General features: G+C 43.5%; 1 protein-coding gene across 1 annotated transcript; it reads right to left on the bottom strand.

Moving 5' to 3' along the window:
- Nucleotides 1-55,777: 55,777 nt before the first annotated feature.
- Nucleotides 55,778-247,829, bottom strand: GPR50 (G protein-coupled receptor 50). Its single transcript, XM_044268506.1, has 2 exons — nt 247,329-247,829; nt 55,778-56,643 (listed from the first exon to the last, which is right to left on the bottom strand). Exons 1-2 carry the CDS (start codon nt 247,519-247,521, stop codon nt 55,778-55,780), a joined length of 1,059 nt encoding a protein of 352 aa, XP_044124441.1. The 5' UTR covers nt 247,522-247,829.
- Nucleotides 247,830-288,358: the final 40,529 nt, after the last annotated feature.

Raw genomic sequence — 288,358 nt, 5'->3', positions numbered from 1 at the left:
GACGATAGGCAGTGGCCAACTGACTACATAGGATGTCTCTAATGTCTCTATAGTAGTTCACTTTGTCCTCCCTCTCAGCGGGTGTAAAATAGGCCCCCATTTTGGACCGGTAGCCAGGGTTAACAAGGTGGAGAGCCAGAAGCCATCCCAATGGTGAAAATTCGGCTGTCACTAAGCAAGCAACTGAGCATGCGTCGGGACATTTGTGCTAATGATTCCGAGGGACTCCCTGCCTCCATTTCCACTGCATACTGCCACAGTGTGTCTGGGTCCTCTGCCTCCTCTTCCTCATCACCCTGTAGCTCCTCTGGCTGCTCCTATCACCTGTGTAGAAAAACCACCCATTTCGCTACACATTGCTTGTGCTCCAATGTCCTCCTCCTCCTCCAATTCAGCCCCCCACAGGGCTCCTGTGGCCGTGGGATCTAGGCGCCAGGTCTCCAGTCCCCTGACCAGCCATATTTACCAGCATCTGTTCCAGGAAATGAAGCAGTGGAATGACGTTTGTTCATCCAGTAGTCCTGGCGACTGACAAATAACGTGGCGTCCTCAAAGGGCCTGAGCAAACGGCAGGTGTCATGCATGAGCTGCCACTGGCTGACATTGAAGTTACACAGGAGAGTACTCCTTTCCGCTTGGATCATCAAGAAATCGTTTATGGCCTTTCTCTGTATAATCGGTCCAACATATGGAGGGTGGAATTCCAACGGGTGGAAATGTCGCATATCAGCCTATGTTTGGGGATGCTGTTCTGCTGCTGCAGCTCAAGGGGGGGTGCTTTGCGGTGTACGAGTGGCTGAAGTGCATTCAAAAGTTTCCTGGCCATTTTTAGGATGTTTTTCAGATGGGTGGAAGACTTCAGGAACCGCTTGACAACCAGATTGAACATGTGTGCCATGTTCAGCCCTCCTTGACGCAGCGCCGACACCATGTTCTTCCCGTTGTCAGTCACCATGTTTTCGATTTGGAGTTGTTGCAGAGAAAGACAGGATTTGATTTCTTGATGAAGGACACAGAGCAGTTATTCCCCTGTGTGACTCCGTTCACCCTGGAAAATGAGGTGCAGAACAGCGTGACACCACCGTGCCCTGCACATGTGGTATGCTGGAAATGTCCCTGCAGTGGAGGCTGAGGACATGGAAGAGGATGAGGGGGCAGAGGCGGAAATTGTCGCAGGACCAACGGCGTCACAACATGGAGGCGGAAGCGGCATCACCTGGCCAAGTTGCTGATGTAGATGTGCAAGAACCACATTCACCCAGTGGGCCGTAAAGGACATGTATTGTCCCTGGCCGTAGTTACAGCTCCACACGTTGGCGCTTCCCTGCACTTTGACAGACACCGACAGGCTCAAGGACTGGCCCACCTTCTGTTCTACATGTGTGTGCAGGACTGCTACTGCTTTTTTGGCAAAGAAATGACGGCTTGGGACTCTCCACCTCAGCACAAGCCATCAGTTAGGGTCCATTCACACGTCCGTTGTTTGTTTCCTGATCTGTTCCGTTTTTTGCTGAACAGATCTGGACCAGATCTGGACCCATTCATTTTTAATGGGTCCTGAAAAAAAACGGACAGCACAATGTCAGATTTTTTTTCAGGACCCATTGAAAATGAATGGGTCCAGATCTGGTCCAGATCTGTTCAGCAAAAAACGAAACAGATCAGGAAAGAAACAACGAATGTGTGAATGGACCCTTATCTGAAAGGTACAGAGTCCACCACTTGGAAAGGGAGGGACTTCAGCACCAGCAACTTGGACAGGAGCACGTTCAGCTTCTGCGCCGTTGGGTGAGTGCAGGCATAATGTTGTCTCTTGGCAATCGCTTCGGTGAATGATTGCTGACGGAATGACTGACGAGGAGAAGGTGGGCGAGGAGCAGGAGCATCAGGACCAGCAGATGATGGGAAGGACAGACAGCTCCCTTCAGCTGAGATGGTGGAGCCTTGACTGCTTGAAATCGGCTGTGTGCCACTGGGTGATGCAGCGGTAGGCTAGACCACCACATCGGAGCCACGGTTCTCCCAGGCCACTTTATGGTGATGCTGCATATGTTGATACAGGGCCGTGGTGCCAACATTGACACCCTGGCCCCGCTTCACCTTCTGCCCACATATGGCCATGTTCACCTCCTCCGGCGGCTTAACAAAAAACCGACACACTGCCGGGTAGGTGATTTTACCCCTAACACTACGCACTGACTGAATGCTACCGCCGCTGCCTTTGTGAACCCGTGCACCACTACTTCCCAGGCAGGTAGGCTCCTGCGTAGTGGGTGGTCTACTCCGGGCACGTTTGGCTCCTGACCTCCCACTTCTGCCACCCTGCTGACCCCCAGCTACGCTAGCTACTTGCTGGCTTCACTGCTGCCCTCTTCTCCCGATGATGATGAAGCCCCTTCCTCACCCAGATCCCAAGTGCGATCAGCTACATCGTCATCATCGAATACTGTCTGCACATCACTGATGTCCTACTCAACCAGTCTCTGGGTCAAGAGCCTGACCTCTCGCAACATCAGCTCCCATGCCACTCTCCTTATCTCTACTTGCCCGCCTAGTGGAGGAAGTGGCAGATGTCTCCTCTACATCTTGGCTTGCCAGTAGCTGCTGACTGTCTTCTAGTAGCTCTTCCTCACTGTATAGTGGAGCTGAGCCTACAGCATACAATCTTCTCTGTCTGAGGGAACAGAAAAGAACAGAGGCAGGTTGAGGACAGGTGAGGGCACAGGGCCTGCTCCCAGGTCATGCCAACTAACGGTTGTGTCACTTGCGACGAAGTCGAAGATCAAGTCAACCATTCAAGAACCGCTGGGTTGCTGGTCAAGACACAACTGCTAGCTGACACTGGGAGCTCAGGCCTCTCGCAGTGACCCCTGCTGCAACGGCCCCTTACTCTGCTGCGACTTGTGCCTGCGCCAGAAACATTTAGGCCTCTGTCACTCCCCTGTGCAGGGCCTGGCACTTCTCTGTCTGAAATACTTTTAGATTAAAAATAAAAAGCAAGATAATAGAAGAAAAGCGGCACTCACCAATTCCTATACCAATAGTAGCTTTATTACTGGTAAAAACATAATAGATGCGGGTCACTGCACAGCAGTATAAGGCAACAGCCTTTTCGCACTAAACAGTGCTCAAGCCTCCCATGACGTGGTTGAGGGGCGTAGTAAATATCTCACTCACTCCCCCACGTGACCACCAAACAGGTGAGACAATTACATCTCCGTGTATCCAATCTAAGTAAATACAATGTTAAAAACAACATAGTTATATAAATACAGCCAGGTAATTTTTGTCATACAGACCCAGTGGTCCCATGGCATTAGTTTTGATGATCCACTCAGCTTCTTTTTGTAATAATTTGCACTTTCTATCTCCTCCTCTCATTGGCAATTTAACTACTTCTATGCCTGCACATCTGAGAACCTTCCGATCTCCCTGATGCATAGTTTGTATGTGTTCAATGAGGCGAGTCGCTCCAATACCAGTTTCAATTGATTTCCTATGTTCCCTAAAACGTACATATAGGGATCTATAGGTCTTGCCAATATAAAATCAGTGGCATGGGCAGAAGACAACACATGTGGTTTCACAATTAATACATTGTCTTACTGTATGTTCTATGCCGCCCACACAAATTAATGTACCCCTATGCACAAAGTCACACATAGAGCAGTGTCCACATCTGAAATTTCCCCTTGGTCCCAATCTCTCCAACCAATTTGTGTGAGAGCTCACAAAATTGCTACTGGTGATTGCATCTCCTATGGTTTGACTACGTCTAAAACTGACAATTGGCATATGAGACGTTTTATCTCTCAAGAGAACATCTCTTTGTAACATATGCCAATTGTTCAAAATAGCTTTTTTGATTATTTGGGCCATAGGGGAATACTCAAATGTGAACACGGCTCTAGCGTCTTTTGGGAACTGTCCTCTAATTGCCTTTTTCTTCTGTGATGTCAGACCATTTTTTCTTTGTATATATGCTTTTTTATGGAGTAGAGTTAACACTCCTGTTTTCTGAGATTTCTGAGTTGTGTTATCTAATCTAAGCAAACACCTTCAATTGCTTTTCAATGGCTTTTGTCTCAAGATAACGCAATGAGTTAAGAAATTTGAGTTAAGAGCTGGAGTGCTAACCCTGCTACATCTGTACTCCTTCACCATCTTCCAAAACTTTTCTCTCCTTGTGACACTACGCCACGTGTCAGGGTGAGGGTGCTGGCGGGGTGTCAAGACAATGTCCCAGGCCTTGGAGAGTGTTGCCTTGCCTCTGTTGGAACTGCTGTGTGTCCCCCTCGTCTCCCCTCCTCGGTTGCCCAAGAAACTACGTACTGGAAATTTTTTGGGCAATTTTTCCACAAGGACCTTCTGGTATTGCATCATTTTGCTTGTCCTCTCCACCACAGGAATGAGAGATGAGAAGTTATATTTGTAGCAGGGGTCGATAAGGGTGAACAGCCAGCAATCGGTGTTGGCCAAAATGCGTAAAACGCGTGGGTCACGGGATAGTCAGCCATGTGTGCCAGAGACCCAAAAGGCAATACTTTGCTGTCATCATCAGGAGGATGACTCAATCTCCTCATCCTCTTCCTCCACTTCTGCCCATCCACGCTGAACAGATGGAATTAAACTTCCATGGGTACTACCCTCTGTAGCGTAGGCAACAGTCTCCTGCTCCTCCTCATCATCCAATTTGAGCTGAGAAAACGAACTGAGAATGGTCTGGCTATCACCCTGTGTAATGTCTTCCCCCATTTCCACCTCTTCCACATGCAAAGCGCTGGCCTTAATTGTGAGCAGCGAGCGTTTGAGTAGACACACAAGTGGGATGGTGACACTGATAATAGCGTTATCGCCGCTCACCATCTGTGTTGATGCCTCAAAGTTTCTTAAAACCTCACAGAGGTCAGACATCCATGCCCACTCCTTGCTTGTGAACAGTGGAAATTGACTGGAAAGGCGATGACCATGTTGCAGCTGGTATTCCACTACTGCCCCCTGCTGCTCACATAGCCTGGCCAACATGTGGAACGTCGAGTTCCTGCGCATGCTCACATCACACAACAGTCGGTGAGCTGGCAATTATAAGTGCTTCTGCAGCGTTGACAGACTGGCGGAAGCTGTTGTTGACTTGTGGAAATAGACACACACTCAATGCACCTTCACCAGTAGCTCAGGAAAATTGGGGTATGCTTTGAGAAATCGCTGAACCACTAAGTTTAAGATGTGGGATAGGCATAGGATGTGTGACCTTCCTGAGCTCCAAAGCCGCCACCAAGTTACTGGCCATTATCAGACACAACCATGCCTGCTTCTAGTTTGAGTGGCGAGAGCCACAGCTCAGTCTGGTCCCTTATCGACTACCACAGGTCTGCGGTGGTGTGCTGTTTGTCACTAAGGCCTCATGCACACGACCGTATTTTGTTTCCGTGTCCATCCCGTTTTTTGGGCGGATAGGATGCGGACCCATTCATTTCAATGGGTCCGCAAAAAACACGGACAGCCCACCGTGGGCTGTCCGCATCAGTATGTCCGTTCTGTTGCTCTGCAAAAAAAATTGTGCATGTCCTATTTTTTTCTAGTTTGCAGACAAGGATAGGTATTATTACAATGGATCCACAAAAAAAAAATGGAACCGCAAAACACATACGGTCGTGTGCATGAGGCCTAAGCATAACAGCTTAAGCACAGCCTGTTGACGCTTCCCCACTGCAGTGCTACACTGCTTCCAGCTACCGACTGATGACTGACTGGTACTGCAAGAGGATAATTCTGAAGTGTAAGTGGAGGAGGAGGTGGAGGAGGAGAAGTGGGGGTTGGAGCCACTAACATAGGTGGTGGCGGAAACCCTGATGGATTTAGGGCCGGCAATCCTTTGCGTGGGTAGCACCTATGCAGGCCCAGGGTACGACTCACTCCCAGCCTCCACAAAGTTCACCCAGTGTGCCGTCAGGTAAATGTAGTGTCTGTGGTCACAAACACTTGCCCATGTGTCAGTGGTTAAGTGGACCTTCCCAGTAACTGCGTTGGTCAGGGCACAGTTGATGTTACGGGACACATGCTGGTGTAAGGCGGGCACGGCACACCGTGGAAAATAGTGGGGGCTGAGGACTGCATAACGAGGGATGGCCGCCGACATCAGGCTGTGGTAGGCCTCAGTATCCACAAGCATAAATTGCAACATTTCCAGGGCCAGTAATTTGGAAAGTTGCGCATTTAGTGCTATAGCCTGTGGGTGGGTGGCTGGGAATTTGCACTTGCATTCAAATGCCTGGGGTAAGGACATTTGTACGCTGCGATAGGACACAGAAGTGGATGTGGTCACTGATGTTGCTTGCGAAGGTCCAGGGGCAGGGCAGCCAGCACCTTCGACAGGGGATTGGCCAGCACATAACACAGAGGAAGAGGAGGCAGTGGTGTGACCCGCAGAAACTGATTGTGGACCCACCCTATTACTGTGCTTTGATGCATGTGGCGGATCATGCTCATGGTGGTGAGGTTGCTATTGTTCATGCCCCTGCTCATTTTTGTATGGCACAGATTGCAAATTACAATTCTTTAGTCGTCCGTACTTTCCTCAAAAAAGCGCCAGACTGCGGAGTACCTACCCCTTGACAAGGGAGATTTCCACAAGGGTGTGCTCCAGGGAACAGTTGCGGGCCTGTTTGGTGTGCCCGCCTTCTCCCTTTTGTCACCCCACTGTCTCTTCCAGCCTGTTGCGGTGCTGCGAATCCCGCCCCCTCTGTACTGGCTTGACTTGCCACCTTCCCAGGTTGGGTCAGTGACCTCATCATTCACCACCTCCTCTTCCACTTCCTCACCCTGCTAATCCTTCTGACTTGTTGACCTAACAAGAACCTCAGTTATTGACAACTGTGTCTCATCTTCATCATCAACCCCTTGAGACACTAATTGCCGTAGACTGGCAACTGTGTCTCATCATCATCATCCACCTTGTGAAACACTAATTGCCTTTCCCTACCATCATCTTCTTGTGACTGTGAATGCTCAAGAGTTTGGGAATCAGGGCACAGGATCTCATGTCCCTCTTCAAGAGGCCCAAATGAAGTAATGGCGCTGAAAAGAATTCCTTGGAATATCCAAATGTGGGATCACTTGTTTGCCAAGACTCTCCATGGTGGGAGGAAAGAGGATCAGGGTGAGGATTATGTTGACCAGACTCTTGGCTACTGAGACTGGATTTGGTGGAAGACTGGGTGGTGCTTAACCGACTGGAAGCATTATCTGCTGCAATCCAACTGACCACCTGGTTGCACTGGTCTGACTTTGAGAGCATTGTCCTGCGCCGCCCTGCAAACTCGGACATGAAGCTAGGTATCGTGGATGATTGTTTTTCTTGTGCCCTGGCAGCAGGCACAGTTTCAACGCGCCCAGGGCCACGGCCTCTGCGTGCACCATCAGCATCACAGCTACTTCCCTGTCCCTTACTGCTCACCTTCTTCATATTAAATGTTATATATGCTTGAAAGTATGTCACACGTACAGTAGTGTAGGATTTGTAAGTGTATGCGCAAAAAAATAAAAAAAGGTATTTGGGATGCGCACACGTTACACAGGAGAAATACCGCAGATAATGTCGCTGATGTCACCAGCGGCTAATATAAAATAACAGGGAATGTCACAGGTATTTGGGATGTGGAAACATTACACAGGAGTTGTATTCCAGGTAATGTCACTGTCCGCAGCGGACACCATCTATGAAAAAATGAAAACTGGATGTCACTGATATTTTTGGGCGTGCGCACACGTTACACAGGAGAAATACCGCAGATAATGTCGCTGATGTCAGCAGCGGCTAATATAAAATTACTGGGATTGTCACAAGTAATCGGGTTGTGGAAATGTTACACAGTAGATTTACTCCAGGTAATGTTACTGTCCGCAGCGGACACCATCTATGGAAAAAGTACACTGGATGTCACTGATATTTTTGGGATGCGCACGCATTACACAGGAGAAATACTGCAGATAATGTCGCTGATGTCAGCAGTGGCTAATATAAAATTACAGGGAATGCCACAGGTATTTTGTATGTGGAAATGTTACACAGGAGAAATACCACAGATAATGTTGCTGATGTCACCAGTGGCTAACGGAAAAAGTACACTGGATGTCACTTATATTTTTGGGATGCGCACGCTTTACACAGGAGAAATACCGCAGATAATGTCGCTGATGTCAGCAGTGGCTAATATAAAATTACAGGGAATGCCACAGGTATTTTGTATGTGGAAATGTTACACAGGAGAAATACCACAGATAATGTCGCTGATGTCACCAGTGGCTAACGGAAAAAGTACACTGGATGTCACTGATATTTTTGGGATGTGCACATGTTACACAGGAGATGTAGCGCAGATAATGTCGCTGTCTGCAGCGGCCTAACTATTGCACGCTATTTAGCGCAGGATGCGCTAAAAATAGATATTGCTGCCACACACAATAGTCCTTAAAAGGACTTTTGGGTCTGTACAGTTTTAGTAATTTAGCACAGGTTGGGCTAAAAATATGCATTGCTGCTGCCACACACAACAATAGTCCTTAAAAGGACTTTTGGGTCTCTGACAAGTTTTTCAAATAAAAAAAAAATATATATATTCACTCCCTACACTATCCTTCCCTTCTTCAGCACAGTGCTACCTGACTAACACTGAGCCGAACACGTGTCATCGGGTGCTATATGACCCGTTCCGGCCAGCCAATCACTGTAATGCCAGTAACCAACATGGCTACGGCATTACAGTGAAGGGCAGTACTTACCTGCAGGTTTATTGGCTGCGTAGCAGCCAACACACGTGCGGGCAGGAGACTCGAGCATTGCACTCGAGTACATGTGGTATTCAACCAAATACGGCCACATGCCGAGCATTGAGATGCTGGAGCCGAACTGGTGTTTGGCCGAGCATGCTAGTTTAACACTATTCCTGATACTTAGTTTATAATGTCTGGACCCATGAAAGGTCCTATTTAATATATCGCTGTCAGTACAAGCTTTTATGGTCAGTCACATAGGCGAATGCAGCAGAACTATGGCATGCTGTAATTTCTGTCCTGCAAAAAGCCTGAAGCCTAGCAAACAGATACAAAGGGGATACAAACCCTTCAGATCAGTGTGGCAAAAGGAAAAATGGGGTGTCTACACGAGCAACACAAGGGCAGATAAAGATAAAAAAACAGCTACAGTATATCTATGTTTTTAAAGTCCATTGTAATAGAGGCAAATATGTATATCCCTATCGATTCCAGACCTTTTACCCACAACAAGTGAGTTGTAAGTCAGTAGGTTATGACCTCCCAGAAAAGGGTGTCAAGACAGCATTGTATGTGGCAGACAATAGATGTCTAACCCCCCCACATACAATGCTGCCACATACAATGCTGTCTTGACAACATGCTGGGTATAATGACCCCTGACCCCATGCTGGGTATAATTACCAGATGTTGATTCAGTTATATATTTATTCCCAGAGAATTCTTGTTCAGTCACTCAGAATTGAGAAAGCTCGTTGGAAGAACGAGTGAAACGTTTTCAAGAAATCTACAGTAAGTCCAGTTGCCTTGATTTATTCTTTACAGATATACCATGACCTGGATAAATGAGAACCTTAACAGACACTTCACAGCATCTGAACAAGCTGGGTGTCAATCTCTACAGTCTTAAAGATACAGAACATTCACATACAGCGCCTGCAATAAAATGTATATTAGGCTGTGCATACAACCCCATGTCCAACATAATTTGTTTCAGTGAAGAGCGCAGTTGATTGGTTGCTGACTGTTGCTGGGGGAGATTTCCAGCCCTCTGATTTGTTGTTTTTTTAGTGGCGGGAATCTGTTCCCCTTTATATTTACAGGTTAGGCGGAGCTGGCTCAGATGTGCCTGAAGAACTGACCAGCGTGGGACATGGAAGAACTCATGCAGCAGCTGATGAAGAGAGCGGGGTCCGCCGGCGGAGAAGAGTGGCTGCGGAGATATTTGAAGATGCCGGCGCCGCTCCTATCAAGCCCACCTGAAGTGCTGACATCGCCGCCGAGCTCATCTGTACCGCCGCTGGGGTCCCCGATGTTACCGCCGCCTCCGTCTCTGGAGCCGCCGCCGCCAGCTGTGAAAGAAAGACCGGTGCCAGCATGGGGAAGCTGGAAGGATCCAGCGGACGTTTCCGGGAGGAGGAGGCTGCAGCGCTACCCAGCAAAAGAGCTAGGAGTGCAGGGAGCGCTTGTACTCCTTCCCCTGGGGGCGGGGCATCGGAGCAGCACCAATCGGCGAAGAGCGGCTTCACAGAGTGGCCGGCAGTCCTCCAGGATCAGAGAGTCTGGAGGGCTGAGCGGCGGTTCAGCCTATACAGAAGGTGTTCTCACTGGTGGGGAGCGTCATCAGGATGCTGCCAGTGAGGAGCTGCAGCAGGAAGTGGAGCAGCAGATCTTGCAGGATGATTTACAGGGGCTGCCTGTTGAGAGGCTCCCACCTCTGCTGGTTGAGCCATCTCCGGGCCCCCTGGGAAGATTACCACACCTATCGTCTGCTGCCTATGGTCCACGCCAGGAAGGACAGCCAGTGGGTGAGAACATCAATGTTGTTCCTTTGTCTGAGTCGTCTGTGTTAAATAGTCTGGTTAAGCTGCTAGCTGAGTTTTCTAGCAGGCATATGGTTCATGCTGCTTCAGATGTCTGGAGCAGTGGTCAAATTACGGCGGTTATTCCGTCTGGTGTTAGTAATGCTGGTAGTGTGGTGCCTGTGATGGAGAGAGGTGCAGGGGTTAAGGAGACTTGTTTAAAGGAGGCGCTAGCTTGTGAAGTATCTCTTTTAGGTTATCATCTTAGTGCGACTATGAAAGAGCGTATTTGGCGGATGGAATACGTGGAGTTAATGGCGTTATTACCGTCCGCCAAAGATAGTGCGTTTAAGAAGGATGAGAAAATGGAAGATGATAAGAAACGCTTTCCTCCTAGATCATTTAATAATTGGCTCCAGGCCTTTTGTGTTTATGCTGCGGTTTTGGGGGAGAAGCACTCTGAGCTATGTTCAGGACTTTTCCAACATTTGGATATTGTTACTGAAGCCTACAGGAATTTTGGCGGGATGGCTTGGTTTCAATACGATGAGACATTCCGCCAAAAGTTATCTGTCCATCCATCCCTTAAATGGGGTGTGAAAGACATTGGGCTATGTGTAAATTTAATGTTGCCGCAGAAAACTATACCGGCAAAGCCGCCGGCGTCGGCTCAGACTGTTATGAGGAAAGGCGTTTGCTTTGCTTATAACGAGGCTACCTGTAAATGGTTAAATAATTGCTATTTTAAACATGAATGTTCCTTTTGTGGGGGGTTCCATCCTATGTCCTGTTGCTTTAAAAGGAACTCCCAGTCAGGCCAGCAGCAGCCAAGCATCAGGGAACAGGTGGCGAAAAGCGTTGAGTCCAATGAAGTTAGCAGAAATGCAACCATGGCTCGCTCTTTATCCAGACCGTCAGAAAGCTGATTTACTTTTCTATGGTTTTCTATATGGTTTTGAAGTTCCACTTTTTTCTGGTGTTGGCTGCTGTTGGGTTGAGAACTTAAAATCTGTGAGCTTACATAAAGAGGTAGTTCGTAGTAAGATTCAGAAGGAGCTTGATTTGGGGAGGATTGAGGGCCCCTTTTTAGAGCCGCCGTTTGCTAATTTTAGGCTTTCTCCTTTGGGCGTTGTGCCAAAGAAGGAGCCAGGAGATTTCAGGTTCATTCATCACCTGTCGTTCCCAGAAAAAAGCTTTTTGAACGATATGGTGGATAAATCTAAGGCCTCTGTTTCATACGCCTCTTTTCATAATGCACTAGCTTTAGTCAGGACTTTCGGTAAGGATGCCCTGTTAGCTAAGGCTGATATTAAGTCTACATTTTGTTTATTGCTTGTTTGTCCAGATGGCTTCAACTCATTAGGTTTTCATTTTGACAGTTATTTTTTTTTTTTGATAAATGCCTGCCAATGGGTTTTTCGTTGTCCTGTTATTACTTTGAAGCATTTTCTTCTTTTATTCAGTGGGTTGTTGAGTGGGATTTAAGTTTTAATGGTGTTCTTCATTATTTAGATGATTTTTTATTTGTCGGTTCTTCTAATTCTAGTGCTTGTTCAGATCTGTTAGCTAGGTTGTTCGATATTTGTTCTTGTTTTGGGATTCCAGTAGCGGAAGAGAAGACGGTTGGTCCGTGTTGTTGTTTAGAGTTTCTTGGGATAGTTATCGACTCTAGTCGCATGGAATTTCGACTGTCAGAGGCGAAATTGGAAAAAAATTGGATGTTACTTTTGCTTTTGTTAAGTAAAAAAAAATGTACTCTTAGAGATATGCAATCTCTTCTGGGGTCTCTTAATTTTGCTTGTAGGCTTATCCCCATAGGTAGAGTTTTTTCTAGTAGATTATATTTTTCAACTAGGGGTCTTAAGTCTCCTAATTCCCATATTCGGTTGACTAAATGTTTGAAGGAGGATATGAGTGGTCAGAATTCCTCTAGGAATTTAATGGTTCTAGTTGTTGGCAAGAGGAATGTTTGAGTTCTGACGCTTTGGGTTTATTTACGGATGCGGCCGGTAGCTGTGGATATGAGGCTTTCTGGAACGGTAAATGGTCGGCTGAGAGGTGGCCTGCTTCTTGGGTTGATAATGGACTCACAAGGAATATTGTTCTATTAGAGATTTTTCCCGTAATTGTTGCTGTTGTTCTCTGGGGCTATGATTTTAAGGATAAGAGGATCTTATTACACACGGATAACAAAGGGGTTTTTTTGCCGTCAATACTCTTTCGTCCAAATGTGATGTAGTTGTAAATTTATTAAGGCATTTAGTTCTGTTTTGTATGAAGTTTAATATATGCATCAAAGCGAAATATATTGTAGGGCCATCTAATGTGTTGGCTGATTCTTTGTCTCGTTCACAGTTCCTGAGATTCCGGGAATTAGCTCCGGAGGCGGATCTGGATGGGAGCCCATGTCCTCAACATCTGTGGGGTTTGATTTGGAACTGATGTCTGAAGCTATTGAGAGGTCCTTAGCCCCGAGAACATGGGCAGCTTACTCTGCCGCATGGCGGGATTGGTGGTATTTTTTAAATGCTTGCTCAATGGATATTAAAGGGGATGTTTTAAGTTGCAGTGTATTGTTTGTTACTAGCTTATTTAATAGAAAATTGGCGGCTTCATTTGTGGCGAAAGTAGTGGCTGGTGTTTCATTTTTTCAGAAACTGCGGGGTGAGAGGCCGTTATCGTCCTTTTTTCAGATTAAGCAGGCACTGAAGGGTTACAAGAAAGGTGTTGGTAAGTTGGATGCTAGGAGGCCAATTTCTATCTCTTTACTGTGGGATCTTTGTAAAGTTTTGTGTGATGTGTGTAAGGACCAGGGTGAAATATTGCTTTTTCGTACAGCTTTTGTGTTAGCCTTTTTCGGGGCATTTAGGGTTAGTGAGTTGGTTGCGGCAAGCCGTGTCAGGTTTGTATTTTTCTGATGCTGTGGTGAGTAATGATAAAGTTGAGATTTTTCTTAGGAGGTCAAAAACTGATCAGTATGGAAGGGGTCAGGTAGTTAGATTACATTCTTGGGTGGGTTCTGAATTTTGTCCGGTTAAATTAGTAAGGTGTTTGTATGAGATGCATCCCGCTAAGTGTGGTTCCTTTTTAATGCACCAGGATTCCTCCCCTCTCACTAAATTTCAGTTTAGCGCAATTTTGAAAAAATGTTTGGGGAAGTTGGGGCTTAGTTCTGCAAAATTCTCGTCACATTCATTTAGGATAGGTGCTGCGACGGAGGCTGCCAGGTTTAGGCTAGATGATTCAGTAGTTAAAATAATTGGGAGATGGGAATCTAAGTCTGAATGCTTTTCTATTTTTGCAGGGAGTCAGTTTGTGATTTGGATTGTGGGACATTCATTTGTGTTTTGGGCTCAGAAGCGAGCTGAAAAAAGAATATACTCAGAGAATTTGTCTTTTAATACATCTGAAGTTCTTATTCTTTGGCAGGGTGTTAGAGGGATGTGTTGGAAAGGGTTAATGGATGAAATTAATAAGCTTATTAAAAAATGGCCTGTTCCTCATCTGATTATCATTCATCTTGGGGGGAATGATTTAGGTAGGATAAGGACCTGTGAGTTATTGTGGGTCATGAAGAGGGACCTGGCCTTATTACGTCATAGTCTTCCTAGTAGAGTTGAGCGAACACCTGGATGTTCGGGTTCGAGAAGTTCGGCCGAACATCCCGGAAATGTTCGGGTTCGGGATCCGAACCCGATCCGAACTTCGTCCCGAACCCGAACCCCATTGAAGTCAATGGGGACCCGAACTTTTCGGCACTAAAAAGGCTGTAAAACAGCCCAGGAAAGAGCTAGAGGGCTGCAAAAGGCAGCAACATGTAGGTAAATCCCCTGCAAACAAATGTGGATAGGGAAATGAATAAAAATAAAAATTAAATAAATAAAAATTAACCAAAATCAATTGGAGAGAGGTTCCATAGCAGAGAATCTGGCTTCCCGTCACCCACCACTGGAACAGTCCATTCTCAGATATTTAGGCCCCGGCACCCAGGCAGAGGAGAGAGGTCCCGTAACAGAGAATCTGTCTTCATGTCAGCAGAGAATTAGTCTGCATGTCATAGCAGAGAATGAGGCTTCACGTCAGCCACCACTGCAACAGTCCATTGGCATATATTTAGGCCCAGCACCCAGGCAGAGGAGGGAGGTCCCGTAACAGAGAATCTGTCTTCATGTCAGCAGAGAATTAGTCTGCATGTCATAGCAGAGAATGAGGCTTCACGTCAGCCACCACTGCAACAGTCCATTGGCATATATTTAGGCCCAGCACACACACAGGCAGAGGAGAGAGGTCCCGTAACAGAGAATCTGGCTTCATGTCAGCAGAGAATCAGTCTGCATGTCATAGCAGAGAATGAGGCTTCACGTCAGCCACCACTGCAACAGTCCATTGGCATATATTTAGGCCCAGCACACACACAGGCAGAGGAGAGAGGTCCCGTAACAGAGGATCTGGCTTCATGTCAGCAGAGAATCAGTCTGCATGTCATAGCAGAGAATCAGGCTTCACGTCAGCCACCACTGCAACAGTCCATTGTCATAAATTTAGGCCCAGCACCCAGGCAGAGGAGAGAGGTCCCGTAACAGACAATCTGGCTTCATGTCAGCAGAGAATTAGTCTGCATGTCATAGCAGAGAATGAGGCTTCACGTCAGCCACCACTGCAACAGTCCATTGGCATATATTTAGGCCTAGCACACAGGCAGAGGAGAGAGGTCCCGTAACAGACAATCTGGCTTCATGTCAGCAGAGAATCAGTCTGCATGTCATAGCAGAGAATGAGGCTTCACGTCACCCACCACTGCAACAGTCCATTGGCATATATTTAGGCCTAGCACACAGGCAGAGCAGAGAGGTCCCGTAACAGACAATCTGGCTTCATGACAGCAGAGAATCAGTCTGCATGTCATAGCAGAGAATGAGGCTTCACGTCACCCACCACTGCAACAGTCCATTGGCATATATTTAGGCCTAGCACACAGGCAGAGCAGAGAGGTCCCGTAACAGACGATCTGGCTTCATGTCAGCAGAGAATCAGTCTGCATGTCATAGCAGAGAATGAGGCTTCACGTCAGCCACCACTGCAACAGTCCATTGGCATATATTTAGGCCTAGCACACAGGCAGAGGAGAGAGGTCCCGTAACAGACAATCTGGCTTCATGTCAGCAGAGAATCAGTCTGCATGTCATAGCAGAGAATGAGGCTTCACGTCACCCACCACTGCAACAGTCCATTGGCATATATTTAGGCCCAGCACCCAGGCAGAGGAGGGAGGTCCCGTAACAGAGAATCTGTCTTCATGTCAGCAGAGAATTAGTCTGCATGTCATAGCAGAGAATGAGGCTTCACGTCAGCCACCACTGCAACAGTCCATTGGCATATATTTAGGCCTAGCACACAGGCAGAGGAGAGAGGTCCCGTAACAGAGAATCTGGCTTCATGTCAGCAGAGAATCAGTCTGCATGTCATAGCAGAGAATGAGGCTTCACGTCACCCACCACTGCAACAGTCCATTGGCATATATTTAGGCCTAGCACACAGGCAGAGGAGAGGTTCATTCAACTTTGGGTAGCCTCGCAATATAATGGTAAAATGAAAATAAAAATAGGATTGAATGAGGAAGTGCCCTGGAGTCCAATAATATATGGTTATGGGGAGGTAGTTAATGTCTAATCTGGACAAGGGACGGACAGGTCCTGTGGGATCCATGCCTGGTTCATTTTTATGAACGTCAGCTTGTCCACATTGGCTGTAGACAGGCGGCTGCGTTTGTCTGTAATGACGCCCCCTGCCGTGCTGAATACACGTTCAGACAAAACGCTGGCTGCCGGGCAGGCCAGCACCTCCAAGGCATAAAAGGCTAGCTCTGGCCACGTGGACAATTTAGAGACCCAGAAGTTGAATGGGGCCGAACCATCAGTCAGTACGTGGAGGGGTGTGCACACGTACTGTTCCACCATGTTAGTGAAATGTTGCCTCCTGCTAACACGTTGCGTATCAGGTGGTGGTGCAGTTAGCTGTGGCGTGTTGACAAAAGTTTTCCACATCTCTGCCATGCTAACCCTGCCCTCAGAGGAGCTGGCCGTGACACAGCTGCCTTGGCGACCTCTTGCTCCTCCTCTGCCTTGGCCTTGGGCTTCCACTTGTTCCCCTGTGACATTTGGGAATGCTCTCAGTAGCGCGTCTACCAACGTGCGCTTGTACTCGCGCATCTTCCTATCACGCTCCAGTGCAGGAAGTAAGGTGGGCACATTGTCTTTGTAGCGTGGATCCAGCAGGGTGGCAACCCAGTAGTCCGCACAGGTTAAAATGTGGGCAACTCTGCTGTCGTTGCGCAGGCACTGCAGCATGTAGTCGCTCATGTGTGCCAGGCTGCCCAGGGGTAAGGACAAGCTGTCCTCTGTGGGAGGCGTATCGTCATCGTCCTGCCTTTCCCCCCAGCCACGCACCAGTGATGGACCCGAGCTGCGTTGGGTGCCACCCCGCTGTGACCATGCTTCATCCTCATCCTCCTCCACCTCCTCCTCATCCTCGTCCTCCTCGTCCTCCAGTAGTGGGCCCTGGCTGGCCACATTTGTACCTGGCCTCTGCTGTTGCCAAAAACCTCCCTCTGAGTCACTTCGAAGAGACTGGCCTGAAAGTGCTAAAAATGACCCCTCTTCCTCCTCCTCCTCCTCCTCCTGGGCCACCTCCTCTTCCATCATCGCCCTAAGTGTTTTCTCAAGGAGACATAGAAGTGGTATTGTAACGCTGATAACGGTGTCATCGCCACTGGCCATGTTGGTGGAGTACTCGAAACAGCGCAACAGGGCACACAGGTCTCGCATGGAGGCCCAGTCATTGGTGGTGAAGTGGTGCTGTTCTGTAGTGCGACTGACCCGTGCGTGCTGCAGCTGAAACTCCACTATGGCCTGCTGCTGCTCGCACAGTCTGTCCAGCATGTGCAAGGTGGAGTTCCACCTGGTGGGCACGTCGCATATGAGGCGGTGAGCGGGAAGGCCGAAGTTACGCAGGCGAGCAGCAGCAGGATGTGAACGCCGGAAGCGCGAACAGACGGCCCGCACTTTATGCAGCAGCTCTGACATGTCGGGGTAGTTGTGAATGAACTTCTGCACCACCAAATTCAGCACATGCGCCAAGCAAGGGATGTGCGTCAAATTGGCTAGTCCCAGAGCTGCAACGAGATTTCGCCCATTATCACACACCACCAGGCCGGGCTTGAGGCTCACCGGCAGCAACCACTCGTCGGTCTGTTGTTCAATACCCCGCCACAACTCCTGTGCGGTGTGGGGCCTGTCCCCCAAACATATGAGTTTCAGAATGGCCTGCTGACGTTTACCCCGGGCTGTGCTGAAGTTGGTGGTGAAGGTGTGTGGCTGACTGGATGAGCAGGTGGAAGAAGAGGAGGAGGAAGCCGAGAAGGAGGAGGTGGCAACAGGAGGCAAAGAATGTTGCCCTGCGATCCTTGGCGGCGGAAGGACGTGCGCCAAACAGCTCTCCGCCTGGGGCCCAGCTGCCACTACATTTACCCAGTGTGCAGTTAGGGAGATATAGCGTCCCTGGCCGTGCTTACTGGTCCACGTATCTGTGGTTAGGTGGACCTTGCTACAGATGGCGTTGCGCAGTGCACACTTGATTTTATCGGATACTTGGTTGTGCAGGGAAGGCACGGCTCTCTTGGAGAAGTAGTGCCGGCTGGGAACAACATACTGTGGGACAGCAAGCGACATGAGCTGTTTGAAGCTGTCTGTGTCCACCAGCCTAAATGACAGCATTTCATAGGCCAGTAGTTTAGAAATGCTGGCATTCAGGGCCAGGGATCGAGGGTGGCTAGGTGGGAATTTACGCTTTCTATCAAATGTTTGTGAGATGGAGAGCTGAACGCTGGCGTGTGACATGGTTGAGACGCTTGGTGACGGAGGTGGTGGTGGTGGTGTTGGTGGTACATCCCCTGTTTGCTGGGCGGCAGGTGCCAACGTTCCTCCAGAGGCGGAGGAAGAGGCCGAGGCGGCAGCAGCAGAATAGGCCGAGGCGGCAGCAGCAGAAGAGGTAGCAGGGGGAGCCTGAGTGACTTCCTTGGTTTTAAGGTGTTTACTCCACTGCAGTTCATGCTTTGCATGCAGGTGCCTGGTCATGCAGGTTGTGCTCAGGTTCAGAACGTTAATGCCTCGCTTCAGGCTCTGATGGCACAGCGTGCAAACCACTCGGGTCTTGTCGTCAGCACATTGTTTGAAGAAGTGCCATGCCAGGGAACTCCTTGAAGCTGCCTTTGGGGTGCTCGGTCCCAGATGGCTGCGGTCAGTAGCAGGCGGAGTCTCTTGGCGGCGGGTGTTCTGCTTTTGCCCACTGCTCCCTCTTTTGCTACGCTGTTGGCTCGGTCTCACCACTGCCTCTTCCTCCGAACTGTGAAAGTCAGTGGCACGACCTTCATTCCATGTGGGGTCTAGGACCTCATCGTCCCCTGCATCGTCTTCCACCCAGTCTTGATCCCTGACCTCCTGTTCAGTCTGCACACTGCAGAAAGACGCAGCAGTTGGCACCTGTGTTTCGTCATCATCAGAGACATGCTGAGGTGGTATTCCCATGTCCTCATCATCAGGAAACATAAGTGGTTGTGCGTCAGTGCATTCTATGTCTTTCACCGCTGGGGAAGGGCTAGGTGGATGCCCTTGGGAAACCCTGCCAGCGGAGTCTTCAAACAGCATAAGAGACTGCTGCATAACTTGAGGCTGAGACAGTTTCCCTGGTATGCATGGGGGTGATGTGACAGACTGATGGGGTTGGTTTTCAGACGCCATCTGTGCGCTTTCTGCAGAAGACTGGGTGGGAGATAATGTGAACGTGCTGGATCCACTGTCGGCCACCCAATTGACTAATGCCTGTACCTGCTCAGGCCTTACCATCCTTAGAACGGCATTGGGCCCCACCATATATCGCTGTAAATTCTGGCGGCTACTGGGACCTGAGGTAGTTGGTACACTAGGACGTGTGGATGTGGCAGAACGGCCACGTCCTCTCCCAGCACCAGAGGGTCCACTAACACCACCACGACCATGTCCACGTCCGCGTCCCTTACTAGATGTTTTTCTCATTGTTATGGTTCACCACAACAACAAATATATTATTTGGCCCAATGTATTGTATTCAAATTCAGCGGGATATAAATTTGAGGCCTAGTATTTAGGCGCTGGGTGACCGGTATGGATTTAGTGACAGAATTAGACTTGGAAATGCACAGAAGCGTGTGTGTGTGAAGTTATTCTGAATGACCCAATGTGCACCTTGAATATTATATACCCTTTTAGGGATAGATTTCAAATAGCTCTGATATAGCAGAAACCACTAAATTATGAAATTGCTAAATTGGGAATTGTATTTCAACCCAGAACAAGAAATGTGCTTGAACGGACACTAAATAACTCGCCCAGCTACAGCACTAACGAGAGATTTAGCAGGATATAAATTTGAGGCCTAGTATTTAGGCGCTGGGTGACAGGTATGGGTTTAGTGACAGAATTAGACTTGGAAATACACAGTAGCGGGTGTGTGTGAAGTTATTCTGAATGACCCAATGTGCACCTTGAATATTATATACCCTTTTAGGGATAGATTTCAAATAGCTCTGATATAGCAGAAACCACTAAATTATGAAATTGCTAAATTGGGAATTGTATTTCAACCCAGAACAAGAAATGTGCTTGAACGGACACTAAATAACTCGCCCAGCTACAGCACTAACGAGAGATTTAGCAGGATATAAATTTGAGGCCTAGTATTTAGGCGCTGGGTGACAGGTATGGGTTTAGTGACAGAATTAGACTTGGAAATACACAGTAGCGGGTGTGTGTGAAGTTATTCTGAATGACCCAATGTGCACCTTGAATATTATATACCCTTTTAGGGATAGATTTCAAATAGCTCTGATATAGCAGAAACCACTAAATTATGAAATTGCTAAATTGGGAATTGTATTTCAACCCAGAACAAGAAATGTGCTTGAACGGACACTAAATAACTCGCCCAGCTACAGCACTAAGGACAGATTTAGCTGGATATAAATTTGAGGCCTAGTATTTAGGCGCTGGGTGACAGGTATGGGTTTAGTGACAGAATTAGACTTGGAAATACACAGTAGCGGGTGTGTGTGAAGTTATTCTGAATGACCCAATGTGCACCTTGAATATTATATACCCTTTTAGGGATAGATTTCAAATAGCTCTGATATAGCAGAAACCACTAAATTATGAAATTGCTAAATTGGGAATTGTATTTCAACCCAGAACAAGAAATGTGCTTGAACGGACACTAAATAACTCGCCCAGCTACAGCACTAACGAGAGATTTAGCAGGATATAAATTTGAGGCCTAGTATTTAGGCGCTGGGTGACAGGTATGGGTTTAGTGACAGAATTAGACTTGGAAATACACAGTAGCGGGTGTGTGTGAAGTTATTCTGAATGACCCAATGTGCACCTTGAATATTATATACCCTTTTAGGGATAGATTTCAAATAGCTCTGATATAGCAGAAACCACTAAATTATGAAATTGCTAAATTGGGAATTGTATTTCAACCCAGAACAAGAAATGTGCTTGAACGGACACTAAATAACTCGCCCAGCTACAGCACTAACGAGAGATTTAGCAGGATATAAATTTGAGGCCTAGTATTTAGGCGCTGGGTGACAGGTATGGGTTTAGTGACAGAATTAGACTTGGAAATACACAGTAGCGGGTGTGTGTGAAGTTATTCTGAATGACCCAATGTGCACCTTGAATATTATATACCCTTTTAGGGATAGATTTCAAATAGCTCTGATATAGCAGAAACCACTAAATTATGAAATTGCTAAATTGGGAATTGTATTTCAACCCAGAACAAGAAATGTGCTTGAACGGACACTAAATAACTCGCCCAGCTACAGCACTAAGGACAGATTTAGCTGGATATAAATTTGAGGCCTAGTATTTAGGCGCTGGGTGACAGGTATGGGTTTAGTGACAGAATTAGACTTGGAAATGCACAGTAGCGGGTGTGTGAAGTTATTCTGAATGACCCTATGTGCACCTTGAATATTATATACCCTTTTAGGGATAGATTTCAAATAGCTCTGATACAGCAGAAACCACTAAATTTTTAAATTGCTAAATTGGGAATTGTATTTCAACCCAGAACAAAAAATGTGCTTTGACGGACACTAAATAACTTTCCCAGCCACAACAGGACAGCGGTAACGAGAGATTTAGCGGGATATAAATTTGAGGCCTAGTATTTAGGCGCTGGGTGACCGGTATGGATTTAGTGACAGAATTAGACTGGGATATGGCCAAAAAATAACCACACTATTGCTGGTTAAATGCACTTGGTGATGGGCGCAGCTTGCCCCTGATGTAGTATATGGCCAAAAAATGAACAGACTATTGCTGGTTAAATGCACTTGGTGTCACAGCTTGACCAACCACACTACTGAGGGTTAAATGCACTTGGTGACGGGCGCAGCTTGCCCCTGATTTAGTATATGGCCAAAAAATGAACAGACTATTGCTGGTTAAATGCACTTGGTGTGATAGCTTGACCAACCACACTACTGAGGGTTAAATGCACTTGGTGTGACAGCTTCACCCTGATGTAGGCTTTAGCCAAAAAACAACCACACCATTGAGGGTTAAATGCACTTGGTCGCAGCTTGTGCTGGCGCACCACAAGACACAAAATGGCCGCCGATCACCCCAGAAAAATGTGACTGACAAACGGTCTGGGCAGCCTAAAAACAGTGAGCAATTGAGAATCAGCAGCTCAATGATCCACAGCTGCAGATCGATCAGTTAATCAAGTCCTTTGGAGGAGTTAATCTGCCTAATCTCGCCCTACTGTCGCAGCCGCAACCTCTCCCTACGCTAATCAGAGCAGAGTGACGGGCGGCGCTATGTGACTCCAGCTTAAATAGAGGCTGGGTCACATGGTGCTCTGGCCAATCACAGCCATGCCAATAGTAGGCATGGCTGTGATGGCCTCTTGGGGCAAGTAGTATGACGCTTGTTGATTGGCTGCTTTGCAGCCTTTCAAAAAGCGCCAAGAAAGCGTCACAAAAGCGCGAAGAAAGCGACGAACACCGAACCCGAACCCGGACTTTTACGAAAATGTCCGGGTTCGGGTCCGTGTCACGGACACCCCAAAATTCGGTACGAACCCGAACTATACAGTTCGAGTTCGCTCATCCCTACTTCCTAGTACTAATTTAGTTTTTTCAGAAATTGTCCCTCGCTTAGTTTGGTCCAGGAGGGATGGTAAATTTATGGAGAAAATCCGGAAAAGAGTGAACAGGGCCCTTGAAAAATTTCTCCCTTTAGTGGGTGGGTTTAGTTATAGGCATTCAGACTTGGAGGGTTTTTTGCCTGGCCTTTTTAGGTCTGATAACGTTAATCTTTCTGAGGTAGGGATTGATATTTTTAACTTGGGCTTTCAGAATATAGTGGAGAAATGGCTGCTGTGTGGTGCGGGGCCTCGCCTATGTTAGGCGTGGCTTGTGGGGTAGTGTCGCTCAGCTCATGCTGAGTGGATCTTGGTCTTTATATGGTTAATTTATCATTGGTCTTTTGGTATCGGTTATGATGGTATTTTAAAATTTATTTATTTATTTAATTTATGGTTGTTAAATATTTTAAGTGACCCTTAATAAAGCTCAGCGGCCATTTCCTCCACTATGTTGTTGGTGTCAATCATTTATTAGCGATAAGTTAGTATTAGAGTGTGTCATTTGCCCCCATGAATTAACCCCACCAGAGCGTTTAGCTTGGGGGGAAGCATGGGGGTAATGACACCATAGGTATTATATAATTAGGGTTTATGTAGGATCCATGTTTCTTTCCCCTGTTTGTCTTTTCCCACCCTTTTTTCTATTACAGGTAAATTTACCTCAGAAAGTGTGTTACCTGCAGTCTAGAAAATTCCAGCTGTACAAGTGAAGAGCGCACCTGATTGGTTGCTGACTGTTGCTGGGGGAGATTTCCAGCCCTCTGATTTGTTGTTTGTTTAGTGGCGGGAATCTGTTCCCCTTTATATTTACAGGTTCGGCGGAGCTGGCTCAGAAGTGCCTGAAGAACTGACCAGCGTCCCACCCACCCTCCCCTTATTTTCGCACTGTGTCACCTGTCGCTGGGCTTTATTAGAGGGGTAGTGTCGCTCAGCTCATGCTGAATGGATCTTGGTCTTTATATGGTTAATTTATTATTGGTCTTTTGGTATCGGTTATGATGGTATTTTAAAATAAATTTATTTATTTAATTTATGGTTGTTAAATATTTTAAGTGACCCTTAATAAAGCTCAGCGGCCATTTCCTCCACTATGTTGTTGGTGTCAATCATTTATTAGCTATAAGTTAGTATTAGAGTGTGTCATTTGCCCCCATGCCATGCAGCAAGCCAATCAGCAGATAACCTGCCCCTGTTATGTCACAGCTTGGTCTCCGCCATTCTCGAGTGAACTGAGTGCAGGGAGAGACGTTACAGGTGCTAGGGACAGTGATTAGGAAATACTTTCTATACAATATTTACTTTTGAACAGTTCAAGGACAGCACAGAGATAGTGTAGGTATATGGCTAATAGAGAAACCATTCTATTGCACCTTGCTGCACTAATTGGAGTTCTAATACTGCTGATTTTAGGTTGTTCACGTTTTATACATAAGTAATTCTGTTAATCCTTGATTCTGTAATTGGGATGAAATAGTGGTCTGATACTACTGATTTTAGGGGATTCACATTATATTATACATAAGTAAATCTGTTAATCAGGTGATTTTCCTATTTCATGACGTAAAGTCATGATTTTATTAAAGACACGGAGGCGAGTATTGCTATTCTCCTTCTTTACTCTGACCAATAGCAGCAAAGAACAAATAAAAATATTGAAACATGTCATCAGCCCCTCCCCATAGTCTCTCTATAACGGGCCACACCGCCTGCAAATCCTCCTCTTTCTTTGTAAATCCGAACCGAACAGTCCAACCGAACCGCCAACCAGGAACCGGAACAGCCTGGGAACAAAAGCGCCATCCATCCGGAAGCGAACAGGAACACCAGGAACGACCTTGAAGAAACCTCTGAAGCTGTCCACGTCACATGACCGGCTGGAACCGAACTGCCGACCCTCCGAACCAGGACGTAGAACAAAGGACACCACGGAACTGACCGATCTCAACCTGAAAAGAGGCGAAAACAGAACCATGATAGAAGCAAATTGGTGCATGGTATGCACAAACAAATGGTTGCGACAAACCTACTCAGGAAAAAACTCATAGAGTTAAATCAATATGCAAATGACACACAATCAAAATCATTCCAACTTCAAAACTCACATAGGGAGGGAAAACGTAGGGTGGGCAATACTCGCCTCCGTGTCTTTAATAAAATCATGACTTTACGTCATGAAATAGGAAAATCACCTGATTTTATTACAAGACCCGGAGGCTCATATTGCAAGTTCAAAGTTAAGACAAATTCTCAATAATTGATGAAAAAACGTGAGGACCTAGACGGAAGTAAAATTCCCTGAACGTGGACACGCTGGACCAGTCCGCCAGTTTCAAAATGTCCTCCAGTCTGGCGCCAGAAACCGCCAAAGAGGTAGCAGACGCCCCCCTAGCAGAATGCACCGAAAAAACTGAAGTATCCACGCCCGCAAGCTCCATGATCCACTTCATCCACCTAGCCAGCGTGGGAGTGGTCACTGGGGCAAAAGGACGAATGGTCGAAAGGAAAAGATGCGGGAACTCACGTGACCGATGCGGAGAAGTGCAAGCCTCATACTCCCTGAGGCAGGCCACTGGGCAAAGTGAAGGTGAAGCCGGGAAAGCAGGATAAGTCACCGAACGGATGTGGGTCTTAGTCCTCCTAGAGATGTCAAAAGAGACCCCCTCCGGGGTGTACGAGCGTGCATCAAAGTCCAAAGCCCGGACGTCTGAAACCCGCTTGCAGGAGATCAGGCAAAAGAGAGTGACGAGCTTCGCCGACAGCTGCCGAAGGGAAAGGTCCGTATTCTGAGGCCAAGAAGACAAAAAAGAAAGGACACAAGACACATCCCACGTGGCAGAAAATCTAGGTCTAGGAGGACGAGACATCCGAGAACCGCGCAGGAGGCGACACACTAAAGGATGTTGTCCCGCAGGGGTACCATCAAAACCTTGGTGAGAGGCAGAAATAGCCGATCTGAACAGGCTGATTGTGCGGTAAGCCTTGCCCTGGTCAAATAAAGAAGAAAGGAAATGCAAGATCTCCGTCACAGGTGCCGATACGGGATCCAAGTCCCTAGCCACGCACCAGCGAGCCCAAGATCCCCAGGCCGATCTGTAAGATCTTCTGGTGCCAGGGGCCCACGCATTTTCCAAGAGGACTCTAGCTGTTCCCGAAACTCCTGAGACCTCCCAGGGTCCCCTGAAATCCGACACGCCAGCAGGCGCAGGGATCCGTCTAGGAGAAGAGGATGTGGTTGGTGATTCGGACCTCGGAGGAGAGTCTGAGACTTCGGGAGCAGGTACGGGATCTCTATCATCATCTCCAGAAGGTGCGGAAACCACGACTGGGAGTTCCAAAAAGGGACCAGCAGCACCAGATCTGCCGAATAACGTCGCACCTGAATCAGGGTCCTCGGGATCAGCTGAAATGGAGGAAACGCGTAAAGCAGATCTCTGGACCAATCCTGCAGAAATGCGTCCACCGCTTCGGCTTCCGGGTCCGGGCGCCAACTGTAAAAACGTCGTAGTTGCGAGTTGAGACGGGAAGCAAACAGGTCGATGCAGCAAGGACCCCAAATTGACATTAAGGAACGGAACACCGCGGGATCCAACTGCCAGTCGCTGGAATCGGAAAGATACCGAGAGCTCCAATCCGCATGAATGTTCTGGACGCCAGGGAGATATTCCGCCAAAACGACCAACTCCTTGTCTAGACAGTAGTCCCAGAAATCCTTCGCCAGACGAGACAAGATGGTGGAGCGGGTTCCGCCCATGCCATTGATGTACCGCACCGCTGACACGTTGTCCATGCGAAGTTGGATGCAGGATCTGGCCGTGCCTTTCGTGAAACTCTTGATTGCAAATGATCCAGCCAACAGTTCCAGCGCATTGATGTGGAATCCCGCCTCGGCCTCTGACCAACCGCCTCCGGTCGTGATCCCCTCGCAGTGAGCTCCCCAGCCCGACAGGCTGGCATCCGAATCTACCACGAAATCCGGACGATGGCCGAAGATCGCCTTGCCGTTCCACGCACGCAGATTGTGAATCCACCAGGATAGTTCCTCCTTGGTCTCCTCGTCCAGCGAGATCCAATCCGCATAGGAAGCCCCCGCCCGAAGGTGGGAGATCTTCAGGCGCTGTAGAGCCCGGTAGTGAAGCGGGGCTGGGAAAACCGCCTGGATAGACGAGGCCAGCAGCCCTATGATCCTGGCTAGATGGCGTAGAGGGATCCGGGAAGACGACCGAGCTTTGCACAACTCCTTCCGTATGGACCGAACCTTGGCCGGAGGTAGGCTGAGCGTCCCTGCCGTGGCATCCACCAGAAACCCCAAGAACTCCATCACGTGAGACGGGGTGAGGCAAGACTTCTCCTGATTGAGGAGGAAACCCAGATCTGACAGAAGATCCATGGTCCAGCGAAGATGATCCAGTAATACTGACCGATTCTGGGCCATGATCAGAATGTCGTCCAGATATACGATGAGACGAACTCCACGACTGCGCAGCCACGCCATAGCCGGACGCATCAGTTTGGTGAAACACCAGGGAGCTGAAGAGAGGCCGAACGGGAGGCACGTGAATCGCCAAATCCTGTCCTGCCAAGAGAAACAGAGAAGGTTCCTGGACGCATCCTCTACTGGGACAGTAAGATAAGCGTCCTTCAAGTCCAGCTTGACCATCCAATCGCCCATCTGAAGGAGGTCCCGAAGGAGATGGATGCCCTCCATTTTGAAATGGCGGTATCTGACGAACGCGTTGAGGGCGCGTAAATTGATAACAGGCCGAAGTTGGCCCCCCTTTTTTGCCACTAGAAAAATATTGCTGATTATCAGGCCAGGGGACATCGGAGCCGGTTCTATGGCTCCTTTGCGGACCTGGTCCGACAGTTCTGAGTCGACCAGCACGCGGTTCTCCGCTGAGAGTAACGCCGGGTGCGGGGGTGGGAGGGATAGTGGAGAGGACGTCAGCTCGATATGGAAACCCCTGACCGTGGACAGGACCCAACGGTCCGAGGTGATGTGGGACCAAGCTGGGGAAAAAAGACGTAGTCTGCCCCCTACACAAGCCTCTAAAGAATTTAAATGAGTTGGTAGACTCACCGTAGGGACGTCTAGAAGACGAATTTCCTCGATATCCTCTTGGACGCCAGGAGCTTCCTCGTGAAGGGAAGAACGAAGACTGTTCTCGTCTGTGCTCCTGGAATGAAGACCTCTGGGAGTAGGAGCCTCGGCCCGAACCACGGGACTGAAATTGGGCACGGCCGGACAGGCGGCCCCTGAAGCTGCCGGCCCTGGTAGAGACCCTACCGTGAAAAACTCGCTTCATGGAGGACTGGGCCTTGTCTAAGGCCGTGAAAGCCCCCACAAACCTCCCTAGGTCCTTAATGAACGGTTCTCCAAATAAAAGGCCCTGGGCCTCCTTTCCAGCCTCCGTCAGAGCTAGGTTTGACAGCTTTGGCTCAATTTTGAAGAGGATGGCCTTTCGCCTCTCTATAGCCAAGGATGTATTCACGTTCCCTGCTATGCAAATGGCCCTCTGTACCCATTCGCGCAATTCCAGCGGGTCAACTTGCTTGTCCTCAGCTTTAGCTGTCTCTGCCAGGTCGAAAAGCTTAGCTAGCGGGCCAAATATGTCCAGGAGTTTATCCTGGCAGGATCGTAGCGCCGACTCCAGACCCCTACGCGGGTTCCAACCAGATTTGGCGAGGAACTGCGTCATTTTGGGGTCGACCGCTGGAGTCTCGCACACCCTGTTAGGGATGACGGGTCTGGGGCACTCCGCCCTAAGCTTATTGCGAGCCTCTTTGGAAAGAGGACATCGCACTCTAGCCTCCAAATATTTGGAGACGTGCTCCAGTGGTAACCACTCAGCCGAGCGGGGGTGGTGGAGCGAATCTGGGTCGAACAATGGATCCCCAAAGGGGTCCGTCAAAGATGCAGGCATACCTTCTGCCGCAGATCTAAGGGAGCTACACCCGGGTAGGGGGTTATCATCCATGACCCCCGATGGGTCCTCCTCTGCCTCCTCAAAGGCGTCATCAATAGCCTCCTCCTCAGATCCGATTTCAGAGTCGGAATCCCTTTCCTGCAGTGCTCTAGCACTTTTCCAGTTGCGCGTGTGTTCTGCCCGACGCGTACAGGCTCTCTTGCGCGGACCAGGCGCGCCAACATTGGTGGAAACATCATCACCTTTATTTCTCTTTCTGGAGGCAGATGGCCCTGGCCCGGTGGGTGAGGACACCATGACGGGCTGCGGGGTTTGGGAGGTAGCGGGATGGGCAGCAAGGGCCTGGGCAATCGATTGGGAAAAGACCGAAGTCATAGATCCCATGGTGGCAGCAATGGCGCTAGACAGTGACGCCTGAAAATCAATGGATTGCTCACAAGGGACCAGAGCATGACCATCCTCCCCCGAAGGGGTTAATTCAACTAGAGGAACAGCCTCCTCTGCAGGACCCTGGCCACTATGTGTAGGGTTAGGCATTTTTAATCCGATTATATATAATCCTATAACTGGGACTTATATAATAATAACTCCTGGGTGCACAACTATGCTGGGGCTACTGTACTGGTGATGGGGATTTGCCCCAGGCCAGTAGGAAGAAAAACGCTGAAGAAACCTGTAGGAAGAAAAAGCCCCAGACGGACCGAGGCTGCCGGAGCTCCGATCTGCACAGGTCCCACTGCGGAAGCCGGAAGCGCCCGAGATCTCGCGAGATCTCGAGCGCTCCTGCAAGAATGAGCGGAAAGCAGAAGCAAGCCGCTCTGAGGTGAGTAGCGCGGGAAACGAGGCGCCGAAAAAGGAGGGGGAGGGAAGAGAACCCCACAGATGAACAGGCGCAGCAGGGGACAGAAACGTCCCACAGGCAAAAGAGGGGAAGCGCCGAATTAACCCCCCAATGACCCCCACAGACAAGGGGGAGAAAAAACCTCCCTAAAAAACGGGGTGGCACAAAAATATGTACATATATAAACCAAAGAGCCCCCCAAGGAGGGGGGGGGGGGAATACAGATAAAACTAAAACGAACAAATAAGATAATATATAGATATATATACACAAATATATCCAATATGTGCAAAAAAGACAGAGCAATAAATTTGAATACTTATCTCTGCGGTCAGCAGCAAAGAAAGAGGAGGATTTGCAGGCGGTGTGGCCTGTTATAGAGAGACTATGGGGAGGGGCTGATGACATGTTTCAATATTTTTATTTGTTCTTTGCTGCTATTGGTCAGAGTAAAGAAGGAGAATAGCAATATGAGCCTCCGGGTCTTGTAATAAAATCCTTGATTCTGTAATTGGGGTGAAATAGTGGCCTGATACTACTGATTTTCAGGGCTTCACTTTTGTTAGACATAAGTAAATCTGTTAATCCAGTGTAATGATGGTGGTGTATTAATACAGTAAACAATAGCACAGCGCCATGATATTTCGCACACACAGACACAGCCATCTAAATTCAGCTGCATTTCAGGAACAGGGATGTACACTTGCCCCTTGGGAGTTTTAATCTGTTTCTAATCTGATAATTTTCTGTTAGAAATACCTGAGATGGCACCAGACTGGCAGCCATTTCAGTAAGAGTTTGGTTACCTAGGCAACCTGTCAGAGTCTGTGTGAGCTGGATGCAGGAAGCCATTTTGGTGTTCAGTTGAGAGAGCAGCAGCAGGGAGAGAGCTGTGTGGTAACAGCTCTGACAGGATACCAAATGTGTGCAGGACTCTAGACATAACCTAAGAGCCTAGGTAATACTCATTTATGAAAGGTATTTTTTCAATGTTAAACCCCTTTTGTTTACATTTCATGCCCTATGTCTTGTCTACCATTTTTTTCTGTAAATCTTTGAAAACGCATCTTGTTGTGACTTTGTTCCATTAAAAAGAACCATTTCTTTTTAATTGTCTTCCTTTTGCTCTGAAATATTAACAGCTTGAGAATCCAACTTCCTTCAGGAGAGAATTGGTATATTCCAGTGTTATGGTTAAGATTTAATTGTATGACGATTGTATATGTATGGGGACTGTCCAATCAGATGTGGGTCACTTGATAGAAGATTATTGTGTCCAGAAAAGTGACAAATAGGTTTGGTATAGCACCCAAGTGTTACCGTGCAATAGGTCATAGGCGATCGATAAGTTGATGCTTAATTGACGGTAGATTGGCAATTACAGTATCAAAATCCCTGATCCTCAGGTTTAGTGTGGTTCTCTTTACGAACCTGGTGGTAGCAAATATAGGGTGTGGGGAGTTAATGCTTTGATTTATTCTCTAGAAAGAAGACTAGAAAAATGTTGCCTGGTCTGATGAGTCTCGATTTCTGTTGAGACATTCAAATGGTAGGGTCCGAATTTAGTGTAAAGAGAATGAGAACATGTATCCATCATGCCTTGTTACCACTGTGCAGGCTGGTGGTGGTGGTGGTGTAATGGTGTGGGGATGTTTTCTGGGCACACTTTAAGCCCCTTAGTGCCAATTGGTCATTGTTTAAATGCCACAGGCTACCTGAACAGTTCTGAAGGCAAAAGGGGTCCAACACCGTATTAGTATGGTGTTCCTAATAATTCTTTAGGTGAGTGTATGTAGTAACAGTTGCCTAGTAGTTAGATTTTTATTAGATTTTATTATCACATGGGGTTTATATAGTTTTACTTTTTAGAATTAGTGACTTTTAAAAATACCTTTATTAGTGATTATGTGGGTATAGGTATGTATATACCGACAGAGTGTGCTACAATTTCACAAGAATTTATATATAAATATTTCTTATGACTGGGGAGTAGTAACCCCTACACAAAACATCTAGTGATACGATACATCAGTAGGTCTAGGAAGTTCGAGGATCTAGTCAACAAAATCAAAATAATAAATAATAATGAGACAGGGTCTGAGGAAAAGGGCAGGGCAGACACAATGCTTACCCTACAGAGCCCTCAAAAACTGCTCAGCCCAGGGTAACCCCCTGATGGTGGGGGTTCCCTGTCCCCGAACCTAAGACTAAACAAATCCCTAGGTTGACCCTAGCCAGGGAAAGATATAAAATAAACGATAGCTATAATCACGATAAATCGTGAATGGAGGGTGGTTTAGTATAAATAGGGTCGCCACCTGCCCCTTCCGAGAGATTAGAGATAAGGATGAAATTCACAGTTAGGTTAACAGAGTGAGAAAAGTTTTCCTGATAATACGGAGATCATCATTCCACTCGTTAGTACAATACGCACGTTTTTTTTTTTCATAAAAATATACACATCTTAATACATATACCACGACGCGTTTCGCCTGTATACAATCAGGCTCATCAGGAGGTAGGTAGAAAAACGGACAGAGTCCAATTAAGATGTAGATGTGATTAGTGATAAATGGATGGTAAAATGAAACGATACTTAGCTACCGATGTTCAATAGGGAGGGCGTAGATAAGACATTACCAGAGGGCATGATAGTTACAGCCATAAGGGATATACATGGTAATGGTGCTTGGCAAAGTCTCCCCCAGTAGCCTAATTTGGGCCCAGGTATGTAGTAATGCACAACCTACAGATGTCATATGTCAGAATGTACCTGTCATGACTGTCACCCACAGTGTGACAAGGGCGGCAGCGGCAGACTCACTTGAGTTCCAGCAGTCTGGGGCCCAGTCTCTGGCCTGCTCCAGCCCAAGGGACTCGACATCCACTGAGCTCACACCACTGACTCTCTTCTCAACGGGGCAGTTGTCTGACTCTGGTGTGGCTGCTTTTGAGCAAGCACTGAGGTGTGACCTCCATCTACAAACACTGAGAATGGTAGTGGAGAATGCCCCTGCAGAGGGAGCTACCCATAGAGTGTTTTGGGAAGGTGGTAAATTGTACCAGAAGCTAATTGTGCCCAGTTTGTATCGGGGCCAGTTGCTGCATGTGGCGCATGAGATTGCCTTGGCTGGTCACCTGGGTAGCAAGAAGACGAGATGTCGATAGCTATTGTCGGTCTTGCGTGACCTGCGCGCGTGTCGGAAAAAACTGAGATGTGGCCCACGGCCAATTAAATCCTTTGCCAATCATTGAGAAACCATTTCATCAGGTAGGAGTTTACATCATTGGTCCCCTTAAATTAGCTAGCTCTTCAGGCAAACAATTCATTCTTACTGTCGTCGACTATGCAACACTGTACCCCGAGGCTGTCGCAATGTCCTCGGAGGGTCAGATAAAGGGTGTTCGGCTCGAGCATCGCTATGCTCAGCAGATTCGGGTGCTCGAATACAATTTAATACAATGGAAACCAATGGGAGACAACCATGAACCCCCTGCTTGGAAGAGAAGAGGGTGTCTGGTTCATAAAAAAAAAGGTTAGAAATTGATTCCATTGAGTTATGATTATTCATAATCATAACTTAATAGCGCCCTCTATTGGTTTCATAGTCTTCTGACAAGAATATTTGTCTGTTCATAAGACTGTAAAACCAATAGAGGGCGCTTTTCATATTTCAATAGTGCCATTTATTGGTTTTCATAGTCTTATGACAGCTTAAAAACAAGGCAATTCTGCTCATTTGCATGTCTTTCCTATATGTCCATGTTTATGCAAATGAGTTTTTACATAACAAAATTGTATAGAAAGGTTATTGAATATTATGTTTAGACAATCAGAAAACTTTTTGTCGCCCTAATGATATTGATCTAGATGTGCAGTTCCACCCAAGCCATCCAACAGATGCAAAATAACTGATGTTTACTGGTTCTCAGTCAGATGAGAGCTGGTTTGGAATATCTCATAGTGTATAAGGCTGCCATTGTAAGGTATGCTGGCTGTTATCTGACTCATGGATAGATTGATGGCTTTCACATACCTGGCTTTTGGCATACAGCCTTTGTGTGGTTGTCTATTGTATGTTGTACATAATAGGAGTCGAAGATGCATCCAGCTATCCTCCTAATACTATTTCCAAACCATTTTGATATGATTTCCATCAATTTCTAACTTTTTTTTTATGAACCAGAATATAGCAATGTGTTCGGGCCGAAAACTTTGGTGCTCGCTCATCACTACCTTCTAATCATCTTCTCAAGAGTCGGTTTTCCAGCAGAGATGGTGACAGATCACAGCACTCAATTTATGTCAGACCTGATGCAAGCCCTGTGTAGGAAAATACAAGTGAGCCACATTGTTGCTACTCCCTACCATCCACAAAATAATGGTTTGTGTGAACGGTTTAATTGTACACTAAAACAAATGCTGAGAACCTTTGTTGAAGATCAAGGCAAGGAATGGGAGCGATACCTGCCGCACTTGTTGTTTGCCTACAGAGAGGTGCCCCAAGAGTCCACTGGTTAATCACCTTTCGAACGCTTGTACGGTAGGAAAGTAAGAGGCCCATTGGAACTCATTAGAGAGTACTGGGAAGGCCCAAAATAGGTAAATTAAGTGTCTGTTGTTGATTATGCCCTGAAGTTCAGGGACAAAATAGAAACCCTTGTGGGTAAAATGAAAGTGAACATGGCGGAAGCACAGCGTACCCAAAAGCAGTGGTACGACCGACATGCTAGGGAACGCTCTTACAAAGTGGGACAAAAAGTGTACATCTTACTGCCTATCAGACAACATAAGAAGCATGGGTGGGACCCTATTCCATCGTGGCGAAAAAGACAAGGTACATTATGTAATAAACTTGGGTGGGAGGAGGCACAAAACTTTCCATGTAAATATGTTAAAGGAGCACATTGGGATACCAGCTCATATTATGGCAGTATGCAGTGTGCCCGACATTGAGGAAGGGGGTTACCTGTGAGAATTGTTGGATGATACAAAGAAAGAAGGGGCAGAATGGAATATCAACCCTGAGCTGTCACTCATAGTGCCTGGGCTTCACCAGTGGTACTAGTCCCAAAAAAGGACAAAACAGTTAGATTATGTGTGGAGTACAGAAAGCTCAATGCTATTACTACCTCTGATGCGTACCCTATGCCCAGAATTTATGTATTATTGGATGATCTGGCTAAAGCCCACTATATGACGATCATGGACCTGACCAGAGGGTACTGGCAGGTTCCCCTAACAGAAGAGGCTCAAAGGTCAGCCTTTGCCATCCCAACGGGTTTGTATGATTTTACTGTAATGCCTTTTGGGATGAAGAATGCACCTGCCACCTTCCAGAGGTTGATGAAAAAGTTGTTGGAAGGACAGTAACAATTTGCTATAGCCTACCTAGATGATATAGTGATATTCAGCAACACCTGGGCGGAGCACCTAGTGCACCTGTCACAGGTACTGGATCGTTTGAAAGGTGCTGGATTAACAGTCAAACCAAGCAAGTATCAGCTAGGTATGACTGAAGTACACTACCTGGAACATAGAGTGGGAGGTGGAAAGCTAAAGCCAGACACGGGTAAGATAGACTCAATCACCAGTTGGCACATCCCACGCACCAGAAAAGTACAAGCTTTCTTGGGGACAGCAGGGTACTATTGGAAGTTTGTTAAAGACTATAGTGTTCTAACTAAGCCCCTGACAGACTTGACCAAGAAGGCTGGAGGAAAGATTGTGACATGGACAGCGGAGTGCGTCCAGGCCTTCCAAGCCCTAAAACACGCCCTAGGTAGTGCCCCTGTACTACAGGCCCCTGACTTTGGGGGTAAGTTTGTAGTTCAGACAGACGCCTCGGACTTCGACCTAGGCGCTGTCCTAAGCCAGGTAAATCAGGCTGGGGAGGAGCATCCTGTCCTATATTTGAGCAGAAAGCTACTGTCCGCCGAGGTGGGCTACCCCACCATAGAGAAAGAATATCTCGCCATTGTTTGGGCAGTGGAGAAATTGTAGCCATACCTCTATGGCTCAAATTTCACAGTGATCACCGACCACAACCCCTTAAGTTGGCTGAATCAGGTATCTGGGAACAATAAGAAACTCCTCCCTTGGAGCCTCTGTCTCCAGAGTTATTATTTCAGTGTTCAACACAGAAGTGGCAAGACCCATCAGAATGCAGATAGACTATCCAGGCAGGGGAATAAATTTGCTGCGGAGTGGGGTCTTGAAGACCGTACCCCTAGCTTCCATTTATGTGGGAGCTGTGATGATGGTGGTGTATTTATATAGTAAACAATAGCACAGCGCCATGATGTTTCGCACACACACACACACACACACACACAGCCATCTAAATTCAGCTGGATTTCAGGAACCAGGATGTACACTTGCCCCTTGGGAGTTTTAATCTGTTTCTAATCTGATAATTTTCTGCTAGAAATACCTGAGATGGCACCAGACTGGCAGTCATTTCAGTAAGCAACCTGTCAGAGTCTGTGTGAGCTGGATGCAGGAAGCCATTTTGGTGTTCAGTTGAGAGAGCAGCAGCAGAGGAGAGAGCTGTGTGGTAACAGCTCTGACAGGATACCAAATGTGTGCAGGACTCTAGACATAACCTAAGAGCCTAGGTAATACTCATTTATGAAAGGTATTTTTTCAATGTTAAACCTCTTTTGTTTACATTTCATACCCTATGTCTTGTCTACCATTTTTTTTGTAACTCTTTAAAGACGCATCTTGTTGTGACTTTGTTCCATTAAAATTAACTATTTCCTGTTTCCTTTCGCTCTGAAATATTAACAGCTTGAGAATCCAACTTCCTTCAGAAGAGAATTAGTATATTCCAGTGTTATGGTTAAGATTCAATTGTATGATGATTGTATATGTATGGGGACTGTCCAATCAGATGTGGGTCATTTGAGAGAAGATTATTGTGTCCAGGAAAGTGACAAATAGGTCTTTTGGTATGGCACCCATGTGTTACAGTGCAATAGGTCATAGGCGATCGATAAGATATCAATCGGCAGGGAGAAAATTGATGCTTAAATGACGGTAGATTGTCAATTACAGTATCAAAATCCCTGATCCTCAGGTTTAGGGTCAATTCACACGTCCGCAATTCTTTCTGCATTTTGCGGAACGGAATTGCGGACCCATTAATTTCTATGGGGCCGCACGATGTGCGGCCCGGATCCGGAAATGCGGACACGCACTTACGGGTCCGCATTTCCGTTCCCGAAAAAATAGAATATGTCCTATTCTTGTACACAGTTGCGGACAAGATTAGGCATATTCTATTATAGTGCCAGCGATGTGCGGTCCCAAAAATTTGGAATGCACATTGCCGGTGTCCGTGTTTTGTGGATCCGCAAAATACATACAGATGTGTGAATGGACCCTTAGTGTGGTTCTCTTTACGAACCTGGTGGCAGCAAATATAGGGTGTGGGGAGTTAATGTTTAGATTTATTCTCGGCATATATTGTCACGGCCTTGTTGCGCAGTAAGACTCTTTACGGCAGGCACCTGTGTTACCAGTAGCAACTGGAGGTGGTTGCGCAAGACTTAGCTTGGCTGTTGGCGCAGTTTGTGACATCCATCATTCTGTTATTGGGGGTAAACTGCTATTTTACACTTACAGTTACTGTTACAGTATTATATTTCCAACAGACAGGTGCCAGGGCCTTCGCAGGAACGGGCAGTGGCAAAAATGTTTTTGGAGCTGGCAGAAGTACCAGCAGAAGAAAGGGGCAAGGTAGCAGCAGCCGTAGCAACAGGCCTGAGCTGCCAGTATCATCCAAGTGCTCATGCACATTAACTTTTTTTTTTCCGTGCCCGTTCAGTTTTTTTTGCGGCCCTTATGTGGAACCATTCACTTCAAAGGGTCTGAAAAAACAGAAATGACTCTGTGTTCATTCTGTTTCTGTATGTCGACATGGCCGCCACAAAAAGCATAGAACATGTCCTATTCTTGTCCATTGTTACAATGGATCCACAAATAAAAACAGATGCAATACGGATGTCACATGGACATCATCCGTATTTTTTGTGGATCTGTGTTTTGAGGAGTGCAAAATACATACAGTGGTGTGCATGAGCCCTAAGAGTGATGCCTATCACCTGCCTGTTATACTGACGCACAGTAACTGTTTTACTACCAGAAAGGACTAGCTATGCATGTTGCCGCAATGCATGGTGATGTACGCCAAGATACACGCAGCCAGAAAATAGCAAATTTTTAACACACTTTTTGACGAATTTATTCGGATTTAATAAAAAAAAAAAAAAAAATTGATGAAATGTTCAAATCAACTTTTTAAAAACTTAAAGCTCATCTTTATTGTACATGCCGATTAAAATTACTATTTTCCTTTGTCTCTACCTTGTTCCACTGCAGAGAGGGGTGCACCACCAATTGATGAGGCGATTGCCCTAGACGGCACGACCCAGAGTCAAGTGAGGGCAGTGGCATGGCTCTGAAAGTGCTCATCTCTCAGGGTGGTGAAACAGTTGAATGCTGTGGCGGAGCCCAGGAGCAATGTCTCCCTGACCGTAATTCCCTGCAATAGGCTTCAGGCCTAGTGCATGTAGTGCATCAGAGGCTGGTGCAGGCAGCTTGATGACATCATCATGCCCCTTAAGCCGGGCAGTGTACAACTGGGGACACAGGCCGGAAGAGGCCCACACTTCATCGCTGACAGTCGCATAGAGGTAAGTATTTGAGTTTATTATTTATTTGGCACCATGCTGTTGGGCTACTATGGGTGAGTTGAGCGGCGCACTATGGGGCATTGTTTCTACTAGTTGCACTTTGTACTGGCACACAGAAGCGGAGATTTTGTGCACTGGCACACACTATAAAAGCTTTTTTCACAGGCATGCATAATTAGGGGGCATTTTTTTACACTGGTACACATTATAAAGGGGCATTTCTTGCACTGGCATACATGATAAGGGCCATTTTTTGTACTGACATACATTATAAGGGAACATTTTTGGCACTGATGCATATTTTAAGGGGGTATTTTTTTGCACTGGACTACATTATAAGGGTGTATTTTTTACACTGGCACACATTGTAAGGAGAAATTTTTTGTATTGGCGCACATTATAAGAGGGCATTTTTGTACTGCTGTACATTGGGGCATTTTTATACTGGCACACATTATAAGGAGTGATATTGCTACTGGGGGACATTATGGTGAGATTTATTACTACTGAGGGACTATGGGGAACATAATTACTAGTATGGGCACAATGGTCGTGGACATTACTATTGGGGGCACTGTTAACACTAAGGGCACTCTGGTAGAGAATTATTACTATTGGTGGGACTTTTGGGCACACTCATTAAATATTTCTTATGACTGGGGAGTAGTAACCCCTACACAAAACATCTAGTGATACGATACATCAGTAGGTCTAGGAAGTTCGAGGATCTAGTCAACAAAATCAAAATAATAAATAATAATGAGACAGGGTCTGAGGAAAAGGGCAGGGCAGACACAATGCTTACCCTACAGAGCCCTCAAAAACTGCTCAGCTCAGGGTAACCCCCTGATGGTGGGGGTTCCCTGTCCCCGAACCTAAGACTAAACAAATCCCTAGGTTGACCCTAGCCAGGGAAAGATATAAAATAAACGATAGCTATAATCACGATAAATCGTGAATGGAGGGTGGTTTAGTATAAATAGGGTCGCCACCTGCCCCTTCCGAGAGATTAGAGATAAGGATGAAATTCACAGTTAGGTTAACAGAGTGAGAAAAGTTTTCCTGATAATACGGAGATCATCATTCCACTCGTTAGTACAATACGCACGTTTTTTTTTTTCATAAAAATATACACATCTTAATACATATACCACGACGCGTTTCGCCTGTATACAATCAGGCTCATCAGGAGGTAGGTAGAAAAACGGACAGAGTCCAATTAAGATGTAGATGTGATTAGTGATAAATGGATGGTAAAATGAAACGATACTTAGCTACCGATGTTCAATAGGGAGGGCGTAGATAAGACATTACCAGAGGGCATGATAGTTACAGCCATAAGGGATATACATGGTAATGGTGCTTGGCAAAGTCTCCCCCAGTAGCCTAATTTGGGCCCAGGTATGTAGTAATGCACAACCTACAGATGTCATATGTCAGAATGTACCTGTCATGACTGTCACCCACAGTGTGACAAGGGCGGCAGCGGCAGACTCACTTGAGTTCCAGCAGTCTGGGGCCCAGTCTCTGGCCTGCTCCAGCCCAAGGGACTCGACATCCACTGAGCTCACACCACTGACTCTCTTCTCAACGGGGCAGTTGTCTGACTCTGGTGTGGCTGCTTTTGAGCAAGCACTGAGGTGTGACCTCCATCTACAAACACTGAGAATGGTAGTGGAGAATGCCCCTGCAGAGGGAGCTACCCATAGAGTGTTTTGGGAAGGTGGTAAATTGTACCAGAAGCTAATTGTGCCCAGTTTGTATCGGGGCCAGTTGCTGCATGTGGCGCATGAGATTGCCTTGGCTGGTCACCTGGGTAGCAAGAAGACGAGATGTCGATAGCTATTGTCGGTCTTGCGTGACCTGCGCGCGTGTCGGAAAAAACTGAGATGTGGCCCACGGCCAATTAAATCCTTTGCCAATCATTGAGAAACCATTTCATCAGGTAGGAGTTTACATCATTGGTCCCCTTAAATTAGCTAGCTCTTCAGGCAAACAATTCATTCTTACTGTCGTCGACTATGCAACACTGTACCCCGAGGCTGTCGCAATGTCCTCGGAGGGTCAGATAAAGGGTGTTCGGCTCGAGCATCGCTATGCTCAGCAGATTCGGGTGCTCGAATACAATTTAATACAATGGAAACCAATGGGAGACAACCATGAACCCCCTGCTTGGAAGAGAAGAGGGTGTCTGGTTCATAAAAAAAAAGGTTAGAAATTGATTCCATTGAGTTATGATTATTCATAATCATAACTTAATAGCGCCCTCTATTGGTTTCATAGTCTTCTGACAAGAATATTTGTCTGTTCATAAGACTGTAAAACCAATAGAGGGCGCTTTTCATATTTCAATAGTGCCATTTATTGGTTTTCATAGTCTTATGACAGCTTAAAAACAAGGCAATTCTGCTCATTTGCATGTCTTTCCTATATGTCCATGTTTATGCAAATGAGTTTTTACATAACAAAATTGTATAGAAAGGTTATTGAATATTATGTTTAGACAATCAGAAAACTTTTTGTCGCCCTAATGATATTGATCTAGATGTGCAGTTCCACCCAAGCCATCCAACAGATGCAAAATAACTGATGTTTACTGGTTCTCAGTCAGATGAGAGCTGGTTTGGAATATCTCATAGTGTATAAGGCTGCCATTGTAAGGTATGCTGGCTGTTATCTGACTCATGGATAGATTGATGGCTTTCACATACCTGGCTTTTGGCATACAGCCTTTGTGTGGTTGTCTATTGTATGTTGTACATAATAGGAGTCGAAGATGCATCCAGCTATCCTCCTAATACTATTTCCAAACCATTTTGATATGATTTCCATCAATTTCTAACTTTTTTTTTATGAACCAGAATATAGCAATGTGTTCGGGCCGAAAACTTTGGTGCTCGCTCATCACTACCTTCTAATCATCTTCTCAAGAGTCGGTTTTCCAGCAGAGATGGTGACAGATCACAGCACTCAATTTATGTCAGACCTGATGCAAGCCCTGTGTAGGAAAATACAAGTGAGCCACATTGTTGCTACTCCCTACCATCCACAAAATAATGGTTTGTGTGAACGGTTTAATTGTACACTAAAACAAATGCTGAGAACCTTTGTTGAAGATCAAGGCAAGGAATGGGAGCGATACCTGCCGCACTTGTTGTTTGCCTACAGAGAGGTGCCCCAAGAGTCCACTGGTTAATCACCTTTCGAACGCTTGTACGGTAGGAAAGTAAGAGGCCCATTGGAACTCATTAGAGAGTACTGGGAAGGCCCAAAATAGGTAAATTAAGTGTCTGTTGTTGATTATGCCCTGAAGTTCAGGGACAAAATAGAAACCCTTGTGGGTAAAATGAAAGTGAACATGGCGGAAGCACAGCGTACCCAAAAGCAGTGGTACGACCGACATGCTAGGGAACGCTCTTACAAAGTGGGACAAAAAGTGTACATCTTACTGCCTATCAGACAACATAAGAAGCATGGGTGGGACCCTATTCCATCGTGGCGAAAAAGACAAGGTACATTATGTAATAAACTTGGGTGGGAGGAGGCACAAAACTTTCCATGTAAATATGTTAAAGGAGCACATTGGGATACCAGCTCATATTATGGCAGTATGCAGTGTGCCCGACATTGAGGAAGGGGGTTACCTGCGAGAATTGTTGGATGATACAAAGAAAGAAGGGGCAGAATGGAATATCAACCCTGAGCTGTCACTCATAGTGCCTGGGCTTCACCAGTGGTACTAGTCCCAAAAAAGGACAAAACAGTTAGATTATGTGTGGAGTACAGAAAGCTCAATGCTATTACTACCTCTGATGCGTACCCTATGCCCAGAATTTATGTATTATTGGATGATCTGGCTAAAGCCCACTATATGACGATCATGGACCTGACCAGAGGGTACTGGCAGGTTCCCCTAACAGAAGAGGCTCAAAGGTCAGCCTTTGCCATCCCAACGGGTTTGTATGATTTTACTGTAATGCCTTTTGGGATGAAGAATGCACCTGCCACCTTCCAGAGGTTGATGAAAAAGTTGTTGGAAGGACAGTAACAATTTGCTATAGCCTACCTAGATGATATAGTGATATTCAGCAACACCTGGGCGGAGCACCTAGTGCACCTGTCACAGGTACTGGATCGTTTGAAAGGTGCTGGATTAACAGTCAAACCAAGCAAGTATCAGCTAGGTATGACTGAAGTACACTACCTGGAACATAGAGTGGGAGGTGGAAAGCTAAAGCCAGACACGGGTAAGATAGACTCAATCACCAGTTGGCACATCCCACGCACCAGAAAAGTACAAGCTTTCTTGGGGACAGCAGGGTACTATTGGAAGTTTGTTAAAGACTATAGTGTTCTAACTAAGCCCCTGACAGACTTGACCAAGAAGGCTGGAGGAAAGATTGTGACATGGACAGCGGAGTGCGTCCAGGCCTTCCAAGCCCTAAAACACGCCCTAGGTAGTGCCCCTGTACTACAGGCCCCTACTTTGGGGGTAAGTTTGTAGTTCAGACAGACGCCTCGGACTTCGACCTAGGCGCTGTCCTAAGCCAGGTAAATCAGGCTGGGGAGGAGCATCCTGTCCTATATTTGAGCAGAAAGCTACTGTCCGCCGAGGTGGGCTACCCCACCATAGAGAAAGAATATCTCGCCATTGTTTGGGCAGTGGAGAAATTGTAGCCATACCTCTATGGCTCAAATTTCACAGTGATCACCGACCACAACCCCTTAAGTTGGCTGAATCAGGTATCTGGGAACAATAAGAAACTCCTCCCTTGGAGCCTCTGTCTCCAGAGTTATTATTTCAGTGTTCAACACAGAAGTGGCAAGACCCATCAGAATGCAGATAGACTATCCAGGCAGGGGAATAAATTTGCTGCGGAGTGGGGTCTTGAAGACCGTACCCCTAGCTTCCATTTATGTGGGAGCTGTGATGATGGTGGTGTATTTATATAGTAAACAATAGCACAGCGCCATGATGTTTCGCACACACACACACACACACAGCCATCTAAATTCAGCTGGATTTCAGGAACCAGGATGTACACTTGCCCCTTGGGAGTTTTAATCTGTTTCTAATCTGATAATTTTCTGCTAGAAATACCTGAGATGGCACCAGACTGGCAGTCATTTCAGTAAGCAACCTGTCAGAGTCTGTGTGAGCTGGATGCAGGAAGCCATTTTGGTGTTCAGTTGAGAGAGCAGCAGCAGAGGAGAGAGCTGTGTGGTAACAGCTCTGACAGGATACCAAATGTGTGCAGGACTCTAGACATAACCTAAGAGCCTAGGTAATACTCATTTATGAAAGGTATTTTTTCAATGTTAAACCTCTTTTGTTTACATTTCATACCCTATGTCTTGTCTACCATTTTTTTTGTAACTCTTTAAAGACGCATCTTGTTGTGACTTTGTTCCATTAAAATTAACTATTTCCTGTTTCCTTTCGCTCTGAAATATTAACAGCTTGAGAATCCAACTTCCTTCAGAAGAGAATTAGTATATTCCAGTGTTATGGTTAAGATTCAATTGTATGATGATTGTATATGTATGGGGACTGTCCAATCAGATGTGGGTCATTTGAGAGAAGATTATTGTGTCCAGGAAAGTGACAAATAGGTCTTTTGGTATGGCACCCATGTGTTACAGTGCAATAGGTCATAGGCGATCGATAAGATATCAATCGGCAGGGAGAAAATTGATGCTTAAATGACGGTAGATTGTCAATTACAGTATCAAAATCCCTGATCCTCAGGTTTAGGGTCAATTCACACGTCCGCAATTCTTTCTGCATTTTGCGGAACGGAATTGCGGACCCATTAATTTCTATGGGGCCGCACGATGTGCGGCCCGGATCCGGAAATGCGGACACGCACTTACGGGTCCGCATTTCCGTTCCCGAAAAAATAGAATATGTCCTATTCTTGTACACAGTTGCGGACAAGATTAGGCATATTCTATTATAGTGCCAGCGATGTGCGGTCCCAAAAATTTGGAATGCACATTGCCGGTGTCCGTGTTTTGTGGATCCGCAAAATACATACAGATGTGTGAATGGACCCTTAGTGTGGTTCTCTTTACGAACCTGGTGGCAGCAAATATAGGGTGTGGGGAGTTAATGTTTAGATTTATTCTCGGCATATATTGTCACGGCCTTGTTGCGCAGTAAGACTCTTTACGGCAGGCACCTGTGTTACCAGTAGCAACTGGAGGTGGTTGCGCAAGACTTAGCTTGGCTGTTGGCGCAGTTTGTGACATCCATCATTCTGTTATTGGGGGTAAACTGCTATTTTACACTTACAGTTACTGTTACAGTATTATATTTCCAACAGACAGGTGCCAGGGCCTTCGCAGGAACGGGCAGTGGCAAAAATGTTTTTGGAGCTGGCAGAAGTACCAGCAGAAGAAAGGGGCAAGGTAGCAGCAGCCGTAGCAACAGGCCTGAGCTGCCAGTATCATCCAAGTGCTCATGCACATTAACTTTTTTTTTTCCGTGCCCGTTCAGTTTTTTTTGCGGCCCTTATGTGGAACCATTCACTTCAAAGGGTCTGAAAAAACAGAAATGACTCTGTGTTCATTCTGTTTCTGTATGTCGACATGGCCGCCACAAAAAGCATAGAACATGTCCTATTTTTGTCCATTGTTACAATGGATCCACAAATAAAAACAGATGCAATACGGATGTCACATGGACATCATCCGTATTTTTTGTGGATCTGTGTTTTGAGGAGTGCAAAATACATACAGTGGTGTGCATGAGCCCTAAGAGTGATGCCTATCACCTGCCTGTTATACTGACGCACAGTAACTGTTTTACTACCAGAAAGGACTAGCTATGCATGTTGCCGCAATGCATGGTGATGTACGCCAAGATACACGCAGCCAGAAAATAGCAAATTTTTAACACACTTTTTGACGAATTTATTCGGATTTAATCAAAAAAAAAAAAAAAAATTGATGAAATGTTCAAATCAACTTTTTAAAAACTTAAAGCTCATCTTTATTCTACATGCCGATTAAAATTACTATTTTCCTTTGTCTCTACCTTGTTCCACTGCAGAGAGGGGTGCACCACCAATTGATGAGGCGATTGCCCTAGACGGCACGACCCAGAGTCAAGTGAGGGCAGTGGCATGGCTCTGAAAGTGCTCATCTCTCAGGGTGGTGAAACAGTTGAATGCTGTGGCGGAGCCCAGGAGCAATGTCTCCCTGACCGTAATTCCCTGCAATAGGCTTCAGGCCTAGTGCATGTAGTGCATCAGAGGCTGGTGCAGGCAGCTTGATGACATCATCATGCCCCTTAAGCCGGGCAGTGTACAACTGGGGACACAGGCCGGAAGAGGCCCACACTTCATCGCTGACAGTCGCATAGAGGTAAGTATTTGAGTTTATTATTTATTTGGCACCATGCTGTTGGGCTACTATGGGTGAGTTGAGCGGCGCACTATGGGGCATTGTTTCTACTAGTTGCACTTTGTACTGGCACACAGAAGCGGAGATTTTGTGCACTGGCACACACTATAAAAGCTTTTTTCACAGGCATGCATAATTAGGGGGCATTTTTTTACACTGGTACACATTATAAAGGGGCATTTCTTGCACTGGCATACATGATAAGGGCCATTTTTTGTACTGACATACATTATAAGGGAACATTTTTGGCACTAATGCATATTTTAAGGGGGTATTTTTTTGCACTGGACTACATTATAAGGGTGTATTTTTTACACTGGCACACATTGTAAGGAGAAATTTTTTGTATTGGCGCACATTATAAGAGGGCATTTTTGTACTGCTGTACATTGGGGCATTTTTATACTGGCACACATTATAAGGAGTGATATTGCTACTGGGGGACATTATGGTGAGATTTATTACTACTGAGGGACTATGGGGAACATAATTACTAGTATGGGCACAATGGTCGTGGACATTACTATTGGGGGCACTGTTAACACTAAGGGCACTCTGGTAGAGAATTATTACTATTGGTGGGACTTTTGGGCACACTCATTAAATGTGTGGGGCACCCTGGCATAGTATCAGCTTAGCAGAATTATTTTTGTGGGACATTATGTTTACAATTACTATTAGTGTCAGGGACACAATTTGCTGGGCACAGTTATTTTTCGAGTGCTGTGTGCCAATAATTGTTAAAGGGAGCACTATCTGTGGGGTACTAGTATTTTCTGGGGGACTGTGCAGAAAGGTATTGGGAAGCACAGCGGGCACAGTATGTCAGGATAAGGTGTTCAGAAGATAGGAGGATGATGGAAAAGTGGTAAACTAAGATGTCTGTTTGTCAAGCTCTGCAGAGAAAAGAAATGGATGAAAGTAATCATCATGGTGGTCTGGTCTGAATGGAGAAGATGAGGAAAAAGAACATTTACATCAGAGTATACATCACTAAATGTAATAGGTATGTGGTGCTGTATTACCCTGAATGTTTTGTACCGCTGTATCAATTTTTTTTTCCAAGTGTAGGCTGGAGAGCAGGGGTTACGTTGGGTATTTGACATGGGGGGAAACGCTGTTTCAATTTTCCCCTCAGGCAGCAGAAACGCTAGGTGCACCCCTGACTGCAGAGATATTGCTACACATTTGGACAAAATTGTTGGCACCATGGCTTTCGTTAAAAAATGAAAAACCCACAATGGTCACTGAACTAACCTGAAACTGACAAAAAGTAATAATGAATACAAATTTACTGAACATTAACTAATGCAAATCAGACATTGCTTTTTAATTCTGGTTCAAAAGAATAATTTGAAAGAACAAAATAATGAAACTGGCTTGGACATAAATGATGGTACCCCTAAAAAAACTTGAAAATAATTTAACCATAGGGACACGTTAAACTAAGGCATGTCCTGTAATTAGCATTACAGGTGCCTTCAAACTTCAGTTGAGTCAGTCTTCCTAGTTAAAGGGTTAAAAGTAGTTACTGTGCTGTTTGATATTATGGTGTGTACCACATTGACATGGACCAAAGAAAGCTAAGGAGAGAGTCGTCTCAGGAGATTAGAAAATTGTAGACAAAAATGTTAAAGGTAAAAATTATAAGACCATCTCCAAACAGCTTGATGCTCCTGTTACTATAGTTTAAGGTCTAAGGGACTGTAGCCTACCTCCCTGGAGGTGGCCGCAAGGGTAAAATTTATAAAAAACTGAAGGGATTGACTAATACAAATGGTAACCAAAAAGCCCAGAACAACTTTTAATTTAGAGGTGAACTCCAAGGTCAAGGTACATCAGTGACAGATCATACCATCCATCGCTGTCGTAGCCGAAATGGACTTAATGGTCGACGAGTAAGCCACTGTTGAAAGCAAATCATAAATAAACAAGATTGGAATCTTCCAAAATACATAATGACAAGCCACAAATCTTCTGAGACAAAACTGGAGGTTTTCAGCAAGTCAAAGGCTTTATACAAAGAAAAAGACATTGTACCTATTATGATACAGGGGGGAGGCTCGATTATGTTTTGGGGCTGCTTTGCTGCCTCTGGCACAGGGTGTCTTGAATCTATGCAGGGTACAATGAAATCACAATACTATCAAGGCATTCTGGAGCAAAACGCGCTGCACATTGTCAGACAGCTTAGTATCACCAAAAACTGCTTTTAATGTTTTGCAAATAAAGGACTGAAAGTGCAAGCACTTCATAAAAAGTGAGTATACATGTAAGCTAAGAGCTATATACAACAGAATCGTATTGAGTTTTTTCTTCACACCAGTTTCGCTTAATATCCTCTATAGTGTTTTAACTACTGTACACATTGTTAGACATTATTGGTATCAGTGGGTTTTAGTAAAATCATGGATTCCACCAGGAATGCACAATTTTACTACTGTGCTTCCGCTTCTACACTTACGTACTTGGTAGCTGCCCGTCATTGGTGGCAGTGGAGACTCTTAGCAATGGACAGTGGGCTGTACAGGGAGGAGAGAATACTTGCTTTTCAATCCTTCCTGCAACTGCCGAAGGCACGTCGAAACGCGCGTTGGGGTAGCGCCATCCTGGTTGGTCCCCTCCTGGTCTGATCCTTGGTGAGTCTTCATTGCTCTCTTACACCCCGGCTTTCCTCCATCAGGATTGTTACTTTTTTTGCTAGGCTTTTGCCTGTTGGCTGGGTGTCTGCAGGTCCATGCTTGTGTGGGCTTGGAATTTTTTACTTTCAGACTCACCATTTTCATCTACAATCATTCTATATCTGCGGTTTATTCTTTTCATTATATATTGCACCCGCTGATTATATACTATCATCCATGACCCAGGGTGGCGCTGTTTTCTCCTCTCCCTGCTCCTTTTTGTTCCCTGTCCTCCTGCATTTTGTGTATGCAATTTTGATGTCTTTTTATGTCCTAATAAAACATTTATAATAATTACTACCTGGCTTTTTGAGCTCCATTCTTCTTCTTTTTTTCTGATACAGTCCGAATCTGCACTGACGGGCAAACAGCAGCAGATTATATGCACAGAGTCAGATGAGATGTCTGGCCTTCTAAATCAAAGCACTAGGCCCGTATCTGTAGTGGTGCTCAAAGCTCTATAGCCCATTCTTTAGTGCTCCAACTGTCTAATTAGCATAAAAATATCTCAACAGTGAAACAAGGTAGAAACAAAAGAAAATGTAATTTTAATCAATGTAATCAACTCTACAAAGCAGTATGTCTGGTTTAATGGGGTTGTTCATGTTGACAGAGGCTCTTTATCCTTTCAAGATTCTCATTCTATATTGCTTTCTGAGTACAGGAAAACATTTGTCTTGCTTTTGTTAGTAGAAAAAGTAAAAATGCAACTAAAGTGTATGGTTGAATTGAACGCCTGGCTGATTGCCCAGGAGAATGACAAAGGCTACCATAACAACTAGTGTAGAGATGGCCTACAATTTAAAAGTAGAACAGTACAAGGATAACACATTTTTTGCTGCTATTTGTTAGACAGCATGCCAGGCATTGGCTTCAACTGGTGTTGGAGCAACTTAAAGGGAACCTGTCACCGGGATTTTGTGTATAGAGCTGAGGACATGGGTTGCTAGATGGCCGCTAGCACATCTGCAATACCCAGTCCCCATAGCTCTGTGTGCTGAAAATTCCACTATGCCTAGCTCTCCAAGGTGGTGGTTTATTGGGAAAGGGGAAAGGCATAAGATGCAACTAAAGATGAGCAAATTTCTCAAAGTTCATTTCGGGACTGATTCTAATGAGTGCTCGAGAGTGCTCAGATTGCTTTAAAAAGTGACACTCTTTAATTTCAAGAAAGCAGAAGTAATGTCAAAGTGACAGTGACATATATGGCTATAGATAAACACATGGTAGATGGTGATATCAAACAGACTGTTTAATAACACCCACCGTCCACAAAATATCCTCTTTTGGTAGCAGATGCCTTCTTCTCTGTCTTCTGACATGTTGAACGGTGTCTGTCATTTTAAGAGATTCATCCTAATTGAATTTCAAAAGGTTTGGATTTGGCTGGAATCTAACTTTTTGGAAAATTTAAGATGAATTTGAATAGTTGAGAATTGATTCACTCATCTCTAGATGCACCATTTTGGGACACATTCTCTTGCAAAGTAAAGCCAACCAACAGGTGGTAAAAAATTAGACAAAAGTGTATAGCCATGCACGAAATTTATCATGTGCCATGAGCCACTATGATGAATTTGAAGCATCTTTAGACTGCGTTAGGCTGTCTATATGTAAATCTGCCTAGTGTGTACAATTTTTACAGTATATAAATGCAGAACACTTTATATATGCTCATGAATGTGCAGGAAATGCAAGAAAATGTCCATCTACATCAGTGACCTTCTACTATGAGAAGCAGGTTAAAGACAAATGATGACTTCATGTAAGAAGCTTGGTCATTATTCCAAGAATGTGAACTAATAAATATATGCAGTGATCTCTGTGGGCATTTTGCTTATTAATCATAGCTCCAGAAGTACAGAAGCCAAAGATATGTCCGTACCAAAGAACACAGCTTACCTCAAGTGGAAAAGGAGAAGTCGACCTTCTGCCTCGTAATCGGAGCTGTCATAAATGTACTAAGGGCACATTTACATGAAGCAATATAAACTTATCCAGGTACTGGATCATCACTTTTCAGGAGACATCTAGCTAAAAAAAACTTCAAGGAGAATGTCACACAGTCAAAAAGACTCTACAATATGGTTATCATAAATTGTACTATGGAAAATGGCAACAAATGATGGTCTAAAATGTATTCACTATATTTTCTCACATTAGACATGTTGATCACAATAACACCAACATTACAAGTAACTATTTTTAGTAATAAAAAGTCTGGCAGTAACATCAAGGACATGTGGGAACCTTGAGAAGAGGTGTAGCTAGAGGAGGACTGGGGAGGCATGTGCCGAGGAAAGAAAGGGGGTTTTGGCACTGGCACTGGCAAAAAAAGGTTACGAGTAGAGATGTAATAAAAATGAGCATACATACATTTTGGAAGCAAACCAACTCTGTGTATTGTAATAGAGTGGTTGTGCAACAGAGCAGCAGTGCCAGAATAAGGTAGGATGATGATTAGGCCCCTCAACTACAAATTAATTAAGACCAAGTTGAACTGGGAGTCCTTCTTATCTCCCTTTCAGAACAACAAAAGAAACCTGTACAATGCCCCTGCAAGTGTGCAACATTAGATAAGGAGAGGAGGAATAAAGGAGCATTTACACACTCCAAGGAGAAGCCGATTGTCAAAAAGGAAGCATTCCTTCCCAACATTCAGCTGCTCATCAAGTGGAGGTGAAGTGCAGCATTCATATGCACCGATCATCTCCACACTATGAGTAAGAGCAATCACTATTGCTATTGCTCATCCCGATACAAAGTCATTGCTCCTAGGCAGTAGAGTGTTGTTTAGACAGCACACTCTGCTACCTGGGAACGATAATTTAGGTCTCCGCACCTCTGAGCATTTAGATTGTTGCTCTTTCATCAGGTGATCTGTAGGACCTTTAGACGAGCAGATCTTCAGGAATGAGCGTTCCTAGGAACGTTCATTCCCGATAATTGGCCCGATATTTGGGCGGTGTAAATCCACTTTTAGTCTAGAAAGGACTATTTCATCAAGGATAAGTTGGACAACCTATAAGTAAATGTTCAATGTAAATTTTCCTTATAAAACATTGGATGAATGGTATTCTTGTGTTATCGTTTAAGCTTTTCATGTATACTAGTTCTTGTGTGAAGTCCTTAACTTCCTCTCTATCTGGACTTAGAGTACACTGTAGAGAGGCTCTTTGTCAGACTGTTGGTCAGAATAGGGAAGAGTGAGGGATAGTGACTAGAGATCAGAACATTTTTAGAATTTTTTTTTTCGGTTTCGATTTGGGTACAAATGAAATATGCTTCAATTACCCTAATAGTTGGCATATAACTTTCTCTGGTCTCCTAGGATTTTTTTCTAGAAAAACTCTGAGGGAGGCTAGTAACACTCCTAAGCAGTTCCTACTGCAGTGCCGACTCCTATGAGGAGTCTTCTTGTGATGTCTTCAGGCTGCTGTGTGCAGGACCGCAAATCCGCATGGCTGGCAGCAGTATTAGATGTGACAACCAGCACTGCTGCTCATTGGCTACCTGTGCCAATGATGTTTAATGCTGCTGTGTAGTGCTTCAGAAGTCAGGAGCTAAAGGACTCTCCATAGCCATGGATGGAGAGGAGGATGCAGTTCAAGGGGCGATTTCACAGCAGGGGTTTTTACATTCAAGAGCACCAGGCAGTAGTACATTTTGCCCTTATTATAATCTGCTCCTGGCTGTCACTGTGTAAAAGTAATTCTCCAACTTGTCACCACCCCTGCCTGCCACAAGATGGGGCCTCCTGAAGCCACCGCTTCACATCACCTCATTAATGGTGCGTCCCTGAATGCACCCTTAGATTGTGTTTGTCTATGATTGTGACTTAGATAATCGGACCAAATTTTATTAGTCATACATGCAGAAATCAAAGTAATTCCAAATGGTTCACTTACCTTTTCTTAGAACTGTAGATAGAAAGATTTAAGTAACACTATGGGCCACATTTATTAAGACCGGCTTCAGCAACTTAGATATGGGTATCGGTCTTTGCATTGCCTGGAAAGCTGATGGTCACCAGTTGGTATAAGTGACAAGTAGATTCTTTGATCATTAGTAAACATTTATGTTTGACCACCACATCTAAAATGTGAACAGCCCAACCTGGATCCTTTCAATTGATTTATTGTGGTTAATTGCAGTCACATATGAATTGTGTCATTTACTTGCCCATAAAGCATTACTTAACATGTATTTATTAGAACCAGTGATTGATTGGGGTGCCTTAGGCCTACCAATCAAATTCATTCAAGAGGCCCAATGTACAGCTGCATACAGATATTACCTGTCCACATAGCGACAGGCAGCAGCAAGACGCTCAAGTCAAGATGATTGATTATGAGGTTCTTGCAATGATATAAGGAGTATACTGTCCAGTGTGCCTCTGTGCCTAGAAGTCTTCTGCAACACCCAGTGGAGCTAAAATAATATACTGGGAATTCTCTTAAATAATCTACCCACTTTTTTATATTGAGGCATAGGCAAGTTGAGATTCTGTAAGCTGCCTATTCATAGATAGCGCAGTCAGTCTACTGTGCCATGTGCCACTTATGCAAGGGGTGGAGGACTGAGGCCAAACCTTACTTAAGAGCCCACCATTGGATTTACCTGTTCCCTGGTGGGCCAGTCCGAGCCTGACTGGAACCAAGTCCTAATCACATTAACTGAAGTTATGATTTTAATTAAATAAAGACATTTGTTTTATGCTGCTATGGTCTATTTTGGTACTAACTACTGACACAGCAAAACCTAAGAAACTACATGTACATGCAATTTCTTACAATGTGCCTAAAAGCAAAACAGAAAAAGTGTTTAAGAATATAAATTGTGCTGTATCTGTAATTTTTGGCTATGGGCTGAGGAAGGAATTAGTCTGTATATGAACTGTATATGCTTTGGAATAGAGTTAAAGGGAATGTCCATGTTTAATTTTTGCAATACATCTAAAATGAATTCAATTGGCAAATGTTTATTACAACTTTCCTGTCATTCTGCGTCTAAACCTTCTATGGCTAACTATGTTTCTAGAGATGTGTTTTCATGGTAACATGCTGCAAAAAAAACCTCAATGCATCTGTTCCTCTTCCCTTGTTAATCTACCAAATATATGTAAGACCCAGGGGCAAATAGAAGAGAGTGTGTTTGCAGGAACAGACTACACAGGGTCTGTAGTCTGTAACCACGGAGACACATTGGTCTGTATGTGAGTTGTAGACACAAAGCAAATGTTTAATTATACTTTTTGAAGGCACAAAAGCATAAAGATTTAGCTTTTTTTTAAGTTCTCAATAATGCATTGAACATTTTCTTGTAGTGGTTAATTATGTAATCTGTGCCATAGTTGAAAATACGCCCATTGCATGCATCAAAGAAGGTTGTACATCCCTGAGTTACAGGAGTCAACACAAACTACCCACAAGAGCATTCTGTTTCCAAGAGACAAACTAACACAATGTATGTACAGGGCTCTCTATGGTATCAGATATCCCATCCTTCTTCATTCTTATTATAATAAATGTTAACATGGTCAAAGTTTAAAAATATTGCAAAAATGTCAGCCATTACAAGTCCTATGGAGGTTGTCGTTACATCTCTATACCAGAGAAGTAGACTCTCTTACAATCAATTTGACCTGGGGTGTCAATTTTAAGGAATTTCCCTACTCTTCACTATTAGCCCCTGCAAGGGCATGCAGTATGGACTTTTCTGGTTTTATTACCAGGTCCTGCTCCCCAGAAAAAAAAAACAGGATCCTGTAAAGTTGGCATCCGTTTGAGTCATTTCCATCTGAGATCCCTTTTTTTTAGACAAAAACATGCATGCAGGACTTTTTTTTCCCGTCTAAAAAAAAGGATCTCAGATGGAAACAGCTCAAACGGATGACATCTAATGCAACAGGATATTTTTTTTTTTTTTACAGGATCCAGTTTTTTTTTTTTTTTCCCTTTTGCTCTCGCTTCTTCTGAACGGAAAGCTAAATGGTGATGTGAACACAGCCTTACTCCAGTTTTAAAAAGTAAGTGGGAAAGCGGGCATTGTTACCTTTTTAGCAAGTCACAAAAAATTCCAAAAGCCACACTAATAAGGAAGGAGGGGTGGTGGAAAACTGGAGTAGCATTTTTAGACAAATGTGTTGTGTTTAAACACATGTCAAATGTGACAAACAATGTGTGCCATTTGATAAATTTGGCACCAGGTACTTCAGTGCAGACTCCCAAAAAACTGACTTCAAATATTGATAAATTGATACATGATAAATTCCTCCCACAGTCTCCAGCACTAGCCTTAATATTCTTTGGTGCATTGCTTTCCCTTTTAGCACTAGTTTTATAGCTAGATTTGAAATTTAGTGGTCTAGGATCCACCCTAGGAGCTGTAATGGCTGTTATTTCCTGTCGTGACATTTGTAAATCACAAAAAATGACATTTCTTAGCAATAACCAAAACATTTCTGGATAACATTTAAAAAATTTGGGAGAGAGTAACTCAAGTTTTTTTTTTGGGGGGGTAAATACTTAAAGGGTTTGGCCACTTTCTGGTTATTGTTGACTAATGTGTGCGTGAGATAATTATGGTACTTACTAATATAGTTTTTGTTGACATTCTGCACCATTTTCAATATTTCATAAGTTATGCCCCTTGTTTACAAATTCTTTTAAGCTATCCACACAGAGATCCTGTTCATAAAATGGTTGTTAATGGAGGGTCAAATCACCTCCATACGATGTGCATCGTATTTGTGCAGGCGCATTGTGTGAATGGAGGATGCAATTTGGCTGGTCATATGACCCTCCATCAGCAGCCATTTTATGGACAGGACCTCTATGGACAGGACATCACAAAAGGTTTTGTAAACAAGGGGCATACCTTATGAAATATAGAATATGGCGCAAAATGTCATCAAAGACTATATTAGTAAGTGCTATATAATCATCTCACAAACATATTGATCAGTGATAACCAGAAATTGGCCAATTCCTTTAAATGTACAGTAAGTAAATTATTGTAGATGTGTATTGTTGTGCTCTCTGACTTCAGCAGTGTGAGCTTGTTGCCCCTAGGTGAAATTCTCATAGAATATTTCATTATACTATTATTAGCCTATTAAACATGTGTGTTTTTGTTTCAAAAGGCTTACACCTTATAAGTCACGGATTTCGTCGCATAGCAGTTTAAAATCTTGCAGTGCAAATGTATAAAAGTAATGTTCTTGTTCAAATAAGACCATAGATTCATATATATATATATATATATATATATATAATATATTGTGTATTTTGATCATTTAAAATAAGGACAAAGTGCATGATAACAGGCACATGGTGAAAAATTTTAAAAATAATTTTGATTGAATGAAAATGCATATAAAATGGCTGTCCAATGTCTTTAAACATACACATCAACCTGATTGTTATTTGTAACCACTGGAGATGGCTTGCTTTTAACTCCATCCGTCCCACCTTTTGATGTGTCAACAAACAGAAGTCTTGGAGTCCACAAGGCCAGTAGTATTCTTTTGTACTCTTTGCGAAAATTTTGATTAAGAAGACCATAGATGGCTGCATTGAGGCAACTGTTAAAGTAAGCCATAAAGTAACTCAACACAAATAGCCATTTCGGGATCTTCGGTGCCACCTGAAAAGGATTAATGGCTACAGCAAGGCCAATGAAGTTTAGAGGTCCCCAGCAAACAGCAAAAAGCACGAACACAACAAACATAGTCAAAAAGTTCCGGAAATCTGCCGATGTCAGCTTCTGCTTGGAGTCTTGTCTTACTCTGTGCTTCACTTGAATAACCAAGACCCATATCCTGAAGTAGCAGTATGTTACTACAGCCAACGGGACAATAAAATGCACCACAACTACTGTAATTGTGTACGAAGAGCTGACAGTCTGGGCAAAAGTGCACGAGAAAATCCGTGGGTCATATTGGAGAGATCCAACAAAAAAGTTTGGCACAATTGCGATAACAGTCAATACCCAAGTTAGACACAGATAACAAAATGTGCTTTTCTGGTTGTAAACCTTGTCATACCGCAGGCTATGGCAGATGTAGCAATACCTGTTAATGGCTATGGCTGTAATATTGAAAACAGAACCTATGACACTCAGTCCCATCAGAAAGCCACTGATTTGGCAATGGATATTTCCCAGCGTCCATCCATTATGGAAAATAGCTATGAGAATAACTGGATATGGGTATACTGCTACCACCAGATCTGCAACAGATAGACTGACGACAAACATGTTGCCTGGAAAAAAAAACATAATAATATTAATAATAAAATATAACATAATTGTAGGTGGATGCATAGAAAATTTGACAAAAATGACACTATTATAACATAAAACAGACTAAACTAAAGGATAGAACAAACAAATTCAATTAAACTAGTTTGACATTAGCACTACAATAGCTGGATATTACCTTTCCCCGCTAGAGCCCATTGACTATAGTGGGATATGGCGTGGATCCTGGTGTTTCCAGCTTTAGTGCCAAGATTCTGTATTTGTCCAGCCGAATCTCTGCACTAATACCTAAAACAGGCGTTCCTATTATAGTCAATTTCCGGCTATGCAGGTTAAGATGGACTCAGGCATGATGGAGCTGTGCTTCAGGAATGGGGATGTCCAGAGCAGGTGTTTCTTTTTTCATTCACCATATCTGATCACCCCCCATTTTTTGAGGGTCTTAAACAACCCCTTTAATTTATGTAGTAGTAATTCAACTGAAACGAATCAATATAGTGAACAATAGATTGATTTACAGCAGGCACCCTTTAAAGGGAACCTGTCACCGGGATTTTGGATATAGAGCTGAGGACATGGGTTGCTAGATGGCCGCTAGCACATCCGCAATACCCAGTCTGTGTTCTTTTTTTGTGTATAAAAAACGATTTGATACACATGCAAATCAACCTGAGATGAGTCAGAGCTTGAAAATATGACTCTTCTCTGGTCACACGAGTAAGATATGACTCTTATGTTAATTTGCATATGTATCAAATCGGTTTTATACACAATAAAAGCACACAGAGCTATGGGGACTGGGTATTGTGGATGTGCTAGCGGCCATCTAGCAACCCATGTCCTCAGCTCTATACACAAAATCCCTGTGACAGGTTCCCTTTAAATTTGTTATGTTGGGCACAACTTTCCTCGCAAAATATCCCCATTTATAATTATCCAAGTACAACCAATACATTGGTGATTAATTATTTTAACTTCATTATTGTCAAAAATAACAAAAATTTTCTCTATGCGATGACAAGACCTAAACTACAGTATCACGAATTCTAGATCTGCCAGCTTACTAGAGATGAACTGGATCTAGCATTCAGATTTGCATATAATTAAATAACTGTATAAGCCTGATCTTGGATACAGACCAATGTAATGCATCCAAAATCACAGATATCAAATTATAACTAAATTCACTCATTTTTTAAATTAGAATTCAGGATTGACACTAGAATCCAAACCAACAGTAAATTAGCCAGAATATAGTAGAAAGCTGAGTTTATTATGGATACCTTAAAAAAAATATGAACTTTGCAGTCTGCCCAGATGTGTGAGAACCTGGATTTACAGTAAATAAGAAACTGCTTAAAGGGGTATTCTCATCTCGCTTATTCATCCTTACCTGCAGTCACTCTGTTGTTCACTTCCTGGTCTTCTGCAGCTAAGGCTGGGCGGGCTTAGGCTGTTTGAGTGAAGGCCGGCCACACCTCCTTATGACATCACTACTGCTAATGTCAAGAAGCGCAAAGCAAGGGGCACCTTATCAGAGAAGACGTGGGACCAGCTGTTATGTGACCTTTAGGTTCAAGGTGCCAGTGACAAGGGGACAGAGCACAATAGCGAGGTCTGCTCAGTGAGAGCTGGAGGACGCTGAGCACATTCTTTCACTACACGGCAGAGTGTAATCGGACACCACTCCAGCACCGCCTCCCTCTCTCCTAAGTCTGCACTGCAAACAGAGCATGCGCGGCTCTGTTTCAGAAGAAGCAGCACAAGGCAATAAAGAACAGCCGGCCATGCGCATTCATGAAAGAAAGGAGAGGCCAGCCACTGGATCGATGTGATTAATCTGCACATGCGCGGCCCCTGCATTCGGCAGGCGAGAGGTGGCCGTAACTAGGGGAGACACAATGACAACACAGAGGTAGGAGGGGAAGGATTTTATCAAAAAGGGAGGAAATTGGCTAATACATTATATTTACAAAAATGATTATGGTTATATCATTAGCAGATTAAATAGTGATCATTTTAAAATCCCAAAAAGCAACATCTTAAAAAAAAAAGAAAAATAAATCTGTTGTCTGAAAATTGTTAAAGGAGTAGTCCAGGAGTTGGATATGGATGGCCAGGCCATCCACATCAGATTTCTGGGGATCTTATACCCCGCACCACTGCCAATCGGCTGTTTAATGTTAATGGGAGCAATGCTGCAGTAACCAGCTCCATCCACTAAACACTGGAGCTCTGATGCCGGAGAAACAGCTGATTGGTGGGATGTGGGGTGTCGGGCCCCTGCCCATCAGATGTTTGATTGCCAGCTCATTTTGATATAAAATAGCAACGTTTCAGCAGCAAAGCCTTTTTCAAGCTATATAAACTTTGCTGTCGAAACCTTGCTATTTTTTTCTGTGTTAATAAACACAAAATTGGATTCAAGACTGGGAGTACTGCGGTTTTTCATCGATTTTTTGGGCTACCAAGGGGGCCCTCAGGTCGGGGCCTGGCACTGCGAGCACCGCCGCCATTTTACACAGAAATCGACTAACAAATGGTGCTGTCCTGTTTTCACTTTGACGAGCTCCATAAAATAACTTATTTAACCTAATTTAACATGTGCTTTTTAAGTGTAATGAAGCTCAGGAGTATGGAATTCAGCTTCGGGAAACAATTACAGTAAAAAGATCATAGACTTAGAGGTTTAAAAACATGCCAAGAGAGGTGTTGTTTTAAGTACAAAGGACTGCAAAACGAAATGTTATTTTTCATTGGGTCGTTAGTTCTGATAAGCTTTCATGTAAATCATTAACAGTAAAGAGAATATTTCAGGCATCTCAGCCCAGAGAACTTCCATAAAATATTATTTTAAATATCAAATTCATCTGGAGTTAGTTATATACATGTAGATCTTTTTTTTACAAATTCATACCAGAATGCAATATTCACTGCTAAATATAACATTGAGAATGAATTTAATATTGGTATTATAGGATATAATAGAGACAGTATGGGGGGGTCACAATATATCTTTTGTTTGCTCTTTCAAAAAAGACTTACTTTAAAAAGATGACACTAAGTTCTCATGCTCTGAGTATGGAACCACAGGTGTCCCATGTGCCTCCGCACTGCCTCAGTAAGCATGGCCCTGTGACCTACATTTAAAGCACAAACATTAAATTTTTGATAATATTGTTTTCATATTTAATGTCAATAGCCTTATTTTAAAATACCTAGAAATATGTTGTTTTCACACTGATCACTATGACTAGAACACCTCTTTAACAGGAAGGCAACTGTGAATTTGAAGGATCAATGAACACATAACACTGTGAAATGTGCAGTGGAGGAACTAAAAGGACCAAACCAGTTTCGAAGCCTGTCATCTAAAAACAGGAACCAGAAAGAACTAGACAGCTGAGGCTTGGGAAAACATGTCTTCTGCTCTGACATGCCTGTTTTTGGTGCACTGTACATATGGTAGGGCAAAATGTTGGCATAAAACACATTAATCCACAGATAAATTCCTTTAATGCCAACTCACAATTATTTAGATGGTACCCCTATAAGTTTTGTTACTGACCTGCATACGTATCCTCTTATGGCCACAGTCTACTTACAACAAGAAGAACTCCAACAATGTGGTTGCAGAATTGTTGAGTGTTATTAAGGAATGCTGATGTACAGATACCTTACTGTGCGGATGCACACCTTCCACAGCGCACGTCCTTCTACTTCTACCTCTCCTTCTCCAGTGGTTTGAAAAATGCTGTATGTGGCCGAAACGTCACATTTGATCTGTACAGCCGCATTCCTTAATAAAACTCACCAATTCTGTAACCACATTGCCGGAGTTCTTTGATTTCACTGCGAACGGGGTGGGAACCCGACTCCTAGCATTAACCATAGCAGAGTACCACAAAGTTTTGCTTTAATATTCATTTAATATTTATTTTAGAAGGAAAACATAATCTGGAGTGGGTTTTACATATATGACACTGAGCTCAGGGTAACCTAGTGGCCTACACAGTCTCTGGATCTCCATCTTCTAGAGTACTTTATGGATACTCATTACTCAATGATATAATCTGTCTGAAATGTTTAACGCTATCATGTCAACTTATAGCAATCTATGACGTAACTACAGCACCTACTCATAGCGCTACTTGGATTTGCAACACAGGCCTAAATGGGATATTTATTATATCCAAATGCAAAGCATCTATCAAGGCCCCAGCAACCATGTAACATAATATAATGGGCTCTTGTCATGAGGCGGATGGGGCTTTGTGCTTCTTCATATACCAGGCCCCAGGTGAAACTGACACTTCTGCACCCCGTTGTAGCATGGTTTTTCATCACCTACAGCTGTCTCTGATATTGTATGTACAGGCATGACTGATACTTCCCTATGTACTATATTTACTGTATACATGTGTATGATTTAGGCAAATAAAAATTATATAGACTATACATTTGCTTTCAACTACTATACCCTTTTATATGTGTCTTTCATCAAATTCATATTTTAGACAGAGATAATAATACATAGAGCCTAATCTAATTCAAGGTGCTTATGAAGATGGTGGAGGTTCAATATCAGATAGGACTGCACAAGGAGGCACCAGTAATGAAACAACACATATGGTAGTAATTTATTTTTTGTTAATATCAGACCAGCAAAGGTGCTGTCTTAGGGTCCATTCACACGTCCGCAATTTTGTTCCGCATTTTGCGGAACGGAATTGCGGACCCATTCATAAGGAATGGATACGGAATTGAAGACCTGCACTTCCGGGTTCGCAATTCCGTTCCCGAAAAAAAATAGAACATGTACTATTCTTGTCCGCAATTGCTTGTCACCTAACAGAACTATCTTTGCAATCTACAGGCAGTTGTCATTGGTAACAAGACATTCTATACTCCACAGGTGGTTGCCACTTACTAGTCTCTACATTTCCCACACAGGGTATCTGCACTAGGCAGGACAGATTTTTTGCACTCACATTGAACACCTTCCACAGGGCAATCTCTTTACTCAGGCCTTAGCATGTCTCATGGAACACATCAATATGCCCATTACAGCCCATAGTATACACTATGGGTGGTTGCAGGACCTAGTAATCTCTCAGGTCAGAAATGGTTCCAAACCACTTGGTTATCCAGGATAGTCACCTGCGGTGAGCACTCCGTAAAGTGGCCCAGTCATTCAGCAGCAGTCCAGAACAGGTCCACACTGTCTGTAACTATTACATCACATCTCAGGGGCTTGGATTCTCTCAACAGGTCCAACTCCAACCACAGATCGTCCTCACGGCAAACTAAGGGTACTATTACTATTACTAACCCCTTACATGCTCTATATCCTTATATACCAACAATAGCTGGAACCAGCAATTATATACACCGCATGGTAACTGACCATAAACCTTCTACAAAAGCAAAAACAAACCCGCGAATATGACCATGTAAATTGAACAAATATACAAACATACAAAATGAATAAAGCCCAGTAGGGAAATGCAGAGGCGTCTGGATAAAATACCCCCAAGCCAGTACATGTGTCAATGAATACTAATTGCATATAGTTACCGCTGCATATATGATACACCAAGGAATATCCAAAAGGGATGAAACAATCACTGCGCTAGGTGTAAGTCTAATTTATAAATACTTAAATATGCCACAGGCATGTGCAACTTGAACCTGTGCAAAATTAGGAGATCAATTAGCATAAAAAATGTGTGGGGTACCACAGACACCTGGTACTGACACATAAGCAGCGATAACAAGCATGAATAAATAACAGATGACCAACCTGGCTGGAGGGACGGCCCGACGTCCATTTCGCTCACTAGCTTTTTCAAAGGGCGCATTGATTGTTTCATCCCTTTTGGATATTCCTTGGTGTATCATATATGCAGCGGTAACTATATGCAATTATTATTCATTTATTCATGGACACATGTACTGGCTTGGGGGTATTTTATCCACACTCCTCTAAATTTCCCTACTGGGTTTTATTCATTTTGTATGTTTGTATATTTGTTCAATAAATATTTACATGCTCTATATTTTGTTACCATAATGCCCAGCAAAAGTAATACCTGCCACTATTATTTCAGGCACATGTAGATTCACCAAGCCATGTCATGTTTGACTTTCACTATTTTGTCTAAGGCTGTATTGCTGTTTTGCTGCGCCCCATCTGAGTGTCATTGTCTTGTAGAGAAAGTTGGAAGGGAGTCCTTGCAGACATCATCTCCTCTTTCATCCAATGTTTGAACCTTAGCAGAGCTCTTTTTCTCTATTTCTCTATGATCCTATCCCAACCTGAACATATCGTCATTATTATTGGACATTTGCTCTTGCAGCTAAAATGTTATATAATAGACTGTACATTGTAGTCTTATATTGCTGCAATTATATACAAAACATATAAAGTATCATATTTCATCAACCTTTCCTGCCCTCTCTGTATATCTCTCAGATATTCGTTCCAATCTAATCAAGTTAACTATTGCTTGTCGCCACTGTCCCACTGTAGGAGGGTCTTCATTAACCCATTTTCGAAGTATAAGAAGTCTAGCTTAAAATAATACTTTACCCAAAACCACTCTTGTCTCCTTGTTTAGTTTAAGGTGTTCTGTGACCCCTAATATACAATTTCCCTTCAGGGACCCTTTGGACCCGGGATTTTCAAATTATTTATGGTTCAAATAGCCTTGCGGCTAATAGATTCCCGTTTGCGGTCTAATTTAAAATATAACATTTATTATATATTCCTTTAAAAAGATATACGGGAAGACAAAAAAGAAGAAAAGAAATGTGTCTTAAAATTAAAGTGCCCTTGTGCTTGCAGCAATAATTGTTTTCTTTTTCAACGGTTACTGCTTATGTTTGCAGTCTCTAATCATAATGTATCTACCATATGTATCTACCTAATATACAAACTATCTGGTCCTCAGAAACTTGAACACCCAGCAATACCAATACAATCTCTGTAATTTCCTACCAATACCTAAAAAGTTTTGGGCATCTCCAAAAACAGTGTATAAGGTCCGCTTTCTCTCCCCCACATTTTGGGCACTTATCAGAAGTTCTCACCCCCATTCTCTTCAACGCCCAAGCAGATCGATGTAGCCTATGGACTATAAAGAACTGAGAGATCTTATGTGAGGCCCTTTGTGACACCGCAGTGTAACTTCTAAGAGCATCTTTCCACATTTCTTCCGTAAAAAACGGAAGCTCTTTTTCCCATTTTTCTCTGGCAAGTATTGTAATCCGTTTTTTTTTTTTCCTCCATCAAAATCCCATATCTTTTTGCTGTTATTCCTCTTTTATCTCCTCCATTTGTAAATTTATCTGATTGTTCCTTTCTATATTTGTCTAGGTTCACCACTGTCCTCATAGGAATTTTATGAAAATATTTATAAATCTCATTTTGGGGGATTCCAAACTCCCTTACCAAGGTACCCAAATCCTTCAGTTTATCTTCTTCAAATACTTGAGCTAAGTATTTCATCCCCCATTTATCCCAGTCTATATAAGCTCTAATCGTTCGCAATTCCTTTAAATTGGTATTTATTCAGATAGGTGTATACTGCAAATAAACTTTAATCCCTAATATTTTCTTAAATTCCACCCATATATATTCCATTGAATTCAATATTCTATTTTGTGTAGTATTTTTCCCCAGTGTCCCTGACTCCAAAACCTCTAAGTGATTAATTTCCCCTCTCCAAACCATTCTCATTAATTCCTCCCTTGCCACTAAATCCTTTAAACTTCCCTTTATCTAACTATACTGTGTTATTAAATAATAAAAAAAATAAAAACAGTTAGGAACCGCTAATCCACCCTCTCTTACTGGGAGCTGAAGCACTTCTCTTTTTAACCTAGGAATGGCACCTTTCCAAATAAAATCCCCCATTAAACTATCTAATAACCTGAAAAAGGAATTCGTCAACCTCATAGGGGCGTTTTGTAAAACATACAGTATTTTTGTGAGAAAAATAATTTTAATTAAGTACACCCGACCCTGAATTGACAACGGTAGTCTTTTCCAAATGTGAATTTTAGTTCTAAGTTCTTTTATTAAGGGAAGTACATTTAGCTTTTCATATTCTTCTATATTTCTAGAAATGTGTATACCTAAATATTAAAAACTCTTGTGTTTCTCCAGCACATGCACCCTTAAACTATTCTGTGGTTGCCCCTTCCCTAATAACATCATATGGGATTTCCCCCAATTGATATTTAAACCAGAAAAAAAATAAAAAATCTATATGTATTACTCTATTAAACTCATCCCCAGTGTTGTGCATAAATAATAAAATATCATCGGCATACATTGATAATCTTTCATTTCCTTCCCCATATTGAAAACCTTTAAACTCAATATAATTTCTTATTATGCATGCCAAAGGCTCTATTGCAATAGCGAATAGTAATGGGGAGAGAGGGCATCCCTGCCTAGTGCCCCTATAAAGGGCAAAAGGCAGGGACAAGCTCCCATCCACCATCACTCTAGACCTCGGGTTGGAATATATAAGTTGTATCCATCTTATAAATCCCTCCCCTATACCGACCCTTTTCAGAACTGCCCATAAATACTCCCACTCGATACAATCGAATGCCTTTTGGGCATCTAGTGAGAGTATAGCTTCCACACCATTTTCTGTTCTATTGGCTTCCATATTAAGGTACAACCTTCTTATATTTGAATATATTGTTCTTCCGTTATAAAACCTGATCTTCGTGAATTATCCCTTTAACCCCTTCCCGACCTATGACGAGTATACTCATCATGGCATTAAACTGTCACCATGTCTGCAGACATGGTGACAGCGCTGAGTGCCGGCTGTTACACACAGCCAGGCACCCAGGGTCAATGCCGAGGGGGGTCCTGTGACCCCCCCGTATCAGCGATCGCTGCAAACCGCAGGTCAATTCAGACCTGCGGTTCGCATCGCTTTCTGTAGTTTCTGATCCCTGCGGTCCCTGACCGCGGGCATCCGAAACTTTAAAATTACCAAAATAAAGTTTTTTTACCCCCCCCCCTGCACTCCTGAATGATTTCATGGCGGTGGGAGGTGCAGGGGGGGTGTTGCGGGCGGTGCGGGAGGCGGGCGGTGCGGTAGGCGGGATCGCGATCCCCCGCCGGCCTCCCCTTGAATAATCGTTGGCGTCTAGTGGGTATACCAGGGTGCCAGAACATTGCTGACACCCTGGTATAAACGGCTGACATCTGTGCTGTGATGTCAGCCATTTAACCCTTTCCATACCGCGGTCCGTACGGACCGCTGTATGGAAAAGGTTAACAGTCAGGGAGCTCCCTCCCTCTCTCATCGGGGGCTGCTGTGCCTTTGCAGCCCCCCGATGGGAGAGGGAGAGAGCCCCCAGACAGCCCCCTGACACCCCAGTCCTCACCCTTCCCCGTCTGCGCAGTTGTGGCAGACGGGGAAGGTTCCCATGGCAACAGGATGCCTCAGGCATCCTACTGTCCATGGTGCTGAACAGATCTGTGCTGAAGGCATAGATCTGTTCAGACAAAGTGTAAGTAAAATACAGTGCAGTACTGTATAGTATAGTGTACTGTACTGTATTATACAGACATCAGACCCACTGGATCTTCAAGAACCAAGTGGGTCTGGGTCAAAAAAATGTTAAAAAAAAGTGAAAAAAGTAAAGATAAAAAAAAACACATTTATTACTGAATAAAAAATAAAAAATAAATACACTACACATATTAGGTATTGCCGCGTCCGTAACGACCTGATCTATAAAACAATCATGTTACTTTCCCCGCACCGTGAACGCCATAAAAATAAAAAAATAAAAACTATGAGGAAATAGAAATTTTGCCAACCTTACTTCCCAAAAAAGGTAATAAAAGTGATCAAAAAAGTCACATGTACGTCAAAATAGTGCCAATCAAACTGTCACCTCATCCCGCAAAAATTGAGCCCCTACATGAGACAATCGCCTAAAAACTGAAAAAACTATGGCTCTCAGACTATGGAGACACTAAAACATGTTTTTTTTTGTTTCAAAAATGATATTATTGTGTAAAACCTAGATAAATAAAAAAAGGTAGACTTATTAGGTATTGCCAAGTCCATAAAAACCTGCTATATAAAAATACCACATGACCTAACCCCTCAGGTGAACACTGTAAAAAAAATTAAATAAAAACGGTGTCAAAAAAGCAATTTTTTTGTTACCTTACATCACAAAAAGTGTAATAGCAAGCAATCAAAAAGTCATATGCACCCCAAAATAGTACCAATCTAACCGTCATCTCATCCCACAAAAATGATACCCAACCTGAGACAATCGCCTAAAAACTGAAAAAAACTATGGCTCTCAGACTATGGAGACACTAAAACATGTTTTTTTTTTGTTTCAAAAATGATATTATTGTGTAAAACCTAGATAAATTAAAAAAAGGTAGACATATTAGGTATTGCCACGTCCGTAGGAACCTGCTCTATAAAAATAGCACATGATCGTACCTGTCAGATGAACGTTGCAAATAATAAAAAATAAAAACAGTGCCAAAACAGCTATTTTTGGGGAAATTTTCCATTTTAATCCATTTTTTCCCATAACAAAGCAAGGGTTAACAGCCAAATAAAACTCAATATTTATTGGTCTGATTCTGTAGTTTATATAAATGCCCCATATTTGGTCGTAAACTGCTGTATGGCCACACGGCAGGGCGCAGAAGGAAAGGAATGCCATATGGTTTTTGGAAGGCAGTTTTTGCTGGACTGGTATTTTTGACACCATGTCCCATTTGAAGCCCCCCCGATGCACCCCTAGAGTAGAAACTCCACAAAGTGACCCCATTTTGGAAACCACACCCCTCAAGGTATTCAAAACTGATTTTACAAAATGTGTTAACCCTTTAAGTGTTCCACAAGAGTTAGTGGCAAATGGAGATGAAGTTTCAGAATTTCTATTTTTTGTTACTTTGCCTCACAAAAAGTGTAATATAGAGCAACCAAAAATCATATGTACCCTAAAATAGTACCAAAAAAACTGCCACCTTATCCCGTAGTTTCCAAAATGGGGTCACTCTTTTGGAGTTTCTAACCTAGGGGTGCATCAGGGGGGCTTCAAATGGGACATGGTGTCCAAAAAAACTGTCTAGCAAAATCTGCCTTCCAAAATCCATATGGCATTCCTTTCCTTCTGCGCCCTGCCACGTGCCCGAACAGCAGTTTGCGACCACATATGGGGTGCTTCTTTAAACTACAGAATCAGGGCCATAAATAATGAGTTTTGTTTGGCTGTTAACCTTTGGTTTGTAACTGGAAAAAAAAATGTAAAATGGAAAATTTGCCAAAAAATTTAAATTCTGAAATTTAATTTCCATTTGCCAATAACTCTTGTGGAACACCTAAAGGGTTAACAAAGTTTGTAAAATCAGTTTTGAATACCTTGAGGGGTGTAGTTTCTTAGATGGGGTCACTTTTATGGAGTTTCTACTCTAGGGGTGCATCAGGGGGCTTCAAATGGGACATGGTGTCTAAAAACCAGTCCAGCAAAATCTGCCTTCCAGAAACCATATGGCGCACCTTTTCTTTCTGCGCCCTGCCGTGTGCTCGTACAGCAGTTTATGACCACATATGGGGTGTTTCTGTAAACTACAGAATCAGGGCCATAAATAATTAGTTTTGTTTGGCTGTTAACCCTTGCTTTGTTACTGGGAAAATTGATTAAAATTGAAAATTTGGCAAAAAAAATTAATTCTGAAATTTCATCTCCATTTGCCAATAACTCTTGTGGAACACCTAAAGGGTTAACAAAGTTTGTAAAAATCAGTTTTGAATACCTTGAGGGGTGTAGTTTCCAAAATGGGGTCATTTTTGGGTGGTTTCAATTATGTAAGCCTCACAAAGTGACTTCAGACCTGAACTGGTCCTTAAAAAATGGGTTTTGGAATTTTTTTCCGAAAAATGCTTCTAAACTTCTAAGCCTTGTAACGTCCCCAAAAAATAAAATGTAATTCCCAAAATGATCCAAACATGAAGTAGACATATGGGGAATGTAAAGTCATCACAATTTTTGGGGGTATTACTATGTATTACAGGAGTAGAGAAACTGAAACTTTGAAATTTGCTAATTTTTCTAAATTTTGGGTAAATTAGGTATTTTTTTGTGCAAATGAAGTACAATATGGGACGAAAAAACAATCTCAGAACGGCCTGGATAAGTAAACGCGTTTTAAAGTTATTCACACATAAACTGACACTGGTCAGATTTGCAAAAAATAGCCTGGTCCTTAAGGTGAAAAATGGCTTGGTCCTGAAAGGGTTAATCACCTTAGAAAGCCTACCTGCCCAAACTCTTGCCAACATTTTTACGTCCGTATTTAAGAGAGATATTGGTCTAAATGGCAAAGAACAACTAGATGCTCGGGATCTAGTTGTTCTTTGCCATTTTTTGGAATCAATGTAATGATTGCTTCTTTCTTTGAGTCTGGTAAATCGCCTATTTTTTGGGCCTCACACAGTGTTGCTCTTAATTCTGGCATTAACACCTGTGCAAACGTCTTGTATATTTCAAAAGGGAGTCCATCACACCCTGGTGTTTTTAATGGTTTCACAGTCCCCCAAACCTCTTCTATTTCTAGAATAGATATTTATTTTTCAAGGTATACCTTTTGGGGCTTAGATATTTCTCTCAATACAATCTGATCTAAATATTGGTCCAGATGCTCCTCCTCTCTTACCTGCTATATGATAAAGTGCATTAGCGTATTTTAGCCTTTTAAATACTCCTCAGCCTCTATATGATTCGCCAATAATCATTTCAGTGGTGTTCATGAAAGGGCACACATATATAGAGGTCCACATTGCAAGGTGAACTGCATAAAAGAGGGACCACTGGAATGAGGCTAGCAACGAGACATTATATATATAAATAAACCAGCATAGAAAAATAGCATGTCAGTACCTTACTACATTACATATAGTCAAAGTTTGAAATAGCATGTAGGTACCTTAATACATTATATAAAGTCAACCCACGCAATTAAGACAGTAACAGAGGCTTTATACAACTTTATATAATCTTCTTCCTCAGAATTTGTCTATTTTTGTTACAAAGTCATCTTGCTGTACTTGAGAATATAATATCTTTCTTGTGATAATTCCAAACATAAAACTAAATTATTTATACTCAGTTATACTATGGTGGCTCACTTCAGGCAGAGTTCTGGATAAGGTGCTGCTATAGAGGGACACCCACCCTCTTAATGTGAATAATCAAAGTATAATCAAGGTTCGGGTGAGCACACAGCACTTGTACCACAATATTTAATAGTACATAAAATTTAATTAAATCACAATCAATTACGCGTATCCAATATAAAAACCACAATTTGCATGCTTTAAAATACAGATAAAGTATAATAAGATCAATAGTTGAATGTCCACATAGACTGAATTTTTTAATGGGATGAGTCCCTGTATCCACCGCTGCATATACGTGTCTGCACCTTTAAGGATTACTGTGCAGTAGCTTAGCTTCTGTGTCCAGTAATATATATACCATGGAGGTTAATGATCCAATTTTTAGTTTCTGCACAGTATTCGCGTGCACTGTGTTAGCCGCAGATTCCAATCTGTGCAGCGTAGTTTAACCCAGCTACACTCCTGCTCATAAGAAGTTCAGTCCTCAATGGTGTCTAGCAGAGTGTGTGCGGTAGGGTTATTAATGTTTAGTTGTTATCTCCTGCCCCTTACATAAGATTTTGCAAGTAGTTTTGCAAGTGAAGGCTTCTTACCTCCTGTCGGTTAGTGTCCAGTAAGCCTCTATGAGGACGTGCGTGTTGAAGGTGCGTTGATTGGCTGAACATATAGCCAACATAAGAAAGGGGTATGACAAACACTGTCTATCCAAGCACTACAAGGATGTTCACAATAAAGACCCGGCAGGCTTGGTATTTATGGCACTTGAAAAAGAACTTCATCAAACAGATGTCCAGAATAGAATCCAGACACATTTATGAGTTTGGTTCGTTGCTGCCAGTGGGATTAAATGCAGAATTAGAGATCTTCGGGTTCTTATAGACTGGCTGCCCCCGTTCCGACTCTTGCGACTCATTCGGGTCGTTTATCTACACTGAGTCGCAGACTCGGAGGGGGGCCCCCAGTCGTATACATCACAACCAACTCCGATATTATTTGGATGAAGAATCGTACATTTATCGATACACCTGACTGTGCATTTCATATATAGTTCTCTCTCATTTGTTTTAATTTTAATTTGAGCATATTTTACACTTTTATATATTTATGAACTGTATTTATTTTTTAATAAAGTTGAATATATAGAGGTCCAATGACCAAGAGTATTGTTGATTGAATGCATCCGCAGAATAGAATATATGATCCCATATTGGTGCTTTTGTTAACTAGGAATAACTTATATAGGCAATCTGCAATAAGAATTTGGTTCATACAAGATATATAGAATGCATTGAAGAACAAATACTGTGAAAAACGCATGTATACAAAAAAACGCATGAAAAAAATGCATGGGAAAAACGCATGGGAAAAACGCATGCGATTCTTTTTTTGGAAATTAATCCAGTGTTCCAGGATTTGGTGCTTAACAAGGATATAAAAGGTGGAGGCAGACAGGTGATGCTGTACCACTGACGAAGGGAAAGAGAGTTCCCGAAACACGTCTGGGCTGCACACCTGTGAGAGAAGCACCTCCGCACCTTTATGCATGGCCATGCTATCAATATCCAAATAGAGGAATATTTGAACAAACAGGACGCAGAGCAAAGTGTTGCACATTCACGGCTCCTCATTGATTGAATACAGATCACGCTCCAAATCCCGCGAGACTTCGGGGAAGAGGACTATCGGAAGGTAAGAGAGAGACGCCGGCAGTGCCCCGCGCCACTTGCCTTCACCCCACATCGCCTTCAACGCGCACGTCCTCATAGAGGCTTACAGGACACTAACCGACAGGAGGTAAGAAGCCTTCACTTGTAAAACTGCTTGCAAAATCTTATGTAAGGGGCAGGAGATAACAACTAAACATTAATAACCCTACCGCACACACTCTGCTAGACACCATTGAGGACTGAACTTCTTATGAGCAGGAGTGTAGCTGGGTTAAACTACGCTGCACAGATTGGAATCTGCGGCTAACACAGTGCACGCGAATACTGTGCAGAAACTAAAAATTGGAACATTAACCTCCATGGTATATATATTACTGGACACAGAAGCTAAGCTACTGCACAGTAATCCTTAAAGGTGCAGACACGTATATGCAGCGGTGGATACAGGGACTCATCCCATTAAAAAATTCAGTCTATGTGGACATTCAACTATTGATCTTATTATACTTTATCTGTATTTTAAAGCATGCAAATTGTTGTTTTTATATTGGATACGCGTAATTGATTGTGATTTAATTAAATTTTATGTACTATTAAATATTGTGGTACAAGTGCTGTGTGCTCACCCGAACCTTGATTATGCTTTGATAAAACTAAATAAACATAAAAAATGCAATAAAAAAAATAGCCAAGAGCAAAACCACACAAAAATAACAGATTGGCAAAACATAACAGTTGCATTATATACCGTAATAATTGAGTCTTGCTTTACTGCTTAAATCATTATTTATATATACGATATATATACTGCTTAAATCATTATGTATATATACTACATATACTGTATATAGTATATATCACATATGGTATAATAATATCTGCTTTATAGTGTTGATTGAGCACCAAAGTGCTCGGGTGCTAGGGCCGAACACCTTGGGATGCTCGGGTGCTCTACCAAGCACGCGAGCTCAATGGAAGTCAATGGGAGAACCTGAGCATTAAACAAGGCACCCCCTGCTCTGAAGAGGGGAGGGTGTCTGGTTGATAGGAAAGGGTCAGAAATTGATGGACACACCACCGAAATGGTTCAGGAACAGCATGGGGAGGATGTCTGGATGCATCTTGGACTCTCAGGTCGCTGCTGGGAACGATGTTGTCCAGGGGCGTAACTAGAAGTGACTGGGCCCCACAGCAAATATTTGTAAGGGCCCCCCTCAGCGCGCTTCGCACCTCCCTCCTCCTGTGTAAACCCCACTCCTTTGGCACAGTGTAGCGGTATACTGTATATTGTGTGGCACAGTATAGAGGTATACTGTATATTGTGTGGCACAGTGTAGCGGTATACTGTATATTGTGTGGCACAGTGTAGAGGTATACTGTATATTGTGGGGCACAGTGTAGCGGTATACTGTATATTGTGTGGCACGGTATAGAGGTATACTGTATATTGTGTGGCACAGTGTAGCGGTATACTGTATATTGTGTGGCACAGTGTAGAGGTATATTGTGAGGCACAGTGTAGCGGTATACTGTATATTGTGTGGCACAGTGTTGAGGTATATTGTGAGGCACAGTGTAGCGGTATACTGTATATTGTGTGGCACAGTGTAGCGGTATATTGTGAGGCACAGTGTAGAGGTATACTGTATATTGTGTGGCACAGTGTAGCGGTATACTGTATATTGTGTGGCACAGTGTAGAGGTATACTGTATATTGTGTGGCACAGTAGCAGTATACTGTATATTGTGAGGCACAGTGTAGAGGTATACTGTATATTGTGGGGCACAGTGTAGCAGTATACTGTACATTGTGGGGCACAGTATAGAGGTATACTGTACATTGTGGGGCACAGTATAGAGGTATACTGTACATTGTGGGGCACAGTGTAGCGGTATACTGTATATTGTGGGGCACAGTGTAGGCTATATGTGCATAACATAAACATACTCCACATGAACACTTACAGTTACTTGGCTCGGCCCTTGGGGATCTCGGACGCCACTTCCACACTTTGGCCGGGGGCTCGGCGGAGCTGATGTTGTGTTTTATCCTAATGAGAAAGATTTTATAATAAGGATTTGGAGAAGGGGCAGTGGGATAGCAAAGCAGGGAGAGGCCGGTGCTGCTACTAGGGGGTCATACCATGGGGCAGTAAAAAAAACCACCATAATGCCCCCCCAGTAGTAATAATTCTCCTTATAATGTGACAGTGCAAAAAATACACCCTTGTAATGCCCCCAGTTGAGCTAATGTCCCCATAGTGCCCCCATAATGTGCCAGTATAAAATACCCCTATATAGTGCCCCCAGTAAATTCCCCCATAGTGCTCCTCTCCCCCCTTCCTGCTAGTGCCCCCCAAAATGTACCAGTATAAAATGCCCCATATATAGTGCCCCAGTAGATGCCCCTCAGTGTCCGGCCTCTGATAGGCTGCCAGCCTAGTGTCCCCCATAATGCCCCCCAATAATGTGCCAGTATCAAGTGCCTCTCCCCCCCCCCACATGTCCCAGTATCATAGTGCCATCTCCCCCCATGTGCCAGTATCAAGTGCCTCTCTCCTTCCCACCCCCCATGTGCCAGTATCAAGTGCCTCTCTCTTCCCCCCATGTGCCAGTATCATAGTGCCATCTCCCCCGCAAAAAAGTGCCAGTATTAAGTGCCTCTCCCCCCATGTGCCAGTATCATAGTGCCAACCCCCCCCCCCCCACATGCCAGTATCAAGTGCCTCTCTCCTCCCCCCCATGTCCCAGTATCATAGTGCCATCTCCCCCCCCCCCACTAAAAAGTGCCAATATCAAGTGCCTCTCTCCCTCCCCCCTCCCCATGTGCCAGTATCAGGTGCCTCCCCCCCCCCCATGTGCCAGTATCAAGTGCCAACCCCCCCTCTAGGTGCCAGTATCAGGTGCCTCCCCCCCCCCATGTCCCAGTATCATAGTGCCATCTTCCCCCCCACCACCACCACAAAAAAAGTGCCAGTATCAGGTGCATCTCTCCCCCCCCCCATGCCAGTATCAGGTGCCAACCCCACTCCCCCCCATGTGCCAGTATCAGGTACCTTCCGCTCCCCCCATGGCAGTAACAGTCGGGTATTAAAAAAATAATAATAAACACTTCTACTTACCTCCATGTCAGCCTCTTTCCTGTGTCCCGCCTTGTATTGTGTCCCGCCCTGTATGTCCTTATATGGACTCAGTGCTTGTATTTCAGAAAAGAGTCTGCTGGGATTCGAACCCACGACCTTCTGCTTCAGAGGCAGAGCAGCTAACCACTAGACCATAGGAGCTGCCTTGATGCTGACTGAAAAAATATGAGACTTCTACTGTTATAGCTGGCTAAGTGTACATCTATACACATGGCAGCTGCTCATATATAGAGATGTAGCAGAGCTGAATGTGCTGAGACAGCTGTCATATACAGATATAGCAGTATTTCAGATATATCTCTATATGACAGCTGTTCCAGCACACTCAGCTCTGCTATATCTCTATATATGATAGCTGTCATGTGTATAGATGTAGCAGAGCTGGGTGTGTTTAGGCATCTGTCATGTGTATAGATGTAGTAGAGCTGGGTTTGCTGGGCAACTGTCATATATAGAGATATAGCAGAGCTGAGCGTGCTGGGACAGCTGTCATATAGATATATAGCAGTGCTGGTGTGTTGGGGGCAGCTGTCATGTGTATAATTGTAGCAGAGCTGGCTGTGTTTCGGCAGCTGTCATGTGTATAGATGTAGTAGAGCTGGGTGTGTTTGGGCATCTGTCATGTATAGATGTAGTAGAGCTGGGTTTGCTGGGGCAGCTGTCATATATAGAGATATAGCAGGGCTGAGTGTGCTGGTGCAGCTGTCATGTGTATAGATGTAGCAGAGCTGGGTGTGTTTAGGCATCTGTCATGTGTATAGATGTAGTAGAGCTGGGTTTGCTGGGGCAGCTGTCATATATAGAGATATAGCAGAGCTGAGTGTGCTGGGACAGCTGTCATATAGATATATAGCAGTGCTGGTGTGTTGGGGGCAGCTGTCATGTGTATAGATGTAGCAGAGCTGGCTGTGTTTCGGCAGCTGTCATGTGTATAGATGTAGTAGAGCTGGGTTTGCTGGGGCAGCTGTCAGATATAGCAGAGCTGAGTGTGCTGGGACAGCTGTCATATAGAGATATAGCAGTGCCTGGTGTGTTGGGGGCAGCTGTCATGTGTATAGATGTAGCAGAGCTGGCTGTGTTTTGGCAGCTGTCATGTGTATAGATGTAGTAGAGCTGGGTTTGCTGGGGCAGCTGTCATATACAGATATAGCAGTGCTAGGTGTGTTTGGGCAGCTGTCATGTGTATAGATGTATTATTATTTTTTTCCAGTCAGTTGTAATGCAGCCTTTATGGCTGTGAGGGTAAATGCTTTGCCACTGATTCACTAATAGATTGGAGGTTGTGGGTTCGAATCCCAGACCAGGAGACTTTAGCAGACAGTAAAATTAGATCACACTAGCGCAGGGGTAGGCAACCTCCGGCTCTCCAGCTGTTGTGAAACTACAACTCCCAGTATGCATACTTGCTCTGCTCTTCTAAGAACTCTCATAGAAATGAATGGAGCATGCTGGGAATTGTAGTTTCACAACAGCTGGAGAGCCGCAGGTTGCTGATCCCTGCACTAGCGGCTGCTGTGAAGGGGCCCTGAACACGATATTTAACTAACTTGAAAATAAACTGTCACACACGCTGCCGGGGCGCCGGGCCCCGAAGCAGCTGCTTCCCCGGTAGTTACGCCACTGATGTTGTCCGAGTAGTACGCCACTTTTACTGACTGACAATAATACGCCCAAAACCGAAGATAAAATTGATAGGAAACATTCTTTCCTGTATATTTACTTGTATATAAAGTGCAAGTGCTGCCAAAAATTACAAGAAAGAGGCACTGTGATACAACCTATATATCACATAAAGGAGGGCCTCATTCACATTGTGGTACAATTGTTAAGGTAGTGGGACTCCTACACTCATAAAGCCTATGCGCTAAGTGAAAGAGCTTCCAAAAATTACAAGGAACCGGCACTCCAATACACCCTTTGTTACACATAAAGAATGGCATCATATACACCCTTTATAAATTATGATTGATGGCCTGCTGGTGATCCTCAAAAATATTTGGAGCAAGGGACTGCTGATCTGACCATTTAAAATATTAGGGGTGAGGGCCTGCTGCTGAGCTGACCCTCTAAAATATTAGGGGTGAGGGTTGGCTGCTCAGCTGACCATAGAAAAAATTATGGTTTTGAGCTGACCCTCTAAGAGTTTGTAGGTGAGGGCCTGTATGTGAGCTGACCCTGTAAAACATTATATGCGAGGGCCTGCAGGTGAGCTGACCCTGTAAATGATTGTAGGTGATGACCTGCAGGTTAGCTGACCCTGTAAAACATTATATGCGAGGGCCTGTAGGTGAGCTGACCCTGTAAAAGATTGTAGGTGAGAGCCTGCAGATGAGATGACTCTGTAAAACATTATATATGAGGTCCTGAAGGTGAGGTGACCCTATAAAACATTATATGGGAGGGCATGCAGATGAGCTGACCCTGTAAAAGATTGTAGGTGAGGGCCTGCAGGTGAGCTGACCCTATAAAACATTATATGCAAGGGCATTATATGCAACAAATAAGCATGTTGATATGATGGAAGAGGAGGAGGAGGATGAGAAAAGGAAGATTCAACCATATACCCTTTTTTGTGGTGGAAGGGGTGCATCGGAAGTGTATTCAGTACATTATAAACAACACATTTAAAGTGCCTTTATGTTCCTCAGCTTTCCTCTGGTGAAGTCGAGAAGTCAGGGTCAATCCAGGCCTTGTTCATTCTTATAAGAGTCAACCTGTCAGCATTTTCAGTTACGCTTATCTGTTATAATGCCACCAGCAGCACTAAATACCCGCTCAGACAAAACGCTGACGGCAGGGCAGGCCAGCACCTCCAAGGCGTAGAACTCCAGTTCGTGCCACGTGTCCAGCTTGGACACCCAGTAGTTGTAAGGCGCTGAGGGATGATTAAGGATGCTGACACGGTCTGCAATGTACTCCTTCACTATCTTCCAAAATGTTTCCCTCCTTGTGACAGTAGGCCGCGCACCAGGGTGAGGGTGCTGGTGGGGCGTCATGAAACTGTCCCAGGCTTTGGAGAGTGTTTCCCCGCCTCTGTTGGAACTGCTGTGTCTCCCCTCCTCAGTAGCCCAAGGAACTATGGATTTTTTTTAGCTATTTTTCAACAAGGATCTTCTGGTATTGCATTGTTTTGCTTGTCCTCTCCACCAGAGGAATGAGAGATGAGAAGTTCTCTTTGAAGGGTGAACAACCAGTAATCCGTGTTGTCTAAAATGCGTATAACACGCGGGTCTCAGGGAAAGGCAGCCTGACATGAAGTCAGCCATGTGTGCCAGAGTACCAACAGGCAAGACTTCGCTGTCGTCATCAGGAGGATGACTCTTAATCTCCCCATCCTATTCCTCCTCTTTTGCCCACCCACGCAGAATAGATGGAATTAAACTTCCATGGGTACTACCCTCTGTAGCGGAGGCAACAGTCTCCTCCTCCTCCTCATTCTCCAATTCGTGCTGAGAAGACAAACTGAGGGTGGTCTGGCTAATGTCTGCCCCCATTTCCACCTCTTCCACATGCAAAGTGCCATCCTTAATTGTGAGCAGCGAGCCTTTCAATAGACACAGAAGTTGGACAGTTATGCTGATAATAGAGGCATCGCCGCTCACCATCTGTGTTTATTCCTTAAAGTTTCTTAAAACCTCACAGAGGTCAGACATCCATGCCCACTCCTTGCTTGTGAATAGGGGAAGCTGACTGGAAAGGCAATGACCATGTTGCAGCTGGTATTCCACTACTGCCCTCTGCTGCTCACAAAGCCTGGCAAACATGTGGAACGTTGAGTTCCAGCGCGTGCTAACATCGCACAACAGCCAGTGAACTGGCAATTTCAAGCGCTGCTGCAGCGTTGACAGACCGGCTGATACTGTCGATGACTTGCGGAAATGTGCACACACGTGGCGCTCCTTCACCAGTAGCTCAGGCAAATTGGGTTAGGTTTTGAGAAACCGCTAAGGGAGATTTCCGCAAGGTGGTGCTCCGTCAGTGGCGCACCTACAGGGGAGGTCCAGCGGGGCCTGCGGCGGCGGTGGGGGGTGGGGCAGGGGGTCAGTAGATGAGCGCTTCCATTGTGGAAGCGCTCATCTCCATATCTGTGCTGCGGCAGGGGAGGGAGAGGTGTGTTCCTCCCCTGTTCTTCTGATAGGCCGCAGGCACTAATGCCTGCAGCCTATCAGAGGCCGGCTCTGGCGGCGGGATTATGTCATCATCGCGCCGCCTGAGCCGGGCAGCACACAGCAGGGACACGGGCTGGAAGAGGCTGCATCGCATCACTGCTGGTAAGTATAGGTGTATTTTTTATTTTATTTTTATTTTTTTTGAGGGGGAAAGCTGGCACTATGGGGGCACAAAAAAAGGGGAGAACTGCACTATGGGGGCACAAAAAAGGGGAGAACTGCACTATGGGGGCACAAAAAAAGGGGAGAACTGCACTATGGGGGCACAAAAAAAGGGGAGAACTGCACTATGGGGGCACAAAAAAAGGGGAGAACTGCACTATGGGGGCACAAAAAAAGGGGAGAACTGCACTATGGGGGCACAAAAAAAGGGGAGAACTGCACTATGGGGGCACAAAAAAAGGGGAGAACTGCACTATGGGGGCACTAAAGGGGAGAACTGCACTATGGGGGCACTAAAGGGGAGAACTGCACTATGGGGACACTAAAGGGGAGAACTGCACTATGGGGGCACTAAAGGGGAGAACGGCACTATGGGGGGCAGAAAGGGGAGAACGGCACTATGGGGGGCAGTAAAGGGGAGAACGGCACTATGGGGACACTATGGGTGCAGTAAAGGGGAGAACGGCACTATGGGGGGCAGTAAAGGGGAGAACGGCACTATGGGGGGCAGTAAAGGGGAGAACGGCACTATGGGGGCACTAAAGGGGATAACGGCACTATGGGGGCAGTAAAGGGGAGAACGGCACTATGGGGAGCAGTAAAGGGGAGAACGGCACTATGGGGGGCAGTAAAGGGGAGAACGGCACTATGGGGGGGAGAACGGCACTATGAAAGATAAATGAGGATCATCTGAGCATGGACAGTGCTCTGGTCCATGGGCTTACCCATAAGGGAAGGGAAAAGTCGCAGATTGTGGCACAATAACTGGCATATATCAGTTAGTAAATGACCCTTCTTATCTTTAAACACAGAATACAGCTAGCCTATTCTTTATTTACTATATTAAAATTTTTATTCAAAGCTGGATAACTGTGGATATCATGTCACATCGTGACACTATTGACTATCATTATAAAAAATGCCACGCTTCATTGTTATGAGTAGTGATGAGCGGGAGGTGCCATATTCGATTTTGCGATATTTCGCGAATATTCGATTGAATATTCGTGTTATATTCGTCGAAATCAAATATTCGTAATTATTCCAATTATCACAATTAATATGCGATTTAATTAATCGCGTATTTAATTAATCGCGTATTGCGATTTTTCTTTTGATAGTGTAAGGCAACGTTCCTATGACTAATTGACTATGGCTAGGCTAATATGTGTATTTTACAAATATTCTTAATATTGCTCTAACTTCGTCTTTTAGAATATTACGAATATTCTGAAAGACGAAGTTAGAGCAACATTACGAATATTCGTAAAATACACATATAGATTGTAATTTAGCTAATATAGTGCTATAATCCTTAGTTTTTTCTCGAATTTTTTCTGCCTCTTCTGAACTTAAGTTTTGTAAAATATGTACACTATTAAAAAAATTACTATAGCAGTATATTAGCTAAATTACAATCTATATGTGTATTTTACGAATATTCTTAATATTGCTCTAACTTCGTCTTTTAGAATATTCGTTATATTGCTCTAACTTCATCTTTTAGAATATTACGAATATTCTAAAAGACGAAGTCAGAGCAATATTAAGAATATACGTACAAAGTTGAAATCGCAATTCGATTATTATAACTTGAATTAATCGAATTGCGATTTCAACGTAATTCTCAAATCCGACAGTACATTCTAGTATATGGAGACGTTCCCATGGTGATGGGGGCGCTCCATGAGCACGGAAGTTGGCAGAAGCGGCAACAGGCACTGACTGGAGCAGCCAGGAAGCCGGGAATCCAAAGGACAGGTAAGAACAACTTTAGGGAAGTGGGAAAGAAAAAAAATATAACAATAAAAAAAATATTCGATTTTGCGAATATATAGAACAATATTCTAAATATTTGCGAAATCTCGAAGTTACGATATTTGAGAAAAAATTCGCAATTCGAATATTCGCACTCAACACTATCGCGTAGTATTTGTACCTTTTTGTTGCATGACTTATTGTCGCATGACACATGTCGCTGTGTAGCCCTAGCCTTAGTGTGAGAGAAGACAATAGCTAGTTAGGCTACTTTCACACCGGCGTTTAGGTGCGGATCCGTCTGGTATCTGCACAGACGGATCCGCACCTATAATGCAAACGCTTGTATCCGTTCAGAACGGATCCATTTGCATTCATGATAATGCAAACAGATCCATTTTGACTTACATTGAAAGTCAATGGGAGGAGGATCCGTTTTCAATTGCACCATATTGTGTCAGTGAAAACGGATCTGTCCCCATTGACTTACATTGTAAGTCAGGACGGATCCGTTTGGCTCAGTTTCGTCAGACAGACATCAAAATGCTGCAAGCAGCGTTTTGGTGTCTGCCTCCAGAGCAGAATGGAGGCTGAACTGAGGCAAACTGATGCATTCTTAGCGGATCCTTATCCATTCAGAATGCATTGGGGCTGAACTGATCAGTTTTGGGCCGCTTTAGAGAGCCTTGAAACGGATCTCACAGGCGGACCCAGAAACGGCAGTGTGAAAGTAGCCTTAGAATTAATTAAGAGAGACAGGTTTTGGTTAGGACAGGATATTGTCAGTATAGTGAGTGTGTCACTGACCTCAGTCAGGCTGAGTGATACACTGCTACAACAATATTTAAAGCTATGGTACTCTATTTTTATTAATATGTATCAGCCCAAACTACATCACATAATTTATAATCACAGAAATAAATCTACTACATTAATCTTGGTGCTGATAATGTAGTACCTGATCTTTGTTTTTGTGTAAATTCCATTATCACAGACTATGGTACCTAACCAGCAAGTCATTGCTTCTTTCGATGCCACTGTCTAGGTATAAACACCAGCAGTCCATCTAATATACAAAAAAAGATGCACCAAAACTGCAACACTTACTTGCGAGTGTTCAATTTACTCTTCATAGAAAACAATGTAATGAAAACTTACATCACATATAAAAGAATAGTCCATAAAGTGCATAAGATCCATAAAAATACTTTTAAAGTCCTAGTTGTCCCATGCTTGAGAAAGGGGGCGGGATCTCCCAAAATGTAGCTTCACCTCCGCATGCTGTATTTCTAAAATCAGTCACCTGGGACTTTAAAAGTACTATTATGGATGTACCTTATGGACTAATCATTGATATGTGATGTACATCTGTAACATCCCAGAGTTATGTTACTACACTCTTTTTCCCCGCTACCACATGTTAAGTGTATTTGTACTGTCATCTTGTGTAATTTAATATCACATCCTCAATAATGTGCATTTTCTAAGCCTGTTACATGTATTTGCTGTAATTTCCATGTACACCAGCAGGTGGCAGCAATGTGTCAGCAGGACCTTAGACAGTTTCATGTTTCTAAACTGGAATAGTTTATTCCAGTTTAGCTCCCCCTCTATGAGCAGAAGTGGGCTGGCCCATGTCCTGTCTCATGGGGAGGAAAGGGTGTTGTAGTTAGTGTGCCAGCTACCCCTGCTTGGGGAAGGCTGTGCTGGTAGGAGCTCCCATTTCTAGGGATCCCAACCCAGGATCGAGTCTCGGCTGAGACCAAAGATCTTCATCCCCAGCCTGATCCTTCAGCCTCAGCTGGTTGACAAGCAAGCAGCCACCTCCAGACCTCCAGGAAGAGCCATTCCCTGTGAGCATAACTGTGAGCAACTATCCAGAGACCAGGAGAAGCCAAATTCCTCCTCAGCTAGTCAGTCCCCAACACAGCAGAAGATAGACAGAGCAGAAGACAGATTCCTCCTGCCATATTCTCCAGGCACATGATAGATGCAGAAGAGATATTGATCCCTGCCATACACTGCCAAATACCTGCTGGGACCTAAGAGACTAATGCTGTATCTCCTATGGATTAATGCTGCCTTCAGTAAAGACAAGTTGAATTATATTTCAAGTCTGGATCTCATTTACTACTACCAAGTTCCTCAATTACTCCTAGTAGCAACACACTCATTTATTGCAAGTGAGCCAGGATCCAGGAGACCAGCCGTACCAAGGTAGGAGACACCGTTGACACTATACCTACTACCACACAGAGACATTACACCACTCTGGCATTCCTCACCTGGTACGTGAGTTGCAACACCTTAAAGGGCCCTGAGACGGTACCCTGCACACGCTGCAATTGGCGTCACAAACAAAAACTCTTAACTATCATTTACACCTGACCCAGTCAGTGCATATTATTGCGCCAGTGTGCATTAGTCCAATCCAGCTTACTGCACATCTTCCTTACGGTGTTTTCAATGAAGATTAACTTGAACACTCGTAAGTAAATGGTTGTTGTTTTGATGCGTCTTTTGTGTATATTAGATGGACTGTCGTCTGTAGGTGTGAGAGGGCCCATACAAGATGCAGAAGGAGTCCCAGTGGTAAAAGTTGTCTGACCACTTTGTATATTTATTGATATAATCACTGGCAGGCATCAGCCCACAAAAATATATATTTTTGTACTTTTTTATTTTTTTAATTAACAAATCTTTGCAGTGTGTTTTTGAGCAGGCTGTTTATTACCACCCGCTACCATCCATTTACCCATAGCCATATACATATATTGTCACTTTGTTATTATTAATGCTGTTTTGGGATTAAAGTACTTGATTTGATTTGGATATAGTTCTAAGAGACTCTAGAATGTTAAAAACCTTTTTTCAGAGCAACTATGGCACTTTTGCTTCAGGTCAAATTTTAACTGATCACTTACTTACATTTTTTTCAATAATCTTTTCCCCAAATCATTCTTTATAGATTTTTTTTTATTATAACAACGGTGCTTAAAAAGCACAAAAAAAGATACAAAAAAACAGTAAGAGTGGGAACTTGGTAAGAAGTATGAAAATTTCACATGGCGGAGAAGTTAATACTTGCCTTCAAACAAAGAATACTGGTTAGATATGTACATTAACGCCTGGTTCACACTTGAGCGTATTTGATACGCGTGTTTTACGTGCGTTTTTGTCGAACGTTTTCACAGCGCGTTTTTGGAAATAGGAAACGCGCATCGTACGCGCGTTCTTACGATTGACCACAGAGGCGTACAATGAAAAACAGAGGTGTTACGCACGACAATACGCCCCAAAAAAGCTCCTGTACTTCTTTGGGCATAGGGCGTTTTACAGCGCGTTCGTACGCGCTGTAAAACGCGCGGGTGAGAACAATGCCCATAGGGAAACATGGGTTTTCGCCTGTTGAGCGTTTTACAGTGCGTAGGAACGCGCTGTAAAACGCTCAGGTGTGAACCTGGCCTAAAGAACATGTGTGCAGATGTGTCAGAGTACCTGCACCCTCCATTTAGTTTCAGGTCAGTTTTGGCCATATATTTTTTTCAAATAAACACATTGAGATAAAAAAGCGTTCACTTGTAGAAATCTCACGTCCATAGCTCATATTAGCCCCATGGGGCTTGGGGCTGATGGCACTGGCTCTGGGGAACTTATTGCAGATGATGGCAAATGCCACATAAGGCTTGGGGCTGATGGCACTGGCTCTTGGGGACATATGGCATTGTAATTAGTATTTTTTGTACACATACAGAAGAAAATAATATATCACAATATATATCGCATATGCTTCAAATTATATCGCAATATAGATTTTAGGCCATATTGCCCACCCCTACTTCAGACCTTCCAGTAGAGTGTCACTCTACTCTGCTGGTAGCTTTAGGCAGGCCAGGTTGCAGCTCCACATTCGGTCCCCTTTCTTGATGTAGTTTGCGCTAAAGTAAGATGCTCCTAATTTATGAAGAGGTGCTGGCCTCTTAATAAACTAGACAAATTTCTGGCTCCCCGTAATCTGTAAATTTGATACGTATATGCCAGCTAGGAGCTGGCGTAATTATAGTAAGTTTGATGCATCTCCTGCCAAGCCCACTTTTCATAAAAATTTGCAGATTTGATGACTCTGAGGGTTGATAAAATCCCATGATTATATTTCAGCTGCTTTTTCTAAACATTCCTACATCTTACATTTCCCTTTGTCTTTGCGTTTGACATTGATATATGAATAACGTTCAGTTTCCTGCTGAGTTTAATTAATCCAGAGCCAATCATTCTTCTGATTAGTTGCTGAGTAGTGTAAGAACATAACAGTGTTTGCTTTCATTTGCCCACTTGGAATCTGAAAGCTGCATGTTACAAGATGTAGAATTAAGAAAGCAAGCCACTTATTTCTACATTTCTAATTATAATCATTTTAGGAGCAGTCACTTTCCTAAATAAATAATTTAAATCTTAAGCCGTGTGTTTGATGATTGCCTCCCGGATGCTGAGAGTGACTGTGTCACTCTGGATTCACTAAGATGTCACTTTTGCCACATGTAACAAGATCTGTCACTGCATCCAGCATCTTTCTTTCAGTATGTGCCCTCTCTTTCCATGCTGTGTGATATTCTTGTTGGTAAACTGTGCTGTGACCAATTGCATCTGGGACTATGATGTCTTTTTAAGAATTTGGCACCTTTTGTGTACTTTTGTAAATCTTATTACCACTATATGTGGCTGCTTCTGTGTAGATGACTGACAACGTTTAAATCATCATGACTGTTTTAACTATTTATGAATAAAGTATTATATTTTCATATATTATTGCTTTATGTGTGTGTGTCAAGGTGTGAGAACATTGGAGAAGATGCAAAATGAAAAAAAAATGGGGGGGGGGGGCGGCATAGAAAAAGTGCTTTTAGTTTTTTTCTTTCTAATCATAATGTATTGACTTTATGAACTTCTGGTAACTTTAGTGATGGATTACTTGTATTACCATATGTACAAGGATTTACACTGACGAGCAAAAGGGTAACAATGTTTTAAACTTTTGACTTTCAGGCTCCATATCTCACCATCCACTAGTACCACTACAGCTTTTAACGTGAGACTACCATCATTTTATAGACAATCATCTTGGCTATCTCATACATAAATTGGACTTGCAACTATTTAGCATATGATTAGCTAGGGTACTTTCACACTAGTGTTAAAGTTTTCCGGTATTGAGTTCCGTCATAGGGGCTCAATACCGGAAAAAAACTCTTCAGTTTTGTCCCCATTCATTGTCAATGGGGACAAAACTGAAGTGAACAGAATGGAATGCTCCAAAATGCATTAAGTTCCGTTTAGTTGCGTTCCCAGACCGGAGAGCATACCGCAACATGTTGTATTTTGCTTTCCATCATGGGAAAAACTGATCCGTCATGACACCCAATGCAAGTCAATGTTTTCTCTGCCACAATCTGCCACACAAAAAAACAGATCCGTCCTCCATTGACTTTCAATGGAGTTAAAAACGGATCAGTTTTGGCTATGTTAAAAAAATGTTAAAGATAATACAATCGGATCCGTTCATAACGGATGCAGATGGTTGTATTATCAGTAAAAGTACTTTCACACTTGCGGCAGAGGATTCCGGCAGGTAGTTCCGTCGGATCCATCAAAATGCATGTAAACTGATGGCATATGTCATACGGATCAGGATCCTGATCCATATGACAAATGCATTGAAATGCGGGATCCGCCTCTCCGGGGTCATCCAGAAAAACGCAATGACCGCAATGCCGGATCCATTTTGCAAGTGTTCCAGAATTTAGGACGGAGATAAAACCGCAGCATGCTACGGTATTATCTTTGTCCTGAAAAGTCAAAAAGACTGAACTGAAGACATCCTGATGCATCCTGAATGGAATGCTCTCCATTCAGAATGCATTAGGATAAAACTGATCAGTTCTTTTCCGGTACTGAGTCCCTAGGAAGGAACTCAATGCCAGAAAAGAATATTGCTAGTGTGAAAGTACCCTTACGGAAGCGTTTTTGCTGAACCCTGCCGGATCCAGCAAAAACGCTAGTGTAAAAGTAGCCTTAGGCAGATTCTTGTCATGTAACTGCATTGTTACTGTTTTGCTCCTTGTGATGAAACAATATTTTTTCTTCTTGTATATTACAAATTACAACCTGTTCTCACCCTAATAGCTCAGTGTGTTATTAGGTTAATTCCCAAGCGAAAGGTCACTTGTACGAATCCAGGAGCAGCCATGAAGATTTCCAAAGGAAAGAGAAACCGCATTATCCAGCTCATCGATAGCTGTATCTCATCCAAGAAAATTGCCAAACTGCATCATGTGAGCGCCATAACTTTTGGAAGAATATGAAATTAAGCCTGTCCATCCAGTCCAAAGCCAAAAGGTGGACGTCTAGGCAAAATATTGGAGTCAACAAGATGGCTCATCACACGGTCTATTAGTTCTGGTGTGACAAACGCGCCAGTGGAGGTGGCTCATATGCTTTGTAATATTGGGATCACAGATGTCCACGTATTACACAATTTTGGAATGGTGGCCCGAAAAAAGGTAAAATAGCCTCAATTTCAATATAATCATAAGAATCGTTGGCTCGAATTTGCAAAAAAGTACAAACAGTGGACAGTAGAAGATTGGAAATGGGTGTTTTGTAGCGATGAGACGAAAGTCAACAAACTGGGTTCTGATGGGTGCAAATGGTTCTGGAAGAAGCTAGGGAAAATGGGGGCTAATGGATTGAGGAATGGAAGGAACTGTCAAGTTCAGTGGACATAGCCTGATAATGCCAAAGGCATTGGATACTCGATTAGGATCGATGATGGTCTCAATTCTGAGCTACAGTATATGTGAGTATCCTACAAGATGAGTTACATTGTACACTCGAGTACTATGGGTATGAAAAGGACGACATAGTGTTCCAGAAGGACAATGACCTGAAGCATATGTCGAAATTGGTGAAGAAATGGTTCAATGACAATGAAGTAGGGGTGTTGGATTGGCCCCAACAATCCCCAGACCTCAACCCAATTGAACATTTGTGGGTAGAGTTGAAGAAAAAGCTGTATTCATACCCAAGTAGGTTGACCAGTATGAACCAACATTGGGAACATGTAGAAGAGACTTGGGAATAGATTTCAGTTGAGACACGCTTGAATCTGATTGAGAGCATGCCCAGAAGGATTCAGGCAGTGTTGAAAGCCAAAGGTGGATTTACAAAATACTAATAAAATAATAAAAATAAAAATTTAGAATTTTAGGAGTAAAACAGTAACAATGCAGTTAGATGACAATAATCTGCATAACTAATCAATAGTAAATAGTTGCAAGACCAATTTATATATAAAATAGTCAAGATGATTGTCTATAAAATGATGGTAGTCTCACATTCAAAGCTGTAGTGGATTGTGAGATATGGAGCCTGAAAGTCAAAAGTTCAAAACATTGTTACCCTTTTGCTCGTCAGTGTAGGTCTGCTCTTGTAAGTACAGGGTGAGTCAAAAATCAGGACACCCTTTTATTTCAGAAACGAAAGCGGAATTTTTAAATATCTGAATATGCCAGCAAGTAATAGGTGAGGGGGCCTATCATTTAGCCTATGTATGGAACATAGCCATCATCTTGAAAGCCGCCATATTGGATCAAGGGCAAATTTTGCAGAAATTGAAATAAAAGGGTGTCCTGAGACTTTTGACTCACCCTGTAGTTTTACTGGGAAGTGCATTTTTCTGAATGGCGATGAACTTGGTTGCCTTATGCATGTTGCATTTCATATAAAAGCGGTTCTACAGGACCACAAAAATTTGGAAGGAAGATCATGATTGTTAAAACGTAAATAAGAGATCTTACACTTACAATCTCCTGTTGTTCAAGCACCACCGCTTTGGTGCGCCAAAGTTCTGTGTTTCCAGCACAGCAGCAGTAACATGCTCGACTGCTCCACATGAACACTGCAGCCAGTCAAGGACCTAAGCGGTCAAATGGGGTAGTCAGGCTTGTTATTGCTGCAGTGCCAGATTCTTTTAAACAATGATGTCCCAAATTATCTTACAAGATTATGGAGTTCAGTGATTGGCTGCAGTGGCTCTGTGGAGTAGTTAGGCAGTTTGCAACACTAGACGAACAAGTCACTAGGAGCACAGATGTAGCACTGGAATAGTGGGTGAGTAGGTGAATATAGTTTATTTTCCTACTATATAACATTCCGAGTTTTCGTCAAAATTTTTGGGGTCCTCAGAATACTGAACACAAAATACAAAGAAATAGACTTTAGTGGGCCATGAATATTGCTAGCAACCACATTTTCTTCTCTCTTTTATATACAGACATTACTGTTTGTGCTGACCAAGAGAAAATGAAGCTGCCATCATGACATCTACTTGGTTCTATTTTTCCTAGCACTAATGTGCATGACCATATTGTCCATATGTGAGCTATCATTATATGTTGTGGACTCATTCATTTCTATGGGTCAACAAAATGGATCTCCATGTGCTGTCTGCATCTGTATGTCCGTTCTGCATGTTATACAATAGGTTCTTTTCTTGTCCAAGTTTTGAACGAGAACAGTAATTTCTAGTGATGAGAGTGTGAAAAATGCAGAGTGCACAATCAAGGTTTCGATATATTTTGTGGATCCATGGTTTGCATATCAAGACATATACATGAGGCCTACTTGTTAACTAAGATCAATGCAAAAAAAATTGGAAATTAGTAGTCAGCTTGTGACTGGCAGTAGAGTTGGAGAAGTTAATAATTAAGACCAAATTCATATTTTTGTTGGGTGTTTCTGTCAGGCAGTTGGTTCTTCAAAGGGTTGGAGGGTGGCACAATAATAAGCATCTGCAGGCAACAATGAATCAAAGTGGAGGTTCCTTGAAAGTATGAGACTAGATTTCAGTAAATGGAATTGGGGATTTGGTCAGGATTATCAGTGTCCTCAATGCTAAGAAATACTTACTTATCCATCATGCAATATCATAAGGGAGGAATCTGATTGGCTCCAGATTTATTCTGCAGCAGGACAACATCCGCAAACATACGGCCAATGTCATTAAGAACTATCTTCATGGTAACCAAGAACAAGGAGTCCTAGAAGTGATGATATAGCAACATAGTTTGTTAGGCTAAAAAAAAAGCCATCCATCCATTCAGTTTAGCCTGTTATTTTACAAGTTGATCCAGGGGAAGACAAAAAATTAATAAAAAACATGTGAGCTAAAAGCCAAGTTTCCTTATTTAAAGGGAGAAAATCCTTCCGGACTCCAATCGCTCAATCAGAATAACTCCCTGGATCAATGACCTCTCCAGAAATCTAACAACTAGATCCTGTAATATTATTACACTTCAGAAATGCATCCAGGCCCCTCTTGAACTCTTTTATTGAATTCACCATCACCACCTCCTCAAGCAGAGAGTTCCATAGTCTCACTGCTCTTACCATAAATAATCCTCTATGTTTGTGTAGAAACCTTCTTTTCCCCTCGTCACAGTCCTGAGTATAAATAGATTATGGGAGAGATTTCTGTACTGACCCCTGATCAGTACATGGCCCTCAAAGAGCCCCGATCTCAACAACATCGAGTTAATCTGGGATCACAAGAAGAGATAGAAGGATTTGAGCAAGTCTACATCAACAGAAGATCTGTGGTCAATTCTCCAAGCTGTTTGTAACAACCTAACTGCCAAGTTCCTTCAAAAACTATGTGCATGTGTACCTAGAAAAATGTACGCGATTTTTAAGGCAAAGAGTGGTCAGGTCACACCAAATATTAGTTTGACTTAGATTTCTCTTTTGTTCATTCACTTTGCATTTTGTTAATTGATAAACATAAACTAATAAAACTTCCATTTTTGAACGCAATCTAATGCTGCAGGAACTTTTGCACAGTACTGTATATACCCCATATAAATCCATGGATACTGCAGACTATAGACCTGGATATTTTTTTCACTGTTAGTTGTGCATTCAAATGTGGTGTGAATCTTGCCTTCCCTACAAACATTGTAGTTGTTATATTCTTGGCATTTAATTCCCACTACGGGAAACCCCCAACCCACCTAGTGCCAACCACTTATGAGCATGACTGACTTAAGCCGGCCGTTGTTTTCTGTTTGGGACAGCCCAAATTTACCAGGACTGACACAGAAAATTAGGGACAGTCTCTGAAAGTTCAGGACTGTTGGCATCTACACCTAACAAAGCTACCTACTTCATTATGTCTTGTGTCAGAAATGATCAAAGGGTTAAAAACTGATGCAATACATGTGCCATAGGTCACTATAATACTGAAAAGCCAAAATTCACAGTTTAGAGTATATTATATTATAGATAATCTGAAAAAAATATCCAACTGTACTAATAATGTTGCCATGGCGACTGGGGTGTGTTATTTAAATGACTACACATAAATTATTATTTATAATTAATAATTGTATTGCATAAATTCAATTACCCATGGTGTTACTGAACAGGTACCTAAGGATAATTCAAAGAATTTTTAACTGGGGCACACTCATCTGCAGAAGCAAGAATGCCATCTCATTACTGCTTGACTAAACAGATGCACACATGTGATTTATTCATCTAGAACATAATGAGTGGGGTAATACAGAGCCAGTATGTGTGAACTCAAGCAAAATGTACATTCATCATATGTGCATGTAAATTGAAAGCGACGCAGCCAGTTTTCCGATGAAGGTTGTGGGATTACCGTGAGGAGCAACATAACCTCATTCCTGATGCTATAGCTAAAAAAAAAAAGCTGAAAATGTTGGTGAGAACAGACAATCCTGTTATGTAACCTATACTCCATAGAGGGACTGCTATCTTGTGTCCTACCATGACGATTAAAGAAAGGTTTTGTTTTTTTCAACATTTCGCTGACATAAGCAAAGCCTACCAAAAAGGTGACATCTTTCTCCTGAAAGGGTTAACATGAGTTACGTAGTCGATAAAGAAAACATGAGAAACCAGAAAGCAGAAGGTAAAATTAGTAAATGAGATGTTGAATACGATAAAGAAGGTTATGATAAAAGCCTTTACATAATGAAGAATGACCTGGATCTTTTAACTTTCCTGTTGAATAGCAATCTATTGTTGGTCTTGAATGAACCATAGAAATGGCATCCAAATAATTTTTCAGAACTTTCAAAGAAACACAGAAATGTTCAATACCGTGAAGGCTGTAAGGTACAATGATGATGTTGATGTCTGTATTATCTATTGTGTAGAAGACACTTACATGTAAGAAAAGGCCTATAATCTAAAAGAAAACGTAAAATGCATGGAATAGCTAGGCGCATGTCATGATTGTGTCAGACGCTAGCATTGTATAGAAATATTTTGAAGAATTTAAATTATGTATAATTTAGATTTCCCTTTGATTTCACTACATGAGTCAACAACGTAAATGTCAATGTTATGTTAGGAAGGCGCTAGGAGCAATTGCAAGCTATGTGTGTTTCATGTAACTCAATTGACCTTCATCTTATCAATAAAAAATAAGTCAAGTATTAATAAGCTAACAAGCGATTGGCCTCCATTCCATCAGTTCGCCAGCTTCTGTAAAAGCTAAAACTGCTTACATCCTTTAAATCCAATTTCTTTTTTTATAAAAAAAAAGTGATTCATTTCCTAAAATTCTGCCTAATTAGATTTTAAATGAATAACATACGTTACAGAACATTTAACATTTAGGTATTTGTACATATTTAATAGCAGTTAGCAACATTTTTTGGGGCCTGGCAGGTGTTAACGCTGTCCCTTTGAAGATATAGGCATGTTTTTATTTTACCTGACATGCAAAATAAAACTTGGTTAACAAAATAGCATTTTTCATTTATAAAATGTAATTCATAGGTAGTTGGTAGTCCGGAAGGTCACAGGAGAACAGTTTGTTTATACATGGAAATCTGTTCTTCTCGGACTGGCTCTGCAGCTGGTACTGCTAATACTGGGTCTGGAGCTGGTACTTCTAATTAGCGATGGATGAACATCTGCCTGGACAGTTCGCGAGACGCAAGTTTGCGGCGGGTCCCAATCATTTTAACCTTCAGCTCATATTTGCAGCCAAGAAATAATAACTAGAAGTGCACAAATAGTCCCACAACATGGACAGTGACATACCAGATGTATTATTTGAATTTGCGATCTCCATTCATTATTTTTTTCAATGCGAAATATCGGCAATATAATTTTCACGTACGTGCATGCGCAAATGCACTATACAGTACCCAAATGCACTATAAAGAAAATATATTGGTATATAACACCCCGCTTCAATCAGTTTTTTTGGGGGGGGACTGGTATATCACACCAGTAGAAATTATTTGTTCCAGTAACGCTTGTCCCTCTATATACCTGCAGTATCGCAGCAGAACCGCACAATACAAATGCACTATAATCTACTTACTAACATAGAAAGTATATTATAACATTGTACAAGGCAGGAATTCCATTAGAATATATATAAAGATAAAACGTAAAACACGGACACCGGCAATGTGCATTTCGCAATTTGTGGACCGCACATCGCCGGCACTATAATAGAAAATGCCTAATCTTGTCTGCAATTGTTGACAAGAATAGGACATGTTCTATTTTTTTGCAGAAAAAGGAAGCAAAGATGCGGAAGTGCGGATCCACAAATGCGGATGCGGACAGCACATTCCAGCCCCATTGAAAATGAATGGGTCTGCACAACTTCCGCAAAATTGCGGAACGGATGCGGACCCATTTTGCGGTCGTGTGAATAGAAAAAATATCCCTCAAAATGAAAAATAAATTAAATTATTAAAGTTAAAGGGGTTCTGCACTTTGTTTTAACTGATGATCTATCCTCTGGATAGATCATCAGCATCTGATTGGCAGGGGTCCGACACCCAGAACCCCCGCCGATCAGCTGTTTGAGAAGGCAGCGGCGCTCCAGTTTACTGCCGGCCCAGGGACATCACAACTTGTATCAACTAGCGTGGGCGGGGCTAAGCTCCATTTAAGTGAACAGAGTTTAGCCCCGCCCACGCTAGTTGATAGTAGTCGTGACATCACTGGGCCAGCGGTAAACAGCGAGAAGGCCGCTGCGCTGTTGGAGCACTGCTGCCTTCTCAAACAGCTGATTGGCAGGGGTCCCGGGTGTCCAGAGGATAGATCATCAGTTAAAACAAAGTAAATCAGGTGCTCGGTGGCACCAAATCAGAAACCATATGTCCTACCACAATCCGGGGGGTTCCAGTGCACATCCATGAATCCCGGAGGGAAAGCAAAAACCATCTATCCCTGGGCTAGATGATGATGTGGTATTGAAGGACAGGGTGGGCAAAGAACTGTCCCTGATATTTCCCTACAGGGGGGTGCTATTCTGGCCCTGATAGCCTAACCACAGATCACCTGCCCTGATAAGAGCGACCTTACCCTATATAAAAATGGCCCTAGTAAGCCCCTAGGCCCCTGACTTCCAGATGATCACTATATAGATCTATGTGTTTTTGACTCATTATAAAAGTATATTATAAGTATATCGCACCCCTCAGTGTATCACACCTATCGATAGCACACCTATAACAGTCCTTTAAAGGACTTTTGTGGCCCTATTAGCTAGAGTTTGGTGTCCCTAACAGCCTGTCGCTGCTCCACACAGCAACCTCTCCCTACACTGGCAAAACACTGAATGTAAAATAGCTGCCAGATCAGGTTTATTTATAAGGTAGGGGGTATGTCCATGTGCGGAAATGTCTCAATTGGCTGTCCTGTACCATCTGATGGATGTGTCATGTTTCAAAGTTCTTCATAATGTAAAAGAATATGGCGGGCGCGAATTTCTCCATATGTTCGCATTATCGGCGAATCGCGAACATGCAAAGTTCGCCACGAAAAGACCGCCAGACAAACCGCAAGGCCATCTCTTCTGCTAATACTGGGTCTCGCAGCTGGGACCACTAGTAATTGGTTTAACAGATGGTACCTCTAGTTAAATTAGCTTTGCACCTCTTTATGGTTGGTGCAATATTATGCTTTGGCTATGGGACACAATGGGACACAATTACTATATGTTGATATTGTATACCATTACACTTCGCAAATAACTGTACACATATTAGCCTGGGAGTTTTAGTTTTCCTTCATTCGTACCTAGTGCTTTTATTGGAGGAGGTTCCTATATAGATTTAAAATACAAAATAGCTGCTGACCATGTTGTTACTATAAGGGATTGAGAGAAAAACTCAAGAGTAAGGGTCATATCATAACTAAGACTAGTTACCCCAAATATCCTAGGAAACCATGTACCTATTGGGTCACTCCATTCTTCCTTTGGTACAACCTTCCACCAAACAGCAGACAAAATCTACCAAAAGTACCATTTCAATAAAAAGTCAATGTTTATTCTTCTTAAAAAATGCAACATTTTCACCACACGGCCTTTTTTCAGCCATAAAAAAGATGAAAAACATATTGCAATTGTCTTGTTTATTGTCCTGAAAAAGGTCCTGTGAGACCAGAACGTTGCATTTGTTAATGAAAATTGGATTCATAAACCTTGACATTGTTATTGAAATTGGATTGTGTTAGGCTAGAACATGTAAAAAATGATACAGGGGAATCAGCAGTGAACACAAGGAGAGTGTTATGCCAGCAAAACATTAACCACTGACTGAAACTTGGCATGTTGAAGCCAGAGGCACAAAGGTAGTCCTAACATTATTTGAATCTTCCCAAAAATTTGGATTCCAGCTGAATCTGAATCTTTTTCAATTCAATTCAAATAAATCTCTCAAAGACAGAGACGATGACATAAGGCACAAAAAAGGAATACTGTGTGGATCATGTTTTAATTTAAAAATAAAGTCTGAAAGGGCAATGTGTTAAACAGGCTGTTACCCATAGTCATACATGTCACTGTCATGTTGATATTACTAAAACGGTCTTGGTGGTACAGCGCTTGAAAGGGGTTGGATACAGTCTTAGGGGATCTTAGAGTGGAATACACATTTTTTCAGAGCACTCTGAGAACTTTTGTATTTGGGTTGAATTTATTTCCACCCAAATCAAATCTGCCGACTAATTTGTTCGAACCTGAAATGAATTTCAAGACTAGGTCATTCATAGTCGACTGAAATGGTAATTGACCAGTTTTATTTTTTTTCCTCAATTAGTCAAATGTAAGGGGCAGTCGAAAAAGGTGATCAAGACAATTATTTGCTCATACATACTATTGGTTTTTATAAGCAATCAGCCTGGTCAAAGTGGCATATTGTTGGTCAGAATCCAACATATAATTGATAAATGTACAAAAGCCATAATTAACTGCTGAATTGGTAAGATATATACACCGTATAAGAATAAAGGCCCTGATTTATGAAGACCATAGGACCTGAATTGCAAGAAGAGGCATGTAATATGTATTAGTAAAGAATTAAAATTTGATGTGATTAATTGAGAGAGATTTTTCCAGGCAATCAGGGCACTTACAATTCTAGTTGAACTTATTTGGACCCGAAATGGTTTGGAGGACCAATTCGTCTGATTCAGACCCAAATCTAATTTTAAGAAATTCATTCATCTCTACCTATTAATCACTGCAAAGAGTGCACCACAATAATATGCTACTGAAAATACTTGCCAAACCCTCATGCTGATGTTAAAAACGGAGACTTTGGCCAATATATTCCAGTCAGGAACATATCGGAGCCCAAGGCAAGGTATCTCAGTGTGGCATAGGTCCTACAGCTAACCTACCTACAGTGTGTGAACACATTCCGATAGGTGCTGAGGTCCGACTCACAGCCAAACTCCCACATACCTACATAGTAAGATTACTAATACAATGGAAGAGTAGCAAGAGGCTTCGAGCCCAACCTATAACATGCCATGTGACACAGGCTACCAGGTGCACGGAATGTTACCAATGATAAACTATGGCACATTCTATAAATATCAAGAAAAAAATCACAGAATGAAGTGGCCTAAATAGGAGGAAGTGCTCAAGATCCCAAACACTGTAGTGTGCTTATACCCAGGGGAGCAATCCCTCCGAATGTGATCTGCTGCTAACGGCAATCCCCAGCAAAAATGCATACAATGGAGGATGTCGGCAGCGAACCACATGCACCACAAAAACATCTTACACAAGATGGAATAATGTGTGGATGAGAATATAAAAATCCCTAAATCACTGCAAAAGGTTCACCACAATAATATGCTACTGACAATACTGGCCAAACCTTCACGCTGATGTTAAAAACTGAAACTTTAGCCAATATATTCCAGTCAGAAACAAATAAGAGCAAAGCCCCCGTAAAGGTATCTCAGTGTGGCATGGGTCCTACCGCTAACCTACCTACAGTGTGTGAACACAGTCTGATAAGTGCTGAGGTCCGACTCACAGCCAAACTCCCACATACCTACATAAGAAGATCATACGATGGGGTAGGAGGCTGCAAGTCCCACCTATAACAGGACACATGACACAGGCTACTAGGTGCACAGAATGTTACCAACAATAAACTATGGCACATTCCATATATATCAAGATAAAAAACACAGAATAAAGTTGACTAAATGGGAGGAAGTGCTCAAGGACCCGTGCCACACTGAGATACCTTGACGGGGTGCCTTGGGCTCCGATATGTTCCTGACAGGAATATATTGTCCAAAGTCTCAGATTTTAACATTAGTGTGAGTTTTTTTTTCTTGATATATATGGAATGTGCCATAGTTTATCGTTGGTAACATTCTGTGCACCTGTTAGCCTGTGTTACATGACCTGTTATAGGTGGGACTTGCAGCCTCCTCCTACCCTCCCATTGTATTAGTCATCTTACTGTGGAGGTATGTGGGAGTTTGGCTGTGAGTCGGACCTCAGCACCTAGCAGACTGTTTTCACACACTGTAGGTAGGTGTCACGGAAGGTGTTCAGGAAACTAGAAGACACAAAATGAATATCCGACTCACTGGATCCAAAACTAAGGAACAAAAGGGAGAGCCCTGCATCAGACCTGGCTCTCTCCCTGACTGCTCAGCCTATACGAAAATCCCAATGGTAGATGATTGCATATCCTCGTACCTCGACTGTATAACACCTGAACACCCTATAATAGTGAGGGGACACGGCCACCGGCTCCCTACACTTGATACGGAGGGAGTCAGGGTCACCTGGGATCCAGCAAACAGAAAAACACAAATGAATGAACAAAACTTATCTGTAGAAGACTCAGAAGTAAGATCAGCAGGCACACACTCCAGGAAGGAATATAAACCACAAAGTGAAGCAGTCTGGGAAGGGATTTAAAGGGATGCAATCAGTGCAACTACATGACAGCTGAGAGAGACTAATGAGATGAGAAAATGAAAGCAAAACAAAAGGAAACTCAAGGAGGAGGTTCTGAAAGGCATCTGTCAGAGCTTCTCAGATGTCTGGTGGTGACAGTACCCCTCCTTCTACGAGTGGACTCCGGACACTCAGAGCCCACCTTCTCAGGATGGGACCTATGGAAAGCCCTGATGAGACGAGTGGCCTTAATGTCCGTCACTGGGACCCACATCCTCTCCTCAGGACCATAACCCTCCCAATGAACGAGGTACTGGAGAGAACCGCGGACAACACAAGAATCCACAATCCTAGAGACCTGAAATTTAAGATTACCATCAACCACAATCGGAGGAGGAGGCAAAGACGAGGGTACAATGGGTTGGACATAAGGTTTTAATAAGGACTTATGAAAAACATTATGGATCTTCCAAGTCTGAGGAAGATCAAGACGTTAGGCAACAGGATTGATGACGGACAAGATTTTGTAAGGCCCAATAAACTTAGGACCCAATTTCCAGGAGGGAACCTTCAATTTGATATTCTTAGTAGACAACCACACCAGATCACCAACATTCAGGTCCGGACCAGGCACACGTCTCTTATCCGCCACACGCTTATATCTCTCACTTATGTTCTTTAGATTATCCTGAATCTTTTGCCAAATAGATGACAACGATGAGGAGAATCTGTCCTCATAAGGTAAACCAGAAGACCCCTCTCCAGAGAATGTCCCAAACTGCGGATGAAACCAATATGCACCAAAAAATGGTGACTTATCAGAGGATTCCTGACGACGGTTATTTAAATCAAACTCAGCAAGGGACAAAAAAGAACACCAATCCTCCTGATTCTCTGCCACAAAACAGCGCAGATATGTCTCCAGATTCTGATTGACGCACTCTGTCTGGCCATTTGACTGCGGGTGGAAAGCAGAAGAGAATGACAACCGAACCCCCAAGCGAGAACAGAAAGCCTTCCAGAATCTGGAAACAAACTGCGTGCCCCTATCAGAGACTATGAAGGAATACCATGCAATTTGACAATGTGATCAATAAATGCCTGCGCCAGCGTCTTAGCATTGGGCAAGCCAGGAAAAGGGATGAAATGCACCATTTTGCTAAAACGGTCCACCACCACCAGAATCACAGTCTTCCCCGAGGAACGAGGCAGGTCCGTAATGAAGTCCATGGACAGATGTGTCCAAGGACGGGAAGGAATGGGTAAGGGAAGAAGAGGACCCGATGGCCGTGAATGAGGGACTTCGGCATGAGCGCAGGTCTCGCAGGCTGCCACAAAACCCTCAACTGACTTACGAAGCGCTGGCCACCAGAATCTCCGAGCTATGAGATCCACTGTGGCTCTTGCCCCCGGGTGCCCAGCAAGGACAGTATCGTGGTGTTCCTTAAAAATCTTGTGTCTTAAAGCGAGAGGCACAAACAACCTCCCAGGAGCCTCTGACTGGGCTACCTGAACCTCTGCCTCCAATTCAGGATAAAGAGCAGAGACAACCACACCTTCAGCCAAAATGGGACCCGGGTCTTCAAAATTCCCACCTCCCGGAAAACAACGTGACAGGGCATCCGCCTTCACATTCTTAACCCCAGGGCGGAACGTGACAACAAAATTAAACCTGGAAAAGAACAAAGACCATCGGGCCTGTCTTGGGTTGAGACGCTTGGCTGACTCCAAGTAGGCCAGATTCTTATGGTCAGTAAACACGGTAATAGGGTGTCTGGCTCCCTCTAGCCAATGGCGCCATTCCTCAAAAACCAACTTGATGGCCAACAACTCCCTATCTCCCACATCGTAATTTCTCTCTGAGGAGGAGAGTTTCTTCGAGAAAAAGGCACACGGTCACCATTTGGCAGGAGAGGGACCCTGAGACAAGACCGCACCCACACCCACCTCAGAAGCATCAACCTCAACTATGAAAGGTAGAGAAATATCAGGTTGTACCAAGATGGGAGCGGAAGCAAAACTCTCCTTGATATTAGAAAAGGCCTTACGCGCCTCTACCGACCAGGAGGAAAAATCTACCCCCTTTCTAGTCATATCAGTGAGTGGTTTAACAACAGAGGAATAATTCAAAATAAACTTCCTGTAATAATTGGCAAAGCCCAAAAAACGCATCAGCGCCTTCTGATTCTCAGGAAGCTCCCACTCAAGCACAGCGCGGACCTTCTCGGGGTCCATGCGAAAACCAGAAGCGGAGAGAAGAAACCCCAGAAATTGAATTTCTGGAACCGCAAACACACATTTTTCCAGTTTAGCGTACAATTTATTCTCCCGCAGGATGAGCAAGACCTGACGTAAGTGTTCCTTATGAGTTTTCAAATCAGGAGAAAAAATCAAAATGTCATCTAGATACACTAGTACAAATTTCCCCATTAAATGATAAAAAATGCTGTTCACAAAATGCTGAAAGACGGCTGGAGCATTCATCAAACCAAAAGGCATAACCAAATTCTCAAAATGGCCCTCAGGGGTATTGAAGGCCGTCTTCCATTCGTCTCCTTCTCTGACCCTGACCAGGTTGTATGCCCCTCTGAGATCCAACTTGGAAAAAAACTTTAGCCCCAACAATCTGGTTAAACAGGTCCGGGATCAGAGGAAGCGGATAAGGGTCACGAATTGTGATACTGTTCAGCTCCCTGAAATCCAGACATGGTCTTAAAGAACCATCTTTTTTCTTAACAAAGAAAAAACCAGCGGCAACAGGTGACTTCGAGGGTCGTATGTGTCCCTTTCTCAGACTCTCAGAGATATAAGCACGCATAGCGACCCTTTCAGGTTGGGAGAGATTGTATAAAAAAGATTTAGGCAGCTTGGCACCTGGGGTGAGATTAATAGGGCAATCGTACTCCCTGTGCGGGGGCAAGTCCTGAACACCACTCTCAGAGAAGACATCCGAAAATTCAGAGAGAAAAGATGGTACAGTCTTAGTAGAAACCTCAGAAACAAATGTCGTGAGGCAATTCTCTCTGCAAAAGTCACTCCAACCATTTATTTGCCTCGCTTGCCAATCAATGGTGGGGTTATGTTTAGTGAGCCAGGGTAGCCCCAACACTAGAGGAGTAGGCAACCCGCTTAGGACGAAACATGACACATCCTCAACATGAGTATCACACACAATCAAACGGACATTGTGAACTATGCCCTTTAACGATTTCTGAGAAAGTGGAACGGAATCAATAGCAAAAACAGGTATATCCTTTTCCAAAGTGCATACCTGGAAACCATGAGTTATAGCAAATTGACTATCAATGAGATTGACAGCTGCTCCACTATCTACAAAAATCTCACAAAAAATGTTCTTGCTCTCTAGCGCCACCCTGGCAGGTAGGACAAAACGGGAACTACAAGCCAACGGAAAACCTTCAATTTCCGCATCAACCTTGCCAATAGTAACAGATGGAACGTTTTTAGAGGATTTTTTTCTTTTTGTTTCTTTATTACTCTCAAAAAACTGCCTGAATCTCCTAGAGGGACAAACATTTGCCAAATGATTTATACCTCCACAACAGAAACAAACCTTCCCATGAGAGCTGAATCCTCTATTGTCAGAGGCAAGCAAACGCAGCTGCATGGGCCCCTGCTCAGAAGGGATTGAGAGCGACTGAGACCCCTGTGCACTGAATGAGACCGCTGCACTGTCCTTGGACTGAGTATGACAGAAAGGAGTGATCTCTCCTCTCTCTCTAAGACGCCTGTCAATACGAACGGCCCGAGACATGGCAGAGTCCAAGGAGGTAGGTCTCTCATGAAAGGCAAATGCATCTTTCAATCCCTCTGAAAGACCATGGCAAAATTGTCTTCGGAGTGCAGCATCATTCCAACCAGTATCAGCTGCCCATCTCCGAAATTCTGAGCAGTATATCTCTGCGGATTGTTTACCCTGGCATAAAAGACGTAGTCTAGACTCAGCCAGAGCAATACGATCCGGATCATCATATATCTGACCCAGGGCTAAAAAGAATTCATCCACTGAACGGAGGGGCCGTGCCCCCCCCCCCCCCCCCCCCGGCAGCGAAAAGGCCCAGGACTGAGCGTTATCCCTGAGCAGCGAGATGATGATCCCTACCCTCCGCTCCTCATCACCAGAGGAATGGGGAAGTAGGCGAAAATGGAGTTTGCAAGCCTCTCTAAAACAAACAAAATTCTCACTACCCCCGGAGAACGTATCCGGGAGCGAGATCTTAGGCTCAGAACAAACTCCATGAACGCAAGCTGAACCGGTCACCTGAAACTGAGAAAGAGTCTTACGGAGATCTGCTACCTCCAATGAAAGACCCTGCATGCGTTCAGTCAAAAGTGAATCCGGATCCATGCTTGAGACGGTTTTGGCGGTTTATAATGTCATGGAAGGTGTACAGGAAACTAGAAGACACAAAATGAATATCCGACTCACTGGATCCAAAACTAAGGAACAAAAGGGAGAGCCCTGCATCAGACCTGGCTCTCTCCCTGACTGCTCAGCCTATGCGAAAATCCCAATGGTAGATGATCGCATATCCTCGTACCTCGACTGTATAACACCTGAACACCCTATAATAGTGAGGGGACACGGCCACCGGCTCCCTACACTTGATACGGAGGGAGTCAGGGTCACCTGGGATCCAGCAAACAGAAAAACACAAATGAATGAACAAAACTTATCTGTAGAAGACTCAGAAGTAGGATCAGCATGCACACACTCCAGGAAGGAATATAAACTGCAAAGTGTAGCAGTCTGGGAAGGGATTTAAAGGGATGCAATCAGTGCAACTATATGACAGCTGAGAGAGACTAACGAGATGAGAAAATGAAAGCAAAACAAAAGAAAGCTCAAGGAGGAGGTTCTGAAAGGCATCTGTCAGAGCTTCTCAGATGTCTAGTGGTGACAGTAGGTTAGCGGTAGGACCCATGCCAGACTGAGATACCTCGGCACCCCGACTTGGGCTCCGATATGTTCCTGACTAGAAAATATTGGCCAAAGTATTAGTTTTTAACATCATGAAGGTTTGGCCAGTATTGTCAGTAGCATATTATTGTGGTGCACCTTTTGCAGTGATTTATGGATTTTTATATTCTCATCCACACATTATTCCGTCTTGTGTAGGATGTTTTTGTGGTGCAAGTGGTCCGCTGTCGACATCCTCCATTGTCTGGATTTTTGCGGGTGATTGCCGTTAGCAGCGGATCACATGTAGAAGGATTGCTCCCCAGGGTATAAACACACTACAGTGTCTTGAGCACTTCCTTTCATTGAGGCCACTTCATTCTGTGATTTTTTTCAACTCCACCTATTACCTAGACCAGTGGTGGCGAACCTATGGCACGGGTGCCAGAGGCTGCACTCGGAGCCCTCTCTGTGGGCACCCACACCCTGGAAAAAGTCTAAGTGTACCAATATGCCTTAGACCTTTCCTGCCATTCATCAGCGCAGGATGCACCATGAACAGCACAGGCAGCGCACTGAATGTAGACAGGCTATTATAGCTAAATTATAAAATACATGGAAGATATACTAAAGTGGACTGTAGGATTCAGGTTAACTTGCCGCATTGGCACTTTGCGATAAATAAGGGGGTTTTGGTGTTGCGGTTTGGGCACCCGGTCTCAGAAAGGTTCGCCATCACTGACCTAGACTGTGGCTTATATATGCGTTAGTTATATTGCCCTTTATGGTCCAAAGTTTCCCAGAATCCTTACTTCAATTAAATGTGTGATCTTAATTAACAGACTCAGCGGTGAAGTAAGTTTAGTTAAAGGTTTGGAAATGTCACTGGTCTAGTAAGAACCTTTGAATCCACAGCTCCATTTATTCTAAATACTTCATTGCTGCTTATTGATAAGCTCTAGCTAATTGTTCAATTGCAATATTTCTATTTAGCACCTGCAAGCTTCACAGTAGCTGGCAGTAATTGGGTTAATTGTGTATTTTTATGGATAGTACATGATGACATTTGTATATCTCATTTAAGGTCATCACCATCTTTATCAGCTATTTCTTAGCAGTTAGAATTAAAGGAATTTCAGGCAACGCTTTGATGACCCACTTTTTTATGCTTAAGGCCATTTCTTAGGAATACACAAAGCACAGCCAGATGGCTCTATTACCAGACATATATTTTCTACTAACATGTACTATTCTCTCGCCGTGACATCTTATATTCAAGCTCCCGTTATTGTTTTTTTAAAATTTACCTCTTCAGTGATATTTTAGAAAGCGGTGTTTCCTGAATGTATAAAAGTTATAAGCAGGCTTTTACTAGTCTTCCTTTAAAAAAACCTCAGTCAACCTCACAGCTGCCTGAAGCTGTAACTTAACAGATCAGGAAAACTGGTGCCATACTAAACTTGTTGAAATAGCCCAGAGGGTCTGTAATACATAGAAGAATTAAATGACTAATTCCTTTTAATTATAAGTGCACTGCTAATTACCGTATGTTTCAGCCACAGCCCTGGCATTGGCAACATCCGTCCAATATAAATTCGTACTAGTTTGGTTTGATAGAACCGTTTATAGTTTTTACCAGTATGAAATTATTTTACCTATGATGTCACGGGTATACTGTAAGATTCTGCAGGTACTACCTACTATTACTTCTCTATAATTCAGTTCTTTAGCTATCTCGCATTAAAGGCCCATCTCACACATTGGTAGCAGATCTCTAGGATATACCACCAATATTACATATGTGTGGGTCCCACCTAGCTCTAAAATGGGGCCCCCAAAGTTAAGTAGAATACACCTCACATGTGCAGTGTCCACTACATTCACTTCTATGGGAGTTCCAAAAAGAGCCAAGTGAGCGCGCTCGGCTATTTCCGAAACTCCCAAAGAAGTGAATGGAGAAAGCACCAGACAAGCACAGCGACCCGCACCTATCTGACACTGGTGTTACCACTTCTGCACCTTGCTACTGTCTTTAATGGGCTAATACAGTGTCATCTTATGCATTCTGTTCCAAGTTCACCTCACTGTGCATTTCTAATGTGTGCAACTGTTCATGTAATGTGGCAGCAAATATGGAAGAGCAACAGATACATAGAATGGAGCTTTCCATTCCATTCTACCCCCCCCCCCCCTGCAGAGGAGTGGGTGAGTCCCACTTCCTGCAGGAAGGGTGTGTCCCAGTTTCTAGTGAGTCTAGCTTACCCCCTGCTAGGGGAAGAAGGCTGTGCTGGGCACATCTCTGTTGGACGTGCCCAGGCCAAGTCAAGCCAGCCAGAGCACCATAAGCTCTGCTGGATGTGGAGGCCACAGCTTAGAGCCTTAGGAGCCAGGAGGAGAGTTCCCTGGCAAACTTAAGAGACAGACTACAAAGAGAGAAGTTGCAGCATAAAGAAGAAGCTAAGTTATACAGAAAGCCTGTCAGCACAGCAGAGCCAGAGAGCAACAGATGTAGCAGAGTTCAGTTTGCCTGCTAGAGTTTTAATGCTAAATCCTGCTGGGAACAAGACAAAGTTGGAAGATTGTATCTGATGATAGTTTATCAAAGTAAAGCTGCTATTCAACTTCATCACAAGGTCTGGACTCAATTATTTCTTCAAATTCCTCAACTTTTCCCCCCATTTTTTTGCTTTGGAGCAAACGCCTGGGGTCCAACGGTATCCAGGTAGGAGGACAGTGACACTCACTTACACTAGAAGTGACATTTTATGCCACCTTATACCACTCGGCCATTCCTATACCTGGGTACCAGCCCTCTAATAGGGCCCCAGGGGGCGGCCCATTGCACATGTCCTAGTGATATGCCAGCAATGGTTGAGATAGGCCAACCCCTTTAAAGCAAAGTTTAGATTTGTGGCCAATTTTTTACTAGCATAGGTCCCTTCACACTTAAAGGCAACCTGACAATAACCCAGCCAGCCTGGAAGGAATTTCCAATTTGCAAGCATTTGATGTGGTCTATATTCAACCAAGCTTTATACTACAGTGGTGCGCTAAAACATACCATTTAGCTGTGGTCAACCGCAGTAAGGTAAGAATCTACAGCAACCCTGTTTAACCCAGAAACTGTATTTGTACAAGGTTTGCATAGTTCTTGATCTTTTTGAGGCATTTGACCCAAAAGTGACAGAACAAGATATATCATGATGACCTTGTAGAGTTAGTCTTCAAATATTTTTACAGAAGATCAGGAACGAAAACTGAGGCCACCGCAAGCACTGCGGTAATAACAATTAATGCTGCATTAGTCTAACACTCGTGTACCTTACAGAATGTTTGCCAATGAATATCTAAAATTGTTGTACCTGTTTATGCGCATCACACCCTGCAAGCCTCCTTAATCATAGTTATGATTAAGAACGCTTGCAGCATCTAAAATGTATAAGTAGGTAGAGTACTTTTAGATATTTATCTGGTTCTGGCTTTTTAACCTTTAGGATCTTTCTGCAAACTTTCTGTAGTTAGATCCATGCATGGACCATATGGCATTTAGGTCTGTAATAATATGCAGCAAATGATGATATATGTGCTGGATCCAATGGCCTTACTGACATGCCACCCCACCACACCCCAATTACTGAAAGTGGCAGGGGCTGTGTAGAAATGCCATTTGTACCTAGATTTAGGAGCAATGGCATTTATAAATTACAAACCCGGGGCTTTACACACAAAAATTTGATGTGGGGGGATGATTAATTCCCCCCAAAGACTTCTTATCTCTACTTAATTATTCCTTATGTCACAGTTAGTGATGAGCAAAGTATTCAAAAATCCGATTTGGCTGCTTTGCTGTCAATACAGCAGAGAGAAAGAGATAAAGCAGAGTTGAGTTTGCCTGCCAGTTCATGCTAAAGCCTGCTGGAACCAAGACAAAGCTTGAAGATTGTTTTGGATGAATGTTTACTCAAGTAAAACTGCTGTTCAACTACATGCAAGGTCTGGACGCAATCTTTCTTTTATCCCTCAATTATTCCCCTTTTTATTGCTTCAGAGCCAAAGACTGGGGTCCAGCAGTATCCAGGTGGAAGCACCTTGACACACATAAAGAGACATTTAGGCCTCACTACACCACTTTTACTACACCCGGGACGTGATATATAATGGTCCTGGGTGGAGGCACACTTTGCAATTTGCGCCCAAAAATACTAAAGTTACAAATCAAAACTGTAAAATGTGACTTTTTTAAAATGTCAACTTGATTATCCACCCATTTCTCTTGATTTGCAACATTTTTACACCAACAGCACTAAAATGCACCTTTTTTTAAAAATGCACCATTTCAGCCACCCCCCTGCCAGACTGCACTTGAGACTTTTGAAACATAATTGCGGCTTTTGTAGCATATTTGTGGCATTTGCACTGGTAAATTGCGACTTTTGTTTCACACTTGGGATGTTTTTGTTATTATTTTGTTTCTGTTGGATGTCAGTTTACTGACAAAACCCTGCTGTTTGGCTCATTTATATTAGAAAAAATAATTGCATCCTGTTTTAGTACTTACCTATGCTTTGTTCCCACCATGAGTTGGTTTCACATTTCATAAATGCGACTTTTTGACAAAAAGTTGCATCTTTATTCCATAAATACGACTTTTTACGCCATTCTTTTTGGTGCATTTTACACCATAATTCTGGTGCAACATGCTTAGTAAATCTCCCCACTTATGTTCAAGCCAATTTAAAGCGGTTGGTCACTTTCTGGCTACTAATTACCAATATATAGGTAAAATGATTGTATAGCACTTACTGAGTCTTGGTTGAAAAACTGTGCCATTTTCTATATTTCTTTGTTTCTTGTTTATTACATCATCTCATCTTCATGTGATGTCTCCTCCATTCAAACAGACTGCACCTGCACCAACTTCATAGCATAGCAGGTGCAGATGGTAGGTGTAGTGTTTCTGAATGGAGGAGATATCACATGGAGGTGATTTGCCTGGTTACATGATCCTCCATCAGCAGCCATTTTACGGACAAGACCTCAGTGTGGACAGCACAAAAGACTTGGCAAACAAGGGGGAAGCCATGATGAAATACAGAAAATGGCACATGATTTCAACAAAGGCTATATTAGTAAGTGCCATATAATCATGTTACAAACACATTGATTAACAGTAACCAGAGAGTGGCTAACCCCTGGGGTTTCTGTCACCTGAAAAATGGGTATTAAACTGGCTGACATTAGCGAAGTGCTAATGTCAGCTGAACATAACTATATTAGTGCCATCTCAGAACAAGACTTAAACCTTGTACCTTAAGAGTACAATTAAACACCTAGAGCGCCATGCTTGGTTTTCAGATGGCAGAGTATTTCCCTAAATTTAGTCCTTAATGGCATTGTGAATATCTAGACAAGTCTATATTAAGCTATTGAAACATTAAGTGTTTCCAGTAACCATATCCTCTGTAAGATATATTCGGGGGCTACAAGATTTTTTTCAGTGAAGGAATCTGTATAGCTGTACAGTCTTTAATTTGAACCCAAATATTCTACCCAAAGTGTTTTCAAATTTTCACAAATCTCTATAATTGTTCTCCCTACATTCTGTCAAAAAGCCAAGAATTAAAAAAGAGATTTGATTTTCATACACTTGATACAAGGCAAACTATGCTCCTGTAAAGCGTCTTAGGACCGGAGAGTGGACAATCATTTAAATCTGCTTATGTTATGAGTGACAAAAGGTTTCCAAACCCACAATAACTAGGTGATTATAAGCTACTATATATATCATCTGTAGGGATATGAAAAAGAAGCCTTTTGAATATTAAGATTCTGCCCTCCCTATCAAACCTTTGCATAGACACCTAGCTCTAGTTTACCTGATCAAAATGCCATATATATGTTGTTGAAATGAGGCTCCATTCCTAAGTTATGATACTTTTGCTTAATATGCAAATGTGAATTTAGTGCAACAAGGGTATCACCATTGCCCTTATTGCACCCAAGCTCCACTCCTTTTTGTGACCAGCCCCTCCATGGCTTCTTTTCCACTGTGTGGCCCTATTAATCAAAGCAGCAAGGGAGGGGCTGGCCACAGAAAAGAGTGGAGCTTGGGTGTAACAAGAGCAATGGTGACCACCTCATGGCACTATATTAAGAAAAATTATTGTCGCTTGAGAACAGTACTTCGAATCAACAAAAGAAAAACATTGTTTTAATCATATAGACCACAGCTATGTGTCTATACTAATAGTTTCAGAGAGAGGTCACTGGTAACAGATTTCCTTTAAAGTACTGTGGTAATGTGTACAGTATAGTGCTAGAAGTCATGTATATCCCACCCAGATACCTCACCTGGGTGAGATAACTGAAATCCAGAAAGCTGCAGTCGTTTCAGCAAAGTGTAGTTTGCTCAGAAAGGTTTGTCTAGATTCGGATCTGGGCTGGATTTTATTTGGACTGGTGGGTAGGTTTGGTAGTGGGATCTGCCAGTCCACACCATTCCAGTACATTAATTGCCTCTAGCTGAGAAGATCACAGGTGTGGTCAGCTGGGCTGTAATCAATGAGGGATAAACCAACCCTTAGTGTATGATGGAGAGAGAGGACTTGGAAATGGAAGCCTGTGAGGCTCTGTGTGGTCTCAGCCAGGAGGGCTGAGGGGCCACAAGGCTGTGTGAAGCAGAATCTCTACCCCGTGTGGGACTTTGTCTGGTGAGCTGACCTGCTGAGTATCTGAACCTGATAACCCGTTTGTGAACTACACTCTATAGGTGAGGTAGAGACAACCTATGTATTAGGTAGTGCCTAGACTGACAGGTGTTTATTTTGCAATGTTTATGTTTGTGCTGGTGTTGAAGTGTTGAAGTGCCAAAATAAAGCACCATTTGGACTTGAATCTGAGGAATCTGTCATTGCCGCCCTGCTTGAGAGAGTGATCCCTTACAGAACATTCAACCTGTGTAGTGTCAGAACTTTTGGGCATAAAAGAGTCCATAGTAAAAGGCATGCACAGATGTATGGACATGAACATTAAGAGAGGCCATCTTGTCTGGTCTTGAAAAGAGCAGGATGAGTTCAAAATCTTTGGATTTCAAATAGCTAACTCCCAGATTAAGGATCTGGGCAAAATGTTTGCATAGTCTGCTCCTGAGTGAAAGTTTAGACAGATACAATAAAATAAATTTACTCAGATAAGACAATGGAGTAGAATGGTGCTGAATTTTAGTTCTCAGTGAATAGAAAGAGGATATCATTTTCTTAGTAATTTTCATATTAATATGTCAGTGTATTTGGGGTTTTATATAATATGTCTGAGAGCTGTGAGTTTCTCTATAACTAAAAGTGTATTGATACTTTATATATAAGGTATATTCATGGGATCTATTATAAGAATTAGGTGAATTTCTTCAAGAGTCTCAATGTGTACGTGAAAAAATTACTTCAGTCTAAGGAAACCTGTTCTTGGGATTGTAGACATAAGTGTTTAAGAACAAACAATGGATCTTCACAGAGACAATAAGGACAAGTGTTATATGACTCTTTTTCTCCATATGAATTAGAAAGGCCTTAGTCATGTCTAGAAGTTCCTATAAATAATTTAGAATAGAGGTATAATCCAGGATGCACATTTATATTTACGTTCTATTGTTGTAGAAGTTCTGTCTAAAATCCCAGTTAAAGATAAATAAAGGAAAAATCGTTGTAATTGCAAAACCTTTTTACATAGATCTCTAGTGCCATCTAGTGGTAGAGTAAATTAAGACCTGAATTGCAAAATCACTGGGTGGAGTGACTGATGATGTCACTAATTATTGATTACCCTGACCAAGCCCCTTCCTAAAAAGATAAAAAGGCAGCATAAGCTGATAGAGGTCATCATCACCTCAGGAGATCATCCCTTGAGCCATTCCATCTATCCCATCTGATCCATCTGATCCACCTACTTGAGGAAGCCATCTGACTAGAAACACAGCTAGTAAAGGCAGCCATCTTGAAAATTCCTTCCAGCCAACTACCAAACCCCGAGAGGAGATAGCACTTCATTGAATTATAGTCCTGAATCTTGAGACTGATTTCTGCTAGCCAATACACTGGTTTAGTATAAACTTCCCTATATTTCATAGGAGAATAAATATATAGTTTTGTGTGTATGTATATATATATATATATATATATATATATATACATATATATATTTCACTGTACTTTGTGAGTAGAATCTGGTTCGGAATAAGTTTTGTTTGTAACTGCAGTATCATTCTAAATTTTTTCGAATCCAGGGAGATTTATTCATACTGTTGAAAATTATTCTTATATCACGGTATCATCTCTAAGGAACTGAGTTCAGTTCTATGCATGTATGGTTGATTATATATATATATATATTGTGGAGATTTGCTCTGGTAGATAGGTTAGCTGACACAGTATAGAGGCAAGGAACCAGGTTGTAAATCAAACTTCAGTGTTTTATTCACACTCAGCGAATCATAACAGTATTGGTGCTTGTTCATACACAGCAAAAACAACACAGTATTCACCTGGAATCCTAGGTGTCAGTTCACACCCTGCAGGATGCTCAGCCACAGAAAAGTTTACTGGCCTCTTCCAGGCAGCCTGCACGCCTGTTTTTAGTCTTCAGTCTTCAGCCTACAGCACAGCTTTACTGACAGATAGAGGTAAAATCCACACCACCTGATACTGCTGACTGCTTTTAAACCTGCCAAGACCCAGCAGCCACCCACCCAGCACTTTGGCTACTTCCAGTAAAAGCTGCCCCGGATCAGCTTTACAGCCATACTAAACAGCTGAAGTGTCAGACTGCAATCTGCAATACTGACACTTAAGAAAAAACGGTTCTTACCTCACAAGACCAGGAACCTCAGTGACACATACTAACCATCAATGATGGCCCCTTGTTCCTTCCTACAATATGTATATACAGTACAGACCAAAAGTTTGGACACACCTTCTCATTCAAAGAGTTTTTTTTATTTTCATGACTATGAAAATTGTAGATTCACACTGAAGGCATCAAAACTATGAATTAACACATGTGGAATTTTATACATAACATGACTGAAAATATGTCATATTCTAGGTTCTTCAAAGCAGCCAGCTTTTGCTTTGATTACTGCTTTGCACACTCTTGGTATTCTCTTGATGAGCTTCAAGAGGTAGTCACCTGAAATGGTCTTCCAACAGTCTTGAAGGAGTTCCCAGAGATGCTTAGCACTTGTTGGCCCTTTTGCCTTCACTCTGCGGTCCAGCTCACCCCAAACCATCTCGATTGGGTTCAGGTCCGGTGACTGTGGAGGCAAGGTCATCTGGCGCAGCACCCTATCACTCTCCTTCATGGTCAAATAGCCCTTACACAGCCTGGAGGTGTGTTTGGGGTCATTGTCCTGTTGAAAAATAAATGATGGTCCAACTAAACGCAAACCGGATGGAATAGCATGCCACTGCAAGATGCTGTGGTAGCCATGCTGGTTCAGTATGCCTTAAATTTTGAATAAATCCCCAACAGTGTCATCAGCAAAGCACCCCCACACCATCACACCTCCTCCTCCATGCTTCACGGTGGGAACCAGACATGTAGAGTCCATCCGTTCACCTTTTCTGCGTCGCACAAAGACACGGTGGTTGGAACCAAAGATCTCAAATTTGGACTCATCAGACCAAAGCACTGATTACCATTGGTCTAATGTTCATTCCTTGTGTTCTTTAGCCCAAACAAGTCTCTTCTGCTTGTTGCCTGTCCTTAGTAGTGGTTTCCTAGCAGATATTCTACCATGAAGGCCTGATTCACACAGTCTCCTCTTAACAGTTGTTCTAGAGATGTGTCTGCTGCTAGAACTCTGTGTGGCATTGACCTGGTCTCTAATCTGAGCTGCTGTTAACCTGCGATTTTTGAGGCTGGTGACTCGAATGAACTTATCCTCCGCAGCAAAGGTGACTCTTGGTCTTCCTTTCCTGGGGCGGTCCGCATGTGAGCCAGTTTCTTTGTAGCGCTTGATGGTTTTTGTGACTGCACTTGGGGACACTTTTAAAGTTTTCCCAATTTTTCGGACTGACTGACCTTCATTTCTTAAAGTAATGATGGCCACTTGTTTTTCTTTACTTAGCTGCTTTTTTCTTGCCATAATACAAATTCTAACAGTCTATTCAGTAGGACTATCAGCTGTGTATCCACCTGACTTCTCCACAACGCAACTGATGGTCTCAACCTCATTTATAAGGCAAGAAATCCCACATATTAAACCTGACAGAGCACACCTGTGAAGTGAAAACCATTTCAGGTGACTACCTCTTGAAGCTCATCAAGAGAATGCCAAGAGTGTACAAAGCAGTAATCAAAGCAAAAGGTGGCTACTTTTAAGAACCTAGAATATGACATATTTTCAGTTGTTTCACACTTTTTGTTATATATATAATTCCACATGTGTTCATTCATAGTTTTGATGCCTTCAGTGTGAATCTACAATTTTTATAGTCATGAAAATAAAGAAAACTCTTTGAATGAGAAGGTGTGTCCAAACTTTTGGTCTGTACTGTATATATATATATATATATATATATATATAATATAAAGCTGAGTGTATGTGTGTGTATGTCCGCTAAAGGAATCAGTACCGTTGCATTTACAATCATGAAATTTGGCACACAGGTACATCAGGTGTCTGGAAAGGTCTTAGACCAGGTCTCAGCTCTCTAGGATGTACCGTTCCTGAGATATTACCAAAAAGTACATTAGCCAATAGAAGCTTGGTCACATGACCCTTATCAGCCAATAGAAGCTCGCAGGTCCTCCAGCCTCCACATACACAGTTTTACTCCAGGTTTCCATACCAACCCTGCCATTTATCTTCACTGCTGTAGAAGAGCTTTAAAGGAAATCTGTCACAAGGATAATTGTTATTGAAGTAAAGCCATGACCTAATACCACTTAGTACCTTATTTCAAGATGTGCATTTGTTCCAGCAATATATGTTTTTATCCTCTGAAAATCCAGTTTATTTGGTATGCAAATGAGCCAGTAAAGGTGCCCAGAGGGGAGTCACTCTTGCAGGAAGGAGTCCTGACAACCCCCCTGCCACAATGTGTCCACCATCAAAAGACTTAAAACCCCGGCCCTAGGCCCTGCTACTCCACACCCTGATATGGTTGGGCCACACCCCTCCCACTCCTGAGCTGACGGGGATTAAAAACATGAAAGTAAAAATCAACTTCTGTCAGCTGCAGGGGTGGGAGGGATGGTGACTTTCTCCCTGCAGCTTACACTCAGACAGCACAGTGCTGCTGTCTTAGGCTCCATTCAGACGTCCATAGTGCCTTGCGGATCTGCAATACACCCGGCCGGCACCCCCATAGAAATGCCTATTCTTGTCCGCAATTGCTCTATTTTTTTTATTCTTGTCCGCATCTCTTCCGGCCCCATAGAGAATGAATGGGTCCGCATAATTGTGGAATGGATGCGGACCCATTCTACGGACGTGTGAGAGTGAGCTGTACACGCCCCTGATCTGACAGGGATTGAAAAAAATGAAGTTAAAAATCAACTTCTGTCAGCCGCAGAGGTGGAAGGGACAGTGACTTTCTCCCTGCAGTTCACGCTCAGACAGCACAGTGCTGCTGTCTGAGAGTGAGCTGTTCAAAAGGACATTCCTGTGTCCGTCCAGGCCCTGTGCCAGACGGAGGACAGGGAGTCTGAAGATGTCACTGTTATAGTGGATAGTGTTGATATCTTTTAACGACACACACAAACATTAAATTAAATTGATTAAATATACCCGAGCGAAGCCGGGTCCTTCAGCTAGTAAATATATACGGTATATATATATATTTAGATAATGATATGAATCTGACTTGAGTTTAATCTGAGACATCTGTTGGCTGAGAGAAATCAGGAATCAAAGTGATTTAGAATAATTTTGGCTTTTGCATATCATTGATTAATTTTCATAATCTTTATCGTCACCGATTTTTATATTTGATTAACTTGTACTGTATTATTATTATTTTGATAAATATATATTTTTATTTACCATTGCCTTTTTTTTGTCGTCAAACTTAGCGCAGATCACGTGTTCCTATTGGTTTGGTATTTATGTTAATAGGTTAGAATCTCCTCCTTTACAGATTCCAATTTATTCACATAAATAATATAGACTGTTAATCAGAGCAGCATAAACATTCTGACAGTAGTAGATGTCTTCTAGGTCAAGAAGGCAAACAAATCACTGGAGAAGACCTGTGCAGCCATTTGGCCATCCTTTGAAACCTTTAACCAAAAGTATAGAATAAATTTCAGTTTTAACTATTGTTCTTTCATAGATCTTATCTACTTGGTAGTTCTAATGAAGTGCACCTCTGATAAATTTCCACTCGTGGCCAATGAGTAATTCCATTAAACATGAACATTTCAGAGTAATGTAAAGTATGGAACCCTGCTGATGTCATTAATCATTTCAAGGCCACCCAATTCAGTGGTGTTTAATATACCCACCACCTCCCGCTTTCTGAGATAATACAGATTTACCAAAACCTGCTGGAACTGAACTATACATACAAAGGCAAGACAGTTAATTAATAAAAACAGATCATTTTGAATAATATACAACAATATAAAAATGAAATCTGTCCATCTTAGAGCTCTTTCACACTTGCGTTCTTTTCTTCCGGCATAGAGTTCCGTCGTCGGGGCTCTATGCCAGAAGAATCCTGATCAGTTTTATCCTAATGCATTCTGAATGGAGAGAAATCCATTCAGGATGCATCAGGATGTCTTCAGTTCCGGAACGGAACGTTTTTTGGCCGGAGAAAATACTGCAGCATGCTGCGCTTTTTGCTCCGGCCAAAAATCCTGAACACTTGCCGAAGGCCGGATCCGGAATGAATGCCCATTGAAAGGCATTGATCCGGATCCGGCCTTAAGCTAAACGTCGTTTCGGCGCATTGCCGGATCCGACGTTTAGCTTTTTCTGAATGGTTACCATGGCTGCCGGGATGCTAAAGTCCTGGCAGCCATGGTAAAGTGTAGTGGGGAGCGGGAGAGCAGCATACTTACCGTCCGTGCGGCTCCCGGGGAGCTCCAGAGTGACGTCAGGGCGCCCCAAGCGCATGGATGACGTGATCGCATGGCACGTCATCCATGCGCATGGGGCGCTCTGACGTCATTCTGGAGCGCCCCGGGAGCCGCACGGACTGTAAGTATACCACTCCCCCGCTCCCCACTACTACTATGGCAACCAGGACTTTAATAGCGTCCTGGCTGCCATAGCAACACTGAACGCATTTTGAAGACGGATCCGTCTTCAAATGCTTTCAGTTCACTTGCGTTTTACCGGATCCGGCGTGTAATTCCGGCAAGTGGAGTACACGCCGGATCCGGACAACGCAAGTGTGAAAGAGGCCTAAGTGCAGAAAATACTGACTGTAGGCTTTGTCAAATATGTTTACCCACATGAATTAGCATAACATCATTACTACAATTTTATTGTATAGAACATATTCACGTTTGTACACCTAAGTATAGGTGACCATGTTCCTCTTTTTACACTTTATTTCTTTCAGTTATTTATCATGAAACTGGTATTTGAGTCAATAATTTTAACAACTTATTTTTTATCACTAAATGCATGACTATGTAAATCTGCTGATGTGAAGGATATGCTGATTGTTTAAATCAAATCAACCAGTGTACCCCTGGTGGAATCCATAGCTTGCAAATTAATTTCAGACACTCGGGCCAGTGTCGTAGGAAGCCAATTAACATTAAGTTGATGGTAAATACTGGCCATACACAAAAGATGCCAGCACCGAATAATTCTACTGTGAATGAGAACTTATTATAGCTTATATTGTAGTTGGTGAATAAGCTACTCAATCACTGAATCATGCCTGATTTGACAGATTGTGGGACAACCCTCAGATCTCAAATTAAGACTTGGTTGCTCATGACTAACTTGATTTAATCCCAAGCCATATCAAAGCTCTGTGCTGAGACATATATTTAAGGCTTTTATACACATTCAATAGCTGCTGGTCAAACAACGTTCAGCTGAACACATCCACATTTGGTTGAACATTTATGTGTATGCAATGGAGAAGGAGAAGCCATTGCCACCACTTGGCAGCAGCTTACCTTCCAGGAGAACAAAAGGATTGCATGAAAAATTTTACTTTGCCCAGATTTTCTCTACCCAGACATCAGGAGAGAGTTGTGGGTTCCCCACACACATTATACTGTTGGCCAAATCTGCCGTTCCTAGCAAGTTCAGCTGACAATACACTAATGTGTATGGAGTCCCTTAGAGCCTAGTGGGGACAAGAACCTAAGAGGCTAGATCATTGAAGCCATTAGAAAAAAAGAAAACTTTCCTGATGTCACAGGTTGAAGTTCTATCCTCTCATTGGCTCTAACTCTCCAATATTTATGTGATAGTACTACTTTGCACAAGCTTTGAGTTGTAAATAGGCACAATATGGCACCAATAGAAGTCTATGCAGCTTCAGGTACCTCGTATATGTACGTCTTCCTATGGATGGGTAGGATATTTTTTCTTTCGGATTAATTCTAAATCCAACAGCACATAGAATTATTTCATGTCCACAGGATGACGTATTACAGAGCTATGCAGAATTATTGCCTCTAGGGGAGAAAATCTTTGTAATATAGTGACATCAAGGGACACTGCACAGAGCTTTAGAACATAAGTGGATTTAGCTGTTTTCCAAATTGGTTTAGTTGTGCATGATAACAATCTCAGTTTGATTTCTTCAACTGTAAGGAAGCTTTCAAAGTTGAGAGGAAACCTATAATAATGCGTCCTGAAATGAAAGAATATTTAAACGTGTTTAGCATATTCCAGAGTGTTTCATGCAGTTTCATATTTTCATGTAAACACACTTTTACATTTTTTTGCTTTGTGTAATTTTTTGTAATGACTGATGCGGCACAGCAAGCAGCATGGCTTTCGTGTCATTCACCTTGATTTCTGGTTGTGCTGATATAGAGATGGAAAATGGTCAAGCATTTCATGAATTCTGAAACATTTCTGGTGCCGAAAATGAAATGAAATTACCTAAATTAACAGTACTGGGAATATCTAAGTAATTAAACATCGGAGGGAAAGGTTTCCCTGTACTTTATTAGAATAACAAGCGATCTGATCTATTCAAAATAATGAAAATAAGCCCAGGGCTTCAATTCCAAGGTCCAGGCATCATTAAGTTTCTGAAAATCACAATATCCTGATACAACTAGTTTCCAAGAACAATAAGTATGGTGGATTTCCATCAAAAGGCATTGTACTCAACAGACATTTCATTTAAGCTGCCTCTTTTTTCTCATTACCCTACAATCAATTGTAATATCCTGGACAAAAATAATGCACAATAGATACAGAGGGTGAGATTTTAACCCACATGTCCATGTTATACTGTATCTCTTTCAAGCTGAGCTGAGACTTCTACAGTGGCTATTCTCTTTCTCTGTATGGTATATTTTTCATTGGATTCATATGAAATTCAAAAGCAAAAATCATGGCATGCTTCACTGATTGCAATATGATGGAGAATATCCCTCAAAGACAGTGTCATATGAGGCTTTAAAGGCTATATACACGTTTGGGGGCGATTTTATATAATTTGGGCTAAAAATTTTAAGGCTTAAAATCATTTTTTCAATTAGTCTTTTTTTAAAATGTTGAGCCCCTTTCTCTGTACAGCCTGGAGATTCTCTAGTAGCAGGATTTGTATTTTTACTCTGTTCTTTCTTGCAGCTCAGATGACGGCTCCTTATCTCTGATGTCTGACTTCCTAAACATTCATTATAGCTCAATTCTTATCTTACTGATAAGCATGTGGCTTCAATAAGTGTTTATGAGCTTAAATAAGTGTCTTTGAGCTATTACTAATTTAGAGATAAGGTTTATTAGGCTGAGTTCACACTTCAGTTATTTGGTCAGTTATTTTGATCAGTTGTTGTGAGCTAAAACCTGGTGTGGGTCAGAAACACAGATTGGGTGCAAATCAAATCATTACACCTGATCTAGGCTTTACTACTGGTTTTGGCTCACAATAATAGATGGAAATATCGTCTAAATAACTGAGGTGTGAACCTAACCTCAGATGACCTGCACAAAATAAAATTACAATTCACACAGCTGGACAAACAGTTAACCCTTTTTGACAGAAAGGCTGTATATGTTTAATAAAGGCCAATTGTACAAATGTTTTTAAGCCCAAGATAAGTAAAATGCAATCCCCGAAGGTGTACATAGCCTTTAAAGAGGTTGTCCAATCACTGTACATTTCCATAAGTTTTCAGCAGTTATAGATATATTATATCTAAGTGCCTTTAGTGTCTGTAGGTATTTACATATAATAAAGACAACCCTATAGAGAATATAGAATAAGATGCAGACCTTTCACTATCTTTCATTCAACATCTAGTATTGTGCCCATCAGGGGAGTAACTAGAGTTCTATGGGCCCCAGGGCAAACTTTGAATTGTGGCCCCCCTCGCAAGCCTCCACGCCTCGCCCCCCCCCCCCCCTCAGCCTCTGCCCCTACTCATACCATCCCCCCCTCTGTATACAGCCATACATAAAAAATACTCTAGTCACTAGAGTATTTATTATTTATTTTTTAATGTATGGCACACACTGGCTTCATATGGGGGGAGGGATGATCAGTGGTGCTGTGTGGCAGTGTGTCTGAATTCAGAAAGGAAGGGCCCGCGCCGGCCATATGAGGGCAGCCAGGGGCAGCAAATAATGAGGGGGCAAAATGAAAATGAAATACTCTGTGGGCAAAAAATTAAAAATATATAGAGGGAATGGGGGCAAAATGAAATATAGTGAGACTCTTACTATATTTCATTTTGCCCCGTCCACTCCCTCTATACATTTAGATTTTTGCCCACAGAGTATTTAATTTTCATTTGCCCCCGGGCTCCTCATTATTTGCTGCCCTATTATGGCCGGTCCGGGACCTTCTGAATTCAGACACACTGCCTCACGGCACCACTGATCATCATTCATGTCCCCCCTCCGTATGAAGCCAGACACCGGTGTGTGCCATTTTTTACATAAAAAAAAAGACTACCTACTCTTGTTTGTTCCGCTCTCCTCACTTGAGGGCTGAGGCGGCTGGCGGGCTCGTCATTCCTGGCTGCTGAGATCCGGCGAGACCCGTCGCAGAGGTCACGGGTTTCGCGCTGACAAGTAAGCACAGCGCAGCCACACAAAATATAGGGAGGGCCCGCCACACTTAATAAAAAAACACTTGCGGGGCCCGCTTTACTCCATCTCTCCTGGGGGGCCCTATAGAAGCCCGGTCGTAATTGCGACCGCTGCGACCCCTATAGCTACACCACTGGTGTCCATATGCATAACTATAACAGTTACTTTTTGCATATACATCTGAAAGTTGCAGCAGATTGTAGCTCCTTCCTGCTAGCCCCTCCATCGTCCGCTAGGGACCAGCTCTGTGCACTAGCATGACCTCACAGTGAAAGCAGGAAGTTTGAAAAGGGGCGGGGCTTAAGACAATTACACGTCATTGGACATTCAGAGCACTATCAAAGAGCTAAAAAGAGCTGAAAGAGCTTCTTACAAAACTTCCCACTGTGTGTACACAGTACTATAAAGTATCAGGCCACAGACACTACACAAAGTGCTACCCAACTTTCCCAGGTGCCTAAATGTCAGGTTTGCCTATATAGGCAGGAGGTATTTTTAACTGTCTAGTCTAGGCAAATCTGACATTTCCTTACGCTTTGTGGAACTCTGGGAACAAGGCATCACCCACAATGCAGCCAATCAGCAGCCAGCCCTGTGATGTCACAACCCTATAAATAACCTAAGCCATCTTGTATTCAGCCATTTTCCAGTGTACTTAGAGCAGGGAGAGACGTTAGCAGGCGGTATGGACAGTGCTAGGAAATACTTTATTGTGCTGAAAAATCGATTTAGAAGTTCAGGGAAAGAATATTAAAGGTGTAGGGAAAGGATAGGGAGGCATCATCTACACTATAAAAGGATAACAGGGTGCAATAGGAGAGTGTATAGCCTGGGTAATAGGGGTGATTCTATTACACCTTGCTGCACTAATTGAGGATCCAAATTGCAGTTATATTGCTGCTTTTAGGTTGTTTTCACTATATGATACATCAGCAATTCCAGCAAACCTTGCTTGCTATTGAGGTGCAAGTTCTCTGTGATACAGCCATTTACTGGGTGTATTAATAGGAAATATATGTATGTCCTATTAGCTGTTCTGCATTGATTTAACTTTTTTTAGCTTTTTTGGGAGGTGTATTAATTGGAAAAAAAGGAAAAAATATATGTCATAATTGCCGTTCAGCAGTGAAGTTACATTGTACTACAGCCATTTACGGGTATTAATAGGAAACAGTTTTTTTTCGCGGACCCATTGACTTTCAATGGGTCCGTGGAAAAATCGGAAAATGCACCGTTTTGCAGCCGAGGCCGTGATCCGTGTATCCTGTCCGATTTTTTTGACGGACAACGGTTCACGGACCCATTCAAGTCAATGGGTCCATGAAAGAACACGGATGCACACAAGATTGGCATCCGTGTCCGTGATCCGTGGCCGTAGGTTACTTTCATACTGACGGATCCGAAGATCCGTCTGCATAAAAGCTTTTTCAGATCTAAGTTTTCACTTTGTGAAAACTCATATCCGACAGTATATTCTAACACAGAAGCTTTCCCATGGTGATGGGGATGCTTCTAGTTAGAATACACTACAAACTGTGCACAAGACTGCCCCCTGCTGCCTGGCAGCACCCGATCTCTTACAGGGGGCCGTGATCAGCACAATTAACCCCTTCAGGTGCGGCACCTGAAGGGGTTAATTGTACTATCATATCCCCCTGTAAGAGCTCAGGGCTGCCAGGCAGCAGGGGGCAGACCGCCCCCCTCTCCCCAGTTTGAATATCATTGGTGGCCAGTGCGCCCAACCCCTCCCTCCCTCTATTGTAATAAATCGTTGGTGGCACAGTGTGCGCCCACCATCGCCCCCCCCCTCCCTCCCTCTATTGTAATAAATCGTTGGTGGCACAGTGTGCGCCCCTATAGCAGTAACAACATTGGTGGCCAGTGTGCGCCCTCCCATCTCCCCCCCCCCCCCCGATCATGTCCGGCCGGGAGCTCCACCTACTGGTAAGTGACAGGTCTGTGCGGCGCATTGCTAAAGAACTGTCACTTACCAGTAGGAGGAGCTCCCGGCCGGTCACAGACATCGCAGCAGCAAGCAGGTAAGTATGAATCTTCTACTATTGTACTATTGCTAAGTAACCATGGCAACCAGGGCTGCAGTAGCTTCCTGGTTGCCATGGTTACCGATCGGAGCCCCAGCGATTAAACTGGGACTCCGATCGGAACTACGCTGCCACCAATGATCGGGGGGGGGGAGATGGGAGGCCGCACACTGGCCACCAATGTTGTTACTGCTATAGAGGGAGGGGGGCCGATGGTGGGCGCACACTGTGCCACCAATGATTTATTACAATAGAGGGAGGGGGGGCGATGGTGGGCGCACACTGTGCCACCAACGATTTATTACAATAGAGGGAGGGAGGGGGGGGGCGATGGTGGGCGCACACTGTGCCACCAATGATTTATTACAATAGAGGGAGGGAGGGGGGGCGATGGTGGGCGCACACTGTGCCACCAACGATTTATTACAATAGAGGGAGGGGGGGCGATGGTGGGCGCACACTGTGCCACCAACGATTTATTACAATAGAGGGAGGGAGGGGGGGGGCGATGGTGGGCACACACTGTGCCACCAACGATTTATTACAATAGAGGGAGGGAGGGGGGGGGGGGCGATGGTGGGCGCACACTGTGCCACCAACGATTTATCACAATAGAGGGAGGGAGGGGGGGGCCGCACTGGCCACCAATGATATTCAAACTGGGGGGGGGGTCCGCCCCTTGCTGCCTGGCAGCCCTGATCTCTTACAGGGGGATATGATAGTACAATTAACCCCTTCAGGTGCCGCACCTGAGGAGTTAATTGTGCTGATCACGGCCCCCTGTAAGAGATCGGGTGCTGCCAGGCAGCAGGGGGCAGTCATGTACACAGTTTTTCAGTATATTCTAACCTGAAGCGTCCCCATCACCATGGGAACGCCTCTGTGTTAGAATATACTGTCGGATCTGAGTTTCACGATGTAGCTCATATCCGACAGTATATTCTAACATAGAGGCGTTCCCATGGCGATGGGGACGCTTCAAGTTATGTTCGGGTGTCCGCCTGGCTGTGCGGAGGCAAGCGGATCCGTCCAGACTTACAATGTAAGTCAATGGGGACGGATCCGTTTGAAGATGGCACACTGTGGCTCAATTTTCAAATGGATCCGTCCTCTATTGACTTTCAATATACAGTCTGGACGGATCCGTCTGCGGCTACTTTCACACTTAGAAATGTTTTAACAATATAATGCAGACGGATCCGCTCTGAACGGAGCCACCGTCTGCATTATGTGAACGCAAGTGTGAAAGTAAAGGGACTCCTGACTTTACATTGAAAGTCAATGGGGACGGATCCGTTTGCAATTGCACCATATTGTGTCAACGTCAAACGGATCCGTCCCCATTGACTTGCATTGTAATTCAGGACGGATCCGTTTGGCTCCGCACAGCCAGGCGGACACCAAAACGACTTTTTTTTCATGTCCGTGGATCCTCCAAAAATCAAGGATGACCCACGGACAAAAAAACGGTCACGGATCACGGACCCACGGACCCCGTTTTTGCGGACCGTGAAAATAAACTGTCGTGTGCATGAGGCCTTAGCCTTTCTGCAGTGAATTGTGATTGTTATATTTATTTTTTTGGGGTGTAGAAATAAGAAAAAGAATACCTCTTAATTGCCGTTCTGTGGTGAAGTTACATTGTACTACAGACATTAACGGGGTGTATTGAAAGGAAACATATGTGCATCTTATTAGCCACTCTGTGATGAATTTTTATAGTTATATTTTTTTTTTGGGGGGGTGTATTAATAGGAAAAATAATTTGTCTTATTAGCCGGTCTGCGGTGAAGTTACATTGTACTACAGCCATTGTTGTGCTGTATTAATATAAAAAATAGGTATCTGTTATTAGCCGTTCTGCAGTGAATTTACATTGTCATACAGCCATTGTTGGAGTTTATTAATAGGAAAAATAAGTACTTTTTATTAGCCGTTCTTACATTGTCATTCTGTGGTGAAAGTTTTTTTGGGATACAGCCTGTTTTGCGCAAATTGCTCAGTGAATGCTTTGTTTCTTTTATAGGGACTGAATAATCATGTATTAGCCGTTCAGTGGTGAATTTTTTTGGGCTACAGCCTGTTTTGGGGTGCATTAATTTACATTTAATTTTATTTATTTATTTTACAGCATGTCAGAAAGACAAGTGACAGGCCCTTCAAAGGAAACTGGCAGTGGCCAAAATGTTTCTGTTGCAGGCAGAAGTAGCAGCAGAAGAAGGGGGGGTGGCAGGAGGAGTCGCAGCGAGAGGCCTGAGCTCCCGGTGTCATCTAGCGGTTGTGTCTTGACCAGCAACCCAACGGTACTTGAATGGTTGACTCTGTCTTCGACTTCGTCGCAAGTAACATCAGACACCCCCAGCCATGAGTCGGTAAGTTCCTATGACATGACGCTTAGTTGGCATAGCCCAGGAGCAGGCCCTGTGCCCCCAACTGTCCTCAATCTGCCTCTGTCATTTTCTATTCCATCATAGCGAGAAGTATTATATGCCGTAGGCTCGGCTCCACCTTTAAGCGAGGACGATCTACTAGAGGACAGTCAGCAGCTACTGCCAAGCCAAGATCTGGAGGAGACATGTTCCGCTTCCTCCGGTAGGCGGGCAAGTAGTGATGATGAGGGTGGCGTGGGAGCAGGTGTTGCGAGCGGTCAGACTCCTGGACCTGAGACCGTTGAGGGGGACATCAGTGAAGTGCAGACAGTAGCGGATGATGATGTAGCCGATCGCACTTGGGAGCTGGGTGAAGAAGGGGCTTCATCATCATTAGGAGAAGAGGGTGGCAACTTGCACATGAGGCAGCGGCTGAGCCAGTAGGGTGGTAGCGTGGCCATGAGTCAGCAGGGTGGCAGCAGTGAGAGGTCGGGAGCCAAACATGCCTAGGGTAGACCACCCCGCTTCGCAGGAGCCTACCTGCCCAGAAAGTGGCAGTGCAGGGGTTCACGGAGGCAGCAGTAGCAGACAGCATGGAGTGTTGGGAGAAAATGCCATACTCAGTGGTGTGGCAATATTTTATTAGGGCGCCGAAGGGGGTAAACATGGCCATTTGCCGAGTTTGTGGGCAGAAGGTGAACCATGGCCAGGGTGCCAATGTTGGCACCACGGCCCTGCATCAAAACATGCAGCATCACCATAAAGTGGCCTGGGAGAACCGTGGCTCCGATGTGGTCATGCAGCCTTCCACACCCAGTGGCACACACCCAATTTCATGCAGTCAAGGCTCCACCACCTCAGCCGAAGAGAACTCTATCCTTCCCATCATCTGCTGATTCTGAAGCTCCTGCTCCTCACCCTTCTACTACTCGTCAGTCATTCCGTCAGCATTCGATCACCGAAGCAATTCCAAGAGACAACAGTGCAGAAGCTGAACGTGCTCCTGGCCAAGTTGCTGGTGCTACCGTCCCTCCCTTTCCAAGTAGTGGACTCTGCACCTTTCAGAGAACTGATGGCTTGTGCCAAGCCGAGGTGAAGAGTCCCCAGCCATCATTTCTTTGCGAAAAAAGCAGCCCTGCACACATATGTAGAACAGAAGGTGGGCCAGTCCTTGAGCCTAACAGTGTCTGCCAAACTGCACGGCAGCGCCGACATGTGGAGCTGTAACTACGATCAAGGACAGTATATGCATATACCACAGCTGGTACTACTGGCACTATGGCTGGCACTGTTACCAAATGTGTTTTGTATTATGGCCATGCTCACTGTGTTGACAAAAAATGTGCATCCTAAACGCAGCCACATCCACCTAACCTTCCTCGCTCACATGCACTAGCATCAAGGTGGGGGAGAGGAAGGGGGGAAGACATGGCTGCAGCCTAGGAGAAGAATACACTGCTTTTCTATTTTATTTTCTATGGTTTGCAATTCTGATATCTTACAAAATAAAAACAGATAATAAACTATCCTTATGATGTAGAAAATGAATGTATGGTTGAAGAGTCATGGAGATATTGCTGCTCTCCTGAAAATTCACACACTTCAGTCTACAAAACTCTCCCTTACAGTTTGAATAACATCCCACTAATGCACATCATATCACCAAAGAGCACACCTCTGAGAGCAACTGCTGAAAGAATTGTGATCCATCCATTTCTGCGGGCTCTACAATAGGAGATACCTCTCTGCAGTCATTCCAGGAAGTTTCAGACAGTGACATCATTGCTAAATATTTCACTGAATCCAGGCTGTAACAATCAGAAACTCTAAAGGGGCATTTATGGCCTATATACCTCCTCACGCCAATTAAGGCACTTTCCATAAGGAGACATAGTACCCCCCAACCCTGACCTAGGCCTCTCACCCAGTTAAGCCAGCACTCTCTGCTCTGTACTAATGAGGGGGAAGCACCCCAAAACAGCTGTCTGCAGATGAAATGCTGGCTTACTTAATATCCAAGTCAAGTCTCTTGACCTAGTTAAAGGGTCAAATATTGACTTATAAGATAACTTCCTTACAACCAGTGGCATCAGAGGCAGATCTTGCTAATAGCTATATTGCATACCTACTTCCCAGAATTCCACAGGAGCATGTATGGCCTGTAAGCCTTCTCCTGCTGATTTAGGCTCTCTCTCCATAAGGAGTGATAGTATCCCACAAATCAGAAACAGCTGTGTGCGACAGAGTGAGAGAGCAAAGTAGAACCAAGCAGCCCTACCATTATTATCTTAATATAAGATACACTTCTTACTTCTGATGACCTTTAAGCAGCAAGACTTGTGCGTATTAAGGATTCTGCAAATTTACTTAGCATAAACCTTAAATTACCTATGTGATCTACTCATAAAGTGTTTTTTCTAAGTTGGGCTTCCTACTTCTGATCTGCAACATGTGTGACAGGACGAGGGTTTAGTGAAGGAGAAAGCAGATACATTAAGTATCATGTGCACTGGGTACTGTATGATCCACTTTGGTATCACTACAGGTTGATAGGGATGGACATTGTGTGGTCTCAAAAGCTACCGAAATCCAGGATGCAGTTAAAGGTTTTTATTTGATTGTTTTAAAAGCCTTTAACTCCATCCTGGACCTTGTCAGCTAGTAGCTTTTGCACCCACACAATGTCCATCCACCTCTAGCAGTCCCCAAGTAGATCAACCAGTATCCAGTACCCTTGCTCTCCCTCCACACGGTTGGCACCGAATTGCAGAGGGTCTTCAGAAAGCTGGCAGCATCTAACAACAGCAATGATTACTACAAGCATATAGTGTTGTGCCTAAATTTTGTACAACCATACAAGTGGAGCATTTATACAGCACAGCAGCAAGCAGTCCACCTCACCTACCCACTGTTCAGGCGACTGCATAGAGGAAAACTGGAGACATGATTGCAGGAACAGATGAACACATATATCCAGCATAGTGGGAAAGTCCAATATAACTTCTACTTTATTTGATCAGCTTAAAAGATAGTCAAGCATGGTATATAGTGTGTTGAAATCTCCTACACATTTTGGATTATAACATCCTTAGTCATAACACTGGACTGACTAGGATCTTATAATTGGAAAGATGTAAGCAATTCTAGCACTCTGGATTCCATGCTGAATAAACTTTTAAACTGATGAAATAAAGTGGTAGCTTTACTGGACATTCTCACTGTGCTGAATATATATTTTTTAAAGGTACAGCATGCCCTTTATATACTGCTTTGTGCATGCTCGGTACCTACTTTACCCAGATGTTATTACCCTTTTAAGCCCTTTTCTTCCTTTGTCGGCACTAGCTGTGATGCATCATGTGACAGTTGCATCCATATCATCCTTTCTCTGTACATGTGGAAATCAGCTGTTACCTGTATGTGTTTGTAAACGTCTGCACATGCGCAGGCAGAGAATGCTTACATGCTTATCATCCCACAGCACAATTTAAGTTTTGCAGCTTGTAATGTTAAAGGCTATGGACACCTTTGCGCAATTTTTCATCTTGGGTTAAAAATAATTTCTCCAAATTGGTCTGCAGAGAGAGGCCCTTATCTTGGGTTTCTTAACAACTCATAAACACGCATTTAGGCTACATGCAGGGCAGTTTCTTGGACCGGGCGGGCCGGCAGGGCACAGCAGGAGATGAGCGCTGCGCTTCCATTGTGGAAGCGCTCATTCATCTCCATAGTCATCTGTATTGCCGTCCTCAGGACGGCGGTACAAATGTCTGTGCTGCGGCAGGGGAGGGAGAGGTGTGTCCCCTCCCTGTTCCTCTGATAGGCTGCCGGCCTAGTGCTGGCAGCCTATCATGGGCCGGTGCAGACGGCGAGATGACATCATCGCACCGCCTGAGCCAGCGAGGGACACAGGCCGGAAGGGGCCTGCATCGCATCGCTGGAGGAGGTAAGTATAAGTTGTTTTTTTTATATATTGTGGGGATCCGCTCTGGTAGGCAGTGGTAGCGAGTGCAGTATAGAGGCAACACAGAATGGTCTTGGTGTAAAACACGATGCTTTGTTTATTCACACGGTGCATACAAGTGAAAGACGGTGCAGTTCATAGGGAGGGTGGTCACACACAACAGCAAAATAATAGTTCAAACACAGCAAGTCCCTGCTGCAGGCTACTTGAGACCTGTTTCAGTCACATAAAGCAAAGTCTATTTAAAGCCAGGAGTAATGTCACCTTTTTCGTGAAGTAAGTCCATGGGTCCTGCTTCTAGCCACAGGACACGGATCCCTCCTGGTTTCAGCTGCAGGATCCTGCACAGTCCTCCACAGGCCTCAGCACACAGCCCAGCTCACCTCCACTTCTCACTCTCACAGCCAGAGAACACAGAAGCTTCACATTGCACACCACACCCTTGTTGCTGGTCAGGTTTTAACCCTTCCCTGCAAAACCTGGCCTGGACCGTGGGGAGACAGGCACCCGCCCGCATATCTGCCTGCTCCCAATAAGAGCCGGCCCGGATCCGCTGTGTTAACAGCATAACCGCTGCAATATGCACTTTTCTGGCTCTTACTCCACCGGTGCCAGGACCCCCGGTGGCACGTATCTGCCGTCTATTACCACCCCAGGTACTCTCCTACATATCCCCCCCCTTTGTTCAACCCTGAAGGGTTGCACACCCTGTTCAATCCTGAGGGGTTGGACACATGTACAACAGTGTACCCGGGAAAGGGCATCGGCATTCCCCTGTAAGCGGCCTGCCCTGTGTTCGACACTGAACTTAAAATTCTGGAGGGACAAGAACCATCTGGTGACCCGGGCACTCCCCTCCTTGGCCCGGCTCATCCACTGGAGAGGGGAATGGTCGGTCACCAGACGGAACCTTCTCCCTAACAGATAGTACCTAAGGGACTCGAGGGCCCACTTAATGGCCAGGCATTCTCTCTCTACCACACTGTACCTGGTTTCCGCTGGGGTGAGTTTGCGACTCAGGAAGACAACAGGGTGTTCCTCCCCACTGATTTCCTGAGAGAGTACTGCCCCTAGGCCCACTCCAGAGGCGTCCGTCTGAACGACAAATTCCCGTGTGAAGTCGGGTGTCACCAAAACCGGGGACCCACACAGAGCCGACTTCAAACGGGAGAATGCCTCCTCCGCCTGCTCATCCCAGCGGACCATCACCGTCTTCCTCCCCTTTAAAAGTCTTGTCAATGGGGCCGCTACTGTGGCAAAGTTGGGGATAAAGCGCATGTAATATCCTATCATCCCTAGGAACGAACGTACTTGCTTGGTGGTAAGAGGTCTGGGCCAGCTCTTGATCGCCTCAACCTTGTCTACCTGGGGTTTGACAACTCCCCGCCCAATCACGTATCCCAGGTACCGGACCTCCTCGAACCCGAGCGAACACTTTTTTGGGTTGGCCGTCAGTCCAGCTTTTCTAAGTGAATCGACTACGGCCTGTACCTTGGGCAGGTGACTCTCCCAGTCCTGGCTAAACACGATGATGTCGTCCAGATATGCCGAAGCATATGGACGATGGGGCCGTAGGATGACGTCCATCAATCGCTGGAAGGTGGCTGGAGCGCCATGTAGGCCAAAGGGCAAAACTTGGTACTGAAATAACCCCTCGGGGGTGACAAAGGCAGTCTTCTCCTTTGCCGCCTCCGTGAGAGGCACCTGCCAATATCCTTTTGTGAGGTCGAGGACCGAGAAATAGCGAGCTTTCCCTAGCCGTTCTATGAGCTCGTCTACCCGGGGCATGGGGTAGGCATCGAATTTCGACACTTCGTTGAGCTTTATAAAGTCATTGCAGAAGCGCAGAGTACCGTCAGGTTTTGGGATGAGGACTATGGGGCTGGCCCACTCGCTCCTTGACTCCTCAATCACCCCTAACCTCAACATGGTACTTTAACCGTACCCTGACGTGGGGCTCGGTGACGATGTCATGTCGGACTACCGAAGTTCGACCAGGAAGCTCAGAGAATACGTCCCTATTTCGACTCACTAACTCTTTGGCTTCCTGAGCTTGTTTAGTCGACAGACCACCCGCTATCTTTACCGCGGAGGTGCCCTCCCAGACCTCGGGTGGAGCTGGGATCTTCCCCGCAGACAAGACAGTGCTTGGGCTGTCCCCAATGAGACACTCCCTATCTCTCCACGATTTCAGTAAATTTACATGATATACTTGTTCTGGCTTCCGCCGGCCTGGCTGGGATATCTTGTAATTCACTGACCCCACCTTCTCTTTCACCTCGTAGGGACCTTGCCACCGTGCCAAAAACTTACTGTCAATGGTGGGGACTAGCACCAGTACCCGGTCACCCGGGTTAAATGTCCGGACCTGGGCACTCCGGTTGTATACCCAGCTCTGTGCCAGTTGGGCGGCTTCCATGTGTTCTCGGACGATTGGTAGGACTGTCTCTATACGGTCCTGCATCTTTTCTATATGCTCTATAATACTCTTGTGGGGGGTGGGCTGTTGCTCCCACGCCTCTTTTGCGATGTCCAGCAACCCTCTTGGCCGTCGACCGTATAATAGCTCGAAGGGCGAGAATCCCGTAGATGCCTGGGGCACTTCTCGCACTGCGAACAATACGTACGGCAGCAACAGGTCCCAATCCTTTCCGTCTTTGGCTACGGTTCTTTTAAGCATAGTTTTTAGGGTTTTGTTAAAGCGTTCCACTAGTCCGTCGGTCTGAGGATGGTATACGGACGTGTGCAACCGTTTAACCCCTAAAAGTTGCAGAGCTCCCTCGTCACCTTAGACATGAAGGGCGTCCCCTGGTCGGTCAGGATCTCTTTTGGAATCCCCACCCTTGCGAACATACCCATGAGTTCTTTAGCTATGAGATTAGCAGAAGTATGACGTAGTGGGATCGCTTCAGGATATCTGGTGGCATAGTCTAAGACCACCAAGATATGCTGGTGCCCTCTGGCCGACTTGTTTATGGGGCCTACCAGATCCATCCCTATTCTTTCGAAGGGGACCTCGATGATGGGCATGGGTACTAGGGGACTGCGATAGTGGGGCTGGGGGCTCGTCATCTGACACACTGGACAGGATTGGCAAAACCTTTTGACCTCCTCATAAACCCCGGGCCAATAGAACCTTTGCAGAATCCGCTGTTGGTTTTTTTTTACGCCCAAATGTCCTCCCAGCACGTGGGAGTGGGCCAAGTCCAGTACCACACGGCGGTATGGCTGGGGTACCACCAGCTGCTCCACTACCTCGTGCTGCACTTTGTCCACCCTATACAGCAGGTCCTGGTTAAAAGCCAGATGGGGAAACACCGAGTCGGCCCCTGGGTGCTGAGCCACCCCATTTACCACTGTCACCCCTTCCCTCGCCCGTAATAATGTCGGATCCTGGAGCTGGGCAGTCCCGAACGTGTCACGGGATACCTCCAGGTCCGGGATGGACGGGGTTTCCACGGATTCGCCTGCCAACACCTCTAGGGGAAACCTATCGGGATGACACTCTACGGGTGATGTGGTGACCCCTACAGCTGGTATCCCTGCATCGGGATCCTCGGGCACTGGGCCCGATTGTCGTCTGTCCCTAAGGGAAGGCATATTGCTCTTCCACAGAGTCCAGAACAAAGGAAAATCCCTTCCCAGTATGGCGGCATAAGGGATTTGGCGTCCCACTCCGACGACATGCTGCACCTCTTTGCCCAATACGGACATGGTAACCCTGGCAGTGGGGTACTCCCGGCGGTCCCCATGGATACAGACAATGGACAGGGTTTGCTTCTCTGGGAGTGTCTCAGACACTAAGGACTCATGCACTAGGGTCACCAGGCTCCCCGAGTCCAGCAAAGCATTAATCAGATGCCCATCGACCAAGACTTGGCACAGAGGTGGCATATCGGTGGTCGGCCTGGCATCCGCGGTACATACAGGCCGGGCAACCCGCAGTCCATGGCGAGCGAACCCGCGAGCGAACCCGCAGTCCATGGGTTCAGGTGTTTGAGGACAGTTCGCTGCCCTATGTCCCGGGCCGTGGCAGTGCCAACATTGAATCCCCGTGGTCCCTCCCCAGTCTCTCTTCCCTGGAGTAGGACTAGCCTTCCCCCCCCTTTGTGGTTGGGTCCCTTTTTCCGGATCCCTAGCCTGAGAGGGAGCCCGACGGGATTCCTGCGCCTGCGTTGAGTCCTGCACCAAGTCCTGGGTTGCCACATACCTCTCGACAAGGCTTACTAACTGATCCAGGTTGCCAGGGTCTCCCTGACCAACCCAGCGCTGTATGGCCCTTGGCAGTGTGCGCACCAAACGATCAACCACCACCCGTTCCACCATCTGCGAGGGGCTCAATGTCTCAGGCTGCAGCCATTTTCTTACCAGGTGTAACAGGTCATAGGCCTGGGACCGAGCAGGCCGGGACTCGGAGAAGGCCCACCGGTAGACTCGATGTGCACGCACATAGGTATTAACCCAAAGACGAGCCAACACCTCCCCCTTCAGCCTCTTATAGCTTTTGGCTTCCTCCTGACTGAGGTCGAAGTAGGCCTTTTGTGCGTCTCCCACTAAAAATGGCGCCACTACTTCGGCCCACTGTTCTGCCGGTAACCTTTCCTGTTCCGCAGTGCGTTCGAAGACCATCAGGAACGCCTCGATATCCTCTTCGGGGCCCATCTTTCTTAACGCTGAGTGCACCTTATCCCGGGCAGCAGGTAGGATTGCGGTCCCCCCCGGGACGGCTTGTTGTTGTAACACCCGCATGGACTCCTGCATAGTCGCCAGTTGCTGGGCCAGTAGACTATTCAACTGCCGCTGGTCTCTCAGGGCTTCCTCATGTCTCCGAGTAGCCTCCTCATTACTTTGCACCAAGTGTCTAATAGCCTCCTCCATCTTGTCTGGAGCCACAAAACTTGCTGGCTTAATATATGACATACAGTCCAAACAGCACAATTTTCAGCCTCACTGCCGTTTGCCCGCTGAAGCCACCAATTGTGGGGATCCGCTCTGGTAGGCAGTGGTAGCGAGTGCAGTATAGAGGCAACACAGAATGGTCTTGGTGTAAAACACGATGCTTTGTTTATTCACACGGTGCATACAAGTGAAAGACGGTGCAGTTCATAGGGAGGGTGGTCACACACAACAGCAAAATAATAGTTCAAACACAGCAAGTCCCTGCTGCAGGCTACTTGAGGCCTGATTCAGTCACATAAAGCAAAGTCTATTTAAAGCCAGGAGTAATGTCACCTTTTTCGTGAAGTAAGTCCATGGGTCCTGCTTCTAGCCACAGGACACGGATCCCTCCTGGTTTCAGCTGCAGGATCCTGCACAGTCCTCCACAGGCCTCAGCACACAGCCCAGCTCACCTCCACTTCTCACTCTCACAGCCAGAGAACACAGAAGCTTCACATTGCACACCACACCCTTGTTGCTGGTCAGGTTTTAACCCTTCCCTGCAAAACCTGGCCTGGACCGTGGGGAGACAGGCACCCGCCCACATATCTGCCTGCTCCCAATAAGAGCCGGCCCGGATCCGCTGTGTTAACAGCATAACCGCTGCAATATGCACTTTTCTGGCTCTTACTCCACCGGTGCCAGGACCCCCGGTGGCACGTACCTGCCGTCTATTACCACCCCAGGTACTCTCCTACAATATATATATATATACATATATATATATATATATATATATATATATACAGTACAGACCAAAAGTTTGGACACACCTTCTCATTCAAAGAGTTTTCTTTATTTTTATGACTATGAAAATTGTAGATTCACACTGAAGGCATCAAAACTATGAATTAACACATGTGGAGTTATATACCTAACAAAAAAGTGTGAAACAATTGAAAATATGTCATATTCTAGGTTCTTCAAAGTAGCCACCTTTTGCTTTGATTACTGCTTTGCACACTCTATATATGTACTGTATATATGTACAAATTACAACACTGGCACATAAGGGGGACTACTGTCACATAAGGGGGACTATTGGCACATGATAGGGGGACATCTGGCACATGATAGGGGGGCTACTGGCACATAAGGGGGACTACTGGCACATAAGGGGGGACTACTGGCACATGATAAGGGGGACTACTGACAAATAATAGGGTGGCTACTGGCACATAAGGGGACTACTGGCACATGATATGGGGGCTACTGGCACATGATAGGGGGGCTACTGGCACATGATTGGGGGACTACTGGCACATAAGGGGGGCTACTGGCACATGATAGGGGGGCTACTGGAACATAAGAGGGACATCTGGCACATAAGGGGGGCTACTGGCACATGAGGGGGGCTATTGGCACATAAAGGGGCTACTGGCACATGATAGGGGGCTATTGGCACATAAGGGGGGCTACTGGCACATAAGGGGGGACTACTGGCACATGATAAGGGGGACTACTTACAAATGATAGGGTGGCTACTGGCACATAAGGGGACTACTGGCACATGATATGGGGGCTACTGGCACATGATAGGGGGGCTACTGGTACATGATTGGGGGACTACTGGCACATAAGGGGGGCTACTGGCACATGATAGGGGGGCTACTGGCACATAAGGGGGACTACTGGCACATAAGGGGGGCTACTGGCACATAAGGGGGGCTATTGGCACATAAAGGGGCTACTGGCACATGATAGGGGGCTATTGGCACATGATAGGGGGCTATTGGCACATAAGGGAGTCTATTGGCACATAATAGGGGGCTATTGGCACATAAGGGGGGCTACTGGAACATAAGGGGGGCTACTGGCACATGATAGGGGGGCTACTGGCACATAAGGGGAGCTATTGGCACATAAAGGGGCTACTGGCACATGATAGGGGGCTATTGGCACATGATAGGGGGCTATTGGCACATAATAGGGGGCTATTGGCACATAAGGGGGACTATTGGCACTTGATAGGAGGGCTACTGGCACATGATAGGGGGGCACTCTTATTACTGGCACATGATGGTGGGGGGCTCTTATTACTGGCACATGATTGGGGGGCATCTTTGGGGGCTCTTATTACTGGCAGATGATTGGGGGCATCAATGGGGCACTTATTACTGGCACATTATTGGGTGGCACTATAGGGGCATCTACTGAGGCTAAAAAGAAGGGGTATTTTATATGGGGGGCTCTGTATAGGGGCATTTTATACTGGGACACATTATGGTGGGTACTATGGGGAAGGGGGAGAGGAGCACTATGGGGTCATCTACGGGCACACTGAGAAGGGGTATTTTATATTGGCATATTATGGGAACATTAGCTAAACTGGGGGCATTACAAGGAGGTATGTTTTGCACATTATAAGGATAATTATTTCTACTGGGGTGGCATTATGATGGGCTTTATTACTCCCCCATGGTATGACCCCCTAGTAGCAGCACCAGCCTCTCCCTGCTCTGCTATCCCTCTGCCCCTTCTCCAAATCCTTATTATGAAATCTTTCTCATTAGGATAAAACACATCAGCTCCACCGAGCCCCCGGCCAAGTGTGGAAGTGGCGTCCGAGATCCCCAAGGGCCAAGCCAAGTAATTGTAAGTTTTCATGTGGAATATGTTTGTTATACACATATAGCCTACACTGTGCCCGACAATATACAGTATACCTCTACACTGTGTAGGGGTTACACTGTTTATTGTACAGCATGGCACAGAGGTTATATTGTCCGGCATGGTGTAACCTCCATACATTTTATGTACAGTATACAGTAATCCGCCTTGCCATCTATGCTTTGAATCTGGTTTTATATGTTACTTGGTTTTTGTACATTTACTTGCGTGTGCTAGTTGAGACCTGCTGTGATTGGGTTTTAGTTAGTTATTAAATGCTAACATGACAGTTTTTTGGTTTTGCACATTATTGATGATTGTATTTCATGACTACTCTTCTTAAGGATATTGCCTTCCTTTACGCTGGGTTCACACCTGAGCGTTTTACAGCGCGTTCCTACGCGCTGTAAAACGCTCAACAAGGAGAAACCAATGCTTCCCTATCGGCATGGTTCTCACCTGGGCGTTTTACAGCGCGTACGATCGCGCTGTAAAACGACCAACGCCCCAAGAAGTACATGAGCTTCTTTGGGGCGTCTTGTCACGCGTTCCCGTACATAGACTTTCGGGAACGCGCGACAATGTGCGTTCGCTTGTCTCTGTATGCGCGATTGCAAACACCCGTACAATCGTGCATACAGAGCGCTCCATCGCGAACGCTCAGGTGTGAACCCAGCGTTATACTGCAGTTCTCCTGTACCACTCTGCCTGCGACTTTTAGCAGCAGTAATTTATGATTTTCTTTTGCGCTCAATAAATCTTCTGTTAAGCATAAAAAAAATATAATAATAAAAAATATATATATATATATAGTGAGACGGTTGCAAGTACTCTTCTGATATGATTTCATCAAGCAGTTTTGATGGGGGGGGGGGTTGACACTTGCCCTGAGATAAATTTTACCTAGAAACTGCGTTGGCTACATGCATACAACCATATCTGTTTTGCAGCCTGCAATTAGCAGATCTGCAAAATGCAGATACCTTCTTTGTGCAATCTGCATTTTTCTCAATCCCATTAATACTGTAGAAATGGCTATTTTTGTCCAAAAAACAGACAAGAATAGGTCATGTTCGTTCTATAATTCATAGAATGGACAAAACTGCTACAGATGCAGACAGCATGTGCCTCACATCCACGTGCTGTCCATCATTTTTTTGTGAACCCATAGAATTGAATGGGTCCATGTGCGTCATATGCCAAGTACAATTGCAAAGTGCTTAACCCATTTTAAAGACCAAATGAAAAGCTTCTATTTGCAGCACTTCATTGACGTGGCAAGAAATATAGGGCAAAGATTTTAAAGTCCCCACACTCCATACAGTCCTATCTTTTTATCAAGGAAACCCCATCTAGGAGGCGAACATATACAAATTATAAAATGTGCAGGATTGATTTGTTGTCATGATTCTGCCTAGAAAAATGGGTGCAGTCATAATTAGAGATGAGCGAACTTATCAAAAATTATATTCGGCTGCTTTACAAACGTTTACAAAGAAATTCCATTTGTTATGAATTACTTTGACACGAGTTGCATTCCATTGTATGTAGCTGGCGCAATGATGGGGAACGGCGATCGAGCCTTCATTGAACCCCCTTCAACGCTGATCGCAGCATCCGACAGTCATATTGAGGCCTTTCAGGGATTAATCATGGTTTAAAAAAAATGCATACTCACCTCATGCATTTGCTCACGGAGTGGACGTCGCAGCCATCTCGGGTGAGGAAAACGTACCAATTCTCATGCGCGCTGAAATGATAACGTCATCACGCTTGGCAGATGCGGTGACATCATCACTGATGACATCACGGGGTCCAGCCAGCGTGATTACACGTCCACGCACGCAAGATTTGGCGCATTTTCTTCTATCAAGATGGCCGTGGCGGTCTCTCCGCAAGCAAATGGATGAAATGAGTATGTTTTGGGTGGTTTTTACTTTCATTTCAGGAAAAAAAAATTGCTACCAAATTTATCGCTCAACACTAATTTATAAAATATACAAAGAACATGATTTTTATGAATTTGTTATTTTATAATCTAATACAAGTTTTACCATATTTTTCGCCCTACAAGACGCACCGGCCCATAAGACGCACCTAGGTTTTTGGGGAGGAAAATAAGAAAAAAAATATTTTTAACCAAAAGGTGTGCTGTGTGTTTGGTGGGTTTGGAACTAATGGTGGTCTGTGGATGGCACTATTACTGGGGATCTGTGGATGACTGACACTGTTATAGGGGGGATCTGTGGATGATGGACACTGTTATGGGGGGGATCTGTGGATGACGGACACTGTTATGGGGGGGATCTGTGGATGACGGACACTGTTATAGGGGGGATCTGTGGATGACGGACACTGTTATAGGGGGGGATCTGTGGATGACGGACACTGTTATTGGGGGGATCTGTGGATGACAGACAGTGTTATGGGGGGGATCTGTGGATGACTGACACTGTTATGGGGGATCTGTGGCTTGCACTGTTACAGGGGGGGATCTGTGGCTGACACTGTTACAGGGGGGATCTGTGGATGGCACTGTTACAGGGGGGATCTGTGGATGGCACTGTTACAGGGGGGATCTGTGGATGGCACTGTTACAGGGGGGATCTGTGGATGGCACTGTTATGGGCTGGGGGGGATCTGTGGGTGGCACTGTTATATATGCCAGCCCACAACAGTGCCATGCACAGACCCCCCCAAGCCCATAACAGTGCCATTCACAGATCCCCCCCCCCTGTAACAGTGCCATCCACAGATCGCAATCCGAACCCCCCCCCCCCCGGCCCGCCCGCCGCCATACAAATATAAGATGTCATATTGAATTAATAGTTATTAAACATGCCCCCCAACTCCTATTACTACCTTACATCCTAATCGCTTCTGTAAAATTCAGGCCGGCGCGTCTCACTGACATCACTTGCCTGCGCCGCCTACTTCATTCATAAAGTAGGCGGCGCAGGGTGACACGAGTTACGCTGCCGCCCGCCCGGCCTGCCTGAATTCTACAGCAGCGATTAGAATGTAAGGTAGTAATAGCAGTTGGGGGGCATGTTTAATAACTATTACTTGAATATGAGATCTTATATTAGTATACCGGAGAGGCGGGGCGGGGCTATACTACACTGACTGCACCGCCCTGCCGCTATTGCCGGCCCCCAGCTCCTCCTCCCAGTCCCTCCCCGAGTCCCCGCTCTGCTCATACATCGCAGCTTGCGATGTACAACTGGCAGCATTCGCCCCATAAGACGCAGGGGCATTTCTCCCCCATTTTGGGGGAAGAAAAAGTGCGTCTTATGGGGCGAAAAATACGGTACTTAATTGTATATGGTCCTCCAACCTTTTGGTTTTTCAATGGTTACAATCTAAGCTCTTTATTGATTGAGACATCTCAATGAAATGTGCTGGCTAATTTACATTCACCTAACACAAAGGGGCAATAGAGCAGCACATTATCTTTTAATATTTGCTCTACAAATGAGTTTTTTTTCCACTAAGGCACAAAATATGTAAATTACTCCATCATGACATTTCTTGGAGGATAATTATTATTTGATAAGCCTTCAATCAGGTCTTCCTACTACCAGTCATTTGTATTTCTGCTGCCAATGTATATCCATAATTGGCATACTCCAGGGATAATAGTTCCTTCATAATTATGACATTATTAATAGGAAATAAAACGACATGAAAAAATGAAATGAGAACTAAAATTCAAAGTAGGTATTCCTGTGTGTGGCTAATATCACAGATGTTCAGTACATCACATAGTAATAGGCCTTTTGTACATTTAGCAGAATGTTACTCTATTAAATGTACAGAAAATATAGCTTTATATACTGTTCTTATTGATATGTTTGTACCCATCAATAATTTCTACAAGGCCCACTAGCTTCAAATTAATTTATCAGCTGGGAAATGCATAGCCAGTGAAAGGATTGACAGAAGTGGAGTAGAAAAAAGGGGAAAGGTGGATTATTCAGGCAACACAGTTGTGAATGATTTAGAGAGATGTAAGAATATTAGATGGGAGGTTACAGAGGAGGATGTAGCAATAGCCTAGTGGAAGTTGATAAAGGCAACATCGTTTTTTTTTGCTAATGGCTGAAGGGCAGCGAGGAGAAATGTTTCTGAGTTTGAGTCACCAAGTGGCAGTAAGGGCTTTTCATGTGCAGTTTGAAGGACAAAGTGGATTCAAAGGCTATTCCAAGGCATTGGTGGGAAAGTGTAGAAACATTAACTGTGGTTTATAACTCTGGTGGGGTGCTGGGGAAAGACTATACATTTATTTTTCTTCATGTATAGTTTTACAAAGCGGGAGTAGAAGAAGAAGGATAAAGCTGATAGACACTCTGGAATTCTTGACAGCAGGGAGGTAATAGCTGGACCAGAGATGTAAATTTGAGTGTCATCAAAATGAGCTATCGCAGGCCAAAGGTACAGAAGAGTAAGGGGTCTAGGACAGAGTCTTGAGGGACACCAACAAAGAAAGGTTGAGATAAGGAGGTGGTGTGGAAATTGAAGACACTGAATCTTCAGTTGGGGAGGTATGAGAAGATCCAGCAGAGGAACAAGTCTGTGATGCAAAACAATGAGAGAAGGAAGTAGTTAACTGTGTCAAAGGCAAAAGACAAGTGGATAAGGAGAAGCACAGAGCAATGTTATTTGGCTTTGGTGGTTAGCAGATCATTAGTAACTTTGGTCAGGACAGCTTCACTAAAATGACGATATCTGAAGCTATATTGTAGCTGGTCAAAAAGTGAGTTTGGGAGGCAATAGTTGGACAAAGAGAACAACGCAAAGGATGAGTTCATGAGGATGGATATGATTGTTGCATATTTAAAATAAAGGGAGGCACCAATAATTTTTGCTAGGTTTAACATATAGTATAGGGCTGAAATAAACATAGTAGTAGGGTTGGGAATGATGTGGGACATCCTTAAAAAAACCTAATCCGTCATAAAATTAGATATATCAAGAAATGGCAAATTATCCCACTAGGACTAGATCTCGTAAACAAGTGTTATCTAATGTCAAGACAACAACAAGTCAATGTAATTCTCACCCATGATAGAAAGACATTTTGGGGGGATGAAGTTTTATAAATAAGTAGATGACTTTTAGAATCATGAAAGAGAAATGGACACGATCCATAAAAGCATTGTTCATCTGACACAAATTGTGTTATTTTTGGGTTCTAGATGTTCAAAACTTTCCACTAAGAAGCTGCATGGAGTCAATCTAGTTAGGAAATTGTCTAATACAGACTATAAGTCCCCAGTCTGATCTTCTAGTATTTGTAGCATTTTTTAATAATTGAAATCAGTGCATATCTTAAAGCTTTTTCTTTGAACATAGCAGGCTGGCTAGATATTGACATTCCTTAGCGCTTGACTTATGACTGGGTTTCATTAGGTTAATATCTATGTTTTGGTATCTTTTCCACACGCCAAAAGAATTTTGCCAGGTAGAAAATAAGTGACCTATTTTGGGAATTTCCTTAACTACGTTCGTGTTGAAATGGAAAACTCAGAAGCAAATTTTCTATAAATGGTATGAAATTGCTAGAATCCAGACAGAAATATGGGGTTAAGCCAGTATTCATAATACTAATGCCAAATAACCTTAAAGGCAAAGCTGTCAGCCTCTGAAACACCTCCAAACTAGAGTAAGTGTTGTATTGTGTAGGTGACGCCAAGTAGGGTTATGTAATTTTTATATTCAAACTCACTTGCATTACAATGTGGTGCTCGAACAAACCAACAGTAAAATACATTGAGAGGACTCCTGTTTGAGTCCCCCCCATTATGTGCATGAGCTCAGGAGTAATTTCAATGCTAAAATGCACTGCTGGTTTGAGGGAGCACAGCGTCAGAATGCAAGCGAGTATAAAGATAAAAATTACATATCTGGACTCAGCATTACTAACATTATACACCAATTAGGACGGGTTCTCGTTGGCGTTAGGGAATTCCGCTATAGGTTCTGGTATAACTGAGTTATAACAGAATATAACAGAATTTTAGGGCGGAATGCAAAACAGAAGTCTTTAAGAGGTATTACATTTTTCTTCGCCCTAATAAATTTCTATTGCCACAAATAACGTCCCGTTTTGTTCCATTATACATGACAGAAAAAATAGTCCTGTCGACAGGACTATTTTTTCAAAAATTTTAATAAAAATCTGGAAAGTGTGACGTGCATTTGTATTCAGCCCTTCTGAGTCAGTACTTTGTAGGACGACCTTTTGCTGCAATTACAGCTACAAGTTTTTGGTGGTATGTCTTTACCAGCTTTGCACATCTAGAGGCTGACATTTTTGCTCATTCTTCTTTGCAAAAATATCTCAAGCTCAGTCAGAATGGATGCAGAGCGATTTTGAACAGCAATTTTTAGGTCTTACCATAAATTCTCAATGGGATTTAAGTCTGGACTTTGACTGGGCTAGTCTAACAGCATGAATATGCTTTAATCTAATTCTAAACCATTCAATTGTAGATGTGGCTGTATGTGTAGGGTCGTTGTCCTGATCAGGATTCTGCTAACAATGAAAAAATGCATTGGAAAAAACGGATCCACCATTTAAGGACTTTAACATTTTTTTAAATTTTTCGGGTTTAACATGCAAAAGCCGGATCCGGTTTGACAGAACACACAGGGCCGGATCCGGCATTAATGCAAGTCAATGGGAAAAATGCCAGATCCGGCATTCAGTCAAAGTGTTTCAGATTTTTGGCCGGAGGTAAAAATACAACATGCTACTGTTTTCTGGAAAGACTGATCAGTAAAAATGACTCAACTGAAGACATCCTGATGCATCCTGAACGGGGATAAAACTGATCAGTTCTTTTCTGGATTTGACCCCCTAGGACGGAACTCAGCGCCGGAAAAGAAAAACGCTAGTGTGAAAGTACCCTAAATGTACGGGAACTATGTTTGTTGATGGAATTGTATATTTAAGGACCTCTTCTATTCACTGGATTCTTCATCTCTTACTATGTACAATGTTACTGTCAACTTCTCTTTAATAAAATGTTTTAAAGATAAATTTTGCTTTCTATCTGCTTTATATCTGCATCCTAATCCACCCTCAACCTGCTCTTGTAATAATTGGGAACTTTATGCCAATCCATAGTAATCAGCATAAGGTCCTTACATTTTAAAAGTGGTGCTCCATGGGCTGGGGAAAAGGTCCTGTATGTGAGGAGGTCCAGTTTCATGTCAATCAGTTTTGTTCCATTATACATGACAGAAAAAATAGTCCTGTCGACAGGACTATTTTTTCAAAAATTTTAATAAAAATCTGGAAAGTGTGACGTGCATTTGTATTCAGCCCTTCTGAGTCAGTACTTTGTAGGACGACCTTTTGCTGCAATTACAGCTACAAGTTTTTGGTGGTATGTCTTTACCAGCTTTGCACATCTAGAGGCTGACATTTTTGCTCATTCTTCTTTGCAAAATATCTCAAGCTCAGTCAGAATGGACGCAGAGCGATTTTGAACAGCAATTTTTAGGTCTTACCATAAATTCTCAATGGGATTTAAGTCTGGACTTTGACTGGGCTAGTCTAACACATGAATATGCTTTAATCTAATTCTAAACCATTCAATTGTAGATGTGGCTGTATGTGTAGGGTCGTTGTCCTGATCAGGATTCTGCTAACAATGAAAAAATGCATTGGAAAAAACGGATCCACCATTTAAGGACTTTAACATTTTTTTAAATTTTTCGGGTTTAACATGCAAAAGCCGGATCCGGTTTGACAGAACACACAGGGCCGGATCCGGCATTAATGCAAGTCAATGGGAAAAATGCCAGATCCGGCATTCAGTCAAAGTGTTTCAGATTTTTGGCCGGAGGTAAAAATACAACATGCTACTGTTTTCTGGAAAGACTGATCAGTAAAAATGACTCAACTGAAGACATCCTGATGCATCCTGAACGGGGATAAAACTGATCAGTTCTTTTCTGGATTTGACCCCCTAGGACGGAACTCAGCGCCGGAAAAGAAAAACGCTAGTGTGAAAGTACCCTAAATGTACGGGAACTATGTTTGTTGATGGAATTGTATATTTAAGGACCTCTTCTATTCACTGGATTCTTCATCTCTTACTATGTACAATGTTACTGTCAACTTCTCTTTAATAAAATGTTTTAAAGATAAATTTTGCTTTCTATCTGCTTTATATCTGCATCCTAATCCACCCTCAACCTGCTCTTGTAATAATTGGGAACTTTATGCCAATCCATAGTAATCAGCATAAGGTCCTTACATTTTAAAAGTGGTGCTCCATGGGCTGGGGAAAAGGTCCTGTATGTGAGGAGGTCCAGTTTCATGTCAATCAATCTTTACCTTTCCAAAATAGAAGCAGTAGGTATATTGTATATAACAGAATATAACTATATTAGATGACATACCTATAGGCTTGCTGAGAACAGTTTAATGTTTCATTCACAACCCCAATTAACATAAGGAATATAAGGGGCTGAGGATTTGCTGCCTCCATCTCTTTGTTTTCTGATGTTTTGAACATCTACCAAGTACCTGCCAATTAGCAGATAGAAGCCGCACATCACTGAATTTCAAGAAGCTTATTTCTGCAAAGTGTACTCATTAACAAAAACTTAATAACATCAATCTGTTTCCGTTATCACAACGCTTTAAATATTCAGCTTCAAAATGGCAGGGACACATCACACTTAGGGCTCATGTATATTCTTTCTGTGCCCGTTACGTTTTGTTTGTGGACCTTATATGGAACCTTTTTTTTTTACGGGTCTGTCCGAATTTCCGTTCCACAAAAAAATAGAACATGTCCTATTATTGTTAATAAAATGTCCAGAAAGTCCATAGGACAACACACATCTGGTATTCAATTGCCACAGATGGTATGGGCAAATTACCGTTTTAAGAAGTCTTTTTCAAGTATATCACTTGGGGATATAAAACTTCCACAAAGTCCCATATATAACATCCGAATTCTGACAGATCAGGTCAGGCATAAAGCACAAGAGTTCTCTTTTAAAATAAAACAGCCAGAATATCTTACCCTCTGTGTGTCCGCACCACTTGTATGGGGACTCGAGGTAATGGCTGGATGATGTTAACGCGGCGTCCCACGTGGTACGAGTCTGACGTGACGTCTCACGTGACTCACCAACTTAGATCGTAATAGCGTATGCCTGTAGCGTCACCGGCTCTGTGTTAAGCTTGCTGTATAGATGGCCCCGACCGAAGCTGTCGCTCAACGGTTCACTTGTAGTGTTCAGGGGAGAGAGAGAGAAGGCTCACTGTCTTGACTTGCCCAAACGCGTTTCGACGTATACACCTCTTCCTCAGTGGTGAAGACAGTGAGCTCTGAGCAGCCTTTTGTATCCTCCCAGGAAGCCAGCTCAGGTGGAGCTGCTTTGATTGTAACATCCAAAAAACATGGTATCGGAACCTGATCAGATTCCATATTGGGTCCTGCTGCTTTCATAATATAAACATCAATATCGCAACATCTTATCATCTGTATCAGAACAGAAGATGGCAAAATGGTATCATCACATAATCTATTCAGTATTTGATATGTGCAGTATCCAATGGAAGATCGTAGCTGTATAAGGGATATTTCTATGGACTAACTCATCACATTAACATAAACGTATTTCATTCCAATAAAATAACATAACACTAACAGAAATATAAAATTCTGGCCTAATAGCATTGTTAATGACACTATCATATCATTTTCGAATAAAACGCACCGAAAACGCATATGCGTCTTCAGTGCGTTTTTGATGCGTTTTTTGTAAAAAATCAATTAAAACTTAAAATAATATTAAAATGCCTTCAAATATAATAAAATAGGCTTCTTACAACATATATGAAGCATCAGACAGTTAGTTTTTTCAAAAATGGAGACCTGGGGAAACTCCCCTCAAAGAGACATAATATCTATACCAGAAGAGGGGGTAGAAATATATATTCATATATTTGTGTGTAGATAGGGGAGGGGAGCTGGGCAGGGAGGCAGGAACAGGGTGCTGTGAAACAAGCAGAACCCTGAATCCACATCTCCACCCAACTCCACCCCCGATCCTCAAAGGAATCCAAATAATTCCCATTCCGCATTCAAACCCCTGGGAATAAGGGATTCAAGCTCAAAAATACGGCGTGATTCTTGTCTGGACATGGCAGCCACATGATTGCCACCTCTCCACGGTTTTTTCACTTGTTCTAATGCAATGAATATCAAGGATGAGGGGTCACAATTATGAACATCTTTGAAGTGTTTTGAGAGGGAATGTAACAAATAACCTTTTTTGATATTTGCCAGATGTTCTGCCACTCTCTTTTTTAGGGTCCTCTTAGTCCTTCCTATATACTGTTTTTGACAACTACATTGAAGAAGGTAGATAATATCAGTCGAGTCACAGGTCAGACATTCCTTAATGTCTAACCTGAAGGAATTTTGAGTCGACATGACACTTGTGGTTTTCCTAGCAAAATTGGTAACCTTGCAGTTCCCACACCGCCCACATCTATGGAAACCACCCCTTGTCAACCAATTTTGTCCTTCAATAGGACCTTTATTCATCTTTTTCAATGTAGGTGCTATCTTGGATGCTAATGTGACCGCTTTAGTATATGTAATCCTCGGGTCTCTAGTAAGAGATGAACCTATGATCTTATCGTCCAGGAGAAAATGCCAATACTTTCTAATTATTTTTTCTACCTGCCGATATTGGGAATTATAAGGCAGGATCATTCTCAAAGTCTCATCTGTAGGGGTCCTAACTTTTGGGACAAAAAAATCTTGTCTGTGCATATTCCTGACTTTTTCTAAAGCTTTATTAACTGTCTGATTGGGATATTCCCTCTTTAGGAACTGTTGACTAAGAATGGTGGCTTCTTCCTCAAATTGTTTCTGGTCGGTACAATTTCGCTTTAGTCGTCTAAATTGGCTAACTGGTATGTTGAGTAGCCATCTTGGCAGGTGGCAGCTGGAAAAGCGAATATAGCTGTTCCTAGCTAACTCTTTCACGAAAGTACAACATTTGATCATCTTTCCTTTTATCGCCACCTTGATATCCAGAAACTCGATCTCTTCATGGCTAATCTTTGGAGTGAACACTAAATTCCTATCATTTTCATTGATCTCTATCAAAAATTTATCAAGGGTTTCCCTCGTGCCTTCCCAAATGAATAGCACGTCATCAATGTACCTACGCCATAGGACCAGATTCCCCCCCAGTCTATGCCTGATGGTCTCACTCTCCCACTGGGCTAGGAAGAGATTGGCATAGCTGGGGGCGAATCTGGTGCCCATGGCGGTACCTGTGAGCTGAAGAAAAAAGTCCTGCTCAAAGGCGAAAAAATTGTGTGAAAGAATATATCTTACTCCCTCCAAAATGAACATTAATTGGTCATCTTTGAGGGTATTCGCCTTCTGAAATTGTTTCAACAATGCATCAATTCCCATCTTGTGTTCAATCACGGTATAGAGAGAGCTGACATCAAGTGTGCCAAGCAGCCATCCCTCCTTACATTCTAAGGATTCCAATAATTTGACAATATCTGTCGTATCTTTAATGTAGGAGGCTGTGTTCTTAACTAAGGGTTGAAGCCAGCGATCAATATACCGCGACAGATTTGACAAAATAGAATTCAATTCCTGATACTATTGGTCTCCCTGGTGGACATTTCAAATCTTTATGGATTTTAGGGAGACAATAGAAAACGGGGATCCTCTTCTGTGTGTCCAAAATGTATCTAGCCTCATGGTCCTGAAGAAATCCCGCCTTAAGTCCCTTATCACACAAATTCTTTAGCTCTTTGTAATATTTATCAGTCGGATCTCCCTTCAGTTTCTGGTAAGTGGTCACATCTTCTAACTGTCTTAAACATTCTCTTCTATAAGCTTCCGTATCTAAAATAACCACTGCTCCTCCTTTGTCAGCAGGTCTAATGGTGATCTCCCTAGTATTTTGTAATTCTTGGATCGCATCTCGTTCTTTTTTCGAGGGAATATCCCAATCAGACAGTTAATAAAGCTTTAGAAAAAGTCAGGAATATGCACAGACAAGATTTTTTTGTCCCAAAAGTTAGGACCCCTACAGATGAGACTTTGAGAATGATCCTGCCTTATAATTCCCAATATCGGCAGGTAGAAAAAATAATTAGAAAGTATTGGCATTTTCTCCTGGACGATAAGATCATAGGTTCATCTCTTACTAGAGACCCGAGGATTACATATACTAAAGCGGTCACATTAGCATCCAAGATAGCACCTACATTGAAAAAGATGATTAAAGGTCCTATTGAAGGACAAAATTGGTTGACAAGGGGTGGTTTCCATAGATGTGGGCGGTGTGGGAACTGCAAGGTTACCAATTTTGCTAGGAAAACCACAAGTGTCATGTCGACTCAAAATTCCTTCAGGTTAGAAATTAAGGAATGTCTGACCTGTGACTCGACTGATATTATCTACCTTCTTCAATGTAGTTGTCAAAAACAGTATATAGGAAGGACTAAGAGGACCCTAAAAAAGAGAGTGGCAGAACATCTGGCAAATATCAAAAAAGGTTATTTGTTACATTCCCTCTCAAAACACTTCAAAGATGTTCATAATTGTGACCCCTCATCCTTGATATTCATTGCATTAGAACAAGTGAAAAAACCGTGGAGAGGTGGCAATCATGTGGCTGACATGTCCAGACAAGAATCACGCCGTATTTTTGAGTTTGAATCCCTTATTCCCAGGGGTTTGAATGCGGAATGGGAATTATTTGGATTCCTTTGAGGATCGGGGGTGGAGTTGGGTGGAGATGTGGATTCAGGGTTCTGCTTGTTTCACAGCGCCCTGTTCCTGCCTCCCTGCCCAGCTCCCCTCCCCTATCTACACACAAATATATGAATATATATTTCTACCCCCTCTTCTGGTATAGATATTATGTCTCTTTGAGGGGAGTTTCCCCAGGTCTCCATTTTTGAAAAAACTAACTGTCTGATGCTTCATATATGTTGTAAGAAGCCTATTTTATTATATTTGAAGGCATTTTAATATTATTTTAAGTTTTAATTGATTTTTTACAAAAAACGCATCAAAAACGCACTGAAGACGCATATGCGTTTTCGGTGCGTTTTATTCGAAAATGATATGATAGTGTCATTAACAATGCTATTAGGCCAGAATTTTATATTTCTGTTAGTGTTATGTTATTTTATTGGAATGAAATACGTTTATGTTAATGTGATGAGTTAGTCCATAGAAATATCCCTTATACAGCTACGATCTTCCATTGGATACTGCACATATCAAATACTGAATAGATTATGTGATGATACCATTTTGCCATCTTCTGTTCTGATACAGATGATAAGATGTTGCGATATTTGATGTTTATATTATGAAAGCAGCAGGACCCAATATGGAATCTGATCAGGTTCCGATACCATGTTTTTTGGATGTTACAATCAAAGCAGCTCCACCTGAGCTGGCTTCCTGGGAGGATACAAAAGGCTGCTCAGAGCTCACTGTCTTCACCACTGAGGAAGAGGTGTATACGTCGAAACGCGTTTGGGCAAGTCAAGACAGTGAGCCTTCTCTCTCTCTCCCCTGAACACTACAAGTGAACCGTTGAGCGACAGCTTCGGTCGGGGCCATCTATACAGCAAGCTTAACACAGAGCCGGTGACGCTACAGGCATACGCTATTACGATCTAAGTTGGTGAGTCACGTGAGACGTCACGTCAGACTCGTACCACGTGGGACGCCGCGTTAACATCATCCAGCCATTACCTCGAGTCCCCATACAAGTGGTGCGGACACACAGAGGGTAAGATATTCTTGTGCTTTATGCCTGACCTGATCTGTCGGAATTCGGATGTTATATATGGGACTTTGTGGAAGTTTTATATCCCCAAGTGATATACTTGAAAAAGACTTCTTAAAACGGTAATTTGCCCATACCATCTGTGGCGATTGAATACCAGATGTGTGTTGTCCTATGGACTTTCTGGACATTTTATTAATGATAAGGATCCTCATTTAATTTGTTATATCATTCATTTGATTTTATTGGTTTTATGTACAGTGAATACATGTGGTAGTATAATAAATCTAAATTGTGAACTACTGTCTCCTGTTCCCTTATACGGAGTGCCCCTCATTCTTTTATTATATTATTTTTCTCCTGTGCGGTCTGGGTGGACCGAGAGGTGTGCACCCTGTCCATTCAGTATTGGGGTGAGCCGCTGATTTTTACATTTTTTGATTAATGTCCTATTATTGTCCGCATTACAGACAAGGATAGTACTGTTCTCTCAGGGGCCAGCTTCTCCGTCCCTGAATGCGGAATGCACACGGAATCTCCGTACGGAATGCACACGGATGTCATCCGTATCTTTTGCTGATCTGTTTTTTGCAGACCGCAAAATACATAAGGTCGTGTGCATGAGGCCTTACTGATGTAAAACAGAAAGGTTTTTTTTTAAACTCTAAGGCCCCTTTCACACGGGCGAGTATTCCGCGCGGATGCGATGCGTGAGTTGAACGCATTGCACCCGCACTGAATACCAACCCATTCATTTCTATGGGGCTGTTCACATGAGCGGTGATTTTTACGCATCACTTGTGCGTTGCGTGAAAATTGCAGCATGCTCTATGTTCTATAGAAGTGAATAGGGTTGCGTGAAAATCGCAAGCATCTGCAAGCAAGTGCGGATGCGGTGCGATTTTCACGCACGGTTGCTAGGAGATGATCGGGATGGAGACCCGATCATTATTATTTTCCCTTATAACATGGTTATAAGGGAAAATAATAGCATTCTGAATACAGAATGCATAGTAAAATAGCGCTGGAGGGGTTAAAAAATAAAAATAAACAATTTAACTCACCTTAGTCCAGTTGATCGCGCAGCCCGGCTTCTCGTCTGTCTCCTTTGCTGAACAGGACCTGTGGTAACGTCACTCCGGACATCACATGATCTTTTACCGGATTGACGTCACCACAGGTCCTGTTCCTGCAATGAATGCTCACCACAGGTCCTGTTCAGCAAAGGAGACAGACGAGAAGCCGGGCTGCGCGATCAACTGGACTAAGGTGAGTTAAATTATTTTTAATTTTTTTTTAACCCCTCCTGCGCTATTTTACTATGCATTCTGTATTCAGAATGCTGTTATTTTCCCTTATAACCATGTTATAAGGAAAAATAATACAATCTACAGAACACTGATCCCAAGCCCGAACTTCTGTGAAGAAGTTCGGGTTTGGGTACCAAACACGCGCGATTTTTCTCACGCGAGTGCAAAACACATTACAATGTTTTGCACTCGTGTGGAAAAATTGCGCGTGTTCCCGCAACGCACCCGCACATTTTCCCGCAACACCCGTCTGAAAGAGGCCTAAGGCTACATGCACACGACCATTTTGCATCAGTGTGTGCATCCATTTTCTGGGCGTGTCTGTTTTTCATGTCCATTTTATATTCTATTTTCATGTCTGGATGGTAGGCCCCCAGGTAATATAATGTCCCCTATAGTGTTGTTGTTTTTTTTTACTGCCCCCAGCTTTGATAATGCCCCCCATGTAGGCCCCCAGCTAAAATAATGTCCGCCATAGTGTCGCTATTTTTTTTACTGCCCCAGCTTTAATAATGTCCTCATGTAGGCCCCCAGCTAAAATAATGTCCCCCATAGTGTAGCAATTTTTTTTACTGCCCCCAGCTTTAATAATGTCCTCCACGTAGGCCCCCAGCCAGGGGCGTAACTAGAAGTGACTGGGCCCCACAGCAAATTTTTGTATGGGCCCCCCCCCCAACCGCTCCCAAACCCCCTCCCCCCGGCTACGCAACCGTATTTTCCTGTGTAAACCCAACTCCCTTAGGTTGGTCAAGATCTAGACCATACCCAAGTAAAGGGGCTGAAGACTTATGCTCCGAGTGAAGGGTCTGAAGACTTATGCTCCGAGTGAAGGGGCAGAAGACGTATGTCAATGTGAGATTTAAGTTTTTACTTTTCAATAAACTAGTAAAGATTTGTCACCTTCTGTTCCCACTTTCTTATTCTAGGGAAACTGATAGCACAGAGAGCGAGAGACTGAGAGGATGTGATTGCAGTTTACATGTCCCACAGCAACACCAAATCAAATCTTGTACAACTTTCTTGCCACTCCACACATGTCGCCATTTGTCAAATTGATGTGGCCGGATCCTTAATGCACTGTCTGGACGCACCCTAAGGCCGAATGCACACGGCCGTGTTCCGCGGCTGAGAGCGGTCCGTGGTAACGCGGCCTGGATTCCTGTTCAGAGCAGCAGCGCACGGCGTCATTGGTTGCTATGACGGCGTGTGCTTCCTGCTGCCGCCGCAATACAGTGATACACTGGTGTAGATCATACCAGTGTATTACTGTACTGCGGTGGTAGCAGGAAGCGCACGCCGTCATAGCAACCAATGATGCCGTGCGCGCCTGCAATGCCAGTCCAGTATCTCACAGACCGTGTTCCACGGACGTCTGCATGAGGCTTAAGACTTATGATTTCCAACACCTTATCTCCTTGTCACACAAAGAAAGAAGATCAATGATATTTTAGTAGAGCAACATCATAAAACATCACATGGATCAGCACAGATCTGTCCCGGCTCCATTACAATGGCCTCCACTAGTCGGTCTATAGACTTTCTCTGTCCCTATTCCTTATAAACTACCTAGAAATGAGAGGCTCTGCAGAGGTAGAAAGGATCCATCCCTTCTGATGCTCTGCAGGCAGGACGGACTGAGCCCGGGCCGCATCCTCATCATTGCTGCACAGCAGACGGCTCTTCATGGAGAAAGTATGAATCACCCTAGGTCCCCACAGGCTGCAGAGCATCACACCTGACTGCAGGGCCGCTGCATTCGGGGGAGGATGCTGCAAAACCTCTTGACTGAGGGCAGGGGGAGGAGGATTGTAGGGAGGATATACCTGTCCGGCCTGGCAGGGTCAGCTGGGTGACAGAGGGTCCCGGAGAGGCCTCCCGGCCCGAGCTCTGCTTCTGCCTCGCACTGACCAGGGGAACTCGGTGGGCGGTCCTAATTTAAACAGCGCGCTTCCGGATGTACCAGCTCGATTCCAGTACTGTCTGGCTTGGGCAATATGATGCACTGGGTGGCAGGGGCGGAGAAGGATGATGGACAGGACGGACCCCCAATGTTGACGGCGCTGCACTGAAAACTTGACTGACACGCTGCCGGGTGCCGGGCCCCTTGTCAGCTAAAATAATGTCCCCCATAGTGTAGCTTTGCAGAAGTCTCTTCCTTCTTCATTGAACAGGACCAGCCAAAAAACCTGCGATGTGCGGGATGTCACCACACACTCCCACGTGGTTACGTCATCAAGCATATCGCGGGTCCAGCTCAATGAAGAGAGAAGAGACTGTTGAAGCGAGAGCAAGTGGATGAGGTGAGTTTTTTTTCAAACCCCTATTGTTAGACAGGTGCACTTTTGCCTAAGTGGCTGTTAAAACGGTCCCAATGATTTCAATAGGGTCTGTCTGGCAGTGGAAACGGTCAAAAATAGGATATGTTAAAAGAACGGCCAGTGAATAGCCCCATAGACTTTCATTGGTGCTAAAAAAAAACAGGTGTCCCCCAACCCAGGGTGCCCAGAGGTCGCACATGTCCATGACTCTCTCTATTACATTCTGTTCCAGAGGTGGGACCTGCATCTATAAGGCATTTATACCATACCTTGGTGATATGTTAAAAATGTCTAAAGGGAGAGTACCCATTTAATGTCAAAAGGATTAAGTGGCACAGTACAATCAAAGTTGCAGCAAAACAGCCGATTCTCTTGAGTCTTCCTCAATGTTTGAAAATCATATTAGGTTCTATATGAGCAAGGCCTGGATCCTTATTAAGTAGCCTAATCACTAGGGGGTTAAGTAATTACAAGTCTTGCTGTAATTAATAAATACATTTGTGAGTAAATGGCTGCAGCAGCAATGCAACGTCAATAGTTCTTCATCTGTCTTTCATGACAGACACGACCATATAGTCATTTCATTTGCTTAAAGGGAACCTGTCACCATGAAAATGCAATGTCAGTGACATGCAGCATGTTATAGAGCAGGAGGACCTGAGCAGATGTGTAGTTTTGTGGGAAAAGATTCTGTAAAACGCTTCTCGTTGATAGGACCGCCTGTTTGACTGTTCAAAGCCCAGAATGAGCATAGATATAAATAAATAAATTGCAACTTATAATTAATCTTTTCTCAAAAAAATAACATATCAATCTGCTCAGCTCATCCTACTCTATAACATGCTCCCTTTCACTTACTTTGCAGAACTAAAGTGTAAAGGTTTATTTTTTTCAGCAAATTTCTCCACATTCGTCCTTGTTCATATATTTACACAAAGCAAATGTTCAGCCAAGTGCTCCAATATGTCTAATAAAATACACAAGCTTGCAAACAGTTTTGGTTTCCGTTTCTTGTTTACAACTCCTATGCCCATCTATGAATAATAATGATGATATATATATATATATATATATATATATATATATATATATATACACTGCTCAAAAAAATAAGGGAACACTTAAACAACACAATGTAACTCCAAGTCAATCACACTTCTGTGAAATCAAACTGTCCACTTAGGAAGCAACACTGAGTGACAATCAATTTCACATGCTGTTGTGCAAATGGGATAGACAACAGGTGGAAATTATAGGCAATTAGCAAGACACCCCCAATAAAGGAGTGGTTCTGCAGGTGGTGACCACAGACCACTTCTCAGTTCCTATGCTTCCTGGCTGATGTTTGGTCACTTTTGAATGCTGACGGTGCTTTCACTCTAGTGGTAGCATGAGACGGAGTCTAGAACCCACACAAGTGGCTCAGGTAGTGCAGCTTATCCAGGATGGCACATCAATGCGAGCTGTGGCAAGAAGGTTTGCTGTGTCTGTCAGCGTAGTGTCCAGAACATATAGGCGCTACCAGGAGACAGGCCAGTACATCAGGAGACGTGGAGGAGGCCGTAGGAGGGCAACAACCCAGGATCAGGACCGCTACCTCCGCCTTTGTGCAAGGAGGAACAGGAGGAGCACTGCCAGAGCCCTGCAAAATGACCTCCAGCAGGCCACAAATGTGCATGTGTCTGCTCAAACGGTCAGAAACAGACTCCATGAGGGTGATATGAGGGCCCGATGTCCACAGGTGGGGGTTGTGCTTACAGCCCAACACCGTGCAGGACGTTTGGCATTTGCCAGAGAACACCAAGATTGGCAAATTCGCCACTGGCGCCCTGTGCTCTTCACAGATGAAAGCAGGTTCACACTGAGCACATGACAGACGTGACAGAGTCTGGAGACGCCGTGGAGAACGTTCTGCTGCCTGCAACATCCTCCAGCATGACCGGTTTGGCATTGGGTCAGTAATGCTGTGGGGTGGCATTTCTTTGGAGGGCCGCACAGCCCTCCATGTGCTCGCCAGAGGTAGCCTGACTGCCATTAGGTACCGAGATGAGATCCTCAGACCCCTTGTGAGACCATATGCTGGTACGGTTGGCCCTGGGTTCCTCCTAATGCAAGACAATGCTAGACCTCATGTGGCTGGAGTGTGTCAGCAGTTCCTGCAAGACGAAGGCATTGATGCTATGGACTTGCCCGCCCGTTCCCCAGACCTGAATCCAATTGAGCTCATCTGGGACATCATGTCTCGTTCTATCCACCAATGTCATGTTGCACCACAGACTGTCCAGGAGTTGGCAGATGCTTTAGTCCAGGTCTGGGAGGAGATCCCTCAGGAGACCGTCCGCCACCTCATCAGAAGCATGCACAGGCGTTGTAGGGAGGTCATACAGGCACGTGGAGGCCACACACACTACTGAGCCTCATTTTGACTTGTTTTAAGGACATTACATCAAAGTTGGATCAGCCTGTAGTGTGTTTTTCCACTTTAATTTTGAGTGTGACTCCAAATCCAGACCTCCATGGGCTGAAAAATAAAATTTTTAATTTTTGTGTGATTTTGTTGTCAGCACATTCAACTATGTAAAGAACAAAGTATTTCAGAAGAATATTTAATTAATTCAGATCTAGGATGTTATTTTTGTGTTCCCTTTATTTTTTTGAGCAGTGTATATATATATATATATATTTATATTTATTTATTTTTTTTATTATATTTTTTTAGGGTTATTAACTTCCATGATGCTTTACATCTGAAATCCAGGGGAGTTTAATTATGTTTAATTATGTTAAAAAAAAACTTTCAGGACCGGGCGATTATTATTATTTTTTTTCATTTTTTACTTCTAGCTTTCCCAAAGCCATAACTTTTTTATTTTTCCATTCACATAGCCGTATGAGATTTTGTTTATTGCAGGACAAGATGCACTGTTTTCCACCTGAGCGTTTTACAGCGCGTTCCTACGCGCTGTAAAACGCTCTGAACAAGGAGAAAACAATGCTTCCCTATGGGAATGGTTCTCACCTGGGCGTTTTACAGCGCGTACGATCACGCTGTAAAACGCCCGACGCCCCAAGAAGTACATGAGCTTCTTTGTGGCGTCTTGTCGCGCGTTCCCGTACATAGATTTTCGGGAACGCGCGACAATGGGCGTTCGCTTGTCTCTGTATGCGCGATTGCAAACGCCGGTACAATCGCGCATACAGAGCGCTCCTTTCAGAACGCTCAGGTGTGAACCCAGCGTGACTCCCAGGCAATGGAGACACTAAAATATAATTTTTGGGCTTCAAAACTGCTATTATTGCATTAACGTGAAATATTAGGTATTGCCGTGTCCGTAACAACCTGCTCTATAAAAATAGCACATGACCTAACCCCTCAGGTGAACACCGTAAAAAAATAATATAAAAACCGTGGTAAAAAAAGCTAGTTTTTTTTCTTCTAACATGACATAAAGTGCAACGCCAAGCAATGAAAAATGTGTATGCCCACCAAAATTGTACCAATCAAACCGTCACCTCATCCTGCACACGACCATTGTTGTTTTGTGGTCCATTTTTCACAGATCTGTTGTTCCGAATCTAAGTTTTTTTTTTCTCTGATTTAAGTCCTCCTTTGTTCCATTATTCCACAAAACATATTCATATGGTTTTCGTATGCGATCCATTTTTTGCGCATCGGAAACGGAAAGAGTAACTTATTAATCACCAAACACAAGAACAATATGGGCTGGGCATAACATTTCTACAGTATAGATCTGCAAAATACGGATGAAATACGGATGGCATACGGATGTGTTCTGTGTGTGTTGCATATTTTTGGTGGACCCATTGACCTGAATGGGGCCTCGGACCGTGATTTGCAGACAATAATAGGACATGCACTACTTTTTTGCGGAACAGAAATGGAATGCACACGGGGTATCTTCCATTGTTTTTGCAGACCGCAACAAAAAAAAAGGAACGGAAGCGGAAAGAAAATACGTTCGGGTGCATGAGCCCTAACTAAGACAATCGGTCAAAAAATAAAAAAGCTATGGCTCTCAGACTATGGAGACATTAAAACATCATTTTTTTTGTTTCAAAAATGCTATAATTGTGTAAAACTTAAATAAATAAAAAAAAGTATACATATTAGGTTATGCCATGTAACGATCTACTCTATAAAAATGTCATATGACCTAACCCCTCAGGTGAACGCTGTAAAAATAAATAAATAAATAAAAATTGTGCCTTGCCACATAAAGTGTAATAATGAATGATCAAAAAATCATATGTATCCAAAAATGGTACCAATAAAAATGTCAACTCTTCCTACAAAAAAAACGAGCCCCTGCAAAACGATCGGCAGAAAAATATAAAAAAATATGGCATTCAGAATATGGAGACACAAAAACTTTTTTTTTTTTTAAATGCTTTATTATGTAAAACTGAAACAAACAAACAAAGTAGACATAATTCATATAATTGCGTTTGTAACAACCTGCTCTATAAAAATAGCACATGATCTATCCTGTTAGATGAATGTTGTAAAAAAATTAAATAAAAACGGTGCTAAAATAGCAATTGTTTTGTTACCGTGCCTCACAAAAAACGTAATATAGAGCAATTAAAAATCATATGTACCCCAAAATAGTACCACTAAAACTGACACCTTATCCCCTACTTTCCAAAATGGGGTGATTTTTTGGGAGTTTTTTACTGTAAAGGTGCATCAGGGGGGTTTCAAATGAGACAAATGGTCTAAAAACCAGTCCAGCAAAATCTGCCTTCCAAAATCCATGTGGTGCTTCTTTTCTTCTGCTCCCTGCCGTGTGCCCTTACATCAGTATACGACCACATGTGGGGTGATTCTGTAAACTGCAGAATCGGGGTAATAAATATTGAGTAATTTTTTTTGAGTTACTTTTATTCTTGTGGAACACATAATGGGTTAACAAAGTTTGTAAAATCAGTTTTGAGTAACTTGGGGGGTTGAGTTCATACAATAGAGTCATTTATGCAGAGTTTCCACTATGTAAGCCCCACAAAGTGACTTCAGACCTGAACTTGTCCTTAAAAAGTGGGTTTTGGAAATGTTCTTAAAAATTTTAAGAATTGCTTTTAATATTCTAAGCCTTCTACTGCCCTAAAAAAATAAAATTACATTTACAAAATGATGCCAAGATAAAGTAGACGTATGGGGAATGTTAAGTAATTCATATTTTATGATGTATCACTTTCTGTTTTAAAAGCAGATAAATAGAAATTTAGAAAATTGCAAGTTTTTCTAAATTTTCTGGTAAATTTGGGATTTTTTTCATTAAAAAAAGGTGAAATATATTAATTCAAATGTATAACTATCATGAAGTACAATGTGTCATGAGAAAACGATCTCAGAATGCCTTGGATAAATAAAAGTGTTCCAAAGTCATTACCACATAAAGTGACACATGTCAGATTTGCTATACAGCAGTACATACCTGTCACGTCCATTCCAGTGCCTCCCATGTGACGTCTCCTCGTCTCTACCGCCCCTTATCTCTGCAGAGTGTGATATACAGACATCTTAGCTTCCTCGCATTTCTATCATCAACCTGAAGTCCTCGCAGTGTTATCCTGCTGCTCGTTGTGCTCCCCATACCCCCAAATACTATTCTGAATAAATAATAGTGCCATACAGATAGTCCTCCCCATAGCAATAGTGCTCCCCAATACCCCCAAATACTGTCCTGAAGAAAAATTTGTGCCATCATAGTAATAGTGCGCCTTATAGTAATACCCCCCTCCATAGTAATAGTGCTCCTTATAGTCCCACCAATAGTAATTCCCTTCTAGAATGCCCGTATTATTACTACTGCCCCTACAGTGCCCCCAACAGTGATAATGTTAATCACGTATGCCCCCATTAGTAATACTGCCCCCTACAGTGCCCCAACTCTGATAATGCTCCCCAAGAGTGCCCCCATTAGTAGAAGAGCCCTCCAGTATTAATAATACTCTCACAGAGCCCCCCATAGAAATAAGGCCCCCTATTGTTCCCCCAGTGGTAATAAAGCTCTCTACAGACCCCTCAGTAGTAATAAGGCCCCCATAGTGCTCTTAGTAGAAATTAGGCGGAGCTATAAGTCCCTCCTATAGAACCCCTAGTAGTAATAAGAATGCCTATAGTGTCCCCTGGATTTACAATACCCCTACAGTACCCCCAGTATTTATACTGCCCCTTTTGTTATAATACTCACCTTGAAGTGCCCCCAGTATTTAAAATGGCCACTGCAGTGACCCCTGTAGTTTTATTCCTCCCTCCACCATCCCATGTAAATAACATCACACTAGCTCTACAGCACCCTCCAATATACAATCCCATGTAAATAACATCCCTCTCTATCTACAGCCCCTCCAAAATACAGTCCCATTTAAATAGCATCACCTCCCCCCAAGCCTCCTCCAATATATAGCCCCAACTAAATAATATCACCCTTCACTAGCCGCCTCCAAAATGTAATCCTATGTAAACATCACCCCCTCAACATTCAGTCCCATGTAATTAACATCATTCCCCCCACCAGCCACCTTCCTAAAATCCAAAATTCCTAGGTGTTTATGTCCTCCTCCACTGCCAGTTCATCCTCCTCACGGCTCAGGTGGATATGAAATGAAGGTGCCACGTCTTCTCTCCCCTCACCAATCAGATTTATCAGCACTCCCTCCAGGACTTGAAGGATTGGAATGACATCATTCATCCCGTAGTTCTGCCGAATGACAAATAGAGTGGCCTCCTCAAAGGGCCTGAGCAAACGCACATGTCACACATGAGCTGCCACTGGCTAATGTGGTAGTTACCAGAGAGTCTTTTCCATCTGAAGCATTAAGAAATCATTGACCGCCTTCCTCTGCTCATACAAATGGTCTAACATATGAAGCATAGAGTTTCAACGGGTGGAAACATTGCACGGGTGGCAACGTGGCTGAAGTGCATGTGCAGTGACCAGGATACGTGTACGCTGACGCCACATATGCAGTGGGCCAGGATATGGTTGGATAATAGTCTGTATTTACTACCCCAGGGCCCTTCTAAGGTGATATAATGCACGTCCCAGATTAGGAATGCCAGAGTGATGTAATGGCTTATAATGTCTCTATAGGGTGGTGATAATTGTGTCAATGGTGTCTCCTACCTGGGTACGGCTGGACTCCTGGCTCACTTGCAATACATTTGAGTGTAGTGATAGTAGGAGTAATAGAGGAATTTTGCAGCAGAAATGATGTCCAGACCTTTAGATGAAGTTGAAACGTTTCTTTACTGAAGATAACTTGTATCCAAGCAGTATACAGCTTTGGTCTCTGGCCCCAGCAGGTTTTAGCAATGATTGGCAGGAATAAATACTTCTGCACTTCAAATGTGAGCTTGCAGGATAATTTGTCTGCTTGGTAGCTCTGTAATTGTGGCAGGAATTAATCTTCTGCACTTTTCTGTACCTTCTGCTTTGTGGGGACATACTAGCTGAGGAGGAATGGTTTCTCCTAGGTCTCTGGAATTACTCTCAGATGGTTTCTCAGGGGAGGCTTTCTTCCTGGAACTCTGGAGGTTGTCTGCTTTCTTCTCATCCAGCTGAGGCTGAAGTTGCTCAGGCTGGGTATTTGATAAGGTCTCAGCCAAGACAAGATCCTTGCTGTCTTCCCTATGCAGGGGATCTCCTGAAGGCTATCACATAGCCTTCCCCAAGCAGGGGGGAGGCTACACTAACTCTAACTTCCTTCTCCACCCATGCTGCAGGATGTGGGAACAGTCCACCCCTCCACAGAGGGGGAGCTAAGCTGGAATAATCAGTTCCAGCCTAGATACACTAAACTAGGACGTGTACCTGGCCAATGCATTGCTGCCACCTGCTGGTGAACCTGGAAAATTACAGAAAACAATTGCATTTAACAGGGTTTTAGATGCACATTTGTGAAGACATAACGTAAATGAGATCAGATGACAATATACAGGCTCTTAGAAGATAGCAGGGTAGAGGCGTGAAGTAAAACAACTGTTAAACATGCACAGTTTCCTGGATATTTTTAACAGCTCTCACAGTTCAGTGGAAGGCTTGAGGTTGACAATGAGATTAAGATTTGTGCAATGCAGGGCCAGCTCTACCTGATGCAGTGTAGACATAATGTTTTTTCCCATTATAACTATCCATGGTTCCAATCTCAATTTGGTGAGGATGCAACCAGAGTTCAATAGCATTTTTTGATGAAGCAGAGCAATTCCTGCCCGATGACAATGCCTAACTTTGAATAGGAGATATGCTGAAGGACCAAGGTGAACTGTGCCTAGAGGGGAGGGTGATGACAAAGTGGAGGATGAGTAGGCAAGGGAAGACACTGACTGAGAAATCCCAGCATTACAATGCTGAGTCAGCATTGCATTCATCTGGCCAAGTTGCTAGTGTGCCTGGTCTGGAACCACATTTACCCAGTGGGCTGTGAGCAACATATATTGTCCTTGACCACAGGTACAACTACATACATCACCCAAGGACTGGCCCACCTTCTACTCAATGTTTATGTGCAGGGCTGGTACAGCTTTTTTGGAAAAGCAATGTCGGCTTGGGACTCATCACCTTGTGTGGCCACAAGCCATCATTTCTCTGAAATATGCAGTGTCAACTACATGGAAAGCGAGGGACCATAGTACTAGCAACTTGGTCAGGTGCACGTTCTGCTTCTACACCACCGGATGAGTGCACACATACAGTTCTCTTTTTGAAATCGCCAGTGTGATGGATTGCTGTCAAAACAAGTGACGTAGGAGGAGGAGCATCAGTAGCAATAGATAAAATTGAAGTAGATGGGAAACAACAATGGCTTCCTTCTGCTGACATTGTCAAGTCCTGACTGCTGGAGAGGGAGTGCAGGTCAGTGGGAAATGTAGCAATTGCTGCATCAGGCTGTAATAGTAAATGAGTGCCACAGTTTTCTCATGCTACTTTATTGTGACGCTCCACGTGTCGACGCAGGACCGTCATGCCAAAATTAGCACCCTGGCCGTGCCTCACCTACTGCCCAAATATCCTGCATACCACCTCGAAGTCTGTGCTAGTCTGTAACTGCTGACTCTCCTCACAAAGCTCATCCTCACTGAAAAGTGGAGCAGAGCCGGTGGCTATCAGTACATGGCTAGCAGGAGCAGCAAAAGCAAGAGGCAGGTTCAGGACATCCTGGGTAATGCCAACTGAGCGTGGTTTCAGAGGATTCCTGGCTGTGTGTATATTTTGTCACGTGAGATGATGTTGTACCATTCCAGTACAGCTGGATTGTTGGTCAAAACACGACCATTGGATGACAGTGGCAGATCTGGGCTTTTGTTGTGGCTGCTACCACCCCCCTTCCTTCTTCTGCTGCTACTTGAGCCGGCCACATCATCATTTTTACCACTGCCCTTTTCTTTGGAGGGCCCAGACAACTGTCTGCTGGCCATAGTGTACAGTAACTATATCAGTAATATACTGGATTAACTAAGAATGTGGCAGCAGTTCAACAAGATGCAGACAGCGATATATTAGACTGCCCTTTAATATTGAGGCACAGTAATTCTATGTATAAACTAAACAGATTAACAGGGATTGTGGCAGAAGTTTAACAAGATAAATGCGCTGATATATTAGACCGCCCTTTATTACATATTTTATACATAAAATGGCATAGACCACCCGGGATGAGGATTTTTATAGGGCTGTGACATCACAGGGGATAGCTACCTGCGGACCGGCTGGCTGCACGCCATTATGGGTAATACTGAAAAAAAAATATTAAACCTTGGAGGAAATTTTTTTTTGTTTCATAACCATATTCTGACATCTATAACTTTGTTGTAGCTATGTGTACGGAGCTGTGTGAGGGCTAATTTTTTGCGGGACAAGCCGTTCTTTTCAGTGATACTACTTTTAAATGTTTGCGACTATTTGATCACTTTTTATAAAAAAATGATTGGGTAGTTGAAATGACAAAAAATTGCTAATTGGCAGGGTTCTTTTCCAGCTACGCCATTTGCCGTATACCATTAATATTGTCATATAGTATGGGCATTTTCGCACGCAGCGATGCTCATGATGTTTATTTTTTTTATTAGTTAAGTATTTTTATTTAAAGGAAAGGGGGGTGATTTGAACTTTTAGGTTTTTATATTTTAGTTTTTTATTTGCCCATAGTATTCAGTGATGGCTAAATAGCCATCATTGAAGACTTAATTTGCACTATATCAATACAAGGCTGCCACCAAGTAGCCTGTATTGATATATACATCTAATTGACTCTGAAGCCTGCTTGAGGCTTCGGTCAATTAGCTCAAGGTAGCAGATATCCCGATCTCAGCCAGGGAAAGCTGTTACCAGACCGGAAGCTTGCGACTTCCAGTTCCGGTCTGCACAGATGCCGTGGTCTCATTTCCATGAAGGGTAAGATGTGTAATATCCCAGAGTTATGTTACTAAACTCTTTTACCCCGCTACAACCTGTTAAGTGTATCTGCATTGTCATCCTGTGTAATTTTACATCACATCCTCACAAATGTGCATATTCTAAGCCTGTTACATGTATTTTGCTGTAATTTCCATGTACACCAGCAGGTGGCAGCAATGTGTTTAGCAGGGCCTTAGTAACAGTTTAGCATATCTAGACTGGAATAGTACATTCCAGTTTAGCTCCCCTCTCTTTGAGGAGGTGTGAAATGTTCCCACATCCTGCCTCATGGGGGGAGAAGGAAGTTCAGTTAGTGTGCCAGCCACCCCGGCTAGGGGAAGGCTGTGCTGGTAGGATCTCCCAGTTCTAGGGATCCCAGACCAGGATCTTGTCTCGGCTGAGACGAAAAATAAATCATCATTCCCAGCCTGAGCCCTTCAGCCTCAGCTGGTGAGAAGCAAGCAGCCACCTCCAGAACTCCAGGAAGAACCATACCCTGTGAGCATAACTGTGAGTACCATCCAGAGACCAGGAGAAGCCAAATTCCTCCTCAGCTAGTCAGTCCCATACACAGCAGAAGATAGAGCAGAAGATAGTAATTCCTGCCATATTCTCCAGGCATATCATAGAAGCAGAAAACAGATTCCTGTCATACATTGCCAATACCTGCTGGGATCAAAGACTATTGCTGTACCTCATATGGATTACTGCTGCACCATAGTAAAGACAAGTTTGAATTATATTACAAGTCTGGATCTCATTCATTGCTACCAAGTTCCTCAATTACTCCTACTAGCAACACACTCATTTATTGCAAGTGAGCCAGGATCCAGGAGTCCAGCCGTACCCAGGTAGGAAACACCATTGACACTATTACTGCTACCACACAGAGGCATTACACCACTTTGGCATTCCTAACCTGGTACGTGAGTTGCAACACCTTAAAGGCCCCTTAGACTGTACCCTGCGCACGCTGCAATTGGCGTCATGAACAAAAACTATTAACTATCATTTACACCTGACCCAGTCATTGCATATTATAGCATCAGTGTGCATAACCCCAATCCGGCTTACTGCAGATGTATGCGATCAGCCTTATGGCTGATCGCATACATGTGCCGCGAGTCTCTGCTATTTAAAATAGAAGAAACCCTGCGGCTAAGGTGCTCGCTGCACGTGGGGCCATGTTTAGGGATCGGACCCATGATATACAGCTACGTCATCGGTCCTTAAAGGGTTAAAGTAGGCATATTGTAAAATGAGTGGATATGACAGGCCTATAGTAAGTAGTCTTATTGCTACAGACTTACATTAATATTTACAAGTTAGCATTTAAGCTTAATTTTGACCATTTTTAACCGAAACCTACCATTGTACATAAATATTAAAATATACATTAGTAGAAACATGTATAAATACAGTGGATATAAAAAGTCTACACACCCCTGTTAAAATGTCAGGTTTCTGTGCTGTAAAAAAAATTAGACAACGATAAATCATTTCAGAACTTTTTCCACCTTTAATCTGACATATAACTGTACAACTCAATTTAAAAACTAACTGAAATCTTTTAGGTGGAGGGAAGAAATAATATGGTTGCATAAGTGTGCACACCCTCTTATAACTGGAGATGTAGCTGTGTTCAGAATTAAGCAATCACATTCAAAATAATGTTACATAGGAGTCAGCATACACATGCCATCATTTAAAGTGCCTCTGATTAACCCCAAATAAAGTTCAGCTGCTCTAGTTGGTCTTTCCTGACATTTTCTTATTCGCATTCCACAGCAAAAGCCATGGTCCACAGAGAGCTTTCCAATGCATCAGAGGGATCTCATTGTTAAAAGGTATCAGTCAGGATAACGGTGCAAAAGAATTTCCAAGGCATTAGATATATCATGGAACACAGTTAAGACAGTCATCATCAAGTGGAGAAAATATGGCACAACAAGTGGCATTACCAAGAACTGGACGTCCCTACAAAATTGATGAAAAGACGAGAAGAAAACTGGTCTGGTAGGCTACCAAGAGGCCTACAGCAACATTAAAGGAGCTGCAGGAATATCTGGCAAGTACTGGCTGTGTGATACATGTGACAACAATCTCCCGTATTCTTCATATGTCTGGGCTATGGGGTAGAGTGGCAAGACGAAAGCCTTTTCTTGCAAAGAAAAACATCCAAGCCAGGCTACATTTTGCAAAAACACATCTGAAGTCTCCGAAAAGCATGTGGGAAAAGGTGTTATGGTCTGATGAAACCAAGGTTGAACTTTTTGGCCATAATTCCAAAAGATATGTTTGGCCCAAAAGAACACCATACCCACAGTGAAGCATGGTGGTGGCAGCATTATGCTTTGGGCTGTTTTTCTTCAGCTGGAACTGGGGCCTTAGTTAAGCTAGAGGGAATTATGAACAGTTCCAAATACCAGTCAATATTGGCACAAAACCTTCAGGCTTCTGCTAGAAAGCTGAACATGAAGAGGAACTTCATCTTTCAGCATGACAACGACCCAAAGCATACATCCAAATCAACAAAGGAATGGCTTCACCAGAAGAAAATTTAGTTTTGGAATGGCCCAGCCAGAGCCCAGACCTGAATCCGATTGAAAATCTGTGGGGTGATCTGAAGAGGGCTGTGCACTGGAGATGCCCTCGCAATCAAGACAGATTTGGAGTGTTTTTGCAAAGAAGAGTGGGCAGATCTTGTCAAAATGTGCCATGCTGATAGACTCATACCCAAAAAGACTTAGTGCTGTAATAAAATCAAAAGGTGCTTCAACAAAGTATTAGTTTAAGGGTGTGCACACTTTTGCAACCATATTATATTTTTATATTTTTTTCTTCCCTAAAAGATTTCAGTTTGTTTTTCAATTGAGTGGTACAGTTTATAGGTCACATTAAAGGTGGAAAAAGTTCTGAAATGATTTATCTTTGTCTCATTTTTTTACATCACAGAAACCTCACATTTTAACAGGGGTGTGTAGATTTTTTATATCCACTGTATATTGTGTGGGAAAGTATTTCTTATGCGCTCTTGGCCTTTACATTTAATTTGAAAATACCAAATGATAAGATAATCTCTATTCCTATGAGAACTTAAATACACAACCATACTGCCTGCTTTATTTTCATTGTATTAATGCCTACAAGCAATAAACATATCCAAGTTTTTATAACTGACGAGACTAAAGAATAAAGAATCAAAATTTATTTACATGATTGGGATCCAAATCCCCAAAAACCAGTGATAAGTGGCGTTCCATATAAAAGATTATTTCTATATTAACCTCTGGCTTTGTTTTTATTCTTATTTCAGCGAGCTTTGTATTTGATTTTGTTTAACGGTTCTCCAGCTCGATAATAATGGGGATAGCATAATTAAAAGGATATTTGCTGCTCTTTGTATATATCAGTGTCTATTTATATGTCCATTCCCACCCCCCCACCCACCCCCCACATTCTATTAGCCATAACTTTCTTAATTATTTGTTCATATAGCCATATAAAGGCATAATTTGGGGAGATAAGTTGTATTTTTTAATGGCACCATTTAATGTACTAGTCTTGTAATGGAAAACAGGAAAAACAAATATTTGCAGGGTGAAATGTGCGATAAAAATGACATGACATCCTTATTCTGGCGATACCAAATTTGTATAGATTTTTTTTTTTTTTTGCTACCTTTAAAAAATAAAAACCTTTGAAAAAAGAAAATTGTTTTGCATCGCCATTTTCTGACAGCCATAGCTTGTTTTATATTTCTGTTCACATTTCTGTATGACGACGTATTTTTTGTGCAACGAACTGTAGTTTTTAAGTGTACCATTTTTTGGGGTATATACAATTTTTTGATCACTGTTATTCAGTTTTTTGCAGGGGAGAAAGTAACCTAAAAATGGCGAATTGTGTGTTTATTTTTTTTTTCTGTTACACTGTACAATTCAGACATTTTCAGAAGCAGCAATATATGTCATGTTTATTTTTTAATTGTTCATTTTTATATGTATATGTAAAATTGGGAAAAAGGGGTAATTTCAACTTTTAATTAAAAAAAATTCAAAATGACTTTCAACCCCCCTTAGGGGGATAGAACAAGTGATCTTTTGATCCCTTGTCCCATTAACCATGATAGAGAACTATTATGGTGAATGGTATTCCACTCTGCCATGCCTCATTCTCAGCTTTGCAGGCAGATTGCCATGACGGGCCAGGGAACCTACAGCAGGGACCAGGCTGTCATGGTAACCAATCAGAGCCCCCCCCCCCCTCCCCCACAATTTCAATGTAGGGGCTCCAATTGGAAGCTGTCTGACTCCACAGATGCTACGGTATTTTCCAGCTATGCAGGATACAATGAACTCCAGCAGGATGTTTCTCTGCCGAAATGGCCTGGCAGAAGATTTTAGCTCTCATGTGAAACTAGCCTTAGTGTATGTAACCTTTGATGAAAGAAATAAATGAATGAACTAAATAATTGTCTCCAGTGTTATTACTACGTGGACTTACACTCGTAAGGCAGCATTCCCACAGCTTTAAACGCTCTCTCTGGCAGCAGATTAATATGGCTGCACACCTGGTCCTGCATTGATAATCTTGTGCATGTATAGTACCCCAGACCTGTAGGTACTACAAATTGCCATTGATTTCCTAACTATTACTACCAGCAAAGAAGGTGTGGCAAAGGTTGGCAGGAACAGGGTTAATCACTCTGTTCCTCCCTTACCAAAAGGCGAGTAGGATTATCCTGCTTAGTGATGAGCGGCAAGGACTATATTCGAATTTGCGATATTTCACAAATATTTAGTAGAATATTTGTCATATATACGCAAATTCAAGAATTCAAGATTATTTTATTGAATGTGAAAAATCGGCAATGTAAGAATCGTGTAATGTGAATTCCCAACGCGAAATACAGGCGTGGGTGACTTCTCTACATTTTTCAAGCTGCTAGAAGTTTCATGAGTTTCTCCTGAGACTGGAGAGAATAGTTGGCACAGCAGAACATTACAATAGCTTTATATGCAGATAGAGTCAAGTGCTCCAATATATTCGCGATTGGAATGTGCAACTTCACATTTTAGCAGGTCTAACTACAGATTACTGATTGGTGCACTAGGTATTGTTGTGAACTTGACATTGCTTCCTTCTCATTGGCCCACAAGCAGGAAAAAGTGAACCACATTTCTTTTAGGGACATGAGTTTAGCGTTTATGTAATCCCCTTTGTTTTACTTTACTTTGTATTGTCCTTTCTGTATCTTTTTGTAGAGCCTGGAGTAGTCTGAGGAAAGTCCTCTGTATCGACCCTCAGGAAAGTGAGCATAAGCCTAGCCAAGGAGTAAGTGAAAGGTGGTGTAGTGTGTTGTGACAAAGGATTTTTACATCCGTTTTTGAACTAATAAAAGGGGTGTCCCCTGCTTATGATTAATATTTAGAGCCACACCTAATGGATGGTCTTGCATCCACTGATAACCACTTAACCAGTCATGACACGAGATACGTTGGATAATAGAGCTGTGACTGAAAAAATCTAAGTCCCACTTTCAATGACTGATCACTGTATTAATAGAGAAACAGATACTGGCTCAAGTCACATGTGCAATAAATTTCATTCCTCAGTCGTCGTCAGGCAGAGGAAGAAACATGTCATAATAAATACATGAACAAACTCTTGTCTCAGTTTGCCTGAAAGCCAAACTAAAATGCACGACATTTAAAAACAAAAAATATCCTTGTTAAAGATATTATGACTGCATAAGAATGGAGTCATAGTTTTCAAATCATCTACTTTGTGAGAGATGTTATTCTCATGGACTGAAGAAATAGTGTAAGTGGAGGGCATTTACAAGATATATATAGCATCTAATATATAAAGCTGAGTGTCCGCTAAAGGAATCCGCACTGTCGCTTTTACAATCACACAATTTGGCACTCAGGTACATCAGGTGTCCGGAAAGGTTTTAAACTCAGCTCTCTAGCACGTACCGTTCCTGAGATATTCCCCAAAAATGCATTAGCCAATAGAAGCCTAGTCACATGACCCTTATCAGCCAATATAAGCTTGCAAGCCCTTAGTCTCCACATACACACAGTTTTACACCAGGTTTCCATAACAACCCAGCCATTTTTCTTCACTGCTGTAGGTCAGCTTTAAAGGAGCAGGGCATTGTGGGTGACACTGTTCAGGGAGCGGAGTGCTGTGCTGGTCACAGTTCAGGGGCAGGTAGGGTGGCCATTCAGGCCAGCCTCAAAAGACAGACTTAAAAACCCTGCCCCCCAGGTCCCACTAAGTCACACCCTGACCCAGTTAGGTCATACCCCCTCCCACTCTGCAGCAAACAGGGATTGAAAAAAATTAAGGTCAAAATCAACTTCTGTCAGCTGCAGAGGTGGGAGGGAGGGTGACTTTCTCCCTGCAGCTCATTCCCAAACAGCACAGTGCTGTTGTCTGAGAGTACAAAAGGACATCTATGTGTCCATCCAGGCCCTGCGCCGTATGGAGGACAGGGTGCCTGAAAGCCGGACTGTCTGGTCTAAAACCGGACCTCTGGCCACCCTAGGGGCAGGCTGCTGTGGAGGTCACAGTTAAGAGGATGGTCCGCTATAGAGGTCAGTGTTAAGGGGCAGATTGCTGTAGAGGCCACTGTTAAGGGGACGGGTGTTGTGGAAATCACTGTTAAGGAGATGGGGAACTGTGGAGGTCACTAATAAAGGAGCGGCCACTGTGGAGGTCACTGTTAAAGGGGCAGGCTGCTGTGGAAGTCACTGTAAATGGGGGAGAATGCTGTGGAGGTCACTGTTAAAGGGGCGGAATGCTGTGGAGGTTACTGTTAAGGGGTCGGATTCTGTGGAGATCACTGTTAAAGGGGCAGGTGCTGTAGAGGTCTCTGTTAAGGGGGCAGGGGACGGAGGAGGTCACACTTAAGGGGATGGTCCACTGTAGAGGTCACTGTTAAGGGGGCGGGGTGTTGTGGAGGTCACATTTTAAGGGAACAGAGCTCTGTGGAGGTCACTGTTAAGGGGGTGGGTTACTGTGCAAATCACTGTAAGCAAGACAGGGTACTGTGGAAGTCACTAATAAAGGGACGGCCGAAGTGAAGGTCACTGTTAAAGGGGAGGCCACTGTCGATGTTACTGTTAAGGGAGCAGATCGCTGTGGAGGCCACTGTTAAAGGGGTGGGGTACTGTAGATGTCGCTGTTATAGTGGATACTGTCGATATCTTTTAAATACACACACAAACATTAAATGAAGTAGATGAAATATACCCGTGCAGCCAGGTCCTTCTGCTAGTATAATATAAAGTGGAATATTATCTGTTGTACTGTATATTTCACTTTTATAGAGCATGGGAAACAGACGAGAAACAGAATATATATCTTGGAAAGGTAACAAGGTTTTTCTGGCTTTTCAAATAACTGTTTATTTTGGACCCAAAATGTAGTGTGCCATATACTTAAAGGGGTTGTCCATTATCATAAAAATAATGGACAAAGGCAGGCAATGTAATAAAATAACAAAAAACAATTCTTACCTGTTAGATCCACTGCTGCTCCAGCAATGGTATTCTGGGCCTCCCACAAGTTGATTGCTTGGTTGCAGAGATGAAGCGCTTGTCTAAACTATGTGACTACTGCAGTCAGTCACTGACCTAAGCAGTGCACAGTATGAAACTGCTGAGGACAATGGCCTCAACTTTATAATTTTGGAATCCTAAAGCTTTAAATCCCCTACATACTCATACGGACATTTACTAAGACTGGCATTTTATATGCATGTGCAGGTCTATGCACCAGAAACTGAAATTGACTTGAGTTTTCTACTGATGTAGAGCCCTAAAAAAAAATCCTGATCCTTATATATCATCAAATTAATCAGCGTCAAAGTTTAGACCTAAAAATTAAATGGTATGAAAAGGCGGATATTGAAATTAAAATAAAGTTACCTTATTTTTCTCTTTATATGACTCACTTTTCCCCCCAAAAAAGTGGGGGAAAATATCAGTGCATCTTAAAAAAGGAATACTAGTGAGCACTTCCATAATGGAAGCGCTTACTAGCATGCAGGATTCCCAGGGAGTGGTGAGTGATGCGCTTCAAGTGCTGCCTCTACTCGCCCCTTCCTGGTCTTCTCCGGGCCTGCACCTGACTGCATACAGCGTCAGGAGATTGTGTGCATATTATGATCTGATGCTGTATGCGGTCAGGTCACAGTGCTGAGTGGGTCCAGAGAAGACCAGGGAGCGGTGAGTCCAGGAAACACCGCCGGACCTGCAGAGTAGCAGCGGAGCACGAGAAGTACGTTCGTTTATTGGAGCTCTGATGGGGGTCTAATCTGAGGTCTAATGGGGGTCTGATCTGACATTTGATATGGAGGTCTGATCTGAGGTCTGATGGGGGTCTGACATGGAGATCTAAAGGGGGTTTGATCTGAGGTCTGATATGGGGGTCTAACATTTAGGTCTAATGGGGGTCTCATCTGAAGTTTGATATAGGGGCAGATTTAAGGTTTCATATGGGGTCAGATCTGAGGTTTGATATCCCTTATATCAAACCTCAGATATGACCACATATGAAACCTTAAATCTGCCCCTATATCAAACCTCAGATGAGACCCCCATTAGACCTAAATGTTAGACCCCCGTACATTGAGGTCTGATTTAAAGTATGATATGGGGATCTCATTTGAGGTCTGATGAAAAATATTTTTTTCTTATTTTCCTCCTTTTAAACCTAGGTGCATCTTATCATCAGGTGGGTCTTATCATACAGTATTAAAATCTTTTATTTTACTCACAAGCATGGATGCACATGAATGCAAGGAATCCCTACAACTCCATAGACATAGCCAATGTTTACTATCAGATATGTCTATGTGACATAAAATATTATGAAAATGAAATAAAAAGAGTAAAACATTTTTAGCTCTTTAGGCTCGCCAGAGCAAATTAATCTGAGTGCCCATACTTCATCTATATGGAGCATGTACACTTCCATCTTCAATTGTGTAATAAACTGTTTTGTTATCAGTGTATACACAGGACGTACCATCAATATGGTCTAAAAAGTTATTGGTGATTCACCCCTTAAGAAACAGACATTACTGTGCCATAGCCTTGGCCTACTGAAGGATCTTTTGCAGCTTTGGTGTGCCCGTAGTTCCACTATGCTGAAGAAGTATGATAGTCATGTGGAATAGAGACTGACTTGATAGGATTGCCACTTTTAGAAACAGGCCTGGATTAATCCAGTTTTCAAATTATTAATCCCATCACAGGATAATTTTAATTATGTTAAAAAATTCTGTTCCAAGCCTTTTATTCATGTCATATACTATGTGATGTCTGATTTTTATTTTTATTTTTACTATTAATAATGGGATAACAACCTTTAACAAAAAGTAGAATGAGTTGTATAGATTTTTTTGTGGGACTGCATGGACTAGAACAGCAGACTGTGCTTTTTCCATAGAGCTAAAAAAAAAAAAGAATACCTGCCCAAGTCCATTGAGATACTTTTTTGTCTTATGTCAGGTGAATGTGGGCTTATGGACATGTTTGGCATATGCACCAGACTTTTCCTGACACATACAGAAAAAACACACTGCAAATGCAGCATGAATGTAGTTTTATCTGATTCAACTAATGCCTATTTATTTTTGCATAACATCTATGAAATATTCTAGTTGTAGTATTTATCCAAGAAAAGCAATACAGGGTCACTCTAATGCAGCGATTCTCAACCTAGGGGTCGCGACCCCTTTGGGGGTCGATCGGCCCTTTCCGGGGGGTCGTCTGAGGCTTCCTATTAGGGCTGCACGATTGTAGCATTACATTACCCTACTTCGTGAGATTTCCCTACCTCCTGACTTCCCGTCGCACTGCTAATGACGTGAGGAGGCGTTCCTGAGTTTTGACGATCTGCGCATGCGCAAACTGACAGTTTCTGGAAAATCTCAGCGGAGTTCAGCTTCACACCGGGCCACTGCGCATGCGCCGGCCGGAGTTAGCCGCGCTTGCACACTGGGCCGTAATATTTCGCTACTAAGGCTCTCCTGCGCATGCGCAGTGTCCCGGTGTAAAGCTGAACTCCGCTGAGATTTTCGTCACGTCATTAGGAGTGCGACAGGAAGTCAGGAGGTAGGGAAATCTCACGAGGTAGGGTAGTATAACGCTACAAATAGGAGAGAGATTGTTTCACACAGGAGTAACATACTTTACACGCAAAGCCAGTTATGTGCGCAGTTTAGGACACATAGGGCCATGAGGGGGACCAGCATAAGATTTATATGTCTTATGCTGGCCCCCCTCATGGCCCTATGTGTCATAGCACAGATCCCCTATAACAGCGTACTCCACAGATCCACCCCATAACAGTGCCATCCACAGGTCCCCCATAAGTGTCCTCCACAGATCCCCCATAACACTGTCCTCCACAGATCCCCCATAACAGCGTCCTCCACAGATCCCCCATAGCAGCGTCCTTCACAGATCCCCCATAACAGCGTCCTCCACAGATCCCCCATAATAGCGTCCTCCATAGATCCCCCATAACAGCGTCCTCCACAGATCCCCCATAACAGCGTCCTCCACAGATCCCCCATAACAGTGTCCTCCACAGATCCCCCATAACAGCGTCCTCCACAGATCCCCCATAACAGCGTCCTCCACAGATCCCCCATAACAGCGTCCTCCACAGATCCCCCATAACAGCGTCCTCCACAGATCCCCCATATAACAGTGTCCTCCACAGATCCCCCATATAACAGCGTCCTCCACAGATCCCCCACAACACAGCGCCCTCCACAGATCCCCCACAACACAGCGCCCTCCACAGATCCCCCACAACACAGCGCCATCCACAGATCCCCCACAACACAGCGCCATCCACAGATCCCCCACAACACAGCGCCAATTACAGAACTACCTAACACCTTGTAATAGACTGGCATACATCCTGCATATCAGATATTTACATTACAATTCAAAACAGTAGCAAAATTAGTTATGACGTAGCAAGGAAAAAAATTTAATGGTTGGGGGTCACCACAACATGAGGAACTGTATTAAGGGGTCACGGCTTTAGAAAGGTTGAGAACCACCGCTCTAATGAGTGCTTCCTTATATCCCTGATAGCTTTTATTCTGAATTGTTGGTCTACGTATATGGATATCTTCAGGATCAGAACTTTACTTTTGGATAACCTTGGCGATTGTATGATTTATATTAACCAGATTTATTAGTAAACCTATAATCACGGAAAAGTTTGTTTGCAGACTTAAATTAATTAACCTGTTATGGACACAGGGTGATGTCTCGGTACTTAAGGACACAGGGTGTACCTGTACGCCCTGTGTATTTCCGACCACCACCGCGCGGCGGGCGGTGATCGGAACTGGGTGCCTGTTGATATCAATCAGCAGGCACCCTGGGTCAATGCCTGTGACCCCCCCCCCCCCCCCCGTATTGGCGATCGCTGCGGATTAACCCTTCTTTGCCGCTACCGCGGCATAGAAGGGGTTTGTGCTTGAGGGAGCCCATCAAGTCCCCGCGCTGCTGTGGCAAGGACTTGATGTCTTAGAAGGCAGCCCGATGCCGTGCAGAGGCTGCCCAATGCCTTGCACAGAATCACGAACTGCCTTCTACGGGAGCCCAGGAGATCCAGCCTCAGGCTGGGTCTCCTAGGCAACCTGTTTGTGTACTACTCACTGTAGTACACGAACAGGCAATGCATTACAATACAAATGTATTGTAATGCATTGCAGAGGGGATCAGACCTCCAAAAGTGAAAATCTGAAATAAAGTAAAGGGAAAAAAAAGTTTAAAAAAAAGTGTTTTTAATAAAATTAGTAATAAAATTAATAAAGTAAAAAAATAAAAAAAATGCCCCTTTCCCCTTATTTTATAATAAAAAACTGAAAAAAACACACACATATTAGGTATCGTCGCATCCGTAATGATATAAAAATATCACATGATCCACCCTGTCCGATAAATACCATAAAAAAACGGTGTAAACAAAAAAAGCTATTTTTGTCACCTTACATCATAAATAGTGCAACATCAAGTGACTAAAAAGGTGTATGCCACCCAAAATAGTACCAATCTAACCATCACCTCATCCCGCAAAAATTGAGCCCCTACCTAAGCCAATCGCCCAAAAAAGAAAAAAAACTATGGCTCAGAATATGGATGCTGGTATTGTGTAAAACTTAAGTAAATATAAAAAATTATACATATTAGGTATCGACGCGTCTGTAAGAACCTTCTCTATAAAAATATCACAAGACCTAAACCCTCAAGTGAACGCCTTAAAAAGAAAAGTGTAAAAAAAGCCATTTTTTGCCACCCTACATCACAAAAAGTGTAATAGCAAGCGATTAAAAAAAAAATAGCCCCTACGCAAGACAGTCACCCAAAAAATAAATAAAACTATGGCTTTCAGAATGTAGAGACACTAAAGAATCATTATTTATAGTAATTACTTATAGTCATATTTGGTTTTGTATCGTCCATGACAACCTACTCTATAAAAATACCACATTATCTAACCTGTAAGATGAATGTTGTAAATAAGAAAAAATAAAAATGGTGCCAAAACAGCTATTTCTTGTTACCTTGCCTCACAAAAAGTGTAATATAGAGAACCAAAAAATCATATGTACCCTAAAATAGTACCAACAAAACTGCCACCCTATCCCATAGTTTCCAAAATGTGGTAACTTTTTTGGAGTTTCTACTCTAGGAGTGCATCAGGGGGACTTTAAATGGGACATGGTGTAAAAAAAACAGTCCAGCAAAATCTGCCTTCCAAAAACTGTATGGCATTCCTTTCCTTCTGCGCCCTGCCGTGTGCCCGTACAGCAGTTTATGACCACATATGGAGTGTTTCTGTAAACTACAGAATCAGGGCCATAAATATTGAGTTTTGTTTGGCTGTTAACCCTTGCTTTGTAACTGGAAAAAATGGATTCAAATGGAAAATCTGCCCAAAAATGTGAAATTTTGAAATTTGATCTCTATATTCCATTAATTCTTGTGGAACACCTAAAGGGTTAACAAAGTTTGTAAAATCAGTTTTATATACATTGAGGGGTGTAGTTTGTAAAATGAGGTAATTTTTGGGTGGCTTCTATTATGTAAGCCTTTACAAAGTGACTTCAGACCTGAACTGGTCCTGAAAAAGTGGGTTTTAGAAATTTTCTGAAAAATGTCAAGATTTGCTTCTAATCTTCTAAGCCTTGTTACGTCGCCAAAAAATAAAATGGCATTTCCAAAATGATCCAAACAGGAAGTAGACATATGGGGAATGTAAAATAATAACTATTTTTGGAGGTATTACTATCTATTATAAAAGTAGAGAAATGGAAATTTGCTAATTTGCTAATTTTTCCAAATCTTTGGTAAATTTAGTAATTTTTTATAAATAAAAAAGATTTTTTTTTTACTCCATTTTACCAGTGTCATGGTCTGCATAAGTAAAAGAGTTTTAAAGTTATTCACACATAAAGTGACACTGGTCAGATTTGCAAAAAAATAGCCTGGCCCGTAAGGTGAATTATGGCCGTGTCCTTAAGGGACAGGTCATCAGTATTTGATAGTTGGGGGTTCAACACCTGGGACCCCCACTGCAGCCTTCTCTCAGCTTTTCCTAGGCCAAATGATGACATGTTCATCAGTAACATGACCTAGAAGCAGCTCAGCCCCATAGCAGTGAATGGGGCTGAGCCTGATACCAAGCAAAGCTGCTATACTATGTACAGCCTTGTGCTTGGTGAGCACGGAAAAGGCCAGAGTGCTCACAAGAGCACTGACGTCTTCTCAAACAGCTGATTAGCAGGGTTGCGGTTGTTGGACCTCTACTGATAAGATATATCTCGAAAAAGCCTTTAAAATTCGAAATTCAGATTTTAAATATTTCAGATGCTCTTTAATTGATATATATATTTATAGGGCATCTAAATTCAAACATCTAGAAATATGTATAGTGCCCTCTATTATTTTAGTTTAAAGGTAAAATAAGAAAGCCTATGCAAAATGCACTGCCTGTCCAAAACAAAAAATCGCCACCAAAAAAATAAGGTCACAAACTATCATATTTTGTTGGACCGCCTTTAGCTTTTTATGGCACGCATTCTCTGTGGCATTGTTGCGATAAGCTTCTGCAATGTCACAAGATTTATTTCCTTCCAGTGTTGCATTAATTTTTACCAAGATCTTGCATTGATGATGGTAAAGTCTGACTGCTGCGCAAAGCCTTCTCCAGCACATCCCAAAGATTCTCAATGGCGTTAAGGTCTGGACTCTGTGGTGGCGAATCCATGTGTGAAAATGATGTCTCATGCTCCCTGAACCACTCTTTCACAATTTGAGCCTGATGAATCCTGGCATTGTTATCTTGGAATATGCCAGTGCCAGCAGGGGGGGGAAAACCCATTGATGGAATAACCTGGTCACTCAGTATGTTCAGGTAGTCAGCTGACCTCATTCTTGGAGCACATACTGTTGCTGAACCTAGACCTGACCAACTGCAGCAACCGCAGATCATAGCACTGCCCCCACAGGCTTGTACAGTGGGCACTAGGCATGATGGGTACATCTGCCTCTCTTCCAGTTTTTAATAATGTGTTGAACAGTTTTTAACCCAGTTTTAGTAGTTTCTGCAATCTCCTTAGATGTTTTCTCTGCTTGATGTATGCCAATTATTTTACCCTTCTCAAACAGACTAACATCTTTCCACGAGATGTGTCTTTCGACATTGTTGTTTACGAAATGAGAAGCAACTCATTGCACCAATTGTGGTTAAATAACTTGCTGCCAGCTGAAAGATAATCACCCATGCAGTAATTATCCAATAGGAGCAGTGGCGTAGGGATCGCCATAACAACCATAGCAGTGGCTATGGGGCCCTACGCCACTGGGGGCCCGTCCGGACCGCATACATTTTTATTTTTTTAATACACGACACACACAGGCAGCCAGCCAGGCCCGACCGCCCACCCAGTGTAGTGGGCGGGGATCGGGCGGTCCGCGGCTCGAGCCTGGCTGGGGTGATGGAACTAGGAAGCCAACAGGAAGGAGGAGCTGTAGTAGGAGCAGGCGGGCCCTGCTGCAGGAAAGATTTCCTCCGGCTCCGCCTCCTAGAGTCCTAGTAACTAGAGGGAGGACTCAGGAGGCGGACTCAGGCAGTGGAGGGGGCGGGACCGGGCAGGAGGGGGCGGGGCCGGGCCGGAGGGGGCGGGGCGGGGCCGGGCCGGGTCCGGTATGTACCTGTTGTGGAGAGGGGAGGGTCCTGCCGGCCGCACTGGCGCCAGTCAGATTCGGCGCTATGCGGCTGGCGGCTAATAATAGGCTAATCTGACTGCCCGAAGGCCCTGAAACCTAGCTGCAGGACTGCCCTTCCACTGCATGATGGAGCCCGAGGAATCCTTCATAAAAGTGAGTGCAGTGCATATGTGATCTGTAGTATGTGTCTGTATGTAATAACATGTGTGATGTGTACTATGTGTCTGTATGTAATAACATGTGTGATGCGCAGTATGTGCATGAAAGTATTTTCATTTTTTATTATTATTCCTGGAGAACCCCTATTAGGCTACTTTCACACTTGCGTTCGTCGGTCCGCTCGTGAGCTCCGTTTGAAGGAGCTCACAAGCGGACCCGAACGCCTCCGTCCAGCCCTGATGCAGTCTGAATGGAGCGGATCCGCTCAGACTGCATCAGTCTGGCGGCGTTCAGCCTCCGCTCCGCTCGCCTCCGCACGGCCAGGCGGACAGCTGAACGCTGCTTGCAGCGTTCAGCTGTCCGCCTGGCCGTGCGGAGGCGTGCGGATCCGTCCAGACTTACAATGTAAGGCTACTTTCACACTAGCGTTCGGCTGTCCGCTTGTGAGCTCCGTTTGAAGGGGCTCACGAGCGGACCCGAACGCCTCCGTCCAGCCCTGATGCAGTCTGAATGGATGCGGATCCGCTCAGAATGCATCAGTCTGGCAGCGTTCAGCCTCCGCTCCGCTCAGCAGGCGGACACCTGAACGCTGCTTGCAGCGTTCGGGTGTCCGCCTGGCCGTGCGGAGGCGTGCGGATCCGTCCAGACTTGCAATGTGGCTCAATCTTCAAGCGGATCCTTCCCCCATTGACTTTACATTGAAAGTCTGGACGGATCCGTCTGAGGCTACTTTCACACTTAGCTTTTATATGCCAATATAATGCAGACGGATCCGTTCTGAACGGAGCCTCCGTCTGCATTAATATGATCGGATCCGTTCAGAACGGATCCGATCGAACGCTAGTGTGAAAGTAGCCTAAGTCAATGGGAACGGATCCGCTTGAAGATGACACCATGTGGCTCAATCTTCAAGCGGATCCGTCCCCCATTGACTTTACATTGAAAGTTTGAAAGTCTGAACGGATCCGCTCAGGCTACTTTCGCACTTAGAAATTTTTCTAAGTTATAATGCAGACGGATCCGTACTGAACGGAGCCACCGTCTGCATTAATATGATCGGATCCGTTCAGAACGGATCCGATCAAACGCAAGTGTGAAAGTAGCCTTAACCACCACGCTAGCTTCAGGATGAATGTTCCTAGTTTTATCTTAGTTGCAGCCTATGGAGAGTATCCCCAACGTCTGGTAACTTGTAGCCATAGTGATGTCCAGTACATCCTGGCCCCGGATTCTGTGCTTAGCATCTGAGCATCTTCCAGTTTATTAAATGTCTGTTATGCCATAATAGAGCTTGCCCGGCTCACTTTAGCCTTGGAGGCCTGCTCTTGGAAGATAGCGACTTCAGAAATCTCCAGCAGCAGGTTCTCAGATCCTGTGAAGGGGCACATATCTGGGCATAACTACTGTGAGGGGCACATATCTGGGCATAACTACTGTGAGGGGCACATATCTGGCCATAACTACTGTGAGGGGCACATACAGTATCTGGGCATAACTACAGCGCCCCCTGCTGGCGATTTCACAGGGGCAGTCACCATCCCTTCCTTATGTGATTATTCTTTTTTTCTTTCTCACCACAGGGACCTTGTTCTGGATCCAGTGGACATCACGCCAACACCAGCGACACCCTGGATGAGGTAGGACCAGATTTTATTAGGACTGGGTGAGTGTAGCCATGCAGTGGGCTTAGGGCTCTTTAACACGAGCGGATCCTTTGCGGGTAATCCGCTACGTGAAAGAGAGCCAAGCCCCGTTCCGGACAGCAGAGACACGGAGCAAAATCACTTTGGCAACTTTATCTCACTGTGATTGTGTAGTAAAAAGATCACAGGGAGGCAAAGAGCATTATCAATCATGTTAGTGCTGCGTGTCTCTGCTGTCCGCATCAGGTCTTGGCTCTCTTTCACTCAGCAGATTACCCAAACGTCTCCACTTGTGTGAAAGAGCCCTTAGGCCTCTTTCACACGGGCGTGAGTTTTTTTGCCCGGATAAGAGCCGGGTGCGTTGCGGGAAAATGCGCGATTTTTTCTGCGCAAGTGCAAAACATTGTCATGCGTTGCACTCGCGTGAGAAAAATCGCGCATGTTTGGTACCCAAACCCGAACTTCTTCATAGAAGTTCGGGCTTGGGATTGATGTTCTGAAGATTGTATTATTTTCCCTTATAACATGGTTATAAGGGAAAATAATAGCATTCTGAATACAGAACGCATAGTAAACCAGCGCTAGAGGGGTTAAAAAAAAATAAAAAATAATTTAACTCACCTTAGTCCACTTGATCGCGAAGCCCGGCATCTCCTTGTGTCTCCGCTGCTGATGAACAGGACCTGGGGTGAGCTGCTCCATTAAATACAGGTTAAGGACCTTCGATGACGTCACTCCGGTCATCACATGGTACGTCACATGATCTTTTACCATGGTGATTCACCATGGTAAAAGATCATGTGATGACCGGAGTGACATCATCGAAGGTCCTTAAACTCTATTTAATGGAGTAGCTCACCCCAGGTCCTGTTCATCAGCAGCGGAGACACAAGGAGATGCCGGGCTTCGCGAGCAAGTGGACTAAGGTGAGTTAAATTATTTTTTATTTTTTTTAACCCCTCTAGCGCTGGTTTACTATGCATTCTGTATTCAGAATGCTATTATTTTCCCTTATAACCATGTTATAAGGGAAAATAATAATGATCGGGTCTCCATCCCGATGGTCTCCTAGCAACCATGCGTGCAAATCGCACGGCATCCGTACTTGCTTGCGGATGCCATCCGATTTTCACACACCCCATTCACTTCTATGGGGCCTGCGTCACGTCAAAATCGGAAAATATAGAGCATGCTGCGATTTCAACTGAACGCACAAGTGATGCGTTAAAAACATCGCTCATGTGCACAGCCCCATAGAAATGAATGGGTCAGGATTTAGTGCGGGTGCCATACGTTCGCCGCACGGATCGCACCCGCACGGAAAACTCGCCCGTGTGAAAGGGGCCTTAGTGTAAAGAAAATCTAACACCTCTTTGTAAAAATAGGGGGTGTGGGGGCATTCCAAAGTTTGCACTGGGGCCCATAACACTCTAGTTACGCCGCTGAATATACAGTATAATCTATACACCATGCAGTATAAAACCTACACTGTGGGGTTATTGTGTATATTGTACGGCATGGTGTATGGATTATACTGTGTACAGCATGGTGTATGAACTATACTGTATATTGTATGGGATGGGGTATGGATTTTATAATGCATTCTGTACTGCATGGTGTAGGGGTAAGGGTCCATTCACACGTCAGCAATTCTGTTCTGCATTTTGCAGAACGGAATTGCAAACCCATTCATTTCTATGGGGACACACTATGTCCTGCCCGCATCCAGAATTACGTTCCTGAAAAAATAGAACATTTCATATTCTTGTCCGCAATTGCGGACAAGAAAAGGCATTTTCTATATAGTGTCGGCGATGTGCGGTCCGCAAAATGCGGAACGCACATTGCCAGTGTCAGTGTTTTGTGCGGATCTGCAAAACACATATGGAGATCCGGGAGGGGGGGGGGGCCATAATTTTTTTTTGCTATGGGGCCCAGTCATTTCTAGCTACGCCCCTGAATAGGAGGCTCATAACTATTTGCTTAGTTAAATCCAGGTGGCAACTTTTTTTTTGGACAGGCAGTGTATAAGAAGAAGGTGTTATAGCCTGCAAACATTTTGCATCATGATCCATAAAAGACATGAGGACAAACTATGAAAGAAAGAAAAATAATGAGGCAAAAGAAATGCTCAAGTACGATAACCAGTATACAGTGCCTTGCGAAAGTGTTCACCCCCCCCCCCCCGACTTTTTTCATGTTTTGTTACATTACAGCCTTAAGTTCAATATTTTGTTAATTGGACTGTGATGTGATGGATCAGAACACAACAGTCTAAGTTGGTGAAGTGAAATGAGAGAAATATATTAATAAAACTATTGTTTAGAAATAGAAAACAGAAAATTGGCATGTGCGTATGTATTCACCCCATTTGTTAGGAAGCCCATAAAAAGCTCTGGTGCAACCAATTACCTTCAGAAGTCACATAATTAGTGAAATGATATCTACCTGTGTGCAATCTAAGTGTCACATGATCTGTTATTACATATACACACCTTTTTTGAAAGGCCCCAGAGGACGCAACACCTAAGCAAGAGTCATCACTAACCAAACACTGCCATGAAGACCAATGAACTCTCCAAACAAGTAAGGGACAATGTTATTGAGAAGTACAAGTCAGGGTTAGGTTATAAAAAATATCCAAATCTTTGATGATCCCCAGGAGCACCATCAAATCTATCATAACCCAATGGAAAGAACATGGCACAACAGCAAACCTGGCACAACAGCAAACCTGCCAAGAGACGGCCGCCCACCAAAACTCTCGTACCAGAGAGGAGGGCATTAATCAGAGAGGCAGCACAGAGACCTAAGGTAACCCTGGAGCAAAATGTATGGAGGAAGGTGCTCTGGTCCAGTGTTTCCCAACCAGTGTGCCTCCAGCTGTTGCAAAACTACAACTCCCAGCATGCCCACACAACCAAAGGCTGTCCGGGCATGCTAGGAGTTGTAGTTTTGCAACAGCTGGAGGCACACTGGTTGGGAAACACTGCTCTGGTCAGATGAGACTAAAATTTAACTTTTCGGCCATCAAAGAAAACGCTATGTCTGGTGCAAACCCAACACATGATATCACCCAAAGAACACCATCCCCACAGTGAAACATGGTGGTGGCAGCATCATGCTGTGGGGATGGGACTGGGAAACTGGTCAGAGTTGAGGGAAAGCTGGGTGGTGCTAAATACGGGGATATTCTTGAGCAAAACCTGTACCACTCTGTGCGTGATTTGAGGCTAGGACGGAGGTTCACCTTCCAGCAGGACAATGACCCCAAACACACTGCTAAAGCAACACTTGAGCGGTTTAAGGGGAAACATGTAAATCTATTGGAATGGCCTAGTCAAAGCCCAGACCTCAACCCAATAGAAAATCTGTGGTCAGACTTAAAGATTGCTGTTCACAAGCGCAAACCATCGAACTTGAAGGAGCTGGAGTAGCTTTGCAAGGAGGAATGGGCAAAAATCCCAGTGGTAAGATGTGGCAAGCTCATAGAGACTTATCCAAAGCGACTTGGAGCTGTGATTGCCGCAAAAGGTGGTTCTACAAAGTATTTACTTTAGGGGGGTGAATAGTTATGCACATTGATTTTTTCTGCTATTTTGTCCTATTTGTTGTATGCTTCATAATAAAAAAAAACATCTTCGAAGTTGTGGGCATGTTCTGTAAATTAAGTGATGCAAATCCTCAAACAATCCATGTTAATTCCAGGTTGTGAGGCACCAAAACACAAAAAAAGTCAAGAGGGGGTAAATTATAGTTCCAGCACTTAACTGTGTGAACCCCTTTTTCTTGCAAAGAAATATAGTTAAGAAAATATCGGGTCACTTTTGGCATTATTCTGTCTAGTTTTCTCAATTAGATGTCAGTTATGATATGATCTGGCTGTTGCTGTTAGGAACCTGTTGACAACCAATCTACCCCTGTGCCATCTCTTGTAGGGGAAGAATATTTTTTATGACAAATGTTAGATATGTATCTAAATGTACTATTCCCAAAATTCTCTATTTTAGGAAAACCCCACCAGATGTCAATAAGATAACCTTTCGAGTAACATTGATGCCAGTACCGATCAGAGTAGGTAGGAAAGGACTTAGTAATAACATTTGCAAAGACAGGTGCACTCTGTGGTCTTACTAAACTCATACTGATGTTAAAATTGAGAGATTAGCCAACATATCCTACTGTGGACTTGTCTGAGCCTGAGCACCGTGCCAAGGTTTCTCAAATAGTAGGATGTCTATTATGGTACTTGTGGTCCTCTGCGGGCATCCTCCACTGTATGCATTTTTGCTGGGGCTCGCCATTATCAACGGGCTACAAGTGCAGGATTTGCTCCCCTGTAGACACATGCACAACTGCATATGGGTTTGAGCACTTCATGCTTATTTAACACCACGCCATTTTTTCTGTTGGTTTGCATCTAGGAAAGGACTTAGCTAGAGTGGCTGGAGTTACCATCTTAATAAAGTACCAGCTTAACTATAGTTTATGAATGATTTGTATTTGTGGATTTCTCAGACTACCTTAAGACTTGATGCCAGCATTGTAAAAAAAAATTGATTTACAGTAATTCTTTTTCCCAGCTGATCATGTAACAAATTTTTCCTCTTAAGGGTCTTCTGTTATTTTGTGAAAGTGTTTCAACAAATACATATATACTGTATAAAGGAACCACTAAATAAGGAAAACACAGAAATAATTTAATAAATACCAGCAATTCCTTCCATAATCTCCTCATCTCCCGTGATCCTATTTTGTCTCATAGTGTAATCAAAACTGTGAGAAATAACTTTGTCCCAGGAGATCAGCCACCCTCCTCCTCTCAGTCCTGTGGCCCTAGAAGTAAGACAACTGGCTACAGAAAACACCTCCCAAGGCTCAGCCTGTGATAGGAGGAACAGTAAGCCACACCCCTAAACTAAGCGCCACTCTTCAGCCACACGCCAGTGGAAAATGGAAGAGATCAGCAGGATGTCTCTTATGAAGGATATATATATACAGGGTATACAGGGTGGACGCACCCTTTTCAAAGTACCAATTGGGGTGGGGGGTACATTATTTGGTCAAGGAAACATTTTTTGCCATTATGAAATCTGCCATATTGAATTCAGCTCAAGTTCTTCCAATGGGAAGGGGGTCATGTGATGTATCAGTTCAGGCTAGAATTTAATCAGAAACACAGTGCCAGTTTTGACCTAATTTTGCCTGCCTAGGAGTTTAACTAGGTCAGTGATGGCTAAACTCCGGCACTCCAGCTGTGGGGAAACTATGACTCCCAGCGTGCTCCATTTATTTCTATGGAGTTCTGAGAACAGCCAAGCAAGTGTACATCTTGGGAGTTGTAGTTTTACCACAGCTAGAGTGCCGGAAGTTAGCCATCTCAGAATTAGGTCAAAATTTTCTAAAGTGCTTTAGATGATGTGTTCTGTGTGGCCGCATGTGCAGGGTTAAATGTTTAATCAAGTCTTAGGCCTCTTTCACACGAACGATACGGATTGTGAGAGGATTCGTTCAGGGTGCCTTCAGTAAAACTTGCACCATTTTGCAAGCAAGTTCAGTCCGTTTTTTTCTGCATTTTCGTTCAGTGTTTCATTTTTTTCCGTGCGAGTGCAATCAGTCTTGAAGCGTTTTTTACGCGTGTGAAAAAAACTGAAGGTTTACAAACATCATCTCTTGGCAACCATCAGTGAAAAATGCATTGCATCTGCACTTGTTTGCAGGTGCAATGCGTTTTTCACTGAAGCCCCATTCACTTCTATGGGGCCAGGGCTGCGTGAAAAACGCAGAATATAGAACATGCTGAGATTCGCACGCAACGCAGAACAGATGCGTGCACAGAGCCATTGAAATGAATGGGTCCGGATTCAGTGCGGGTGCTATGAGTTCACGTATCTCATCCGTGCGGAAAACTTGCTCGTGTGAAAGGGGCTTTAGTGATCACGCTAAAGAACCACAGGTGATAATTCTTCACAGCACTGTAAGATTTGCTATTACAGGTGAGCCATACTCAATATATCACATGACCCACTTATGATTGGAAAAATCTGAACTGAAATCAATATGGGAAATTTTTCTAAATTTGTGGTGGAAAATGTTTCCTCTACCAAATAATTCTTCCCACTCAATTAATAAGTTCACACATTGGAAGTTCACATTTTTGCCTCATCGTATATATCCTGCATTTTTCACTCCATATGGCCTCATGCACACGACCGTTGTTCTGATCCGTGTGCGGACCCATTCACTTCAATGGGGCCGCAAAAGATGCGGACAGCACTCCGTGTGCTATCCGCATCCATAGCTCCATTCCGTGGCCCCGCAAAAAAAATATACATGTCCTATTCTTGTCCGTTTTTGCGGACAAGAATAGACATTTCTACAATGGGCCGCCTGTTCCGTTCCACAAATTGCGGAAGGCACACGGACGGCTTCCCTGTTTTGCGGATCCGCAATTTGTGGACCGCAAAAAACAGAACGGTCGTGTGCATGAGGCCTATTAAGGATTTTTTCCCCCCAAAAGTGGAAGGGAAAATGGCAGTGCATCTTATTTTATGCGGAATACTAATAAGCTCTTGCATTATGATAGCGTTCATTAATACAATAGCACCAGGGAGCAGAGAATACAGTGCTCCTGGTGCTGGCTGTACTCACCGCTTGCTGGTCTTCTGCTGAGTGCCTGCTGTGCTGTGTCCTGACTATGTATAGTATCAAGATGTAGCACTTTATGACCTGATGATGTGCAACATGAGGTAACAGTGAAGGGCGGTGCTAGCAGTAAACTTTGGAGCGGTGAGTGCAAGAACAGTGTGTTGGATCTTGTGAGTGGCGGCGCCATCCAGAGCAGGAGAGGTAAGTTCTTTGATTTATTTTATGTCTGATATAAGGTCTGATAAAGATTGGGAGTCTGATTTGGGGGTTTGATGAAGATTGGGGGGTTTGATCTGGGGTCTAATGAGGAATGGGGGTCTGATCTGAGGTCTGATGAGAAATAAGGGTCTGATTTGAGGTCTCATGAAGATTAGGGGTCTGATTGGGAGGTCTGATATGAGGTCTGATAAAGATTTGGGTTCTAATTTGAGGGTCTGATTTGAAGTTTGATGAGTGAGGATTGGGGTTGATTTGGTGGTTGGATGAAGATTGTGGGTCTTATTTGAGGTCGGATGGAGATTGTGGGTCTGATTAGTGTTGAGCGAGCATGCTCGGCCGAATACCAATACCTTCTTCCCGCAAGTTTTGCGGCTGCTAAGCAGCCAATAAACGTGCAGGTAAGTACTGCCCTCACTATAAAGCCAGTAGCCATGTTGGCTACTGGCATTACAGTGATTGGCTGTCCGAAACTCATCAGGTGCTATATAGCACCCGATGATGCGTGTTCGGCTTATTCTAAGTCAAGGAGAGCTGAGCATAGAAAGGGACAGACAGTGTAGGGAGTGTAATTGAATTTAATTTTTCAGCAAAAACATTTCATAGACCCAAAAGTCCTTGTAAGGACTATTCTGTGTGACAGCAGCAATATATATTTTTAGCGCATCCTGCGCAAAATACTGTGTAGTAGGCCGCTGCAGACAGTTAAATTATTTGCGCCACATCTCCTGTGTAAATTGTGCACATCCCTAAAATATCAGTGACATCCAGTGCACTTTTTTTGTAGACGTTGTCCCCTTCGGACAGTTAAATTATCCGCGCCAAATCTCCTGTTGAAATTGTGCGCATCCCTAAAATATCAGTGACATCCAGTGCACTTTTTCCATAAATGGTGTCCCCTGAGGACAGTTATATTATCCGCGCCACATCTCCTGTTTAAAGTGTGCGCATCCCTAAAATATCAGTGACATCCAGTACACTTTTTCCGTAGACACTGCAAACTGTGACGTTACCTATGGTACCTGTCCTGTATAACGTTTTCTCATCACAAATACCTTTGTAAATTTTTTTGCACATACACTTCCAAATCCTACACTACTGTACGTGTGACATACTTTCAAGCATATATCACATTTAAAATGAAGAAGGCAAGCAGAAAAGGAAGGGGAAGTGGCCGTGATGTTGATGGTGCACGTAGAGGCCGTGGCCCTGGGCACCGAGAAACTGCGCCTGCTGCCAGAGCAGAAGAAAAACAATCATCCAAGATACCTAGCTTCATGTCCCAGTTTGCAGGGTGGCGCAGGACACCACTCTTGAAGTCAGACCAGTGCGACCAGGTGGTCATTTGGATTGCAGCAGATTATGCTTTCAGTCGGTTAAGCACCACCCTGTCTTCCACCAAGTCCAGCCTTAGTAGCCAGGAGTCTGGTCAACACAATCCTCACCCTGATCCTCCTTCCTCCCAGCATTTACAGTCTGGTCAAACAAGTGATCCCACACTTGGATATTCTGAGGACCTCTTTTCATCGACATTACTTGATTTGGCCATCTCGCCAAGCACGCTTGAAGAGGAACATGAGATCTTGTGCCCTGATTTCCAACCGCTTGAACATCCACAGTCACAAGAACATGACGGTGGGGAACGGCAATTAGCGTTTAATGAGGTAGATGATGATGAGACACAGTTGCTAATGAGTCAACGCAATTACTGTCTCAAGAGGTTGATGAAGAGGATGAGAAACAGTTGTCAGTCACTGAGGTTGTGGTTAGGTCAACAAATCAGGAGGATGATCAGAGTGAGGAAGTGGAAGAGGAGGTGGTGGACGATGAGGTCACTGATCCAACCTGGGAAGGTGGAAAGCCGAGCGAGGACAGCAGTACAGAGGGGGAGGGATCTGCAGGACTGCAATAGGCTGGAAGAGGCAGTGGGGTGGCAAAAAGGAGAAGGCGGGCCACACCACACAGGCCCGCATCTGTTCCACGGAGCAACCCCTTGTGGAAATATTGCTTGCCAGGGGGTAGATGTTCTGCAGTCTGGCGCTTTTTTGAGGAAAGTGCAGACGACAAAAGAATAGTAGTTTGCAACCTGTGCCATACAAAAATGAGCCATGGTGTGAACACTAGCAACCTCACTAACACCAGCATGATCCACCACATGGCATCCAAGCACCGTAATAAGTGGGACGAACGCCTGTGTCCACAATCTGTGTCTGCGGGTCACACCACTGCCTCCTCTTCCCCTGTGTTACGTGCTGGCCAATCCCCCGTAGAAGGCGCACCTCAAATCTTTTACAAGGCCAGCTCACCAGCAGGCCCGCACCTCAAATCTTTTACAGGCTCAGCTCACCTGAAGGCCCTCACATTTTTTTTAGAGGTCAGCTCACCTACATGCCCTTGCATAAAATGTTTTACAGGTTCAGCTAACCTGAAGGCCCTTGCATATAATGTTTTAGAGGGTCAGCTTACCAACAGCCCGCACCTAAAATCTTTTACAGGGTCAGCTCACCAGCAGGCCATCACATATCATTTTTTACAGGATCAGCTCACCAGCAGGCCTTCACCTACAATCTTTTATAGGGTCAGCTCACCAACAGGCCCACACCTAAAATCTTTTACAGGGTCAGCTCACCTGCAGGCCCTCACCTAATTATACCTAATAGGTAATTTGCTCGCATGCTGCCTTGCTTGGATGTGGTAGCTGTAGCTGTTTGTCAGGCTCCCTCTCTGGAATCAAACCATGATTCCCCCGTTACCCATGGTCTACATGCTTTGGGCTGAAAATAACATCGAAAGTTGATAGAGCAGACTTCCGAAAGGATCGTCGTCGTCACCGGGACGTGCGATCGTCCCCAGGTTATCTAGAGTCACCAAAGCGGCTGCAGGCCCTCGCCCATAATGTTTTAGATGGTCAGATCAGCAGACCCTTGCTCCAAATGTTTTAGAGGGTCACCAGCAGGCCATCAATCATAATTTTTAAAGGCTGTGTATGATGCCCTCCTTTATGTGTAACAAAGGGTGTATTGGAGTGCTGGTTCCTTGTAATTTTTGGCAGCCCTTTCACTTAGTGCATAGGCTTTATGAGTGTAGGAGTCCCACTACCTGAACAATTGTACCACAATGTGAATGAGGCCCTCCTTTATGTGATATACAGGTTATATCGGAGTGCCTCTTCCTTGTAATTTTTTGCAGCACTTGCACTTTATATACAAGTAAATATACAGTAAAGAATGTTTCGTATACATTTTTCCTCTAAAATCTTTTTTTCTTCAGTTTTGTGCATATTATTGTCAATCTGTAAAAGTGGCATACTATTCGAACAACATCGTTCCCAGCAGCGACCTGCGAGTGCAAGATGCATCCAGACATCCTCCCCATGCTGGTACAGAACCATTTTGGTGGTGTTTCCATGAATTTCGGACATTTTCCTATGAACCACGCACCCTCCCCTCTTCAGAACAGGGAGTACTTGGTTTAATGCTCGGGCTCTCCCATTGACTTCCATTATACTTGGGTGCTCGACCTGTATCGGTCTAATAAAAAAAAATATTCCCCCCCCCCCCCTTCAAATCCTAGGTGTCTATGTACGTCATAAAATAAAAACAATATTGTAGGGTTTTTTATTTCTTTTTTCCATTCTAACCCGATATTACAACTTGGCATGACTGACAGGGATTGTAGATAACCCTGAAGACTGAAGAGTGGAGAGTTATACACAATAGCTGCTGCCATAAAACAGAAGTCAGCTCTTAGCACACTGTCAGGCTACAAAACGTTTTTCATACTATTAGTTAAAATAATGGTCTGACTGGCCAACCAGAGTTCCATTAGTTCTGCAATGCAAGGACAATGTGCCATGTAAATAACAGATTTTGGAAGTTCTGCACTATGTATCTCTAGAAGTTTCAACGTTTTTTGTCTCTTGTGACTTTAGTATAAAACATTTTTTTTTATCTTATGACTTATGCCCAAGAAGTAAACATTGTGTCACATTGATATACTGGCAATGCAATTGGAAGTGCAAATGAATTTCTAAGAAAAAAGTTGCCGATGCAGCTTTACAAAGTGGTGATTTTACAATATTAGATGGAGATACAGTTCTTAACAAGATGAAAGCTGATGAGTCCGACCTAAATTCTGCTAGAGAGAAAATAGAAGACATTTAGCTGCAAACCAATATGCAAACAATAAGTCATCTTCACAATGCCTATAGAGACTATGTACACAGTTAAGAATTATATTTCAAGTGGTTTCTGGTTTATCCTTTCAAAACCCTCATCTATCAGCCAGCGTGGAGTGGAGCTCTATCTAGGTAGCATGTAATGTTGTGTGAGAGTTGTACTTTTCATTGATACCATTAGGGTGTGTGTGGCTTTTTGTGGGAGGTGAGGAAACCAAAAAATGGCAAATTGGCCATTTTGACTTCTGTTTCACCGTTTGCCTATAGGATAAATATTTTTATATTTTAATAGTACGTGCGTTTTCACATGCGGCGATGCCCATAAAAATGTATTTTCATTTTTATTTTGGAGAAAAGAGGGGTGATTTGGAAGTTGTTTTTACTGACAAAAGTGGCACTGTTTCTGAAAGAAAGCAGCCAATGTCAAGAAACTACTTTATGGTTATTCTTCAGACATTGGGGAATAGACGATGAGAGCCATTATCCTTTGTCATTTGTCAGAGTCACCTTTGTCATTTGTCAGAGTCAATTAATGGCTTTTGAGTATATATCATTTTACAAAGTTGCCCACCGAACCCAGCTTCCAATTACTTATTCCTGTAATCAACTGCCTCACTGGCTTATCACTTATGAAACAGGAAGATATAGATGGACAGTGGTGTATTACCCAAACTGCACCATGTTTTTAAAATGATCTAGAACAGTAAGATGAGAAATCAAAAATGGGATTTAAATTGAAATAGAAATATGTTAATAATGAAAAAGAAGAGAAGAATATTATCAGAAGCTTCTGCAGCGTCCCACTCAGGACATGTGGGAACTGCAAAAAACTGTAAACTGCATTACCGTGTTGCATGTCATTCTGCATTACATCACCTGTTGTATCCCTGTTCATAGGCTGGTTAGATGTGTTTTATACATCCCACCACTAGAGGGGAATAGCACCCAGTCTATATATATACCTTAGTCAGGCCTAGTGTGGGTTGTTGTTGGTGGGAGTGATTCAATTCAGTTAAGACTACACATCACAGAGTAGTGAGTGGAGTCAGAAGCAACAATGTGGTAGTGCCAAGGTATGAGGAGCAGGAGAGCGTTTTTTCTCCTGTGGTCCTCTTAGTTCCTTTCATCCTACAACCAGAGGATAGAGTTTCGTCCCTGTAAGAAATCCAGACAGAGAGACATCGGTGATAACAGCCACTATCTAAGTCTTAACAGGCACCTTTGCACATGGTGGAGGACAATCTGGCTACAGGCAGCCTCGCCATAAAGTATAGAAGACAGATTAGCTACCTGTTCAAGAGCTTTGAAGATACAGAAATTATAGGACTAAGCATACCCGAAAAGAGTACTACTGAACCACAGCCTGAGTCAGGACCTAGCCAAAACCTATTAACAGTGGATCAACAGAATTCCTCTATATACCCAGAGACTGTATTCTGTCTGGATGTTTATGCTGCAACTTAAACCAGCTACAGTAAAAGTTGTGAGTTGTATCCTACCACTGTCTACCTCATTCTTCAATACTACCAATACAACTGGTTGTACCACCATAAACCGTACCACCAAGGGACCCAGCCGCCACAAGCACCCTAAACACCGCCGTCATCAAGGGCACCTCAACCTTCATCTAGGCTGGTGCTCCCCTACCACAGAGTGTGCCCCAAAGGTTTCGTGCTGTCTTCCTCATCACTGTGCTGCTGGCCCAGGGAGGCTTTCTGCTAGTTGTGAGTAAACCGATGAACTGTATTACTATTCCCCCTCATTGGCCCACCGTACACCTCACGTGTCGCCCCTGCGGTTCTGGCATGTCGCACTTCTGCAAGAGTCATCTGCATGACTAAGAATACTGCTTGAGGAACACTGTAACAATAATAAATACACTGTATTAGGTATTAATGAGTTAAAATCCAGGCACTGCTATGGGATGTGTTAGATTCTGAAAAGATAATGATCCTGGCCCACGGAACTAGACTGTAGTGATTGAAGTGGCTACTTAATGCTTCTGCCATATCCATGCATATGAAGCCAGAAAATAACAAAATGTGCATTTGGCCATTTTTTTGCACATTTACAATTAGAAATCTGATAACACAGTGATTTATAAAATTGGTTATCTAGAGATTTATAAAGTACCTTATAAACATGTGGTTTACAGTCTAACAATTTAACCACTTGAGGGCATTGTCCAGGATTGCCCTCTGCTTTACTAATTTACATGCAGGCACTAAAGTACAATTGCAATTTTAGGTCCGGCATGAAAAGGGCGCAAGGGGTGAGGACGAGACTGGTAGTCCAGATGGATTTTTGGTGCCAAAATGTATGTGCAATGTCAGGCCCACAAAATGGTTGAGGCCCACAAAGCAGGAGAAAGCTATAGGAAGATAGCAATTAATCTTCAGGCTGCTATTGAGAAATGGCAGTTAGAAGGAAGAGTGGAGGTTAAATGAAGGTCTGGAACACCAAGAAAAGTTTCAGAGACAGCTGCTTGTAAAATTGCTAGAGAAGCAAATCAGAACTCCTCGCTTGACTGCAAAAGATCTTCAGTAAGATTTGGCAGACGCTGGAGTTGTGGTACATTGTTCCACTGTTCAGCGATACCTACACAAATATGGCCTTAATGGAAGAGTCATCAGAAGAAAACTTTTCCCGCATTCTCACTACAAAATTCTGCGTCAGAAGTTTGCAAAAGAACATCTAAACAAGCCTGATGTATTTTGGAAACAAGTCTTGTGGATAATGAGGTTAAACTCTTTGGCCACAATGAGCAAAGGTATGTGTGGAGAAAAAATGTGACAATATGGATAATAACTATACACTACGTGCAGAATTATTAGGCAAATTAGTATTTTGACCACATCATCCTCTTTATGCATGTTGTCTTACTCCAAGCTGTATAGGCTCGAAAGCCTACTACCAATTAAGCATATTACAGTAGGTGATGTGCATCTCTGTAATGAGAAGGGATTTGGTCTAATAACATCAACACCCTATATCAGGTGTGCATAATTAATAGGCAACTTCCTTTCCTTTGGCAAAATGGATCAAAAGAAGGACTTGACAGGCTCAGAAAAGTCAAAAATAGTGAGATATCTTGCAGAGGGATGCAGCACTCTAAAAATTGCAAAGCTTCTGAAGCGTGATCATCGAACAATCAAGCGTTTCATTCAAAATAGTCAACAGGGTCGCAAGAAGCGTGTGGAAAAACCAAGGCGCAAAATAACTGCCCATGAACTGAGAAAAGTCAAGCGTGCAGCTGCCAAGATGCCACTTGCCACCAGTTTGGCCATATTTCAGAGCTGCAACATCACTGGAGTGCCCAAAAGCACAAGGTGTGCAATACTCAGAGACATGGCCAAGGTAAGAAAGGCTGAAAGACGACCACCACTGAACAAGACACACAAGCTGAAACGTCAAGACTGGGCCAAGAAATATCTCAAGACTGATTTTTCTAAGGTTTTATGGACTGATGAAATGAGAGTGAGTCTTGATGGGCCAGATGGCTGGATTGGTAAAGGGCAGAGAGCTCCAGTCCGACTCAGACGCCAGCAAGGTGGAGGTGGAGTACTGGTTTGGGCTGGTATCATCAAAGATGAGCTTGTGGGGCCTTTTTAAGGTGAGGATGGAGTCAAGCTCAACTCCCAGTCCTACTGCCAGTTTCTGGAAGACACCTTCTTCAAGCAGTGGTACAGGAAGAAGTCTGCAAGGTAAGAAAAACATGATTTTCATGCAGGACAATGCTCCATCACACGCGTCCAAGTACTCCACAACGTGGCTGGCAAGAAAGGGTATAAAAGAAGAAAATCTAATGACATGGCCTCCTTGTTCACCTGATCTGAACCCCATTGAGAACCTGTGGTCCATCATCAAATGTGAGATTTACAAGGAGGGAAAACAGTACACCTCTCTGAACAGTGTCTGGGAGGCTGTGGTTGCTGCTGCACGCAATGTTGATGGTGAACAGATCAAAACACTGACAGAATCCATGGATGGCAGGCTTTTGAGTGTCCTTGCAAAGAAAGGTGGCTATATTGGTCACTGATTTGTTTTTGTTTTGTTTTTGAATGTCAGAAATGTATATTTGTGAATGTTGAGAGGTTATATTGGTTTCACTGGTAAAAATAAATAATTGAAATGGGTATATATTTGTTTTTTGTTAAGTTGCCTAATAATTATGTACAGTAATAGTCACCTGCACACACAGATATCCCCCTAAAATAGCTAAAACTAAAAACAAACTAAAAACTACTTCCAAAAATATTCAGCTTTGATATTAATGAGTTTTTTGGGTTCATTGAGAACATGGTTGTTGTTCAATAATAAAATTAATCCTCAAAAATACAACTTGCCTAATAATTCTGCACTCCCTGTACATTAGTAAGTGGCTTGTATTAACTTTCTCTACATGATAGATGTCATTTGCTGAAGTGAGACAACGAGTTAAAATTTTCTTTAATTAGATAAACAAACAAACAGAGCAAAGGTATGTTTCTAGTATGCAATGAAGATTCAGTCCAGCTCGGGAACCTTGACCACTGCAAAAAGTCTCTCCTGTCCATGCCTCGATACCCATCTATCACAAGTGCCTCAGGAACTGGGTTCACCAGTTACGTTGAACCTGGCTCCACAATGCTCACATGCTACTGGTCTGACCAATGTCTAGCTGCTAATGCAATTGACAAACTGAGCAGTCTTATGGCTTAAAAAGGGCTCAATAGTAAAACAAGTCTTGAATAGTCTCAACACAGTAGTCCTTTAACATTGGTGTAACTCCAACAGCCAAACAGAACCTTTGGCAATCTCATATATGCATACATCCACTGTGTGAATTACTGCAGTCTCTTTTGTTAACAGTCACAGTCTCTTTTAATCCTCAACACTTATTAGGCATTGGTTGCACACTTCCATAGGATCAGTAAGCTGACGCTGACTTCCCACAGGTTTCCTTTCTTTGTAAACTACAAATGTTCTTCTGGTTTTGCTGTTCTTCCCTGGCAAGTGTGCATGTACTTTCTCATTTCTGGCTTTCTAAGCCACACCGCCAGTTGTCTGATCTGCAAGATTCCTGAGGTACATGTGTTCTCTTAACCACTCAAAAATTCTAATCTGACGGTTCGCAAAATTTTAGTAACAAACTTGGTTTGATCCGAATTTATTTGTGGTGAATTGCATTAAAAACGGCTATTTCCTGGCTGCAGAGAGCCTTTATAGTGGTGTAGAACACCTTCCCTTTCAGTAACACGCATAGGGAGTTTGCTGTGGTAGTGAAATAATACTGTGAGTCCGTATGACATGCAGATGACAGGTGTCGCTCTTAGAATCACTGCACACTTCACTTATTTGGGCCAAAACTGACCAAATAACTCACCCTTACAGGTCAATGTTAGTGTCAAGAAGAAGCACACTCCTTTTACACCGTCAGAAGCTAATTCCACATAAATGTTAAATATTAAACACTTATATAAGTAGAGCCCTAACCGACAGAGTGGAGAGGGTGTCAGCAGTAAGTTTGTGTTGACGTCACTGATTATTTTGCCCTTTCTCTGATCCATCAGAACAATAACCCCCAAAAAACTGATCCTGTCTGTGGAGCATCTGCCTTCACTCGGTCAGCATTTGTTCAGTAATCCATCAGTATTGCTAAAGCCCCCAAAAAGCAGGAGTGGATTCAAAACAGAGATGAATAGAATATTTAAATTGCTTATGTGTTTTGTACCCACTCCTGCTTTTGGCTACCATATCATAAGCCAATTCTGATGCAAAAAAGGGACAATGTAATACAGGCCTTACAGCTGTTACATAGACAGGATCTGTTGTGCGTCTCATCTTTCCTTCCTTCTGACAGATCATAAGAAGGGTCAAATAAATGATGATGTCAGCCAGGCCGAAAGGCAAAATAGTGGCCCAGTCATGAAGTGGGGAGGGTGGGAACAGCATGAGAAGACCACACAGTTGCCCAATGACAGAGTCTGGAGGTGGCAGCAGCATCAGGAGAAGGCCACAGAGTGGCACAATGACAGAGTGTGGAGGTGGCAGTAGCATCAGGAGGAGGCAACAGGGTGACAGCATCAGGAGGACACAGAGTGGCACAATGACAGAGCGGCAGCAGCAGCATCAGGAGGTAGCAGCTGCAGATGGTGTGTGAAAGAAGGAACATTTAGCATTTTGTTGGTGTGGCACCATGGATGATCTAGTCTGATGCATCAGGCATTGTTGGGTGGAAATCCTAGCTGATCCATGCCTGATTTATCTTGACAAAGGTCAGTCTCTCCACATTTTGGACGGACAGGCGAGTAATTCTTGGGGTAACTATGGCCCCCGCCGCACTAAACACCTGCTCTGATGCCACATTACTGGCTGGGCAGGACAGCTTTTCCAGGGCAAACTCTGCCAGTTGCGGCCACAAATCCAGTTTGGATGTCTGGTAGTCCAACAGATATTCAATGACGGCTGGCAGGGTGCTGTCCAAGTATGCCACCGCCTGCTGGTTCAGGTCCTGCTCCAGGTCTAGCTGCTGCTGGTGAGTAGTTTCTTCACTTAGCAGGTGAAGAAATCTGCTCATCAGCGACTCTAGACTCAAGTTGCTGCTGATGGAGCTAGAAGTGCTCCTACCCCCCACCCTGCCACAGCTGTTATGGCACAGGAAGGTGAGCGCAGAGGGACCCCCTGTCAGACCTGCGAGAGGATGAACAATGGCGCAGATAGGCAGAGGCCAACTGACTACATAGGATGTCTCTATAGTAGTTCAGTTTGTCCTCCCTCTCAGCAGGTGTAAAAAAGGCCTCCATTTTGGGCCGGTAGCAAGGGTCCAACAAGGTGGAGAGCCAGATGTCATCCCTCTGCCAAATGATAATAATTCAGCAAACAAGTGAGCATGCATCGGGCCATTTGTGCAAGTGACTCGGAGGGACTCCCTGTCTCCATCTCCACTGCATATTGCCACGGTGTGTCTGAGTCCTTTGCCTCCTCTTTCTCATTGCCCAGTAGCTCCTCTGGCTGCTCCTGCTCTCCTGTCACCTGTGTAGAAAAAACACCCATTTCGCTACACATTGCTTGTGCTCCAATGTCCTCCTCCTCCTCCTCCTCCAGTTCAGCCCCCACAGGGCTCACATGGCCGTGAGATGTAGGCGCCACATCTCCAGTCCCCTGACCAGCCAGATTTACCAGCATCTGTTCCAGGACATGAAGCAGTGGAATGACATCGTTCATTCTGTAGTCCTGGCGACTAAAAAATAACGTGGCCTCCTCAAAGGGCCTGAGCAAAAGGGAGGTGTCACACATGAGCTGCCACTGGCTGACATCAAAGTTACACAGGGGAGTACTCCTGTCCGCTTGGATCATCAAGAAATCGTTTATGCCCTTTCTCTGTTCGTATAGTCGGTCCAACATATGGAGGGTGGAATTCCAACGGGTGGAAATGTCGCATATCAACCTATGTTGGGGGATGCCATTCTGCCACTGCAGTTCAAGGAGGGTGTGCTTTGCAGTGTACGAGTGGCTGAAGTGCATGCAAAGTTTCCTGGCCATTTTTAGTATGTCTTGCAGATGGGTGGAAAACTTCAGGAAACGCTTGACAATCAGATTGAACATGTGTGCCATGCAAGGCGCATGGTTCAGCCCTCCTTGACGCAGCGCCGACACCATGTTGTTCCCGTTGTCGGTCACCATGGTTCCGATTTTCAGTTGTCGCTGAGAAAGAAAGGATTTGATTTCTTGATGAAGGACACTGAGCAGTTCCTCCCCTGTGTGACTCTGTTCTCCGAGGCAAACGAGGTGCAGAATAGCATGACACCGCCGTGCAAATAGGCCCTTATTTTTTTCCACTTATACACGCCACGAAAGGCTTTAGAACATATAACTGCACCCCTGAACGTCAAATAATATATATTTTTGTGTCACTAATACACGCCAAAAAGGACTTTAGAACATATAACTGCACCGCTGAACGCCAAATATATAGATTTTTTGCCACTAATATGCGCCAAAAAGGGCTGCAATTTTCTCACTTCACCACACAACAGCTAATAAGCCCTTTTTTTACACTAATACAAGCCAAAAAATGCTTTAGAACATATAACTGCACCGCACAAGGGCAAATAAGACATAGAGATATTTCCTTGCAATAAACCCTGTAAATGCCTGTATCAAACAGCACTTGCACCCCAATAACAAGAACGGTTTGCTGGAATTACAGAGCTGTATTTGGATCCGCAGTCAGCGCAACAACGTGTAATAGGATTGTTCCTATTACCCAGGCTGTAAACTCCACTACTGAACCCTGTTCTGCTTCAATACTGTGGAATGATTCCTCCCTATATTTTCCCTGAACTACTATACAGCAAAATAAAAGTTTTAAAGTCTTTTCTAACACTGTCCCTAGCGCCTGCTGACGTCTCTCCCTGCACTAAGTACACTGCAAAATGGCTGTATCCAAGATGGCTGAGGTTATTTATAAGGCTATGACATCACAGGGCTAGCTGGCTGCTGATTGAATGCATGCATGGCATTGTGGGTGATCCATCATTCCCAGAGTTCCTTTCTCCATGTCCTAACATGTGCAGTAGCTATTTTTTGTAGAAATTCAGATTTGATGCAAATTTAATTTTTCCTGAAATTCGGATCAAATTCCACTTCTTTAACATCGATTCACTCATCTCCAATTATAGTATTCACGTGGGACCTACAGTGGGTAACTACGGTACTTGATGATGAACTTACATGCCACACAGGGACCCAAGGCAGCCATACCTGTAGCACTAGGGCTAATCAGTGTTACAATGGCGTTTCACTTGTTGCCATTGTACCATGTGCGCCAGCATCGGCAGCTTGTGGGTTTGAATTGGGGGCCACTGTGTCTGTTACTTGTGGTGTTAATTGTGTCTATGTGCTTGTATGTCCCCTCAGTCCTGTTTTCTGAGTTCTGTGTCAGTCTGGTATATGTGTCTTCTGTTCTGTGCCATGTTTTGCTTGAATCTGCTTAGATTCTGTCTGTGTCCTGTCTGTGAGCTTTTTCTCCCTGGTCTGTAGTTTGTGTCTGGTTCGTCCTGGTTCTATCTGTGTCTGAATTCTAACCTAGTGCTGTCCAGAATACTCTATGTCTGTATGCATTCCTGAAGTCAGCATGTCTGGTTCTTGTAGTCTGTTTGTCTGAGTTCCTGATCGTTCTGCCTGCCAGTGCTCTGTGCTTTGTCTCTTGCAAGTATCTGTCTTTACCTTGGATTCGCCTTTATTCTGCCTGGTTCTGCGCCTTGTCTGTACCTTAGGTATGGTACTTTGCATTAGGGTCTCTGACCACTGTGGGTCAGCTGACTATTCTAAGGGGTAGCAGCCTGGTGGCTTCCCTGTAGCAAAGTCCATATCCCTGTATAGGGGATAAAGGATAATTACCAGGGGATTCCCAGGATAACACTCTTAGGTCTAGCCCAACACTAAGGCCTCATGCACACGACCGTTGTTTGGGTCCGCATCCGAGCCGCCATTTTGACGGCTCGGATGCGGACCCATTAATTTCAGCACTCCGTGTGCTGTCCGCATCCGTGGCTCCGTTCCGCGGCCTCGCTAAAAAAAATATAACATGTCCTATTCTTAGGACATTTATATTGCTGGCGCCCGTTCCGTTCCACTAATTGCGGAAGGCAACACGGGCGTCTTCTGTTTTTTGCGGATCCGCGGTTTGCGGACCGAAAAAAACTGCACGGTCGTGTGCATGAGGCCTAAACCAGTTAGTTGGCACAGTGGTTCTACAACCATTGTCCGTATCATCTGTCTGTAACAATCAGTACTAGTCACTCCAATTCTAAACATTTGACCTTACAATAGAAATACTCATTTCTATACCACCCACTAAAACTCTGGACTTTTTGTAGAATAGCATATATATGTTTGATCAAACTGTGCACAGAACAAGATTTCAGACACCACACGGAAACTGATGATTAATAAGGACAATATAAAACTCAGTGAGTCTAAGAATTATGATGTGTCCTCTTTCATTTTCCCATGTGGACGCCTTTATATGATTTTGGAGGAACATCCTGTAGAAACAGAATGCATAATCTTGTCTATGCTACAACCTGTTCTCAGTGCAGCTCATCGTTCATGTCTAGATCATGTACTTTATCACTCCTTTATAAACTAGACTACTTTAATTGGGGCATACATCTGCTTCTTCCTAATGCTGAATTCTGCCTTGGATTCCAACTGCCTGAGTAAATAGTTTTTAAAAAAAACTAATTGCGCACACACATATCAGCCTTAGTCTACTTTCACACTGGCGTTTTGCCTTTCCGTTTGTGAGATCCGTTCAGGGCTCTCCCAAGCGGCCCTCACATTCTAATGCATTCTGAATGGAAAAGGATCCGCTCAGAATGCCTCAGTTTGCCTCCGTTCCGTCTCCATTCCGCTTTGGAGATAGACACCCAAAACACTGCTTGCAGCGTTTTGGTGTCCGTCTGATGAAACTGAGCAAACGGATCCATCTTGGCACATAATGTAAGTCAATGGGGACGGATCCGTCCTTTATTGACTTTCAATGGTGTTCAAGACGGATCCGTCTTGACTATGTTACAGATAATACAAACGGATCCGTTCTGAACGGATGCAGACTGTTGTATTATCTGAACGGATCCGTTTGTGCAGATCCATGACGGATCCGCACCAAAAGCGAGTGTGAAAGTAGCCTAATACTAACATGCATTGAATAGACCTTGGAAAAGTAGATATTGATGAAGAGAAGTACTCTTTCCAGAAACACTACATGTATGAGGTGTGAAGTGGTTTTGTTCATTGAATGCTCTGGAATATCAGACAATACCATATATTAGTTCATCTAGGTGTATATTAGAAACCATAGAAGAGGCAGACACTAGGGATCATGCTTATTGCGTTAATGTATGCTCCTGATGTTTCAGTCCCATCATAAGCTCCCGATGACAAGTAAACACATTTTCATTACATCCTTCAATTAATGGCCGTTTCTGTAATACAGGTCCTTCTCAAAAAATTTGCATATTGTGATAAAGTTCATTATTTTCTGTAATGTACTGATAAACATTAGACTTTCATATATTTTTGATTCATTACACACCAACTGAAGTAGTTCAAGCCTTTTATTGTTTTAATATTGATGATTTTGGCATACAGCTCATGAAAACCCCAAATTCCTATCTAAAAAAATTTGCATATCAACTCTAAACACATGCAAAAGATTCCTGAGGCTTTTAAAAACTCCCAGCCTGGTTCATTACTCAAAACCGCAATCATGGGTAAGACTGCCGACCTGACTGCTGTCCAGAAGGCCATCATTGACACCCTCAAGCAAGAGGGTAAGACACAGAAAGAAATTTCTGAACGAATAGGCTGTTCCCAGAGTGCTGTATCAAGGCACCTCAGTGGGAAGTCTGTGGGAAGGAAAAAGTATGGCAGAAAACGCTACACAACGAGAAGAGGTGACCGGACCCTGAGGAAGATTGTGGAGAAGGACCGATTCCAGACCTTGGGGGACCTGCGGAAGCAGTAGACTGAGTCTGGAGTAGAAACATCCAGAGCCACCGTGTACAGGCGTGTGCAGGAAATGGGCTACAGGTGCCGCATTCCCCAGGTCAAGCCACTTTTGAACCAGGAACAGAGGCAGAAGCGCCTGACCTGGGCTACAGAGAAGCAGCACTGGACTGTTGCTCAGTGGTCCAAAGTACTTTTTTCGGATGAAAGCAAATTTTGCATGTTATTCGGAAATCAAGGTGCCAGAGTCTGGAGGAAGACTGGGGAGAGGGAAATGCCAAAATGCCTGAAGTCCAGTGTCAAGTACCCACAGTCAGTGATGGTCTGGGGTGCCATGTCAGCTGCTGGTGTTGGTCCACTGTGTTTTATCAAGGGCAGGGTCAATGCAGCTAGCTATCAGGAGATTTTGGAGCACTTCATGCTTCCATCTGCTGAAAAGCTTTATGGAGATGAAGATTTCATTTTTCAGCACGACCTGGCACCTGCTCACAGTGCCAAAACCACTGGTAAATGGTTTACTGACCATGGTATTACTGTGCTCAATTGGCCTGCCAACTCTCCTGACCTGAACCCCATAGAGAATCTGTGGGATATTGGGAAGAGAAAGTTGAGAGACACAAGACCCAACACTCTGGATGAGCTTAAGGCCGCTATCGAAGCATCCTGGGCCTCCATAACACCTCAGCAGTGCCACAGGCTGATTGCCTCCATGCCACGCCGCATTGAAGCAGTCATTTCTGCAAAAGGATTCCCGACCAAGTATTGAGTGCATAACTGAACATAATTATTTGAAGGTTGACTTTTTTTGTATTAAAAACACTTTTCTTTTATTGGTCGGATGAAATATGCTAATTTTTTGAGATAGGAAATTTGGGTTTTCATGAGCTGTATGCCAAAATCATCAATATTAAAACAATAAAAGGCTTGAACTACTTCAGTTGGTGTGTAATGAATCTAAAATATATGAAAGTCTAATGTTTATCAGTACATTACAGAAAATAATGAACTTTATCACAATATGCTAATTTTTTTAGAAGGACCTGTACATCTTCTAAGACGTCTTTAGCAGCCTCATGTGCTTCAAGGACACACTGATTGTAGTGAGAATCAGCCATCTCTACTTTAATTATTTCTTCTTTATCAGACAAGTGAGATATAGGGAGCGTGCCCAGAATGTCACAGCCTAGAAATATAGGCTTTTACATTTGTCATATTACTAATTCCATAGAAGTCTTTGCCTCCTGGGTGCAAAATGCTTTAACATCACAACATTTCCCAAATTAATTTTGACAGCAATGAACTGTGACCTAAATTTCTACAAGCTAATTGCTAAGTAGGATGAAATATGAGTAAGGTGGTTAGTATGTGTACATACCACATATTTTGTAACTTTTTGCCTTTTTAAAAATATAACAGTACAACAGTACTGTGCAAAAGGATTAGGCAGGTGCGGGGAAAATGCTACAAAGTAAGAATGCTTTAAAAAAAAGTGTTAATAGTTTATTTTTTTCAGTTAACAAAATGCAAAGTGAATGAACAAAAGAGAAATCGAAATCGATATTTGCCGTGACCACCCTTTTCCTTCGAAACACCATCCGTTCTAGGTAGACTTACACACAGTTTTTGCAGGAACTCGGCAGGGAGGTTGTTCCAGACATCTTGGAGAACTAACACCACAGATCTTCTGTGGATGTAGACTTGCTTACATTTTTTTTTCTCTTCAGGTAATCCCAGAGAAATGTAATGTTGGGGTGAGGGCTATGTGGAGACCATATCATCACCTCCAGGACTCTTTCTTTACTCTGTTCTTAACCACTTCATTATCGAGCGATTTTCCATTTCAGAGTTTATTTTTTTTTACTCCCTGTATTCCCTGAGCCATCACTTTTTAATTTTTCTGTTCATATAGATGTATGATGGCTTGTTTTCTGAGGGATAAGCTGTACTTTGTAATGGCGCCATTTAATATTGCATACGATGTATTGGAAAGCTAGAAAGAAAATTCCAAACGTGGCGGAACTGGGGAAAAAAAACACTATTCCACCACAGTTATATGTGTTTTCTTTTTACAGCGTTCACTATGCAGTAGAACTTAACCATTATTAACCAAATCTTTTTGGCTGTGCTCACCTGAATAGACAACACTCCGGAAGGTACGGACTGGCGTTGGAAACAAAAACTCCGTAGAACAGAAAAAATATATGGCAAAGTCCAGCATCTCCAAAAATGATATATTTATTCAAATGAAGAATGTGCAGATAAAATCCATACTCCCAATACAGCGTCTACGCGTTTCGGATCTCTATAGCCGGGTCCTTAGTAATGACGAAGCTATATCCCCACTTCCAACCTTTAAATAACACTCTAACATTGCTTCACTCGCAGGTGGGAAGATTGCAATCAAGTGGATGAAATCACTACAAGCAACAAATAACCAATGAATCCAAAACAGAAAAGGATAAAATACATAAAATGTAATATTGTAAAATCTAATTGTGTCTGCGGTTAAGGCCGAATGAGGTACAACTTCCCAATTGAAAAATACAAAAGGATTCTCTATTAAGTAGTTTCCTCTTGTGATCCCCCTCTAAACTGGGTCTGCTAACCAGCTCCTTGTACAGAGAAACCAGAAATGTTTCCTTGATGACATACCGCAAAGTGTAGACTAGTGGCAGAGACGATTCTGTCTCTGTAGTGTGGTATGTCAGATAGATTTTTTTCTGATCCGTATTTTGACATCATTAGTTGTACATCCAACATATTGTAGTTGGCAAATTGTGCAAATGATACAGTAAACTACATACTCCGTATTACAATTGACATAATGTGACCATTGGATGTGGATTTTATATATTTTGATATATTCATGTGCTTACAACATATTCACTTCCGATGGCCGCACTTGTAGTTTCCTTTATAGTGAAGCCAAATTGGCTTGATTTTCATTTTATCTAAAAATAAGCTAGAACTTATCTTTTGTGATAAAGTGGGAGCACCACGTGCCACAGTGTCACGAGGATGTCAAGAACCACGCCTGACTCCGTTATACCCGGGGTCAGGAAGTCGCAGCGGTTGGCTGCGCGCTCTATGTAGTAATATAGAGCTTCCTGCCTGGACTTCTATACTGACCCACTAGAGCTGTGTTGCTGCGTTCTCTGGTTGTTGGTCCAGAACGTCTCCCTCCGGATCCCTGTTGGACCTTTGTGGTCTGCTGTGGTCGCCCACCTGGGATTATATGTTTGTCTGTATTGTCTGTCCTCTCCTTGGTGTTTTCCTCTTAGTGTCAGTGGTGCTAACTAGCGATCCCACCGACCCGTTCACTATCTAGGGCTCATTTTAGGGAAAGACAGGGTTTAGGCACGTGATCGCCGCACGGGTGAGGAACCTGTCTAGGGACGTCAGGGCAGTCAGGTGCCAGCCGCAAGGTGAGTCAGGGGTCACCACCTTTCCCTCTCCCTTGGGCAGGGCTTTCCCTTTTTCCTCCCTGTGCGTGACGCCGGTCATTACACACAGACTTTATATCAAAATTCAAAGCTGTCTGCCATTGATCATCCAGGGCTAAGATTGAAAAATGTTTCTTAATAATAGTACAAATCCGCAAAAATTCTGGGCTATAGGATGTTACAAGGGCAGAACAGTTTTCATTGTGGGATCTGACTTTATTATGTGCTGTTGTAGAAATCAAATTATTTCTGGACCTGGATGTAGCAACATGTTCAGCTCAATCCAAAGTACATTTAGGATATCTCCTCTATTGCAAGTGTTAGAGTGTCATTTAAAGGTTGGAAGCGGGGATATAGCTTAGTCATGAATAAGGACTCGGCTGTAGAGGTCTGAAAAGCTTAGACGCTGTATTGGGAGTATGGATTTTATCTGCACATTTTACATTTGAATAAAGAATATCCCTTTTGGAGAATACCATTTACCGTATATCGTTTTTCTTGTGTTTTAATACCAAAAAAAACTTTCATCAGCATATTCTGACCCCCATAACTTATGTCTATAGAGCTAAGTGATGGCTCATTTTTTGTGGGACGAGCTGTAGATTTTATTAAGGCCATCTGAGGTATGTATGACTTTTATATTGCTTTGTTTTAAATTTTTGGGGGGAAGGTGAAGTGACAAAAAAGACAGCGAATCGGCCATTTTGATTTTCTTTTTCCATTTGCCGTATGGGATGAAAATTTTTATATTTTAATAGTACAAGAATTTTTGGCAATGTCTATGATGTTTATTTTTTTATTCTTTATTTATTTTTATTTTACATTTGGGAAAAGGGGAATGATTCGAATTTTTAATATTTCTTATATATTTTTAAATATATTTTTTTTACTTTTTACCCCAATATACAATTATTAGACTGCTATTTGTATTAATTAATGAAATATTATCCATTATGGAATACAAAAATCATTATATTTTAATGCAATGCTGCTACCTGCAGGAATATACCTTGTATAGGCTCTGGCCTATTAGGCCGAATGCACACGGCCGTGTTCCGCAGCCGTGAGCGGTTCGTGGTATCACGGCCTGGATCCCTGCTGAGAGCAGGAGCGCACGGCATCATTGGTTGCTATGACGCTGTGCGCTTTATGCCGCCGCTGCACTACAGTAATACACTCGCATAGATCATACGAGTATATTACTGTAGTGCAGCGGCGGCACAAAGTGCACGGCGTCATAGAAACGAATGACGCCGTGCGCTCCTGCTCTCAGCAGGAATCCAGGCCATGTAACCACGGACCGCTCATGGCCGCGGAACACGGCCATGTGCATTCGGCCTTAGTGCTAAGGAACGCCTTCCCCATCTCAGGATAGGTAAGGTGTTCCTGCTCTGTGCCTCTGCGTTTTTCACCTTTCAGATGCCGCGGTCACATTTAGGTGAAATAGAAATTTTGCCAGGGCTAATATCTGAGACTGGAATAACACTGATCACAAACATTTAAAGAGTAACACAAATTTTATTCACATTTTAAAAAAAATTCCCAAATGCCTTAAAAATCATATTCTGTATTAACATATTTTGCATTTTTACTCAACAAAAGACCTGATTTCTACACTTTAAATTCCCTATATTTGTATATCACTGACTTCTCAGCAGTTTACAGAGTATAAATTCCTTGCACTGTATCAATGGGGCTGTAGACTCAGGGAGCACAGGCAGGAGTCGCAATGTGTGCTCCTGCCCGTGCTCCCTGAGGTTGGCTAAATGCTGGCATAGCACATCAGTATATTGTAACAATGTGCTACACCAGGATTAGTTGAGTGGAGCAGGCTCCTGCCTGCACTGGCTTTGCTCAGCTAAAAGCTCTCATGCAGGACTTTTAGTTACTTTTTAAATGTCTGTGACTGGCGTAATCACCAATCGCAGACATTAGCCCAGGCAGCTTGTGGCTATGGCATTCATTCAGCTCTGGAGCGGGTACCATCTTTAAAGCTCTTACTGTCAACGTATATAGTCACACGGCAGTAGAGAAGTAGTTAGTGATACTGGCTTTATGTTTATGGTTGTTCTGCTGCAGAATAAATTTCAATTTAACTTATTAACACTTTCATTTTTTTAAATATTCTTACTTTGCAGTATTTTTTCCAACACCGGCCTGTGCTGTATACTGTGTGAACTACTTCCCTAAGGCCCCTTTCTCATACATCCAGTGATCCAGCTCCGATTGAAGAAAATGTGTTAGGGATACTGAAGCTAGAATTAATCCAATAGTTTTCTATGGGATCTTTCATATTCATCCAGCTCAGCATTTGTGATGCCAGATGTCAAATAGCGCAGGACAGAAAAACGTAGCATGCAGAACCTGTGCACTAAGTGCACATACACATATATCAGTTGTGTCAGGCTACACAAAAAACATCTGGCCAGACATAAGTGATATAGTGTATGTGCACCCAGTCTGACTTCATAAATCTGCCCATAAGTTCATTTTAACGTCCAATCTTTACATGGGTCTTCCAGATTTATCTTGTATTTGACTATACTTAACCTCCTAATAGTCACATTAAAATTGGAAAAACCCTCCCAAAAATGTCACTTTTTTATTGTAGATTTTTAATTTGTGTCTGTAGTAAATATTGTTGGGGCACAGGGGACACTATTGCATTTTTAACCCCTTAGTGACATCATTAATTTTAGTCTTAAGAACCAATAATATCTCCCCCTTTGTGTTCCAGTCATAACTTTTTAATTTTTTCTTCTAATTTTTATTTTTATTTTGCGGTATTGGTTGTAGGTTTTTTAGGAACTATTTGGGGGTATATATTGCGTATTAAATAACTTTTATTATTTTATTTTTTGGGGGAAAGAATAAAAAACAGCAATTTTTACATTATTTTGTGGAATTTATTTACAGCGTTCACTGTGTGGTAAAAATAATATAGTTGTATTATCTGGATCACTACAATGATAATGTCAATACTTCTATATATTTTTACTGTTTATTTTTCTCCTCCTCCTGCAGCCTGTCAGCTCTGCAACTGCTCCCCCCTCCTCCTCCAGATGTCACAGATGGTGCAGAAAACTAGAAGACACAAATGAAGATCCGACTGACTTGATCCAAAACTAAGGAACAGGAGGGTAAGCCCTGTAAGAGCCCTAGCTCTCTACCTTACTGCTCAGCCTATGCAAAAATCTCAATGGTAGAAAATTGCATATCCTCGTTCCTCAACTGTATAACACCTGAACACCCTATAATAGTGAGGGCACACGACCACCGGCTCCCTACACTTAAAACGGAGGGAGTCAGGGTCACCTAGGATCAAGCCCACAGGCAAACAGAAATAAAGAAAACAGACTTATCTTGTGGATGCAGTAGTAACAGCTTCTAGCATTAGCACACTCCAGGAAGTTGTATAAACCGCAAAGTGATGCAGTATGGGAAGGGATTTAAAGGGATGCAATCAGTGCAACTACATGACAGCTGAGAGAGGCTAACGAGATGAGAAAACGAAAGCAAAACAAAAGGAACCTCAAGCAGGAGGTTCTGTAGAACGTCTGTCAGAGCTTCTCAGATGTCTGGTGGTGACACCAGACTGAGGGGGGGGCTGCTTTAACTGCTCTCTGACATTCCAAGCTTTCAGACAATACCAGAATGACAGCAATATGTTCAGTACATGAGAAGATATCACTGTTAGAAATCGGGATGCAGTGAATGCAGCCGAAAGTGAAAGTAAAAGCAGGTTTTACCCGTGATTATTCCTGACTCGATTTCTAACAGTGAGTTATTTCTCCTCTGTTGCTTGGACTTTAGCTGTCATTTGGTCTGGTCTTTTATGAAAGCCTGGAATGTCAGCTTTCAAACAAGACCAGTTGCATGTTTTTAGCTGCTACCATTCAGGAGATAACACCGTCTAAAGCAGCCCTCCCCCTCCACTTTCTGCCCGAGCCCAGCTCTGGCAGAACAGTTAGCTACTTTTCCCACAGCGCGAGCAAGCAATTAGGTGGTTAAAGGGATTATCCGAGACTAACAAATGCCCGCCCCCCCCCCCCCCCCATATGCCGGGCCCCTCATACGGAATCTACTTACCTGGCTCCCTGCTCCACTCCTGGGCCCTGCACTTCCAACACCACTTTGCTTTTCCCCATGCATGGATGAAAACATCCAGGGGGGCAGCCAATGGCAGACGGGGACGGGCCTATCTAGCATTGGGGGTGACACTAAGGAGGCTCATCCCCACCTGTCATTGGCTGACCCCCCCAACACCGGATGTTTTCATCCACAGGCTGAGAAGCAACTGCGGCAGTACGGGGACCAAGAGAAGTGCAGGGAGCGGGTAGCCAGGTAAGTATATTCAGTGTGAGGGGCCCGGCATATGGGGGGGGACATTTGTTAGTCTCAGATAACCCCTTTAATCTCTTTTCTCTTGAACTTAAAGGGGTTTTGCCATCTCAGATAATGGGGGCATATTGCTAGGATATGCCCCCATTGTCTGATAGGTGCGGGTCCCACCTCTGTATTCTACATGAAATGTATTCTACATGAAATGACAAGTCCAGGGGCATCTTTTTCTGTCTGTTGTCAAATTCCTCTAATATTCCTACTAGAAGTTTAGTTGCTGCACAATCTTACACTGTCTAATTAGTGCTGCCAGTGGTTGACTATGCAGAGACATACCCCTTTGACACAGGGAATGGTGATACCCAAGTGGCAATGTATCTATAAACTTCTAATTGAAATAACAGAAGAATGACACAACATACATTTATAAGAAAAGATGACCCAGAAGTGTTACTACCTGGGGAATGCAAGTACTGTACTTACTAAAACACACGTCAAGAGAGGTGACAGGTTCACTTTAAAGGGACTCTCACCAGCAACCTCCCTATCAAACTGTTTGCATAGGCACATACTTATGGTTCACCTTATTAAAGTGCTGTTTTTCTTTTGTTGATTTGAGACGTCATTCCCAATTTATGATACTTTTTGTTAATATGGCCTTTGGGGCAAGGAGGACATCACCATTGCTCTTGTGCACCCAAGTTCCACTCATTTCTGTGGCCAGCCCTCCCTGGCTGCTTTGATTGAAAGGCCAGACAGGGGCAAAGCACTGAGGGAGGGGCAGACAACAGAAAAGAGTGAACCTTGGGTGCAACAAGAGCAATGGTGATGCCCTTATTGCATCAAAGGCTTAATTTGCATATTCATAAAAAGTATCTTAACTCGGGAATGGAGCCTCAGATCAGCAAAAAATAAACTGTGTTTTATAAGGGTTGAGCCATGGAAGATATTTTACCTTTTTCAAACCAGCATCTGGATCTTTTGTAATTAAATGTCATTAATAATTTAGTATAGCCAGCGAGCTATTCAATAAAATGTATCTGTATAGCGCCACCTGCTGTTTGTTCTTTTCCTTATTTCTTGTCTGTGGTAGTTACAGGGAAAGAGCTGTAGCAGAAAGGACACGCTTCTTGACAAAGGACACGCCCCTGAGATGCCAACCTGAACTAAATCTAGCAGAACAATTGGATCAATGAATGAGGAGATATCTGGATCCATGAGAGGTACAGGGCTGGTTCTAGCATTGTTAGAAAGGGACTGTCATTTACTATATGATATCTGATTTTCATAGTTTTACATAAATCATGAATCAGGTGAAAGGCAGCTATGTGTCCATGCGAACAGTTTGGGAGGGTGGTCGCTGGGGACCCTTTAATTAGAAACTTTAATTGACAAGGTATAACGCTCTACTATGTACTGACCTGAGGACAACTAGCTCATTGGAAAAGACAACTGCACTGGTGGGAGAGTTGAAGAAACACAAGAAGATGTCCAAAGTCTAGATGGTTTGAATATGAATATGCAAATAAAAATCCCAGGACAAGACATTTCAGTGAATTAGTGTACAAATGGATATTAACATCACCTGCCCTTGTCATGCATCACTCAATAGTAAAGGTTGTGCAATGTAATTGAATTATGTAATATACGATACAAAATCTTCTCTGTTTCTAAATACAATTTGTTCTCTTTTACTGACCTTCTTGACAGTAAATTCTTATCATAAGACTATCTAGTGCTACACGCTCAGCCCAAGGCTCCAGGGACACAGTGCAATCTTTTTTCTAACATCTGTATCTGTGCATCAGGACGGCTAATGGTACAAATAAAAACACTTATTCTTCGATAAGAGAGGGGCCTGATTGTGCTCCCGGGGTCATCAGTAGAATCAGTGTTTGGACTGGAAGACATGCAAGGTTAACACCTAGAAGCAATGGAACGCCCTACTGTGCCTAACAGCCATCTCATTATGGTTAGGTTGGATGATCTTCTCCAAAATCTAATCCTGGCTGGTCACAGCTCACATAGTTTGATTTTTTTCCCCATGAATGAGCCTGTGAACATTTTTTTAATGCCTGTCATGAATACAAGCACTATCTATGTGTTTCATAATCATAGAAATTGTTCACAGACCGAAATGGTCAATAGTCTAATCCTAAGTATGGAGATCATGGACACCATGACTACATTTTACCTAATGGGTAGAACAAAGAAAATCTCTATTCATTTATGACCTGAACAGTATTCCATGTATAAAACAGTGCATACCTGTTCAGAGTAGGGTCCATTGTGGTGCATTGTAAGGTTTTTACCAGGTATTCAACAGTAGTGTGATGCATGATGATGGAACATATACTTCCCGCAAAGCACACCTTGTCATAAACTAGGCGCATCCTCCAGCAGTCCGCGTGCGTACAGTGAAATCTACACTTGGTGCTGGCATAGATTTCAGTCTTCTGTTAAACCATAAAACTGGCGTTAAAAAATATAAAGTTTTTGGCCCCCTGGGCCCACCCTCTCCCCACCTTTGCCATATCCCCTTTTCGAGAAGGTGGCAAGGGAGGCATAAAAATGCCACTTGTGCCTAAAGTTAGGCACAATTGCATTTAAAAATAATTTTAAATTGTATTTAAAAGAGGTTTGCCACGTCTTTAATGCCAGAAAACTAACATGTGGGAATGATACATTTCCTCCTATGTGTTCCATTGGTTCAGATTACTAGTCGAGGCCTGCAGAAAGCACCAAGAGTTTACCATGAGAAGTAGAGGGCAGCAAGAGTAAATATGCAAGTGGAGCAACAAGGCCTAAAAACAATAGCACTAGAGCAGGGGTGGCCAACCTGCTGCTCGCAAGCAGCATGCGGCTCCATGCGCCTTCATTTGCGGCTCCCAGGGGAGCAGTGGGGCCAGCTCTTACTCTCCTCTCTGCAACTAGCAAATTAATAATCTGCAGCAGCAGCACTTCTCTTACACGCTGCTGCAGACAGTAACAGCCGGCCCGGGTCCCGTCCCCGTCAGCGCCGCGGTGAAAGGCTGGAACGAGGCGGAAGAGTGGAGAGGAGAGTGGAGTGGAGAGTCACGAGCACCGAGAGCGGGCACGTGACTCCGGCAGAGAAGGCGAAGCTGCAGTGCTTATCCCCGCCACCAGCCGCCAATGTGCCCGCCCACGGCCCTACACCCCCATCTGTGAGTGTGTTTGTGTGTGACCTAATGCCCGTCCCCAGTCTTCTCAGTGCCAGCCCAGCAGACAGATTCATCAGACTGCCGGCTGGCTCTGTGGGGTTGCAAGAAGTGGCGCAGCAAGCAAGGAGGTCCTGCTTCCAGCTCCAGCAGCAGCCAAAGTCTATCATAGTAAATTTTAATGAATGTTAATGATGGGCAGAAGGGCAGGGCAGTGGGCACTTAATCAGAGCAGCAGTGGCAGAGAGACTTATTGAGGCCAGCAGCAGCCATTTTAGTCTGGACCTCCCAGGATGCCCCGATCCATAGACTTGTACGGTTCCATGGAACGTTTTCTGCGGACAAGTATAGGACATTGAAGTTTATTTTTGCGGAGCCGCGGTACAGAATAACTGATGCGGACAGCACACGGTGTACTGTCCGCATCTTTTGAGGGCCCATAGAAATGGATGGATCCACAGACCTTCCACAAAATTGCGGAATGGGTGCGGATCCGTACATACGGTCGTGTGAATGGGCCCTGAGGGAGAGTTGAATTTACTTTTTATTTGATCTAGGCCAGAACATAGCAGACCAACGAGTTTAGGTGTTGAGAATGAGAACATTCTACATGGCTTTATCTGCTGGCGCAAATTGTTTCATAGCAGTTTGGTGGGTAAGCCCGAATGAAGTTTGATAGCCTTGCTTGGGTGGATTGTTCAGCTACAGTAGATGGTTTTTAGTGCTGACAGGCATGTTAGCCTTGACTCATCACACTGTAGCCAGGAGATTTATGGAACGTACACTTTCCAATGACCTTCTGTTGTCAGTTTGCAGATATTCAGATGTGCGCTTCATGTTAAACATGTAGTCAATGGTTTGTTAAATCATCATTGATATAAAGGCTTCTCCCCCACCCTTTAGCACACAGTCAGGAGGACAGGGGAGGCGTGAGGTCACTAGCAAGTAGAAGGACCAGGCCAATTTTGCAGCAACCAGTTTAGAATGAGCTTGAATTCATCACTTTTGCGCGTTAACTCCCTCTGCCGTTCACCAAGGGAAATATGACATATTATAAGAGAAAAATAAAAAAAATACCAAAAAAAAAAGTATTTATTTATTTAATGCATTTGTATAGCGCTACTATATTCCTCAGCGCTTTACAGACATTAACATCAAGCTGATGTCGGCTAAACTGCAAAAGATTCCCGGCCAGGAATAGGATTCACCGATAGATCCATCATTTGACAAACATGCTGCAAGAAAACACAAGCGAGGATGCGTCTTTATTAGAAAACATTTATTCAATCTAATTTTCCGATATCATGACTGAACATAACACTTGGCTAGTTCACTAAAATACTATTTGCAAGGTATCTGCCGGCCATAAATATATGTAAATTCCAGTTTACAGGTGATGTCAGTTCACAGCATTATTTTTATATTTTTTTTTATCTTTACATTCTGCATTGATTTTGGGATTTTATTATAACACAAGGGCATTTAACAATTGTTATATTACAGAATAGGAAATAACAAGTCAAGCAGTGTAGGAACCCAGACCCCAATTGTCAGATGACATAAAAGTATAGCCTTTACAAAGCACAGAATGGTGCTACGATGAAAAGTACAGCGAAGAGACCATGACAGATTCAGGGTCAAGTTCTCTCTCAGAAATGAGGAAGTAGAGCATGAAAGAAATGACAACAGTATGGACAGGTTGGTTAAAGGGCATCTGTCATCACTTACCAGTAGGTGAATCGGTCAGCTGCTTGTCTGCACAGGCTGATAATATCTCTGGTATCTCCATATGTGCCGGCAATCTGTAGAAAAAAAGGCTTTTTATAATATGCAATTTACCCCCTAGGTGCAACGAGTGTGGTGCCGTTGGACCTTGTTGCCTCCAGAGGCTCCACTCCCTGTCTCCTATGCGGTGCCCCCTGTAACAGACAGGCCAGACAGTGAAAATGTTTTCATGCCTGGCCCTGAAGTCTCACAGGAAGGCGTTTAGCACATGCGCAGCTAAGGGATTGAGATCGGTCATCTGCCTGGCAGTTTCTATACCTTTACTGCGCATGTGCAGAACACGCTCCTGCGAGAGTTCAAGACTAGGTGTGAATACGTTTGCACGTCACAATGGTGAGGGTATGGCATAAGAGACAGGGAGTGGAGCCTCTGGGTGCAACAGCACCACCCTTGTTGTACCTAGAGCGCAATTTGCATATTATAAAAAGCCTTTTTGCTACAGATTGCCAACACATATGGCGATAGCAGAGAAATCAACAGTCTCTGCACTTAAGTTTATGTAATTAACATTTCTTCCATACTGTTGAAGTGTCTTGCTGCTTATCAATAAAAAGTGCATTTTAAAACATGGTCCTGTTTCAACCTTGTTGCCATTGACTGCCTAGAGAACATCCTATTTATAAAGAACATGCCATAGGGATTTCAGATGGCCATTTTCTGAAAGACTAGTCATTCAAGGTTGGCCTGGTATGGTTGTCGTTTTGGGGGGCGATGCCATAAGTTAAAACAAGGGATCATCAACGAATGTGTGCCATCATCTGTGGCCTGGCCTGCCTAGAGAAGAAGACCATGCCACAGGGATTTCAGATGGCCGTTTTCTAGTCGTTCATGGTTGGCCTGGGATGGTGGTCGTTTTGGAGGGCGATGCCATAGGTCTGGCCTGACCTTCCACTGATGGGATGCAGATCTGTTATGTACCATGAACAATATTCAATGAACGCACTGGAAAAATCGAACACAGCAGATCAAGTTTTCCACAGATATGCTTTTAATTCATCATCTGTTATGTTTGCTAAAGTCAAAAAGGTACTGATAGTCTGCATAAAATTATCTATTCTTTTCAGCCATCTAAAATCTCCACTGTATGGACAGCTATAATCTCGACAGAGAACATCCTACGATATTATGAGGCAACGGCAACACAGATTTCCCCAAGTGCAGAGAACATGATATCAGGTTCCTTTACATCAATATAAAATGTACTTTACGGATTTTATTTTTCACTCATATCATTTCATCTGCCAGATTTCCATCACAATTGATGTAAATTTGCTTTTGGAAAATGTCGACACCTTTGGAATTTTGTTGCAATTTATTTGTTTGGTTTATGGGGTGTAAATCTTACATATTTTATCACTGCTCTTTTTGCCAGCTTTCCTTACTCACATGTGTCCTCATTAAACTTGTGACTTTCATATGATACAACACACCATAAAAGTCCATGTAATCCCTTATTATAGAGTTTACGCCAAATTATATAATGCAATAAAAGTAAATAGGTCCATCAATCCTAAAGTGGGAAACAATAAAATAATTCAGGAAAATAAAACATTTGACAGGAAAGTTCTGCCAATCCTTGTCGTAGTGGATGGACACAAGTTAGTACAGTGGTCCCTCAAGATACAATATTAATTGGTTCCAGGACAACCATTGTATGTTGAAACCATTGTAAGTTGAGTAATTGCTTCCAAAGCCTGAAAATGTCATCCACGATAAAAGAAAATGAAAATTTAAGAAAAATAAGATAACTAAGACAGATAAGACAAGTCCTTACATGTAACAGTCAGGAATAGCTGCTAACTAGCAACTAATATGGCTATTTTAATATCTGATTGAGACTATTGGTGAAAACAGTCCCACTGATATTTCAAGATTAACAAAGCTCTAAGTGGCCCACAATAAGAATTGTGGGGAAATATCCTTATTTAAAAATTAGCTTTTATACGATATACATTAAAATATACACCTAAGGATGTATCACAAGACAACATGTAATCAAGGGGTTCTATGGTGTCGACCCCACTGCTGGCAAAAAAGAAAAGGTACTCATTTACACTATTGCACCTGTAAGTGCACTAAAGTGTTACCCAGCTAACACACACAAACGACAATGTATTGAGGTTCAATGGAAGGTACCCCACTTCTGGTTGGACAAGAATAAATGTTACTGCTGCGCCACTATGGACGCAAGCAGTCTTACCTTACCCACCAGGTAACAGGGATCAGCGCAGCAATGGACCAGGCCTGATGGAGGGGAGTGTAGACAGGAGAGGTAGTCATGAAAATATCAGTTCTGTGCCCTGTAACACCCTATATTCTTGGTAGGAGTGGGGGCCTATTTTCATGCTACCTGTCTATACAGAGCACTCGCCCTAAGAAGGGCGACCCCGTCCGGATGCCTGTCCCTAGTTCGGACCTGAACCCTATAATACAAAATAAAACAAAAAATAGTAGATACTGTAGTGACTACAAGCCTCCCGACGTGGCACGTTTCTGTCGTGTCGACTCCTCAGGGGGATTTAGAACATGTAGAGACAAAAAAGCAAAAAACCGGGCTATGACCACAGGTAACAGGTGAGTATACACTGCGGTTATGCGGTTATATGAAATACTAGACTAAAACAATATTGATAGAGGTCAAAGTCTAGGGGCAGGCATCCGTGGTGCTGGATCGCCATGCTGCAGAGGAATAGATGCTTCTCCGCTTCTTAGTGTGAGAGGATATGGTGGTCCTCAGTACGGTGGTGTCCCTATCATTAAGGGGGTTCCTCAACCTATACCAGCCACCCTGACACATACCTTAGTGGGATTTAAATACATCCCCAGCGCGCCTCTTCTTGTGAGACCGCCCTGTCAGCACCTGCGTCGGCGTGTGACGTCACGCGCATGCGCCACGACGCACAACACGCCGCTGCCTGTGCCACATGATTACGGCGGCCAATCAGATCCGGAGGCGGAACGGGATGGCGGTTACCTAGGAGAGTATGTCAACAGGAAGTAACCTCACAGTACGTCCCCTGATGGAGGCGTCCGTGACAGCGCTGCGATATAAAGTCGCAACAAAGTGAGACCGATATTTCTTGCACAATACCAGCGACATGAATACAACACAGAGAACTGGACGCGAAACAAAGCATTTTATAAGTATTTTGGAGTGGAAAAACGTCTCATATATCAGCGTGTTATCCAAGGGGAGAAAATGCCATCAATCATGTAGGCACAGACTCCAGTGGAGGAGAATATAGATTGCCATCACCACTGTAGGAATAATCACTATTATTGGAGAGAACATTCCACACATTTATATGAAGCACCCAAAATCCAGCCTTTCATTTAGGCCTAAGGGTGCAGATGTTTTGAGTTGGAAAATCCACCGAGATTCCTGTTGCAGCAGGCACCTGTCCCAATTGCCCCCTCTCACAGGCGGTTTGACCAAGTCAAAACCCAAAAATTTCAAGGAGGCTTTACCATTGTGCACAGTATGTACATGTTTCGAGATTGGGGTATCTCGTTTATGAGAGATATCCCCCAAATGCTCCCCTATCCGCCTCCTAAATTCACGTATTGTTTTACCAACATATTCAATCCCACATTCACACCGGATCCGATAGATGACCCCTCTAGATTTGCAATTAATGAAATGTGGGATTGAATATGTTTTGTTGGTGACATTGCTCACAAACGTCTTGGTGACGTCTATACGCTTGCATGCAATACAGTTTCCACATCTATAGCATCCCACACTCCTAGATCGCAACCAGGTGGTGTTGGTGCGACCCGGTGCGTAGTGACTATGTACTAACTTATCGCGTATGTTCGATCCTCTACGGTAAGTAATTTGTGGTTGGTCACCCAGGACGCCTTGTAGGTCAGGATCCATTTTGAGAATTTGCCAATGGCGTCCTAAAATCTGTCTCACTTGTTTGGACCCCCTATCGAAGTTGGCAATCATTCTCATGACCCTAGTTGGTGGAACAGAGGTTTGATTCGGAGTGAGCAATGGGCCTCTTGGTCGGGACAGAGCTGTCTGATATGCCGATCTCAAAACATGGTCAGGGTATCCCCTGGACAAGAATCTACTCCTCATATCCGCTGCTTGGATGACAAAATCACGTTTATCAGAGCAATTTCGTCTAAGACGGAGGTATTGGCCTCTAGGAATTCCTGTCCTGAGTGGGAGAGGGTGGTTGCTCTCCCATCTCAGAAGGGAATTCGTAGAGGTGGCCTTCCTGTAAATAGAGGTGTCTAGCTCCCCCCTCCCATTCTTAGAAATTTTTATATCAAGGAATGGTAGAGTGGTGGGGTGGGACTCACTAGTGAAGCACATACCAATATTGTTACGATTGAGATGCTGGACAAAGGCTTCAAAAGTCCCCCGATCACCATTCCAAAGAATGAAAATGTCGTCGATGTATCGCGCCCACAGACCAATCTCGTAAGTGTCCAGAGCTTCATCCTCCTTAAATACGATGGTCTCCTCCCACCAGCCCAGGAATAGGTTAGCATACGATGGGGCACAGGGGCTCCCCATCGCTGTACCCCTGAGCTGGTGGTAGGTCCTCCCATCGAAGGTGAAAAAATTACGTGTGAGCGTAAACTCAAGTAGACGCAGGACAAATTGGCTGTGGGCGCGATACTGACAACCCCGTGATCGGAGAAAGTGTTCAACTGCGTTGAGACCCAAATTGTGTGGTATAGATGAATAGAGGGCCTCAACGTCAATACTGGACAAGAGACATGTCTCCTCCAGTGTCAGCCCCTCGATACGCTTGAGGAGATCAGTGGTATCTCTGACATGGGAGGGGAGAGCCGTGACAAACGGTGCCAGTACCCGGTCAATATAAATTCCCAGATTCTGGTTAAGGTTGTCCACCCCCGATACAATGGGTCTCCCCTTTAGGGGACTAACCCCCTTATGCACCTTGGGGAGACTATAGAAGGTAGATTTCCGAGGATGCAGAGGGAAAAGGAAGGCAAATTCCTCAGCGGAAATGATATTATTGGTTTTCGCTTCTTCCAAAATATTTTTAAGTTCACGCCTATAACCCTCAGTGGGGTCACTATATAGTACTTCATACGTTCCTGAGTCAGATAGTATATTCCTACACATATTCACATATTGTTCCGAGTCCATGACCACGACATTCCCCCCCTTGTCAGCGGGTTTGATGACGATTTGGTGGTCGTCGGCTAGTGATGAAATAGCAGTGGTCACAGACTCGGCGCAGTTGGAATGATGTGTGGACACCTGGAGATCCTCCAGGTCCTTAGTGACCATATTAAGAAATACATCTAGGCATGACAGTTCATTCGCAGTGGGTGGCATCTTTGTACTCTTTACTTTTTAAGTTTGTAAAGGGACCGTTACCCTGAGGGTTGTCCCTATTGGAATCTAGGGACTGCAGAAGTTCTACATCCCTAAGTAGTTCAATCGGGATCCCTAACTCAAGGCATTGGCGACGGTCCATCAGTCTAAAGTGTTTGTGCCACCTTAATATGGCTATTTTACCAGAGAAGTGGCCTTGATTGGTTGGATCTGGGTCTAAGGCATTGTATGTTGAGTCTAGTTTCATCTTCTGATGGGTCAGAAAAGGCCATTGTATGTTGAAAATATTTTATTCTGATGCCAATGTATTTTGAGGGATCACTGTATTAGTTCATTGGAAGCTGGTTGGCACCAGAAGAGGTAGCATTTAGCGAATGTTCCCATCCAAAAGAGGTCAACTTTTCATGGTGGATGGGCGCAAATGATTTTGATCAAAACATATTTGCTAAGTACCTTATATTCATTTCAGTGAGTATAGCATTAGTTCATATGTTTTTTGTTTGTAGAGCGCTGTTACAATGTGTTTGATTTTGTATTTTCAGCCACGGTGACGTGCACCTCTACACATAAGGATGTGCTGACTAACTCTGTTTTTTGTTTTTACAGTGTGCACTTGGAGATATGACTGTCTCCATTTTGATTGTACACTCCCACAGGCTAATTGTAGCTAATGCAGTATAAAGCTGAAGCCTGCTCTACCTGTATTCATGGGTATAGCATCAGGAGAGGTAGCATACAGAGTGGTTCCAATATATTTGTGGAGCCTGCCTTCCCAAATTCATTGGAGGCCGGTTGGCACCAGAGGAGGTAGAATTTAGCATAGGTTCCGAATTTAGCAGAGCTCACCTTGGTGTGGTGGATGGGCACAAATGATTTTGATCAAAATACATTTGCTAAATATCTTAAATGCATTTATGTAGCAAGTGTTTGCAGAGTGCTGTTGCATTGTGTTTGATTTTGTATTTACAGCCGTGGTGACACGCACAAGCGCATTAGGATGTGCTGACTGACTTTGGTTTTTGTCCTTGTAGTCTGCATTAGCTTCTCTCCATTCAATGACAGAGCATAACTAGAGCTGAATAATGTACCACAATACGTCACATACAGTACATACATGCAAATTAATTTTAAATGAAAAACCTAATGAAGAATGTATGTTCTGATGGTTGCAGCTATGCCTTATTCTACATAATTACTCAATAAGATTTGGCATTGATTTATAACAGACCAACAGTTATGTGGCACAGACACTGTATATGGAATACCATAAAACATGAGCTAATGGTGACCAAATCCAGTGAAGCTTACACTTAGGGCTCATTCAGATGGCCGTATGCTGTCTGCAAAAATGCTGATCAGTTTTTTTGATGACAGTTCCGCATGTCTGCAAAAAACGGACTGCATTCCGCATTTTTGTGGATGAATAGAATTCAATGGGGCCATAACCTCATTTTCACTGACAAGTATAGGACATGTTTTATTTGTTTTGCCGAGCCGTGGAACAAAAAAAGGGCCCCACAGAATTGAATGGGTCCATATCTAATCTGCAAAATTGCATACGGCCATCTGAATGAGCCCTTACAATGGAAGTGACATAAACTCAGATCTGTTAATGTGCTGGACAATACCACATTCAATCCTTATAGGGGTTTTCCAGCACTAAGCAAATTGGTGGCACCAAGCTCAGAGTGGCCTAAAAACATAAAAGAATTGATGCCAACCTCACCAATACCTCAACACTACCATTCTAACACCTCCCGAGTCTCTGATTTTCTCTACCTCCTATTTCTGCCTCAACATGCAGGAAATGCCTGGAAATGCCCTTTCAGACAATCATTTGGCCGCAGAGGTGACCTACCCCAGAAAGTGATTGGCTGAATGGCCATTTCTCCTATGTTGAGAAAGGAGCAGGAAGTAGAAAACAAAAGAGTCCCAAGCTGTGTCGAAAAACAGCAGCAGCAGGAGACTGGTAAATATCGGTTCTTTTATGTTTTTAAGCCACTCTGAATCCACTGCCACAAATATTTTATACAGTGAAAAATCCCTTTAATATTGAGATACCTATGAAGGCATAAAATGTAGTAGTAATTAGTGATGAGCAGCATAGGCAATATTCGTTTTCGTGATATTTTGCGAATATTTCGCATAATATTCGCAATAAATTAGCGAATTCTAGAATTCGTGATCTCCAGTAATTTTTTTTGCGATTGCGCAAATCGGCAGTAATGATGCACACATTTTTTGCGCAATACATACATTCATATTTTATCAGATCTGAGTAGATATTACTGATTAGTGCACTAAGTATGTCTGCAGCATGTATGTATGGACAGCAGAGAAACTGTAATCCCTATCACACTACCTAACACCCTGCACTGGAACCTATCTGCTACACTATATCACTATCTAACCTACACTGACTATCTCCCACTAACTATCTGTATTATATATATGAGCTAACTATCTAATGTAATTGGATGAGGAATAGAATCCAGATGAAAGCACAGAGCACAGCAATGTCACTGCTTTCTCTCTCAGAACTGCAAAAACTGCAGAAAATGGCTGCTGGGGAGGTTCTTATATAGTAAGGGGTAGGCAACTTTCCTATTGGTTGCTCGGGATGTTGTTAAACTGTGACAAAGCCTTCTCATTGGCCCACAAGCAAGAAGGGAGGTTATTGGTGAAAAAATCTAGAATATTCACGATTACTAATATATAGCACTATATTCTACATCTTCGCGAATTCTTGAAGTGCTGATATTCGCGATAAAAATTTGTGATTTAGAATATTCGCGATCAACACTAGTAGTAATAGGCGCAGAAGTTGACAGTAGCACCCCTTTGCCTGAACAGTAAAGGGCTCCTTGCTCTAGAACAGTTCACCATATAGAACCCTCCTTAAAGGTGTTGGCCACTTTCTAGTTACTGTTGATCAATTTGTTTGTAAGATGACTATATGGTACGTACTTATATAGTCCTTGTAGAAATGTTGTGCTATTTTCTATACTGCATAAGGTATGCCCCTTTGTTTGTCAAGTCTTTTCAGCTGTCCACAGTGAGGTCCTGTCCATAAAATGGCTGTTGATGGGGGGTCATGTGACGAGGCAAATCACCTCCATGAGATGTCTCCACGATTCAAATACACTGTACCTGCCACCGGCACTTTACTGCTAGGAGTGTAGTACAGGTCCCACTCGAATGGGACAGAGTGTAACTACAATGGCTCTGTACTAGTCAAATGAATGGGACGGAGGAGCAGTAATTACACCTGCTTGTGGTTGCAACAGTAAGAATAGGTCGTCCTTATGGGTAAAGCAGAAAGCCCCTTTAAGGAAAGATACTACTTTTCTTTTTTAATTCACTCCTGGTTTTGGCTTCCAAAACTGCATCAGGAAAACTTAACGTGTCGCCGTACCCTAGCAATCAGCCAGTAACTGCGTGCCATTAAATTAATTATCTCAGTCATATGAATGCCATGTCCAAGAACTCTCTAGGAATTAATGATCCTTATTTCCATGCTTCAAATAAGAAGGAATGCTGGGGAAGATTGACAATATGCAAACTTAAATCCTTGTGTTTAAACAATCGAATACAGCTATGAGGAGAAATATGCGACACCCTGCTTTACAGTGTGCTGTTATATGTCAGCCTGTACACCAGTCTTTCGAACCTTCAGCTGAGTTTGAGCCCTTCCTACAGACATTGGGGCAGATTTACTAATCCTATAGACATAGGGTAAATGTAGGCTGTCTAGATCTGCACCAAAGTGGCTCAGGCTTCCTTTGCACAGAATTGTGATGCTACGCACAAAGGATTTTTCTAAAACTAGATATGCCAAATTCTGCAAGACATTAGCCCAATTGCACTCAAATTTGGTGCCATTTATGACAATATCTTGGTGGACTTACAACAGTAAATTTGGGCCATTAGGGTTGATTTCTTAATTGTTTTACTGTCTACAGCAGCCTGGCCTATTAGATTGATCCTGTTGAATGTTTTAGTGTTAGCATTGAATAATCTGATCGTATTCTTTTGTATTCTAATGCAAACAAGTGATCGGAGCACCAAGGGGCTAGCCTAGCCCCTCAGAGCACCACTTCTCCTCCTCCTTTTCCTCCTCACCACTCCCCTTCATGGCCAGGTATCCTCACCTGTTTGACTGTGAAATCTTGAAAATACGCTGACAAGACAACCAGGACATGCGCAGCTAAGGAGATGTGCATATTCTGCAGAAGCGTTTCTATACAATGCTACTCGGCCTGCATCTGCGTGAAGGGAGCCGACTGAGAAGGTAAAAAACAGTAGTACAGTTCTGAAAGCTGCGATGCCAGATCATTTCTGCAGTCTTTGCCAGAAGGCTATATTTCCTCTGTATCTCAGATACAATATTAGCTACAGGGGAAAACAGTCCTGGCAACTGACAACTGTCACCAATGTGCCTATCAACCGGCTATCATGCGACCTCCTATATCCAACTGAAGCAGCAGCATCACGCATAGGTGTGCTATGTGGCAATCTGGAAGGCAGAAACTGTAAAATACTATTTTTGCATACTCTTGTGGATGACAGTCAGGCACCCAAACCGCAGCTGCAGGAGATCATTTTAGAGAGTCACATAAACAAGGAGCTCTAGAATAAGGTCCCTTAAAGGGAATGTGTCATCAGAAGATGTGTTACCAGAAACTTTTTTATGTTAAGCATATTTTGAAGAATTCTTGGTGAATGTTAAGTGTCACTATCGATATTCTAGTAAATCTTAAAATCCTACCGTTTTTGCTTGGTCTGTACAGATCACTATCATCACAGGCAAGATTACAATGACAGATAACCCCTCTATATATACAGAACACAGGACTGACCATACAAAACAGGTGGTTCTCAAAACTTATCTATGCTTTCCTTGTACAGTGACCTCTGCACAGGTTTAAAAGAAAGCCCAGAAAACTCTCCCATAGAAGTCAATGAGGTCCCCTCCTGTTCATTGTATCTATGGCCCATGGTAGCTCCTGTAAAGCATCTCTCTAAATGCTGTTAAGAACAGCTCAGGCAAGATGGCCGCCCCATGATCATGTTCAGTAAATATAATTTTTTAAAGTCTACAATCAGAAGTTAAAAACATGTTAGAAAAGGATATGTGTCACTGGCTTTAACTGTCATAAAAAAAATTACCAGTGACACATTCCCTGATGACCAGGATAGTAAGACACATCGGTGGTCATTAAGAGGTTAATAAAATTACTTTTTAGATATATGCAATTATAGAATATGCTGGGAAGTACCAAAAACAATAGAAGTAGATGCATGAATTAGAATTATTTAACAAAATTATCACTTTAACGAAGAAAGAGGGCTGCATACCATGAATTTACAGGGGGGTGATTAGGAATTCAGGGGGTGACATTAAGAATACATTGGAAGTCGTTTGGGAAACTTAATAAAATCTTCAAGTCAAGTGTATTCCGTAGATCACATAAAGTGATATAACTTCTTTATTTTGCTGCACTTTACACCTAAAAAAGATATTAAAATGTGACCTGATGAAGGATATAAATGTAAAACATCTGCTGATCATGAAGGGGATGCTGTTCATAGGTTTTGGTCAAGTCCCTTGGAATACTGGAATAGGCTAACAAAATGCTTAGCTATTATATATACATATATGAATAATATTGTGCTGAACACTAGAATGTGTACATTGGGTCTCACTAGTTCAAAGCTTACATCAAGAGTCATTATTGAGAGATTATTAATACTAAAACTGGTTATCAATGTCGCCAATTATTAAAAGGGAAGGACATTTAGATCTGGGTGTTTCAAAATGATGGGAGCCTTAGATGGGTTTATATCAAAAGTAGGGAGAGGGAAAAGGGAAGCGTTTTTTTTCGACTTTTTTTCCCTCTCAGTTTTTTGGCATGGTAGTGGGTGGAAGCAGAAGAGGGTTCATAAGAGTTGTACGAATGAAGAGAGGAAGAAAACAATACATGTGAAAAATGATGTGGTTTGTAATCTATAGTGAAATATGCAACTTTTCTGCAGATTTCACGCATTTCATGTAACTTTTTCACAAAAACCCATAGGAAACCTAATTATTTATCACAAGTCACATTGCTTATTCACTAGCCTTATTTATTCAGTGTATCTTCATCAGCTCCTGGTCCTGAATACAACATGGCTGCTCAGATGCTTTATGATTTTTTTTCGCTGAGAAATACTCCTTGATTAACTCAAAGGGAACCTGTCACCTAGAAAATGCATATTAAACCGCCAGCAGTGCCTTATTGCAGCCTGTAGTATGATTATAAAGGTGTCTGTGCCTTTTCTGTGCAATGCGGCAAAAGTCTGCAAAAAGACTTTTACTCAACGGGCCACGCTATGTAAACGATAGTCTTGAAGTCAAGGGGGCAGCGACTTTCTCGCCAGAAGTCAAGCGCGCCCGCCCCCTTTACCTCCCCATTTTTGCGGTGTGACTTTCCAGTTGTCCCTGGGAGTCGCATGCAATTCAAAGTATTCCTCTGCACTGAACATCTACAGTATTGCAGAAGTTACAATTAAAAAGCTGCATGGCATAAAGATCCACGGTCTGTTTTAGTAACTTATTGCATTCCCCATGTACTAGAAAACCTGAATCATCTATTCTTATGATCCTATGTTGTGGTACTCCTTTATTATTCCTGCTAGAAGTTATGAATTAGCTACTAGCAGTTTGCAAAGAAAGTCCAGATGGGTGTTACCAGCTGGGGGGTGTCTCTGCACAGTTTGACATATCCAATCAGTGTTGCCAGTATCAGACTGTGCAGGGACATCCCCCAACTGGTAACACCGGTCTGGCCCTTCACTGGAAACTGCTTGTAAATTATAACATTTAACAGGAATAACAAAGGAATGGTACAACAGACAGACATAAGAATAGATGCACCAGAACTGTTATTACATGGGGTATGCAAGTAGTTAATAAAACAAACATACCATGAGATGTTACAGTGGTCATCTTTAAAGGGGTTGTCTGGGTTCAGAGCTGAACCAGGACATACCCACATTTTCACCCAGACAGCCCCCCTAATATGAGCATTATAGCATTACATGCGCTAATGCTCTCATTTGCCCTGCACTGAATCGCGCAGAGCAAAGGCTTTTTTAGAAGATCCGGTGATGTACCAGGCTCTCCATGGGAACTGCTAGGAGGAGGCTTCTGCCCAGCAGTGAGCCTGGTGACATCATCGGCACTAATGGGTGGGCTTTAGTGCTGCCCTAGCCTGTAAAATGACTGGGGCAGTGCTAAAGCCAGCCCATCAGAGCCAGTGACATCACCGAATACACTGCTGGTGTTGTGTTGTGGTGGAAGCCTCTGCCTAGCAGTGTAAAAACATAAACAAAAAAGCCCTTGTCATGCGCGATCCAGCACATGGCAAGGGAGGGGGCTGCCTTGGTGAAAATGGGGGTATGTCTGACAACCCCTTTAAGGATACTTTCACACCAGCGTTTCATGGATTAGTAAAAACGCTTCCGCCATGATAATACAACCGTCTGCATCCGTTATGGACGGATCCGGTTGTATTATCTTTAAAATAGCCAAGAAAGATCTGCCATGAACACCACTGAAAGTCAAAGGGTGACGGATCCGTTTTCTATTGTGTCAGAGAAAACAGATCCGTCCCCATTGACTTACATTGTGAGCCATGACAGATTTGTCTTGCTCCGCACCTCATCGTGGATAGAAAAACGCTGCTTGAAGTGTTATTCTGTCACCGATGGGGGAGCAGCTAAACAGAACAGAATGCATTCTGGCGCACTCTGTTTCATTCAGTTCAGTTTTGCCCCCGTACAATGAATGGGGACAAAATGGATGCATTTTCCCCGCTATTGAGATCCTATGATGGAAAGGGAAAGCGCAAGTGTGAAAGTAGACCAAGTCTATGCTTATGCAGGAGATTGGAGCTCTGAATCAGAAAGCCTAAGCATTCACCATTCTAAAGATATAATATGACAAATTGTCATCGGAAATAAAGAAAAGCTACTTTAACGTTCTGCTTGGAAGGCTTGGGAAAAAAATATGGAATTAATTTAGATTCTCCCCCAAACTGTCCTTTCATTAGTCATTGATTTACAACCCTAACTTTCAAAATGGACATTCTCAGTGGGTCTTCCATGAGTGGCATTCTCATGATATAACTTCTAGCAGATATTTTTTTTTTATATAGAGGAGAAACAAATGTAATTCTTTGATGAACCTCATTCTAACCTCATTACTTGCAAAATTAGTCCAATTTTCGATTGTCAGAAGAGGAGTGGAATCCATGTTTGTTAAACTGATTTTCTAGATTGAATGCAGTAAAGGATGAAATAACATTAAACAATAAATGTATCCATACATCATTGGATTATGCACAATATGTTTTCTTCCAGTAAATGGAAAATAGATTATCCCACCCAGACATATCAGAATATCTTAAACTATCTTAGACTAAAAACAAGTATAGAAATATAGAAGATTGACAGCAGAAAAAGACCACAAGGTCCATCCAGTCTGCCCTTATATAATTACCTATCTTAGGACAGACGTGTTTATCCCAGACTTTTAAATTCACTTACTGTCAATTTCCCAACACTGATGGGAATTTGTTACCTGAACTACTCTTTCGGTGTAAAAAATATTTTCTGACACTGGTTCTCATCTAACCCCCAACTAATTTTAGATTGTGTCAATTTTTTCTTGTGTTGATTTTTTCTTTTTATTGAAAACACTTCCCTCTTGACGCTTATTTATGCCTTTAAAGTCTCGATCATGTTGCCCCTTTCCCTCCTTTCCTAAAGGCTATACAGATTTTCAAAGGGGTATTCCCATCACAGACAATGAGGGGATATCGCTAGGATATGGCCCCATTGTCTGAAAGGTGCAGGTCTCGCAGGACTCGCGCCTACACCGATAACGGAGTGGGGAAGGTGGAGGAGGACACACTGGCATGCGCAGCCGTCCTCCATTCATTTCTATGGGGCCACTGAAAATAGACGAGCACTGGCTCGGCTATTTCCGTCGGCCCCATAGAAAAAAATGGGAGCGGTGACCACACAAGTATGGTGCGCTCCAGGGGAGGGCTGGCAGCCTTAGTCCTGGGGGGCAAATCCAGTCAAGTGGCCCATTTTTCACCCCGCCCATTATTAAAAGCCCCTCCTACATATAATAGGCCACTCCCAACACATACTGTACAGCTGACATTCTATAGTTGAGGCCTGTCTCTACACATCATACAGAGAGAGGAGGGTCTGTCCTGGCTGCACTGCCTGCTTATATAACAAGCTACAGCCAGGAAGCTCCTCCGCTCTCCTCCCTCCCCTGATCCTGCTCAAGGCTTGTGGTTCCCCCCACCATCTGCCACCCGCCCGTGGCCTGCTGACCCCTTTCGTAGTCCTCACCCAGCTCTGAATCCTCCTTCTGCAAATGGCAGGAGGAGGAGCCGGAGCATCTCCTCTCCTACATAGCGCCCCATACCTCTTACATCCAGTGATGTCACCTTTGATGTAGACGTTCTCTTTCCTCATCTTCTCCATTCAGACCAGACCGCCATGATGATTTTTCTGCCATCTCCCTTCTCTGCAGAGATTGAGAAACAGACATTAGTTTCCTGCCACCCCCAATACTATACTGCAGAAACAGTCCCCCTGGAAATACTACTACCACACAGATAGTGGCCCCTTAAACAATTATTGGCACACAGTGCTCTAAAAAATAACTGCGCCCAGACACTAATAGTATAAAGATAATGTCCCCCAAAAATAATTGTGCTAAGCTGATACTATGCCAGGGTGCCCCCAAAGTAACAGTGCTCTCCAAAATCCCACCAATAGAAATAATTCTCTGCCAGAGCACACTTAGTAGTAATAATGCCCCTATAGTGCCCTAGTAATCATGTTCCTCATAGCCCCCCAGTAGTAGCAAAGCTCCCCATAATACCCCCTAGTAGTAATAATTTTCCCTATAATATGACAGTACATGAAATACCCCCACTTAGTGCCCGCAGTTGAGCTAATATCCCCCTAATGTATGCCAGTATAAAATACCCCTATATAGTGCCCCAGTAAATACCCTCATACTGCTCCTCTTCCCTTCCCCATAGTGTCCCCCATAATATGCCAGTAAAAAAATGCCCCTTAGTGCCCCCAGCAGATGCCCCTATAGTGCTCCTCTCCCCCACAATGTGCCAGTAAAAAAAATGCCCCTTCTTAGTGCCACCATATGCCCCAATAGTGCTCCACTCCCCCATAGTGCCCCCAAATAATGCCCCATAGTGCAGCTCTCCCCTATAGTGCCTCCCATAATGTGCCAGTAAAAAATGCCCCCTTAGTGCCACCAAATGCAATAGTGCCCCCATAATGTTCCAATACAAAAGGCCCCTTTAGAGCCCCCACTTCCCCATAGTGCCCCCAAATAATGCCCCTATAGTAACACCAGATGCCCCATAGTGCTGCTCTCCCCTATAGTGCTCCCCAGAATGTGCCAATAATAAAAAAAAAGCCCCTTTAAAGCCCCCAGATACCCCCATAGTGCCCCTCTCCCCCATGGTGCCCCCCCATAATGTGCCAGTAAGAAATGCCCCCATAGTGCCAGCTCCTCCAATAGTGCCAGCTCCCCTCATAGTGCCAGCTCCCCACCATAGTGTCAGCCCCCCATAGTGCCAGCTCACCCCCATAGTGCCAAGCTCCCCCCCATAGTGCCAGCTCCCCTCATAGTGCCAGCTCCCCCCCATAGTGCCAGCCCCCCCATAGTGCCAGCTCCCTCATAGTGCCAGCCCCCCATAGTGCCAGCCCCCCCACAGTGCCACCCCCCTTATAGTGCCAGCTCCCCCCTAGTGCCAGCCCCCCCATAGTGCCAGCACCCTTATAGTGCCAGCCCCCCATAGTGCCAGCCCCCCCATAGTGCTAGCTCCCCCATAGTGCCAGCTCCCCCTATAGTGCAAGCCCCCCCATAGTGCCAGCTCCCCCTATAGTGCAAGCCCCCCCATAATGCCAGCTCCCCCATAGTGCTAGCTCCCCCTATAGTGCCAGCTCCCCCATAGTGCCATCTCCCCCTATAGTGCAAGCCCCCCATAGTGCCAGCCCCCCCATAGTGCCAGCCCCCCCATAGTGTCAGACCCCCATAGTGTCAGCCCCCCCATAGTGCCAGCTACTTACCTCCATCAGCAGCGATGCAAGCCTCTTCCGGCCTGTGTCCCTGCTGTGTGCTGCCCGGCTCAGGCGTCGCGATGATAATGACGTCATCGCGCTGCCTGAGCCAGCCTCTGATAGGCTGCAGGCATTAGTGCCTGCGGCCTATCAGAAGAACAGGGGAGGGACACGCCTCTCCCTCCCCTGCCCCACAGCACACAGCATGGCCGCAATTACATCCAGGGCCGCGCCGCCTGCGGTGATTGGCGGTGCGGCCCTGAAGAATAAAAAATATAAATAATTTTTTTTAAAGACGGGCGGCCCAGCGGCTGTTTATTTAGGGCGGCCTGGGGGGCAATTGCCTCCCTGCCGCCCGGCCCAGCCCGCCCCTGGTGCGCTCCCATTCACTTGTATGGGCAGAGAGCTTGGCAGTGGCTGGAGACCAGGTCCTCCAGCCACCACTCTCTCAGTTCCATTCTCGGCACCTCTTGGACCCGCACCTATCAGACAATGGGGACATATCCTAGCGATATGCCCCCATTGTCTGTGATAGGAATTCCCCTTTAAGTATCTCCTGATATGTTTCATGCTTGAGACCCTCCACCATTTTTGCAGCCCGCTTTTACACCCGTTACATTTTATCTATATCTTATTGTAGGTGGGGTCTCCAGAACTGGAGACAGTATTCCAGATGTGGTCTCACTAGTCGTTTATATAGAGTAATCACTGTCTCTCTATTTCTATTGATTATACCTCTAGCTATACACCGAAACATCTGACTTGCTTTCCCAGCCACCTATCCCCATTGTGCACTCCTTTTGAAGCTGTCTGATATGAGGACCCCTGATCCTGCTCATTTGAACACAGAACTACCAATGTAATAGTCAGATAGAGGGTTCCTTCTTCCCAAGTGCATTATATACCATTTGGAAACCACTTGCCTCGCCCTGTTGTTTGGCTATAAGACTAAAAGTCTCCCATAGATCTTATCTTACACCAAATAAGGATCATAAAACAGGACTGTGTCTAAATCTATTGCAAATCTCTTCTACTGTTTATGGTCATGCCCCAATATTAAACCCCTTTGGACCTGTATTCAACTTTTGGTTCCAACGCATCTAGCCAATTTTGTACCTAATGAACCCCACCAGGCCATCTTTGGTTACTTGGGACCTGAGAAATATACCTGCTCACTATCATCTCTTATATTTTGTGGCGGCAAATGGATAACTTATCATGTAACAGGGTAGATGTGTCCGTGCACAAGGAACATATACGGTAGTTGAACATTTGTTTTTGAAACATTTTATTACTTTACTTCATATGCATTCAAACAGTAATAAAAAAAAATGGTTGCAATGGATGGTGTGGCATCAGGAGTAAGTTAGGGGTGCCTCCTCTTTGAAATCTTTTTTTGTCTTAGGGATTTTGTGCGCTTATCAAGCCTATCCTCTATATCACGGGTGTCAAACACAAGGCGCGCGTCATGTGGCCCGCGTAGCCGCCGCCGGCCGCCAGCCTTCACCTTTTATTATCACTTCCTGCAGGCGGCCCCCGCTCCTCCCGGCTCCTGTATCGGGTGTATCAGCTGTGAGGGAGGAGGGGCTGGGGGCCGGCATCTTCTTTTATAATGACAGCGGGGCCCGTGCAGTGACTATTCTACTACACGGGCCCCGCTCACTGTATAATCGTATCTCTAATAGTTAATGGTTACCGTATGTATATAATCGCATAAGGAGCGCTGTGTATTACCGGTACTTACAACTACAAGCGCTCGCCGAGAGGAGGCAGGAGGCAGGCTGGGAGGACGGGCGCTGGCAGTGTGAGTCATACGTCACGCGCCTGCGCCGCCCACTTTATGAATGAAGCAGGCGGCGTGGGCGCATGACGTATGGCTCACGCTGCCAGCGCCTGTCCTCCCGGCCTGCCTCCTCCCTTCTCCCTCCTCTCGGCGAGCGCTTGTAGTTGTAAGTACCGGTAATACACAGCGCTCCGTATGCGATTATATACATACGGTAACCATTAACTATTAGAGATACGATTATACAGTGAGCGGGGCCCGTGTAGTAGAATAGTCACTGCACGGGCCCCGCTGTCATTATAAAAGCAGATGCCGGCCCCTAGCCCGTGTATTGAGGGTCATTCACTACAGGGACACTTATGGAGGGGATCTGTGGATGACACATAGCATAAGATGCTATATGTGTCATCCACAGATCCCCCCCATAACTGTCATACACAGATCACCCATAAGAGCCACCCACAGATCCCCCATAAGTGTCACCCACAGATCCCCCATAGGTGTCACCCACAGATCCCCCATAACAGTGCGTCACCCACAGATCCCCCATAAGTGTCACCCACACTTCCCCCATAAGTGTCACCCACAGATCCCCCATAACAGTGCGTCACCCACAGATCCCCCATAACAGTGCCATCCACAGATCCCCCATAAGTGTCACCCACAGATCCCCCATAAGTGTCACCCACAGATCCCCCATAAGTGTCACCCACAGATCCCCCATAACAGTGCGTCACCCACAGATCCCCCATAACAGTGCCATCCACAGATCCCCCATAACAGTGCCACCCACAGACCACAATTAGTTCAAAACCCAACAAAAGCACACCTTTTGGTTCAAAATATTTTTTTTCTTATTTTCCTCCTCAAAAACCTAGGTGCGTCTTATGGGCCGGTGCGTCTTATAGGGCGAAAAATACGGTAACCCTTACAGTTCTGGAATGTGTTGGATAACACTGACAGCATTATGTCAGTGTTATCCAACACATTCCAGAACTGTAAGGGTTACATAGCATCATAAATCAGTATAATGCTATGTGACCCCAGTCAGCGCTTGCAGGTCAAGCTTTCAGAGCTAGTTATTACTTACATTATTACAAAAAAATGTAATAATTGAATGCAGTGACAATAATTTATGATAATAAAGAGTGGACACATAGTCCTACAGATACAACCGGCCCTTTGAGGGTGACCAAACTGCTGATGCGGCCCCCGATGAATTTGAGTTTGACACCCCTGCTCTATATGATGGATTGCTTGGGTTGGAGCTGAATTACACTTGAAAAAGATGAGAACAAGTTAGTTTGTTGAAGCTCTCCCCATCCTGTTCCCCCTCTTTTCGCTTTTTCTTCTCCCATACTTCAAATATCAGGACAGAAGGGTGAGCTGCCCTGCATTGCTGTGATAGCTGTGAGATGGAATGATGCTTAGTTAATGTACACTGTGTTTAGAGTTTGTTGGTATTAAATGTGTAATAGGATGCTTAGTTGCATAGATGGTATAATAAACGTAAGTTATGTTTGCACTTATGTGCCATGTTTCCTTCCCCTCCCCCCATTTCTCTTTTGTACTCCTCATTGGAAAGAATTTAAGGGCATCCGTCAGCAGATTTGTACCTATGACACTGGCTGACCTGTTACATGTGCTGTTGGCAGATGAAGGCATCTGTGTTGGTCCCATGTTCATATCTGCCCGCATTGCTGAGAAAAGTGATGTTTTAATGATGTTTTAATATATGCAAATGAGCCTCTAGGAGCAATGGAGGCGTCGCCGTTACACCTCTGCACTGATTACGTTTACACTGCCTGGCCCGTCGATTAAAATGGAGAGTGTGCAGCAGTTGCAGAGAGAGCAGAGCCTCTAGGTATAATGGCCACGCCCCTGTAGATCCTAAAGGCTCATTTTTATATATTAAAATATTATTTTTCTCAGCAATGCGGGACATATGAACATGGGACCAACACAGATGTCTTCAGCTGCCAAGCGCACATGTAACAGGTCAGCCAGTTTCATAGGTACAAATCTGCCCTTTAATAATAAATGCCCTTTAATAATAAAACAAAGTTTAAAAAAGATATAATACAAAATTAATGAGCACAGAATGTTGTACTTACAAACAATATGTCTTGGACATGTGCTTTCATTTGCAATATACACCCCCTCTATAGTCAGGACTTTACGGACATGTCATGTATTTTACTACATAACAAAACTGACTCAACCAAGTCCATATTTATATGCAGAAATTTGTGCAGTGAAATGTTACCTACTGTTTCCTATTAAGGGACATTTTATGCATGGAAAATTTGCTTTTCAATGAGCTTTCTAATAAAAACGCCTGCTCCATAAACACTATTTTCCTCTCGTGCCAGAAACATTTACATACATATTAATGATAGATATTAGCAGCACTTATTATACAGCTAGGGCCAGTCATTCACTTATTCAAAGAGCACATACAATTTTATGCACAATGTTTCAATCGCCCCCCACAATGTATGTCCTATTTTAGGTTTACAAAAAAGTTGCAGCTAATTTATTACATTTCCTCATGGATAATTATCGAAATCAATTGTAACTGCAATTTTCAGGAAAGCTGTCTGTGACTTAAAAGGGTTCTCAAGGAATTAAGAAAATGAAAATATTTAAAACATTACTTTATTATAAATATATTCCCAAATGCCTTTCATTGATTATAGTGGCTCATTTTGTCTAGGGAGCAATCATCAGGGGAAATAAAATGGCCACCTTCCTATTAGTACTGTTGTGCCTTTTCATAGGTAAATGCATTGATATCCAATTCATTCTAGTCAAGATGGATGTTCATTACCTTTAAGAGCCATTCTCGACTATATTTACAATTTTGTATGTCTTGAGTAGGCCAAAGTAAGGTCGCACAAATGTTTCTGTGTAAAAAGGTTTCTACTCTTCAGTGTTATTCTTCTCATTAATATACCGGTCTGAGAAGCCTCCTTGTCTACTTATAAATTTATGACGGGAGATAAAGCTCTATGCAGCTGGTGATAACTACCTATACAATTAGCTAATGAGCCTTAGTTAGTCTTTAAAAAAAAATACCTGCGCGCCATAATACCTTTTAAAAGACAATGTTTTAATGTGACTCAACATATGCTTTTATTGTCCTGATGAAGAGGGCGGTGAGCCCTTGAAACGCGTTGACAAAAGAATAAAATAGCTACTTTTTAAAAATAATACTACATGAGAATTTGGCTCCTGTTTTCAGCGCCGTAAGAAAAAGGTTCAGAAACACTATTCCTTTTTTTCTTAGTTAGTCTTTAGCATAAGACAATCAGTAGGACATATATATATATATATATATATATATATATTACTTTATATTATATTGTTATATGTTATGAAGACAACATGTATCCAGTATATTATATATATTTCTCATTAGGAGAATATTCGTCTCTAAAAGAGTGTCTGTAAAGATGTGTGTTTTGTAACAATTAATCACATCTTTGGTATGACAGGAGGTACTGATATCTCTGTGAGAAAACAAGGCCATTCATATCATTACGGTCCATAAATCAACAGTGTTAGAAACATTCAAGAGACGCCTAGAGGTCTGTCTCTGATTGCTACAAATGTCAGAATTAATCCCTATAGCTTTGAATTAAAGCTTCTAAGGTCAAATGTATAGAATACGTTTTATTCAGACTTACATAAGTTAACCCTTTATACTATGATGCAAATAGCTTACACAGCAGTGCCACCTAGGTATGAGTAGGTGACATTACAACAGTAGCAAAAGTGCATTCTGGGTAAGGTTATGATGTCACATTTTTTTATCAATAGTCACGGCGATCCGACAATGATTGGAAAGTTCCAAACTAGGAAGGTGTGTCTAACTGATAAGTTTGTGATCATAAACCATACACAAGGGGAGGGAAGAGGACACAAGTTGAGTTCTCTAGAGGGGTCTATCAAGATGAAAGCCATGATGAGATGCGCTATGATGGACCACCCAGCTTTCCTAGGAGCAGAAGTGAGATTCCTATTAGGACTTGGTAAGAGGCACAGAGAATTATATTTTATTTTATTAAGACTAATTTCATAGTGTGGGTAAAATTATACCATCTAGATTGGCAAATAAATACATTAATTAATTGATCATCTCTATATTGAGATATAGTCTTAGGATATTGTGAGACTTCATTCTACCTGCCGAATAATCAAGAGCAAGAAATGATTGCTTTTTTATATATATATATATATATATATATATATATATTGATAGAACATTCTTCGCCAAGCTAAATGATAGATTCTCACAGGAAAGACTTGTTTCAAGTCCTTCCCATTTAAGATATGGTCTAGGAAAGATCCTAGATCCCTGTTATTTGTCTTAATAGCCTTACCATATGTGCGAAAATAGTCCAGGATGGGGCGTAAGGATACAGTTTTCTCTTCTAAGTTATACCCTTGAATGGATTTGCCCATCTGGAAATCATGTGATGTGTAATTGGTTAGAGGGGGGGCAGAATGTATTTAGTATTCCATATTGATGTCTAGGATTAGACATGCCCATCCTGATATAATGAGGTTTCCTCTGAACAGGGGTAATGTATATAACTTATGTTCCTATTTTTATATCCTAACCTAATAATAGCTTGGTTATAATGTGACAAGTTATTTCCACTCACATGTATTGTTAAGCTTGTAATGCTTTATGTTAACGCTATATATCTCCATTTGCATGTATCATTGTGTATATTTACTTATGTATGTATATAACCATGTAACCAATAAACCTGTGTATTATTGTATAATGCAGAACTACTTGTTTATCATTAACGTCATCTCACGTCAAAAAGAACTTTTTTATCTGAGGAAATAGTCGGACTCAGATGTGAATTGTATCGATTAGGTTGTCTACAATTCACCAGGTCATGAGTTTAAGAATTTATGACAAATTTTATTTTTTTATGGTTAATTATTTTTATAACCATAATTAATAATTCTTAATTGAATTATTACTTCCCGACAGCACACAGAAAACATGTCCTACTCACACAGCACGACAAGTTACTTCACACCACTGAGCTAAAGAGCTGCCTCATCCTCCTCTCTGCTCTACTTGTCAGGGATTATCATCCTGAATGCAGTTTTATATGCTCTTCAGCTGAAGTTCTGTAGGAATGGAGTTCATGAGGAGACATGAAATAAATACACATAGGATAGACTGTGGTAATGTGTTGCTATTGGAATGGAGACTGCATAGAAGTGCTGCTGCTCATTACTATACCTTCCACCTCCTCTCCATACTTTACCTGTCATGAACTCCATTCCTACAGAGATTTAGCTAAAGATCTTATCAATAGTGTTGGGCCAGCATGCTCGGCCGAACACTGTTTTCACTCGAGCATCGTGATGCTTGGCACATTGCGGTGTTCGGCCGAACACCGCGTGTGCTCGAGCACAATGCTCGAGTCTTCTCCCCGCAGTCAATGTTGGTTACTGGCATTACAGTGATTGGCTGGCCGAAACGCGTCATCGGGAATTGTTTAGTGTTGAAAGGTGTTAGAGACCCAAAAGACCTTTTAAGGACTATTGTTTTATCTGGCTGCAATATATATTATTAGCGCAACCTGCGCTAAATTGCGTGCAGTTGTTTGGCCGCTGCTGACAGTGACACAACCTCTGCTACATCTGTTGTGTTACATTAGCGCATCATAAATATCTGTGACATTCAGCGCAATTGTTTGGCCACTAAAGACAGTGACATTACCTGCGCTACATCTCTGTTTATCTAACGTTTGTGCATCCTAAATATCTGTGACATTCAGTGTAATTTATCTGCGCATACACTTACAAAACCTGCGCTACTGTACGTGTGACATACTTGCAAGCATATATACCATTTATGCTCCCGGCGAGCAGTAAGGGACAGGGAAGTGGCTGTGCTGCTGGTGGTGCACGCAGAGGCCATGGCCCTGGGTGCAGTAAAACTGTGCCTGCTGCCAGAGCACAAGAAACACACTCATCCACGATACCTAGCTTCATGTTCCAGTTTGCAGAGCGGCGCAGGACACCACTATCACACCAGTGCGACCAGGTGGTCGGTTGGATTGCAGCAGATAATGCTTCCAGTCGGTTAAGCACCACCCTGTCTTCCACCAAGTCCAGTCTAAGTAGCCAAGAGTCTGGTCAACAGAATCCTCACACTGATCCTCTGTCAGGACTCAAACCCAGTAATGCTTCAGTGCCTGGCTGCAGCTCTGTCTGCTGAGCCACCTTCACTCCTGATTTGTTACCTTGTCGGATCTCTTGTGCTAGATACATTGCTTCCCAGTTCCTTGCTGAACTCTGGACTCCTGGCTCCTCCCATGTACTTCCTTTAAGAGCCATGTCCTTGCTCTATTTCATTGCCAGATTATTGTGCCCTCTGCCAATATCTTGCTCCTCGCTGCTTCCTGTGAAATCGACGTTATCATCCGTGTACCGACTCGTGGCTTGTATTATACTACTACGCTTGCTTGTGCTCCTTCACTTATCTGACATCCTCGGCTATTGACCCACGCTTGTCCTGACTTCCATCTGCTTGCGGCCTCTCATCTACCTTTGCTTGCGCATTGCTGCTTTCAGCTACTGGACTCCGAGCCTGAACCTAGATCATTACAGAATAATCTGGCCTAAACATGGAGTCCGCTGTCGCAGCTGCCGTGGCCCCTCTAGTGCAGCAAATTGCTGAGCTGCAAAAGTTTGGTGTCACTAATCAAGAAAGGTTCTCAGATCTACACAACATGGTGAAAGACCAGCAAGATGAGATCAATGTTTTGTAGAGGCAAATACTGGACTTACGCTCCCGGGATATCATCGCTACAGACTTTAGCGCACGCATGCCTTTACCGCAAAAATTCAATGGGGATCGCAGGCAATACAGAGGTTTCCTTAATCAGTACTCTTCGTCAGGGAAGAGTACCGTATGTACTCGAAACGCGTTGGAAGTTAGACCCTTACTGCCATCCGTAGTTCACTTGCGGTGACGTCACCCGCTCAGAAGTGAGCATAAGAAAAAGGTAACTGGAGTATATCGCCACCGGCCGGGGCGAACTCCCAAACTTTAATATCATAAAATAGTCTATGCTGCAGCCATCTTCCTTGGGATCCGCTCTCCCTGTTGCCCCACATATAGAAGAGAAGTGAGGACCGCCGCACGATACATAGCCACTGCACGGACGCCTATGTCAAGGTAGGACTGAGATATATGTTAGATGTCAATGCTGGGTTGTACATCTGTGTGATAAGTAGGAAGGTGGTGACAAGTTGGCTATTTATTGTAGAGTAAGCGTGCAGTGTTACATTGTTTTATATTTTATTGTGTCTTGTACGGCTGGGCTGTATAAAGTCTATTATAGCAGGAAACGGGACTGCTAAAACACTGCAGCGGTATTTAATGTGGTTAAGCGCCAGTTGAGAACATTGCAGTCACTTATTTCAGGTTCCCTTTAAGGAGTACATCGATGAAAACCTACAAAAAGGGTTCATCGGGCCCTCAACATCTGCAGCAGGGGCAGCTCTGTTCTTCGTTGAAAAGTAAAACCATAGTCTGCGACCATGCACCCCTGAGCAGCTTGAAAGACTTCGATCAGCTAAAATATTTACTAAATTAGATCTAAGAGGAGTCCTTTGCAAAACCACATATAACACACTGTAATCAGTGTGCTGAGCCAAATGACAACTTCAACACTGCTGCTCCTCACTACAACTCTTAATTTGATATTTACATATGTAAAACTTCCAATTTTATGATATATTTTACTTTATAATTAGTCACAATAACAATACTGCACATTGCCAGACTGGCAACCAAATATCCGTGCTATGGATGTCTGAAACACACTGCAATCATCACTACTGTTCAGTTGGTGGAGTAAAGCAATTTTGTGATCAAATAATGCTTACTCTTTGTTCACATTATATTTAACTTTTACATATGGTGCGAATCCTGAACATGAGCAATTACATGCCTATACTGTTGCATACAGTCCACCTGTCATTGACTACCATTGTAAAAATAACAAAGGGTGCTGAGCAGTATACATGTTTTGGGCTTTCAGCTGTACCTAGGAGTGTGGTCAACTAAGCTTTGCTACACTCAATATAGTTAAAAAAAATGTGTATTTACATATACCATGGAAACATGAAAAAATGAATGCTCTTTTATAATATGTCTGGCCAACAAAGTAAACCTGTCACCATGTAAGGCCTCATACACATGGCCGCTGTTGTGGTCCGCATCCGAGCTGCATTTTTTGCGGTTTGGGTGCAGACACATTTACTTCAATGGGGCCGCAAAAGATGTGGACAGCACTCCGTGTTCTGTCCGCATCCGTTGCCCTGTTCCGTGGCCCAGCAAAAAATATATAGCATGCCCTATTCTTGTCTGTTTTGCGGACAAGAATAGGCATTTCTACAATGGGCCGCCTGTTCCATTCCGCAAATTGTGGAAGGCACACGGACGGCTTCCGTTTTTTGCGGATCTGCTGTTTTGCAGACCGCAAAAAATGGACCGGTCATGTGCATGAGGCCTAAATGCAATGTAAGCTACAGGCAGCATGCTATAGAGCAGGAGATGATATATGCATATTGATATAGTTGCAAGAAAAAGTATGTGAACCCTTTAGAATGATATGGATTTCTGCACAAATTGGTCATAAAATGTGATCTGATCTTCATCTAGTTCACAACAATAGACAATCACAGTCTTCTTAAACTAATAACACACAAAGATTTAAATGTTACCATGTTTTTATTGAATACACCATGTAAACATTCACAGTGCAGGTGGAAAAAGTATGTGAACCCCTAAACTAATAATCTCCAAGAGCTGATTGGAGTGAGGTGTCAGCTAACTGGAGTTCAATCAATGAGATGAGATTGGAGGTTTTGGTTACAGCTGCCCTGCCCTATAAAAAACACACACCAGTTCTGGGTTTGCTTTTCACAAGAAGCATTGCCTGATGTGAATGATGCCTCGCACAAAAGAGCTCTCAGAAGACCTACAATTAAGAATTGTTAACTTTCATAAAGCTGGAAAGGGTTATAAAGGTATCTCCAAAAGCCTTGCTGTTCATCAGTCCACGGTAAGACAGATTGTCTATAAATTGAGAAACTACTACTGCTACTCTCCCTAGGAGTGGCCGTCCTGTAAAGATGACTGCAAGAGCACAGGGCAGACTGCTCAATGAGGTGAAGAAGAATCCTAGAGTGTCAGCTAAAGACTTACAAAAGTCTCTGGCATATGCTAACATCTCTGTTAGCAAATCTACGATACATAAAACACTAAACAAGAATGGATTTCCACAGAGGAAGCCACTGCTGTCCAAAAAAGACATTGCTGCACGCTTACAATTTGAACAAGAGCACCTGGATGTTCCACAGCAGTACTGGCAAAATATTCTGTGGACAGATGAAACCAAAGTTGAGTTGTTTGGAAGAAACACTAAACACTGTGTGTGGAGAAAAAGAGGCACAGCACATCAACATCAAAACCTCATCCCAACTGTGAAGTATGGTGGTGGGGGCATCATGATTTGGGGCTGCTTTGCTGCGTCAGGGCCTGGACGGATTGCTATTATCGAAGGAAAATTTTTTTCCCAAGTTTATCAAGACATTTTGCAGGGGAACTTAAGGCCATCTGTCCACCAGCTGAAGCTCAACAGAAGATGGGTGTTGCAACAGGACAATGACCCAAAGCATAGAAGTAAATCAACGACAGAATGGCTTAAACAGAAGAAAATACGCCTTCTGGAGAGTCCTGACCTCAACCCGATTGAGCTGCTGTGACATGACCTCAAGAAAGCAATTCACAACAGACATCCCAAGAATATTGCTGAACTGAAACAGTTCTGTAAAGAGGAATGGTCAAGAATTACTCCTGACCGTTGTGCACGTCTGATCTGCAACTACAGGAAACGTTTGGTTGAAGTTATTGCTGCCAAAGGAGGTTCAACCAGTTATTAAATCCAAGGGTTGACATACTTTTTCCACCTGCACTGTGAATGTTTACATGGTGTGTTCAATAAAAACATGGTAACATTTAATTCTTTGTATGTTATTAGTTTAAGCAGACTGTGATTGTCTATTGTTGTGACTTAGATGAAGATCAGATCACATTTTATGACCAATTTGTGCAGAAATTCATATCATTCCAAAGGGTTCACATACTTTTTCTTGCAACTGTATATAGTTTTATAGGAAAAAATTCTGTATAACATATTTAATTTTTTTAAATTCCTGCTTTAAGTCCAGGAGGCGGTCCTATCGGTGATTGACAGCTATCTCTGTATACACAGTCATAGAAGGCAGGCTGTCAGTCACTGATAGGACTGCCTCCTTGATGTCAAAGCCCAGAATGAGCAGGAATGTAAATGAATGAAATACAAGTTATACTAAATATTTCCTATAACATTATATATCAGTGTGCTCAGCTCCTCCTGCTCTATAACATGCTGACTGCAACTCAAACATCATGTTGAATGTGACAGGTTCCCTTTAACGGACACATTAGACGTACATGTCCATTGCATTTCCCAAAATATATACAATGAATGTAGTGGCAGAACTTGATGTGAACAGAGACAAACTTGTAAGTTTTGTTCACACTGGCATCATGGCTTCTTTTTATAATGGAAACCATAAGGCTGTGTCAGATACACCATGCAGCAGATCCGGACTCCATTATCTTATAATTATAATGGGCAGCACAGTGGCTCAGTGGTTAGTTGGGATCCTAGGTTTGAATCTGACCAAGGACAACATCTGCATGGAGTTTGTATGTTCTCCCCATGTTTGTGTGGGTTTCCTCCGGGTACGTGGGTTTCCTCCCACACTCCAAAGACATACTGATAGGGACCTTAGATTGTGAGCCCCATTGAGGACAGTTGGATGTTAATTAGAGATGAGCAAATTTCTGAATAGTTTGAGTCGACTGATTTGCAAAATTTCACAAAAAAATTCGCTTTGTGACCAGTTACTTCGTCACAAAGCGTATTTTTTTGTAACTAGCGGGTGCAATGACAGGGAGCTATGATAGCGCGGCCCCCGTAATTGTACCCCTTGGATGCCGCGTTCATACACGATCACGGCATCTGAGTGTAAAATTAACAATACATTTTTTTTAATCAAACTTATTTTTTTTTAATCAAACTTACACCCTCCATTTTCTCATAACGGGCCGGCTGCCGGCATCTTGCTTGAAGATCTCGGCAGAAATCCTGTGCGGCGCGAGATTACGTCATCACGCCGGCTGGCGTGGTGACTTATGATGTTATCACGCCGGCCAGCGTGATGATGTAATCTCGCATCGGACTGGATTTTGGCCGAGATCTTCAAGCAAGATGGAGGCTGGCGGCCGGTCGCAAGCAAATGGAGGAGGTACGTTTTTTATACTATTTCAGGTTAAATCGATTCGCTGACACGAAGCATGAGGAAATTCGACTTCTAGGCAAATCAAATTTATCCTGAAATTCAGATCAAATTCCAATTCTTGGGATTTGATTCGCTCATCTCTAATGCTAATGTCTATAAAGCACTGCGAAATATAGTAGCACTATATAAGTGCATAAAGGTAGGGGTTCTGTCACAGTTTCTGTAGTTTTTTTTAGCAAGAATAGTACTTGTTATCAAAAGTAACATAATCACCAAAGAAAGGTCTGCAGGCAATGTGAACAGACTCAAAATTATAAAATAATAGACAATTGTTATAGACAATACACACACTCTATACATAGATTACGAGATTATTAAGCATTATTTATAAATAGAATATCAAACATTATTTATAAATAGAATATCAAACATTTATAAACAGAATATCAAACATTTATGAATAGATGTCCTGAAATGAAACATTGGGAAAGCAGAAACCAAGTCTCTCTCATACCATTAGCATCTCTCAAGAGGAATTACATTACAGTAAAAAAAAAAAAAAAAACACTTATGTTGATAACAAATAAACTGATTTAATTGCCCAAAATGTCACTAAGGTTGTTAATAAAGCAATAACAGCAATAAAGTCTCTTGAAACCATGCATGAAAAATTCCAAAATGTTCTTTACATGTATATAGAAATTGCATTTATACAGTTATCTAACTGATGCTCTAGCATCACCCACACTGAAGTATGCACAAATGTATCATCAGCCTCTCACCTGCATAATGGGTGTAGTGGATGGTTTAATAACCTATGCCCTATGCGACCTTGAACTGCTTCTTGCTGTCACAGGAGCCTACCCTAAGTGACCAAACTCTGCTGTGGTGACCCAAAGAGAGGTGGCACATTGCTACACACGCTTATTGTGAATTGGAACTTGCAAGATGTGCACATCCACTATGAGTAATATACTAGGATTGCAGCCTAACCATAGAGGTTAATGCTAATGATGAATCACAGAATAGAATTTGCATATAATAGGTGAATTATAGATGCCTATACTATAGCAGCACACCTTAGGATCTTGCTTATGCTTGGGTCTCTACTATTGCTTGTCTAGTGCCATTTTTTCTATTTGCTAAAGTGTTTTGTTTGCTGAGATTTTCATTCTTAAAAGTGAAATAAACCAGCAATATGTGAAGCAAAAGTTAGCAAACTCCCATCAATGTAAGTTGCATTTAATATTAAGATGTGTTGCATTAGTTTCTGCATTCCAAACAAGTCATTATCTAAAGGTTACTCATATTGCAAACCCTCCCACCATTATTTGGTACCCACCAGCATTCCGGAGCTTTTTGTTCCTGAGGACTGACAGTATGACCAGTACATTGCCCAAGATGTCCACAATGATGGTGAAGATGAGGACAACAGCCAGTGCAGTGGTCAGCCCAGGTGAGGCTTGTTCCTCTCTCTCTGTACCAGCTGTTCCAGGTGTCCAGCAGTCAAGACAGGTCCTGTTCACCTCCATCATCTCTGTTCAGTTGGGTGAGGCTATCAGGACCAAACTGGATGTCTACAAGGACTGCTGTGCTGTTGATAAGCAGTGGGCAGGTCTTCTGGACTCAATGAGGAGTTAGAGATGGACTTCTTTTGTTGCCCACACTAACCCCCTTGGTGCCAACGTGTTCCCCACCAGCACCATAGCTGCAGCATCTTCATCAGAGTAGGAGGTAGAGATGAGTAGGTGCTGCCCTCCTCCCTGCTTCAGGTTCCTCTTTAACCCATTCACTGTCAGTCAGGAGGACACACACTATAAAAAAAGAAGTTCCCATTCATAAAGTCCAGGCTTCCTTGCAGATGACAGAGAGGCATTCCCTTCAGGTCCTGCTATTGCTCTAGCAGAGAGCATCTAGTACAAAGTCTGGGAATCTGCTGCTTGACTAGCACAGACCCTTAACTCCAGCTTACTCTATGGATGTAGTGAGTAATATACAGTATGAGCACGCATTGGGGAAGGCACAAGTAAACTGAGGGCAGCAGTACATGCATCTATTGGTGGTGACAGAAGAATGTGCAGTTCATGAAATGTCCTCTTCACAGCAGCAGCCTCTGCTGCCTAGAGAATGATGTTAAAAGTCTATGTGATGTTATCTTTACTGTTCTAAAACTATGCAATAGCAGATGGTGATATCATCAGAAGCCAGTTCTTTTTATGTGTTACAACACAGCTATGGGGCATTTTACACCAAGCAACAAATACCAGCCAGGCAACTGTGTTTATTCAGGAATACTCCAGGCAGAGCGTGTCATTGAAAACGTGGTTATTTAAAATCTGTCCATTATCTATCCATCTATCTATCTTCACCAGAGGTGAGCGATAAGTCCTCTCCTGCATAACGGAAACGGGACGGATCCATTAGGCAGGCCATAGGATTCTATTATGACAGAATGAATAACGGAATGTCTCTAAATGCATTCCGTTATGCATTCCGTCATAGAATTGCGTTATGGTCCGTGGTAACGGAATCCATAACGCAATTCTGCTTTTGCCACCAAACAAAGCGGGAACTAATTTAATAACATGAAATTCGCTCATCCCTAATTATCACTATATCCTATCTCAGTGATGGCGAACCTATGGCACGGGTGCCAGAGGCGGCACTCAGAGCCCTCTCTGTGGGCACCGCACTCTGGAAAAAGTCTATGGTGTACCAATATGCCTTAGACTTTTCCTGCCATTCATCAGCACAGGGTGCACTATGAACAGCACAGGCAGGGCACTGAATGTAGGCAGGCTATTATAGCTAAATGATAAAGTACATGGAAGATATACTATACTGGACTGTAGTATTCAGGGTAAATTGCCGTTCTGGCGCTTTACTATAAATAAGTGGGTTTTGGGTTGCAGTTTGGGCACTCGGCCTCTAAAAGGTTCGCCATCACTGTCCTATCTTATATCTGTGTGCCTGTTTTTCATCTGTATAATATCATTTATCTATCTATCTAATATATATCATCTACACAGTCAAGTCACATTATTTTGACAACTTCCTACTTTGGACATTGGCAGCATGTAGCTCATGAAGGGAATCCCATGTGTGGTGAGCTGTAGGTGGATAGATATCCCTCACTGCTGTCATGGGCAAAAGGGGCGATTTATCAGAGTTGCAAAAAGGGATAATTACTGGCTTTCATGGTATGGGTGGCGGTATTAGTGAAACTGTGCAGTTTGTGAAATGTTCATTTGCTAATGTGGTAAAAGTGTATTGTGAGTGGAAAAATGGCACCATTGCGAATGAGCAATGTGGAAACTGCAGAGAACCATGTGCCACTGATGTGAGAGGTGAATGTCGGCTATGAAGGTGCACAAGCTCCACAGACTACAGTGAAGCTCACTGCCAAAATGTGTCTAAAACAATAATTCAGTGAACACTACTGCGTATGGCGCTCTGCAAGAGACGGGTGGTCACTGCACCACTGCTAAGTTGCATCAGCAGAAAAGGCTTCCATTTTCGCCGCAGTATCGGAATTGGACATCCTCTGATTGGCAAAGGTTGGCCATATCCTATGAGTAGAGTTGAGTGAACACCTAGATGTTCGGGTTCGGAGAGTTCGGCCAAACTTAAAAAAAAAAAGTTTGGGTTGCTGTGTGATGACGTGATGACGTAGGACGTTGCACTCTCCCCTCCTCCCGCTGCTCAGCTGCCTCGCTGCCTCGCTGACCGCCACGTCCTGTTTGTGGCGTCTCCTGAGGGGTTAATTGTGCAGATCACAGCCCCCTGTAAGAGATCAGGTGCTGCCAGGCAGCAGGGGGCCGTTATGTCCACAGTTCTCAGTATATTCTAACTTGAAGTGTCCCCATCACTATGGGAATGCCTCTGTGTTAGAATATACTGCCGGATCTGAGTTTTCACAATCTAACTCAAATCCGATGGTATATTCTAACATAGAGGCGTTCCCATGGTGATGGGGACCCTTCAAGTTAAAATATACCATCGGATTGGAGAAAACTCTGATCCAATGGTATATTAATATTACCCGAACACTGAACCCGAACTTTTACTGAAATTCGTTCGGGTTCGCTCAACCCTACCTATGAGTCATATTTTCTGCCTAATTAAATAGATGGACAATGGCATGTCAGTAGAGAAACATCAGAGAACAAACACCATGCAACCATTGTTAGAAGAACACAAGCTGGTGTCTGGGGAACGTTTTTGTGGTGTTCTCTGGACCTACTACTCAACCAGCACTCTCAACCATAATTCCCCAGACTTGAACCCAATTGAACATCTGGGGGACCATCTTGATCATTGTGTGCGCTTTATGGATCTTCTCCCATGCACCCTCCAGGAGCTATGAGATACACTGCAGTCAGCATGGCTCCAGATACCTGTGACAACCTACCAGGACCTTATTAAGTCACTCCCAGCCCCTCTACACAAGGAGGTTACTCTGGATATTAGCTGGTGGTCATAATAACATGACTCAACTTCATATCTATCCTGCTCATATCTAGTATATATTGTCCTGCTATATTGAATGTATTTATTCATATTCATACCTGGTCCAGTGGGGCTCTGCTGTATCGGAGGTGGCTCAGGAAGGTAAGTTTAAGTTTTTATTATTTTACCAGCTTCCCTGTAGGTTGCACTCCAAAAATGAAACCCAAACAAAGCCTTGAGGCTTTGTTGAGATCATTAGATAAAAAACAATTTATTGTAAAAATGAAAAAAAAAATCTTGTAGGTTATCTAAATTCACTACAATCATTAGTTAATTATTGAATTTGCAGAATGCCATAAACAGGAGATTATTTTACGCTTACAGCCTAAGGTTATTCTGACCTGCATGCTTGTTTGTGGAGAGGACCTACCTCTTAAATATTAAGTATATATTGGGGCATTACTGTTTAATCAAATCCTTAATATATACATTTTGATCATTACAAATGAACCTAATGTATACTTTAAAGCAGTTGTCCAACAATTGCAAATTATCATCTAGCAACCGAGTAGGTAACAAGTGTCTGATCGGTGGGGTTCTCCCTTTTGAATAGACCATTGGGAGAGCATGTGCACTGCCACTGCATTGAAAGTCTATGGGATTGCTAAGAATAGTACAGTTCTCAGCAGTCTTCTAAAGTATGAATCAATAAAAATGTTACTAATGTATGCAAACAACATGTTATAAGTAATGTATGAATTGAAATGTGTTAAAAATATTTTGCCTGTGTTGAGATAACCTACACTGCTGGGAGTGGTAGCGCCCCCTAGTGTTTTTTCTTTGATGCCCATAGCTACATTCACCCAGTGACTCAAGCTGTGGTGGACTTGCATGCACCGTTGCTCTCGGCTTGCTGCCTTCGGCTGGAGGCTGCACAATAATAACCTCTCCTCTGCTTGTCAGAGGAGTAGCGTGCCGTGCACATGTGGCTGCTCCATTTTCACAAACTGGATTAATGCACAGCCATGATCCGGAGCTAGCAAACAAGACAAACGACAGACTGTGCTATTTAATACAAAAAAAGAGTATAGTGATTTAAACAAAAGAACGGAAGCCAATGAAAGGAAACTGCTTTAGAAGATGTATTCTGCAAACATGATGTTAACACAGCCATATAGACATGCAATTAAAGGGGTATTCTAAGGTTTTACTTAAATTCTCAGCTTCAACTAACCAGTGAAAGAGAGTTTCTAAAGTACTTACCCTTCCTTTGCACCGCTGATTCCGCATTCTTGGCTGCGATCACATCACTCACTACCAGACCGGCTGTGGGCTCCTCTGCTGAAGTCTTGACCACATGTGCACCTGTTTATTTCTGTTCAGCTGCATGTACATTGTGCAGCTGAACAGGAAGGCACAGGAGTACATTCGGTCAAGATGTCGGCGGAAGAGCTCACAGCCAGTCTGGTGGTCATGTGAACACAGCCAAGATTGCAGAATCAGCGGTGTGACAGAAGGGTAGGTTCTGCTGAAATTCTCTTCTTTCTATAGTTTAGCAGCTCAGGCATCCTCAAACTGCGGCGAAACTACAACTCCCAGCATGCCGGAACAGCCTACAGGTATCAGCCTACAGCAGGGCATTGTGGGAGTTGTTGGTTTACAACAGCTGGGGGGCCGCAGTTTGAGGATGCCTGGACTTTAGCTGAAACAAATCATTTAAAGTCTAAAGCTTTGTGACCACAGACGGGATCGAGGAATCTGCGGCTAAACAGAAAGGTAAGTACTGCTGAAACTCCCTTCCACAGGTTAACTAGAACCGAGACTTCAGCTAAAGCCCCAGAGAACCCCTTTAAGTTTTCATGTAAAACCAGGGTAGAATGATGGATACATAAGACACCATTTATAAATTTGCTTTGGCAGTGTAAAGGGGTGTTTTGTTCTTTTGCACAGACAGCATGAGGATACTGTATTTATTATGCTGTGTATTTGTGACTTTCGCAGCTTCTGATCAAAGCAACAAAAACAAATCAAAAACACCTTGGATATTTCCATGTGGTTTTTTAATGTGATAGTTTGAGAACACAAAGTGCAAAGTCTTGTTAGAGAGGAATGAGACCTCAGAGAACATATTAATCTGAATGCAAACATCGCTCATTTTGAGAGTGTTTTATGCTGGAATTCAAAGCCGGCAGTGTAGGCATGCAAAGATCGTCTCATACACTGGTACATCTGATAGAAAAACAGCTAATGATCTGCTACCTGTGCAAGCACTGGTAATATCTAATATTCTAGTATACAGTGGTGGCAGTCATGGGCAGTAGTGGTCGTAGTGGTGGAGGCAAGAAAGAAGACGTAATGTGACATACATATCGATGAGATTGTAGCTGGTGAAAGACAGTTATTAACATATTGAAGATCTTCAGACTTTACAGGCTCTAAAATCTATTGAAGTAAGACTGTCCTCTCCTGCTGCTGGTACCACTTCAGCAAAACTCTCAATGAACTCTTCAACAGCTGAACCAGCATGAATATTTTCCTAGAGGTAATAGGTAAACGGGTCCGGCAAGATGGCCGCTCCCATAATCATGGTCAGAAAATAGTATTTACAAAATCTACGATCAGAAAATGAAAACAGAATATGTGTCACTGGTTTAAAGTGGCAGAACAAATTAAAGGTGATTATAATGGAACAGAACTCCAAAGCTGCTGCATAGACAGAGAGTTAATAAACAATACATAGTATACGAGCATACTGCAAAACGTCTCTCTAGTGGTAATTCTGCTATTTAAATTTTGGAGCTCTGTATCAGAAAACAGAGTCTCAAACACTTATTATTAAGTAATTTATCTGGGAAAATCTCACAACATACTGTATATGGTGCCATTAGACTTTGCATTTTAAAGGGATTCTGTCACCTCCCCTAACCCAAAAAACGATTTTAAAGCAGCCATGAAGCACAGCTTACCTGGATTAGGCTGTGCTCTTTGATCTTGTAATCCGTCCAGCAGTTTCTGCAAAAAACGACTTTTATTGATATGCAAATGAGTCCTGAATGTGCCCAGAGGGGCGTTTTGTTCTTCTTAGAGAGCCCAGTACCGCCCCTCTTTCAGTGCCCAGCCCGCCTTCCTTGCACTGTCTATCCACCCCCCAGCCTGCCACAGCCTCTCCTCCCTCTCCCTCACGCCGAACGAACTCTCGCAAAGGCGCAGTACCCACTGAGGGCTGCGCCTGTGCGATCAGCAGGAGACTGAGGGCAGGAGCTTCATCCTCGTCACTGGGCATGCGCCGAGCCCAGTGATGTCCGATGCTCGCTCTTCCCTCAGTCAGCAGGGAAGAGCGAGCATCGGACATCACTGGGCTCGGCGCATGCCCAGTGACGAGGATGAAGCTCCTGCCCTCAGTCTCCTGCTGATCGCACAGGCGCAGCCCTCAGTGGGTACTGCGCCTGTGCGAGAGTTCGTTCGGCGTGAGGGAGGGGGGAGAAGAGGGTGGAGAGGCTGTGGCAGGCTGGGGGCGGTTAGACAGTGCAAGGAAGGTGGGCTGGGCACTGTAAGAGGGGCGGTACTGGGCTCTCTAAGAGGAACAAAACGCCCCTCTGGGCACATTCAGGACTCATTTGCATATCAATAAAAGTCATTTTTTGCAGAAACTGCTGGATGGATTACAAGATAGAAGAGCACAGCCTAATCCAGGTAAGCTGTGCTTCATGGCTGCTTTAAAATCGTTTTTTGGGTTAGGAGAGGTGACAGAATCCCTTTAAAGGGTATTCAAGTAGTAATAAATTAGCTCCTCTCTACAGGACAGGGGATCCCTGTTAGATCAGTGGATGTCCAACCAACGGGATTATAACTGGTCACAAAGTGAATGGAGTGGCTGGATGGCCATATGCACTGCTGCTCTATTCATCTCTATGGAACTGTTGAAGATAGGCAATACAATCACTTGACTATTTTCGACAGTCCCATTGAGATGAGTGGAGAAGCAGTGCACGTCCTTGACCAGCAATTCATTTCTGGAGGGCCCATGGGGGTCCCCATTCTAAAGATCAGTAGGGGTCCCAGCAGTCAAACTCCCCTTAATCCTTTGGATCGGGAATCACTTGTAACAACCAGAATACCCTTTTAATCACAGATGTAACAATATAGACCAGGCCCTGACTGGTAATCTGCCACATGGGGCAGTTTACTGTTGGGCCACACATTTAGGGTATACAGTGGGTTGCCCGGTCTGCTGATGAAGTTTCCAAATCTAATTGCGTTGGCTGTGGTCCAACTTTAATTGCAGAATGGAGCTCTGCCTCCCCACTTAAGGCTGCCCATGATGTAACAGGTCCTACCGTTCTTTCTCAGGGTTTCGCTTGTTCATCAGGTGATCTGCGGCACCTTTAGACAAGCAGATTATCGGGAACGAGTGTTTGTGGCAGGGCAATAAGGGTGGCCCAGAATACAGATAACACTTTTTAAAGCCTGATCTATAAAAAATGTGCGTCAGCACAAAAAATACCCCCTTATAATGTGTACCAATAAAAAAGATACACCCTTAGAATGTGTGCCAGTACAAAAAATGCCCCTTTATGATCTGCGTCAATACAAAAAATACCCCCTTATAATATGCACCTGTAGTGAAAATTCCCCCTTATAATGTATGCCAGTGCAAAAAATGTCCCCTTAAAATGTGTGCCTGTAAAAAAAAGACCCCTTCTGTGTGTCAGTACAAAAACTACCTCCTCTTAGTGACCGCAGAAAAGCCAGTGCCCCCATAGTACCCTCCATAATCTCTGCCAGTACAAAAATATGCCGCCTTATATGCCTGTGTCCTGAGTTGTATCTGTTGGGCTCAGGGGGCGCAATGATGATGATGTCATCATGCTTCTTGCAACGGCCTCTGAGAGGCTACAAGCACTAGGTTTGAAGCAGGGCCGGACTGGGAGAAAAAATAGGCCCGGGCATTTTTGACTAAGCAGCCCAATCACATGACCCCCAACAGGCCCTACCCCCTTGCAGTCTAGGGGCGGAGCCAAAACCGGAAGCACAATTGAGGGGCATGGCCAGCCACCAGTAAGATAGGAAGGCTTCAGCCAACACACAAGCTTTGCAACAACCAACATACAGACCTTGCAACAATATAGGAAGCTACAGAAAAGTCTTATAATATCCTCAGTGGATCTCAACCTCCCCATCCTCCACACCCTGTACAGGTCAGTGCCCCCGAAATAGCTCTCACAGTTCTCCAGCAACTCTGGCAAATACCACCAATTCTGTACACAGGCGAACCACAACACCACCTCACTGACAGGCAAAGACAATACTCTATTGGCTGGGAAGTCTGCTGTGATACGCAATTTCCGCTCCAAATTGAAAGCTTTGTTGGTAGCAGAGAATGCTGACACTCAGGTGGATGCTTGAGCTAGCATACAGGTAATACAATGTGGGCTGCCAGGAGAATATATATATATATCTTTTTTTAGACTCTATGTGTGGCATATACAGTACTCTATAGGAGACAGGCAAATATGGGTTAATGGTGTACAAATGAGTATTCAGTAAGCAGCAAACTTAAAAAAAAAAAAAACATTATTATAATATTATAACCTATGTATATTTATATTACCCATGTTCTAAAATGGTGTTACTGAGTATTTGTTAAGTCCTGGGAAAAAAAGTGTGGGAACTCACCCAAGTGCCTCCGCGTGATGTCACAGCAAAGGGCAGGGGAGGTCGGCTGGAGCAAGCAAGTACTGTATTTTTTGTCCTATTAGACACATAAGACACACCTAAGTTTTAGAGGGGGACAATAAGAAAAAAAAAATGTCACTACACCTCAGGTCAGACCCCCAATAAGATCCCCAATGTTAATAAGACCCCAATAAGACCTCAGATCAGACCCCAATATGAATGACCCCCAATTAGACCTCAGATAATAGCCCCATGCCTCACAGCAGCCCCCAGCAGCCTCATAGCAGCCCCCAGTGCCTCTCCATCAGCCCCCCTGTGCCTCTCATCAGCCCCCCATCGCCTCTCATCAGCCCCCCTGGGACTCTCATCAGCCCCCCAGCGCCTCTCATCAGCCCCCCAGCGCCTCTCATCAGCCCCCAGTGCCTCTCATCAGCCCCACAGCGCCTCTCATAAGCCCCCCTGTGCCTCTCATCAGACCCCCAGCACCTCTCATCAGCCCCCCTGTGCCTTTCATCAGCCCACTGCCCATAATATATGGAAAAAAAAACACTTACCTCTCCTGCTCCTGGACGCAGACGCTCCTCTTCTCCTGCTGTCGGCTGTGCTGTGCAGTCTGCGCACAGCGTGACGTGACGACGTCACAGAGCGACTCACTCCTGTGCGCAGCCTGCAGAGCCGACAGCCGAGGACCAGGAAGCGGTGAGTACAAAGCATTCACCGCTTCCTGGTCCTTTTGCCCTGAAACTTTGGGAACAGCGTTCCTGCCATTAAAAAAGGGCAGGAACACCATTTCCACCCGTTCCCCCTCGACTCGAGCCCTGAGGCGGCCCGGCCCTGGTTTGAAGCCTACCAGAGGGGACAGTGGGGCAGGGAGACCTTATGCCCTGCCGCAGCATTTACCTGTATCACCGTCCGATGACGGCGACATATTAGAATATGGAGAGATGGGCGCTTCCACAATGAAATCGCTCATTTCCCAAGACCCTGACGTCGCCCCACTAGTCTCCAGGTTTCGCTGCCAGAGGTAATCACTTCACCTTGCTTAATTGGTGTCGCATCCCTAATTTGAGGTGTGTATTATGACGTTTTGCAGCAGCTGAAGTGTGTATTAAGATGTTCTGCAGCAGCTGAGGTGTGTATTAAGATGTTCTGCAGCAGCTGAGGTGTGTATTAAGATGTTCTGCAGCAGCTGAGGTGTGTATCGGACTGCATATCTATTTTACTGTGCACACATCATTATATGCCTGCACTGCAATAGCCTCGTGATCAGATATGAACCGACTGTATCATAAATCACTATCAGTCGCTGTCAGCGGAACCGCAATCGGTCCAGGCGATGTGGATGACACATGGACCATGTATCCTGGGCCGAGCATGGCCGTGTGAATCAGGCCTTACAAGTGAGGCAGTCTCTGCAGAGTTTGCCACCAATGTTTTTGTATAATGCCACATGTAAATCTTTGTATAAGGGTCCATTCACACGTCCGTAGTGTATTGTGGATCCGCAATACACCCGGCCGGCACCCCCATAGAACTGCCTATTGTCCGCAATTGATTATATTGGTGCTGGTATAGTGGAAGTGTAAGCCTGTCTGTATGATTGGTTGTTTCTATGTTCCACATTTATTTTTCGTTATTGTGTTGATAGTGCATATTACATATTTAAGAGAGTGATGTTTGTGCTGCTGTTTTTCTGTGATGCTGCAGGGGAGTATTATTTTGGGGTCGGTGAGGTTTGCGCGCCAGGGCTGATTATTAGTCACAGTCCGGTCCGGGTGTAGACACATAGTTTAACACCATGTTTGGTAAAAACATTTTGAAACATCAAGAGCGAATTCTGTGATTTTAGCCTTAGCTATCTATACAAGCCCTAATATGGCATTTTGTGATGGATTCTCTAAATCAGACTATGACTAACTTAATTTGCCAGATTGGTGAGAGCTATTCAAACCTATTTGAAATACAGTCTGATAGTGTGAATGGTCCGGGTGTATTGGCTGAATTATGGATGTCAGTTCTGTGAGGTCCCTGCACACTGGAGACAATGAATATACCCTGACGAGGACCATGACAGACTTGGCAATGGCTGAGATCATAAGAAGTCTATCTGTGATGTCCAAGTAAAGCCAGGGGATGCAGCTTGTATATAGACATCAGAGGCAAGATCTAAATGATCCCAGAGAGGGCAGGCTTCCTTCTGGACCACACTGCCCAGATGGGTGGAGTGCTGCCATGATTGTTGACTTCATGGAAATTTCTCCCATCTGTACACAGGATCTTTGGAGCTTAGCCAGATTGACCATTGAGTTCTTGGTCACCTCTCTTACCAAGACCCTTTTCCCTACGATTACTTACTTTGGTGGGGCAGCCAGCTCTAGGAAGAGTCCTGGTTGTTTTAAACTTCTTCCCTTTAAGAATTATGGAGGCCACTGAGCTCCTGGGAACTTTCAGTGCAGCATAAGTTTATTTTGTACCCTTCTCCAGATCTGTGCCTTCACACAATCCTGTCTCTGAGCTCTATAGGCAGTTCTTTTCTCCTCATGGCTTGGTTTTTGCTCTGATATGCATTGTAAGCTGTGAGACCTTATATAGACAGGGCTGTATCTTTCCAAATCATGTCCAATCAAGGGAATTTACCACAGCTGGACTGCAATCAAGGGGGACATTTATTAAAGGGGTTATCCCGTCTTAGACAATGGGGGCATATCGCTAGGATATGTCCCCATTGTCTGATAGGTGCGGGTCCCACCTCTGGGACCCGCACCTACAACGAGAACGGAGCCGGGGAGAGTTGAGGTTGGAGGACCCCGGGTTTCCCAGGGTCCGACCACCACCAGGCGCAGCTCCCCGCCTCTCCCAATGAAGTGAATGGGAGCGCACCGCGCATGCGCGGCCAACGCTCCCATTCATTTCTATGGCGCCGACGGAAATAGCCGAGCCAGCACTCGGCTATTTTCGGCGGCTCCATAGAAATGAACGGAGGGCGGCTGCGCATGCGCAGTGCGCTCTCCTCCACTTTCTCTGCTCCGTTCTCCTTATAGGTGCGGGTCCCAGCGGTGGAACCCGCACCTATCAGACAATGGGGGCATATCCTTGCGATATGCCCCCATTGTCTAAGATGGGATAACCCCTTTAAGTTAATGACGCGACTGTTGTGGCATATTACAAATCTCAAATTATTGTGGAATAATTTGCAAATTTTTTAGCTTCATGCCACTTTTCTGAAGTGGCGAGAAAGTGGGCAGGATGTAGTGGGAATTTACTATAATTTACACCAAATTTACTATAAACGTTATCCTTTTGTTTCTCTCTCTCTTTATATATACATATATATATATATATATATATATATATATTATACACCTACATTATAGAGTATCTAGTGTTTTTCTTTTTCTGCCCTCTCTTCTGCAGGAAGGCATAATCTCTGCACCTTGAAGGAAATGCTGCCTTGTATTGTTCACTTGCACCAGACTTTCAGTTCTATTTTCTCTGTTAATTAGGTGGAGATAAAATCCTGATAGATCATGCAATTAAGAAGAGGTTGTGCCACAGTGACATTTTAAATCAGAAAACAAAGATTACATTAAACAAAATTCTATATTATTTCATTATAACGAGGAATAATGAATAGTTGTTGCAGTCATAGCATGGTAATATAAGGCTACTTTCACACTCGCATTTTGGGCAAATCCGTCATGGATCTGCAAAAACGGATCCGTTACAATAATACAACCGCATGCATCCATCATTAATGCATCCGTTTGTATTATCTGTAACATAACCAAGACGGATCCGTCATGAACTCCATTGAAAGTCAATGGAAGACGGATCCGTTTTCTATTGTGCCAGATTATGTCAGAGGAAAGGATCCGTCCCCATTGACTTACATTGTGTGCCAGGACGGATCCGTTTGGCTCAGTTTCGTCAAACGGACAAAAAAATGCTGCAGGCAGCGTTTTAGTGTCCGCCTCCAGAGCGGAATGGAGACTGATCGGAGGCAAACTGATGGATTCTGAGAGGATTCTTTTCCATTAGAATGCATTACGGTAAAACTGATCTGTTTTGGACCGCTTGGGAGAGCCCTGAACGGATCTCACAAACGGAAACCAAAACGTGAGTCTTAAAGTAGACTGGTGTCCAGGAAACCACAGGCACAAGAGATTATCCAGGTGTCTATTGTTACAGTCAGAAACAACTGTGTCTCCAGTTGTCAATGATGCAAATAAACATAATTATATAATGTGATTAATTGCAAGTCCAGACTGCAAGAATATAGCCTTTAATTAATTTAATTAAATATGTTAGATTCCTGTAAAATATAGTTTTTTTGTGTGTAGAGAGAGAAAGATTCTTCTAAACCAGATATGCAGCTGGGTATGACAGGGCTAGAAACAGTGTGCCGCTATAAAGTGCTTGCCACATTGTAACTTTCATCAAGTAACGGCCCTATACATATCAGTGTATTTTAACAGTGGATTTGGCCGACGACAAAGTGTTATTTCTATCACATTTTCTTTCTAAACATATTTATTTTTCATGATTTTTTTTTTTTTTTTTTTACATGAGTATCTACATCCAGTCTTGAAATATTTAATTGCCATACACTGGTCAGTTACAATAGGCTATTATTTCCATTCTGCTGAAGTCTTGTACTCTGAAAAGCCTTGCCCTGGTCTCTCTCCCATTCATTTCAGTAGTCACAACGTCCCGCTGCACTGAGTACACAGTATAGGAAATGCAGGAAAGAAACATGTGTCCCCAATATACATAAGAACAGGACCCAAGGTGGGGCCGGGAAGTCAGCACACCAGAAACCAGGGGAAAAGTATGAAAAATTGAAAAACACCAAGACGCCTCAAGGCGGAAAAGCCCCAAACAAACTGCAATGGAGACAAATATGAGGACAATAAAGCTTGGTGAAAGAACAAAATAAGCATACCCTGAATGGTGTGTCGATCTCTCGGCCACCTCCTGACCCAAAGCCATTTCGCCAGAGACCTGGTTTCTTCCCCTGTTTGGGGCTTTTTCGCCTTGAGGCGTCTTGGTGTTTTTCCATTTTTCATACTTTTCCCATGGTTTCTGGTGTGCTGACCTCCCGGACCCTCCTTGGGTCTTGTTCCTTATCTGTGTCCCACCTTTGTGCTGCCTTTTACTATTATGTATGTATGTATTGTATATCATTAATAAAGCTTTTTGATTTTCATAATTGTGAAAGTCATGGTCAATTTTTTGGTGACATTTTGTGGCTCCTTGCGGACTGTTTTTTTTAGACTATTTCTGTCCGGTAATTATTGGTTAAATGCCAAGCACACATGTAACCGGTCAGCCAGTTTCATAGGGACAAATCTGCTGACTGATGCCCTTTAAACTTAAAAGACACGGAGAGGGACTTTTATTAAGCTCTTTACCCCACTACTGTGGTGTAAAAAAAAGTTGCATGCTTATGGTGCATGCAATGTGCACAGCAGGGCAGAGATGTGCCGGATTTGTGGAGGCATCTGCCTCTTAATAAATTAGGTGCATCCAGGGGCAGATTGGCCATAGACCTTACAAGAAAATTTCCCAGTGGGCCGATACCCAGGGGGCTCCCTGGGCCCTCCGGTCAGTGGAAGTTTTTGGGGGTGTATTTTGTGCTGCTGGCCATATTTTATGATTTTATGGACTGAGGTATTTGGCTCTGTTGGGGTGGTATAATGTGTACAATATGGTATTGTTGGCCCTGACGTCCATTAATTTGGACCCGAATACAAAACGGGGACACTTTTAGTATTTTGTCCAGGGCCACTTTAGGTTTCCAGTCCGCCCCTGGGCGCATTTCACAAAAGTGCAAGGAGATTTTGTTCAACCCTAGTGGTCATTCACATTATTACAGAAAAATAAAATAAAATTTAACTTCAGCATACTTGTGACTCCCTCTCAGCCAGTGTTCCAGAGTTACCATGGTGGACTTTCCTTATTTTTGTAGATATACTTGGGAAGAATTATAATGTGCCATAGACTGTAAGCTCTTGAGAGCAGGGCTCTCAATCCCCTTATTGCAATTGTTAACTTGTTTGTTGCTATGTCATTTTTTTACTCTGTTTGCATGAACCCCCTGATTGTAAAGTATTGTGGCGCTATGTAAATAAAGATCATAGAGTCATTTATAAAACTGGTGTAAACTAGAACTGGCTTAGTTGCCCATAGCAACCAATCAGATTCCAGCTTTTATTTTGGACAGCTCCTTTGGAAAATGAAAGGTGGAATCTGATTGGTTGCTATGGGCAACTAAGCCAGTTCTACTTAACACCAGTTTGCTAAATTTCTTCCTATATGTGTAATTCCGCAAAAGAAAGTACACCTGTCAATGACATTATTTTGTGTGGGGTTAGAAGCTCACTGCTTGCATGGGTGTGCTGATAGCCACATGTCTATAAATAATCTCATGCTTGTCACCGAAGTTCACGCCATTTCTAACAACTCCTTCTCATCTGTAAGGATTAGCATTTAGAAACTGCCCTCATTTGGGGACATGTATGTTCATTAGACCAATATAAAAGACCATTGGCGGCAGGTGTCTTAAGATGCATCGTAGTTAACAATCTTTTCTACGTTGATTCAGGTTCACAAAATTCTCAACAAATTATAAGATGGTCAACTCCTTCCTCAACTCTAACATCAAAAGGTCATCAACAAACCTCACAGCACTATGTTATTGGTGGAACCGTGCATCGATAGCCCAGGACACTTCCCGTTTGTCCAGCCCTGCTCATCAGAGGGCAGGAGGAAATGTCCAATGCACAGTATGCGCCAGGCCGTCTGAGAAGAGGTGAGGTCATCTTGGACGGCTGAAGAGGAGCCTAGAAATGGACAGAACTGCAGATGAAAAGGAGGGCACCATGTAAGTGTTCTCTTTGTTCTCTTGTCCGTGTGAATTTTTAGTTTTTTATAGGCTATGCAACAAATGGCGCTCAGATGACACCTGAGATAAAGGGTGAAACTCTCCTGTCAACACATGAGGAAACTGTGGTTGCATTAAACACAGGGTCTGGGTATATCATTGTTCATCTGTCACTTGAACATGTGTTTATTTATTTGTATTTTCTTGAAGTTTATGACTTAAAGGGGTAGTCCAGCTATAGACCATATCATAAACATCTGATAGGTAGGGGACCGGGACCTTTGTCGAGAACAGCAGGAGAAGGAGAGAACAGATTTAGCATTGTGGTCTTAGGGAGTTTCAGAAGCAGCACAGTGCACACTTATATTAGAAGCTACAAATTCTACACATGATGTCAATCTATTAAGGACATATTTCCTGAGAAGGTCTTAAGGCATCTAGTAAAGCTTACTTACAGCAAAATCTGATGCTATTCGCTTGTGTTTTGCCGCCATCAAGTGGAAGTTAATGGTATTAACAGTAATATAACTAAATATTAGAGATTGGTGATTTTAATCCATAGAAGACCCACGCCGTACATGTACGGCGCAACCAGACGTGACCTAAAAGTACGTTTAGTGTTAGATAGAAATACATTTTAGTTAGGTAGTGTTAGTGTAGATACTTGCACGCACATAATATCTGTGTGCGTGTGTGCGTCCTGCACCTGCTGAGCGCTGATCAGAAACATCTTTTTTTTAGACCGGTCTGCTCAGTTTACTGTGCACATATCATTTTTTCCGTGTAGTTAGTTTTATCTATATATATTAATCTCCATATACATGTATATATTTTAGTTAGATAGTATTAGTGTAGGTTTGTGCGTGCGTGCGTTTTTTGTTTGTTTTTTCTACTCTTTTCTCTATATTTCAAATTTATAACAAGCCCCTTCTTGTGTGAAAACACTACATACACATCCCATACTAAATAAAGTTTTACACATTTTACACAAAACACCCCAATAAAATAAAAATGGCCCGTCCGTTCCGAGTTTACTCAGCAGATAAGGCATACACGTATCTTGCCTCTGATACTGTGTCAGCCAGTGAGGGAGAAGAGGATGCCACTTTCCTCTACTCCTCTACCCCCTCATCATCATCCGCTGATGAGTGACCCTCTAGAAGGCGCCCCAGAGTAGCAGCAGAGGCAGGCCCCCAGAGTGACCCCATATGGACCCCACACCCTGACAATTATCAGCCCCAAATTCCGGATTTTGTGGGCAACTCCAGAATACAGATAGACAGTGCGGGCTTCACAGAACAAGATTTTTTTTAAATCTTCTTCTCTGAAGATTTTGTAAATTTAATGGTGGCCCAAACCAATTTGTACGCCCAACAATTTATAGCTCAGAACCCTACCTCGCCATATGCTAGAGCCCTAGGTTGGACCCCAGTAAGTGCAGCAGGGATGATAACATTTTGGGGATTTGTGCTGCATATGGGCATAGTAAAGAAGCCAAACGTCAGACAATATTGGAGTTTGGATATTTTCTACCAGACTCCAATTTATAGTAACACCATGACCCTGAAGCACAGTGTCCGACAATGCACAGTGTCCACCCCAAAATGACCCGACATTTGACCATCTGTTCAAGGTTGGGCCCGTCCTTGACCACTTTAACACCAAGTTTGCTGAGGTGTACACCCGTGATAAAAATGTATGTGTAGATGAGTCCCTATTACTTTTCAAAGGGAGGATTGGATTCCGCTAGTGCCTACCTAGCAAACGGGCAAGGTATGGCATAAAAATTTACAAACTTTGTGAGAGTAGCGCCGGGTACACCCACAAGTTTTGCGTTTATGAAGGGAAATATTCCCACATAGAACCCCCAGAATGACACCCATCCTAGGAGTTAGTGGAAAGATTGTGTGGGCACCCACTGCTGGATAAGGGTTACCATCTCTATGTGGATAACTATTATACCAGCTTACCCCTATTCATGTCCCTAACTGCTAGAAGTATTGTGGCTTGCGGCACAGTGCGCAAAAATCAGAGAGGCCTCCCTAGATCCCTAGTCGGGCAACCACTGAGAATGGGTGAAAGCAGGGCTCTCCTCCACTGTTCACACAAATACCAACTCCCAACATATGGGGTGTTGGCGTATTCGAGGGGAAATGGGGAACAAAATGTAGGGGGCATTTTGTCCTGTTACCTCTTGTGAAAGTGAAAAAACTTTTTCTGGAAAACAATTTAATTTTTCATTTTCACAGTCAAGCGTTTCCTAATTCTGTGAAAGACCTGATGGCTCAAAGTGCTCACCACACAACTTGAAATATTTCTTGAGGGGTGTAGTTTCCGGAATGAGGCCATATTTGGTGGTTTCCACTGTAGGGCAACCTCAGGGTGTCTTCACATGTGACATAGCTCCCAAAAGCCAATCCTGCATAATCTGTCTTCCAAATACACTATGGCGCTACTTTCCTTTTGAACCCTGCCATGCACCCATACATCATTTTCACCATGCTGGATAAATTATGTGATAACTGTATAGTTCGGGTTGTTACGAATGTGGAAATACCAAATATGTGGAAGGGATTTTATTGTTTCCATTGAAAACTCCAACAGAAGTGAATGGAGCATGCTGGGAGTTACAGTTTCGCAACAGCTGGAGTGGCAGAGGTTGCTGACCCCTGGACTTTATATAAAAAAATAGTTTAAAAAAAAGTTTTTTAAAAATAAAATTAGCAATTTTTTCTTGTAAAAATATATTGCCATAAAGTAGACTATTTATGTGTCTTCATCATTGTCTACTGTAAATTTGGATATATTACATGTCCAACTTCAGGTAAACTGGTCTTGGCTAGCAGTACCAGTTCACCCAAGAACAAGAATGCTGGCAATCACATGCTGCTGCTGCTGCTTCTATTTGATGCACAGTGGTATTCTCATTGAGAACATTCTCATTATATACAAGGAAACAGAGACAAAAGAGGAGAAAACAGTTTTTGTCTTCTCTTCAGGGTGCCCATAAACAGGCCCGTTGTACAAGTCTCTATTTACTAAAGTGCAGAATGTCAGTTGTAGTTCATCCAACGGTATTTAAACATAGTTCTAAACAATTCACAGTAAAAATCTTCCCTTATAGCAACGTATAGATATGAGAAATTATGGCGTTTGTAGTACTCCTTCCATCTAGCTTTCCAAAGTCTCTCTCTGCAGAATTAAAGGCTGCCAATAAGGCTTTTTCAAAGTTGTCTGTAATTTCCAGCTGAGGTGTACAAGATTAAGGTACAGCTGGCCAGGGCCGTGTCAAAGTGTGGAAGGTGTATTAACAACTTCCCTCTCAGTGCAGTAAAGTCTTTACTAGCCTTAATTCCTTACTGACTGACTCCAGTGCTGGGCCTTGCAGATTCTGAAGCTTCTAGTACTTCCATTTTTTTCCCCAGAGTACATACAGTAGAGATGGCTTTCTTGATAGTGATTCTCTGGGCCTAGTCTTCTCCGCAGTGAGCACATGTACTTTCTCTCTCTCTTCCTTAGCTAATACTAGACTCGTTAAATTAGGGGTGGACCAAGATCCATTTCCTAACCTCCTAACTGACTTGGCTATTTCCATTGAGCCCATAAAAGTGAATAAAGTGAATAGAAGCAGTGGCCGGTCATGCGCGGTGTGCTCCCATTTATTTCTATGGGGAGACCAGACCGGTCCACTAGCCACCACCTTGCGGGGCTCCGTTCTCGATATAGGTGCGGGTTCCAGATGTGATGAGACAACCACTTTAACCCTGACTTATCCATACAAAACTATACAGGTGTAATCAAATAAATCAGAACATTACATAATCAGAAACTATTTTTGAAAGTGCCCGATTCTGTGGAACGGCATATATACAGGGAGTGCAGAATTATTAGGCAAGTTGTATTTTCGAGGATTAATTTTATTATTGAACAACAACCATGTTCTCAATGAACCCAAAAAACTCATTAATATCAAAGCTGAATATTTTTGGAAGGAGTTTTTAATTTGTTTTTAGTTTTAGCTATTTTAGGGGGATATCTGTGTGTGCAGGTGACTATTACTGTGCATAATTATTAGGCAACTTAACAAAAAACTAATATATACCCATTTCAATTTTTTATTTTTTACCAGTGAAACCAATATAACATCTCAACATTCACAAATATACATTTCTGACATTCAAAAACAAAACAAAAACAAATCAGTGACCAATATAGCCACCTTTCTTTGCAAGGACACTCAAAAGCCTGCCATCCATGGATTCTGTCAGTGTTTTGATCTGTTCACCATCAACATTGCGTGCAGCAGCAACCACAGCCTCCCAGACACCGTTCAGAGAGGTGTACTGTTTTCCCTCCTTGTAAATCTCACATTTGATGATGGACCACAGGTTCTCAATGGGGTTCAGATCAGGTGAACAAGGAGGCCATGTCATTAGATTTTCTTCTTTTATACCCTTTCTTGCCAGCCATGCTGTGGAGTACTTGGACGCGTGTGATGGAGCATTGTCCTGCATGAAAATCATGTTTTTCTTGAAGGATGCAGACTTCTTCTTGTACCACTGCTTGAAGAAGGTGTCTTTCAGAAACTGGCAGTCGGACTGGGAGTTGAGCTTGACTCCATCCTCAACCCGAAAAGGCCCCACAAGCTCATCTTTTATGATACCAGCCCAAACCAGTACTCCACCTCCACCTTGCTGGTGTCTGAGTCGGACTGGAGCTCTCTGCCCTTTACCAATCCAGCCACGGGCCCATCCATCTGGCCCATCAAGACTCGCTCTCATTTCATCAGTCCATAAAACCTTAGAAAAATCAGTCTTGAGATATTTCTTGGCCCAGTCTTGACGTTTCAGCTTGTGTGTCTTGTTCAGTGGTGGTCGTCTTTTAGCCTTTCTTACCTTGGCCATGTCTCTGAGTATTGCACACCTTGTGCTTTTGGGCACTCCAGTGATGTTGCAGCTCTGAAATATGGCCAAACTGGTGGCAAGTGGCATCTTGGCAGCTGCACGCTTGACTTTTCTCAGTTCATGGGCAGTTATTTTGCGCCTTGGTTTTTCCACACGCTTCTTGCGACCCTGTTGACTATTTTGAATGAAACGCTTGATTGTTCGATGATCACGCTTCAGAAGCGTTGCAATTTTAAGAGTGCTGCATCCCTCTGCAAGATATCTCACTATTTTTGACTTTTCTGAGCCTGTCAAGTCCTTCTTTTGACCCATTTTGCCAAAGGAAAGGAAGTTGCCTAATAATTATGCACACCTGATATAGGGTGTTGATGTCATTAGACCACACCCCTTCTCATTACAGAGATGCACATCACCTAATATGCTTAATTGGTAGTAGGCTTTCGAGCCTATACAGCTTGGAGTAAGACAACATGCATAAAGAGGATGATGTGGTCAAAATACTCATTTGCCTAATAATTCTGCACGTAGTGTATGGAGAATGAGCATTAACTGGTTAAAATATTGAGAAGACTCATGTAATGGAATGGGAAATGACAGCAGGGGAGGAAACAAAATGTTCGGCACACGTCATACATGTAAAGTGGGCAACCGTACGTAAACATGGCTTAAATTCATCATTGTGTCCTGGGTGATCTTAAATGGCATGCGCAGCCTTGACCATCATTTTGTTTTTTAAATGTAAATAGGTCTCAAATTCTGTGCTAATTATTTTCACAATATACTGTTATGCAGTTGAATTTCCACAGTTTTGGTGAAGAGCTCCTCTCACACATTATAGAATTCAAAGATAAAATTCTAAGTGACTGTAGCAGCCAGTAAGGAGAAGTGGGGCTCGCATTGCAGTCAATGCTAAACTTGTAAGCAGTAAGCTCCCCCTAGTGGTGATTAGTGCAAACACCCAGAACTTTATAAATGAATTCTAGGACTATAAAATAAAGAAAAGTGAGGCTCTGTATGAGGCCAACAATTTTGCACCAAAAAAGCTATATTATGAAATAAATCAGGGCAGAATTTTCAATCTAGAAACAATAATTTTCAAAGATGAATACTCAATTGAAAAAAAAATCGTTCTTAAGATACAGATAAACTACTCTCAACAAATCTATTTGAATTAAGGGATTCAGTTAATGTGGACATGATGGTAAACAACTTCTGCTGAGGATTGGGACAAGGAACCGAAATTGTCCAAGTGATGGTAACTAGCACAAAGCTGTATAGAGATCTATGACCAGTAATAAAAATTTGTGTTATTAATCAGATTTTGTTCTCGAGCAGCTCAAGGAGCGGAGTAAGACCTGGCAGCAGGTTTGTGCTGAGCAGCTGTACCAAAAAGTGTTTCATTACACTGTTCAATGACTTCAGTAATGCAATGTGCCAGCTTCTAATAGTTCTAATTTTACTTGAAATTATGTTGCAGAGGCTCCAGGAATTTATTACATAGCATCTGTCCTCATTAAGAGGGTACAATAATTAGGAGTTTTTGTTTTTACAAAACCTGTTATGTTTTTCAAATAAAATCTATAATGTAATGTAAAGAGGACCTGTCCCCTTTTCTGACATGTCAGTTTTAGTAGCTACTTGCATTCCCCATGTAATAACTAATCTGGAGCATCTATTCTTATGACTCTATGCTATACCATTCCTGTATTATTCCTGCGAGAAGTTTACAAATAAATTGCCAGCAAAACTTTAAAGGTACTGCTGGGTGTTACCAGTAGTGGGTGTGTCTGAATTTGTCCAATCAGTGCTGCTAGTGTCAGACTATGCAGGGACACTCCCCCATTGGATAACACCCATCTGTCCCTTTACTGCAAGCTGCAGGCAAATCATTCATAACTTCTAGTAGCAATAACAAAGGAATGGCACAACATAGCCATGAGAATAGATGCTCCAGAATTGTTATTACATGGGAAATGCAAGTAGCTACAACAAAAGACATCTCAGGGGAGGTGACAGGTCCTCTTTAATAATTGATATCTTTGTAAACGCTGTTATTTCTTATATTGTTATATTGGATATTACTTTAAGTAATAACCTATTTTTTTATTTAATGTGTATGTAACCAAATGGCATTTGAAGGATCACCCAACGTATCTCTATGTAAGGCTGCGATATATCCCACTATATAGCAATACAACAGGATACATCACCAATAGGCTCCCATGATAAAAATAATAATAATAGTATACCTTATGGTATTATCTTATTAGAAAGTAATACTAGTGTGTGAATTTAAATCTGACCAAGAGAAACATCTGCAAAGAGTTTGTATGTTCTTCCCATCTTTACGTGGGCCTCCTCCAGGTTCTCTGGCTTCTGCCACACTCCTTAAACATATTGCTAGGTTCTCAGCTCCCTATGAAACTGCCTCTAGTGTCTGCTTGTTGGATGTTGCATAATTAGATTGTCCCATTAATGAGTGATGACATATTTCTTAGGCTACATACACACAACCACGCTGTGTTTTGCAGTCTGCAAATTTCGGATCCGCAAAACACGTATGCCGGTCGTGTGCGTTCCCTGCAATTTGCCGAACGGAACGGGCCGCCCATTATAGAAATGCCTATTCTTGTCCGTAAAACGGACAAGAATAGGACAAGTTCTATTTTTGTTGCTGGGCCATGGAACAGAGCATCTTTTCCGGCCCCATTGAAGTGAATGAGTCTGCATCCGAGCCGCAAAAAATGCGGCTTGGATGCAGACCCAAACAACGTTTGTGTGCATGAGGCCTTAGGAATATGTTGGTGCTATATAAGCAGAAATAAATAAGTATACATCTAGGTAAGTATTTTCGTAGACAGTGCTGCCCATAATTATTCAGAGCCCTGGCAAATTTTGACTTAAAGTTACTTTTATTCAACCAGCAAGTAATTTTTTGACGGGAAATGACATATGTGTCTCCCAAAAGATAATAAGACGATGTACAAGAGGCATTATTGTAGAAAAAAAAACATTTCTCAGCTTTTATTTACATTTGAGTAAAAAGTGTCCAATCTAAAATTATTCATACCCTTCTCAATCATCAATAGAAAAGCCTTTATTGGCTATTACAGCAATCAAACGCTTCCTATAATTGCAGACCAGCTTTTTGTATGCCTCCACAGGTATTTTTGCCCATTCATCTTTAGCAATGAGCTCCAAATCTTTCAGGTTGGAGGGTCTTCTTGCCATCATCCTGATCTTTAGCTCCCTCCAGAGATTCTCAATTGAATTCAAGTCCGGACTCTGGCTGGGCCACTCCAAAATGTTAATGTTGTTGTCTGCTAACCATTTCTTCACCACTTTTGCTGTGTGTTTTGGGTCATTGTCATGCTGCAATGTCCACTGGTGCCCAAGGCCAAGTTTCTCTGCAGACTGCCTGATGTTGTCGTTGAGAATCCTCATGTATTGCTCTTTTTTCATGGTGCTGTTTACTGTAATTAGGTTCCCTGGTCCATTGGCTGAAAAATACCCCCAAAGCATTAGGTTCCCACCACCATGTTTGACAGTGGGGATGGTGTACTTTGGGTTGAAGGCTTCTCCTTTTTTACGCCAAATGAAGGAAACATCATTGTGACCAAACAATTACATTTTTGTTTCATCTGACCATAACACAGAAGACCAGTGCGGAACATCTGGTATTTTTTGCTCAAATGTAAATAAAAGTTGAGAAATGTTTTTTTTTCCACAATAATGCCTCTTGTGCATCGTCTTATTTTCTTTTGGGAGACACCTATGGCATTTCCCGTCAAAAAATGACTTGCTGGTTGAATAAAAGTAACTTTAAGTCAAAATTTGCCAGGGGTATGAATAATTATGGGCAGCACTGTATATCAAAGCGACAGCCGGACACGTTGGAATTCAACACTCCTAATGTTCGACCGCCTGCTCCAACAAGACAAATCCGTCAACGAGTATTTGTATGACCGGGGTGCTAGGACAGCCTCTGCGGAGCTAGGATTTTTTTGCCACCTTACTGGACGCTCATGCGCAATGCCTGTAGGCTCATGCGTTCTTTTGAGGAGGTGACAAACCTAGTCAGTCGCACCGAAGGCACCATCAGCGACATCATCCCATTTGTTTTCTTCCTGGAGCATGCCCTGCGAAGAATGCTGGATCAGGCCGTAGATGAGCGTGAAGAGGAAGAGATGTGGTCACCATTATCACAACAAGAAACAGCCTTATCAGCATTGCTTGCTGGACCTGCAGCAACGCTGGAAGAGGAGTCTGGGGAAGGGGAGTCAGAGGAGGAATGTGGCTTTGAGGAGGAGGAAGACCAACTACAGCAGGCATCCCAGGGTGCTCGTTGTTACCTATCTGGTACCCATGGTGTTGTACGTGGCTGGGGGTAAGAACAGACCTTCAGTGAAATCAGTGAGGAAGAGGAACGGGACATGAGGCGCTCGGCATCCAACCTTGTGCAAATTGGGTCTTTCATGCTGTCGTGCCTGTTGAGGGACCCTCGTATAAAAAGGCTGAAGGAGAACGACCTGTACTGGGTGGCCACGCTACTAGACCCCCGGTATAAGCAGAAAGGGCCTGAAATGTTACCGAATTACCGGAAGCCGGAAAGGATGCAGCAGTTCCAAAATAAATTAAAAACTATGCTTTACACAGCGTATAAGGGTGATGTCACAGCACAACGGGAATCTAACAGGGGAAGAGGTGAAAGTAATCCTCCTCCTACCATGACCAAGCCGGCAAGGACAGGACGCTTTACAGATGTGTTGTTGATGGAGGACATGCAGAGCTTTTTAAGTCCTACGCATCGCCACAGCCCTTCGGGGTCCACCCTCAGAGAACGACTCGACCGACAGGTAGCAGACTACCTCGCCTTAACTGCAGATATCGATACTCTGAGGAGCGATGAACCCCTTGACTACTGGGTGTGCAGGCTTGACCTGTGGCCTGAGCTATCCCAATTTGCGATAAAACTTCTGGCCTGCCCCGCTTCAAGCATCCTGTCGTCCTGTCAGAGAGGGCCTTCAGTGCAGCAGGAGGTATTGTCACTGAGAAGAGAAGTCGCCTAGGTCAAAAAAGTCTAGATTACCTCACCTTTATTAAGATGAATGAGGGATGGATCCCGAAGGGACTGACAGTGGGTGATACAGTCGACTAAAAAAGGCCTGATGAGATGAGCTGCCTTGGGCTAAAAATGGTCCACACGCTGCTGTATTTTATCTCTGAACTAGGGTTCAAGCCACAATGTTTTAGGGCACTTTTTAGGGCCTGGGAAACATCAATTTTTCTGGTCGCTGCTAGATCAGCGGCTGCAACAATACCTAATTCTTCTGGAATGTGTACATGTCTAATTTTTCTGGCCTCTGGTGCTGCACTGTGGCTGTAGGAGGACCGACCAAGCATCTTTTTCCATCTCCCGGTTCCTAAAATCTATTCCATGGACCAGCCCCTGATAGGGGACGTAACAGGGATTAAACTGATAGGAATATTACTACTTAACACACCTTATTATTATAATAATAATAATAATTCTAGTGGACGTAACAGGGATTAAAATGATAGGAATAGTACTACTTAACACACCACTTATATCTGGTGGCACACACAGTACATTGCACATGCAGTGCCCCAAATTGGAAGTAGGAGGATCAACCAAGCATCTTTTTCCATCTCCCGGTTCCTAAAATCTATTCCATACACGTCCCCTGATATGGGACGTAACAGGGATTAAACTGAAAGGAATAGTACTACTTAACACACCTTATAATAATAATAATAATAATAATACTAGTGAACGTAACAGGGATTAAACTGATAGGAATAGTACTACTTAACACACCACTCATATTGGGATTGCACAGTACATTACACGGCGCACGCGCAGTGCCCCAAATTGAGAGGACCGACCAAGCATCTTTTTCCATCTCCCGGTTCCTCAAATCTATTCCATACACCGGCCCCTGATAAGGGACAAAACAGAGATTAAACTGGTAAGAACAGATTTTTTTTATAAAAAAAAAGAGGACAGCCTCTGCGGAGCTGGGTATTTTTTGGCTGCGTTACTAAACGCTCATGCACAATGGCTGTAGGCTCATGCGTCCTTTTGCGGAGGTGACAAACCTGGTCAGTCAAACCCAAGGCAACATCATCAACCTCATCCCATATGCGTTTTTACTGGAGCGTGCCCTGCGAAGAGTGCTGGATCAGGCCATAGATGAGCATGAAGAGGAAGAGTTGTGGTCGCCATCACCACCAGAAGCATCCTTGTCGTCGTCGATTGCTGAACCTGCGGCAACGCAGAGAGAGGAGTCTGAAGAAGAGGAGTCAGAGGAGGAAGGTGGCTTTGAGGAGGTGGAAGACCAAACACAGCAGGCGTCCCAGGGGGCTTGTTGTCACCTTTCGGGGACCCTTGGTGTTGTACGTAGCTGGGTGGAGGAAGAGACCTTCAATGACATCAGTGAGGACAAGGAACGGGACATGGCTAGCTTGGTATCCAACCTTGTGCAAATGGGGAGTTTGCGGTTGTGCAAATGGACTGTTTGTGGTTGTTTGCAGTGCGTTAAACGGGGAGTTTGGTCTGTCACTGTGAAGCGGGCGTAACCCTTACACTACCTGATCGATACAACATCATACCCGATCGTATACACACACTGGATGTTTTAAAGCACGTTATTCCAAACAATTTAGGAATGTTAGGTGATTTTTGCCCTTCCATGGTTTAAAACCCGACTCTGCGTCAACTACGTAATTTTCCATGGGGGTTTTGCCATGGATCGCCCTCCGGCATGCCACAGTCCAAGTGTTAGTCCCCTTGAAACAACCTTTCCATCACTATTGTGGCCAGAAAGAGTCCCTGTGGGTTTTAAAATTCGCCTGCCTATTGAAGTCTATGGCGGTTCGCCCGTTCGCGAACATTTGTGGAAATTAGCGTTCGCCATTCGCGAACGGAAAATTTTATGTTCGTGACATCTCTACTACCATATCCACACTATGTCACCTTGCTACTCTGTGGTCTCTTGATGCTGCTGCTGCCACCTCCAAACTATGTTACCTTGCCACTCTGTGGTCTTCTCATGCTGGTGTCATCTCCACACTATGTTAACTTGACACTCTGTTGCCTCCTGATGCTGCTGCCACCTCCAAACTATGTCACCTTGCCACTCTGTGGTCTCCTCATGCTGCTGCCATCTCCACACTGTCATCTTGTCACTCTATGGTATCCTGCTGCTGCTGCCATATCCACACTATGTCACCTTGCCACTCTGTGGTCTCCTCATGCTGCTGCCATCTCCACACTATGTCACCTTGCCACTCTGTGGTCTCCTGATGCTGCTGCTGCCATCTCCACGCTATGTCAGCTTGCCACTCTGTGGTATCCTGCTGCTGCTGCTGCTGTATCAACACTATGTTACCTTGCCACTCTGTGGCCTCCTGATGCTGCCGCCACCTCCAAACTATGTTACCTTGCCATTCTGTGGTCTTCTCATGCTGCTGTCATCTCCACACTATGTCACCTTGCCACTCTGTGGTCTCCTTATGCTGCTGCCATCTCCACACTATGTCACCTTGCCACTCGGTGGCCTCTTTACGCTGCTGCCATCTCCACACTATGTCAAATTGCCACTCTGTGGTATCATCCTGCTGCTGCTGCCATCTCCACACTATGTCAGTGGTTTACAAAGGATGCTGTGCAGGTGGCTCACTGTGATTTGACACGACAGGTGCACAGGTTCAAAGAAGAACCCCCTGATTCTGATAAATGTAGTATAGACTGGATAGAACCGGCACTCAAAGCAATCGGATTACACGTGGGAATTGAATAAAAATTTATTAAACAATCAACGCTATATACTGAGTGCACCAAGGTAAAATTCATATAAAATATAAAAAAACAAATAAAAAGCATATAATCTCAGTGTCAGCCAAACGAGTAGAATTTTCTTAGGGCACAGAAGTCTGAATGCTACGCACAGAGGGCTGCATCCATGTCCCCCCAATTGGGTAGGCTATTGGATCACAGTCGTCTGCAACGGAGCAATACAGAGCTGATTGAATATTGTGCTTCAAATATATTCGCAGGTAGTATTCACATATAGATTTCACATAATCTTAAATGTATATAAATATAATCTTATGCCACCGTATAGGGTATGGGAAAAGATATTTGAAGATGAACTGTGTTCAATTATCCATCACCTATAGTGGTCTCGAATTCTGAGTAGACTGTAGGTGAGAAAGTCACTAGTCCAGCACGTCTAATGTCACTGTGCATATGCCGCCTTGCGTACAGCGGTTCAGTATAGTTCCACTTGAGTTAGTGTTACTCACTGTGTCCCGTGTGAATTCACTCGGTTAGGTCTGCGGGAGGTTTTCTGTCGTGGCGTCCCACGCTTCAGTCTTTCTCCGCTGTATTTGTATCGGGTCCGGTTATCTGTTTGGATCCCGTCTGTACTCTCGTGGGAGACCTATGTCAGCTGTTTCACTTACGTGAATTTTACAGCGCTTCTTGGTCTTACGTGAGTAAGTGGATAAACTTTAGTACATGGCCATGCACCGCTGCGATGGTTCTTTCACAGGTAATACGCCCAGACGCGTTTCGAGATATCTTATCTCTTCCTCAGTGGGTATGACCTGTGAGCACTGGTCTCGCATTTTATATGTTCTCATCTCAATTGGCTAATTGATTTCACCTGTTTCAAAGCTTGTATGGGAAAATGGAGCCTTGCTTTTCGTTGACCTTTGCTTTTTCCATATGTTGTTTCTACCTAGATCCCCTCTTTCGGTGGCAATTTAACGATACCTTTCTGATAGTGTCAAGTCTCTCTGTATACATATACGCATACATGTATCAGCTATATAATTGAATATGAGAGATATATATGACTGCATAAAATACATAAAACTAGATAGAGTACATAAAATAAGGATGTGTCAAAAAAGGGACACTTCTTAGTTATATTGATATAAAAAGCAGTATCTTATAATACAAGGAGATGTTATTATGTCAACATTGTATGGCAAATGATTGTACATTTACATGTCTTAATATAAGGGTGTCCACAATAATCTCAAAGAGGATTTTAATCCTGAATGGTGGGTATCGATCTATATCCTCTTGAGGGCTGATTCATTCGATATTAAGATACTATTGTAATTTTAATATTACTTTTTTATTTATTTATAATTTTCAAGGAATGGTAAATCTGTTTCTCTTTCTTATATGTATCCTTCTCTATAATCTTTATTCCTCAGTTTTAATATAATTTCTTTTTACTATTGCGTTTTTTTTCTCTTTATATTGCGTTTTTTTAAATTTTTCCATGCGGTTATTTTAAGGATGCGTTTTTTTATCATTTTTTATTATTTGTTTTTATATACAGAATGGTCCTATCTCCCTTCTACTAGAGAAGTTTTTCAGCTCAATCGGAGATATTATATTTTCATTTACCTATATGAAAAATCATTACTCCCTTTTTCAATTTCATAGTCAATCTCTATTTTCCATCCATACTGCTGTGGATGAATTTATACTTATGCTCAATTTTATTTTCCTCCGGTATTTTATTTAAGACTTATAATTTAGATGAAACCAAAAATTTCCAAATCTGAATTTAACCCTGCAGGGAGAAGGCTGCCAAAATCATAGATCCTTCTGGACTCAGCCCGTGACATTCTCATGATGTGATTACCTCCTCTCCAGTGTGTGTCCACCTTTTCCAGGGCCACAAAAGAGAAACCCTTGGGGTCACTGTTATGCACCATTTTAAAGTGCTTGGATAAGGAGTGGTTTTCATATCCTTTTCTGATATTGTTTAGATGTTCCGTGATCCTCACTCTCAAGGGTCTCTTAGTTCTGCCAATGTATTGTTTTTGGCAGGGGCACTGGAAAAGGTAGACAACACTGGAGGAGTCACATGTCAAGCAGCCCTTAATGTCCAACGTAAATTGATTCTGAGTGGATTGTACCCTACTTGTCTTTTTTGGAAATGTTGGGTGTTTACACCACGAACACCTCCCACATCTGTAGAACCTATTCATCTTCAGCCATTTTTGAAGTGTAGGTGCCTCTTTTTTCTTGTGATTGATTATTGAAGGTGCTATTTTTAAACCTAAATTTGGTGCTTTGGTGAAAGTGATTAATGGGGAAGTGTGTAACATAGGTCCAATGACCTTGTCTCTTAATAGGAAGTGCCAGTGTTGGTTTATAATGTGTCGTATTTGTTTAGATTGTGAGCTATAAGGTAGGATTAGTCTCAATTCGCCTTCCTTATTTGTATTTTTGTGAGTATTTGGCTGAAAGAAGGTCTCTCTCTCTGTTTCTCTTATTTTTTCCAGAGCATCTGTCAGAACTTTTTCGGGGTAGCCCTTACATTCGAATTGTTGTTTCATTTTTAGGGCCTCCATTTCGAAATCCGCTTCCTCGGTACAGTTTTGCTTTATACGGCGGAACTGACCTGAGGGGATATTTAGCAGCCACTGGGGTAGGTGGCAGCTCATGAATGGTATAAAACTATTTTTCGCTGTAGGTTTATAGTAAGTGTTGCACCTATATTTGTTATCACATTGTGTAATCTGAATGTCCAAAAACTCTATAGATGTTTCCTTAATTTTGGAAAGAAAGATCAAGTTTTTATCATTGTCATTCAGGGTCTCTAGGAATTCTTGCAATAGATGTTCATCTTTTCTCCATACAAACAGGACGTCATCAATGTAGCGACGCCATAGGGCCAGGTCCGTCCCCAGTTTAGGGGTGATGTTTTCATGTTCCCACTGTGCCAAAAACAGATTTGCATAACTGGGGGCGAACCTGGTCCCCATGGCCGTCCCACACAGCTGCAAGAAATGATCGCCCTCAAAATAAAAATAATTATGATGGAGTATAAACTGGATCCCCTCCATCAGAAATTCGATCTGTTTGGTGCATAGGGTACCATCCATTTCTAGTTGTAGTTTTACTGCTGCCATCCCTTGGTCATGTCTTATGCTGGTATAGAGGGATTGAACATCTAGTGTCCCAATGATCCAGCCTGGTTCTACGACAAGACCCTCTAACGTCCCAATAATATCTGTGGTGTCTCGAATATATGATTTAGTCCTCCTCACTACAGGCTGTAATAATACATCAATGTACTGGGAGAGATTCGAGGTCATTGACCCTATCCCAGATATTATCGGACATCCAGGTGGTTGTTCCAAGCATTTGTGAATTTTGGGCAGGCAGTAGAAGACTGGAAGTCTTCCCTGCGTGCCCAAAATAAAATTCCGTTCTTGGTCGGACAGTATATTGTCTCTTACACCTCTATCACAATAATTTGTGAGACTTTTATTAAATTCCTGTCCTGGGTCTGTCTTTAATTTTTTGTATGTAGTAGTGTCTCCCAGTTGTCTGAGACACTCATCAATATATTGTGTGGTATTCATGACCACTATGGCCCCCCTCTTATCTGCGGGGCGTATTGTAATATTTTCTTGTTTCTGCAGTTCTTTAATAGCCCGGATTTCACCCCCTGTTAGATTGTTCCTTTGGCTCTGTCTATCCTTAATCTTTCTCAGATCACTCTCAACTGATCTTTGGAATGTTGCCATGTCATGGCCGATCTCATTTTTTGGGAATTTTCTTGATTTGTTCTTCAGATTGGTATGTTGAACTCCTCCCTTATTCTCATTATCATCACATATTTGGGGTTCTACTGTTATGGGGTTCTTTTGAAAGTACTTTTTTAGACATAATTTCCTGCAGTCCTATGTATGTGTCAAATTTGTTAAGTTTGGATGTGGGTGCGAATTTCAGTCCTTTATCTAGGAGTTTTATCTGTGTGTTCGTAAGTATTGTGGAACTTATATTGACTATTGAATCTAGTACAGTTATTAATTTCTCCTTCTGTCTCTCCCCCTTCTTTCTCTGTCCTCTTCTTGTTTTTCTATCTCTGGTTTTGTATATTGATGCTGGACTAGTGACTTTCTCCCCTACAGTCTACTCAGAATTCGAGACCACTATAGGTGATGGATAATTGAACACAGTTCATCTTCAAATATCTTTTCCCATACCCTATACGGTGGCATAAGATTATATTTATATGCATTTAAGATTATGTGAAATCTATATGTGAATACTACCTGCGAATATATTTGAAGTACAATATTTAATCAGCTCTGTATTGCTCCGTTGCAGACGACTGTGATCCAATAGCCTACCCAATTGGGGGGACACGGATGCAGCCCTCTGTGCGTAGCATTCAGACTTCTGTGCCCTAAGAAAATTCTACTTGTTTGGCTGACACTGAGATTATATGCTTTTTATTTGTTTTTTTATATTTTATATGAATTTTACCTTGGTGCACTCAGTATATAGCGTTGATTGTTTAATAAATTTTTATTCAATTCCCACGTGTAATCCGATTGCTTTGAGTGCCGGTTCTATCCAGTCTATTCCACACTATGTCACCTTGCCACTCTGTGGCATCCTGATGCTGCCGCCACCTCCAAACTATGTCACCTTGCCACTCTGTGGTCTCCTCATGCTGCTGCCATCTCCACACTATGTCACCTTGCCACTATGTGGTCTCCTCATGCTGCTGCCATATCCACACTATGTCACCTTGCCACTCTGTGGCCTCCTCATGCTGCTGCCATCTCCACACTATGTCACCTTGCCACTCTGTGTTTTCCTGCTTCTGCCATATCCACATCATGTCACTTTGCCACTCTGTGGCCTCCTGATGCTGCCACCACCTCCAAACTTTGTCACCTTGCCACTCTGTGGCCTCCTCATGCTGCTGCCATCTCCACACTATGTCACCTTGCCACTCTGTGGCCTCTTTACGCTGCTGCCATCTCCACACTATGTCACCTTGCCACTCTGTGGTATCATCCTGCTGCTACTGCTGCCATCTCCACACTATGTCACTTTACCACTCTGTGGCCTTCTGATGCTGCCGACACCTCCAAACTATTTCATCTTGCCACTCTGTGGTCTCCTCATGCTGCTGCCATCTCCATACTATGTCACTTTGCCACTTTGTGGCCTCCTGATGCTGCCGCCACCTCCAAACTATGTCATCTTGCCACTCTGTGGTCTCCTCATGCTGCTGCCATCTCCATACTATGTCACCTTGCCACTCTGTGGCCTCCTGATGCTGCCGTCACCTCCAAGCTATGTCACCTTGCCACTCTGTGGTCTCCTGATGCTGCTGCCACCTCCCATCTATGTCACCTTGCCACTCTGTGGTCTCCTGATGCTGCTGCCACCTCCCATCTATGTCACCTTGCCACTCTGTGGTTTCCTCATGCTGCTGCTGCCATCTCCACATCATGTCACCTTGCCACTCTGTGGCCTCCTGATGCTGCCACCACCTCCAAACTATGTCACCTTGCCACTCTGTGTCCTCCTCATGCTGCTGCCATCTCCGCACTATGTCACCTTGCCACTCTGTGGTATCATCCTGCTGCTACGGCTGCCATCTCCACACTATGTCACCTTACCACCCTGTTGCCTTCTGATGCTGCCGACACCTCCAAACTATGTCATCTTGCCACTCTGTGGTCTCCTCATGCTGCTGCCATCTCCAAGCTATGTCACCTTGCCACTCTGTGGCCTCCTGATGCTGCCACCACCTCCAAACTATGTCATCTTGCCACTCTGTGGTCTCCTCATGCTGCTGCCATCTCCACACTATGTCACCTTGCCACTCTGTGGCCTCCTGATGCTGCCGTCACCTCCAAGCTATGTCACCTTGCCACTCTGTGTCCTCCTCATGCTGCTGCCATCTATACACTATGTCACCTTGCCACTCTGTGGTATCATCCTGCTGCTACTGCTGCCATCTCCACACTATGTCACCTTACCACTCTGTGGCCTTCTGATGCTGCCGACACCTCCAAACTATGTCATCTTGCCACTCTGTGGTCTCCCCATGCTGCTGCCATCTCCAAGCTATGTCACCTTGCCACTCTGTGGCCTCCTGATGCTGCCGCCACCTCCAAACTATGTCATCTTGCCACTCTGTGGTCTCCTCATGCTGCTGCCATCTCCATACTATGTCACCTTGCCACTCTGTGGGCCTCCTGATGCTGCCGTCACCTCCAAGCTATGTCACCTTGCCACTCTATGGCCTCCTGATGCTGCTGCCACCTCCCAACTATGTCACCTTGCCACTCTGTGGTTTCCTCATGCTGCTGCCATCTCCACATCATGTCACCTTGCCACTCTGTGGCCTCCTGATGCTTCCACCACCTCCAAACTATGTCACCTTGCCACTCTGTGGCCTCCTCATGCTGCTGCCATCTCCACACTATGTCACCTTGCCACTCTGTGGTCTCCTCATGCTGCTGCCATATCCACATTATGTCACCTTGCCACTCTGTGGTATCCTGTTGCTGCTTCTGCCATCTCCACATTATGTCACCTTGCCACTCTGTGGAATCCTGTTGCTGCTTCTGCCATCTCCACATTATGTCACCTTGCCACTCTGTGGTCTCTTCATGCTGCTGCTATCTACAGACTCGTCATCGTGCCACTCTATCTAAAGTGTTTTTTTTTTCTGGTAAAAATGATGGGTGACTGAAAAACTCCTTTTGCTGTATAAACCAAATGATGTCGTGTGAGGTAGTGTGACGTCTGATAGTGTGCCGCCACCTCCAGACTCTGTCATTGTGCCACTCGGTGGCCTTTTTCATGATGCTGCTGTTGCATCTGCCACCTCCAGACTTTGTCATTGTGCCACTCGGTGGCTTTCTCCTGATGCCACCACCTCCAGACTCGGCCATTGTGCCACTCGGTGGCCTCCTCATAATGCTGCCAAATCCTGACCCTGTCATTGGGCCACTCTGTGGTCTCCTCATGCTGCTACCACCTCCACACTATGTCACCTTGCCACTCTGTGGTCTCCTCATGCTGCTTTCACCTCACCACTATGTCATAGGGCCACTCTGTGGACTTCTCATGCTGTTCCCACCCTCCGCACTTCATGGCTGGGCCACTATTTTGCTTTTCAGCCTGGCTAACATCATCATTTGTTTAAAACCTTCTTCTGATCTGTCAGAAGTAAGGAAAAATTAGACGCACAACGGATCCTGTCTGTGTAACAGCTGTAAGGCCTGTATGGCCCCATCAGAATTGGCTTGTGATTTGGTATCTAAAAGCAGGAGTGGGTAGAAAACACAGAAGTCATGCAAATATTCCATTCATGTCTCTCTGTTTTACATCCACTTCAGTTTTTTTTGGGCACTAGCAATACTGATGGATTATTGAGGAAATGCTGACTGAGTGAAGGCGTATGCTCCACAGACAAGATCCGTTTTTTGTGGGTTATTGTTCTGATGGATCAAAGGGCAAAATAATCAGTGACTCTGTGCGGGAACCTCTACTTGTATACGCATTTAATAGGTTTAACAGGTTCTGATAACATCTATGTGGAATCAGCTGGCGACGGTGTAAAGGGAGTGCGCTTCTTCTTGGCACAAACATCGACCTATAAGGCTGAGTTCGTATTTTAGTTATGGCAGTGATTATGGCAGTTTTGGCAGTGATTCTAAGAGCGACGTCTGTCATCTGCATGTCATACCGACTCACAGTATTATTTCATGCGTGTTACTACAAGGCACAGTTTTCTACACCACTATAAATGCTCTCAGCAGCCAGGAAATAGCCGTTCTTTAACGCAATTCACCATGAATAAATTTGGATCGAAGCGAATGTTTCCGAAAAATTCGGAGAACCAGACTAATTACGTTTTTTGAAAAATTCGCTCATCTGCTGCTGCCACCTCCCAACTATGTCACCTTGCCACTCTGTGGTTTCCTCATGCTGCTGCTGCCATCTCCACATCATGTCACCTTGCCACTCTGTGGTATCATCCTGCTGCTACTGCTGCCATCTCCACACTATGTCAGCTTACCACTCTGTGGCCTTCTGATGCTGCCGACACCGCCAAACTATGTCATCTTGCCACTCTGTGGTCTCCTCATGCTGCTGCCATCTCCAAGCTATGTCACCTTGCCACTCTGTGGCCTCCTGATGCTGCCGCCACCTCCAAAATATGTCATCTTGCCACTCTGTGGTCTCCTCATGCTGCTGCCATCTCCATACTATGTCACCTTGCCACTCTGTGGCCTCCTGATGCTGCCGTCACCTCCAAGCTATGTCACCTTGCCACTCTGTGGCCTCCTGATGCTGCTGCCACCTCCCAACTATGTCACCTTGCCACTCTGTGGTTTCCTCATGCTGCTGCTGCCATCTCCACATCATGTCTCCTTGCCACTCTGTGGCCTCCTGATGCTTCCACCACCTCCAAACTATGTCACCTTGCCACTCTGTGGCCTCCTCATGCTGCTGCCATCTCCACATTATGTTACCTTGCCACTCTGTGGTCTCCTCATGCTGCTGCCATATCCACATTATGTCACCTTGCCACTCTGTGGTATCCTGTTGCTGCTTCTGCCATCTCCACATTATGTCACCTTGCCACTCTGTGGTATCCTGTTGCTGCTTCTGCCATCTCCACATTATGTCACCTTGCCACTCTGTGGTCTCTTCATGCTGCTGCTATCTACAGACTCTGTCATCGTGCCACTCTATCTAAAGTGTTGTTTTTTTCCGGTAAAAATGATGGGTGACTGAAAAACTCCTTTTGCTGTATAAACCGAATGATGTCGTGTGAGGTAGTGCGACGTCGGATAGTGTGCCGCCACCTCCAGACTCTGTCATTGTGCCACTCGGTGGCCTTTTTCATGATGCTGCTGTTGCATCTGCCACGTCCAGACTTTGTCATTGTGCTACTCGGTGGCTTTCTCCTGATGCCACCACCTCCAGACTCGGCCATTGTGCCACTCGGTGGCCTCCTCATACTGCCGCCACCTCCAGACTCTGTCATTGTGCCACTCGGTGGCCTCCTCATACTGCTGCCAAATCCTGACCCTGTCATTGGGCCACTCTGTGGTCTCCTCATGCTGCTACCACCTCACCACTATGTCATAGGGCCACTCTGTGGACTTCTCATGCTGTTCCCACCCTCCGCACTTCATGGCTGGGCCACTATTTTGCTTTTCAGCCTGGCTGACATCATCATTTGTTTAAAACCTTCTTCTGATCTGTCAGAAGTAAGGAAAAATTAGACGCACAACGGATCCTGTCTGTGTAACAGCTGTAAGGCCTGTATGGCCCCATCAGAATTGGCTTGTGATTTGGTATCTAAAAGCAGGAGTGGGTAGAAAACACAGAAGTCATGCAAATATTCCATTCACGTATCTCTGTTTTACATCCACTTCTGTTTTTTTTGGGCATTAGCAATACTGATGGATTATTGAGGAAATGCTGACTGAGTGAAGGCGTATGCTCCACAGACAAGATCCGTTTTTTGTGGGTTATTGTTCTGATGGATCAGAGGAAGGGCAAAATAATCAGTGACTCTGTCCGGGAACCTCTACTTGTATACGCATTTAATAGGTTTAACAGGTTCTGATAACATCTATGTGGAATCAGCTGGCGACGGTGTAAAGGGAGTGCGCTTTTTCTTGGCACAAACATCGACCTATAAGGCTGAGTTCGTATTTTAGTTATGGCAGTGATTATGGCAGTTTTGGCAGTGATTCTAAGAGCGACGTCTGTCATCTGCATGTCATACCGACTCACAGTATTATTTCATGCGTGTTACTACAAGGCACAGTGTTCTACACCACTATAAATGCTCTCAGCAGCCAGGAAATAGCCGTTCTTTAACGCAATTCACCATGAATAAATTCGGATCGAAGCGAATGTTTCCGAAAAATTCGGAGAACCGGACTAATTACGTTTTTGAAAAATTCGCTCATCTCTAATCATGAACTATTGATTTTTGCATATTTTTTTACCTTTTATTATTTGCATATTTTTTTTTATATTTACATATTTCTATTGCTTTTTAATGTATTTTAACTGGTACCATTAAAGAATTGATCTAGTATATATGATTTTGCATATAGTTCCAGACAGTATAGTGCCTGTCATCCTAATTACATATTATTCCTAACTATTTTATTGGCAGTGGATGTGCCATAGACAGAGCACCTGAGTCTAGAAATCAAGGAGGGTGAGCCACTATATACCCAATATATCTGCAGTTAACTAGTGTTCTTCTTTACTGGAGGAATTCAGGTGCAGAACAATACAGGCGAGGCATCAGGCTGGCTTCTCCAGTATCCTCCCTGGCAGAATAAGGGTTTGATTCTGAGGAAAGGCCTGAGTTAGCTGTCCCTCGCTCTCTCTTTTGAAGGCTGGCACTTTGGTCAAAGGCTGGAGGCCCACGATCTGTAGGTCAGTAGTCCGGGTGGCTCCTTGGTCACAGGGCTGGTGACCCATAGTCTGTAGCTCAGCGTCCTCAACTCAGCGTCTTCTTCTGTTCACTCGAGCAGACTGGCATGAGTCTCCCCCTCCAAGCACTGGTCCCTAATTGCAGAACACTAGTGACTCTGACTGCTCTGCTTATATACCATGTCTAGCTAGACTGAAACCATCTAGTAGGAGGGGGGAAGTGGAAAAACCCAGCACAAACAATTGCAAAGTTACCACTCCTATCTAGCATAGACTTACATTAGAGCTTCAATGATACTCCATGGCAATGACACAGCAGTTTGCCCAGACAAAAACAAGTTTCCAGACCTAACAACAAAGCTAAAACCAGACATTCAAAGGTCAGTCTGTCTGGTTTTGGTGGTAAAGAAGTCTGGCTTTTCCCCTCCAAAGCATGCTCTTCTTTAAACTCCATAGCAGCTGTGGAAAATTACCAGCTTCTTATTCAAAGTCCCAAAAGTCTCACAGTATTCATTAACTCTTTCCACAGAGCCAAATACAGTGCAAATGAACATGATTTATATCACAACATACATATAAAATGCAGTTAAACAGTAAATAAACAGTATATGATAACCCTTTCAAAAGAAATAAAGCCGTTTTAACTTTGCATAGGGGAAACAGGGGAAAATGTCCACAAATGTCCAGACTTCACAGTACCCCTACTCCAGGGCCCTACACTTGTATTCCAAGAAGGTTTTCTAGAAGACTTTTCCTAATACTGACCTTGAATCTATTGCTATCCAGACCCTTCACTGGTGATTTAGAGAGCATTAGATATAAAAGGTTGCCCGCAATGTTCTGTGTTTGTCGCTCAGGCAGTGAGTTGTGATCATTATGTATCACTAAAGATTTTACTTACTGTGTAGTAATGGGATGGATCAAGCTGTGCCGCTACCGTTTGCTTCACAATAAGCACATCAAAACCTATGTCTGAAGTTGAGAGTCTGCATGAAATTAAAGACAGATGATTAAACTCCTTTTACTTTGATGTGGACACCCGCTGAACATCAAGGTGTCTCCCTCCAGGGTCATTCATTATTCCTTTTATGAGGTGGGGGGAACGCAAGAACTTTCAGCGTAGCTGAATCTACAAATACATATTTATTTATTAGGTTTTTTTGTGTTTTCATTTCTTTTCCTTTGTGATGAAGATATTGGCTTCTCTCACTTATCACTAGAGATGAGCGAATCGGAGCTGACAAAGTGGAATTTGATCCGAATTTCCGGAAAAATTCAATTCGCACCAAAGCAGAATTTCCTCGCGCTTTGTGGTAGTGAATCACATTTTCTTCTAAAATGGCTGCTGCACGTGTGAGGACATGGAGAAAGGAACTCTGGAAAGGAGGGATCATCCATAATGCCATGCATGCAGTCAATCAGCAGGCAGCCAGCCCTGTGATGGCACAGCCCTATAAATAACGGCAGCCATCTTAGATTCTGCCATTTACCAGTGTACTTAGTGCAGGTAGAGATGTCTGCAGGCGCGAGGGACAGTGATAGAAAAGACTTGATTGTGGTGAAAAAACGATTTATAAGTGCAGGGAAAGGATAGGGAGGAATCATCCCACAGCATTTATGTAGAACAGGGTTCAGTAGGGGAGGTTACAGATTGGGTAATAGGAACAACCCTATTACACCTTGCTGTACTGACTGGGGACCCAAATTGCCATTATAGAGCTTTGACACTCCAGAAAACTGTTCTTGTTATGAAATGGGGTGCATATGCTTTTGATACAGCCATTAACAGGGTTTATTACAAGGAAATATTCCTACAGTACATCTTATTTGCCCTTGTGCGGTGCAGTTATATGTTTTAAAGCCCTTTTTGGCGTGTAATAGTGGCAAAATAAAAATATATGTGCCCTTGTGCGGTGCAGTTATATACTCTAAAGCCCTGTTTGCCGTGTATTAGTGGCAAAATAAAAATATATTCGCCGTCCAGCGTTGCACTTATCTGTTGAAAAGCCTGTTGTGTTGTGTAAAAGTAGAAAAAAATTTAGGGCCAAATTGCCGTTCATGGGTGCAGTGATATATTTTACAGCCCTGTTTGCCATGTGTTAATGGCGAAATAAAAATATATTCGCTATTCAGCGTTGCACTTATCTGTTAAAAAGCCTGCTGTGTTGTGTAAA

Source organism: Bufo gargarizans, chromosome 9, assembly GCF_014858855.1.
Source record: "Bufo gargarizans isolate SCDJY-AF-19 chromosome 9, ASM1485885v1, whole genome shotgun sequence".
Lineage (NCBI taxonomy): Eukaryota > Metazoa > Chordata > Amphibia > Anura > Bufonidae > Bufo > Bufo gargarizans.
Note: the sequence above shows the minus strand (reverse complement) of the source record. Positions and strands in the feature narration are given on the sequence as shown.

What these genes read in the sequence shown, in the direction of transcription:
- GPR50 (XM_044268506.1), bottom strand. Translation starts at nt 247,521, where the DNA reads ATGATGGAGGTGAACAGGACCTGTCTTGACTGCTGGACACCTGGAACA. An exon ending in CAAAAAGCTCCGGAATGCTG is followed by an intron (nt 56,644 to 247,328) that starts GTGGGTACCAAA and finishes TTTTTTTTCCAG; the next exon opens with GCAACATGTTTGTCGTCAGT.